The 288,358-nt window shown below is 41.7% G+C and overlaps 2 protein-coding genes across 3 annotated transcripts; one reads left to right on the top strand and one right to left on the bottom strand.

Moving 5' to 3' along the window:
* The first annotated feature begins 10,146 nt into the window (after positions 1 to 10,146).
* On the top strand, positions 10,147 to 84,446 carry LIFR (LIF receptor subunit alpha). Its single transcript, XM_087443214.1, has 20 exons — positions 10,147 to 10,423; positions 32,551 to 32,711; positions 34,308 to 34,422; positions 37,111 to 37,253; positions 42,566 to 42,729; positions 48,004 to 48,178; positions 50,008 to 50,262; positions 54,332 to 54,461; positions 54,916 to 55,085; positions 57,174 to 57,319; positions 58,548 to 58,710; positions 60,941 to 61,011; positions 63,344 to 63,557; positions 65,848 to 66,027; positions 69,090 to 69,191; positions 69,799 to 69,966; positions 73,811 to 73,972; positions 74,921 to 75,014; positions 76,641 to 76,719; positions 77,092 to 84,446. Exons 2-20 carry the CDS (start codon positions 32,570 to 32,572, stop codon positions 77,713 to 77,715), a joined length of 3,297 nt encoding a protein of 1,098 aa, XP_087299340.1. The 5' UTR covers positions 10,147 to 10,423; positions 32,551 to 32,569; the 3' UTR covers positions 77,716 to 84,446.
* Positions 84,447 to 94,118: 9,672 nt separating this feature from the next.
* Positions 94,119 to 269,902, bottom strand: EGFLAM (EGF like, fibronectin type III and laminin G domains). Of its 2 annotated transcripts, XM_087443212.1 has the most exons (23): positions 269,128 to 269,902; positions 208,899 to 209,008; positions 207,720 to 207,803; positions 204,966 to 204,992; positions 196,473 to 196,590; positions 195,088 to 195,223; positions 175,865 to 176,031; positions 146,738 to 146,853; positions 145,824 to 146,142; positions 145,071 to 145,171; positions 143,833 to 143,933; positions 141,716 to 141,860; positions 138,152 to 138,341; positions 130,384 to 130,509; positions 129,059 to 129,302; positions 125,537 to 125,648; positions 121,009 to 121,125; positions 118,367 to 118,547; positions 110,643 to 110,721; positions 107,603 to 107,746; positions 101,223 to 101,306; positions 96,127 to 96,230; positions 94,119 to 95,311 (listed from the first exon to the last, which is right to left on the bottom strand). In XM_087443212.1, the coding sequence occupies exons 1-23, from the start codon at positions 269,222 to 269,224 to the stop codon at positions 95,157 to 95,159; spliced, it is 3,057 nt and encodes a 1,018-aa protein (XP_087299338.1). In that variant the 5' UTR covers positions 269,225 to 269,902; the 3' UTR covers positions 94,119 to 95,156. The 2 variants fall into 2 exon arrangements, with proteins under 2 accessions (XP_087299338.1, XP_087299339.1); XM_087443213.1 differs by lacking the exon at positions 204,966 to 204,992 and having other exon boundaries at positions 269,128 to 269,900.
* Positions 269,903 to 288,358: the final 18,456 nt, after the last annotated feature.

Genomic DNA, 288,358 nt, shown 5'->3' with positions numbered 1-288,358 from the left:
GGCTGTAGTCTAAGTGGGAGGAATGAGAAATTAAATTGGAGCAGTTTCAGTGACAAATATAGAAAGGGATGGTGGGGTGGATGTTGTGATATGGTCCCAGACCCTCTTAAGGAGTAAAGGTCTTACGCTCCAAGTCACTGGGAGTGCTGCCTGCAGAGAACCCTCAGCTGTCAAGCCCCTTTACCCAAAGTCACGTCCTCTTTCTGGGATGGTTGGCATCCAATGACTGGTTATTGTGGGGTATAAATGCCCCAACCTCTCACCCTAGCTCAGGACAGCTTGAAGGATCATCCCAGCTTCAGAACTCCCTGCACTGCAGTTGAACTTCTTTCTCGGCCCAATCCTGCTTACTTCCCTTCTCTTTGACAGGGTGTTATTCTCCGTAATAAATCTCCTCCATGCTAATCTCTGTCTTAGAGTCTGAATCCTGAGAAACTCAACCTACTCCCAATGACTGTATGGTGCACTGTAGAAACAAAACCCACAGTTGGGCATCTAGGCAGGAAGGTAGCAAGTGACAGAGAAAGACAAGTCAAAGAAGATGCCCAACCAAGGTAGCTAGAAGGGTGATGGTCAAAGGCAGCTTGGTCCCTCCCCTGGACAACTACAATAGGCCCCTCAGTGACCTCCCTATGTCTCTTCTTGACCCCTACAATTTGCTCTTCACAGATAGGCCAGAGGGATCACATACAGAAGAAAATCAAAAGTCCTTATCCTACCTACAACGTTCCACCTAATCTGGCCCCCAATATCTCTCCGACCTCTCAGTGCTCCCCATGCTCCAGCCACCCTGGCCTCCTTGCAGTTCTGAAACATGTCAGTCACACATCTGTTGGTTCCCCAGATATTTCCAAGGCTCCATCTTTCATTTCGTTTGTCTCTCTGCTTAAAAACTCCTTCTCAAAGAGGCCTTCCCGATTACTACATTTAGAATAGCAGTCCCTGTCATTTTCTATCACTTAAACCCACTTTATTTTTTTCCAAAGCATTTATTTCAAGTTGACATTGACATTATATTATTTATATATTTGTTGATGTGTTCATTGTCTGTTTCTCGCTCTAGAATGAGAGCTCTACGAGGGCAAGAACTTTGTGCTCTTCACTGTTAAATCCCTGGTCAGGAACATAATTTGTGCATAAGTTAATGAAAATTGGGGACCTAGGAGGAGTGTACTTTCAGCAGAAAATATGTTTCACTTTGCATATGTTGAGTCTGAACAACATTTAGAACAGTCATATCAGAGGTTTAGAAGATGGTTACCAATTCAGGTTTCTAGGTGGAGACAGAGAAGAGGAAGTTCCTCAGAGTGTCCAGTACCCTATGAAGTGTGTGGGGGAGAATAAGCTAGAACAGCAGTTCCCAAGTTGCTCTGGGGAAATGTGAGTCTCATGAGAGGCTCTTTGAACAAAAGAATAGCATGGTTGTTCATATCCTTTCAATGGAACAGAACCCAATTCAGAAAGGTTTAATAAATGAAAAATAAATAAGCAAAGAAAGAGAGAGAGAGAGAAAGGAAGGGGAAGGGGCTTTATTGGCTTGTGTAACTGCACACTCCAGAGCTTCAGGAGGGACCAGATCCAGGGACTCAAAGAGTGATACCAGAACTTGGTGTCTCTTCATCTCTCAGCTCTGCTCTTGTCTTCTCTGAGGTGACTGTCTTCTCAGCCAGGATCCTTTGAAATGGACCACATGGCAAGTAGATCACCAGAATCAGTTCCAATTCCATCCTATCAGCAAACCCAGCTAAAGATGGTGCCTCTTCCACAACAGTTCCAAAAAAGTTTCAAGAAATCAGGCCTAAGGAGCTGGTCTGGCTTGAGTCATGCGCCCAGAGGGATAAATAGTGTGATTCACTTTGTCTGGGACATATCTGATATGGCGTGCTGGAGGCTCCTACCACTTATTGCGTGCGTCTCTTCCCAACTCTACGTTCAGTGATTTCACTCTGGTAGCTTGAAATTGGCCATGTTGGGAGTATTTACGCCATGGAAATTGGCAAATGCTATAAATCAAGGCCATTTTTCTTTGGAGAGTTGGTTGTTAAACACCTACCAGCACATCACTGGTCATATGACCATTTCTAAAGCCAGAGAATGGGCGATGGCCCCACCAGAACTGAAGAGCTAAGAATAGGGGAGGGGTGGCTCCCCAAAGGATAATCAGGATATTGTTACTAAAAGACAGGTGAATCAATATTGGGCAGTGTCCTCTACACTGTATATTACATTATATCATATTGGCCCATCACATCACATCATATTATATGATAATTGGAGATCCACAATGAACTAACAGCTCTAAAATGGCCTGTAATCTAAAAAGCTGTTTGGGTTTATTTAACCCATTGCCACCAAACTTCTTTAATTAGGGAGCCCCTTTTCTCACAAAACTGATTAACTTCCAACATATTTGGAAACTAGTGAACCAGAGTACAGAGATACTAGATAAGGGAACTAAGAACAAAAATATTAATATGTAGCTCTTTTGCTGTGTTAGTGGCTGGGAAAAAATGATTCTTTCATGTTTCCCTCTCCCTGGAATAGCAACTAGAAAACATCTAAAATGAACAAAGTGTGATTTTAAACCAACTGATATTCCTGCATATTTTATATTGAGTTTCAGCCACTAAAAAGGCTTTCAAATCAAAGGAGCAACAACTTTCCTATATCTTTTAGGCTGAATACTATATGTTAATTTCTAGTACTTTTATGAGCTATAATTAACCTTGGGCCTTTGAGAAATCATATGTTAAGGTTTTAAGCATTTAGGTAGGTCTAAAACTTAATCTAGTGCTGTGATAGGAACAAAAAATGAAAAACAGAGAGCAATAGAAAATTATTGATAGTTAATTAACAGGAATTTAATTTGAAAGCAGTTCTTTTTTTTTTGGTAACTCAAGACAATAAACTGCATTCTATGTTTTGAATGGGGCCTACAGTGTAAACTCCATGAAGATAAAGGCTTTATATATTTTGCTGTTGTATCCTTAGCATTTGTGTGCAGTTAGCACTCAATGAATATTTGTTGAATATTGAATAAAATCCAAAATTGATGACAGAGCTTCATTTTCATCCTACCTTATTCTTCCTCATAAACCTGCCTATCATACCTCCCTTTACGTAGGAGCTGGCCTTCCCTCCATAGCCCTGGTCACAGATCTACATTGCCATGTGAAAGTTTTTATTCTTTTTCATGATCTCTCTCCCTCCCTTTTTGCCCTGCATTGCAAACTTATTTAGGGTTGCACTTATACCACTTGCAGCAAAGAAATCTTCATTGATCAAACTTCATTGATATCCATTATACTGAAAACCGTATTTATGGAATATATTATGGAGCAGTTATGGAACTGATACTCTTTGTTCTTTAACTGACTGTTTTGTTTTGTTTTCTACAGATGGACAACTGTATTGAAAACCCAGGGCTCAATAACTGAATATAGTCCTAAGAAACTCCTAACTAAACTGCTGTGTGTAAAATAAAGATGCTGCTGTAAGGCATAGGCAAAAAGAACGCTCTCTTTAAATCCAGTGGAAGTCTCTGAGGATGCTCCTGGCTGTTGGAGATTTTGAATATGAAGACACTTTCATGTTGAAGGAAGCAGTAACCCCACAGAGGTAAATGGTAGTATAAAAATCTGATCAGGGGGTCTCAATGTAGAGGGGAGAAGCTTGGGGATAGTGGGGTGGGCCAGTCCCTACAGAGACACAGTACTGTATGATACAGCAGAACTCAAAACAATACCCAGAAGAAACTGCACATCATCTATCTCAGTGAGTAATAAAATCTGAAACAGGGATGTACGAGAGAAAGAGTTAGTTCAACCCAACAGAGTCAAAGGAGAGGAGCAAACTGGACTAAGGAGAGATTGAAGAACATTCAGAGCCTGCCTTCCGGTTGGAAAGGGCTTTGCGTAGCGCTTGGTCAAAACCCAACTTTGTCAAAGTCTCACCTATGGCGGCAGCAAGTTGTAGGCAAGATCCTAGCAAAGTTCCTGAAACTGGAAGTGTGAAAGGTTTAGTGGCCAGCGCCGACAGTGCATGCAGAGTGCAGTAATTAGGAGCGTGGGTTTCAGAGCTAGACTGCGGTGGTTTGAATGGCACTGTTGTCAATATCTGTGTAGCCTCCTTCGTAAACGGGGATGACAACCCTCCTTGCAACTCACAGGGTTGCAGAGAGGACGGAAGGAGTTGGTACACAGTAGCTAGCATGCTGTAAGTGCTCAATAAATGTTCATTGCTGTTATCTACGCACTAAGTATTCAGAATCCTCCTTTTAGCCAATGTCTTCTAAATCATCATAACGACTTTGGAATTAGACTGGTATGGTCAAAATTTTGTTATTTTACTTCTTTGAGCTTCAGTCTTTTCATCTGTAAAGTGGGACTAATATCTATATCATACAGAAAGAGCCCAGCACTGAGACTATTAATGTTAATAACCAATTAATATTAATCTCACAACCTGAGGGTCACTCTGTACAACTATGTTTCTCTTTCTTAGAGCTAAGAAAAAAATCGAGCGAGCTTAGATTAATTGGTGTAGTCTAGGTTGGGCCTACCTAGGTGGGCTTGAATTTGATATCCTATGAGGACTTGAATTTGAATTGGATGGTAACTTAATTTAGGTAGTGTCAAGATTTCTGTCAGCTCTTTGTGCATAACATTCCGTTTTTAAACAAAATAGCCAGAAACCCAAGATTTCTTGGGCACATCTCAGAAAAGGCTTTCAGAGCTGCAGACTTTCCTTCTGAGAGTGGTGTCCTCAGTTACGTGAAGTTCCAGTGGGGAAATCATCAAACAGAAATGTCCCTGTTGACTAGAGCTGCCATAGTGATGGCCACTTTCGTTTTCCGATAGGAGACCCAACCCGTGTACCAGTTTAGGTACCCGAAGGAGACTCTAGGGATAATGCTGTTATTTAAATTAATTATTCAACTGACTCATTATTTTTCTGTTACCCAACGTGTTAGAGACCTTGAATTAAGCCTGTCGGCAAATGTGTAACCATTGAAAATTCTTCACTCTCAGAAACAGGAAACAAAAACTTACTCTCTTTTGGTTTTAGATTTTTTGGTCTTGTACAGAACATGGAAGGCGGTGGATTAAATGCATTAGTTAGAATAATATATTCAAGGATTTAAGGAATTTGGGTCCAATTTCGAACCACTCCACTACCTCTGGATTGACCTCAGCTCAATTTCTTAATCTTTTGGCTTCTTTCTCCATCTGCGCAAGATGCCTCTGGCAACATGCTGAGTGCAGTAGCTGTAGGAATAAATTAAATAACGGGCTTAATATCACCACTGAGATTGGAGCAAATTGCTCTTTTGTGGGATCCATTAGCTCAACCGAGAATATTAGCCCAGGATTCTGGGTCTATGATGGACTATAAGGAATAAGGTAGCATCAATTTTAATGTCTTGCTTTGCCCCTAAATGACACCAGACAGCAGATAAAGAAAAGAGGAGAAGAAAGAGAAAAGTAGGGACAGAGCAGAGGGCTTGGTAAGTCAAAAGGAAGACATAAAAGATGAAAAGAGAGGACTAGTTGATAAGAAGTGAGGTAGGAGTGGAGACAAGCATAAGAGAGAAGATGGGAGAGGTAGGAAGAGAAACAAGATTACTGAGTGAGAGGAAGAGGAAGGATTTGAAATGAAGATTCTAATCAGAGAGCAGTTCATTGGGGAGGTAGGGGGGAGGTAGGAGAAGGGGGCAGAGCAGAGGGGGCAGGCAGGGTTCATTCCAGAAAGAGAGGGATTGCTGGTGGTGTCCCCTCCTTTCAGTGGCTCTCCACACAATCCTGGTACTCTCCCTCCCCAGTCTTAGGCTTCTGGTTCTGGGAAGTAGCTTTTAACAGTTCGAGGCATTTAACCTCTCTGAAGTATAAGAAATTTAACAAGACTCTTGAGGTGACAGGTCTTAAGACCCAGGGAGTTAACTCAATGTTGGTCTGTTGGGGGAAAGGGCCGTTACTCAGTGCACCTCAAATCAATTAAGTGAAGTCAAGCAGGACGGGAAACGATGAGCAAACAATAAAAGGGAATGAAAGAGAACAAAGACGATTTCATGGGTATCGGTGAAACCCATTTACTCCTCAGAGTCCTCTAAGCTTCACCCACTAAGGAGAACAGGATTTTATAACCACCTCACAACCACCCTTAGGCCCAAAGCAGGCTTACGTACCCGCTTTCATAGGTTTAGGAGTGGTAGTAGAAATTGCAATAGTGATAATATTTGCAGCTAATATTTATTGCTTACTTTGTGTCAGGCACATATCCCCTGCATTCTTCCAAAAGGGATTTGGGGTGGTTTAGAATAAAAGACAAATTATAAGGGGGAAGGAAAAATTATACGGACACACCTTGGCTAAGGGAAACTATAGCATATTTAATACTTATGGCAGTAAATGGTGTTGTAGAAATTAACTCATTTGTCTTCTCCACATCCTATGAGGTAGGTACTTTCAATAATCCTTTTTATAGAGTAGGAAACTGGGAAAACCAAGATTTGATATTACGTCCTTGGCTTGCCTTCAAAGGCCAGTATAAAAAAATACTAACTCTGTAGGAGTCTTGCTACTTACTTTCAACAATAGCAATTTCAAAGCTATTCACTAGAAAAAATGTATTAGCTCTGCCTGCCACCAAAAGATGGCCAAAACCGTTGGAGTGTAGTGTCCCTCGTAACTCAGACTTTTGAACACCCCTCATAAAGGACCCTTATGACAAATTCCTCTCAGAGCTTGGGCCAGGAAAGACTTTCTCCTAAATAAACTGTCTGATTCCTTCCACTTGACTATGAGAGTTAACGAAAATCTTCATTTCCCCTATTTCACTTGGCTATGAGGAAGCTTGGAACTAAGTTTTGTGCTCAAACGCTATTGTTTGTCTCAGCCAGAGTTATTTTGACCTTTTATTTTTTTAATATTTGTCTTGCATTGTAAATTACCTTAAGTCTCTTTGGAAGAAGGCACAGTATAAATAAACAAAACACAAACAAACTGCAACCCTGTTGGGGCCATGCAAAGATATAATAATTTACAAAAATAGTTACATAACCCGCCAGAAATCTTCTTATCTGGACGGGAATAGTCTAAACAGAATCTTGGGCAGATACTGTCTTTCACGGTGTTTATTGCATTTTTCATGCCCCTCAAATAGCACTCCAAACCACTTTGGGTAAAGAACATAACATCTAGAGAAAATTAGCTGATTACACTCATATGTCTTTTTGTTACAGGCATCTAATTAAAGCTTTGAATCTTGTCCAAAACTGTGCTCTAAAATAAACCAATTTAAATCTACATTTATCAGTCAGGCTTAAAACAAAGAACAGCTTCACTCATTTCAACTATTCACTGGTTAATAACTATGCTTAATTTGCAGATTTTTATTCGGTTCCAAAATTTCTTCCAGGAACAAAGCCATATCTCGTCCCCCTGATTGATAAACACTATACATGTTAGATCACACATCCTGAGAAGCCTGCTTCAGGGCCAAGATGTGAGTAATTTAATAATAAAACCCCATCATCTCACATTTGCTGCTTTTGGGAATGATTGATCCTTTCAAAGAACAAAGCCTTTCATTTCCAGAATTTTCATCACAGGTGATTATGATTTTTGTTTCACTTAAAGATTATTTTATATTCAAGCATTGCAAATGAAATCTTATTCACAAAAAAGAAATGAACAAAACAGAAAAGCAGAGAGAAGACCCAATAGCTGGAAAGAAGGGCACAAATCTTGCACAAAATAATTAACAAAGAAGCCACTTCTGCTTATCCAGCAAGTAAAGTTCAACATTTTGCTGCTTCATTCCCATTCAACTTTAGCTAGTTACATAACCCACTCTTTTACCTCTAATTATGTTATCTTTTCTATTTCATTCTTTGTTTGACAAACTTTTAATGAGAACTGCCATGTTTCAGGCTCTTCATATTATACGATATAAATATCAACCAAAACAAATTCTTGTTCTGATACTTATTTTGCAACATCTTATGAAATTGCAAAAAAGATAAATATTATATAAAAGAGTATTTACAACATAGACCGGTTTATGACAAGGGAAATAAAAATGGTGTCAATCCATGGCAGTAGGAATTGAGCTGAAATTCCTTTAAGAATTCATAGTGGTTCATTCACATTTTATACAATAGAAAAGAAAAATTTACTCCTATCAGCATAGACAGCAGGACCATATTAAGTGTCACAAACTGAGTGATGGCCTAGTCATAATCAGAATATTGCTAATGTATTTTTAAAGCCTTTGCTCTGTTATGAAAATATAAAATCCATTATTTCTCATGAAAAGTTTGTATACTACCACTCTTCAAACTTGACCTTGAAATGGTGTGGGCACTATGATGCTCCTTAGAAGCTGCGGCAAGTTTCTAAGTTTCCTGACCTGTGAAGTGAGTATACATTGGAGACATGTTTTCTGTGAAGCTAATAAAAGCATAAGTTTCAAGGCATCTTCTCCAGACCCCCATCCAAGGCCCAGGCAGAAGCCCTAGAAATACATTCACCGGGTCATGTTTTTGTACAATTGGCAAAAATAAGATATTTTAACCACAATTAGCTGAGATTGAGGTCTCTTTCCACCTTGATTTTCCGTCTATCACTTTCCCTCATGTTGGGTGGCTTTTTTGTTTTGTTTTGTTTTTCTTTAAGAGGACCACCCAAATTGCATAAATTTCAGGCCTCACAAAACCAGCATCAACCCCTAGGTATAATAACAGTACCTATTTTGCAGGTGTGTTGTGAGGATTAAAGGAGGTAATGAACAGTGTGAGACATGTTTTCCAAACAAGGTCTTAAGAGATAATAGGAAGCATTTAGTTTTGGTGTTCAAAATACGCACATGGATGGAGTGGGCCATTAGGACACTAGTAGGAACCGTGTCTTACTGTGAAACACGTTTTCGTTTGGAGAGCCTACTTTGCAATCAATGTACTTGCCGGTGTTTTGTGCCCATTTTGGTTACATTATCAACGGAGAAATGTTATTTCAGAAAATAAGCTTCATTTTACCAATTTAGAAATTGCTTTGGAATTTCACCCGAAGGTCTCTAAAAAACGTTGGCCTTGGTATCGTGCATCAAATAAATCACAAATGAAACAAACAAGCTGGCTTCCTATTGAAGGTGTGTCTGCAGTGCCCTGAGACTGCGTGCCAGGGGCTTTATCTGGCACATTTCTGAGCTTAGCAAAATTAATTGTGCCGAAGAGAACATCATCAAACGCGTCCGGCACAGAGCGTAAACATCTTCAAACCGTGATTCTGCGCCATCAAACGCTCTCCAGCTAATTTCATTTGGTGCATTACCCTGGAAGAAAATCGAGGCCAAGTGAAACTGCGGAAATGGGAACAATGCACGGAGGAAAAATCTCACCCCATTAAGGGATCCGTTTCTACACGGCACAAATAAGCCCACCACGCCTTGGAGGCAAGACTGGATGGCTCCAGGATATTCTCAGAACGCCCTCACGAGCCCTCTCAAGCTGAGGGAGCTCTGCAGCAGGAGAAGGAAGGTGGCCTGAGCCGCAGGGCCCCAGCCTTGGGGGCATTTTAGGTAACTCATAAAATCTAAGCAGTCGCCCCCCCACCCCCCCCGAACGCGCAGAAGCTGGTTTTCGTGTATATTTACAGGGGAGACTAAAACACGGCTCCACACGCTCCTCTACTCTATGCAATGTGTGCGATGCGCATTGACAGCGTTTTGGGAGCCGCTCTCCTTCCCGCAGGGCCGCCCCGCGCTGGGCTGGCCTTCGGTGCGGATTTGCCCCGGCTGGGCCGCTGCGCTCTCCCCGACTCTTCCATGACCTTCCGAGACTGGCCTCCGGACGGGACTCTCCGCGGAAGCACCACCCTCCGCGCTTGGCCCCGCGCGCCGCCGCGCTCCTCCAACTCCCAGGGGCGGCGCCGCGGGCGAGCGTCGGGCGCGCGCGGCCCGGCCCGGGGGCGGCGGCGGGGACGCGCGGGCGGCTTCCGGCGGGGCGCGCGGGGCGCGGGCGGCGGGGCGGGGCCGGGCTGGGGGCGGGGCGGGGCCGGGGCAGCAGCGCCCCCCGCCGAGTGGCGTGCAGGCGCCGCCCCCGCGCGCCGCAGTCCCGGCTAGAGCGTCTCGGCCGTGGCCGTGGCCGTGGCCGTTACCGTTGCCTGCGGGCGGCTCTGGCGGCGGCGGCGGCTCCCCGGGCTCGCGGAGGGCAGCGGGCCGGCCCTCGCCGGTGGCCGCCTCGAGCAGCCCCGCACGGGGACTGGGAGGCGAGACGGCGCGGCGGAGGCGGCGGGCTGTGCCCGGCCCCCCTCCTCCTCGCCTCCAGCCCCCGGGCGACTGCGGACTCAGGGCAGCCCCCGGGCGGCGGCCGAGGCGGCCGAGCGGACGGCCGGGGGATGGCGAGATAGCGGCGCGGGAGCGGCCCGTGAGTGCCGGGCGCGGGGGGCGCGGCGCGCGGGGAGTGGGAGCCGCGGAGCCTGGAGCCGGGTCCCGCGGGCGCGCCGCCGCGAGCGCTGGCCGCCCGGGCGGGGTGGGGGGCTGCTCCGGCCGGCGGTGGTCCCGGGGTCGGGGAGCGTCCGAGATGAGTGAGCGGGGGGCGGGGGCGGGGGAAGCGCTCCAGGTCGCGCTGCTCTCCGCGCGCCCTTGGGCCACCCTCCGGTCCCGGAGGGCGCCGACTCCCCGGCCGCGAACTTCTGCCCAACGTAGGGCGGTAAGTTCTGAGGCCAGAGGCTACCTGGGGGATGGGAAGGAGCTTTAATTTTTATTTTCCTTTGGAGATGTAATTAACAAGTGATTTCGTGTCCCCGTGCCTCAACTCTTCATTAAACTAGTTCTTCATCCCTTCTGGATTTCTAGTGTATTTGATTTACCTGTATTTTTATGTACTTATATCTGAAGGCGCTAAAGTAATTAAATACAAAGTTATAGTGTTGACAGTCAAAGTTAGGCTTCATGAAAGATGCCACTTCTGATGTACTGTCTTAAAGGACAGAGCTGGAATCCTGAGTTCTGACCGACGGAAAACTCTGCACATCAATTGCTGTGAATTTACATTTGGGCTTGAACAGCGTGATTCTGGTCCCCACCTTCAGCTACCAAAAATATATGAGGTCTTTTATTTGCAGTTGGGTATCTTTGTGTTCCTTTTTGTATGGGTGTGTTTAATGCAGTCAAATATTGACATAACGTGTGTACTGTTTTTGAGTGGCGTTTGTATGGAAATGAAATTTTTACATTTCTTTTTATGTGTTCTTTTAAGATACGGTTTTCAGCAGAAAGGTTTCAGTTTAAAGTTTGCCTTCTGATTTGTTCGTTTTCAGTTTCAGATTTGTCTTTAATTAAAAAAAAAAATTTGCTCGGAGTAAAATTGACGTGTCTTAGTAGTATCATTTAGTCTGTGGTCCAAAAATGATTCCTAAATTAAATTTAAAGCAAATTCCCTTCCCCCACAAATGAAAAAGCATTTGTTTAGTGCAAATAAGGCTTGTCCCTCCCGTTAAATGATGATTTTGTCCAGATCTGAAATCATATTTCACTAATGTCAGAGGGTTCCTTGTCTAACTAAGCCTGGCAGAGGAGGGGAAACCTAAGTATAGTGTTTTTAAAAACATGAGGCTGTCTTCCTACTTGTTTCTTAGGTTGACTTGCTGTTTTATAGCCAGGTGTAAACTGTGTTGATTGGGAGGTTTCATTAGCTCGATTTAAAGATGAGGTATGTTTTCAAGGTGAACCTAGCAGCTATTTCCCTTCCAAGAACTGAATTGAGGCTTATTTGCTTTGTAATAGGTGACATCACAGCGCGCCTCTCTAATTAGTGGAGACTTGGATTCTCTTCTGGGAAATAAGGATCAGGAACTGTACCATCAAAGGGAATAAACTTTTGTGATTTTTGAAAGCTTTTACTTCTTGATGGTCGTCCTTGACTAATAAGTTGATAATAGTATAAATGATTCTAATATTAAAATTTATTGTATTAATTTGTGGGACAGGCAGTCTATGCACACTGGAGAAGATTTGATAGATATAAAAAGCCATAGAGTGGAAGTATACCTCTTCCCTCCCCCCCCCCCCCGCACCTGTTCTCCCCAGGAACCAGGGTGACTAGCTCCTTGTGTATCTCTCTCCAGATACAGCCTATGCTAATATAAACATTTTGTATGTGTTCTTTTTGTTTGTCTTTCCACAAACGAGGACACTTTGTATACTCTGTTCTGCACCAGCTCCCTGCCCTTGACCATAGAGTACTAAATCTTGGCAGTCTCCATATCAGTACCTAAGAGAGCTGTCTCATTCTCCGACAGCTGCCCAGTACTCCATTAAGGGTGAACCATAATTTATTTAACCTCATCTTTATTGAGAGATGTGTAGGTTGTTTCTAATATTTTGCTATAAAATTATTGGAAAACATTAATTTTTGAGGTTTTTAAGTGGGTTTCAATTATTCCCAAAGCCCCAAAGGCAGTAGTAACTTACTTCTTTGCATCACATTCCAGGAAATAAATGCCCCTTCTCTCTAATGTACACCTTTTGCTTTTATATAATTTCAGAGCAATCCATAAGGATCTTTGGTATCTTTGTGGTGAAGCATGAGCCATGATGACCAGTAACTAAAAGTAGTATTCCTTGGTCAACACCTTAGCTCTTTGTTTCAACAAAACAAAGAAAAGAACATATATAAATTTTTCAGAATAATCTGTAAGAAAAATTCTTAAGAGTTTGAATATTTTTGAACATGGAGAAAAGGCTCAGACCTTTGATTAAATTGAAGATGAAAGCAGTTTTGTTTCATAAAACTTGTGTGCCATTAAGCACTAAAATCCCTGCCTTCTGTAGATTATCACCAGCATCTCATACTTTAATGTTGCTATAATATGGTTACAAATTATACAGTTTGGCAGAAGGCTATTAATAACTCTTAAGGGGGAGTATGCTTTTAGAAAATATTTGGCCCTTTTAGATTAAAAATTAAGTTCACTTCTTAGAGAGCTTTTAAAACTGAATTGTAGAAGTAATGCTAGAAATGGAGCCTAATACGTTATAAAATTTTAGTGTTAGCTAGTGTTGAGCCTTAGATTTCCATTATGCTTATTTTTGAGAGTGTTTTTAAGACTAATGTAAGCTATAATGATCTTTTTTTCTTTAACCGATCAAACAAATCTTTTAGCATTTAAAGTGTTTTCTTTATTATTTGCTACCTATCATTGTGGTACAAAACTGCTAATATTGCTTATATTTGCTCTTCTTAAATAAGTATTTGTTGAGCATCTTATATTCCACGCAGTTCTCTAGGGACTAAGACTAAAGCAGTGCCCACGACAGACAGACCCCCTGTGAGTTCACATCGTAGTGGGGAGATGGGCAAAAGCAGAGAAGCAATAAAGGAGCTAATGTCAGATAGTGATGAGTACTGGGAAAGTAATAAGATAGGGTTGCTGCGGTAAAGAGGGCCAGGGTGGGGGCTGCTGTTTGAGAGCATCAGTGGCCCTAGAGGCCTCTCTGAGGTAGAGAGATTGGTGGAGAGATGTGAGCTGTGAATGATGGGAAGAAGCCTGTGTTTGGGGAGATCTGGAGGAAGAGTGGTTCAAGTGGAAGGAACAGCAAGTGCAAAGGCCCTGAGGAGGGACTGAGCCTCCCAGGCCAGAGGAACACAGGGCTGCCTGTGTGGCTGAAGTGTATGAGGAGGGGAAAGGGGAAGTGAGGCCTGCAGGAGAGAGCAGGTGCTGGGGTTGGTGCCCTGTGTATTTGCATATGTCAAGGAATGTTGACAGAAGTGAAAAGAGGCCTTTGATGGTGGAGTTCCTCCACCTGCTGGAAGCTCCAGGCGGGCAGGCTCGGATCTGCTGTTCCTCTTTGCTTCCCCAGCACCAGGAACAGCCTTGGTCAGAATGGGTGTGAATATTTGTTGAATTAATGAATAATCAGAGAGGTTAAAAAATAATCTTGCCTGATTTTGGTCAAAATACCCAGATTCGGGAGTCTTTTGTCTGAGCTTCCCATCTTGGCTCTGGCCCTTGACATTCCAAGTCTGTTATACACATCCTCTCAAATTATTGCTTTAAGTCAGTTGCATTTGATTGCTATTCCATGAAATTAAAGTATGAAGCCTTAAAAACATACCTAATTTTCCAGGACATTATAGTGATTTCTGAGTAATTAGGCAGAAGTTTCATCTTTGATTTGAGTGCATTAGCCATTTGCTTAAGTGTAAAATTTTCAAAGATGCCGTTATTTGTACTCTGGACGTTTTAGTTCCTTTGGGCAGACGACAGACTAATGAGCAAATAAAACGTATGTACTTGATGCAGGTACTCTGTTCTCACAGGAAGAGTGTGTGCATGTTCTATTTTAGGGAATATCGGGAACTGGTATTTCCTCTTCCCAACCTCTAATCTCTCTGTCATTCTAAATATATGTTGCTTTATATTAATTGAAAGCTTGCAAAACGCGTTTTGTGCCAAGCAGTTGTTATAGACGTCTACTAAGGATCTGTCGTCTTTCTCTTGGCTGTGACCTTGGGCTCCTGTTGGACATCAGGAGTTTTGCAGTCTTGCAAATGAGGGTTTTTAATTTTTTAATTTCCTGTTCTAATTGGTTGATACCAGAACCCAGTAAGTTGTTTCCATGTAAGATAATTTTATCTTCCAACTTTCTCTCATAAGCTCTGTGCAAACACTGTGTAAAGGGTGGATTCTGTGACTCCTGAATCTTAAGTAAAGTCACCTTTGTCCTTTGTCCCTGTCATTGCAGTGAAAGCTCTTCAGGCAAATGGCAGAAGCACATATGCATCTGTTTTGTATGTAACTGGTTGTGGTAAATTTAGAGGCTTGGATGTTTGAGTTGAAGTACTTTTACTACTTCCTTTACATTTCCTTTGTGAACTAGAGAGATGCAGGAATGCCAAATTTGTCTTACACTGCCGACAGTTACAACAGATCCCTTGTTACCAGTTGTTGCTGGTGATGTTGCTCATGTGAGCAAAGGTTGAGCATTTTATGGTTTTATGTTGAAAGTTGAGGAAAAACTGGTGGGTGAATTTTTCATGTACTTTTTCACAGAGGTGACAAAATCTTGACTGTTGTCCATTCTTCTGGTTTGTAGGGCAGATAGAGAGGAAGACTTGGAATCATTATATGTGCCTATAGTTGAGAATAAGTTTCTGTATTATTAAGTGGCAGTATTCTGAAAGACCACAAGGAGGCGATATTACTTCCTGAAAGTGTTTGTGTGGCTCTTCCCTAGAGGGGGCCTTGGGATGCTGAGGCCCCTTGCTATGCCTTCCTCTAACTGTTCTCAGAAGCAGGCTTCTCCAAGGAGACCCTGGATCCCAGGACAATTGAAACGGTGGTGGCAGGAACATCTGGTGGAAAATAACAAGTGGCGGCAGAAGTAGTGCTTCCCATTTCTAATATTAGAAATGCTAGTGAGGCAGGGAGTTGTAGACATTCTGTACACAGAATTGTGTGTGTCTGTTGAGTTGGGGGTGAGGGTCAGCGAGAGAGAAGTGAGAATGCACCAGCAGGACTTCAGTGCTGCAGCCCCTGAGGGTCCAGCATGCCACCTTAAAGCTGAGGGGACAGCCATTCCTGTCTGCAGGCTTGGAGACCCTCCACCACACCAGTGAGGTCCTGTTACACATTTCATGCCTTAGTATTTATAATGCAGTACAAAAGTGAAGGAGGCAAGAACATTTCAGAAGCCTCTTCAAAGAAACAAAGTTGGGAACATGAATCTTCTTATCCTGTGTTTATTCCTTGAAGATACCTGGATCACCAAAGTTTTACTGTAGATGTAAAATTATTTATTTTGGAGTGCCTGGTTCTGATTTCATGGAAGAACTATATAGAACTTAAAATGGAAAGCTGTTATGAGTAGTGGGAACTTAAACATTCAAATAAAACCAAAGAAAGTGTAGAATTTGAGAGCCAAAAGAGACCTCAGATTATCTGGTCAACTGCTTAAGTTTACTGATAAAGAAACCAAGACCCAGAGGTGTTATAATCCAGTAGTTCCAGACTGGCATTGTGGCCATGCAGGGTTCTGAGCTCCCCCTGGAACAGCAGCTCCTCAAAGGCAGGAACTTGGTGGGTTTCACCACTGTGTCCTCAACATAGAACAGTGCCCAGCCCAGAGTAGGCATTCAGATGTCTGTTGGATAAATGAATACCTAAAAGGATTTTGAGAACTTCAAATTGCCACATTAGTTATAGGATAGTATTTATAAAATTTGAAAGAATATAGAATTTCAAGAGTTTCTTGTTAAAAATAGAGCATGTTGCTATTCAAGTCCAAACTATGAAGTCTGGTATTAGCCAGATGGGCAAGTGAAGATGCAGTGTTCCACTTACTAGCTTGGCACCTTTCTGAACCCGGTTTCACTAGATTTTCCAATAGTTATTCTCTTAAGTTCAGTCTGCTGGGATCTGATATCATTAAAGTTTTTTTTTGTTTTTTTGGCGAGGAGATTAGCCCTGTGCTAACATCTGCCACTGCTCCTCTTTTTTTGCTGAGGACGACTGGCCCTGGGCTAACATCCGTGCCCATCTGCCTCCACTTTATATGGGACGCAGCCACAGCATGCCTTGCCAAGCGGTGCGTTGGTGCGCTCCTGGGATCCGAACCAGCAAACCCCGGGCCGCCGCAGCGAAGCGCATGCACTTAACCGCTCGCACCACTGCGCCGGCCCCTCATTAAAGTTTTATATTTTGCATTTGAAAACATATATGCTTTCAAATCTAGCATTTGTTGTCTGAATTGTTTGATGTTTTGCTAGATATGTTTTATCAATAGTTTCACTATTTTTAAAACTTAGGGCCATATAGGGATTTGATTGTTTAAAAACAAATCTAGCCAACCAGAGCGTTTTGGGAATTGTCACTTTCCAATGCTGCTGGTGGGTATTTCAATTGTTATAACTTTCCAGGAGGGCAATTTTGTATTACTCATCAAAAACCTCAAAAATGTGCCATGTCCCTTAGTCAGGCATTTCCACCACTAGGAATTTAAACTAAGGGAAAAAAATAAAGTGTGTGCACAGAGAACAACCTATAGTGGTGGTTCTCTCCTACACAGTGCCTCTGGACGCTATATCCCTGTCAGGAGCTTTCTGCCCCCACAGTGACTCTAAACGGGGTGGGAAGTCTGCTTAATGGAGTGTCTCAAAATCGAGAGGGGGGTGCTTTCTGAAGTTTGGGGAAACTTCATCTCTGGATTCTGGTGACCTGTACATAAAAGCACACAGGGAAAAAAACAACCTCTAATTTGCAAAGATGATTTTTGTAGCTTTGTTTATGATGGATGTGAACTAGAAACAACTTAGATGCTCAATAATAGGGAGATTGGTTACATAAATTGTGGCATATACATGTAATGGAAAACCCTTTCTTCATTAGCAGTGAGGTAGAGGAGTATTTATTGATGTGGAAAGATACTCAAAATGTGTAGACTGAAAAAGCAGATTGCAAAACAGTATGTGTAAGTTGATCTAAGTTTTTCTGGTTGTTTTTGGAGGGTGAGTGTGAGAGAGTGTGTGTGCATGTGTACGTTCAATTTTCTGCCTTTTATGTGGGAAAATGCCAGGAAGATTATACATCAAATGTTGGGTGAGATTATCTTTGTGTGTTGAAATTATGAGTGACTATTATTCTTTTTATTTTCCTGATTTCCAACATATAAAGGATGTTATATAGTAAGGGAATAAGATGAGACCCCCTTTCCCATTTACTGGTTGTGTGATCTTGGGCAAGTTCTGTGTCTGTTCCCTTATCTGTAAAATGGGAATAATCATATCCAGCTCATAGTGCCTGCAGGTAGTGTTTGATAAATGTTACCTTGACCTCACCAATCTGATGTGATGATTAAGACCGATGTTGTATTCTTATTAATACAGAATTTCTAAGCAGAATAATTTTGTTTTGTAACTTATATCCAACTGCATTTCAGGACATACTGACAAAATATTTCATTGCTTCTGGTCACTGGGAAATATTTTGTTGAGTTTTTGTTTACTTTAAAACTGAAATGCTTTCTATTGCCAAGAAATTTTATTTTCTATTGAAGGCATTTTTTCCTTCTGTTGTCTTCAATAGTCATGTATGATAAGTTCTTGAAGGTCAGGGTCCATTCTTCTTTCTTTTTATAGAGTTAGAATGAAATGTGATTCATTGCTTCAGTAGCTAGTAAGGACCTTTTTTTGCCAATGGGTAGGCATCAGATACGCAGCAGTGCCCAGGCCAGACATGGCCCCATCACTTGGGAATGACATGGGAAGTGACCAGAACAATTCAAGGCTGGGAGGTGCACTCACAGTATATGGTGTCAGCACCGTTGGTAGTCAAGTAGGCCTCATTTCCTCTCCTGCAATTCTAAAAGAAACTTGGTTGTGATGTTACTCTTCAGTTTCTCTGATGATTTAGTGATGACTCATGTTATACATGTGTGAGAATATCCTAGGCTAATAGTCTTAAAATTGTTACTATATATCTTCTGTGAGGGCTATGCCGTTTTCTTTTATAAAATTATTGAGGTGAGTCCCTACTAATAAATTGAGGATGAATGGAATTCCTGGAGATCACATTTGAGAAATTCCAGCACGTGGTCTTACTGAGGACGAGGGCAATGTTGCATGCAGTTTAAAGTCATGTTTCTATTTCACAGTATATAAAACTACATTAATTTTGTAATTTGTTCCTTACGTAGGGACAGTTTTGTTTTTAAGTTGGCAACAGTTGTGACTATTTTGATATGAAGTATACTCTCGTTAGTTAGGAAGGATGTCTAGAAACCTTCATGATAATACTGACCTTCCATTTTATTTCCCTCATGCAGCCTAGTAAAAGAAGATGGTTTCACAAATTGTTTTTTCTTGTTCCTGCGTAGAACACGTAGAAGGTTAAGTCACGTCACAGGTCAGAGCCACCAGCAAAGTCAACATTTTATTCTTTCTTCGTCTCACATTTTTTCCATCTACGCCATTGCTTTCCATGGCCTACTTTACTCTCTCTGCCCCGCCTGGAATCAGCAGTTAGCTTTATTTTTTTGGTTTGTGGGGAGGTCACTCTTCACGAAGAAACTCTCTCTCTTAGTAAGCGGTACTGAGTATGTATTGGCAGATAGGGAGCAACCAAGCTGTGTTGACATGCAGACCTTAGGCTGTTGGCTGGATGTAGAATTTAACCAGCTTGCCCTTTCTCACATGCCAACTTCAGTAAAATTACAGGTGACTCTGTTTTGGAACTTTTCAGCTCACTTACAGATAGTCAGAGCTGTGATTGCTATCCTTATGCGTTCCATGGGCTGTACTGCTGGTATCAAAACCTCAGATGCTTACAGGGACATTGGAGGTCATGTCCATTGCTGAGTGGGTCTGATCTGCCTTTTGTCTTTATGCTTTTGACAGAGACAATGAGAAGTATTTAGCTTCCTTCTTAATCCTGCTATAACATAGACAACGGTGATAATCTAGATGGTAAATGGCAACTGAAATTTGTCTCAGTTTTGGGGACCAGTGAGGAAGGACACTGGGGAAGGTTGGATCTGGAGTGATGTGAGCTGAGTTTTGAAGGACGAGTTGGTGTTTGTTAAATGGACAAGGAAGAGTGGAGTGGGAAGGACATTCCAGGTAGAGCGTACAGTGTGTGCAGTGACACAGAGGATGACAGAGCCTGGCACCTTTGGTGGGACTCGAGCACAGGGGCAGTGTGGAGCAGTGGGCAGAGGTGGGACGGGGCAGTTAGGCGTCATGAAACAGCAAAGCACCTCAGGCCATGCTGATGTCGGCACCTTTTCTGGAAGGCCAGGGAGAGCCGTGGAAAATTTCAGGCATGTGAGACTGACATTTCAGGTTGTGCCGTGGAGGGCTTGGAAATTCACAGCCCGGCGAGGAGAATAGCAGTGGTGCAGGCTGAGGGGAAGAGGCCCCAGCCAGGCCCGGCCCCAGAAGTTTGTCTTTATTTTCCTAATGATGCTGAGGCAGTGACACATGCAGTGGTAGTGATACAAGCTCCTCTCATGCTCAGGCCCCCATACCATTGTTTTAAATCTTCTGATTAAACATAAGTAGTAAAAAAACATTCAGTGTGTTTAAAGTTCTCCAACACAGCTCTGTTTGATGCTTTACCCTTAAGTTGGTAAACGTTCAGGGGTCCCTAAATGTGGGTGGTATTACATAATAGGGAGTAGGTGAAGTCCAGCGGGATGAAGTAGCCACTCGACCTAAAGAGGTTGGTGAAAGGGTACAAAGTTTCAGTTACGAGATGAGTAAGTCCTGGGGACTAATGTAGACATGGTGACTGTAGTTAATAACACTGTCTTGTATACCTGAAAGTTGCTGTGAGTGTAGATCTTAAGTGTTTTCACCACAGACAAAAAAGAAGGTGAGGTGATAGATGTATTAATTAACTTGGTTGTGGAAATCATTTCACAGTGTATATGTATATCAAATCATCATGTTGTTCACTTTAAATATATACAGTTTTATTTATCAATTATACCTCAGTAAAGCTGGGCAAAAACATACAGAGTAGGTTGCACCTATGGAAAGATGGGATGAGAATACTTAGAGTAAGATTTATATTGAAGCAAGAATTTATAATAATTTGGGCAGTAACAAAGACAACAATAATAGCTTATGTTGCATGTTAATAATACCTTAATGTTGGATTATCTACTTACTGATTTTTCAGGCTAAAAATGAATCCTCCAGTTTTAATACCACCGAAGGACAGGATTTTAGACATTGTGATGAAGTGAGACAAAAGTGTTGTCCCTCTCATTATTATTTTGGCAGTTACTTTACGTTATTGGCCCATTTCACTAAGTAGACGTCTGTGTCTTTTCCCATGTTACCGCTAAATCACATCTCCTCCAGCCTGTATTTGTTCATTTTCTGTGTGTTATTGTTAGCTAAATCGTTTTATTTTGGACCCTGAAATTATCAGTGCTAAATTTATCTTAGTGGATTGGTTTATTCGATTAATTTATTAGAATCCTCATTATTACATCCAATATATTTTCTACTTTGTCCATTTTTTTCACCCACAGATTTGATGAATGTGATTCCTGTATCTTCATCCAATTCGTTAATGAAAATGTCAAGAAAGACAGAACTCTGTCACATCTGTCATAATCTTTGTCCAGGTTGACATCATCTATTAATTAGCCCCCTTTGAGTAACGTTGATCACGTGGTAAAAGAACCCCCTTCACTCTTTTTTATACAACCTGTATCTCTTCATCGTGCTCGTAAACGTCTTTCAGGCATTAGAGAAGGTGTTATTCAAACCTGGGTACCTCGGAGCTGTTTCTGACACTTGCTTTCCCAGTTCCGCAGGTTCGTGAAGTTAGAGGGTAAGGTGCCGCTGAAGTACATTGGTCTAGGATCCCTTCCTAATACGTTCTGTGATCCTATCAAGGATCCGTGTCAAGCTGACAGGTCTCTAGTTCGTAGACTGCTTTATTGACAGAACGTCCCTTTCCGAAGTAGTTTTCCCAATGCCAATTATTTCAGGTTCCGTTGTATGTTTCTTTCTCTTTTCTACCTGTATGTAGAAGACTCGAGTAAATGTAAGGTTACATGTAGTATAAGGTTACGTGTAAATGTAAGTACTGTCCTTCCACATGCTTAGACGATGTTGTAGACCATGGTTGGAAGCTGAAGATTATTTTAGTTCTTTTTTTTTGTTTTGAGAACCACTTGTATTCTAAAATGATGCTTAGGATTTTGAGATCTGGGATTAAATAATACCATAAAGGGAAAAAAAAGGACCATTTGAATTCTTTTGGAGAGGAGAACTTTCAGATTCCGACCCCAAAGAATGTTAAGAATATTTTGGTCAATATCTGTGCACTGAAATGTAAGTCTTCAAGCAGTTTATATTTTAAGATTATTTCAGCAGCACGACAGGAATTTTTTAATGCCAATACATTTTGAAACAGGTTGTTAACTGGCGCCCTAAGAACTGTATTTGGCCTGCAGATGTGTTTTGTTTGGCCCACATCGTGTTTTTTTAAAAATTGGAATTAGTTGCAAGCATTTAAAAATAAGGAGATTCCACATTTTAAAAAACCCCAAACCCCGCATTTATGGCCCTTTTTGAAAACCTTGAAGGTCTGTGACTATGCTGGACACAGGCTCCTGCGTGGTGGCAACGTAGAAGTAAGGAGCTAGCTAGAGGCTGCCCGCCACAGCCCCCTACTCCATGTTGCTTTTCCCGTGGCCACCTTCGCTCACTTCGTCTGGCTGGCCCTCGGAGTCCGTTTGAGCTTGCACCTGCTGAGTTAAGAGCTAACCAGTTAAAAGTGTACTTAAAGCTGGAAGGAGAACAGTAAGGTGGCAGCTGTTCACTCTTTAGTTCCCTGAACATTGACTGTCTGGCCTTTTTCATGATGTGATGTCCCCAAGAATGGCATTCAAGTAGGTAGGTGAGGGGGACCGGGGCAGCATTCCCGATCACGTGCTGGATCTCCTAATTCATGGTGAGGTAACAAGCAAGGTGTCCTAAGAGTAAAACAACTGTAAATTTCTTACGACATTTAAAGTAGGGGAAGGAGACCCCTGGTCATTGTTGTGTGATTTTAGAGATGTTGGGGGAGTTGTCTGAGTCACATACCTGCCACCTAGTCAGTGGTGGGATAGGGACCAGAGCCCAGGACTCTTGCCTCTGGTTCAGTGAGTTTCCGCTTCACATTTTTCTCTTTAGTGTAATGGTCTAAAGATGAGATTTATGGTCAGACCTGGATTCAAATCCAAGTTCTGCCCATGGCTAGCTGTGTGACCTCAGGCAAGTGTCAAAAACCTCCCTCTGCCTCATTTTCCTTGTTATAAAAAAGGGAGAATAATGATACTGACCTCATAGGGTTGTTATGGGATTAAATCCAATATTGCATTTAAAGAACTTAAAACAGTACCTGCCCATAATAACCAATACATAAATAATGCATGATACCTGAAAAATAATATTTACGAATTCTATATTATCATGGTAGACTTAGCTAAAACTAGCATTTCAACTACACAAAACTATTACATAATTAATATTTTTTTCCCTCTTAGAATTTAGAAAGGGCTTTAAGGATAGTTTTACTCCATGTATTTAAAAAAAAAAAAAGCCTCCAGCAATATAAACCTATCCATAAATTTTTCTATAGCAAACAGGTACATTCAAAAGCCTACCATTCAGCTCACTCTTCCGAATGTAAAGAAACAATTGGGTGTCATCAAAATATTTTAAGTCCTCACCAAAGATGCCTTTTGGGTGGATTTGTTCAGTTCTCTAAATAAATCTTGAATAGATAGTGCACATAAAGCCCTCTTAGATGCAAGAGTGTTACAAAGATAAATCTCTCCTCTTAGGAAGCTTATAATTAATGGGAAAAGAGGGCGACAGGAAGGGAAAGACTAATCGCTATAATACGTTGTATGATGTGATAAATACCCAAAGTGGAAATTAAACAAAGTGCAGCGGGAACATTAAGAGAGCACCAGTATCTGGATGTCGTTTTCTCTGAGAAAGCCAAAAGGCAGAGATGCCCCAAAGACAGGGAGGAGAGGAGTGGGGGCAGGTTGTGGAGTGGAAGTTTGAATTTGAGTTTGCACCTACAGTCTGAGCAATTGGTGGGACAGCCTCCTGACATTTGGCCTGGAGCTTGTAGGAATGATGAGGGTCAGAGAAGGAGATGCTGTTCAAAGCCAGGCAGGTAGTCACTGTGGAAGATGGATTGTGTGAGGCCCTTGCCAGAGGCCATGAGATGAATTAAGTAGTGATTGATGGAGATGCTGGTGTGGAGCAGTGGAAATGGAAATAGGGGTAGAGGATGGGGCAAGAGTCCAGGCATGTTTTAGAGGTAAAACTGGTGGGTAGGTGGAAGGGTGAGGAAGAAGGAGTCAAGGGTGACTCCCATTTGGGTGACCCAGGAGAGACTGGGGCACAGAGAGCAAGTTTGGAAGGGAAAGTGAGTTTAATTATGTACATGTGGAGTTTTTGAGGAATCTGTGAAATACGTAAGTGGATATGTAGCATCAACATATTTTGTCATTCTTGGAGGACCTCATTGGAGTGGATTTGTGTAGATAAGCAAGAAATTGTCCAGTAGATGGTTAATCTGTAACTGGGAAGAGGCCAATTCTGGAAATACAGATTTGGAAGTTGTTGGTTATGAGTGCTGGTTAAAGCCTCGAGAACAGGTAATGCTGTTCAGTGAGGGAATGTGAGGCGAAAGAGCAGTGGGCTGAGGTAGTCCCACCAAGGAAATTGAGAACTGAAATCTTAATGGCATCTCAAATCAGTGGGGGAAGGAGTGGATTATTTAATGAATGGTGTTGGGATAAGTGGTAACCTTTGGGAAGGGAAGGAAAAGTTGGGTCCCAGACTCCTACTATACACCAAAACTAATTTCTTATGGATCAAAATTTAAAATGTTAAAAGTCTTAAATATACTTGAAGACAATATAGGTGACAGTTTATATAATCTAGAAGTTCATGGTCATATGGACAAAATTGAGAAATCTGACTTAATGAAAGTCAAACAAAAACCTCACTGGAAAGTAAGAAAGCAAACTGGGAAATACATTTGCAATGTATGTAGCAGAGTTAATATGCATCTTAGATATTCCTTTCTTATCAAGCAGTGAGGAAGAGCTTAATGCCTAATTAGAAAAACAGGAAAAAAGTAGAATAAGGACTTTATAAATAAGGCATTGCAAATTACCAATAAACATATGAAAAGGTGTTTTGAATACGTAATCAAGGAAATGCCGTTTATGGCCTAACAGTTGGAAGAGATTAAAATTTATAAAAAAGATAAGATAATCCTTATCTTGGTGAGAGTGTGGGAAACAAGTTGGGAAATGGAGCTGTTTCCAATTCTTTTTGCAGGTAAGCTCTTAACATGCTTTCTTGCATATTAAAGAGATCTTGGATATTTTTGAACAAGAATGTTCTTCAGGTTGTTTCTTTACTATAATAATAGAGTGTTTCCCCTTGTAATAGAAGGAAGAAATAAGTTCATTTGTTTGATAGAAGTTTATTAACATATATCGAAGGCTGTTGCATGCCACTCACTCTTACAGCCCAGCTGAGGTGAGAGATGAGTGTACAGATACCACTCTTCAGCATTGTAGAGCTTCCAGTGAGTTCTGAAGGACAGGAAGAATTGGAGTGTGGAGAACATTGCAAGGGGCTTTCCATAGGCAGTGGTTTGATGGGGGGCCTTGACACCACCAGGAGTGTGTGGAGCACTTGGGGAGCTGAGGGAGTTAGCCCCGTTGTGGAGTCGAGTGGAACAGTTGGTGGCCACTTGAAGGGCTTTGTCTACCAGGCTGAACAGGAGCTTGCTGTTGGAGCATTGGGAGCCTTTGAAGGATTTGAAGCACCAGAGTTATGTACTCAAATTTGTTTTGACATGCTGAAGTTGACAATGAACAGACTCTTGAATGAACAGGGAAGTCCTTACTGGAATGAAGATTACCAAAACTGACAGAGGAGTGTAAGAATCCTGAAAAACAAAAAGTGTGGATGACACTGTATAAAAAATTCCCAGGAAATGCAGAAAAATTAAAAAATTGACAAGATTGTTCTATTTGAATCACAGACCAAGAAATAATTGCATTTCTTTTGGGGAAACAATATCCTGCAGTATCCACAAAGATATATTCTTATAACATAGCCAAAGTTAAATTTCAGTATTATTCTCTTGCATGCAGAATGCAGATTAAAGTATGATCATAGAATCCCTAAGCAGTTGAGCTGTCCTCTAATTTAATTCCCAAGCTTTCTTTGTTCATAGTGTCATTAGTGTTTCATTAATGTGTTTACAGTGCCCCCTGGTCAAAAGAAATACCTAACAGTTCTTTTTATGAAGTGGTTAGGTCCAAACAACTTCATAAGTATTTATGACCTGACACTTTAGTAGCGGTGGGAAAAAGTAATGCATATCAATTTAAAGGAAAAATAATATATTTTTGTGTGTGTGTGAGGAAGATCAGCCCTGAGCTAACATCCAATGCCAATCCTCCTCTTTTTGCTGAGGAAGATTGGCCCTGAGCTAACTTCCATGCCCATCTTCCTCTACTTTATATGGGACGCCGCCACAGCATGGCTCAGCAAGTGGTGCGTCGGTGCGCGCCTGGGATCTGAACCTTCGAACCTCAGGCCGCCACAGCGGAGCACGTACACTTAACCGCTTGCGCCACTGGGCCGGCCCCAATAATATTTTTATTTTCTTCTTAAAAAACCTCGTGTGCACCTCTTGGGTACTGCATAGATTCTCAAACCTTAGAAACAGATTGGACACTGCCACCTTCATTTGCATTTCTACATTGAGTTTTGGGTGGTACTTGTGTTTTATCACAGCATTCAACAACCCTTCCCTCCCACTTCACAAAGCTATGACGTCATTGAAGGGAATGTAACATGACCTAGTGTTGAAACTGAACTGCCTTGAGCTAAAGCTTCTGACAGTGTTGGACAGATGTCGCTTGTTTCCTTTGAAGATTTAAAATATTCTCTGACACCCCAGTTCATTTGCTTCTGTGCCTTGGGGCACCCGGTTTGGGAACTACAGCTGTAAATTATGTTCCCAGTGTTGGCAGTACTTGGGTTAGCATGAAGCCTAACCATCAGAGCAGTACTGTGTGCAGGTGTATTCATTTGTGTCTTGGTATCCATTCATCCATTAGCCAGTGTAGAGTTCTGAGCGTCTGCTCAGGGCCAGGCACTGAGCTTGGACTCTGGGGGCTTACAGTGAACTGAGAGACGCCCATTTCCTCTCAAGGAGCTTACAGTCTGTTGGGGGAATTACAAAATTGGAAAGTGACGCAAGCAAGCAGGAGTCAGCGAAGTTTCTGTAAGGGGCCAGGTAGTAAATATTTTAGACTTTGCTGCCCATGCATCTCTGTGGAAGCTACTCCATCCTAATTCTGTAATGTAAAAGCAGCTACGGGCAATACATAAAGACATGGGCATGGCTGTGTTCTAGTAAAACTTTATTTACAAAAGCAGAAGTGGATCAAATTTGGCCCATGGGTCTAGTTTGTGCAACCCCTGTAATAGAGATGTAATTAAAGTGTCGTGGAAGCAGGAGGAGGGGATAGCCTGTGGAATCCCAGAGGGTATGGCAAAGGTTATGAGGAGCTCTTCCGACCCCCAGCAGGAGTTTCCCAGGCAAATTGAGGAGGGTGGCAGAAAGGAGTACTGAGGGAATTCCAGGCAGAAGGAGAAATGTTTGCAAATATGAGGAGTCATGAAGAGGTCTGGCAGCTTGGAAAACAGTATCCGTTGGAAGGGAGGGCCCAGGGCTTCTTTCCTGGGTTAAAACTCCAGTTTCATGAATCATTTTTCTCATTTTTTTTGTTTTCTACCTCATTTTTTTTGATGAATCACATCCTGTAGTGGCCTCCAAAGAATGCGTGCTTGGAAGGTATGTCTTCTGAGTTCTGGCATATCTTTATAAAGTGTATTTTATCCTCTCACTTAATTAGTGGTTTGGCTGAGTATAGAATTCAAGTGTGAAAATAATTTTCACTCAGATTTTGGAAGATGTTCTCTTTAGCTTTCTATGCTAAGAAGTCTGATGTCTTCCTCTCCCCCCACCCACTGAATGTTTGTTGACCACACACCCAGTGTCTCCTGTCCACCCAGAGCCCGCTCTGGAGTTAGTGCTGTCACCGTCCCTGTGTGGCAGTGGGGGTTTGTCAGGCTCAGCTGCCAAGTCAGGTCACAGAGTCTTGGCTTCATGCACTGTCCCATGCTGTTCTCATTCCTGAGCCCTTGTGTGACCCCTCTCCCTGGAAGCTTTTAAGATCTTCTTTTATACAGTAGTCTCAGTGATGTACCTTGGTGTAAATGTTTTTAATTATTGTAGTGGGTACTTGGTGTGGGCTGCTTGAGAACTAGATTTTTGCAGTTGAGTATATATATCGATAATTCTGTGTACGTCTTTATTGTTGGAATCGTCTCTTAATTATCTCCCTGAAACACCACATCCTTCAAGCTTCCCTCTTCCTTGAAACCTTTACTGTCTCCCCCACAGTGCAGTCTCAGTCGGCCTTCCCAAACCAGCCAGGTTTGTGTTTTTCATACGCGTGGCTCTCATTTTGCTTAAATCCCTCACACTTCACTTGAATAATACACTTTGATAAACCTCACTGTGAAGTTTATGTTCCTGAAAAGCCTTCTTCAAAGGGTAATGCTGGAGAAACTTAAGATCTTGTGTGTGAGGGGAGATGGAGGTGGGCAATGGAATTAGGAAAATAGTTGCTAGTCAAAGTTTTTAAGCAATTTTTTTTGTGTTCCCTAATAGAAAACAGTAAAGAGAGGGGCACTAAGAAGAATATGAATCAGCAGTATAGATACTGTTTACTTTCCATGCCGTTTCCCTTGTGTGTGGTAAACGTCCCAGCATCTCCTCTCCTGTAGATTCTGTGGCCTACTTACGCATTTATTTTGCTTTCTTGTAGTGAAGCGGCTTTTCTCCCTCCAGTGTTCAGTTCCTTTTGTGAATTAATGACAAGGGAGTTAGCTCATCATGATGACAAAAAGATAGATTCTCGAAATAAAAGATGCTTTGTGTTGCCTTAATTCACCTCTCCCTGATGGAGCAGGTATTTCTCAAGCCCCTTCCTCAGCACATGGCTGGGTGGCCCTAGAGCCAGTGAGGGTAGAGGCCTGCCGGCAGGACGCGCTGACTCATCCTCTGTCACCTTCCGTGTCTCTCTCTCTACCCCCCATCTCCCCTTCCACCCCCCGCAAAGAAAAAAACAACCATAAACAGACTGAACAGAATGTGTCAGGACTACAGCTTCTGGTCCTCCTCTGCCTTTACATTTACTTTTCTCTTCTCAACTCTTTTTTTCTAAGTAGTCTCAGCAGACAGGTCCAAAACTTCATGTGGACTGGAACCAGAATGCTCTAAGCTGAGGAGAAAGCAAACCAGAGTGCATGTATGGGTGCTCCATTGTCACAAGAGGGGACACATTGTTGACAGGCGGGAGCTCTGCAGGAGGGCCTGAGCTTTGTAACGTCCTAGGACTGAGGTCAGGGTACCTGTAAAGAAACAAAAACAAACAAGCAAAAACCAGATTTTTTCTTTTTTCAATAGTTTTATAAATTGATTCTGCTTGACCAAGTTTCTTAAACCGAGGGATTAATTGACATTTTTTAATCCTTTAACGTAATTATATTGCGTAGGATACAAACTGGGTGCCCTTGGGCAGCACACAGTCTGAAGGCATAGCTTGGCCTTTAGAATGTTTAAAAATTATGAATTAGTTGCTTACATTTACAAATTTGGGTATTTCATATAAAATCCCAGATATCTACCTTGGCTTGAAAAATCAGAAAATCTGGCAAAAGGAGGCCCCTTGCTGCCACCTTTAGACGAGGCGGGCGAGCTCCGGATCCACCTGCTCCTGGGGAGTCTGTTACCTGTTCCCCTCCAGGCATTCCCATTTGCACTGTGCTGCTGCGTCGAGACAGCTAGCCTAATTTTGAAAATTAGCTCCTGAAATTCTCTAAAAATGTGTTCTCCTCTAGGGAATGAGGCATGGGTGGGAAAAAGGAAATTCTGACATTGTTTCTATCAGAAGGGAGCAGAGACAAGTTTCAAGTGTCCTTTTTTATTGCGATTACATTGGAAGGCTCCCTTCATGTTGCTCCGGCTTCAGATAAGTCTGTTTGAAGGTTTTGCTTGGTAGAGAAGTCAGATCTATTACAAGTATAACATTACATGGCCTAAATGACTCGCTCAGGCTTTTCCAAGTAAATGTGACGATGGAAGAAAGCTTTCTTTATCACCCTGCCTGTTTTCGGTTAAGCAGGTGTTGGCCAGACTGTGGTTGATGCTCCTGTTCCTGAGCACCCCCAACACGCCCCCCGACCCGCGCTGACCTCCTCGACGGCGTCCTTGCTCGGCGGCTGTTGCTGGCGCTGACCTTGTGCTCGAGTGTCTGCTGGCTTGTTGCCTGCCAGCGGAGTGGAGCGCTACAGCTTAGCTCTGGGGAGTTTCGCACAGGGACCCTGAGTAAAGCCGGCCTCGCTGCTGTGCTTGAGGCTGAAGCTGGGAGGGATTAAGTGATTTGCCTTCACTCACACCACTGATTAGTGATGGAGCCAGGATGAGAGTCTGAGTCCTCACCACCTGGTCCGGAGCTCGTCCCTGGCTGCCTCCATTCCCATCTTGCCACTTCATGGGACACACATCTCTTTTCTAGAACAAATGTCAACTTGTACTGAGGAACTGTCTCACTTCAAGATAATGTTTAGCCAGTCAGTAAATACGGTTTGTGATTATTTTAGTCATGGTTTGGTCTGTTTCATCTTCTTTGTTCAGTTATTCCTGTACACACTATGTAATTCTGTAACTTTTAGCAGTTGGCGTTTTAGACATTCCATAAATACATTTTCATTCTAATAAGTAAGCTCGATGACACTGGCATTGACTAGGAGGTTATTCATCTAGGAAATAATTGAACGCTTTGCAGTATGTGCTTGTGCCTTATGGATAAAACTATTTAATGTATTCGGGATTCATTTTCTGGGTTTTTGACAGTACTCAACAATAGCCAAGAAGAGATCTTGCCATTTGCTTTTGCTAAGAAGAATGGTTTTGGAATTATCTTTCTGGGCTCCAGTTATTTAGATGTTGTATCTCCTTTCCTTCATCAAGTCCCTGTTTCTCATGTCTCTTCTCACATTGTCTATTTTTGTCCTTCGTTTTTTTCTGAAACATTGCTTAATGTTTGATCTGTCTTTTTAAAATTTTTAATACCAGGCAATATATTTAACTTTTAAGAGCTATTTTTATTTCTCATTTTTTCATTGTGCCCTCTTCTTGTGTTTATGGCTGTGCCATGTCTGCTCTGAGAATACTATTTAGAGGTGCTTTTCTGTTTGATTTTTAGTTTTCCCCTTTCCCACATTACCCCTATTTCCTCTGGGAGTAGTTTTTATTTTTCTTATTGGTGATCCTGTTTATCCTGAAATTCTCTCTTCTTCCTGTATCCCACACAATACACAAAATACACTTACAGCATCACTGTGTGCTTGGCACTATTCCAAGTGCTTTACATGTATTTACTTATTTAATCTTCACAACAAATTTATGAAGAGAATACAGTTATCATCCCCACTTTACAATGAAGAAACTGAGGCACCGAGAGGTTAAGGTCACACAATAAGTGGCAGAGCTGGGATTCACACCCTGTCTGTGTGTTTAAACACCACACTGTCCTGCCTGTAATGTGTTGGTGAGACCCTCCATTCTAGAACAGATCCAGAATGTGACTGCGTCTCTCCACCTCCGCTCTTAGAGTCTGTCCTCCATGTGGCAGCTAATGAAGTCTTCCCAAAGTGTAAATCGGATCATGATCTCCCCTGATTAAAACACGCCAGTGGCTTCTCATCTCAACTCCGTTAAACGCCATACCCTTCCAAGGACCACGAGGCTCTCCATGGCCTGACCAGCCCGCCTCTCTGACTCGCCCCCGCCTTTCGGCCCTCTTCCTAATCAGCTTGTCTTGTCTCAGGGTCTTTGCATTTGCTCTCGCTGTTCTTTCCCCTGATCTTGTCATGGCAGTCTTCTCATCATTCAGGTTTCAGCTCGAGTACAGACTTCACTCACTCACACACTCACATACATTGACTTATTCCAGTTTTTAAAGCGCTTATCAGGATTTTAAATTTCTTATTTACTTGTGTCTTTGTCTCTCTGAACTGCAGTCTAAACTCCCTGAGGGCTGGGCCTTCGTCTGGCTCAGTGTTGCACCTCCAGTGCCTGGATGAGGACCTGGCCCTTGGTAGGTCGTCTCTAAGCGTTCCCTGACAAGTGTCTCGAGAGCTCTTAGGCTGAACAACACCTTCCTCTGTTGCAGCCTCCCCCCCCACCGCCTCCCCCCGCCCCCAGATTCGGTCAGTACTCATATGCATGCTTTCAGTTTTCGACAGAAATGTGTTGAAATCTCTTGTCCACCAATGGTCCCTTTCCCATTACGGTTGTTGTAGTGTTTGTACACTTTAGTTATTTGTGTCTCATTGTCAGTATTTTTGTCACATCTGCAAACTCTCTGTATTATTATTTACCATAATTTTTTCTTAAACTGTTTGAATTTATATGAAATAGAAACTTTATATCACAGTATAAATGGAAAAGAAAACCATTATTGTCCTAAATAAGTGACTATGAAAGTTAATATGTACTAATTAAAATTAAAAATGTTATTCCATGTATCACTTAAAATTGTCAAAACTTCAGTTTTATGCACTGCTCTTCTGTACTCTGATAGTATTGGAGTGGAGAGTTGATAAACATGTCCTCAGTTATAATCTTGAACTTGAAGCCTATCGCTTGAAAATTGACCCTATAATGGATCCCTGAAGCAACAGCTGTGTCTGATTGTTCATGTCTCCTAAAGCTAGGGCAGCTTGAGTCTAGTGTCTCCAAAGTTATTAATGTACAGTATATCTCACTATTTGTCAGTACCGTTTTCAGTGTTGGCGTGCATAGTATAAGACGTGTCTTTGGAGCAGTTTGAACACCATTTGAAATTCTTCTCCACATCTAGGACTGACTGCATTGCATGGATGATGGACTTGACCTTATGTTTGAGACGACCATCGTGGATGGTGGCCAGTAAAAGAATGAGGATGACTTCAAATTTCCAGTGGCTCTTGTTAACATTTATTCTTATATATTTAATGAATCAAGTAAATAGCCAGAAAAAGGGTAAGTCCATCAGAGTCATAATGAATTGATTTCAGTGTCATTACCATTTTGATTATGAAGGAATCTCGTGTATTTATTGAACTCTTCGGGTTTTTCGTAGTTAAAATCCATTTCTTTGTCATCTCTTTTCTGTGTACATTTGGTTCTCTTAAAAAGGCCCATAAAGATGGATCTAAATATTCTTACCCCATTTAAAAAATTAAGCTACAATTTACATACAGTAAAATTCACTCTTTTAGGATAAAGTTCTGTGAGTTTTGACAAATGCATTCATTCATGTAACCACCAGCACAATCAAGAGACAGAACAGTCCCATCATCCCAGAAAATACCCCATGCTCATCTGTAGTCAGCCCCTCCTATCCCCACCTCCAGCCAACACTGATCTATTTTCTGTCTCTATAGTTTTGCCTTTCAGAATGTCACATAAATGAAATCTAAATATCTTTCTTTAAGAATATGTTGTTTTCATCTTATTTAAATATATTAAGAATGTTTGTTGCCTAGCTTATTTCTATAATGAACATTATCATCCTTCTGCCCCTGAGTTTAGTTTTATATTATTTCCATAATTAAACAGATCTTCTCTTTTCCCCAAGATCACTATTACTTTATTATGATTACTGATGAGTTCTAATGTGAGTGCTTCTAATGTTTTTGTTTTCTGTCTTATATAAATAGCTTTATAATTTATTGCTATGGCGAATATCATGCCAGCCATATGTAAAAAATTAAAAAACTTTTTCATAGACATTTATATAGACAGTCTGAGATAGAATACCTTTGTTACACTATAATAGCTTTATTCTCTCCCTCCCTCTCTTCCTTCCTTTCTTTTTCTCCTCCCTCTTGTACCCTCCTTCTTTCTTTTCATTTTCCTTTCAGAATGACAGTTTTTCATTGTAGAATGCTTATGTATTCCATAATCTAATGTTTCTTTATAGATGTGAATAAGTACTATTAGGATTGTAATCTTCTGAATTACCTATTACTTTTCAGTTGTTTAGGCCTACACAAAATACATATTTTTCAGAGACTCGTGTGAGTTCATTACTATTTAAATGTAATATGCTCCATAAAAATCTAAAGACTGGCTGGGGGCTTTCTGTGTCAGTGGTAGTCTGGGAACAGGCGGGGAAGCAGCAGTGGCTAGGAGTGCTTAGAAGTGTTTGTGGGCGCGAGAGACACATGGTTTTACTTAGAGTCACCTTTTTCTTTTTGGAAATGGGGCTATTGGAGATTAAAATCTCCCAGGCCCTCTCTTGATCTCATCACTGAATCCACATAGTCACTCCCTCTGCTTATCCCAGTTGCCTGGAAGGGGAATTTTTGAGAGAGGCCTAACCCCTCAATGGTCTAGCGGCTGGCCCACTTTCGTTTTAAACCAAAGCTACAAAAAGAAATATAAAACCAGTCACCTCCTGTGACTGCAGGTTCATCTCTGCACAGAGGACATGGTCCTCTGCAGACACATGTGCTTGTACTTATGACTGGAGACAGTTGACCTGTTGACCTTTTATAGTGCAGTTAAATAATAAAGCCTGTTCCCTGTGTGTGTGTCTGTGTGTGTGTGTGTGTTTTGTTTCTCCTTCTCCAGGGGCTCTTCGTGATTTGAAGTGTATAACTAACAATTTACAAGTGTGGGACTGTTCTTGGAAAGCACCCTCTGGAGCCGGCCGTGGTACTTTCTATGAAGTTTGCATTGAAAACGGGTAATGGAAATACTTTGATTTATAGTTATAACCTAAAGGTTCTTTGTCTTTAATTTTAGAATATAAAGATAATTATTCTGGAAATTTTTAAATGAAATTTTAAATCTTAGCTCTCTTTCCTAAAAAATCTGAGTCTTACATCAATCAAGATGAAAACAAACTCTCCTCCTGGCCAAAACTTTGATTCTTTAATTATGTGAATAGTAAGTATGGGACACAACCCTGCTGTGCTCTGGATTCTGATCTGCTATGGGGAAGTTTTGCTGGTCTATCCCAAGCCAATGTCTGCTATATCAGTTAGGTTCAAGTTTTGACTCTGCCTTACAGAAAATGTCAGTCATAGTGGCTTCAGAGACAGGCATTGACTCGCGTGTGAAAGGTCTGGAGTAGGCAGTTCAAGGCTGACGTGGTTATTTATGGCCATGAGAGACCCAGGTTCCTCTTTATCATGCTCCTCTGCCGTCTTAGCATGTGATCTCATGGTTCAAGATGATGCTTGAGGAGCGTCTATCATGCCTGCATTCCAGAAAGCAGGAAGGAAAAGAAGGATGATTTTCTTTAAGGAGACCTCTAAGAAGTCCCACACAACACCTCTGCTTACGTAGTATTGGCAGAACTTAGTCAAAGGGCTAAATCTATTTCCATAAGAGGCTGGGCAGTATGTTCTCCTAGCTGGATGGCAATATGCCCAGATAAACCTTGGGTTGATGTTATTAAGGAAAAGCAGGAAATGGACATTAGGAGGCAAGTGGCAGTTTCTGTCACACCACCTTTCCCTCTCAGGTAATTTTGGAGTGGGCTAGAAGCTCTGAAGCCTGGAGTTGAGGCCTTTGGGCTACATGCAAGCCAGAACATTCTCCTTGCTTTTGCCTAATCCCAGCTGGGCTCTGAGTAGCTTAGCACTGCAGAGGAGTTCCAGCACAGCAGCTGCAAGCCCCAGTGTGCGGATGAGTGGTCCTCATGTAAATTGATGTAAATGTGTATTTAAATACACTCAGATTTTTTCCCATTCAGTGCACATTTATTGAGCATTAGTCTAAGCATTGTGATAGTTTATCAGCCAGGATGAGCTCAGTTGTATTGCAGAAACAACCCTCAGATCTTATTTTCTGCTGTGAAACTAGAGGATTGTTTCCTGCTGTATTCTATATTCTGCCCCACGTGTCTCCCTTAGAGCCCAGGCCTAGGAGTCCCTCACACTCTGCACATCATGACAGGGGAAGGAGGGGGCGCAGCCTGTGCTATTTTAGAACTTCCTTCTGAAGTGGTGGATGTGACTTTCACTCACATTTCTCTGCTAATAAAGTCACATCGCCATGCCTTGCTGCAGAGGAGCAAGGAAGTGCAGTCCTACTGCGAATCTAGGAGGGGAGAAGCTGAAAAATTTGGTAAATAGCACTAATGACTACACAGGCCTCACAGAGAGGATGTTTTTCTGGCTCCCCAGGAGTTCACAAGAAACAAATCATGACAGAGCTGTGGGTTAAGTGCTGTCGGAATTACCTGTGAAGGGCTGAGGGAGCATTGACTAAGGGGTGTGGGGGTCCAGAGAGGCTGTCAGAGGTGTGCTTGTGGAGTAGGAATACTCGATTTTCTCAGCAGAAGGACAGAAGGACAGTCCAGCCTGAAAGAATATTGGGTACAACGGCGTGATCATATGAAATAGCACGATTTAGAGAATTCAGGTAGGGCCGGCCCTGTGGCTTGGTGGTTAAGTGCGCACGCTGCAATGCTGGTGGCCCGGGTTCAGATCCCGGGTGCGCATCGAGGCACCACTTCTCCGTCCATCCTGAGGCCGAGTCCCACATACAGCAACTAGAAGGATGTGCAGCTATGACATACACCTATCTACTGGGGCTTTGGGGGGAAAAAATAAAATAAATAAAATCTTAGAGAATTCAGGTAGTTTTGTGTTGCTGGCACCTAATGAAGCCTCACCATGTGAGGTTGAGAGAGTGAGTCGCAGTCCTGAGTGAGTGATGTGAAGAGGCCTGTGCGGGGCGGGGGTGCGGGAGGCACTGAAAGTCCCTTTGCTTGAATTAAAATTTTCATGGGAAGTTAGAAATGTACATGAATAACAATAAAAAGAATGTAAATATGCTCTATAGGGATACGAAGGGCCATGGCATCACAGAGTTAAAAATCACTGTTGTCTAAGAGCGTTTTGAAAGCAGAGCAGACAAGGAAGTTTTGTTCACAGTGAACCATGAGCCGAGGCGGAGGAGCGGACAGATTGAGGGTGTGTGAGGGGCAGCGAGTAGCCAGGTTCCTTTCTGTCCTCAGTGTCTGTCGAGCACTCTCTTAGTGTGGGGCCCTGTGGTGGTCTGGTCTAGAAGTGTGGGCTGCGTAGGGGGCGGGGTGTGTGTAGGGGGAGGTAAGGGAAGGGAGGCAGAGGGAAGGTTGGGTGGGAGTTTGAAGGGCATGCTAAAATCCTAAGTTTCCTGAAAGAATCATCTGTGCTACTCACTTTACTTTCTGGTACCATCTGGTTATTTTTCATACCACCATGTTGATGCGTTTACCGTTAACCTCTCTTTTTTAAGTCTTAAAACGCAGTATAACCTATCATTTTTTTGTATACAAAAAAGCATAAAGTATTTTCCAGTGCATTTTGTGTTAATGAAGTTTTTATGAAAATTGTACTATTAATTTTATCTGCTAATTAAAAATTAATTTCTTATATTGCAGATCCTATTCTTCTTGTTATCCATCGGAGAAAACAAATACTAAAATCCCAGCTCTTTCACCTGGTGATCATGAAATAGTGATAAACCCTCTACGTGATTTTGGAAGTTCTATAAGTAAATTCATGCTCAGTGAAAAAAACGTTTGTAAGTATTTGAAAAGAAAATTGATTTGAAAGTAACTTGGAACAGCGCCTTTGTTACTATTGTGGTGCTTTATAACTGGCAGAAATTTGACATTCTGTTGCATTTCAGCGGTTACATTAATGCTTTCTTTTACCCAGCAACCTTACTGTGGCTGGTAGAGCATGGCTGAGATCAGGAAGGAAGCAAACTTGTTCTCTAGCGATCTAAATAGATGTGACAGAGTTCAAGATCCTTCCCTCAGGTGGATCCTTTGTTCCCAGCCCCTGGGCTTCGTTGATTCCTCTGCACCTCTCAGAATTTCTCAGGTGTCCCTTCTCTAGGAAATAGTCTTTGACCACCCCCTCCCAGAGGAGACCCCGTTCCTTTCTTAGCATTCCCTTAGGCAATCTGTATTTCTCTCTTGTGGCATTTCTCATAATTGCATCAGTAATTTATTATGTAATTAGGTGCTTACTGTGTGTCTCCTCCACAAGAAAATAGGTTCTGTGAGGGCCAGGCCTTTGTCTTCTACATCCAGCCCCTCGCCCAGTGCCTTGCCCAGAGCAGGCGTCTTCTATAAACGTGTTGACTGAATGCTTAGGGCATTTGCTACATGCTGAATTTGAAGCCAGAAATAAACCCAGGCTGACAGAGATGGGAATTTTGCTATGCAGTGAGACCTTGAAAACCCCAGTAGTCTTGACTGTTTTAGTAGTGGGGTAAGCAGGTTTGTTGGCTCCTGACAACTATTATGAGATGGTATCGTAATGATGTTATAATGAATCTTGTAAGGATGACTGTCTTTGAAGCAAGAGAAAGAAAATATAATTAACTTGGTGATCTGTCCAGTTTTATGGATAGGATGCATGTTTGGAGTGGTCTGTGTCTGACATAGCACCAATTTTGAAAGGACAATACAAAGCGTGCTGTCCAGGAATTAGAATCTGCCCCATTTTCTGGCTGAAGTGTTGTCTGGGTGAAGTGCTACTTATGGCTGTCTTTCAAGATAAAGAGAGAAGAGCCTTGTTTGTTATTTTCTTTCTGTTGTTTGATCTGTGTGACATTGTTTTGTACAGGTCAGCCATGATCCCAGTACCCACTGAGAAATACTGTTAACACTTAAATGTATTTTCTGTGCATATGCATATAAACAGTAAGGTTCCTATTACTTTATAACCTGCTTAACAGAAGACATAGATTGATTTTCATGTTGTTATCTAAATAAATCTGTGTTATTTTTACAGACTGCCTAGTATGCATTTGAATGGAGGTACCCTAATTACTTTAAGTGATTGATTATTAACATTGAGATTTTTATTTTCAGTTTTTCGGTATTATAACCAAATGCTTTAACGAACATCTTTTGCACATAGATGTTTCTGAACTTGTGTGATAATTTCCTTAGGCTAAATTCCTAGAATTGAGAATGCTGCATTAAAGACATTCCCCTTTTTGTGGCTTTTGATATCCATTGCCAGTTGTTCTCCAACAGTTTTGAATCTCTTTGCATTCCCACAAACATTATATTAGAGGGTACTTGTTGTTCCACATCCTTGCCGGGACTGGGTATTGTCCATCTCTCTTAGTTTTGCTAAGAGTTCAATCAGTTTCAATCTGATGGCCCCCAGATTTTAGCACTGTTGTTTTTGCTTTTCTGTGGTTACGTTTTAAAAAAAATTATCATTCATTTTTACTCTTTTCTGAACTATTTGTATCCTTTGTAAATCTTCTGTTGAAATTAATCTTTTTCCTCATCAGTTCACCTCATCTCTATACTATGGTTGTTAATTCTGTCATATTTGCTACAAATATTTTTCCAAGTGTAAAATGTAAACTTTGTGGTATTCTTCACACTACAGGTTTTCATTTTTATATAATAGAATCCCTTGCTATTTTTCTTTATGAGTTTTTGATTTTGTTATCATGCTTGATTTAAATCTTTCATCCATCTGGAATTATTTTATAGTAAGGTATGACGAATATAACTTAATTTTATTCCAGATTTTAAAAAAATTCCCCAGTACTCTGTCAGGGAGCTGGTTTATGTTGTCTGGTTTCTCAGTAGGTATCGAGAAGGTCCTTTCTGGGAAGCTACTTGAAGATGACAGTGTTAGGCAGAAAGAATGAGAAAGGCAGATCATGACAGACTCTAGGTGACTTATTAGATTAATCGTTCCTTGTTTTTACATATCATGTGATTTGTTGATAGCATTTTTAATAATAATGGACCTGATTGTGATTAGAATATTAGATTAACAATATCCGAATACTAAGATATTTCTACTACTAAGAAAGTACCGATAAGAAAATTGAAAAGCAAATTAGATGAATGTAAGAGAGGGAGGTCAAATCTCTGAGACCTACTATGTGCATGAGAAGCTGTGAAATGATAGTGCAGCTGTGCATTAGAGGATCTGGGTTCTTTGGCGATTTGCTGTTAAATAAAAGTGTGAGAAATTAAGTTTTCTCCAGATCTTAAGATGCTTTCAAAAGTAGACATATAAAGCAAACAAGATATTTAACATACGTATATATATATATATATATATATATATATATATCTAAAGCTTCTAATTAACAAGGACAAGCACAAAAATAAGTCTTTGTAAGACTTATTAAGTTTCTTAAAATAAGCTGAAAATTTGGATCTGTCTGAGACAGAATAAATAAAGTGGATCCTGTAAGAGCTGGGGAAGCTCCATTTTCTATGTTCTAAGGCAAAAGGAGAATGGAGGTTATGGGTAAAGATGTACTAGCTTTAAAAAAATAAACAAACAGGACTCATTAAATTTCTTTTGAACTTTCTAGCTGAAAAGTTCCTGCTTTCTAGAAGAAAGCAAGCTAACATTGTCCTCCGGTGTCTATTTTAGCTGAAAGGAAATGCAGATGATAGTCCAGGGGAACTTAGGGGAACTCCCCATGTGTACTATGAAGAAGTTACTATGAAGTAGTGAAAAAAGTATGTGTGTGTGTTTAATCCTTTCATTTGTAATTATGACTATTACTGTCTTTAGCTTGAAATATTGGCTATGACTCGTGTTTGGAAGAGTAGCCCACTGCTATTTAGATAAAATGTAAATTATGTGGACTTTTCAGGGAGGGAGGCATTTTAATAGATAAGTGTTGCCTTAGTAAAATACTCCCATGTTTCATAATTTTAAAGTTACTACATCACAACATCTTGAAACATTTGAGAGAACCACGCTCTTGGAAGCCTCTGCTTTGTGTGGTCACACTGGCACCTTGAACTTTCCCTCTCCTGGCACTAAGTCAACTTCCTTCTCCTCGTTTGCTCCTTCTTTTTAAAAGCAGCTTCCCACTTAAAACTTCTCCTATAAAGCATCCTCCGCTGTCCTTATATGGCTGTGTAAATGTTGACTTTGCTCTATCGTTTAGGCTTTAAATCCACATGTTCTGTTTCCGGTACAGCCCTAAACATTGTACGTAAATCCAGTATAGAGCACCGTGGTCAGCAAATTTTAGTTAAATTTATTAAGAACTTATTTTTAAGTTCCAAGACTAATTTATATTGGTTGGCTCTGCTATTTTTGGTATTTTGCACATTCAGCTACCCTATCTCTGTAAACCCCTGCAGTTTGTGCTTCCCATGACTTTATTCACTTCGTCCTTGAGCTTCATGGGGAAGCACCGGGATAGAGATGAGGCCTGAGAACGTGTGTCTCTGGATTTCTTTTAACTTATCTTCACCTTACTGTCCTTTGAGGAGAGAACACGTGAAAAAGAGGCCCAGATTTCTCTGCCCCTCATACCAGAAAGCCTGTGTTTCATAGATGGAACAGGCTCATACCTTGTGTTTTCCACTGATCCAAAAAATTTCAATAATTTACTCATCCCTTACGGGTAGGAAGACTTGAAGATTTTGAAGCATACTTTATTCTCTGGGCTACTCCCCACTTTCTCCCTGTGAGATGCTGTGTCCTCGAGCCTAGTTTTTCTCTTTGCCTTTTGTAATACAGCTTCAGAGCCCACTGCCCTTTCACACTTCTTTCTCCAGTATTGACAGTGACCTCACCAGTGTCAGTGGTCTTTTCTCAGCCTTCCTCTATGAGCTCTGTCTCCTTTGGCCAAGAGGACAGCCTGTTTCTTTTGGTCTCAGCGATCCTGAATTTTCTCTGGTTTCCTTCTGCTTCTATATTATTCCCTCTCAGGATTCTTGCTGGTCTCTGTTTCCCTGAAGGTGTGACTGCCTATTGGTGGCTCTCAAACAAGCTTCAGCTGTTTTATATCTGTGCGTTCATGTTCATTTCTTCAGCTACACTCAGTGAGTTCTTCTTGAGTCTGTATCCACGGTTCTGACTTGTCACCATTCTCACTCACTGTCTGCAGACCCCCCCATTGACCATCTCCTCTTCCCCTGACACTTTGTCATCCACAGCCAGTCTCCCAAGTCTCTTCATAATGGTCCCTGATTCCTTTTGCTTTTCTTGCTGCTCTCTGGGCTAGAAACTTGAGGAAATCTTAGATGTTTCCCTTTCTCGTTGTACTAATCCTTCATTTCTTTGATCCAGTATTTTCTTCGAAATGCCCGTCAGATTTTGTCCTTTCTTTTCCGTATGTGGCACTATGATCCATATCCTTATCACTCTAGCCAGGCTTTCTCCAGTGGTCTCCTACTTAATCACCTACTCTCTTGCTCCATCCCCTGCAGACCATGTTGCACTCCACTGCTAAACTAGCCTTTCTGAAGGACTTCTTAATCCTGCTAAGTCCTTAGATCTGCACAGTACCCTGTTGGCTTCCTTACTCAATGACTTGGTCATTACTACGGTCTTGCTATTTACTGCTACCTGTACCAGTAATAGCTCATTGCATCGTGAAGTGGGTGACTTCCCCCAGGGTGGGGGGCTCTGCCACTGGGAGATGAGTGGGAAGGATGCAGAGAAAACAGATGGAAAGCTTTACTAAGGCAAACTTGCCATATTCCCTTGTTTTCTTAGGCCCGACCTACAGCCATACAAGGGAAGCTCTTTTCTTTCTCTCTGATGTTGCCTACTTAAAGCTTCCAGATCGAATGACACTAGAGTATTGTGGGAACCTAGTTGCTGTTGGTATTAGAAGACATTATGGATTTGAAACAGCCAGCTGATAAATAATTTTCTTAACTGTGGCTGATGAATCATTGAGAGCTGCTTGTACAAATAAATACATATATTTATTCTCTTTTCAGAATAGGTTCCACAGTTTGCTTTTCATTCTTGATTATTTTTTGATCAGGAAGGAATAGAATTTAAAATTAGTTGATTAATGGAATTACAATTTGAAAAATCATTACTTATTTTACTAAGTTTTATCTTTTGTTTCCTTTTTTTAAGCCTTAATTCCAGACACTCCGGAGATCTTGAATTTGTCTGCTGATTTCCCAACTTCTACATTACACCTAAAGTGGAATGACAGGGGTTCTGTTTTTCCACGTCACTCAAATGTCATCTGGGAAATTAAAATTCTACGTAAAAAGAATATGGAAATCGTAAAATTAGTAAGTTTGAACAAAAATAGATTTTTTTCTTGTGACATTAAAGAAACTGAATAATTTTTTAAAGAATTTTAAGGTGGTATCAGTGAACCTTTAGATTATTAAGGAAGTAGATCAGATGTCCTTTCAGGGTTCATTAAAAACTCTACACTATGACTCAAAAATCACTTAATTATTAAAATAATGTGTAACCATTATAGGAAGTTTAGGAAGTTAAGGGAAGAATAATCCATGATTCTACTGCTTGAACACAGTAAATTTCATCTTTGTGTATTCCAATCTAGCCTTTTTTATATACATGTTTTTACATAAATGAAATAAAAGTAGACATATAATTTAGTCTATTTTTATCTTTGTCTAATATTATAAACATAAAAATAAATGTTTTGAAATGTATTTAGCCATAGTAATTATTGAGAAATTTTGTATAGATCTGTAAGTTTAAATCTATCTGAATCTGAAATAATCTTCTTATGTTTATTAGTACTAAATTCTTCAAAATTTTAAACTTTTAATTAGTTTAAATTTCAAATTAAAATTTAACTTTTAAATTAATTTTTCATTTTAATTAAATTTAAATTTAAAATTAATTTTTCTTTCTTCCTCTTTTAATCGTGTTTATGCATGGTTTCTTTATGATCTGTCTTTAGTTTGCCCTTAGTCTAAGGGATAGTGAGAAATAGTAGTGAAAAGTTTTAAAAGCTGGTATGTGGTCATTCTCGCTTTTATCCTTTTACTCTTTTCCTCCTTAATGGATTTTAGCTATGCTTAGTCACAGATTTAAGAATTAGAAGACCATCTCATGATTTTACAATTTATTTGCCTAAGTACATAGATAAGACAATAATAATAATAAATAGGATTCTATATTTCATAGTTACTGTCCTGTTTTTCCTTTTTGACAGCCTATGTATTACATTCCTAAAATAATAGCAGGCACAATTGTAGTTAGCATGATCTAGGCTTCCGGCCTTCCTGACACTGTTGTGAAAGCTCTATGTGTGTTAATTCCTTGTATCTTCACAACTGGCTCATGAGTGAGGCACTGTTAATATCATCCCCATTTTACAGATGAAGATACAGAGTCATAGGAAGACATGAAGTGGTGGAGCGAAGACTCGAACCTAGGGAGTTTGGTTCCAGAGTCTGTACTCTTTCTTAATCACTACAATTTATCAATTTATGTTATGTAATAAGTATATTCATCTTCATCTAAGATGTCCCGCTTTTCACCTATCCAAATTGAACACACTTTTCCAGACCCAGGTCAAATCCTACCCCATATTTTAAAGCCCATCCTAATTACCTCAGCCTAAAATGCTCTCTCTTTTCTTGAATTTTAGTAATAGTTCTTGACTGACAATCTCATTTGCAGCTGGCTTTGATTTAGCTCTACTATTGTTGTCTTAAAACTATCACTTATTTAAAATTGTATTTTAAGCTTTTTATTGTGGCCTAACCTTTTGTATTCTGGGTTACTACTTACTGGCTTACGGTGATTTCTTAAAACCTCCTTTTTCTCATTTATAAAGGGGTGCTAATATTTGCTCTAGTAAATGATATGATATTTATAAAGCTGCTAAACAACATTAGTTGTCATTACTTCCTTTGGGTGCTAGATTTTTTTTTGTAAACTAACTTAGGGATGCTAGAATAAGAGGGATACTCTTTGAAGTATGAGTGAAATCAAACATAAATGAATGGAAATATTATTCTAAGGTCATAGAACTCATTGCCACAAGACAGCAATGGCAGGGTAGTAGTTCCCTTCTTTTGGGAATATGATCTGTGAAGAAAAAATCTTTGGATGGGGAAATACAGCAAGAGGCAAAAAAAAATAGAACAAATTAATTTTAAAAAGTGAAATATAAGAGGGTAAATGATCCAGGTCTATAGTAAAATGCGACATTTATTATAATTATATGTTGTTAATATCAGTATTTAAAGCAGAATTGCTTATAATCAGTCATTTTGTGACAGGTTACAATGCTATTATCTTGTAATATTTTAAAGATCAAGAATACGTTAGTGTTTAATTTATAAGTTTCATTTCCAGTGTTTCATTTATAACTTGACGATTTCTGCGCCCACAGCCTGGCATATAGCCGTGGAAGCTGTGCACGGCGCAGCCCAGGGTGTGAATGATGCCTGGGGCTTATGTGGCACCCCCCCATTTTCTCTTCCTGTCAACAACCAATTTCAGTTCTTTTAGCCGACTCTTTTATTATTTATCTCCACTTTTCCGAATAGCATGCTTATCTTGCTTTAAAAAAAAATTTTTTTTTTTTCAGTTTTGAGTGATATTCTGTTAACTTCCCACAATGGAAAATGAGAATTTAGTTCCCTCTTAACTCCCCGCCCAGGCACAGACACTGGCGTGCTTGTGTGCTCTCCCTCTCTCTCTCTCTCTTATATTTCCTATCTTTTTCCAGTACTGTTCTGTTATAATTTTTGGTAGACCAGTGTTCATTGTTGGTATTATGATTATGTAAACACTATCCAAAACTGAACCAAGTAGTGTTTACTATTTCTACTTGTCCTTTTTTTGGTATGACTTCTTGTATTGTCTTGTATTTTTAGTTTTACTTGTCTGCTTCATTAATTCAATCCTAAATTCTGTCCAGGTTGTATGAATCTCCTCTCAAAAGTGTTCAAACATACTAGTATTTTATCACTTTTATCTTTGTGAATAAATCTCTCTGAGAGTCTTCTGACTTGCTTCCCAACCCTTTTCATGTAAGGGCTGACATAGGTCCTGATAATATTCATGTAGCACGGAGTGTGGTAAATAGCTGAGGATTCTTGTGACCAGAGGTGTCACAAGAGCTCCAGCAGCCTCAATTCCCACCAGCCAGTGCTAGGTTTGAAGAGATTAATATTAACTTAGGTATATCCATAACCCATTCAAGACAAACCTAAGTGTCTTTTGGCACATTTATTAGGAAGCTGTGGTCCAAGTGGTCTCCATCATCACCTAGGGGATTCCTTTTACCTTTTTCTTGCGATGAATCCTCTTTTTCCTGAATTCCCTGTCTTCCTCTATTTCCTCATTTTGGTGGAAGTATAGATTCTAATAGTTATTTGCTATATATTGTAGATACTCTGTTATTTACAATGGTAGCTTGTAGATTTTTTTCTTTTAAATTAGTTGCCAACAAAATTTAAAAGACTATCAGTTCCAAATGTTGAGAAGATGTAGAACAATTGGAACTTGCATACACTTCTGAGAGGAATGTAAATGCTACTTGATGAATACATTGAGAGACAACATTTCTGAAAATGCCTTTATTCTGCACTTACTCATGATGCTAGTTTAGCTGGGTATAGAATCCTAGGTTGGGAAATTTTCTCAAGATTTTGAATACATTGTCCCGTTTGTTTCTTATTGTGGATCTATCTTCATCTGTTGTGCTGGACACACATTGGATCTCTTTCAGTCTGAAAACACCTGTCTGTCAGGTTAGGAAATTTTCTTATTTTATGTCTTTGATTTCCTTATCTCTATTTTCTCCTTTTTTTCTCAGAACTTCTGTTTTTTAGAAATTGCACCTTCTAGACTGGTCCTCTGATTGTCTTATCATTCCTACTTTTCATCTGTATTTTGCTCTATTTTCTGAGCAATTTTTCCTAAATTTTATCTTGCAGTCCTGCTATTAAATTTCTATTAATATATTTTTTAATTTAGAAGACATCCCTTTTTTATTCTATCTGTCTTTTGTTTTTAATATATCCTTGTTATTTCATGGATACGATATCTCTTCTTATCTCTGAAGATATCAGAGATTAAAAAAATCTTTTTTCTGCAGTCTGTTTCTTCAAGCTGCTTTTTTCTTTATTTTGATCTTTGACTTTCATAATAGAACTTTTTCTCCACTTTCTGGTCATCTGGTTACTGCTCATATTTAAGTGAGTGGCTCTTAAAAAATAAAAAAAAATCTAACTGGAATTTCTGTTTGCCTGGATGGGATTTGTTGACTGTGGCTTCATTACAGGTGATTAGGATGGGCTATCTGGTTGGCAAAATCTTAATATTATTATTTTAGGTTTTTATTTTGACCTGTGAAATGCCCCATAAAAGTTTGTTTAGACTCTTACCTGGTGAGTTTGAACTGGGCCCTCAGTATCCTGGGAGCTGAGTAGAGAAAGAAGGCAGGAGTGTCCTAGCCTTCAGAATGCATAGGTTAGCAATCCCCCTGTTTTTGGGACAGTTTTCCCCATTCTCAACTCTTCCTAAAGTTCTTCAATCCAGAGGTATTCTGTTTTACTTTTCCAGAGCATAAATCTCTATTCTCCTGCCAAGCTGAGGGGTAGTCCTTTGGTAGCATAGAATATGGGAGGGGATCTGGGTGTCTTACATATCTTCAAATAACTTTCAATCAGCCTTCCTGTTTTGCACCTCACCTTCACTGTGCATTTCCAGGGGAACCTGGTGTAGCCACTTTCTTAGCCCTTTGGCATGCCTGTGATAGAAATCAGGTTATTTCTGGCTTTCCCATTGGAGGCTTAAGATTCAGCTTTCTCAGGTCTTCTGAGTCAGTTACTATTGTCCATCTGCTTTCCATTGTCCAAAATTTTATTGGTGTTGGTTCTTCTATTTTTTGCCCTAGTGCATCTGTACCTTAAAGAAAAATTCTGTGTACTCTTGTTTTAGTGGGATTTCAGTCGGTAAGAGAGAAGGAAATACATTTATTTAATCTATTTTCTTTAACTGGAAGTCCCAAGGTCTCTTTTAGTACATCCTCAGTATATGATTGAAATCTTACCCATTTTTCACAATGTAGATTAATATTTTATATTATTATAAGTTTCATATTTAAAAAATAAAATTTTAAATATATAATGCTTATATAAAAAACAAATCCAGTCTAAAATAATAATTTATTTTGTTGAAATGCTGCTCCTCTCTTTGACTTTAATTTTTGAAGGTACAAACCCATTAATTATTTTTTCTCCATGAAAAATGGAGATCATTTTAGATATTGTATATTTTCTCGTGAACTGTATTGAATGTTTTGGGATATCCACATCTTGTGTAATAATGCAGTAGGGCCTAAAGAAGAAGTAAACATAAATGAATCCATGATTATTGTTGCTATACCTCTCCTTATAGTAATGCCTTATGCCTTATAGAAAACGGAGACAGTTTTATAAAAGGACAAACCTTTAACTTACTTAACTGGTGATTGTATACAGTCTATTGTGTTTTTTAATCCTAAAGGAAAGCAGAACATATCACCACTTGGAAATATAATTTTGTGTTTGTGTTCATTTTTTTAGGTGACCCACAACACAACTCTGAATGGTAAAGATACAGTTCATCACTGGAGTTGGACCTCGGACATGCCCTTGGAGTGTGCCACTCATTCTGTGGGAATTAGATGCTACATTGATGATCCTCATTTCTCAGGTCGCAAAGAGTGGAGTGACTGGAGCCTGCTGAAGAATGTTTCTTGTAAGCTTATATTAAAGACTTTTTGTTTCAAATGAATTAGATTAATCTTGCTTAAGGGTAAGCTTTAGTTTAAGCTTTCAGTTCTCTGAAGCCCATTTGGCTGCATGAGGGTCACCTGGGGGTCTTCTAAGTCCCCCATCCCAGAACATTTTGATTCAAAAGTCTAAGATAGGCTTCAGGAATCTGTATTTTTAAAGAACTTTCTGAGTGATTGGATAAACATCCAGGTTTGAAAACCACCGTGGTAGGCACTGAAGAACATTTGAAAATTATATGCAGGTGGTAAGTCTATATTTAAAAAAAAAAAAAATGGCTCCCAATTTCTCACCCACAGAGCAGACTCCTGTGAGCTGCTGAGTTATTGCAGAGAACATGGTAATCTGCAAGTATACCAGAAATCATCTGTACAGTGAATACAACTCATATGCAGGTAGAATGTTGGCAGTGTGAGAGAGGGCCTGGGAAACTGTTGACAATAAAATGACGTCCTTGAAAAGGCTGATAATCATTGTAGATGGTCCATTCTAGTGACAGCATGGGGAAGCAGACCAGAGGGAGGAAGAACTGGAAGAAGGTACGTAAGGAGAATCTGGGTACAGTTCAGCAGAAGACAATGAAGGTGTAAACCAGGACCCTTGGGTCTAGAGATGAAAAGGGGGAAAAGGTGTGAAAACACTAGAGAGACAGAATTAGAATTAGTGACTGTGCATTTGGTCAGGGAGAAATAGAGCCAAAGATGACTGTTAGTTTGTGCAGCTGGGTAGCTGGTGGTGTGGTTCACTGAGACAGAAAATAGCTGAACAAATTAGGTGGGAAGGATAAATTTCATTCTTAATGTGTTGAACTTGAGGTGCTTATGAAGCGTCTGGGTGGCAGTGTGTCATAGGCAGTCAGAAATACAAGTTTGGCACCCAGGTGATTAGTTGGAGCTGGAGATACGTGTTTGAGAATCGTCAGTGTATATGTGATGTGATGTGGAGGTTAACATAACTCAGGGAAAGGGGAATGGGGACCAGAGACATATCCCCTAGAAACTTGTATGTCTGAGGATAGCGTGGAAGAAAAAGACGCCAGCAAAGGAAACAGCAGCCAGAAGGTTAAGAGTAGCCCAGGAGAGAACAATGTTCTGGAACCCAAGGGAAGGGAGTTTTGAGAAGGAAGACTTTAGGCAACGTACCAGATGCTGTGGAAGTCAAAGGGAAAGACTCCTGAGAAGTGGCCATTGGATTGAGCAGTTGGGCCAGCGAGCCACTCTAGTAGAACGGTCGGGGTAGAAGCCAGATTGCAGTAGATTAAATAGGTGAAAGGAGACTAGAGGTAATTAAAAAGATTGGCTATTTAGGACAAAAAAAAAAGGGTATGGCTTTACCTGCAGAGAGTTGGGTTTAAAGAAAAAGTGCTTTTAAGGATGTGGAGTACTTAAATATATATTTAAGCTGATGGAAAGTAAGAAGGCTGCTCTAAATACATAGAATCATTTCAAAAGAATGGAATTATTTAATGAGTCCACTTTTTCTTGGTGTGGATTTTTCACATGTGGATATAAACCCATTTAATTTGAACCTTTAGACTTCTTAGACATTAACCTGTGACCTTAGACATTGACCTACCATCCCCTCCACTCCCCCCGCCATCACTCCATCATAAGTAAATAAAACCACACCCACTTTTATTTCTTTTATATGTCTTGCTCCTTTGAAACCTGGGGGGCATACCTTATCTTTGGGCCACCATTATCACGAAGCACATAACGGTATGTTTGGTATACACTGGGCTGTTTTATGGTAAAAGACTTCTGGGTTATTTATAATTCTTTTTGCTCTTTCTAGGGTCTCTTGATTCTCAGACTAAGGTTTTTCCTCAAGACAAAGTGATACTTGTAGGCTCAGATATAATAGTTTGTTGTGTGACTCGAGATAAAGTTTTATCAGCACAGATTGGCCTAACAAAGTGTCCCCTTATCCATCTTGATGGGAAGAATGTTGCAATCAAGATCCAAAATATTTCTGTTTCTGCAAATAGTGGAACAAATGTGGTTTTCACAACGGAAGATAACATATATGGAACAGTTATTTTTGCAGGATGTAAGTATATAATACTAAGAAGAGTTCTTATTAATCTGTTTTGATCCTCTTTGAAAGCCTTAATGCTTTTGCTGGGGGGGGTGAATCTATCTCTTATTTTTTTATTCTTTAATATAAATGATATATGAAGGTACCAGAATTTTTGCTTGTTTTAAGATGAATTCTAAGCTTGTTTTCTATATACCTGCATCTGTATAACTTATAGGTTTTGTAATAAGATTTGAAACATCCAGCTGCTAATTTTTAAATTCTTATTTAACAGCTTTGTTGAGTCAAGAGTAGTTAGTATATAATATTTCTTAAACCTACATTGTTCAGGAATTATTTCAGATAAATTAATTTCCCACCTAATTAAAGCATACCTTTTTAACATAAGTACCTGAATTAAAGAAATGCTAATGATTTTACACAAAATCTTTCAATAACATAATATATGCTTCTCCAACTTTTAAAATAATATATTTGAGGAGAAGAGGGTAGGTGGAGCATGTAGGTAAGAAGACGTCCTTCTTACTGTGTTCTCTGTGTGATGAATGCTCTGTAATGCAGGGACATCTTTATTAACATGTTCACACCTGCAGTCTAAAGTCCCATGACATTTCCAGAAGTTGTTGTGGGGGACTGCCCTACCTTGTGTTGAATGTCCACAATCTTGGATTTCAGCTTTTTCTGTCCCCTTTCTGGCAACTGTCCTGTGGTGCTGGTGGCCTTGCCTCCAGCCATGCTTCCCTTCCTCCTCACGTTCTGAATCAAAAGGCTCTGCGTTTGGTCTCAGGGTCTCAAGGATAAAGTGTGTGAGATGTAGTGAGTGGGTTTTGTGATTTTCTTTTGATTGCTTAGTGATTTTTCCTGTGCTTTCTTATGATTCTCAGCTGTGCTGTAGATCAGCCGCTCTCAGTCCCTTTTTTCCGTACATAGAAACTTATAAATTACATTCATTTGCTGATATAGATAGCCCCAAGAGAATAACCAGGATTAGGTGCACTTCTCAGCTTGACGGCTATAACTGTACTCTCTTTTTGCCTTCCCTGTAATACATTTTGGAATTCAAGTGAGAGTGAGGTTATGTTGACATTTAAATTTTAGAAAATTGTTTTCTTTCCTAATGGAATTTTAGGAAATGACTTGGAACATTCCTCACAAATGATCATGGAGTCTGAGTTGAGAACCAGTGGTATGTGCAGTGAAAGCGCCCTGATACGGCATACCAAAAAGTGAGATAGCCACTTTAAAAGTATGAAAGAAAAAAATTAAAACTTAAAAGATGAGAATATTCACAGTTGTTATTGTTTCCAACAGTGTTCTAATCTTTTATCATAGTACTAGAACAAATCTATTTAATTCATAATTTCACCTTCATTTATAACATTTGGAGGTTTAAATATTGTTCAGTATTTGTCAACTAGGAGCAGCAGTAGAATTTCCCTTCAGAGGGAGCTCTTTAGAAACTTATAACAAGGGCAGTTTATGGTGTGAGTTAGGGATCAAGATTCATTTATTTTCTTTCCCTTATGGATAGCCTGTTAACCCACCATTTATTGAAAAGACTGAAAAGAGTTTTAGAATCAGCTTGTAGTTTCCTCCTATACACACACATACACAATCAAAACCTGCCTGGATTTTGATTATATTAAACCTATCAATTTAGGAGAATTTTCATTCTTTACGATACTGAGTCATCCAAACCATGGACATAGTATATCCTCCATTTAGTTAGGTTGTCTTTGATTTATCTTAGTGATATGAGGTCTTGTATATATCTTCTAGTAAATTTACTCCTGTGTATTTGGTGTATGGCACTGATAAAAATGGCTTCTTTTTTTTTCTCTCCGGTTTATTATGGTTATTGCCAATAAATTTATTATCTAGCAGACAGAAGAATAGTTATTTACCAATACTTAGTGTTCATGCATGAGCTAATTTAGTCATAATCAAAATAGATCTTTATAAACATTATTTGTTCAGTAATCACTCAAATGAATAATTTTCATGGATAATGCCACTTCAAGCATTAAATATTGACCTGAACGTTAATCTTTCATTGTACTTAAGATATTTTAAAATATATACTGTGATGTAGGATTAGAGCATGTAAATATTTATATCACATGTCAAATTTTATACTTTCTAATTTGAAAATATTTTCATAAAATGGCTTTGTTTTTTAAGTTGCATTTTCTATTTGCTGGTATATCGAAATACAATTGATTTATACCTAGATTTGTCTAGCTTCAGTTGATTCTTTGTAAGTTAATTTCTTTGAAAAGAAAATCAGTACATTACCTTTCAGATAGTGCCCCTTCGTGGTTTTTCTCCTTCTGTCTTTGCTTCTGCTTCTTTATAGTTTGCTCATGTTATTTGGATTTTGAGTATTTCAACTTAATGTATCTGCTAGATACTAAAATAATCAGCATTTTAAATATACGAAAAATTTTGGTATGTCATTTTAATAAAGTGATTGAAAGTTTGCCCTTATATTTAAAATAATTTTCAAAACAAATATATCAATGGTAGTTTCATTATCTAATTGTTAGACTTCCATATAAATACTGATTACTCCTCTTAATATTACCTAAAATATCATTGAAGGACCTTATTCTTATCTCTGGGGAAGGTATATGAAATTTTCTAAGTTTGGTTAATAAAATAAGAACTGTTTTTAAAATTCAGTTTTTTAAAAATAAAATTATTTTACAGAAATTTTCAAGTAGATAATTGGTTAAAAAACACTTACTTTTAGAGAGAGATAGTTGGGATAAATATGGCAGTAGGAAATATCAGTTTCTATATATGCTTGGTTAAACGTGATTACAGAAATCTGTAATCAGTGTCAGACTGCAGGATTTTCCCTTATCACTTTAAAGGTCTCAGACATACACAAAAACAAACTTTTTTTTTCTAGTCCTGCCCCTATGAAGCCAGAAAGAGTAATTTCAATAGAGAACAAAACAACAAAAGAGCAGCAGTCAGTTTGAATATAGGGAGATGCAGAATTTTACCAAGAGTTACTTTGTAAATAATAGTCCTTGTAACTTATTTAAGAACTCTAAAACTTGTAACATGACTTATGTTGACTTTTAATATGATATGGTACTTCTTTTCAAATCATGATATGTAGATGATAGATAATAATACTTGTGTGTGTTTGTGTTATTTTTTCCTTTTTTAAATTTTATTGAGGTCATAATAGTTTATAACATTGTGAAATTTGAGTTGTACATTGTTATTTGTCAGTCACCATGTATATGTGCCCCTTTACCCTTTATGCTCACTCCCCAACACCCTTCTCTGGTAACTACTAATCTGTTCTCTTTGTCCATGTATTGTTTATCTTCCACATATGAATGAAATCCTATGGTGTTTGTCTTTCTCTGTCTGGCTTATTTCACTTAACATAATACCCTCAAGATCCATCCACGTTGTTGCAAATAGGATGATTTTGTCTTTATTAATGGCTGAGTAGTATTCCATTGTAGATATATACCACATCTTCTTTATCCATTCATCAGTTGATGGGCACTTGGATTGCTTCCATGTCTTGGCTGTTGTGAATAATGCTGCCACGAACATAGGGGTGCATAAGTCTCTTTGAATTGTTGATTTCAAGTTCTTTGGATAAATACCCAGTAGTGGGATAGCTGGGTCATATGATATTTCTATTTTTAATTTTTCCAAAATAGATAATAATACTTTTAACCTGTAGATTTTTCTGACTTGTTGGACACAGCTTCCTTTGAGAGATTTGGTAGACTCAAATAGGATTTAAGGGGAGAAAAATGATAGTTGGTGTCTTCAGGTTTCTATTGGGGAGTTTCCGGATGTGCTAGTAGTCACTCTTCAGTATATTTTAATCCATTATTTCTAATGTAAAATGAACTCTGAAAAAACATGCTGTACAAAGAATGGCAATTCCTGCATTGTTCAAAAAGTAAAATGTAAACATTAAATTATTTCATTTTTTAAGGAAATTGTACAAAATATAATTAATTAACATTTATGAAACATAGTGTATTTCCGGGAAGATATATGTAACAATAAGTAACTACATTTTTTTTCGTTTTCCTGTTAGATCCACCTGATACTCCTCAAAAACTGAATTGTGAGACATATGATTTAAAAGAGATTGTATGTACGTGGAATCCAGGAAGACCAACAGCGTTGGTGGGCCCACGTGTTACAAGTTATACTTTATTTGAAAGGTAAAGGTCACCAGGAAAAGATGTCAAACTTAAACAGCAAGGAGTACTTTGGAAAGATGTTAAGTGACGTAGGGAAACGCTCCATCTTATTGGTATTATGAGCAAGATATAAAACCAAATATACTGTATAAAATTGGATATACTATAAATACTGCAGTTTGAAATACATGCAGACTCAATTTGTCTCCTTTTTTAAAAAGCCTAGAAGGAAGAACCAACCCTCAAATATGAACAGAGACTATCTCTGGGAAGTGGGCTTATGGCTGATTATTTTCTTCTGTTTTCTGTGTCATATACATTTTCTTCCCTGAATATGTAGTACGTCTATAATTAGACTTGTAAACTTTTGAAAAATATTAATTATTAGAAACTTACCCATCCATTTTTTCATGTACTGTTTATCTCTTGCCATTTTGAAAATATTTTAATATTCCTTATTGCTCTGTTAATTCAGTTTTTCAGGAAAAAATGTTAGATTTAAAAGAACTGAAGCACTCACAAATGAAAGCCATCAGTTACTCTTTCAAATGCTTCCAAATCAAGAAATGTATAATTTTACTTTGAATGCTCACAATCCTCTGGGTCGATCAGAATCAGTGATTTTAGTTAACATAACTGAAAAAGGTAAGCTGCTACATAAACCAGTATCTTAAAAAGTCACTTCAGAAGTGGTGAAATATCTTGAGATGAATGAAAAGTGCTTCTATGGATAACTTTTTACTGATTAGTTTCTTTATAGTTACTTAATATTAATTCTGTAAGTTTTATTTTAAAAGCTTTAAATAGTATAATTTCAAGTGTCACCATTTTATTGAATTCAAATAAAATTTTGAATTATTCATTTACACAGAAACTGTAAGAGGCTTTATCTAATAGCTTTTGATTTCTGAAAATTTTTTTTATATTTTTATTTTTTTATTTTTGCTGAGAAAGATTCACCCTGAGCTAACATCTGTTACCAATCTTCCTCTTTTTTTGCTGAGGACGATTGGCCCTGAGCTAACATCTATGTCGGTCTTCCTCTATTTTGTATGTGGGTTGCCGCCACAGCATGGCCACTGACGAGTGGTGTGGGGCTGCACCCGGGAACCAAACCTGGGCCACCGAAGCAGAGCATGCCGAACTTAACCACTAGGCCACTGGGGTCAGCCCCAGATTCTGAAGAATTTCTTGCCCAATTTTTGAAGACTTTTTATTTTGAAATAATTATAGACTCACAGGTAGCTACAAAAATAATAAATTGGAGCCCTGTGATCCCTTCACCCAACTTTCCCCCATGGTAATATCTGTGTAACTGTAGTACAATATCCAAACGAGGCAGTTGACACTGGTACAGTACTGTGAAGCAGGCTCCTGAACTGGAAGACTGACCTTGCTCAGTTTTCCCCAGTTTTTACAAGCATTCAGTGGTGTGTGTAGTTCTGTGCAACTGGATCCATGTAGAGATTCATGGAACCAGCAACACATCAAGATACAGAACTGTTCTATCGCCACAAAGGAACTTCCTCATGCTGCCCCTTTAGCAACCCCCCGACCCCCACATACACGCTCAGACCCCTGTCCCCAGGCAACACCTAATCTGCTCTTCATCTCTTTCGTTTTGTCATTTTGAGAATGTTATATAAATGGAAATCATACAATATATAACCTTTGGAGGTTGGTGTTTTTTTACTAAGGATAGTGTCCTTGCGATCCATCCAGGGTGTTGTATTTATCAATAAGTAGTTTTTTCCTTTTTATTTCTGATTTCTGAATATTTGCCAGCCGTATTAATATATAGCTCAAAATAGAAATAAAATATGGTCTGTCTTCTTGGCATTCATTCCTGTGGACATTCCATGCGTATTAGCTCCGTGCCAGGCTGTGCATACACAGAACAGTGGCATAGGGACCTTCTCTTAGAGACTCACAGGTCAGAGAGGAAGGGCTTACATCAAATGCCTATATACAGCCTGGCAAGTGATTAGTAGATGATCCTGTTGCCTTGTTTGTAAATATAAGTCACTTTTATCAATTATTCCTTCCCATCATCTTTGTTATTTCCTGATTTTTCCTAAGGTCAGAATGCTAAATTTTCTCCTTGAATGGCAGTGGTTAAATGTATTTGTCTGCCCTCTGCCATTTCAACCTTATTTTCCACATGATTCTTTCCCACCACTCAAATTAGTGTATACGCTATCACCAATGTCATGTGCTCTTTGCTTCCATATACCTTTGTTCTTGCTAAGACCGCAACCTGAAATACTTTTCTGCGTCTGTTTTGCCAACTTTAGTCTGATTCTTCCTTCAAAGGTCATGTTAAGTTCCATCTTCACTGAAAGACTCTCGCTACCATGCTTGCATCTAAATTCCTAAAGTGGTTATCTGACCACACATTTAGAACCTAGCATATATACTTTTGTTAATTTTATTTATTTTTTGTTAATCATTCCTCATGTAAATTAGGAGTTCCTTAAAGGTAGAGACTATGCTCTGACTACTTTTTAGTGTTCCCAATACCAGTTGAGGAACCTTGAGCATGGTTGGTTCTTAAAAAAATATTGGCATGATGTCAGCAGTAAAAGTGAGGTTTGTGTATTCCGCGGATACTGGGTAGAATATTGTTGATCAGCACTGATGATTACTCTCTTGTTTTTTATTTTCTTTGATTCTCATTTGTCATATTAGAAAATAGCTTTTAAAGTAATTAATCTTTAAAAATTATATTTACAGTTTGTCCCCATAGTCCTACTTCAATCAAAGTGAAGGATATTAATTCAACAGCTGTTGCACTTTCCTGGCGTTTACCAGGCAACTTTGCAAAGATTAAATTTTTATGTCAAATTGAAATTAATAAAACTAATTCAATACAAGAATTGGTGAGTAGAATTCTTCTATAAACTTCTTTTGAGGTTATTTTAGATAAAATACTTAGTTTTCAAAAAGAATTAAGTAATTGATATGCATAAGCTCTCAGATTATTATAGAGATTTACTAAGAACGAAAACGTTCTATATCAATGTAATAACAGCATTAGATGAAAACAGTTATAATACTGGATATCACAGAACGTGAGTTTGACTTTTACTACTCAGAATGTTTCCAGGTCTAGTATAGTACCTGGCACGTAGCTGGTGCTCAATAAATTTGTGAATGAATGAGGAGTTACTGCTGTAACCTTTAGCATCAGTTAATGGACTAATCAGCACTGGGGAAAAGATGTGGTTTTTAAAACTGCCAAGTGCAGCAGTAGGAGCAAGTTATAATTGGTCTTTATAAGTCAAAACATGACTTGCTAGTACATTTTAAATACTTAGGTTGACTTTTATACTGTACCATCTTGTAATTTGTGGTAAGTCCAAAATAAATGATATTGTACTTAAATATTCATTTGGAAACTTACTGATGATTTCTAGAAAATCAGTCACACTACAAAATGTAACCTGAAAAGCTCCTTTGTAATTAGTAATTGGGAGTTCAGAGGCTTTTCTGAAGCATGCAAATCCTCAAATTTGTTTAGAATCCTTTCATTTTAATTTTATTTAGTTTAAATAAGTATTTGTTGAATATTCTGCATGTTTAGCACCATACTAGAGGTTCAAAGTGCCATGTAAAAAAAGATGCACAAGACAATGCCTGCCTCCAAGAAGCTTCCAGATATCATCTGAATAATTTATTTAATCCTCAGGGTCATCTTAGATTGCTAAATTGAATTCAAGTTTATTGCATTACCATTCAAGTTTATTGCATTACCGTTAGCCATTGACAGATTATCAAAATTTATATCATACTCTCTGCATAATTTAATTGATCATTATTACTTAGATCCAATATTTGGATTAAAAAGACACCTAAATTTTGTTTATTGCTATTGCAGAACATAGTTTCACTGATTTGGCATTTATATAAAAATTAAAATATTGTAGTGGCTGAACTATCTTTGGTCTTATAGAGGCAGTCTCACATGGACATTTAGTCAATTAATGTTACAAATTTGAGTGACTTTCTTACCAAAAAAATGTGTTTGTATGTGTATATATGTATTCATCCACACATGACATTACATTACATATATAGACCCATATTTGTTTGTTTGTTTTCTAATAGCGGAACGTCACAATCAAAGGAGTAGAAAATTCAAGTTATTTCGTTGCTGTGGACAAGTTAAATCCATATACTATATATACTTTTCGGATTCGTTGTTCTACTGAAACTTTCTGGAAATGGAGCAAATGGAGCAATGAAAAACAATATTTAACCACAGAAGCTAGTATGTTAACTAAATGACTTATGGCTAGTTATTACTGTGGATCCTGAAATCTTACAACTTTTTTTTAAAGAAAATGTCACCAAAGTGACTAAAAATAGGAGAATGCTTAGATAAATACTGTATAACATCTGCTCGTAAAATATCATATAGACATTTTGAATGATGGTTTTTAAAGTTCTGTGATGATATGGAAGAATGCTTGGCATGTGTTGTGTGAAAGGACTAGGCTCCCCTGTCTACAGTATGACTGCAGCTATATTAAAGTGATGCATAGGAAACCAAACTTGAAACTGTGGTAAGATTATGGGGTGATTTTTCTCACACTCTTTCCTCCTTTTCCTGGAATTTTAATAATCTATTTAGATTGCCTTTTTATTGCAAACAGTTATTAAAGAGAAAATGAATGGGACTAAAAGGTCTTGAGCTTTCGTTTCTGTAGTACACCTAGGTCAAAATAGGTATAAAATTAGCCAGCTGGGTTTCTGAGGATGATAATTTCCAAAGACAGAATGAGATTCTATCCTTGATTAATCAGATGCCAGCTTTAAAAACAGAAAACTTAGAAATAGGTATAATTTTCAGGAATCCTTCAACAAAAGATAGCAAAAGCTTTATTTGCACTATATAATATAGGGAATGTAAAATTTTTCCCCCAAAATTAACAAACAGTAAAACAAAAAGTAATAGATATTAATCCAGATTTTCTCTCTCCATGCAAAGGCTAGAGAGATGAGAGGAGCTTTTACAATATGTATAAGAATTATTTGGATCATCAAAAATGAATCCTATCCATGATTCCAGAGAGAATGTGTTAGTTATCTATTGCTACATGGAAATTATCCTAAAACCCAGTGGCTTAAAATAGCAAACATGTATTATCTCACAATATCTGTGGGTCAGAAATTCAGGAGCAGCTTAGCTGAGTGGCTCTGGCTTAGAGTCTCTCGTGAGGCTAGAGTTATCACATGGGTGGGACTGCAGGCTTGATTGAGGCTAGAGGATCTGCTTCAAGATGGTTCACTCAGGTGGCTATTGGCAGGAGGCCTCAGTTCCTCACTGTGTGGGCCTCTCCATAGAGCTGCTGGAGAGTTGATGACATGGCAGCCAGCTCCTCCCAGACTTAGTGATCAAACAGAGAACAAGGCAGCCTCCACAATGTCTTTTATGATCTAGCCTCAGAAAGGGACATACCATCACACGTGCCTTCCCATATGGGTCACACAGGCCAGTGCTGATACAGTGTGGGCAAGGACCACACAAGGGTATGAATATCAGGGGGCATGAACAATATCATTGGTCATTTGGAGACTGGCTACCTCAGGAGCTTTTGCCTTCAGTGGATGAGCTGTTGTTGCCAAGAGGAAACATTTTATTTATACCTCATTCAGATGAAGGCATTAATTCACTTAACAAATACTGGTTGAGTAGCCACCATGTGTCAGGAATTGTTCTAGTCATGAGGCATTTAGCAGTGAATAAAACAGCGAGCTCTGCCCATGGAGTTTATAGGACAGAGGATTAGAAATGAGTTTCTAAAAATATGTAATAGTATGTTGGGTGGTTGTGAGTGCTTCAAAGAAAAATAAAAATAAACCCTAGAAAGGGGGCTAGGGCATGAAAGCCAGGTGGTGGGGATAGCGGTTGTAATTTTATTTTATTTTATTTTATTTTTTTTTATTTTTTTTAATTTTTTGTTTATTGCAGTAACATTGGTTTATAACATTGTAAAAATTTCAGGTGTACATCATTGTTGTAATTTTAAATAGGGTCGCTGGGAAGGCCCCCCAATGAGGTGACACTGGCGCTGAGTATAGAGGAGGTGAGGAAGCAGGCCACATGGTCAGGTCGGGGGAGGAGAGTTCTCCACAGAGGGAGAGACGGTGTAGGATGCACAGAAAGCCTGAGGCAGTGTCCTCAGCGTGTTGGAGGAGCCAAGTGTGTGGCCAGAGCCAGCTTGAGTCAGGGGAGCTGGGAGGATGTGAGGCAGAGCGGCACCCAGGGGGCCGTCACTGACGGCCTTGAGGGTGGTCCTGACCCATTCTAACGGGCCTCGTGTTTTGTCGACATTGAGAGCTCAGCTTCGTTGGAGGATCCTGAACTGCTTCACATTTTTCTTAAGAATTCCAAACACCTAGAAAAAAATTTCAAGCACCGCCATCTCAATTATCGATATTATCAACTGATATATAGTACACATCTTCAATTGCTAACTTTTAAATCTCTTTCCTAGTTCCTTCAAAGGGACCAGATACTTGGAGAGAGTGGAGTTCTGATGGAAAAAATTTAATAATCTATTGGAAGGTAAATATCTAATTTTTCCTTGAATATTTAAATAACTGTATTGTGCTGAACTAGTTAACTTACACATGGTACTTGGCTTATCCAGGAGCTTGGGTTCCCCAGACTGGCTTAGTTGGCAGTACTGCCGAGAATCTAACCTGGCTCCTAAACCTGCAGATCCCTCATCACTGCTGATTCCCCACCGTCACTCAGTGAGGATCTTGTCTCAGATCTGAGCGTTCTTTAGTTTGGTTTTATGAGGCCTGTGAAGGACCTGAGGATTTCACAAATTCTATCTGTTTCACTTTAGAAACACAGCCAGAAGCTACAAGTTAAAATCCCAAGTGTTGATGTTCCATTTTTCTTGGATGCATAGAAAACTAACTTTTTATATATTTCATATATAATTTGTTTCTCTTAAATAAATTATATTATAATATTCTAATTATAAAGTTTTGCATGGTTTTGTAAAATTTTTAGATAAAATAGGTGCATTGCATTATGTTTTTAGTAGTTTTTCTCTACTAGAGCAAACATTTTTGTTGCTATATTCTTTATCTGATTTGTGAACATCGAAAACACATACAGTTGTTTTCTACATCAGATTTTGTAAGAGCAGTCCTAATCGGAGTCCTTTAAAGAGTGAACTTTGTTATTGAAAGTAAAACATAATTTTATTTTTTGCATAAATAGAGCTTTGAGTAAAGTGAGGTCAGTGTGCAAGTTCAGTGTAGGTTCCGTTGCTTTGCAATCGTCTGAGCAGGACTGCAGTCCCTCTTCCTCGTGGTTAGAGAATCCCCGGCCTGCTCTCAGTCATCAGTCAGATTTCATGATTATATAGTAACAGTTATACAGGTACTTCAGTGTAGGGAAGGTCTGGAATATTGTTCAAACTAGATGAATGTTTAACCAAGGATTAAAAGTATTAAAGTGATTCAGATTCTGACTTCAGTGACTAGGTTGATGGTACTGCCGTTTGCCAAGGAGGAGCGTATTTGGGTGGAAAACTAAGTTGTTTTGGACACGTTGAACTTTTTAAACGTGTGAAGTCCAGTAGGTGGTGGTTTGGTATAAGGCCTGGAGTTCAGGGGAGAGGTCAGGGCTAAAGACGGAGCTTTGAGTAGCATATAAACGAGGTCACTTGGGAGACTGCAGGGGGAAAAGAGGCCAGGGGTAGGACCCTAGGTGACAGCAGCATGTAAAGGACCAGCAAAGGAGGAGGATCCAGAGAGGAGATTGGGAAGGTTAGAGGGGCAGGAAGACCCGAAGAAAATAGAATTGCAGAAGCCAAGGGAGGGGGTTGTGTGAAGGAGTGGTCAGCAGTCAAATGAAGGCCACAAGTCTTAGGACAATAACGTGTCCACTGGAATAGGCCATTGGAGAGTTATTGGGGACCTGGCCGGAGCAGTGTCTTCAGCAGAGTATTAGTATCAGTGTCAGTGTAGATCAGAGGGTCCCATGCATGGCCGTATAAATTGGAGCAATTGTTTTGAGAAACAGTTTAGCTACATAAACAGAGAAATTTGAACGCTTATTTCCTTTTATCCAGCAAGTCCACTTTGGGAATTCGTATTAAAGAATTATCCTAACTATGAAAAAGGAAAAAGAAATGTGGCACCAAAAGGTTCACCAAAATATTATTTTAATATTGTGAAAAATGGGAACAACTTAAATTTCATTTTTTTAAGGAATATTCAAGTAAACTGGTAAAAATACTACCTGAAATATAAAACCATTAAAATATATATAACTGTATCATCATGGACAAGTGTGTATTGGGAAAAGTGAAAAGAAGATATAAAATTGTATAGTATGATTAAAACAATGTTAATAAAAAATCTACACCTAAAAAAACAACTTGAAGAAAATATCAAAATGTAAGAGTATTTAAGAGATGGAAATATGGGAGCTTTTTCCTTGTTTTCTTTCAACTTTTATATATTTTCCAAGTTTTCTGTAATGGACATGTACTGCTTTAAAATGAGAAAACAATAAATGTTTAAAATAAACTTTGATGCCATAATTTTTTATGTTTTGTGTGTTTTTAAGTAGAGCACTGCTTCTCATCACTCTTTTTTGTTTGCTTCTGAAAAATGTGAGGCTAAATATTGTTTTGTACTTAACTTTTAAATTTCTGAGTTCTTACTACTTACAAGTATAGTTTTTCTTTAGTATCACTCCCTGATTTATCCAGGTCTCAGTGGATTTTAAATCTGTGTTTTACACTGTTAACAACTTCATCTTTCCTTGTTTTGATCAGTGTGATATACAGTTTAGATTTGATAGTCTTGCCTTGTTACATAGTCACTTACTGCAGGTTTTTATAACAGAATTAATTTTCTGTTTCTCATAGCCTTTACCCGTTAATGAAGCTAATGGAAAAATACTTTCCTATAATGTATCTTGTTCATCAGATGAGGAAACACAGTCCCTTTCTGAGATTCCTGATCCTCAACACAAGGCAGAACTACAACTTGATAAAAATGACTACATCATCAGTGTGGTGGCAAAAAATTCTGTTGGCTCATCGCCACCTTCAAAAATAGCTAGTATGGAAATTCCAAATGGTGAGTACTTAAGATAAAGTAGTATATAGGAAGAGGAAATTAAAGTGAAACATTTTGAAGGTGTGGCTTGCTCTTACGTACATCAGCTTTCTTCTCATATCCCCTGCTGCTAATATATAAGGAGGAACAGGCAGATTAATGTTGAATATTCGTTGAGAGACAGCAATCATAAGTATTGACTTGAAGTATCTGTTGAGGGATAAAATAATTACCATATCCAGTTATTTTAATGTATAATGTTGGAGAGTTGTGGTGGTGGATGTTACTCTTAGGAAGAAATATTTGAATAGTTATTCAGATATTGTTTTTATATATCTCTCCAAGACCAAGAAAGTTGATGCTTATGTCAGCTATTTTATAGACTATTTTATAAACTGTCAAGCAGGAAAAAGGACTCATTTTAAATTGCAGCTTTGTTGATAAGACATTATTTATTAATGGGGGTCCTTTACTGATAAGAAATTCTTCTTAAAGTCTAAATTAGATCTTCAATATAAGTTTAAAAAATGACCGTGGTGTAATTTTCAAGTTCCTTAATGGCTTCCTTTAAGTCTTACGGATTACCAGGGATGAGTCCATTGCTCCTTAGCTGCCTTGACAGCTTTTTGAGTCACGAGTTTTAAACAACCCCTCCTGCCTCTTCTCCCAGTTCCAAGTCCCTTTTCCAAGTCATTCCCTGATCCCCCCTTTGCTGTCCTGTCCCAGTTTGGAGCACCTTTCTATGACCACCCATTCCTAGAGGAAGAAAAGTTGGTCCAGTTAGGATCCTCCAAGTATCTTTTCAACTCTTGTTTGAGGCTGCGTCCTGTTGCTTGTTACTTACCTGGTTCTTTGCTTTGGTTCATTCGGCCACAGTGGGATTAGGAGGAAGGAATGGGGAAGGCACAACGCATTTCAGAGGCACAGGACACAGAGCCCAGATGGCAGCACACACCGGGGAGCAGAGGTCCTCAGGCAGTGTTGCGGGGGCAAAAAAAAGAGAGAGAGATGTGTGAACACCCGTAAGAAGATAACCGACTCATTTTGATGATATATTTCACTGCTCTCACAGTGATAGGAATAGCTATGTTGTGTTTTAATTCAAGAACTATATTCCTGCCTTTTCCATGTGTCCCTCAGAAGACAGTAATTTACAGAACTAACAAGGGTTAGTCATCAGCTTTCAGACAGTTTGAAGCCCCAGAACAAATCATTGTTCCTTGAGGATTTCCTGAGGTGGAGGCCTGCGACCTCAGAGCAGGTTTATATTGTGGATTTTTAATCACATTGAGCCAAAAAGCTGTTATGTCCAAAGTCCTCTGTATTCTAAGCCAAATTGTTGGCTTATGTTCAGTAGGTAGTTGCTTTATGAATGCAAATTTTGTTCAACAAAACCTTCCTGTGGCTTTTTCCTGAAAATATAAATATAAATTTATATTTATAATATGTATATAATGGTTATATAAAATATAAATCAGTTACAGAAATTACTTCTCTTCTCCTATTACTGTGGGAAATTTCCCTCTCTCTTTTGGCCACACTCTCCTAACCCACTGAGTCCTCACCCCCAGCCTTGGGCCCCCTTGTCACCTCGGCCAGATCTGGCAGGATGGGGAAACGAAACCTCACCACAGCCCCTTATGCCAGCTCTCGCCCCTCCACACCCCAGGGGTCCTGTTTCTGCTTTTTTTCTCTGTGCCCACACTGGCCACCCGATCCCACAGCTTTTGATCCCACTGCATTTCAGCAGATTCCCCTCTCCCTGCTGTGTCTCCAGAATCCCTTCAGCCCACCCATGGGATAGCAGTCTTCCTTGAAAGGAAGAGAGGGGCTGCTTCATCCGTTCACTCATTGTGTGTCACTGTAGTCCTGCTCTGTGCCAGGGGCTGGTGTTGCAGGCACCTGTGAGCACGGAGCTCCTGGTGGATGATGAGAGGAGGGGTTCACGCTGTCCCCTCGTGCTCTGCACCAGCCGCCACCTGCCTCCCTCCCTGCGCTGCCACATCCCCTCAGCCCCATCCTCATGGCCCTTGAGCCTCGGGTCCTGGCCCTGCTCGTCACTGCCTGAGTCTGGGTGCTTTTTTATTCCTTCTTTCCAGCTGCTGAGTTTATGTGTATAGGGAATTGGTATAGTTGCAACAACAGTAACAGAGCAGCACTTCTAAACTTTGCTAAAGGTTTATCTAGTTTGAGCAGTTTTTTGAAGTTTCTGTACAGTAAAGTAATTTTTGTAACTCCTGCCCATTTTCATGTGATTTACCTTATGTTATTGTTTTTAATGTGAGTAAAATACCCTTCTTTCTTGTTGAAGATGATCTCAAAATAGAGCAGGCTGTTGGAATGGGAAATGGGATTCTGCTCAGTTGGAATTACGACCCCAACATGACTTGTGACTATGTGATTAAATGGTGCAATTCATCTCGGTCTGAACCCTGCCTTATGGACTGGAAAAAAGTGCCTTCAAACAGCACTGAAACTGTCATAGAATCTGGTAAGATGAGTTACTGTCTCTCCATTAAAGTTCTTAGAAGTATTTTTAATCAGAGCAACACATGGTGGGACTGGGTGCAACAGAGTGATCATTCTCCCTTACCTCTAGAGGGAGTGTAAATCAGTTTAACTTTTCTAGAAGGTGGTTTGGGGCAGTGTGTATGTGAAAGGATTCATGTTCTTTGATCTAGTAATTGCTCTAGGAATTTATTCTAAGAAATAATCAGAGAGCAACACAGGTTTACATCTAAGAATGTTCACCATGGCATTATTTATAATCGTAAAAATTGAAAACAACCCAAATAGGAAAATGAGTAAATTATTGTAGATCCATAAAATGGAAGGTTAAGTAGCGTTAACAGTTGTGTTGAAGATTTAACAACATGGGAAAATGCTCGTGAAGAAAGAAGACTCCAACGCTGTAAGCAGTATGGCCTCCTCATCGTCCTCCTGCCTTTGTTTGCCCAGGCTCCAGGTTACTGAGGTTAGGGAGAGACCGAGCACAAAGGGCCTGCACCCATGACCACTGTCCCTGCTGCAGGATGAGAGGGCATCAGTGTGGCAGTGGGCCCTGTGTGGTCAGTGCCTGACCGCTAACCAGCCCTGAGCCTCGTGAGACAAGTTGCCCCTGATACGATGCAGCCTGAAGTTCAGCCACGAGGGGTGCTTGGTAACCTACAGGCTGAACCCGCCTTGTCCTTTGGCATTATAGCCCTCTTTCCACTGCCATTGCTCCTTCTGAGAGGCTGATAAGAGTGTTCTGTGCCTCTACCCTTGGGAATTCTGGAACTTGCAGCCTGCTGGTAGTGAATGCTTCTTGAGGTCATTCCCTTCTCATGGTTCTCTCTTGCGTGTTCCTGAAGTTCAGGAGAGTGAGCAGCTGCTGATTCCTTCTCTCCCAGGGAATGAGTTCTACTCATTTACTTTGTCACTATGAAATGGTAAAGATGAGTTCCATTCACTACTAGATTACTACATGTGGGTTTTTAGATTATTTTCCAGTCCTACTTGAAATACAGCCAAACTCCTTCACATGGGTAATTGGTCAAGGCAGTGGTCGTTCCCGTTATCCTTTCTTACAGTGTGCGTCACCCTCAGCGTGCCCACCCACCTCACCCTCCTCTTTCCTGCACCTCCCCTTGCTTTTCCCCACACGTAGCTGCCTGAGCATTTCACAGTTCTGGTGTACTCCATATAAATTCTAACTCCTCTGCCATGCTTTCCCACCCGGACTTTGAGGATAATCAGGATAGACTGTGGCAGGGGGAAGTGATGTAGAGAGGCATCTTGTCTCCTTAGATAGAGTATCGGGGATAAGTTTAAGCTGAGACCTGTAGGGTGAGAAGGAGAACTTTCCATGCTGAGGCAGAGAGCAAAGGCCCTACAGTGGTTGAGAAAAGAAAGGCTCAGAGAAGTTAGGTAACTGGCCCAAGGTGACAAAACTAGTATGTGATAGCGCCAGGATTAAAATGCAGAGCAATTCAGAGCTCCAAGAGGCTGGAGATTTTGTCTGTTATTTACTGCTGCGAGAACAGTGTGTGGGCATAGCAGGTCCTTCTCGTATTCCCTTCTCCTCCGGTCACCTGCTCATTCAACTATCCTCCCTCTTTTATGACCTCAAAACACCCTCCTTGTTCTCTAACCCACTCAGGCTCTTTTTCTTTTTAAGATAGTAGAACCCTGTAGAATATTGATATACATAATTATAACATAAAACTGGATACAGATTTCCTAATGTACATGCAGTTAAAACCATAACCTCAGGCATGCCTGTCCCCTAAGAAAAAAGTTACAAAATGATTTTAGAGTTTGATCATCTCATTTTTGACGTGTAGACCAGTGGTGTCCTGCGGGCACGTAATTGGAGAGCTCGTGTTTTAACCACACTAGAATAGTTGCTTTCCACAAATTAAATGCAATCCCTTGTGCTGTCATTTTTCCCCCAAGCAGTATCTTCCTTCTAGACCATGACTGATGAGCTCCTAATTGCCTTTCAAGGCCCTGTTCAGATGTCACTTCGTGGTGGCTTTTTCTGATCTTCTTAGACTCATTTGGTTCCGCGTTGAAGGTGCCACAGCCTATGATAGGTCCCTCTACTCTGTGTCGTGGTTCCCCCAGTTCATCTGTCTCCCTTCAACTCTGCCAGCTTCTCCAGGCCAGAGGCCTTGCTATGCCCACCACTCTGTTCCCAGCATTTCACATGTTGCATTGTTTTGAGGAGGCATTTAAAAGGGGCTTTTTGAATTGAAGTTAAGGTGCTTCTCTTGTATGTCTTGTGGAGTTAATTCAAGGGCACTAAATGGCAATGCTATAAAGAGGAACAGACTCTAAGCTCTCCTTCCCTTCACACTAAAGCATCAAGGTGGAATGGAAATGTTAGTATCTGCTTCTTGGAGCAAGGGGAGAACAGTGGTTTCTTTCCAATCCAGAAATAACACTATTTAGGGAACGGCTTTTCAGAGGCTTGATGTGGACCTGGGATAGGTTAGTAATCTGTGGACCAAATCTGGGAAGAAGTCACCATTGGTTGAGTTTAAGGAACAAAATGAAAACCTTGGTCACCATTTTTTTCCCTTCAAGGTAATGTCGTCTTATAATACTAAACTTTTCATTACAATACAAGTGAATTTGTTTAATTTTTGTTTAGTCAGTTTTCACTCTGAATATTTACTAATTTTGAAAATGTGTGTATTTTTATAAGAAAACACCTGTTTAAAATTACCTTTGGAGGGCCGGCCCCGTGGCTTAGCGGTTAAGTGCGTGCGCTCCGCTGCTGGCGGCCTGGGTTCGGATCCCGGGCGCGCACCAACACACTGCTTCTCTGGCCATGCTGAGGCCGCGTCCCACATACAGCAACTAAAAGGATGTGCAGCTATGACATACAACTATGTACTGGGGCTTTGGGGGAAAAAAAAATAAATAAAATCTTTAAAAAAAAAAAAAAAAAAAAAAAAAAATTACCTTTGGAAATTTCAGAATAAGTTATGATAAATTTGATATTTCTAAAATAGATATGCATAGTAATATGTATGGGAAAGTTTACTGATTGTGTTTATCCTATAGATCAGTTTCGACCAGGTGTAAGATATCATTTTTTCCTGTATGGGTGCAGAAATCAAGGATATCAGTTATTACGTTCTGTAATTGGATATATAGAAGAATTGGGTAAGTTAAATGGGTACGTTTTCTTAGAGTTCAGGTAACATGAGGAATTATAAATCGACAACAATTGTGAGATTGACTTCTAAAAATAAATTGAATTGAGATGTTGAGTTCACGGAAGGAAAAGTAATTTGTATGATAAATTTAAAATTATTTAAGATTACTTATTCTTACTCCGTTTGTTTAGTGTTTATATTTCACAATTTTACTATTGTCATTGAGAAAATTAAATCTTAATTTGGATGTCAAAATACTTAATTTGCACTTATACAAGTTTAAATAACTAGTAACTTATTCAAGATGATCAATAAAGAGGGGAAATAGAAATGAAATCTATTTGAACAGCCACTTAAAGATTTTGCGTAGGTTTCTTCCCTAGATATGTAGTTTGTCTAAAAGTTGTAAGTTCTACCTTTGTGTCTCTAGTTATTAGCATATAAGCTTCGCAGCAAAAGTGTTTGTTATAAATCTCTGCAAGTTTACAGTTTAATAGAGAAAAAAGTTCTAATTCCAAGTTGAGCTGTTTTTGAGGCTAGAAACCTCATTAAACATTGACATCTTCCTCTGCGTTAGTCAACTCTCCTTAGCTGTTGACTTTTTCCTTTTACAGCTCCAATCGTTGCACCAAATTTTACTGTTGAGGACACGTCTGCAGATTCCATATTGGTAAAGTGGGAGGATATTCCTGTGGAAGAGCTCAGAGGCTTTTTAAGAGGGTATTTATTTTACTTCGAAAAAGGAGAGAGAGACACATCTAGGATGAGGAGTTTGGAATCAGGTAAGTAAATTACTAGAGTGAGAGTAATATTTCTTAGAAGTTCTTCATTAGCCACGAAAAGAAAAAAAGAAAAGAAAGTGCTGCTGAATAGTTTAGTATTTGTTTCCAAAACTGAAAAAGTGGGAAACGAAAATGCATGAGTATGAGAATTTCAAGACTTGAGTATGTGATAAATGACATGTATGGTCTTTCAGAAATCATTTAAATCATTTATTCTGAAGCCTTTGATTATAAGCCCCATAGGACGGAGACAATCTCTTACTATAAGTCTTACATGATCTGTAATAGCATCTTATGAAGGTTACTTAAAAAAAAAAGTCTTCCTATACGTATAATAATGGAGGAGAAAAACTCAGAAACTCGAAGAATGGCTTTGGAGCCTCCGTTGTTAACTGACAAAGAGCCATCCGCACAGTTAGCCACGGCCTTAATGAGCGGGGAAGCTTAATTGACTTAACTGGGGATGTGTGTATCCATTAGATCTTAAAAAGTACAGTCAATCCTTGACAGTTGGTAAGTGTATGTCCAAAGACTTTAGAGAATTCTCAGATTTACAAATATAAAAATGTTTATGCAGACTTCTGGCTTTTCCCTAAATTATATTTCTGTTCAGTCAGATGTTTCTTTATTCATAGCTGCATAACACAAGCATATCATCTTGTCAATTTGAGAGCTTTCATTTCCCTTAATGACTACTCCTTGGAAAGAAACCATTTTAATTATTTAGTGCCTGTCTGACAAGTAGAGAACAACAGTGCTGCGTGGAGATGCTGACTGGGCGTTAGCTAAGTCACTTTCCGAGAGCAGCTGCGTTAAATGTGTGCCTCCTCCAGATCACTAAGGTCTGCATTTCCTGAACCTTCAGAGTTGCCTCTGGATGAGGGAAACCCTAAATATCAAATTCTACAAAATTTGATAGAGTCTAGTGTAGTTTTCCTCACATGCTCAGAAATTTTGCACTTGAACCAGTTAAAATTCTAACATCTAAAACTTCCAGTTAGACATGGTGGATTGGTCACTAAAATTAGAGAAAAAGAAAGAGAGAGAGAAAAAAAAAATGTGTAAAGCCACAAAAACAAAAAGAAGTGGAGAGGCAAGGGTACACTAAACAGAGGATTTGAATGTTTAGGGCTGGTGGGGCAAATGGCCTAGAGAAGGGGAGCGTGGTGAAACCTAGGTGGCCCGTCGTGCATCAGTGAGAAGTAATTTGATTCATCCTACAGGGCCAGATATTGGAGGCAGATGGTTAGGGTGAATCAGGGCTGAACAGCGGAGGTTGATTGAAAGTCTGTGTAAGGAGCAATTAGGATCTCCAAGTCCTACACCAGCTTCATGCAGCTGATGTGAGTCCCCTCTCCCCTGCCTAAAGACGAGAGGGTTATTTTTTGGAGAAACTGACCCAGAGAGCCTCTAGACAGAGGGACACCATTGTAAATGGTGTGACCTTCCCTCTTTCTCCTTCCCACCCAGCTAATAGAACGTCTTCAGCTAGGCCTATTTCCCCAGACAGGAGATTAGAGGATCTTTCTTTGGAAGAAGTAAATGGTGTCTGGGGAAAGACATCAAAGATGCTGATATTTGAGGGATTGTCCCAGTGAAAAGCCAGGAACTGACCTGGTCCTTCCCCACCAGTGATAAGTGAAGCCCACCAACCAATGAACCCCACCCATGCACTCTGAGCTTCCAGCGAGCCTGTTAGTGGCCCAGTCTTAAACATGAGTAGCAGCTAGGGGTAACCAGATGGTTAAGAAAGCTTCTAATGTGAAAGACAGAAACCAGAAAAAATCAGAGGAAACATTCAGTGTGGGGAAACAGAAATTTAAAACAAAACTCTCCTTGGATAGTCGAGCTATACTGGTATTTATTGAAAAGACATGATGCTATAAAAAGGAACAATCACAGACAGATAAGCACTTCTCAAGACCTGCACTATCACGCTTTATAGGAGTTCTGTCAAGAGAGAAGAGTGAAACGGAGAGAAGGAAATTATCAAAGAAATAGCATAAGGAAATTTCCTGGAACTGAAAGACCTGAGCATAGAGAGTAAAAGGACCCATTCAGTACATAGTAAAATAAATAGAAAAAAGATCTGTGCCAAGCTATGTCATCATCGATTTTCAGAGCATCTAATGTATAAAGACAAAGTCCCAGGAACAATTAGAGAAAAGCAGCTCATGCGCAAGGGATCAGCAGTAAGAATGGCAGCAGACTTCTTAGCAACACACCAGATACTAGAAGATGTCATAGCTATGTCTGCAAAATACTGAGTGAAAATTATTTTCAACCTAAAATTCTATGCTCTGCCAATCCGTCAACCAATACGAGAGTAGAATTTGTAGATACACGAGGCTGCAGATATTTCCTTCACCCGTGCACCCTCCCTCAGCATGAGGAAATAGTGGGACGGGGAGTTCCAGCATGGCTGCAGCCGAGAAGGCTTCCAGTCTAGAGCAGATGCTCCAGGGAAGGTGGCCCCTGGGAGGGAAGAGGGCCAGGGGTTAGGGGAGGGCAATGGCCCTGGGATTTTGTTGTGTTGGACCATGTGGAAAATGGTATTGAAGGTTCTTTGGAGGATGTGGAAGAATTAGGAATTGGTCCATCAAGCCAATGAGGAAAAAAAGCAGTTATAACAACAGACAGACAAGAAAGGAAACATAATTGATCATACCAAGCAATTCGTCTTTGCAGTAATCCATGTTTATATGATCACAATGTCAACACTGAATTTATCAAATGTTCGATGTTTCTATACAAATGATGTGGGTTGTGGGGGAGAAGGGGTAGTGGTAGTGTGAGAGAGCTAAGTCTTCATCTGCCTTGTAGGACATGAGTAGATAGTATCTAAAATTGAAAAATCAAGGACTGTCAATCTAAGTGTATTTCAAAATATGGAAGTAAATACCCAAAGAAACTGATAACACGATTTTAAAGTGGTTGTGGGTGGTAGAGGAAGGTTCAGGAGGGAACTGCTACTTTTTGTTATTAGCCATTTAGTGCAAGTTAATTTTTTAAACTATCTTCTTGCGTTGTTATGGTTAAATTGTTAAAAATAATGGTTTAGGGGCCAGCCCGGTGGCTTAGCGGTTAAGTTCATGTGCTCTGCTTCGGCAACCTGGGGTTTGCGGGTTTGGATCCCGGGCATGGACCTACACACCACTCATCAAGCCATGCTATGGCAGTGTCCCACATACAAAATAGAGGAAGATTGGCACAGATGTTAGCTCAGGGCCCAGTCTTCCTCACACACACAAAATAATAATAAAAATGGTTTAAACAATTGTTCACACTTTCTTTTGAGATGGTTCAAAGGCTTCCTCACTAGTGGCTCTTGTGAGAGCTCAGGTACACTGCCTCTTTTCCTGAGTCGTTTGACGTAATCTGTGTTGATTTGTACTCTTGTTCCCTGGAGTCTCTCAACTCATAGACAGGAGCAGCCCACGGGACAGCGTCCCCCGCCTGGTGGGGTTGGCTTGTGGTGGTTTTTCATGCTCTTAGTAACCGGAAGAGAAGTGAGTTTAGTTGATTGCCTGCTCTATAGCAGACATTATTCTAGAGAATGTGTATGAGAACTTCATAGAGCCCTGTGAGGTCAGGTCATGATATTCTGTTTCATAGTTAGAGACGCTCAGGTTCAGAGTGGTGTAAATAATAGGTCCAGATCACATAGCTACTGACTGGCAGAGGTACAACTTGAACATGGCCCTGGCCAGCTCCACAGGCTTTGGCCCTGGAAATGGCCAGCAACTGGACTCACTCAAAAAGGACGTGCTTGTGCAAAGTGTGAGTTACCGTGTGTTTAAAATGGTGTAGAGATCAGTAATAATATTCTTCACTTTAAAAATAGGTCGCTCTGATATAAAGGTGAAGAATATTACTGACATATCCCAGAAAACACTGAGAATTGCTGATCTTCAAGGTAAAACAAGTTACCATCTGGTCTTGCGAGCCTATACGGATGGTGGAATGGGCCCAGAGAAGAGCATGTTTGTGGTGACAAAGGAAAATTGTAAGTTAAATATTGCCATTGAGATGCTTTCTGTACTTAAATGCGTAGTGTTTCTAGCAATTTTTGTTTATGTAAGAACCTCGCTTTTTTAAAATTTCACATTTTGTTGCATTTTTATAGTGGGTAGAGGGCAGTGTTAAAAGGCCATGGATGACTTCATATTAATTCTTGTCAGTTATGTGAAGCTATTTCCTAAAGAGTACCTAAGAAATTAATGAATTAAGGATCCATCTGAAGTCTACAGTTCTAAATTCCTGTTGAATTTATATAATGGTCAACCAGTTTAAAATTTTTTGCCCTAATTATTCTTAATGTGATTTTTAACATATCCAGGAGAGAATGAAAGAAATATCCTTAAAAAAAAATGTGTTAAGTACACATTTTTACACTTGTAAACCTGAGATGGAAAGTAAAGAAGAGGATGGACTTGACTGTCAACAGCAAAGAACTTGAATTTGATCACAGGCTTATTCTCTAGCCCTGAGTTGGAGTTTGTGCACAGCCCTTAAATAAAAGACCGTGAGGATCTAGTTCTCAACTGGGGGCAGTTTTTGCCTCCTGGGGGACACTTGGCAGTACCTGGCAACATTTTTGGTTGTCATAACTGGGGGGTGCTACTGTGATCTAGTGGTTAGAGGCCCAGGGATGTTGCTAAACTTTCTGCAGTGCACACGCAGCCTCCTCTCCAGACACACACTGAAGAAATATCTGGCCTAAAATGTCAATATGCCAAGATTGAGAAACCTTTCTCTAAAGAATTTAGGTATTAGTATAACAAAGTTTTAAATACTTAAAGGTTATATTTTAATAGTTTTTCAGTGTCCTTGGAATAGTTACGATTTTTTTTTCTTCAAATAATCTACCAACTTGAATATCTTCTAATATGAATTTATTCTATACTTAGTACTAAAAATGGTGATTTTAATGTTTGCAATATTCTCTTTTCAGCTGTGGGATTAATTATTGCCATTCTCATCCCAGTGGCAGTGGCTGTCATTGTTGGAGTGGTAACGAGTATCCTTTGCTATCGGAAACGAGAATGGTAATGGTATCTGCATTTACTCGTGTTGTTTTGTTCTTAAGGGCATGATTATTTAGTTTATGTGTCAACAAATAAGTACTTCTTTTTCGTTGAAACTAGTTAGTGAAAAAATATTTGCTTTAGTCAGAATTAATGTTGGATTAATATTAGGCGAAAACATGGCATATTATTTAAAGGTTTTAAAATTAGTAGAGTAAAAGTGTAAATTTTTCCCTACTGTGTTTACTAATAATTTAAAGTAATAGCAGTTGTACTCAAAAAACATATTTATAGGCATAAATATGCATATAGCTATATGCAAAATTAAATGTAATTGCATGATTAAGGTCTCACTTGTCCTGGTGATCTATTTAGAAAAGCTGATCATTTACTCATTTATTCAACAAATATGAATGACCCTTCCCATGTGAAGGGGAACATAGGGGTGAACAAAATGAAAATGGTCCCTATAGACTCATAGCGTAGTGGGGAAGATGGACATTAAACCGAGAATCATCCAATAAAGCGTGCTTGCCCAGTGTGAGTGGGTACAAGGAGGGCACCATGAGAAGAACAGCGGGGGAACCGTGTTGCTGGAGATGGTCAGCCAAGGCTTCCCTGGGGAGTTTCATTTGAGCAGAGTCCCAAAGGGTAAGGAGAGGGAAAAGAATGTTCCAGACAGAGAGAATTGCCTCTGTGAGGGCCCAGAAATTGGACAAGCTCGATCTTCTGGAGAAAGTGAGAAGAATTGTGTGTCTTTGTGAGGCGAGAGAGTGGGTGGCAGGAGGTGAGCTGAGGTGAGCCAGGGGCTCAGCGGGAGAGAGCACCTCGAGATCAACGGGCAGGAGCTGTCCTGAGCGTGGAGCAAAGGGTTGTGTTCAAGCATAGACAGTCCTCACTGGCCTTAAGAATGCCATCCTTTATTATAAAGACAAGAATGTATTCTAGCAAGCTTGGCTTATAAATGTAAATAGTAGTAGTTGTAGATCTATAGAATAGTCTATTTTGGTAACCATATTCTCATTATCAAAAATCATGTTTTAAAAATGATTTTATTACCCAAAAAAAGATAAAATGAGAGAGTTTAGAAGTTAGAGCATTTCAGACTTACATCAACAAAGTTATTTTTCCTGCAGGAATTTCAAATAATAAAGTTCTTTTTAACAGCTATAAATATGATATGACACCAAGCAAATCAAGATTAATAGCCTTTCTTTTTCTAATAGTCCAGAGCCTGTTATGAGCAGTAGAGAACTGCATAATGCAAATATGTTCCCTAAGTAATCAATCATGCTTAATCCAGTTTGCATATGAATATTTTGGGTATATGAGCAATGCCTGTATTTTACTTTTGACTTGATTGCACAGTCACCACTTTAGTTCTTTGCTTTCCATTTTTCATAAGATATCTAAGATATTGTAGTTCTAGAAATAGAAGTGCTGTTCATAGTTTGCAAATTGGAACTCTCAGTGTATTGTATAGAAAGCTCTAGCAAATGTTCACGCTAAAAATGATCTTCTACATTTTCAGATGTTCATTAAAATATTCATATGACATGTCGAAATAAGCCTGATGATTTAAGTTATTTGTTATCTAATTGATAATCTTATAATTATTAAGTTCACTTAATCATTCTTTATTTAAAGGATTAAAGAAACCTTCTACCCTGATATTCCAAACCCAGAAAATTGTAAAGCGTTACAGTTTCAAAAGAGTGTCTGTGAGGTAATCCTTTATTTTTTTACATTTATCTTTGAAGTACTGGCTTCATTTTTTTATATGAAAAGTTTTTAATATGCAGATGTCATCATAAGTAAAATGTATTGAGTAAATAGCAATAACATCTGCTGAATTTGTGAAATTACTAATTTTAAATTGTACCATGCGTGCTCTTTTTTCCACTACTGTTAATAGCAAGGAAAATATCAATATATAGAAAAAATAGTAGCTTTGCTCTAGTATGCACTACAGAATAGTAGAGACAAGTTTTTACAAGCAGATATGAAAAAAACATAAAATAATGCCCCTTTTTGTAGGAAGGGCATTGCAGCGGCTTTTAGTGCTATCCTTAATCATTATTTTAAAATTTATTTCTAGGGAAACAGTGCCCTTAAAACATTGGAAATGAATCCTTGCACCCCAAATAACGTTGAGGTTCTGGAAACTCGATCAGCAGTTCCTAAAATAGAAGATACAGAGATAATTTCTCCAGTGGCTGAGCGTCCAGAAGACAGCTCTGACGCAGAACCTGAAAACCACGTGGTTGTGTCCTATTGCCCACCAGTCATTGAGGAAGAAATACCCAACCCGGGAGCAGATGAAGCCGGAGGGGCCTCACAGGTCATTTACATTGACATCCAGTCCATGTATCAGCCTCAAGCAAGACCAGAGGAAGAACAAGAAGACGACCCTGTAGGGGGGGCAGGCTATAAGCCACAAATGCACCTCCCTGTCACTCCTACTGTAGAAGATCTAGCTGCAGATGACGACTTAGATAAAACTGCAGGTTACAGACCTCAGGCAAATGTAAATACTTGGAACTTAGTATCTCCAGACTCTCCTAGGTCCACAGACAGCAACAGTGAAATTGTCTCTTTTGGAAGCCCGTGCTCCATTAACTCCCGACAATTTTTGATTCCTCCTAAAGATGAAGACTCTCCCAAATCGAATGGAGGAGGGTGGTCCTTTACAAACTTTTTTCAGAACAAACCAAACGATTAACAGTGTCACCCTGTCACTTCAGTCTGCCATCTCAATAAGCTCTCATTGCTAGTGTTGCTGCGTCAGCACTGGGCGTCTTGGAGGGATCCTGTGAAGTATTGTTAGTGAGGTGGACTTCACTGCGCGCAAGTTACGCTAAAAGTGTTAGTGTGCTTTCAATGTAGTCTAAAAGCCAAAGTAGAGTAACTCAGAAATTCCAGCCACACAACTCAAGATTCGGAGCTGTTTGTGATTTGAGCTGAAGAATTCTCACGTGCTCTACCTTCAAGAAGCATTTCAAGGCTAATACCGTCTAGTCCGTACGTGGAAAGCAAATCCCACAGAAACCGTATTCTGTTAACCTGTTGTTAATGGTTTTCTCATATGTGTACTTTATGGAATCGCAAGCAGATTTGCAGGCAAGGGAGGAAAATGTCATAGTAACAGCTGATGTTTATTGGCCTGACATTTGCTCCATTCTAGATGAAAACCAAGCACAGATTTTAAAACTTCACATTATTCTCCTCTATCCACAGCATTTACAAAAATTAATATAATTTTTAATGTAGCGACATCTGTTTAGTGTTTTGTTTGATAAAGTGTGCTATTCCTGTGCCTACTGTATAATGGTTATCAAACAGTTTTCTCAGGGGTTCAAACTCGGAAAACAAGCGTGACACTGACCGCCCACATCAGAATCGTGCTTTCTTGCTTTGGTGGGTTTTTCAAACCGTTCCATTTTTTTTTTTTTAGCTTTTATGCTAGCTTCCCTTATCGCATTTGGTTGCCCTGATATTTAAAACTTAAATTTCTAAGACTATAGATCAAAGTTTTTAAAAACTCCGGGTTTTTTTTTTTGTGATGTAGTGTCAGTTTTATAAGTATATGAGCAAATTCAATATTATTCATAAACACGTGATTCCAGTGGTTTACTATTTGAGATGACTACTAAGCAATATCTAGTGGCGTTAGCCATCCATGTGGTTCTGATTGGCTCCAGTTCCTCCTGAGAAGGCCATGCCCTGAGCCCTAGTCGCTCAGGCAGCGATGATGTTTGACACCTCATAGCAAGTGTTCCTCCTGATCGTGTGTCTTAGCATTTCCTCCCTCTTAAATGATCATCAGTCTGGACTATTTGATCCAGTCCTCAAATTTTTAAATATAAAACTAAAAACATAATGCTTCCTACAGGAACAATTACTCAAGGGCTATTTTGTATGAAATGTCATGAAATTGACCTGACTCAATAGGCATACCTATGTTAGAGGGCCAGCAGTTACTTTGTGAGCCGTCTACAGACGTGTGTCTTTACAGCATCCTCTGCCCACCCTTGGTTTTCATAAGCGATGTCTAGAATGAATGTGGTTCTCAGGAAAGCAAAATGAAAAACTAAAAATGCATCTTATATTTTCCCTGCCCTCGTGTTGTCTATGTGTTTTGTCTTTTGATAGTTAAGGCAAAAGTACTTAAATTTTAAATATTTGAATAAGTCAAGATATGCCTGTTTTTTATCATCTGAGGTTCTGTAATGTATTTGCACATAATGGATCAGTTATTCTTTTTCTAGCTCATGATGTATCTTTATAAAAATCGTGTTGTGGGAAAAAGCCACAAGGTGACAAGGGACAAAATCTATTTAGGTACTCTGTTTATGAATCCTGATTTTGACTGCTAGAATTCAGCTAAATTCCTGAGCTTCATGATATATGGACATGTGGAATGAAGTGGAATTAATTATGTACACACATAGTATATTAAAACTATATAAGAGCTCATAGAGATTTTCAGCAGTGAAAAATGAAGCAGACCAGAGCCATCCCTAACAGAGCTTGCTCTGCCTTCTTATTTCTCCTCTTGGGCTCCTTCTCTTAGCTTCCACCCCAGACGCTCAGACCTGGGGCTGCCTTTTCTCCCTGCCAAAGCTTGTCGTTACCATACCCCTCTTGCCCCCAGCTCATGCCTCATTCCCTGTTGAAATCTACAGATCCTGTACTTCATCTCTTGAGGATAAGTGTTGGCGGAGGTAGAAGTTTATTGGTCTAAACTACACTAACAAGATAATGGGAAAAGGCCAGACAACATTTGAATTCTGTCATCAGTATATATGATACGTATATATATATATATATATATATATATATATATATATATATACATACACACACACGTTTGAATTCTGTCACCAGTATATATGCATTTCACCTGTAACCATCTGGATCCAGTGCCCTTTCTAACCCATATAACGACTCATTTGTTTAGCTAATGGTAAATATTACTGGGACTCTTGAGTCCTTCCACTCTGTCTAAAACTTCACTGCTTTTCCTGTATGCAAAAGGTTCAGAGTGCCACTCACCTGTCCCCTGCCCCTGGAGTTCTATACACAGTGATCGCTAAGTTCATGGGAAGCTGAGTGAAGCTCTGTTAGACTGGGCAAGCTCCTTTTAACTTGCTGTACGCTTAGAAGAATGTAGTTTAGGTCTGAGGCCAAAGCAGGTTTCCTTGTCTTTCCCCATTGAATTGAAGACAGCCAGACCCACTCTACAGGTTGGAAGTTATTACCTGGGCAGGTGGGTGCAGCCTTAACACAGGGAGAGAGGAGGGAGTGGTGGAGAGAGAGGACATCCTTTGTCATATATGCAGTTGTTTGTGGCACTGGAGACACATAAATGTGCACTGTTTGTCAATGCCGGGACCATGCACGAGTGTGAAAGGTGGTCTGACAGTGGCCATGCTCTGTCCAGTCATATTAGCTCCTCTCCCTGGGGGATGGGTAACTAAAGGCTAGTTAGACGGGAGGCTAGATGTGTTCCCTCCAGCCCTTCCTGACTGGGAAAACAATAGGGAAATCCCTCTTTCCTCAACTAAGGCCCAATCATTGGTTAGAAAATTCTAAATGTCTGAACTAGAATTATCTTCCATTATGTTGAATAATACTGCATATAGACACATTTTCACATCTCTTATAACCCAGTTCACTTGGAAGCCAATTTTAAATCAAGCTTCCTTTGTGAGGAATGGAGATTCTGGTGGTCATTATGACTGCATTTCTCTTGTGGGTGGCCCTCGTAAGTAAACAGTATTTAATATAAAAATATTCTTAGAAGATTTAGCTAGGCTTTTGACATTAGATAGACCTTGTACATTATGTATTGCATGGAGTAGTACCCATATACAATTGAAATCATCAGTGTGTTCAACCTGTAGAAGCCTGGATTTGAGACTGTGGCCTGAGTATCCGGATAGTTGGCGTGTGTTTCCGTGCTTAGGTGATGGAGGTGCTGTGTTCCTGCACCTTAGACCGAGAAGCAGCCCTTCCTGGGAAAGTTTAAGGGCGGAAGTATCAGCCTCATTTTCCATACCAGCATTACTTTCACGGCTCATGGATCTGAAGGATTGCATTTAGAACATCTAGTCCTCTTGCATTCTCAGAAACTGTGGTAAAAGTCACATTCTTAAAATTTCATGCAACTTGTATTCTTGTTGGAAAACAGTCCCGTCATTTCTTAATTGTCTTCATACCGTCCATATTTAAAGAACGTTACAGTCCTTTCTGTATTTGAATAATTAGATGTAGTTTAGTGAAGGAGACTAAGGAACATTTTCTTCCAAAGAGAATTTGAAATCAATTTTATGGTATTTTGAAATTAAAGTACTCCCTAACATGTCGATATTCAGAAAATGTTATCTCAAATTTTTCTACTACTCAGACACATAATCTCATACAACTTTTTGTTTGTTTACTTTAATGTAATTTTTGCTGTTTTGGTTTGAACCATGTTAAAATTTGTATATCTTTTATAAAATCTTTTTTCTTATTTTGAAAGCATTAAATTGGGCATCTCAAGAGTAAAATGTGGGATCACTGGTTAATTACAGAGACTAGGCACATAGCGGAAGTTCAGTGAGTAATTTTTTATTGACTGAGTTCCATCCCAGAGTGTGCAGATTCAACAGTTTTCCTGGAAGGTGGACTCTATCAAGATCTAGCTTGTGTAGGTCTGAGACTATTGCCTCGAAGATTCAATTCTGCTCTAGAAGTGGCTCCCCAGTGAAAGTGAAAACTTGGGCAAGACTCATGTAAAAGCATTGCTAGATATTGTATTTCTCCCTAATTTTATGTGTTCATAGTTTCTTTGTATTTGATGGGTGTACAACTTGGGACATTTTTGTACCAGCTAGCGTGTGTTCTGGCAAACCAACAACACATTGACTTGTAAGCTTAATTGATTAATATAAGCACTCATTTTCTTGATAAAGTATTTCTTCAGAGCATTTATTTTAAACTGGTATTTCCTGCTGAAACCAAGTTTCATGGTACCGTGCCCATCTTATCTTTTATATCCAGAAGAAAATTTTTCACAGAACAAAATGATTTGGGGCCAAACTTAACTGGAAATGCATCTTTTAGACATGACCTTAGAATATCACTGGAAATTACTTGGTTTGAGTTTGGTCTATTTATATCTTCATGGATTATGTACCAGGGCTATTAATAATATTTAAATCTATTATTTGGCTAGGGTGGTGAGATTTTTTGTTCCTTTTCAATTAGTGTTTTTGTCTTAACTAGTACATGATCATATTCATGCTAGTTATAATACAAATGAACTATTTTAATGCCAGTATGAAGGATTAAGAACAATATTCAGTTAATTGATATGTCAGGCTTTATTGTGTGTGGTAAAATTTCAGGGGGTGTGATTTGATCTAGAATATATCCAAATCCTTGCAATTATGTTGAATTATGACAGGATTCTATTATTTTTAACCACGAGTAGTGCTTGTTTCTCTCTATATTAGGAACGTCAATATTTTGGATTTTACCTATCCAGGTTATAAACAGAATTTACCTATACAAGACAAATTCTAACTGTGCAACATTTTTATGAAAATTAAAAGTAGTATTTTAAGAGGGAAACCCTCTGAATGTTTTTATATGCAAGTGCCTGGCTGCAGAACCGTAGAAACAATGAATTCAGAGGCTCTTAAATAAGTAAACTATGACTGATACAAATACAAAGCAGTAATAACTTACATTACTTTTTGGTTGCTATAACTAAATACCGTAAAAACCAAGAGTCATGAAGAGGAAAAACAAAAAGTGTTTAATTGACATGGAAATAGATTTTTATTACATTTGCATATATTTTCTAAGATTGCCTGTACAGTAGCCAATTAGAAGTGAAAACAAAACACTAGCATAGACCTTATGCTGCACTTGGCCCCAAATACTTGGTACAATTGATTGAATGGCTCACTTAAATGTATTGAATTTCCTTATACATTTAAAATGTACTTCCTTTTAGAATTAACCCATTTTAAATGGGTAACTTTCAGTTTCTGAACTTATTATTTTTCCTAAGCATTCCAGTGGTGCATTATAAAAGATCTAAAGATTTCCAGGTGGTAATACAATTTTCATTAAAACATGAACACATTAACTGTTAGGTTTAACATTAGTATTAATATTTTTACGGTCGATCATAGAAAACAATACTGAATAATGATATTCATAAAAATTCTTTTCAAATATTCTGTCCCCAGTTTGATTCCAAATACTTCTCTCTATTATTTATGATATATCTTTCTATTTAAGTTTTTGTTCCCAACATAATATTTAGGAAAAATGCAAATACGTTATAATTGAAGACAACACAAAAAAAGAAACCCTATTCAGTTCATTGTTGTGGAAAGATAGGTATTATATGATACCCTGGGATTTGTTTTATCCTATTATTTTTTCATAAAGGAGCATGGCTTTTTCTTAAATATGTCTCAATTTGGAATTGCTTGAAAAAGATTGACCTAGATAGAAAGACATCCTAAATTTGGGATGGTACCACTTAAACGATATGTCTCAAGCTAAAATCATTTTAAAATACTCAACTTTCCTAGTTTGAATGTGTTACCTTTTCTTCTCTTTCATTTGCTGGCCATAAGTCAGAGGTCCTTATAATGCTAGGAAATTATCATTTTTTACTTTCAAAATTGCATTATAGTGAATTACTGTTTACAAAATACACATACTGTGAACAGACTTAAGTTTTTGTCTTTTATAAGGTTGTTTGTAGAATGAGTGTTTTTTTAAAGGGGATGTTATATGTTAAATAGTTTCCGTTTTTTATAAATACTAGTAACTGTTTACTAATTTTTGTTTGGTCAGGTGTGTGCAAATGTAGCTGAAAGATAGGGAGAAACTGCAGATCTGAAACTGTTCCTTTTTTCATTTCTTGAAATGTTACCACTACAGACTTTTTTTTTTAACCTTAATGATCAGTTGTGATGTTCTCTACCTAAAATCATGCTTAACCATATAAGGAAACCTTTAAATATACAGATACAGAAAGTAAACTCTATAGATTGCAGTATATTTGTATAATTCATTCTGATTCACAGAATTCTAAGTTTAATGTGGAATAAAACAACTCCACTGACAGAGATGACAACTGAAGTATTTTTCTGCCCTATGAAACTTTGGAGATCATGTTGCTGTTAAAATGGAAAATTTGGACATTTTATATCATCATATAATTTCAGAATTTAGTTTCCATATCTTTTGGAAAACATGGTTATAGCAAGAACATAGAATATAAGTAACCTATTACTAAGACTCCTAAAATGTAAAACTAGTATGCTTGGCTGTTAACTCTAAAGATGTTACTTATGTTTGTTTTTAAAACATGCATGTATTTAACAATTTTATCATAGTATTGTCATGGAAAAAAATAAATATATTTTCTTACAACTTACACTGACAGATTTGGGCATTATTTTTTCCTCCTGTTTTAAGCACTCAGGAAAAGTGGCTTCTGCTTTGTTGTTAATACTTTTGGTTCTATCTCATAAGAATTACAGTGGTTATGAAGCAGTCACATAGTGCTATAACTAAATTTTTAATATTTTAATAGATTGCTATATCGTTGTTATAACCTTCCACATGTTCCATTAAATCTATCTTTACCAGAGAAGTTAGCATAAAAATAACCAAATAGTGAGAATCCAACATTATAAAATAAATACTGGTCCTTAAAGAATGGTTTTTAATTTATTTCCTCTGAAGATAACCTAAACATTTCTGGAGATTCTAGGAATATATCAAAATTTTATTTCAAGTTATTGAATTTGGAAGTAGAGTCATTGATTCAGCAAAACTTCAGTAGTTTTGAAGTGATTGTGAATAGAATTTCATAGGGGGAGAAATTAGGCCTTTAGTCAAATGTACCCTTTGCTTACCCAGAATAACAACTGACATATGAATGGGCCTAGATTCAAGAGAAATTGTAGACCAATTTTAAATTAACTGTGAAACACATGTTAGTATTTAAGTACAAGAAACGAGCTCATACATATGGTCTGTCCTTTAGGGAGATCTCAGTGCATAACTTGTTTCCCAGATGGTGAATTCTTTGAGCCAAAACGTATAGCGCCGTCAACCCCGGGAACTTGGAAAAGATCAAAAAGAGAGGAATGATGTAATTATTAGGGGAAAGAAAGGATAGAGATGTATGAATAATCATTTTTTTAATGTATAGCATTCAACATCACACTAAAATGTTGGTTTCCAAACTCAAATTCTTTACAAAAGAGCTGTATAAGACTCAGTTTGGAATGGCCTATAAATTTGATCCATTATCCTTCCCTTGGAGTGACTGACAGTAAAATTGAATTAAAAGTATTTATTCAGTCTGCAAGAACCCGCAAAGTTGAGGTAACAGAGAGATCTTAAACTGATTTGGGATTCAATTGGAGATGGTTTTATCCCAGAGTGATTAGTCACAGATTAAAGAGACAAGAAAAACTTTAGGGGATGATTTTGATAAAAACTGTTAAGTGGAAATCATGTTGAAATGAGGGCAGCCGCAGTGTATCGAGCTGCTCATAATTATCCATCTCTAAACGTTTGAAAGATGAGAAAGAATGTCATCTCAGCTCAAACATGACTCTTTTTTCCCCTCATGCCCCCAGCCACCTTTATCACTGCTGCAGAACTGTGTCTTCACTCTAGCCTGAGCCGTCCGAGGCAGGCACCAGTCTGTTTATCTTCCCATCTCTAGGGGCACTTGGACACATCCCTCCCTCACGTTGTCCTTGGAGTTGATGCGCGAGTCAGGAAGCCTTCAAGAAGCAGAGCGTTGAGAACTCGTGGACCCTTCTAGTCCCAAATTGCCCAATTACCAGTGCAGACGACACACACCCTTCAGAAATGTTCCTGGAGTCGAAGTTTCTCAATTACCATTTGTGGCTCCGCTCCTTTCCTGTGGTGGCTGATGTAGGTTTCACGCCCTGGGCAGTTGCTGCTTTGCAGGAGCCGCGCAGACCTGGCCCCGGGCCCGTTTCACCACTTCCTTCCTGGGCAACCTTGGAGAAGTTACTCAACCTCTCCTTTTCCTCCACTCTACGCTGTGGGTCTTGATAACCTACCTCTGCAAAACTGTTGTGAGTTCCAGATGGTGTACAGAATGCCCCCGAAGGAGTAGATGTTGGATTGTTACACGTGTCTCTACCTCTTGAGAAACCTTGGGAACCCCTCAGACTTGCTGAGCAGCACCTTCAAGGTGTAAATGCCTTAGAACTGGTTTAGGTGCCCCTTAGATTACGTCTCTCGGTTACCCGGAGAAGAGTTAACACCGCAAAAGACCTGCTAGATGAACCACAGGATCTCTTAACATGTGATCCAAAGCTGTAGTCTTTCCCTTTCTTCACTTGAGTAACTTCTGTCCTCGGGCCTCGGTTTAAGCGTTGCTGGCTCAGAGAAGTCTTTTCCAGTGTCCTAGGACCCTAGTCATTTGCCTTCCCAGCACCCCAACCTGTCCGCAGCACCAAGCACAATCCTAATACTTTTCTTGGTAACAAGAATTGAACAGTGTCTCTGTTGCCGCTGCCTCCACTGAGGTTAGCATAGTATCTACCACATCGCAAGTGCTTGATGAATACTCTTTAAATTGTGCCTTGAAAAAAGATAAAAGAGTTTTAACCTGTTTCCCTGGATGTTAAAAATACGTTATTTTACAGAGAGGTGATCCGCCTGTGAATAGTCTCCAACTACGAAAAGAGGGGAGTCCTGTCAGACTTGCACGCCTTGGAGAGGAATGGAGGATTCCTGTGAGGGCCTGGGGCAGCTCCCTACCCAGGTCTGGGCCATCAGGCTTTCTTCATGGTAGGTGCTCAAGTATGTGTTGAATGCAGCTCCTCTCTGTTCTCCCTGGAAGGAAATTAGCCTTCACCCTCTTATCTCTTTGAAACAGCAGATAGGAGATAAACGGGCTTTGTCTAAAGTGACAACAGGTTAGAGCCCTTCTCCTACCCACTGGCCACCCCCCGCCACCTCCTCCCCACTTTGAAATTTATTTCATTCTCTCTGGGTTAGGTTGTCTGTATCCTTCCAAGTGACAATTTGCATGACCAAGTGATCCATGCTTCTCTCCACCTCTCTTCCCCCAGTTGCGGATCTGCTTCTCTAGGAGACAATCCTTGCCGACCTCTCAGGCATTTACTGTGTGGATACGTAAGCTCTGGTACATTCTGCAGGCTGCACTGGGCTCTAGTCTCCCACTCCACCCCAAAGTAACACATATCTCTTCTCTATATCCAAAACTTTCTTCTCTCAGGCCAGTTTGTCTCAGGCCAAAGAGCTGGGCCCATGGGTCTAGGCTCCTCCAAGCTTACAGCCTTTTACAATCAGAGAGGAGAGAGCGCACTTCCTCCCAATTCCAGGTAAGGATTCTGATTGGCCTGGCCTGTGTCACGTGCCCCTCCCTGGTCCAGTCATGTGGCCAGACAGAGGTTCTATTCAAAGGCCACTTTCACAAGAACCACATATTTAGAGTTGGAGGAGGACTAGTCCCCCAAAAGAAGGAAGGTGATATTCTGAGTGGACAAATAATATTCACTACAAGTTCACTGAAGAAAAACTAGAAAATAGATAAAAAGAAAAAAAACACACAGAATCTTTTTATGCAGCATTAGCTATTTTTGACATTTTACTTTTTATCCTTTTAGACATTTTTCCTTTGTGAACGTGTGTATATATATTTACACATATTTTCATATACATGGATATATGCATATATGTGCATATGTATATAGAAAGGTTATATTGTATATTCTATTTTGGAACTTGATTCTTGAACATATTTTGAAAATCTTGTCATATCAATAGAATATTTATATGGCCTTATTCTTTCATGGATACATAAAATTCCAATGTACGGATGACTTATTTAAATTCTGTAATCTGGACATTTATATTGTTGATACTTTTCATTAAATAATGGATGACTTGGAACATCAGCAAAGATGTTTGGCATTGATTTGATTGGGACTAAGGAACAACACTTGTATTTCACACTAGGCACCATGGGTACATTATGCTTTGAGCACTCCCAAACCAACTGTTTTATGCCATAAAATGTGGTCTTTTACTACTAACTGACTAATGACGATTTTGACCTAATGAAGAGTTCTACTGCTTACATGCCATTTCCTCTAAGGTGATGGGGTGGCCAGCAGGAGCTCAGAGGAGGGGATGCTCAGGGCTCATGCTGGGTGGCCATTGGAAAAGGCAGCTGCCTGGCTCAATTTCCTCAGGCCCCAGGGCACCCACACCATCAACTGAACTCCATCCTGGGCCCCTAGTCATTGGTAAAGGGTCCCTGGACCCAAAGGAACAGGATTTTCAGGAACTATAATTAGAGATTTTGAAATATTTTTATGCTGTCTGAGGATAGAAGTCCCCTTCTCTTAGGAGTCTGTTTGACTCATTGTTTGGGGAAGTAGCAGACCGTGGCACATTCTTTAGATGGGAGAGCACATGACATAAAGTGCATTTTAACAAAATGAATCTGGTTTCTGGTGAAGTATTGTCTGGAGGTGGGAGAGCCTGGGAGTTAGAGTTGATGAGAGTTGAGGTGGGCAGAGTTCTAAGATGGCCCCCAAGGTTCTTGGCCCCACACCCGGTACAATCCCATCCCTTGGAGGGTGGGCCTGACCTGTGAATATGGTGAAATGTCACTCCTATGATTAGGTTACTCATCAGTTGACTTCGTGTTAATAAAAATGAAGAGGCGCCTGCTTCTTCAAAGCCAGCAGGAGACCGTCTTTCGGAAAGGCCCAGTTCCTCTTGTAAGAGCTCTCCCAATTAGGTTAGGTCCACCATGGACAATCTCCAAGGAAAAGGACTTGAGCCTCCTGTGACACCACAGCCCTGGCCAACACTGATTTGAGGAACAGAGTCTTCTCTGTCCTTTGTATTCCCACCAGCCTCTCATCCAGGGGTTACTTCACACATAGCAAGTCCTCAGTGAATGTTCGTGAGTGCCCATGGGGGGAGCGCTACAGCAATGCTTGTGAGGACCCAGAAAATCATTTTAAATCCCCACCCTCCATCCTAACAACCCCAAAGCCTCCAAACATACTCCGAGGGCTTCAGGCTTCCAGGCCAGAGGCAGTCATGTTACCGTGAATGAGGCCTCAACACTGGGCAAATCATTTCACCTCCCAGCCCTGTCTGAGGGGCTGGACCAGGCGATCACCCAGCTTCTTTCATTTCTGAGCTTGTAGAAATGTGGCCTGGACAACCAGTGGGCACTTTTCCTGCTCTATTTGACAATGCCTCCCATTTCATACCCACCCTCCCCACAGTTGCCCTTTGAACCCTAAGTTCAGGGACAACATGGAATGTCTGCAGCCAGGCCAGGACGTCTCCATGCAGCAGGCCTCGTAGCCCTACACCCGTCTCCTCCACAGCTCTCTTGTTCTGACAGTCCCTTTAGTCTGCCTCTGCTTTCCTTATGCCAATTTCCTAACAGGGCTTTCTGCAGCTAATCCCTTGGCCTGGTGCCGGTTACTTTTGTTTCTAAATGAATGTAGATGAGCAAATTCCCTGAGCTTCCCTGGCCTTCCTTCTCAGAGACATTCCAATCCAAGTCCTCTTTTAGCCAAGCTGGAGCTGCAGCCCATTAGTACAGGGCTGTCCAAGGAGGCCGTAGCCTCAGGCTGGGCTCTTGCTTGGAGGTAGGCAGCTGGGACCTTAGGGAAGGCCATACCACATGTTTGGAGATTTCTGTGCCTCTGTGAATCATTTCGATCTTAAGCAAATTGGAGAAACAAAGACAAGTAGAAAAGCAACGACTTCATCCCAAATGCTGAGACACAGTGTTCCTCTCGGGTCTTTCCAGGAAAAGACAAATGCTCCTGGAGGCCATGCACTTTCTAGGACAAAGATGTCTTAGCAAGAGCAGGCAGGAAAAGGAGGAGAGGTAGGACGTTTTCTCTGCTGCCTCCCTGCTCTTCAGTTCTGGGCTTGGCCAGGGCTAGGCAGGGGCCCAGGGGGAGCACACTGCTGCTTGGAAATAGCTTGCAACAACTCCCCTGAGTTCTGGAGGTTATTTGTGAAGGAGAAGGCAAAGAGAGAAGAGAAAAGACTTCAAACTCAGACCTCATTGCCTGTTAAGGGGCCCTGAATCCCACTCCGGTGGAGTGGCTCTGGTTTCTGCTTTCAGATTTGTTAAACCCAGGGTCCTTGCAATAGGAGAACTTTGGAATAGGGCAGACTTGGAGCTGTGACGAGAAACTGGCAAGCAGACACTAGGGGACTGGCCTCTGCCCAAATCCCCCTCACTCACAAGACTATGCTGCCAATGACAGCTAACCCGAGGTAGCCCCAGAATGCCACTGGACAATCCTGGGGTCCTTGGGCAGACCACTTCTGACTGAAGGGGCAGGAAAGTTCCACAGTGAAGCATCACGGTTGTGTCCTTGTGGTAGGGGCATGGGGAAGTCACCCCGTTCTGGCCAGCTTCTGTCTTCTTGAGTCAAATGGGCCGTGCCCATCTCTCTGGCCGACATCAAAGGAGGGCTTTTTTAAGATCAAATATGTGAGCATTCTTTGAACGTGACTTGAAGCGCAGTTACTCACAGGGGCTATCCCAGAAGCCAGACCATGGTGCTGAATTGGATTAGTCATTGCACTGCCTGAATACAGCCACCTGCAAACTGGAACTTCCTAATAGCCCATCACTTCCACCAAGACCCACCAGCTCGAAGGCCCTCAGACCTCGTACCTCATCACCTCACAATGGCTGAGGCAGGCAGCTCATATCTCCCTTCTGTGTTTAGTGTGTGCTCTAGAAATACCCAGTCAGGATGCAGTTGAAGGACCCACATTCTCCATCTTGGGAAACAGCTATGTGGGAACGGGCCGAAGCAGCCCTTATTTTGGATTCTGATTCTGTGCTGGCAGCTCTGTCTCCTCTGGGCTCCTTCAGGGTGATAGTCCTGGAGCCCGTCTTTCCTGCCTTTGATAAGCTAATCACACACCCTTCTCAGCCGAGGGTCTGGGCTGTTGCAGGGCACACCCATACTGCCACCTCCATATTCAAGGGCAGCTACTGTGTGTTCTTGGACTGGGCCGGAGCTGGAAGAGGCAAGGAAGGGAATGGGATGCAGCTAATGCTGTGTCCAGGCCCCTCTCCTAAAGGATTAATTGTCTTTCCACTTGGAGCTGGAATTCTCCGCCTTTATTTTCCCCAGCAGCTGGGCCTCTGCAGGCTGCCCCTTGGCGCTTCCCTCCCAGGGAAGAACAGTCTTCTGGGGCAGGTGGTTGGCTGTCAGAGCTGTGAGAGGGGCTGGGAGCCCCTCCTACTCTCTATTCTTCTTTTGGGAACTTGCAGTGCTAAAAACAAGCTTTCTGAGAACCAAATTTTCTGGGTTAAAGGTGAAAAATGCAGCGTTTCCTCCAAGTGGAAAGCACTCGGCCTGCCAGCTCTAGATATGTTTCCGAGATCCTTCTTGCGAGAGGGAGAAGAGGTGGGCGGTGGAGGGAAGGCGACAAGGGAAGTCAGAAGGAAAGCATCAGTTACTTTGAACCAAGGGCAGTGTATGGAAATGGAGGGCCTGTTTGTATTGGAGCGGGCCTGGAGACTGCGACAGGGCTGGGTCCCAAAATGTAAAGCAAATAAGAGGGCAGGAGAGCAGGGCAGCCATTCAGAGTGGTGCCTGACAGGCTGGGGTCATCAAACTGCCGCTTCACAGGGTTCTGGGGCAGTGTGGGGACAAAGAAGACCCCATAGGCCTTCCTGAGAGAAACCCCACCATTGGGCTTAGAGGAAACATATGGGGTTGTGAAAGTTTTAATAGGAAAAGCAAGAACATGCCGTTCCTTCACCCCACCCCTAGCCATCCTTTCTTAGAACACATGGGGAGTTCTGGGGAATTTTCTCAGATCCTGATTGTGGGACAAAAGCTTTTCAGGAACCCATGCTTCATGATATCCTTCCTGGGCAGGACAGGGATTGCGTTAACCTCCAAGCTCCCTGGCTACTCCTCAAACCTCTCTCTGGAGCCAAGAGCCCAGCCAGCTTCTCCGACACGCCTCTCAACAGAGCCGCTACCCAAAAGCCATGGCACAGATCCCATCCCCCTGCTAGTCCCTCCTCCTCAGAATAACAACACGGCTGCCAACTGTCCGGCAACAGGTGGAAGAATGAGGGAGAACAGGGGTGCCACAGGCGAGGCTGCAGGAGGGTCAAATCCTGCCCCATCGGGCCTGGCCTGGCTGGGCCAGTCCCTGAGAACTTCACAGAACCCGTCCCCAAGCCCAAGGGTCCCTGCAGAAGAACTATCGTCAGGGCCCACCTCATCCCTGTTGTGCCACTTCTCTCAACAGCATCTGACTTGCTGTGGTGGGTTGATTGCACGAATGGCCCTGATTTTTCACCCTTCCTGAATCCATGCTCTTTTCCAGGTGACCTAATAGTTCCTCTTACTATGGAGGTGCAGTCTATTACTCCATCTCTTTAATGAATTTCTTCATCTCTTGGCAGTTCCAAACCCAGCCTGCAGTAAGCCTTATGCCTTTACTCTAGTGCTCTTGCCCTCCTCCATCGTCACGTGAAGAGCATGTCAGCCTAGCCCAGTGGTCCCAGGAGGAGGATGAGAGCCACATGGAGCAGACTCCAGTCACCTCACCATCCCAGCCAAGGCCATCCTAAATTAGCCAATCCCTATACACGTGAACAAGTCCAGCTGAGACCAGAAGAACCACCTAGTCAAGCCCAGCCAAGATCAGCAGAGCTGCCAAGCCAACCCCTCAAGGCGTGGAAGCAATAACTACTTATTGTGGTATGCCACTGAGGTTTTGTGGTTGGTTGTCACGCAGCATTATTATGGCAACAGATAGCAGATACACTTAGAGAGAAAGCTGGGGGATCCACAAATCCAGGCTGAGCTCTTCTCAGCTCTCTTGCCCATCTGAACACAGGTCTAATCCCTCAGCTTCAGGACAAAGTTTTTATCCTCACAACCACCTCTGCTATAAACTGATCCCACATCTTCTGATTTTTGTCCACGGAAAGGGTGAAAGAGCCTTGCTCCTTGCTTGGAATATTCTGTCTCTTACCCTCTTCTCCTACCCTGAGCCTCCCCTGTGATCAGCTCCTCTCCGGTTCCCCGACTCTGCTGTTCTGAATCCATCATGGTGTCACCCCTCCCCTTCTAGCCCCTTCTGCATCCCACCTAAAGGAAAGCAGTTCAGAATCCTCATCAACTTCAACATACACTCCCAGGCCCCCATCCCCGGGTCACTGCATTTTTCTCTGGATAACACTTATATGGAACAATAGTTCATCTACAAGACAACTCTTCTGGCTTCAGCTCAGCTGGATATTTTGCTAAAATCACAATGACTTTTTTTGGCTGGAGGCAACTGATTCAAAATGTGCTATGAAAGCAACTCCATTATACCTTGGGAACCACTGGCCCTAGCAGTCTCCAAAGAAAAGGTGTTGATGTGAGGTGGTTGGGAGGTGGAAAACCTACTCTCTACCATGTGGCTTTCTCCAAAGTGTACTCACAAGGTGACATATGTAGAAGAAGATGAATTATTATTGCTGTTATTGTTGTTATTGCCGTTATTTCTAGTAGGAAGGATCCTGGTCATCAAAGGGTTCCACAGACAGGAAGCAGAAGGTTGAAGCACAAAGTGAATGTCTCCAGCTTATTTATTCATTTTTTAGAATTCTTAATGTACCTAAAACTGCTTTGCACAAAGCTCAAAGTCTTCGCTGAATAAATGCCGCACAAACAAGAGCAGAGTCATGAGTGGGACTAATTATAGGCTCTTTCTTGTGTGAGTTGGATCGTATTTCCCTCCTCTTTGAGGGCAGCGTTCATCTCATCCTTCCCTTAGCAAGTCCTGCCATGGGGATCTGCCAGTGAGCCAGCTGTCTCCAGGGTCACACACGTGAACAGCAAAGGGGCACAGCGGATGGCTCAAAAGGAAGCAGCCCTTCTTCCCTGGTTCTTGCCCAGATGTTCAGGCCATGCTGAGGCCACCCCCAGCACAGCCTTAGTGTCTATTTCTGGACATGGCCTCTGCAAGGATCAGTAACACCTCCACAAATGAATGAATGACTGACTAAATGAATGAGTTCTAGCCTTCTTCATCTTCTTTATTCAAGTTTACTACAGACACTCCCCTGTCTTAAAACAAAAATGACAGTGACCCACCCCAGTAACACATGTGCCTTTTAATCTGCTTATTTTGGAAGCTTCATATTCATCTCCTAGAGCCATCAACATTTACAGAAAAAGAATGGTCATCTCTCTAAGGTGCCCACCCCAAATTACCTATCCCATTCCACTGATGCCACAAAGGGCCTGAACAAGTCTCATCTGGGAGAAAATTTTTAGGAAGTGTGCAAAGAATTCAGGGTCGTCCACCCAAACTTGCAAAAGTATACTGTGTGGACAACCTGCAGCTATAAAAATATACACATACAAAAGGACAGCTACAAAATCAGGGCGTCCATTTTCTTAGATTTGCATTATAAAAAGTAGGGACTTCTCATTAAAGGTCAACTTTAGGGGGGCAGGATTATGATTATGATTCTATGTCTAGTCTCCCCTCTTCCTTATTTTCATGGAATCATCAGAGCACATTGAACCAGCCAGTGAGGCGTGGAAGGGGTTAATCCTAATAATTCATGGGCCAAGGTGGGAAATTCGAAGTTTAAGGTCACACAGTCATTCCGTTGTCAGTAAGTGTGTCATGAGTCAGGGAAGGAGAAAAGTATTTTAATGCTGCCCTTTGGGTCTCTCTCTCTTTTTTTTTTCCTTTCTTTTTTTATGCACTATGAATCACACCATAGTCATTGAGCTACAGCAGACAGGCTCTGGAATTTGCATTGATGTGTGATCTCTGGCAGCCACTACACATTCAATGGACAAAGTCCGATGCTTGCTACACAGAGTATTCCATTGGGTTTGGCCCACAGAGTGTCAGCAGGAAAGGCCACACGGGACTCCTATCTTGGTTCTGGTTTCTCATCAGGGTGTACTTTCTCCTTGATGAGAGGAAACACACCTGGTCCCCGTGCCTCTGTGTATGGCATCAGGCAGGGTCTCGGGGCCCCCAGGATTCTCAGGATAGAAGGCTCTGTCCCTTGGGCAAGGCCAGCTGGTGTTACTTGGCTCCACAAGTGTTGATGTTTTTCCCATCCACGGCATCTTCCACAAGGGAAATGTGGTAATCGGTGGACAGGGTGAAATGAGAGATGCAGCCCACGAGGCCTCGCATGTACTGCCTGTTAGTATGCAGAGCAATTTCCTTCATTCCACCTGCCAGGAAGCAAGAGGGAGACGGGGTGAGCCAAAGGGGAGAATGTCTCTTTAGGACACTTGAGTTTCTATTGACTAAGGTGTCCTTTGGCTGATAGGACCAGTGATGGCTGCGGGTCCCTCAAACTTCTCAGTACATCGCATCTGTCTTAAATTATAATTATCCTTGAAGGAACAGGTTGACTTTGATCAATTTGATACACAACCAGAGGCTACAAATCCCCACGTTATGTGTGTGATTTCTGACCCTACTGACCACTTAAAACCAAAAAGGATCTGGTAAATTTTGAAATGTTGTGTAATGTCAACAAAATGTAATATGTAGTTAGAGGCGATGTCATCTTAAACCAAAAGGAATACACTGATGTTGAATGCTTTCAATTAAGTTAATTTTTAGAAGATATCATAGGGATAGAGATATCTTTTTATGTTTATGTGTCTGCACTAGCAGGTTCTAAGCTATTTACAGAAATACCACTCATTCTAATTCTGAGAGAGGCCAGAAAGACGGATCCTCCTTCCTCAGGGAGAATTCGTGGAGCTATATTTAGCGGGTTCCTGTTCTATAAACAAGAAAAGCATGGTTTTCCTGGTGGATCAGTCCAAAGCACAAAAGCATCTAAGTGCTTCCTGCCCCCTCAGCCATGAGTCAGAAGTTCAGAAAATGAAAGAATAGAGTATCTGGAGAGCTTCCTGATGTCCAAGTATTTGACTGTTCCAGGGAAGTACACGGCTTTGGGGAGCCCAAGCATGAAAAACGGAGGACTAACAAGAAAAAGCATTGTATAATTTAGATTTGGTCAACGGTCACTTACCCACATACAGAGCTCCATTGATGTTGAGCTGCCTCATCATGCCAGGTGATTTGCCTGTTCTGGCCCCATAGTCATCCACAGTTATCTTTCCCGATTGGCCATCCCTGTGAAAACCACCACCATTTTTGGAGCTTCATTCAATCGTTCATTCATTTCAATAAAAATGTATTAAATACCTACTGTGCACCAGGCACTACGCTGAATGATGGAGCTGGAAAAATGAAAAAAAATAACAAATTCCTGGCCTGCAGGAGTTTATGGTCTACTGAGGCAGACAAAAAATCAAATTGTAAATAACAACACAGTGTCACCACGCTACGGCAGAAGAATGCCGGAGTGCTGTGGAATTACACAGGAGGAGGACGGAGGGTCAGGGAAAGCTTCTCAAAGGAGATTCTGTTTGAGAGGAGTTTTGAAGGCAGAGTGGGTCAAGTGAAGGAGAAGGCTAAGGCAAACAGGAAGTGGCAATGGCAAAGAGAGAAAAGACAAGAGGATTGGTATAGACTGAGCATAGAGGATTCTGGAGGTGGGAGTAGGGTGGTGAAAGATGAAGCCAGAAGCAGATGGTGAAAGGCATAATGAGCTTAGTTAGAATTTATCCTGAAGGTGAGAGGGAACCAGAGAAGAACTTTAAGGTGAGGAGTGGTGGTGACATGGTGACACATAGTGAATTTGGATGTTACTCCAGACACAATGGGAAGCCAATGAAGCAGTTTTCATAGGCAGATGGTTACTCTAGGGGAGGACAAAGAAGGGCTTAGAAGTTTCTCAAGGACCCACTTGGAGAACAGTGGAGTGGAGGTGTTTCTCTGTGGCAAGGGCTTTGTAATTTTTTTTTTTTTTTTTGCTGAGAAAGATCAGCCCTGAGCTAACATCTGTGCCAATCTTTTACTTTATATATGGGTCGCTGCCACAGCGTGGCTGACAAGTGTAGGTCCATGCCCAGGATCCAAACCTGCAAACTCGGGCCGCTGAAGCGGAATGTGCTGAACTTAACCACTACGCCACTAGGCCGGCCCTGAGGGCTTTGGTTTCCAAAACTATCCAGCCCCAGGAACCTTCTTCAAAAAAGTACATCTGATTCTATAGCTATTGGAGTATTCCAACCCATGCACACTTTTGTTTTTAATGGGTCTCTTAATGTTCCTTTTTTTCAGAGCAAACTTCTTGTTTCTTGGATTAATAACCTCTCTCTGACGATATTAATGTTAAATCATTTTTTCATTCATAGTCTCTGTTTCCTCCAAGTTGTTTTGTTCTGTTTATTTGTTCTGATACCCATCTTTTATATTGGAGACTTTTTTCAAATGCGTAGTGATCCCTGACGGCCACTTCATAGTTCAGTTTTGAACACTAAAAAGCAGATTAGAAGCTCTGTGTGCAGGATGGGTTTTGTTGACTGTGGCTTCATAGTGCTGTGATCTGGCTCAATCATTTCCTTGGGGACACCCGAATTTTCCACTCTCCCTACTGAGGGGTATAGGCTTGGCTGCCAGCATTCTGAATCTCAATGGGGGAAGAATTATGGGGTTCTTAATATTCAACATATGAACTTGGACATAGTCCCCAATGTTAATTTACACAGGATATGGTAGTCCAGTATTTAGTTAAACTTAGTATCTCCCACTCCAGAGACCCCCATTTCACTTTCTCCAGAGACTTGACTTCCATTACTTTTCCATGGGTAGGGAAAGGGTAGTGTGCCAGCTATACGAAGTAGTGAAGTAATTACTTGAGTTCTAATTCGTCAAGTAAATTTTTTAAACCAATCTTCCTGCTTTTAGCCCCTCATTCACCTTCCAGAGGTTCCTGACTCCACCTCTTTTTTTTGGGGGGGGGTACAATGATATAAATGTGGTTGCCTGGGCCTCACATCTTGATAGCAACTCTTCTAGCAACTCACTTTGGAAATATTTCTCCTGTTCTGTCCTCACCCTCAAGACCACACACTGCCTCCCCATTTTGGATAAGCTTTTTTAGAATCACATACCTGAATGCTGTGCTGGACAAGGCCCTCAATAGCGTTCCTTGTCTGCCCTGACTTTTTTTTCCCTATTATTCTAAAAAATTTCTATTTTTCCCCACTTTATTTCATCAATTCTAAGAATTTTCCACTTTTTATATCTCTGAAATGTAGGCTATAGGAAATAGGATATAGGAATAGGATATAACTTATAATCAATGGCATCTTAGATGTGAAAAAAACCTAGTATCACTTTCTAACATAGTAAGTAATGTAGTTCTTCACTTATTGTCTATTGCCTCCCCTTAGTATGCAAGACCATCAAGGCAAGGATGCTGGTACTATTCAATGATGTATCTCATGTGTGTGGAATAGTATATGGCTCATAGTAGTAGATGAATGAACAAGCAAATTTGTGGAGCTTCAACGTCCTCATCTTAAATGGGAAAAAATACGCCCATTTTCCAAGGCTATTGTGGAGATCAGAGACTACGCAGGCAAAGCACAGAGCATGGTACGTGATACATAGAGTGGTATTATTGTTATTGACTTCATCATCATTCTCATCTACAAAATGAAGATTATAAAACTTAAGTTGCTGTGCATATTAACTGAGATAAAGTATGTAAAGTACCTGGCATCCTGAAGATGCTTAATAAATGAGGATTTCCTTTCTCTTTTCTGCTAGGATTAATGCCTGCAAGACCAGGGTTATTCAGAGCAAGGCAATGTACAAAGTAGGGCTCCCCTTGGAGATTTCCTCTTCATCGATTCCCCTATCTCTGACCCTGGAGCCTGCTGCAGAGAATTAAGGTATCTATCCAACTCTTCTTGCCATAGTTTATATCCATGGCCTTGACCCAGCCCCTGCTTAGATCTGTTGTACCATCCTTTCTAAGCCTGTCTGCTCCTCTGGAACACAACTCACAGTATCTGCTTGAATCCTCCCATCTATCCAGTTCCTGGTCTCAGTTCCTCTGTTCAGCCCCCACTGCAATCTTTTTTTTTTTTTTTTTTTTTTCGGTGAGGAAGATGGGCCCTGAGCTAACATCTGCCAATCCTCCTCTTTTTGCTGAGGAAGATCGGCCCTGGGCTAACATCCATGCCCATCTTCCTCCACTTTATATGGGACGCCGCCACAGCATGGCTTGACAAGTGGTGTGTTGGTGCGCGCCCAGGATCCGAACCAGCGAACCCCGGGCCGCCGCAGCGGAGCGCACGCACTTAACCGCTTGCGCTACCGGGCTGGCCCCCCCACCCCACTGCAATCTAAGACCCACTAGGAGAGATATCAATGATGACAATAGTAAGAGCCACATCTGCTAAACCATTCTCATGGTGCCAAGCTTGATGCCCTGACGTCTGAAGTTCTTCTGGTGGAATATACCCTGTCTTATTCTTCCAAAACACCTGAAATCCTAGCTTGGGTGGGCTGCATCAAGGGGTGGGATGGAAACAGCTTTGATCTACAAGTCTAATCTTGACTCTGCCTACAAACCATTGTATAGTCTTGGGAAAGTCACTTAACATCTGTTTCCTTAGATATCTAGGAAGTGCCTGGAATCCCCACCAATGTGTATCTCGATGCGCATAATCAAACCACAGCAATTTTGAGGGTTTAAAAATCCTTCCACAATGTCTGAGTGTTCTACCAAGCTTCCCTATTCAAGAAAATTGAGAACAGGTGTTCCCTGATGTTCGCAGATGGGAGTTATAAGGATCAAGTGTGGTCAAGCATTTCATATTCCTTTGGCTCTTTCTGAGACAGCCCTTTAATAGATGAGTAAGAGAGAGAAATGAAGAACTTAGAAGCCACATAGTTTGGGGTATCTTGGAGTTGAGTTGAACTATGAACATTTTAACTTAGAGTATATTTGAGATGAAGGCTGTAAATATTCACTATGGGAAGACATTTCTTTTTTCAACAAATCAGAGTTGGGGCTTCATCAAAATCACTATCTGCCTCAAGGGCTTTCTTGGCCACCTGGGCAGCTGATGGGCACAGATCTGCCTCTGTATCCTCACACAACCTTTTGGGTATCAAGGCAGGCACAGTGGACAGGAAGGTGGGGTCCAGCAAGGCTACTCCCACCACAGCCTGTGTGTGAACTGAGTAGGAAACTGACCATGGTAGCCCCATCTTTCCCAAGCCTCACTCATGTCCTCACCCACTGACCTCCCCAGAAAGGGCTATGGTAAATTCTAAGGGAACCCAAACCAAAGATTCTGTTCAGCTCATCTCCCAGAAACTTATCTAACATGGCAGGATTGACATTTCTTTATACAGCTAAGTTGGAGCCTGCTATTCAGTTTCTCAAAATATATCATTAGGAATATGGACATAGGTGGTAAACCTATAATTTTAAGGGAATGATTCACCCAAAGTTAATCAAAAGTCAGGGTAGTGGCCTCTGTGAGAGAGGAGATATGTAATTGGCACAGGGTACACACAGCTTCTAGGGTTCAGGTAATGTAACTTCAAAAAAAAAAAAAAAAAGGGCAATTGCCTACGTAATGAGATTTGAAGCATTCCTCAAAGTCCACATGCCCTGATATCGTATCTCACTAGAGAGATCTAGTTCTCACTAGATAGTGGAGCCCTCTTCCAGTTTAGCCATCAAAAAATTCTTTCTTGGGGCTGGCCCAGTGGTGTAGTGGTTCGGTTCACGTGCTCCACTGCAGTGGCCCAGGGTTTACAGGTTCGGATCCCGGGCAAGAACCTATGCCCCACTCGTCAAGCCATGCTGTAGCGGCGTCCCATATACAAAACAGAGGAAGACTGGTACAGATGTGAGCTCAGGGACAATCTTCCTCAAGCAAAAAGAGGAAGATTGGCAATGGATGTTAGCTCAGGGTGAATCCTCCTCACCAAAACAAAAAAAGAAAAAAAAAGTTCTTTCTCCAGAAGGTGGCTGTTGAGTGAAGATTTGAGAATTCAGCTTCTCTGATCTGTCAGAGTTTGTGAAGAACACAGGTGGGAGTTGGTAGCAAAATGCTCTGAATGACCCAGATCAGCAGTATTGGGAGCCAGGCAAGGTTGGGGAACAGGACAGTGGGACTACAGGGAATTGGAGAGCATACGCCACCTCTGCTGAGCTCCTGCTCTGTCTCACGTTGTGTGGTAGGTACTCACCTAACAGCCTTGACTCGGTGCCACCGACCATCATTGAAGGAGCCGTTCACCATGATGGATGCCACACCACTGCCCAGATTGTAGCTAAAGGCATCAGAGAAGACCAAGGAAGAGAACAGAATAAAGCACCGAAGCACAGGGAGACAGTCCTCCACAAATGCTTCTCATTGCAAAAGTTCTTTGGAACTCAAAATATAGATTCCTTAACTCAAAACAAAACAATGTTATAAAAGGCATTAGGTTTCCAGGATAGGCCATGAATGATAGGTCTTTTAAATTTTTAATTGTGGTAAAATATACATAACAAAATTCACCATCTTAACTATTTTTAAGTGTACAGTTCAGTAGCGTTAAGTACTTTCACATTGTTATACAAGCAATCTCCAGAACTCTTTTTATCTTGCAAAACTGAAACTCTGTATCCCGTAAACAACTCCACATTCCCTCATCCCCAGCCCCGGCAACCACCACTCTACTTTCTGTCTCTATGAATCTGACTACTCTAGGTACCTCAGATACGTAGAATCATACAGCATTTGTCTCTTTGTGACTGGCTTATTTCACTTAGCATAGTGTCCTCAAGGATGATTATTTTTAAGCACTATGTATAGAAGCATCATTACTATAGGATCAGGAACAAGAAGGGCTTTATTATTTGTAATATGTTGTACTAGGTTGAATAGTGTCCCCTCAAAATTCATGTGAACCCAGAACCCCAGAATGTGACCTTATTTGGAAATAGGGTTTTTGCAGATGTAATTAGCTAAGGTGAAGTCATATGGATTAGGGTGACCCTAAATCCAATATGACTGGTGTCCTTATAAAAAGAGGAAATTTGGACACAGAGACAGAGACACATAGGGAAGAATGCCATATGAAGATGAAGGCAGGGATTGAAGTGATGCCTCTACAAGCCAAGGAACACCAAGGATTGCCAACAACCACCAGGACCTAGGAGAGAGGCACAGAACAGATTCGCCCTCAGAGCCCCCAGAAGGAACCCACCTGGCCAAAACCTGCACATTGGACTCCTAGGCTCCAGAACTGTGAGAAAAGAAATTTCTATTGTTTTAAGTCACCCAATTTGTGTTTTGTTATGGCAGCCCCTGGAAACTAATACATGTGTTTTCACTTTTTAAAAAACAAAACAGAACATTGCAGAGTAGGCCGAGCCCCAAAGAGATTAAGGGAATTTGCCTAAATCCCAAAGCTAATGTACAGGACTTGAACTTGGCATCTTATCTTCCCCTCCCCTCATTTTACTCTGATACCAGGTCACTCAGCAGCTGTCTATTTTCTATTTCAGTTTACAGATACCCTGATACCCTAAGGGTATCAGAAGACATACACATGTTGTTTACCAGAGAGAAATATCCCTCTTAGTCAGTGTTCATTCAATTATTCTAATTTAATTCAATTCAACAAATATTTAGTGAGTGACTACTCTAGGTCAGGCACTGGGCCAACGGCCTAGACCTCCCCTTGATAATATAATAAAGCCAATGTAATCATGCTTTTGAAGGAAAAACTGCTCCACCCAGGACAGTTCTCTCCTCATCTTTTAAGAGGACATGTCTCTCCTTTACCTCATTGGCCAAGAAATGGGAATGCCAAGAGGAAACCTGGATTAGCTACTGAGCTCTTGCACTCAGTCTGGGAAAAGAGCAAGAATAGAAAGCGCTGGTCTTTCCCCAGGGAAAGCACTATGGGTCCTTTCTTTGATAATGGAGGCTCAAAGAAGTCACACAGCCCATATCGACATTGAACCAAAAATAGAACATGGGTGACTCGACAAGCCATGAGACAAAGCTGTCACTCTGACCCTGAAAAATCCACTGTTTCCTAACGAATTTTCCCACATCAAGTGTCTCCTTTTATGAAACAGCCTGGAGGTGGAATTTTCAGATTTCATTAATTAGTGGCCAAATGCTTACAGAAGAAATGTATGAATATGAAGCAGGGCTGTGAGCTGGTTGGCAGAAACTTAGCTGAATTACCACGTGTGGCTTTCATGAGAGGCAGCACAGGGCAATAGAAAGAGCGTGGACACTTGGATTGGACTAACCTGCCTTGATTTCCAGTCTTGCCAATTACTAGTGTTGTGACCTTGGGCAATTTGCTTCACCTCCCTGAGTCTAAGTTTCCTCATCTGTCAAATGGGGGTAATAATACCTCTCCTATAGGGAATACTAAGTAAGATAACGTAAGGAAAGAGCACAGCACATAGTGGGAACAAAACAAATAATTCCACCATCTTAAATATATGCAGTACTTAATGCAGCTCGTATACAGGGTTGACAATATATCCTGGGGAACTAGCAGTAAGGAGAGAGTTGCCACCAGGAGTTAAACTCATCAAGCCTCTCCTGGAAGGGTAGTCATGTGTGAGAGTAAACCAACAGGCTGTAAATATGTAACCAAAAAGGTCAGGACACCCAGATCTCAGAATCAAGGTGAGCTGGGTATAATCACGGGGACGCTAGACTGGAATGTGATTGTAATCCAGTGAATGGAAACCTTTTAAGTTGTGTTTGGACAAAGGAAGGGCTTTCCTCTCTTTTGTTCTCCAGCCTGATAAAGTGCCTGTTCATGCAAAGAGCCAGAATGCGCTCAAGGGAGTCAACAGTGGATCTAGCAGACAGGAATCCAGCCATTAATGTTGATGGGGCACAGGGGTGAGTCAGTTGGCATCTCCGTGGCCTGACTTTCCAACTCCTGCCCCCGACTCTATCTGATTTCAGACCCTCCAAATAACCTCCTACTTCCCCAGATGCCCTGCTACTTCACCCTGGGATATCTGTTTCTTTTATATAATAATAAATGACCAAGAATAGTGGGTTACCTTCATTGGGAGAGGGCATGAGGGAGCCTTTTTGGGTGTAGGAAATGTTCTATATCTAGGTGATGGTTACACAGGTATTTACATGTTTAAAAATTTATTAAGCTATACACCTAACATTTGTGTACTTTATGTAAATTATACCTCAATTAAAAGAATAAAAACATATGAATGAATGAACAAATGAATGCACGTCTGGTATCTCTATCAATGTCTTGTGAATCTGGTTGGCACGAATCGGGTATCCTGGTCCAAGTTCACCTAATCATCTTAGCTTGCATGAAAGGCTATGAGGGAGAGCACCAGGGTAGACCACCAGGAAATGCCATCAGGTGAGGCCTTTTGGAAGCCACTAGGCTGTCTCCAGGTGGTGACACTTCTTCGTGGAGCCTCCTTTAAACTGTACCACAGGGCAACTTGCTAATGTCAGATCTCTCCCTTCTCTGTTGTATGAAAATGTTATCAAGGTCACATGGAAAATCAGTGGATAAGATCGTCAGTCGAGTGATTTTCACAAACCTGCTCATTGGGTTCTATGCCCCACATATAACAATAAAACAAACAAGACAAAACAGAAAATAAAAGACCACGCTCTTAGCTGAGCACTTTGATTGCCTTTCTTCTACTCAAACTTGCACCAAAACGAAAAATAATTTTTATTTAGAGTTCTGTTGATCTTCCTTATTCTCTGGCAGAAGGGCTTCGCCCACTAAATTAGGAAAAGGATTAGCATTTAGACGAAGGAAGAAACTCAAGACAGTTGAGAATATATTTTATTATCTTCCATTTCCTATTGTTTGTTTGGACCTGGATCAAACAACAAAACTTAAAAAATGTCTCAGCCCCCTAATAGACCAGATCACTCTCTAGGTTCCACTGATGTAAGCTGCTGGAGGGCAGGACCTATGTCTTATTAAAAATAATAACAGTAACAATAATTATAGCTAAATTTTATGACCCAGTATTGTGCTCACTTCCTTACATATGTCATTGATCTAAGGCAGGGGTTTTTAGAATACAGAACACACTTGATCAAGAATAATAATTTTGATAATTGTTATCACTAATAACTAGATATGCCAGGCCCTGCACTAAGCGCTTTACGTGAATTCATTCATTCAGTGCTCACAACTAACCCTTTCCTTTCATGGAGAAGTTGAGTAACTTGCAGGAGATCACATGGCTGTGGGAATCTCACATGTCTGACTTGGAAGCCCAAGCTTTTGACCACTTTGGGCCATGTTTCTCAGTGCGCGGTTCCTGATTGTTTCCAATCAAATTCTGGCACCCTCCCAGACCTACTCCATCAGAATCTCTGGGGGTGGGCCCGGCAATTTACCTCTGAAACAAGCGCCCCCCCGAACTGACTCTCTGTCTGCTGACATTTTCAAACCACTGGCCTACACTCCAACTCCTCTCTACACCCAGCCTTCTGCAGCGCTTCCATACATCTGGATTGGGTGAATGGATGTGGGGTTACTGCCCAGAGGAAGGAAGTACAGCAGAGCAGAAACACCATGGCTCCAGGCCTGGGATGGGCACAGATGTCTGCCTGGCGTGGGCTAAACAGTGCATCCTTTACACAGAACACAACCAGAACTCCAGGCTTAAAAGAAAAACACGGGGCCAACTGTCAGAAACCTGAGAAAGAAATAGTAACATAAGAAATATGTCCTAGATGGAGTGGAGTTGTTAGAAGGGCATCCAGGAGGTGTGGGAAGATGGGGGGCAACCGGGGGCTGGCCAGGGCTAGGTGTGAGAGCCGGTGGGAGCTGTGGGGCGGCCCTGGGCAGATCGAGTTTCCCTGTCCGGCTGGGGTGGGTGGTGAATAGGTTTAGCTGGCGGTTTAGGGGGGAAGTTGGGCCTCCCACCCACAGCTGAGCTACTGTTTCAGTTCCCTTTTCTGGGCACAATCAAGTACTTGAGGCCTTGGCGAGGTTAACCACAGGAAAACCACAAGAAAATGGCTTCGCGGCAGCCAGCTCAAAACTGGGGTGTGAAGAGCTCTGCATTTGACCTTGGGGCCAGGGGAGGAAAGGGGGGAGAGAGTGAGAGCTGCGCTCAGGGCCAGCCTCCAGCCTTCAACCACACATGTCTCACAAAATTCCCAACAACCGTAGGATCGCATCCCTTAGCACGCTCTGCTATTTAGGGGCAAGCGTGATGTTGGACAAGTGACATTTCCTCTCAAAATGCCTTTTATTCAAAGTGAAAAGACTTACATTATCCTACTCTGGCTGTCACTAATCCCAGTGCATGGCCCATGGAAGCCCCAGAATTAAGTCTTCATCTTCTCTGTAGTTCCGTTAACTCGCCTATGTCTATTTCACTTCCAATTAATTCCATATCATTTAGTGAACACTTGTGCTAGTCACCAGAGGGGGGATTAGAGAAGGAAAAGCCCAGAGAAATTCCTGCCCCCATGGGGCAGATGGTCTAGAGACTGAGGAGGGGTTTCAAACCTTAGTAGGCATCAGAATCGCCTGGAGAAACGGTTAAAACAAGATTGCTGGGCCCCACTCCTAGTTTTCCTGGTTCAGTAGGTCAGGGATGGGGCCTCAGAATTTGCATTTCTAACAAGTTCCCAGGTGATGCTAATGCTGCTGGTCCAGGGACCGCACTTTGAGAATCACTGATCTAGATGAGTTATTTCCAACCTCAAGTGAGGATGTGTCATCACAATCTCTAGAGAAGCTTTCTCATATTACACAAGCTCCTCCCTGCCCTGTGGGAACCTTGCTCTCATCCATTCTGGTGGGGAGAAGCTGTCCAGGTAATCTGTTAGCTATTTCATAGCTACTCATGTGACAAATTTGAGAACAGGCTAAATTGACTTAAAAGAGGTAAGAACTTCCAGGACTGCCTTGTCAGTATCGCCGAAGAAGCATTTACAACAATCCAAATCTTGGGTTGATCTACTGAGACATGAATCTGTGCTTTGTTCTTCTTTGCAGTGAGAGATTGGAAAGCAGGCATGCTCCTTCCCAAGGCTAATAGGGAGCGGAGTCAGAATTTAGAGTCAGGAGATTAGATCTTCAGATCTACCTGAGCTGGTGAGCACTGAGCTGTGTACTCACATCCATGCTTGGCAGCATCCGAGTCCTCTTTCTACTACTTCCTAATTTTCAAGTTGGGAGCATGTGGCAGTGACATCCTAGAACGGGGGTCACAAAATTGTTCTGTAAAGGGCCAGATAATAAATATTTTAGGCTTGGCCATAGAGTCCCTATTGAAACTACTCAAGCGTGCCATCCATGGTAAATGAATGAGTATGGCAGAATTCCAATAAAACATCACCTACAAAAATGGGTGGTGGGCCGGATTTGCCCCTCAGGCTGTATGTAGTTTGCTGATGGCTGCTCTAGAAGATGGATGTTGGAAAGAAAGACCAGGAAGCTCAAATAAGCCTGGAGCTTCAGGCAACAGTCTATTCCAGTAGACTGTGTCCCGGATCACGTTTACTTCACTCTCATTTGGCATGATGTGCATTGTTTGAGAAAAATCACAAGGTGATGCTGACAGCAGCTGGTGAGGTGGTTACCTGAACACCAGGGCTCCATCCCGAAGGCCCAAGGAAATGAAGTCACTGTTGGGCCTCATGGGGCTGTCTCCTCTCCACATCAACAGGCCATCTTTGGCAGTTGTCTTAAACCTCATGAATGCATTTGATCTTGATCCTGACACCCTAGAGGAAATACACAAACAGTTGCACCAAATCAACCAGTATCCACCAACATCCATTGCTAAGTAATCCCAGTTTCTTCTTCCAGCCCTGAGAAGCCAGGTCTAAGGATAATCTGGCATTTCTGACACTTATTACCAGGAGATTAGAAATGGCATCACCATCATGGGTCTAGAAGTCTGGACTGATCATTCTGCAGCAGTGTCTTCCTCTCCAAGTGTGGTGAAACCACACTGAGTGGTTGTGACTGCTGAGTCACAGATTAGCCAGACACCAACCAATGCCACAGTCCCAGGCTGCATCCCCAATACACACCTCAGTTTTCTCTCTTTCCTGTCCTACCACTTAAAAGTCCTTGTGAAAGTGTTCCCCATTCCCCAACAGAAAGTGGGTTTCTTAATTGCCGAGAGGTTCAAGTTGGCAGCTGCTCTGGGCTATGATCATGGCTGTGGATGGCCAGCTCTGGTGGTGACTGTTCTTGAGGGCACAGGAGGAGTGACTGGACAGGGGGCACAGTGTCAGCCAAAGAAGGTGGCTTGATGGGATGATGGTCTTGAGAGGTGTTGGGGCAGAGGCAGGCTGGAGAGGAACAGGAAGCCAAGAGGAAAGGAGGTGTGCTCAGGCAAGTCAGGTCCCACCCCTACAGCCATGGCTGGGAACAGGATCATATGCTTATGTGTTCTTATCAATTCTTGGGAATAGACTAATTCAGAAATCCAGTCTCACCAAAGTGATGTGGGGAGAAGAGCAAGCATAAGGTCCTTAAATAACAGATGAGATTAGAGTAAACATAATTTAATATTGCTACTAATATGGCACTATAGTGCCATATTTCCATTCTCCTAGAGTGGATTGAGTGGTGAACAGTGGAGGGGGACTTTTGTCTAGGCTTCACAGAGCCTAATATAGACAGGAAGAGACCAAGTTTGCCTTCCTCATGCAGGGCTCAGAGTGGTGAAGGAGGACTAGGGTCCATGATGGTGACTTCTCCACCAGGCCAGATGCAGAGCAATCCAGCCCTGGCCCATTCCCTAGAGACCTGCTTTTCCCAATCTTTTGTTCCAGGTTCCTTCCTTCCAATCAATGCCTCAGATACATTGATTGATATAAACCAATCAAAATGGTTCTACTTCTCTTGCAGTGATTGGTTTAGGGATGGACATGTGACCCACCATTGTCCAATCAGATCAGAAAAAGAATTCTTTCCTTTGAGTCACATGAGGGAAAAAAAAGTTTTTTTACTTCCACTGGATGATTTATTGCCCTGATTTATAGCCATCTTATGAGGATCTTATGGACAACTGTCTTATAATCACGAAGGGAGTGGCCTCTGGAGAATATGCTGAGGATAATAAGGCAGAAAGATGGAAGAGACTTGGGTCTTTGATGATACAGTTGATTCTCTGAATTAATCAACCCAGGAGCCAGTCTAAGTCTGGATTGCTTACTATATGAAATAACAAATACACTTCATGTTTAAGACATTTTGAGCTGACTTTTCTGTTACTTACAGCCGAAGGCATCTAACTAAAACTGACTCTGAACTTGACTTCCACCTGCAGCTTCACGCACATGCATATATACACGCACATACACACATGCACACAAGTGCCATCTGAGTTGCTCTGGTTTGGGGCCCCACGCCTCCTACTCTCACCAACCCCCTCTACTCCCCTAAACCAGCCGGTGCCTCTCACTAAACCCCAGGGGACTGAGGACTCGGGCCTCTCACACACTGTCCCTGCTTTCTGGGGGCTGAATGTCCTTCCATCCTCGGGGAGAAAGGACTGAAGAAGGAAGAGCGTCTCTCTTGGCTGGAAATCCATTTTTCCTAAGGTCCCATGCCAAGACAACCTAGATAAACACAACATGGGATTAGAGAAATGGAGTGATGCCTGTCTGGGGTGCATTCAGAGTTACATAGGGACATAGGGACATCCAATGCTCCAGGAAAATGTCTCTTGACCACTTTTTCTCTTTGAAAAGCCACCCAACTCCACTAAAAACGGTGTGCCTTTAGCTTAAAGCTTTGCCTTAGCTAATCTGTTAAGATGCAGTCAACCTGAAGAGGAAGGAAAATTCTAGAATGATTATGCTGGCTGTGGGGTGGGGGATTGTGCACTATAAACTACAAAGAACTAGGGGAGAGAAAAGAAAGAGAGAAGGGGTACACTGAAAGTGCCAAAGATGAGCCAGCCTTTGCATTGTCATGTAAACAGGCTGATCCAAACCAGGGGCTTGGACTCCAGTGCAGGGCTGGAGCTTCTGCGACCAGGGATTAAAAGCCATGGCTGTGACTTGGGCTTCTCCTTGTGCCACGCTCTTGTATCCACATGAAGAGAGTTGAGGAACTCCTCACAGAACTGGTCAGAGCCTGAAGAAGATGGTGGACCCTTGTTGATGAAGATGCAAAGTAGGACATGGACCTGGAGGTGTTTGTCTGGTTGACAGAGCACCAGAATCCTTCTCCTGCTGGCTCTGGGCAGAGCTGCAGACTCTGGCCACAGAACAGCAGGAAGCTAACAGCTCTGCCTGGGAATCACACTCAGAACCTTGGCTTTGGGAGCATCAAGTTCTCACTGCTTCTCAAGGCCCAAATATTAGAAACCCCAGGGCTAGGCACACTCCTCTCTCCAGGCCTTTTGACCAGAAAGCACTTGGGTTGTTTGTAATAGAGTTGTTTGAAAGGCTGCATTTTTCAAGTTTTGTTTGTTTTTATGTTTTGTTTTGTTCTAGTTTCCATGTTTATTTTGTGTGGTTTTTATTCTCCTGAGGCCATGGCTAAACTGCTGTCTTTGAGAATTATCTTCTGGCTTGTAAGATAAGGAAAAGCCCTGGGAAAGATATTGAGAAATCTACCCCCATAGATCTAAGGAAGGTGCCTGTTGAAACTTATTACCTCTTGAGGATATCTGGATTGTCATATATCAGGTAACTGCGGCCGATAAACTGCGGAATCTCAATGGCTTCTGTGATCGCTGAGACAGAACAGAAAATGGAGGTTACATGATATGTGGCTCTCTTGACCCCAGCCCTCAACCACGTGGCAGGAAAATACAAAGAAAGCCAGCTCCTGGAAATAGGACATTTAACAACTTGTCAGCCGCTTCCTCTTGGCTGCACACACCCTTGTCCAGGTTCAGAGCTGCCTGGCCTGATGGCCTGCAGTTGGCGTCTCCCTGTTGTCCCCTCCCTGGGGGATGGCCATCACTGTTATTGGCCTCAGCACTACTGAGAAGGCCTTGCAATACCAGAAACTTGAACTGCACCCAATTATTCTTGGAAGCCAAAGAGCAGGTCTTGGGCCATGAGGGGAGCAGCTAGGGATAACCCTAGATGTTCTTCAAGGGAGGCTGAGAAAATAATCCCCAACAAAGCCCACCAGGATTTCTTTATTTGAAGCCAATCTGCCCCAGAAGCCCCCCACCCCACCCCCCCAGCCATGATCTCAAGAGATTGGAGAAGTAGGAGAGATGAAGCTTCGACTCTTGTTTTTACAAATCACCTTCCAGTGTCATATTTCACAAAATCTTCACCACAATCTCATGAAGTAGCAGGGAGTATGGGGGAAGGGCAGGGTTGGTTATTCCTATTTTATAGAAGATGAAAATGAGGCACAGAAATCATCAAGATCATACAGCTAAGAGAGCAATGGACCATAAGCCAGATTGACTCCCCTTAATTCTGGCCCTCAGCCCACTTTTTACTTTCCAATATTTTAGAAGGGTATTTCCTTCTTTTCCCAATTTCTCATCACTGTTTTCCTGTGGAATCACCCTTTTCCACACAGCTAGCAAAAGACTAGGTTCAGTAGTTGTGTTTGGCATTTACAAATTAGGGATAATTTAGGGGATTTCTACTAAAGAGATAATAGCAATATCTCTTTCCTTTTTAGAAAGACACAGAAATGGCAGTTTAAAGAAATAAAAGTAGACTGAATCTCATTGTCAAAGAAATGTGCAAAACAAGAGAGAATAAACAAGCTTAAGAAATGAGTTATAGTTTCACAAAAATACGTGGTTGTTGCAAAGAAGACATTGAACTAAGGACTCTTCTCTCTAAGGAGGGAAAATGTATGGTTATTTCACACTATGAACAATAAGAGAGTTTAAACTTAACTTCTAAACATTAAAAAAAAAAAAGATAACAGCAAACCCCAAAACCCAATGACATTGGGCCCCCAAGTATAAGTTCCTATGTTGGCAGGTCACCCATGGCGTGTTCCCAAAATCTTTTCATAAAAAAGAAAGGAAGGAAGAAAACAAGAAAAGCAAAGGAAGAAAAAGAAAGCTTTAAAGGATTGTTAAAGTGGGTGGGAGGAAAAGGGGATGAAGAGGAAGGGAAGTTGACAGAGGAAATGAGTGGGATGCAAAATGACAAGAGCTGAGTAGAAAGATGAGTGGGAAGAGGGGGAAAGAAATGCCACAGAGAAGGAGGAGAAGGCATGAACAGAAAGGAGAGCCAGGTGGACAGGCGCCCCGGGCAGGGAAAGGAGAGGGGGAGGGAAGAGGCAAGGCAGGGAGAGAATGGACCCAGAGGACTAGAAATAGAACTGAGAGGGCGAGAATGGAGGATGAGAAAGGAAATAAGAGTGCAAAAATGCAGGAGGTGAAGGAGCTCTCAGCTGGGACGGCAGGCCCAAAGTTTCAGGATACTAGTGCTGAGAAGGGAGAAGGGGGGAATATCTAAGCTGATGGAGGAGTCCTTCCCAGAACTAAACATCACCAAGGCGTCCCTCCTGGGTTTGGCTCACGCCCAGGGTGAGAGGCACGGGCAGGGCCCGTTGCAGCTGTTATTGGCCATAGATGTGGGCCTGTGGCCAAAAGCCATGGTTCGCCTGGACTCTTTGAAACAGTCAGAAGGTGCTTGTCATACATCAGCTCCGCACGCGGAACATCAAAGGGGTCTGTGTGAGCCCCATCCAGCTGCCTGCTAAGCCCCTAGCTCAGGAGCCCAGGCATTTCCCGAGGTCCAGCTGGGAGACAAGTGTGTTCTCAGGCCTGGCACTTCTGGAGGGAGGATTCCCACCACCCTGGTTGGTATGTCCGAGTCCCACACCACTTACCCCAGTTACCCTGTGCATGTGGTTGGCCTGCAGTGTGCCTGCGGCCTGGCCAGAGTCTGCCATGGCACAAACCCAGAGCACTTTCACAGTCTCTCCTAGGACTTACTGTACTTACTATTGAGGCAGTAGTTCCCACACTCTGCCAGGTGACAGCATGAAACAGAACAGGGAAAGTCAGAATGTCACAGTCACTGTAAAATCCCAAAGACTGGTTGCAGATCACTGGAAACCAGCCTTGTTTCCCTTGTACAGCCCTGCAGAGGGCCCAGCACGTCCTCTAGGGAATGTGAATATGAATCCTAACAAGAGCCAGTGGAAATCTTGTCTCATCATGATTAGCACCAAGTCACCCCACTCGCCTCCCCAGTCTCGGCTTAATGGTGGGGCTGGAGGTGGTGGTGGACCAAGAAAATGTGTGTAAAAAGTTGTTGGACACTTCTGAGGCTCCCCTGACCTTGAACTGACAATCCTATTTCATTCTAAACCTGGAGAAATACTTCCTTGCTAAATAGTTACTTACCTTGTCAATGATTATTATTTTTCTTGGCTCTAGGCTGCATGTGGAAAGGGAATGATAAGCCAGCCAGCTGCCTCTTTTCTCTCCGTAGTGGGAAATATCACCCTAATTCCCACCCCTCCCCTCTTTGCAAGATTCCAAAGACTTGGCTATTTAGTGATTAACAAAGGGCAGGGGAACCCTCCAGAAATGGCACCACTGAATACAAAGTGGTAAAAATATACTCAATGTAGTCAATATGTATGGATAAATATTAATTCCATCCTAAAACATTAGAGCTGGAAGTGACAATCTAGCTCTTTCCGGTTTGTTCAAATATTGTAAACAAGATTATATTTTAACCTAACCCTTTATACCTAATTTTTTCTGCATTGCCTTTTCTCTGTAATGAAGGCTTTACTGATGCATTAGTCGAAACGTGGTTTTGTTGTTCTCTCCCATTTATACCTAAAATCTTGTGCCATCTGGTGATACAAAAAACACCCCGAATGAATAGCAGCCTCCAAGCCAGCAGCCCAGCAGCCCAGGCAGAGCAAATTTTCCACTTGAGGGACTTGAAATTCCCAATAGACTATGAAGAGTTGAAGAAAGTATTGGCTCTTTCGTAGGGTCACAGGACATTAGTGAAGGACCTGGGGGTGTTGTAATCTAGCTTTCTCAAAAATACCCTGATAGGTGGCCATCTAGCCCGAGGCAACACTTCCCAGGATGGGCAGCTCACTCACCCACAGGGCAACCCTCCCTTGTTGGACAGTTCTACTTGGTACAGAATTCTTGGTTACATGAAGCTGGCTGCAACCACAACATAAACAGACAAACAAAACATCTTTCTCTACACTACCAGCCTTCAACTATCTAAAGACCAACATCTAGGCTGAACATCCCCCTATTTTCCATTGTTTAATGATACACCATCCGAAGAAAAGAAATTCCCTGAAGTATGCATAGCTTATATGTTTTATTAATTTGTGTCTTTATATACTAAGTTTTCTTAAAGTATGACCTGTATTTACTGAAGCTATTTTTTAATACACCGGAACCAAAAAAATTCACCCAAATCAGACCCAGCAATATGATGTGAATCTACTAAATACAAAGTAAAATGTCCTAAATGTTGTGTATGTGGTAGATCAGTACCAATCAGGCAAGATCTGACCTTTTAAGACTGTGCATCCCTGACGAATGTGTGACCCAAGGCCAGGCGGTGCCTTAGTAGCTATTGTGTCATAGTGAGTGCGGAGCCCCTCACCTGCTACAGAGAAACAACCCCATCTAGTGGTCTGCAGGGTCCTGCACGGTCTGAGTCGACACTGTTCTCAGGAATGCAGGGAAGGGAAGGGAGGACCAGGGCTCAGAGTTCTTTCCCAAGTGGCCTGTCTTGCTATTGGCTGGGAGAACCGTAGGAGAAAACAGCTGCATTCTAGACTCTTGTCTTAGACCCTCAGAGCCTCGCAAAGGCTCTGAGAAGTTCTGCAGAAGAGAGAGCTGTTTAAATCTGTTTACTCAGCATTCCCCTAATTTATTTGACCAGACCACAGACCCCCCTCCCATTTTGTGTATGGGAATGTATGTGTGTCTATGCCTGTATGTGTGAGCAAAACAGCCATTAACATCACTTAGGACTTCATTTTTTACACGCTCTTTGTGAAACTCTGCTTTAACTTATGAGTAACTTACTTAGATACAAGAGCTCTGAGGGCCTGGGACACAAGATGGGTAAATTTGAACGAGATCAGAGAGAAAGAGGAAAGAAATCTCGAAGGATGGGGAGTATCTTTTTGAGAATGGAGGCCTTGTTGACATTCCCCTGGTGAGATGAGAAGGGTGCCTCAGTATTGGGGTGCTGCATGGGGTGCTGAGGTTTGAGATGGAAGAAAGCACCTAAGCGTGAGAGCCCCCAAATGGAAGATGAGAGACCCCCAAAGTCAAGCCTTATGATTTTTGTCGGCACCTGACATCACGGCTGGAAGTTAGAAGAATCTCTGGCTCCTCCTATCCTGGTGGGTTCCCCAGGCGAGGACAGAGAACCTCAATTTTCTGCTGCTGCTGCTGCGGGGAGCCTGCCACGCCCTGAAAGCAGCCAGGAGCTCAGTGGGAGCCCGACGCCACCTCTGTCTGGGCTCAGGCTCTCCTGCTCCTGCCTCTGACTTTGCAGAGACCAAGGGAGGGCATCCCGAAGCCACCGTGATTGTCTGAGCGCCTAGAACTGCTCCAGATTTATCTGAGTTTGTGGCCCCAGCCCTCCTGCGCCAACAGAAGGTGAGAACAAGTGCCCAGTCTCCCAACTAGGGCCCTAGTGGGATTTGCCTGCCTGCCACGAACTCTCTGATGAGGTTAGAGAAAACCAGACTCACTGAGGATCCCAAAATGAAACTCTTGACAGAGAAGGTACCCCTTGGGATGGATTGAACGAGACCTGGTGCTGGGAATTTCTACAGCATGTTGCTCAGTGTGAAAGCACTGGTTTAACTTCTAAGGGGGATGCTAGGAATAGATTCTTCCTTTTGAAGCAAGATCTGGTTATCAGGGAGGGAAGAAAATAAACCTTTAAATATATGAGGCTACGAATCACCTCGTAGATTATACTGGTTTCTCTCTGACAACCAAGGATGGCTGCTAACCACTCTCAGTCTTTTCTGCTAAGAATTTACCCAAACTTTTAGAATGTCCTCTTGCATCTCTATGGAATAGTGTAGTTGCGTCTCATCCTTTTCTTTGCAAGCGTTACCCAGGACTAGACGCTCACCCCAATATTATAGCAGTCTGTATGGCAAATGCCCACCGCCGTGTGCCTGCCAGGGCCTGGAAAAATTATCCTTAACAGCCTAACCTGCACCTAGAGCCCCATTAATCCTCTCAAACCATACAACAGCAGAGGAAATTATGTGATACAGGCCATGCCTCCCGTATATGAATCTTCATAGGATTGGCAACAGCCGCCATTTTGCTAGGAGCACTATTTCTATTTCTAAGCACAAGGCGATATTGATACAACACGATGGGAGCTAACGGTTCACCTGCGTTTTAATCTTGGCTAAAGCCTAGTATGTTGCAGAAAAAGAAGCCTAATGCCTCCCGTTCCCCTGCCACTGTCCATTCCCTTGGGTCTTGCTAGAATGCCCTAGCCCTTGCCAGAGATCTGCCCCTTCAATCTAGTGAGATTTGTTTCTCATTGAACCTGAACCCACAGTTACGAAGCTACACAAGTGAGCACTGTATATCTATTGTGGCTAATGTTCTGTAGCAGGAAACGAGGGTTCACAAGATCACAAACTATCCTTTCCTTCTTCCTCTAGTTCCCAAAGCTAATTGCTCATTTAAGCCCAGACTTTCTACATTGACTATTAGCATTAGCATTTAAGGCAGAAGCGAGCTTGAACTGCCTGGGGTAATATTGGAGACCTGGGAAATTCAAACGCTGGTGTGTGAAATCCAAACCCAATTTTCTGAATGAATGGGCTGCTCTTCAACTAAATCTCTGCCAGTACACGCTATTAGCTAAACAATGATCTGCTTGTTAGAGTTACACAGGATCATTCACAAATGGATCACTTACTCCTCTTCCGGGGGGGTCATCACTAGGATGAGATACGTCAATAAACATATTTCATATGATTAGCCATGCAGGTTTCCAAATTCTTTTAAATATAATACTACTTAGTCTTCCAGCTGGCAAATTTCATCTTTCATATTTTCTAAGACTGCTGCAAAACCATTCCATATACAAAATATCTACCTGTAATTTACAGTTTTCCTCTAAGCCCTACTTCTAATAAAAATCAGGAACCTGGAAACAAATAGGAAAGAGAGTGAGCCCATTCCTTCACTTAGGCTCGCTGCCTTACTTCCTGTGGGCCTGTCTGCTTTCTTTTGTATTTGTTTTTTGTGAGGAAGATTAGCCCTGAGCTAACATCTGCCAATCCTCCTCTTTTTGCTGAGGAAGATTGGCCCTGGGCTAACATCCATGCCCATCTTCCTCTACTTTATATGGGACACCGCCATGGCTTGACATGTGGTGCGTTGGTCTGCGCCTGGGATCCGAACCCACGAACCCCGGGCCACTGAAGTAGAGTGTGCGCACTTAACGGCTACACAACCAGGCCGGCCCCTGCTGTTTTTTGTTCCTGGACAGGTGGACCCCACTGATGCTCTAACCAAGAAGGTCCTTATGGCCTACATAATGCATCTGCATGGTACAGGCCTCTTCTAGACCCCAGGCCTATGGCCTCCGCCTCCCTTGAGCAGGTGTGGAAAGCTCAGTCCAGCAGGGGCTTGTGGTCTGTGACCCGCTCTGCTTTCAGACAAGGGCAGGTTGGAAGCTGAGTAACTCACAGTACCTGCTAGTGGACTTTATTTTTCTCGCCAATAAGAATAATGGCTAGTATTGGCTGAGTACTTCCCAGGCATACTTCTAAATGCTTTATGTACATTGCTTCATTGAATCTATACCACAACCCTCTGCGTTAGATACTATTGCTATTATCATTCTCATTTTACAGATGAGGAAACTGAGGCACAGAGAAACTTAGGTATCATGGATAAAAGCACTCTACACAAGGTTATTCATACTTTAGAGTCAATAATGTAAAATTCATATTTTTCTGTATTTGGCAAGATTTCTCAGATTTCTCTCTATAGCATTCACAGGCAGGGGTCAAAATACTTATCAGCCTGTAAAGCACAGGCATCCACCATAGGCTCTGGAAGTGACTCAGATGCAGGGGATCCTGGAAACTCCTCTATATTATGGGTTAACCTTTTGGTTCCTGGACCATGAGAGGATTCTCAGGGAAGAAGCTAGGGCAGGGAAGTGGGGAAGCTATTTGCCTACGCTTACAGAAGTATTTCAGCATTTTAATTATTAAATAATTATAGTAGTTTGTATACAATTAACCACCTAATACGTTATGAAATCATTGATAAAAATAACTGGTATGGCTGTCCTGGTGTTACCAACTCTTCCTTTAAGAGTGGCGGTCCCCCAAATGGTCTGTCCATTCTCTCTGCTCCCGGAAGCAGTGCCTGAGACCCCTGCATGTACCTTTCTGGCAGTGCAGCCCCTCGAAGCCCAAGGGGCAGTCACATTCATAGCCCTCCTTCCTGGGCCGGCAGCTGCCCCCGTGGGCGCAGGGGTCCCCTACGCAGGGGTGGGCTGCATTCTCCACGTTCACGCCCCAGGTAAAGTCATGCTTCACGTGGATGGTTCGGTCATTCAGGATGATCTGGGGGAGAGAAAATGTAAAGAAATTCATGAATTCAGAAAGCATCTTTGCAGTCATCTGAAGCTTCTCTCAGCACACTAACCTGAGCTACCTGTAGTGAGGGAGCTTTAAAAATAAGAGAGAAAGTCCAGTTGCTGCTTTTGTAGTCTTGTAAGTGATGCAGGAACTGAAGTGATTACATTTGTCCCTTAGGAGAATCTACTGAGAGTAAAGCATCCTCCGGATCTGGAAGAGTAGGCCAGGCTGGTCGTAAAGAAGTTTCAATAACTTCAAAATTAGGGTTCTCAACCTGGCTGCATATTAGAATCAGCTGGGGAGTTTTAAGAACTATACTAATGCCAGCCCCACCCGGATCAATTGAATCAGAATCTCTGAGGGCGAGATCCAGTTCAGCAGTAACTTCTAGAAGCTTCCCAGTTGATTCTAAGGTGCAGCCAGGGTTGCGCGAGGCTGCTATAAAGCACAGTAGGGAAGAATACATAACAAAGTGTTATGCAGGCAGGAATCAAAGGAGGAGAGGTCACCTCTGGTGGGGTGGGAATCAGAAGTTTCTCGCTGTACTGCTATATCTTCCTGGCTAACGTTCTTGTGTAGTCTCCACGAGAACTCCACCAGCTGGGCCTCCCTGATTGTCCCACTCACTCTTGCTGTCCTGACTCCCTGAAACTCTTGAATTCTTTTCCTCTCCACATCCCCTTCCCCACCATTAAAACAAAAAAGTGAAACTCGGATCACATTCTTAGCACCGCTGTGCATATTCACAGGACAAGAGAGCTTCTTTACCCTCATCCCCTTTTCCCTGCATGGGGATATAGCGAAAATGGTCAATTATAGGGAGAGTTTAATGGGCTCCCCAGTCCCAAATAAAAGGACCCAGTGTTTTCAGCCCTTGACTCGTAGTGTGTATTTACTTTGAGCTGTTGGTGTTTCCATGTCTCTCAGGCTTTGCAGAACTTGGAGACAGAGAGAACATCTCCCAGGAGAATCTCCACCATGTAAGGGGTCCTAAAAGGTTAGCAATGGCCCTTCCTGCCACTAATCCATGTTTCCACAGGCTTGCCTAGTCCTTGGAGAGTGTCGGGAGAGCTGGGAGTAAACTTTTCCCCAGTCCTCAATCTCAGAAGCTGCTAGAGAGGAGCCAGAATCCTTCTACAATCTCCCTCTTTTCATGCTGCAAGTGAATGACTGTGAAACTGAGTCATATGTACTCGAGACAAGCCCGGAATGGCACCGTTCACTGCAGGATATGGTACAGTCAATGACTCGGTCACTGGGAGGGGAGGGTGGCCTTTCCAGGAAGTGAGGAGAAAAGGCTTGCGTGTACTGTGTGAAGGGGGGGGCAAAGCCTGGCAAGGGTGGGGAGGGAAGTGAAGACTCCTAGCATCTCAGCTTGCTTCCTAAGTGAGAATTTCAAACACACGATCAAACACGGCCAATCCCACTCATGAGGGGACGATGGTCTGAACTGAGGTGTCACTGACATCACAGTTCAGCAACAAAGGGAAATGCATTGGAGTCAACAAATGTTGACTGGGTGGGCCAGACACTGGGATATAAGAGGAGAAAGACACAGCCCCAGGGGTCCTTCGCAGCTTCCGGATGTGCAAATCATGATAGGACCTTCTTTCAGTGTCCCTCCTTCCTCTCAGCCTCCCCCATACTTGGCCTCAGGTCTGAGAAGGATGAATGGCCCATATTCCACCACTGGTGCTAAAGGAAAACAGGATGACACTGCCATCCAGGAACCAAATATGCTTTCCTTCAAATCCCTTTTCTCCTGGTGTTTGGTGGTCCTGGAAATCTGGTGTGTCAACCTGTATGCCTGTTGCAGACAGACCATACTCTCACAACCGGAGAGATCATGGACGGCCCCAAGAAAAGGAATAAGAGACAAATATGAGTGGGGTCAGTGCCTTGTATCTTTTACTAGCTGAGTGTTTTTTTGTTCTGAACCTTCTGTGGAAGGACTCTTTAATCTATGCTCTTAAGACCTTGGTTACAACATTGATGGACAACTGCTAAATTGTGGGAGTAGGAATGAGGGTGGAGGTGGGAATGAGAATTGGCTCTTGCCTTGGGCAAAATGCAAAGTAACCCCACAGAGAAGCAGAGCCAAGAGTTGTTATGAGACTCCATTCGCCTCCTTCCCTCTTGTAGGAGTATCTGCAGTGACCTGACACCAGTTGTGTCCCTCAGCAGTCCCAGGATATTTTGGTGGATTTGCTGTAAAAATTCATCTTCATTGAGTTGCATTCATGGAATGTCTGCTGGGCATAGACCCAGGAGAAGACATTATTAAAAAGTGGGGTTGGAAAGCTATGCTGTGAGCATTAAATAACAAAATCTTAAAAATTTCTCAAAGTTTCTTTTTTGGGTGTAGCAGGTTGCACAGGTCACAATTTTCAGTTCCATTGTCTGCAGTCCAGGTCACACAATAAACATGAGAAAGTGAAGCCTGTACCTTCTGGATGCTCCCACTGAATGGCTTGAGGATGCCCGAGTTCTTCTTCACCTCATCGTAATTGGGGACTCCACCAATAAAAATGTCCGTGTTGCACTTAATCTGTGTGAAGCCTCCCTGCCAACAGATTAAAAACAAAACATGGTATCACTTGAGAAAAGATGGTTAAGACTACCAAATGGTAGAGACAGCCTGAAGACTCATCACAGCAATCTGTCTACACGTTGGCTTGATTTTCACATCGTTTTGTATTGCTACTTACCACCTGTTTGAACGTTTGCAGTACCCCTCGCCCTGCAGGAAGATTACCCCCCACCTGTCCATCTCAAGCGGGGCCCGGTAACTTGCTTTAGTTAATAAAATATGAGCAGAAGAGAAATGAATCGCCAGGGAGCGGTTCACGTGCCCTGTTCCTCCCTCCCTATTCCTTCAGCCTGGGTCTCAGATTCAAGCTGCAGCTGACAGTGGCTGGATGTGTAATGTGAGTGAGAAATAAACCCTCATTATAAGCTGCTGATATTTTGGGGTTGTTTGTGACTGGCTGCACCACAGTCGAGCCTATCCTGGTGGCTGAGGTCCCACTTATTTAGCACTTTGCCCAGAGGTGGATGCATCGTCAGCATTCCAGTACGGCCTGCTATTGTCATATTTGCTAATGGTAAAGATAGACCTCTTTGGGCTAAGAGGAAGGGAAGGCATGGGGGGTGGGAGGCATTCCTTGTTACCAAATACAAAGGGCAGAGAAATTCTTTCCAGATTCCCAGAGAATACCCGATTGTCAATCCCCAGAGGCTTCTCTTGCTTCTGGTCATTTCGACAGCCTAAACTCCAATGGCTGGGCTAGATAACAAGCTGTGTGTAATATTTAATATCTAAACTCCTTCCAACATGAGCCTTAAACGAAATGTTAAAATGTCTAAGATAACATACAGAGATAAGTTAAAATTTAAGATCTCTGGGGATGCACACACTTTGGGTAACATAAGTTATTGCTTCCTTTGATTTATGGTAAAACAAATACAAATAGTAGCAGCACTCATCATCAGTTTAACAAATACTACTGGGCACCTACTATATCTAGACACTAAGTGCTGGACAAACAACAATAAAGAAGACAGACCAGTCCCTGCCCTACAGAGGCTTCCACTCCAGGAATACAGGCAAGCAAGGGGGCAGGTGGGATTAGTACCGCAAGGACCGTCCAGGTGGCTATGGGTGCACCTGGTGGGGGGGAGGGGTCAGTGTCTCATACCCTACCCCAGACAGAGAGAGTGGGGGAGATGGTCAAAGAAGAGTTAGAATTGTCGAAACTGATGAAGTCAGGTGTTGGAGGAAATATAGATAGGGGAAGAGGCAAAAAGGGACCAGATCATGCATGCATAGGCATTTGCACTCTATCCAAAAAGCAATGAGTTTTAAGCAAGAGAGAGAATAGTCAGATACATGTTTTAGGAAGATCACTGGCCAGAGGGAGGAGAATGGATTTGGGGTCGGGCTGGGTCTGGATGGAGAAGAGGAGACAAGGAGAGCAGAAAGGAGGATGCTCCATCTAGGGGAGCCCTCACAGTGGCTGGGTCCAGATATGTGGCTGCAGGGAAGTCTTGATTAGATTACAGACTGGATTATCTTCCATCAGTAACCTTTGGGCAGCTTCGAGGGTTCTTATTTAACTGGGGGAGGTGCCATCAAAGAAGCAGAAGGGCTTTCAGGAATTCTTGTGGCCCATGGAATACCGAACCAGGCAGAAGCGGTCACCACACACCCACAGGCACCCATCTCTCTTGTCTTTGCTCTTACTGGAAGTTAAAATAAGATAATAAAAGGAAAAGGAGGAAGGTTGCAGGGTCAAAGGGGTTTCAGAGAAGCAGGCTGTTTTGAAAAAACTATGAGTTATCGTCCCATTCAGTGAATGGGGCGGGGCCTTGTGGGGTGAGAGCTGTTCCTCTTGGCTGCTCATCAGAATCCTCCCCCACCACCCTTCTGTTGACAAGAGGCACGGCTGCAGCTGCCCCGCCCATGTGGGACCGCAGGAGAGAAGCAAACAGACCCCACCAAAGTGAGGCCTTCTGAAGTGAGGTGCTTCATGTCTGGATCTGCCACTCCTGTTTAGCTGGAAGTGGTTGGAAAACCTGAGCAAACCTCCTGTTTGGGGTTTTCTGAAGCCCTTGGAAGCACTGTCCCTTTGAGTCCTGCCATCACTTGACTCATAGTTCTGGGCTGTTGGTATTTCTCAATGCAGTTGGAGCAATCCGTTTTAGTCTGGACACTTGGGGGCCTAGGTCCTGGATTAGCCCCTGGAATTGTTCTCTGATCCCCACCCCCACCCATGTCTAAGCTCTAAGAACACTACCCCTTGAACAAGGTAGTGTTCTGCTTGAATCCTTTGGGGGGAGATCTGATTAAGGCTCAACTCTCCGAGATCAAGTGTGGGGCCTTCCCACTCCTGTCTCAGAGCAGCCCCAAAAGAACCATCCTCAAATGCACACAGAACAGCCATACCTTCCCTCCCACATGTTCACATTGCTTTCCAGGTGGCCAGCACTCCAGTTAGCTCCATCGGTTTAAAAAGCCAACAGGGAGGGCACTGGTTCCACCATATTGGGTTAACCCTCATTCCCTGATGTGGTAGTAATAGAAACTCTGAGGTGCGGTTTTTACCTCGTGTTGTCTCTTCACTGTTGGATCCCAGTGGTAAATACTGTGCCCTGAGGAGTTCCTTATTTATAATCAGAGGCCTTAACATTACTATTTACAAATGCTCCCATCCTAAGCTTTTGTTCCTGTTTTACAGATGTTTGTAACTAAGGCCTAGAGAGATATAATGCTTTTTTGAATTTATATTATTAAGGCAACATACTGTCAAGTCTATACTTGTGAGCTGCTCATTCTGTCTTGGACTAAAGTCAGTTGTTAGAATTTTTTGGATTGTACCAGAAGTGACTCCTATTCTCCCTTTAAAGTCTATTTCCCTTAATCTATCTTCCTCCCTTCCTCCCTCCCTCCCTCTCTCCTTTCCTCCCATCCTCTCATCCTTTCTTCCTTACTTCCTCCCTTCCTTTCTTCCCTCTCTCCCTCCTCTCTTCCCACAAATACATATGGAACATTTTCTAGGTCTGAAGGGTGCTTGCCTCTTGAAGCAGAACCCAGTTTGGGGTTCTTTTAATCCTAAGGATGTCCTTGGTTCTGACAGAACTTCCCACCACTGCAGTCCCTGAGGCTGGCCTCTGGACGTGTGTGTCCTTCTTTCTTCTCTCTTCCTCAACCAAATACCTCTTTCCTCACCCAAAGTCTCTTTTTACAACCAATCCATTTTCTTTTCAGAACACTTACATTCATCAATGCCCTCTTTAAATCTCGTGATGCACAAAATGAAGATGGTTGGGAATTAAAATACTGGCAAATCTAAAGTGCCCTCCGTTTTTAGGGGTCTGTAAATTTTTTGTGTGTGCAGAATCCTAGTAGCTTATAGTTTAAAGCAAATCTCTTTTAGCTCTCCTTTAAAATATCATTTTCCTTTGGACATGACCTTGGAAATAAAATCATGCATGAAAGTTATAAACTTGAGTAGAAATTCGGAGCTCTAGAGATCATGAGAGTTTGCTACATATTAGCTAACAATCAGTAAAGCTACATAGCGCTGGCCATATGCCAGGCTCAGTTGTGTTTTATAGACATAGTTATTCTAATTCTCACAACTCCATGAAGCAAGCACTATTATAATCACCATTATCCCCATTTTAATTTTTTTTTGTGTGTGTGTGAGGAGATCAGCCCTGTGCTAACATCCGCCAATCCTCCTCTTCTTTTTGCTGAGGAAGACGGCCCTGGGCTAACATCCGTGCCCATCCTCCTCCACTTTATATGGGTCGCCGCCACAGCATGGCTCGCCAAAGCAGTGCGTCGGTGCGCGCCCGGGATCCGAACCAGTGAACCCCGGGCCGCCACAGCGGAGCGCGTGCACCCAACCGCTTGCGCCACCGGGCCGGCCCCACCATTATCCCCATTTTATAGATGAGAAAACACACACTAGGGGTCTGAGTTCACATTACTGGTAAGTAACGGAGCTAGATGTTGAACCCTGGGAGTCTGGTCTCAGAGTCTGTGTTCTTGAACCCTGGGAGTCTGGTCTCAGAGTCTGTGTTCTTATCAGATGTGTTACCCCCACACCACAGGCCCTACCTCATAGTCTGTGTTCTGACCTCCTACATTATCCACCGACAGGAACAAAGGCGAGGGTTGGCAGCGAGGATTGGAGGTGGCAGGCAGTCTTTTAAGTGTTGTACTTGTACTGGCTCACTTAATCCTTACCACCACCCTGTGAGGCCACTACTATTATTATCCCCATTCACACTTGGGAAATAGAAAAGTTAAGTGACTTGTCCAGTGGGGAGCCGGGGTTTTAGCCCAGGCAGATTGGCATTAGAATCCATGTGTTTAACCACTATGCTGCTGCTTTTCCCACAGGACAGGAAGAAAACAGTAACCCAGTTCGCACTAACTATCAGAACCAAAGGTGTGTCCTTCTTACCTCCGCCATTCCCTCCACGACCTTCTGCTTATCCACCTGTAAGATACCATTCTTCGCTGTGCGAGATACATGCAGCTCGTGCCAGTGGCCCAGGGCAAGGGGGTCTTCACTCCTGTAGGAGGAAGGAAACTGAGCGTGGGTTAGCATCACTGGTGTGACTGATACGTTCATCCATCCAGCTCTGATGAAACTGATGCCAACCTCAGGCACCTCACTCTGTTCAGCAAAAAGAAAACAATCATGCCTACTTAGTACCAACACAGCAGGGCTCGCTCTAGTTATTGGACCCCATCAGGGTAGGAGCATTGCACTTATTATTTTATTTACGCCTTACATCAAGCCTGAAATGTGGGTGGATTGAGCCTGGTTTTCTAGATGAGGGGTGACAGGAGGGTTAAATGTGATCAGAGTTACATACAAGCTTTGAAGAAGGGAAAATTATATGGGCTATGGTGTAAAACACAGATTCCTTGGTATATCGATGTCTGCAGCATCCTTTGAAATGCATAAAAAAATAAGATGGGTGGGTGGATGGATGGATGGATGGATGGATGGATGGATGGATGGATGAATGGATGGATTGATGTAAGGTTGGGATAAAGCAAATACAGCAAAATATTAATTGTAGACTACAAGTGATGGATGTAAGGATGTTTACCGTACAATTCTTTCAACTTTTCTATAGGTTTGAAATTTTTTCATAATAAAATGTTGGAGGGGAACAAATTCCATGTTGTCTGATACTGTGAAAAGGATTAAAATTACTTTAAAAATTCAATTATTAATTCAAGGTGGAAGCACTTGAAGTTTAAATGATATCGATAGGAGTTTTACATATTACTTTTTATAGTGAGGTGTACAAAAAGAGTATAATTATTGCATTTGTATTTCTAATGATGTCTAGTTCCTGGCCTTCACTGAACCTCCCACTTATTTTTTGGTCCTGGATCATCTTTAGAAAACCATCAGGAATACCAATGGGCACAATTATTAAAAGGTCTCCACCTCCTCACTTGATTTTTTTGCTCTGGCAAATGCTTCTGTGATTTGTCCTTAGCAATTAGAATTTAATCACCTTGGGTAAATCAATATGCAATAAAGAAACCAGCGGCACTTTTTAAGTGGCCCATCTCCATAATAACTAACAGCGCCTCAGTCGTGTTCCTGTCCTGCAGAGGTCATTCCTGTCAATACGCTGCCTTCCTCACCACAGTTATATTGATCACGGCCATCACGAGCTCATTTCAATTGTCTCGATTTTTGAATCAAGTTCATAATGAATTTGACCACCTTATCCTTCTCCTAAAGTTAAAATGATTTGGCCAATTCCCCAACTTCCTGTAGTTCAGGCTTTCACTGAATTTTCTAAATTAAACAGGAAGTCTTTGAAATGGTTTTCAAAATACACATCTCCCAGAGGGGGGTCTGAAACACTGACAGTGATCACTTTTGTCAGGTTACATTGGAGGGCGATCGGACAAGGGAGGAGATGGCGGTTTGTTCCGTGGAAATTCTGAGCCTTTGCCTCCTTTTCATCATACCTAGTACTCAAGAATTCTTTTTCCAGAGCCAGCCCTGATGGCCTAGTGGTTAAAGTTTGGCACTCTAACTGCATTGGCGGCCTGGGTTCGTTTCCCAGTCCTGGAACCATACCACCTGTCTGTCAGTTGCCATGCTGTGGTGGCGGCTCACATAGAAGAACTAGAAGGACTTACAACTAAGATATACAACCATGTACTGGGGCCTTGGGGAGAAAAAAAAATAGGAAGATTGGCAACAGATGTTAGCTCAGGGTGACTCTTTCCCACCAGGAAAAAAAAAAAAGAATTCTTTTTCCAGTTGCCTTTCCCGGCAGGCAGGGAAACAATAACTTACATTTTTTAAAAAATTAAAAACATCTTCTGTCAAAAACAGGCACAGAACTATGAAAAGGAGAAATGCTAGACTTCTGGGGTCCCATGTGTCTGTGACCCCACAGCTGGAGCTGCCACTGCAGAGGTGCAGGGTGCGGGGTGCAATCTGTCCAGGAGGAAGGTTGATGAGCCCTGACCCTCCCTTGGCTCTTTCTGGTCATTCCTTATCTCGGAGGAAGCCACTGGAAAGTACAAAGTGATATTCAAGGTATCTCCCTTTCTCAACTTGACAAATAGTTCTAAGTAAACTGCTTAGACTGTTTCACACAATCATATGTAAATTGAATCAATTAAATCCCCACCAATGTTGTCTTGAGACATTGGATGTTTTTGCATAACCAGAGGTACTGGTTATGCAAAAACATAATGTCTGTCCATTCCCCAAGGTGGGAAGTGTCACTGACGTGTAGGAATTCATCAATAAGGGCAAAAATGAACTGTCCTTTTTAAGAATTGTTGAAACCTAATGCAGTGAGCATTTCCCATCAGCCACGAAAAATGAACAGCAGTTTAGGGCAAGGCAAGATTGTAACATCTCACCCACATAGTCTTCCTAAAAATGACAGTCCAGCAACATGAATAGCGATTGAATACAGCCCGCGAAGACAACAACAGCAGCCTAGCTGATATCCTGCCGTAGGGCATCAATGAACAAAACATCGTAGTGAGTTTCACAAGAGAAGAATCTGCCAAGTGTAGGAACAAGAAGTACATCTGCATTAGATTCACAGGGCTCTTGCTTGAAGGTAAATACTAGCATGGGAGGAACTCAGTAAGAAGATACAGACATAAAGAAATAAGAAAAACATCTGGTCTACCAACCACAGGCTCCTAGGGATTCACAAAGATACTGACACACTGTACGAGAAAAATCGATCTGCTAGGTAAATTAATAGCACAAACAAGATAACAGGAGGAAAGTTTTGATGACTCAGAACCAATTCTGCAGATAGCAGCAGGTACTTGAGAAGCACCTATTTACTGCCATGCTGTTGAAACCACTCATCACCCAGGCTTCTTCAGCATACTGGTCAGGGATGGATCTTGGCAACTGACGATAATGCATTGTCCGGTTCTTTATAGGGAGAACAGTAAGAGACCTGCTAAATAACTAGTTACCATCAAAGAAACAGTGCAAGAGGAAAGTTAACATTTTCAAGTGAGGTCACCAAAGATGTTTCTGTTCATTAAATCTCTGTTAATACTTTTTTATTAATCGCCATATATTTGCTGAGCGCTCACCAAGTGATGCTCTGGGCAAGGTGCTGATTAATTACAATTCATCAAGTTTCTGCTGATGGCATTGTGTGATCTCAGGTGGAAATGAAGGCAATTTAGCCCCATCTGAAGCAAGCCCGTCTTCCATAGTTTGATACAGAGAATCGCTACCTGCTGGGTAGTTACTTGAGAAGAGGAAACCTTGCCACCAGGACAGCAGGATCTATAGGAAGCACGTCATCTGTATGAATCAGGACAGGTTTCAGAAAAGATGACTGTGTAGGGAAGACAGGAAGACGGCAAACTATTAGATGACAAATTCGTCTTTTTCCCAAGTGGCTGCTGTTTGGCTTTTTGAGGGAAGGGAGCCCGCAAAGGTCTCAGCCCTTACCTGAGAACACCAGTCCCAGAGCCACAGTCAAAGCGGAACTCCACGTGGCCCCCTGCCATGTTGATGGACAAGAAGTCTTTGCTCCCTGTATCATAGCTGTACAGGAGGACGCCATCTCCCGAGTCCGGCCGAAACGTAATCTCAAACTCCATGAAGGAAAGGTACTGCTGGGGCTCCAGTGGCCAGGGTGTTGCAGCATATGATCTCAGGGACTCTCTGAATAGAGGGATGGCCAAGCTGAAAGCTGAAGAAACAAGCATGTTGTTAGAAACCCCCCTGGGGCAAAACTGGCTCTTTTCCTCCTGGGTACAGAGCTAAACTACATTTCCTAGCTGCCCTGAAGTTAGGTGGGCGGTGTAACCGAATTCTGGCCAGTGGAATGTGGGTGGGAGTACCATACAGCACCCCAGGTCTCCATCCACCGCATGCTGTCTCTTCTCTCACCTGCTGGCTAGATACAGGAATCAGTGGAGGATTGTAAGGGTCTAGCAGAGCCCCTAGAAGGCAGGAGTCTGCATTCCTAAATGACTGCGTGGAGCAGAGGCCACCCCACTACCACCACCACCTGCAGTGATGTGTGACACAAGCAAGGACCAACCTTTATTATGTTAGGCTCCAGAAGTATGAGACAGTATGTAACAGCTTTGGCTTACCCTGACTAACATGCCTTCTTCTAGGTGACATGAGATTTGAGATTATACAGTGTTAAAAAAAAATTTTCCCCAAGATGTCTTAGATCCAAATCTGAATCACCGGTGGAAAAGTCAAAACATGTTCAACTCTGCATGGTTTTCCAAAAATCTTTTAAATCCCCCAAATTTTCCATTATTATATGTGTGCATTTGTCTATACATGTGTATTTACATGTATATATTTATTGAGAGGTGGAATAACTCAGCATAATGGTACAGAGAAAAAGAAACAAGATCACTTTTTTTCCATGACGTTGGTTAATGTTTCTGTGTATTTCTTCCCAACCTTTTCTCTGAAACTGTCAGATATTCTAAGGAGCACGAGCTGTTCAGTCTGATATAGACCACACAAATATGGGCTTTTCAAAGTTATTTGAGGGCCAAGAGAAGCCCACCAAATTCTGGCCCAGAAGCATCTTAAAATGGACATATCTTTGATTGGTTCGACATTTTAGCACTCTAACACACATTGACCTGGTGGAAAAAAAAAAAGATTCTCCCATCCCTCCCAACGAAGCAATATTAATCCCATAAAAATGTATGGGGCTTTGCTAAAAGTACATTGATGAAAAATGACATCAACATGAATTAACAATGCAGACAGAAATCGCCATCAACTTGCTTCTTTCTCACCATCTTCACAGTGTCGACCTTTAAATCCCAGGGGACAGAGGCAAATGTAGGAATCGGCTTTGATTGCTGTGCAGGTGCCGCCATTGATGCACGAGGCTTCATCACAGATCCCACTGCTGCATTCCCCTAAATACAGAACAGGAATCACAAAGCCGATTCATCTTGTGAGCCAGTCCAAGACGATGGAGCTGACCACACCAACAGCTCATGGTTCTGAGTAAATACAGTTCACTTCCCACTCCTGTTGACTTGCACTTTTGCACAACTGCAAACCAGCTTTCAGGGTAAGTGGAACCTTCCCTTCATTTTAATTTGATTTTGGCTTGTTCTTTATGAAGAGCCACAGAGACTCTTTAAAACATGGTGGACACAATAAATCAAATAATAAATTGTTGGGCAATTTTATGACCACTGACGGGGATGACTGAGTTGTTTCTGCTTTAATTTGTCTCTCTGTTGTTCCCACAAGAGCGTGTTTCAATCCCGCCAGTGTCAACACAGTGTTTATGTTAGAAGCCTTCTAATTTGCATGACCCCAATTACCTTAAGTGCTGCCGCCTTGTTGGTTGAAAGTTGAGGCAAGCAAGATAAGCACCCAAGGAGTTAAGCAGCCATGTCTAAGCTTATTAGCTGGCCTGAATTGTCCACTCCTCTGTCTGGGGCAGGGAGCTGAGAGGGAGAGCTCCATAATACCTCAGCATGTGCGTTCCAGAATCCCTATTTCTATCTCTAAAGTTACAATCTTATGAGCGACAGGAAGGTGGCCTGGAGTAAAAAGTGCTGAGAGGTTCAATCTCAAATGGGTTCATTCTCTTATCCAAACATATATTAGAGAGGCCCATCCAGGGTATACTTTGTCATTGTCAAGTGTAGATCATCACATGAAGTGGGAACAAACTGACTTTTCCTGGGCGGCTTCTCTTCTGCATCTTTGGTCTTCCTTTTCTCCTTGTGTATAAGAAATAAATTAGGCAGATAGGCCACAATCTGGCCCGGAACGACATAGGTGAGTACAACACACTTCTTCTCGGGATGGAGCCAAAAGGAATCTCTGATTGAGCTGTGAGGGGTCCAGCTCTGCACCCCGCGATCTCCAATGCTGCGCCCTCATAAGCTGGTAGCCTGTCTCCTGTGAGAGGAAGAGCCCTCCTTGGCCTAATTGTGTCATCTCAGCTGGGTGAGTCTCTTATCCTCTCCTCAGCAGTCATCTGTGTTTGTTGAATCAAGCTTTTCAAAAAGGCTCATTGGGAGGAGGGGGAAGGGCTGGGCACAGGGTGTACCCAGGAGAGCAGACTGACTTCAAGGGCTGATAACAGAATTTAATTAAAGCCCTTCCAGATGGCTTGTCCCTCTAGCTGGGGTGGGCTGGCCCCTGTGAATTCCAGCTGGGGGCCAGTGGAAGTTCAGGCAGAAGTGACTGGTTCTGCACAGCCCTGAGAACATTGCCAGCATTCACAGTCTCCACAGAGAGGCTGACTTTGATCTTAGCCAAACTCTCACAGGTCCCTGTGCTACAGCAATCTCTGTGGGCTGAGATTCTTTCTCAGAGAAGGGCCGGTCCCACAGGAAGAAGTGGGGTCCTTGGGTTATTTTAGATACACGTGGGAAAAATTATTTTACAGATTTGTGTCGTAACTAGTTTTTAAAAGGTAGGAGTAGGGCAGGGGGCAAGAAAGCCAGCCAGAGTTGTTTACTTGATGAAAGCAGAGTTTCAGCCAGATTATGCTGGCAATGGCATGCAAAATAGATTGTGAGTGATGGGGGTGGGAAAGACGACAGAAATCCTACAGGGAGGTAAACTGGGGTTGGATAGGGTGATAGCAGAGAAATAGAAAGTAAAGAAGCAAAGAGACACAAGGAAAGAAGAAGTAACCAGTTCATTCTATAGGTTGAAGGTGGAGGAAGACTAGCATAACCTCAACGTTTCTAGTGTGGAAGACTGAAAGAAGAGGGGCAAGATGAAAGAAATGAGCGCGGTGGAGAACAGAAACTGGGTGCTGAAGAGCAGACGAGGAGTTGGCCTTTGCTGAATTTAAGCATAAGGTGACTGTGGAAACATCCACAGCTGAGCCCCCTGCGCAAGAAGGGATCCATGCACAGGTGAGGGCTGGAGGGGCCGTGGCAGCAGGGCAGTGACGCTGACACCAAGAACGGATGGGCTCCCTGCAAGAGGACAGGATGAAAGGCCCCATGGACTCCCAGGGAACCAGCAGAGAAGACAGAGGGAGGACAGGCCAAAGGGCCTAAGGACCCAGACAGGGCAGCTTCAGGGAAGCTCAGGGAGGAGCAGGAGCAAAGAGAGCGTCAGAGTTAACACCACCGAGAGGTCCAGGAGGGTTTTGTGCAGAGAGGACCACTCACAGCTTTAGGAGGGTAGTTTCGGTGTGCAGTAGAAGGCAGAAGCCCCCTCACAGGAGGTTCAGACAGGGGGACTGGAAAGCTTGCTGGGGTCAGGTCTTGAAAGAGAGGAGAGAGGTTCCCAGGTCCCCAGACCAGAAGGGTAGCAGGGTTGTGCCAAGCATGGCACTGATTTAAGCTGGAAAGGACCTGAGCAACTGGGAATAAGCTAGAGCAAAGGGTCTGTGGACTTAGTGGGGAAAAACAAGAATCTTTATTTTCCCTAACCTCTAACTGGAATTGAGCGTTTCCTTCAATTATTAATGGCGGCAACAAACATCTAGCATTAGCAGTTTTTGTGACTTGTGACCAGTAGCCCTGAGTTATCATCATATGGCATTCCATTAGTTGAAGATATCTTAAAATACCATTTATGTTCATTACTACTTCGAAATCATGGTAGTTATTGCTCCCACCATTAAATAATCCTGTTCTTTAATGCTTTCTAAAGCAGCACATATATTATTATAGTACCAAAACTTAAAAATATTGTATAGCTTTATCTCAATATAACTGTTTCCTCTCATGTATATTATTCACTGTATTTAAAAACATCATTTTGAGAAGCGGTCCATAGGCTTCACCAGACTGCCAAAGAGGTTCATGGCACACAAAGGTTAAGAATCCTTGGGTTATTGAAGAGATTGTCCTGGCAGCAAGGTCCTAGGGATGGGTGCAGAGTGCAGATGAATAGGTTAGTTTTAGAGATGAGGAAAACTTTCAACTCTAAGGGTGGGAAGAAGGAGGTTGCAAGGTCATGTGTATAGAGGGCTGGCAGGACCTCATCATCAATATATAAAATAATTTTTGTTGACAGCAACACTTACTATATGCCAGCTATTGCGTAGGTTTACGCAAGATAATGAAGTGAGGGGCAGGAGGGCAGACCTCTTGAACCTCAAATAACTTGGGAAGTTGGCTCTGTGACTTTGCTCCAGCAGGGTGTGGAGATCCAGGACAGGATTGGAAAAAATGAGTGGTGGTGGTTTATGTTTGAGAATTTAGGTGGAAATAATAAAAGAAAAGCCTGGGCCAGAGAATGCAGAATTTTGCTGAGATTGCTGACTATTCTAGAAGTTGCAGAGTTGAGTTGCAGAGAGTCCAATAGCTGGGAATAGTCTAATGAAGGAGAAGAAGTGGGAAGGGTTGAGTAATGAAAGGCCCCTTTGAGGAGTGGAAACAGGTTTGGTGAGGGTGGAGGGGGAACAGAAAAAAAGTTGTGGTTGAAGATGGCAATACCATGTTAGAGGTGTCAGATGGAAGAAGCACAACTCTGCACTGTCGTCACTTCCTCTGGAAGCCTGTATCTCCACCAGAAATTCACTGCTGCTTGCATGAGCCCAGTCTTCCCCAGGGTGAGACTGCATTTAATTTACAAGAACTTGAATTTCAGGAGGACAACTCAAAGGAAAGCAAATCTGGAGGTTGAAGAAGGATAACTAGCCCTGCTCTTGTACCCCAAGGGGAAAAAAGAAAGAGAATAAAAGAAAAAAGGCAATGTGACTGATGCCTGCCATTAAGGTTCATAGAGAGAAACTGAATAATCCAACATCTGCCTCCAAGCAGCCCAGAGCCAGTAAAGTGGGCTCTCCTGGTGTTATCTGCTCAGTGGAGAGGTTGGCATCACACTGTGTGAGAATTGAAAACGCTGTCATAAACTGGTCCTTGCTCAACTTTGCAACTTGTTAACTAGCTGTCAGAGGCTACCATGCAGCCTCACGACTGCCAGAGCTGTCCTTCAGGGCTGCTTCCCTGTCAGGTCAATGAAGAGAAGCAACAACTTATACCCTGCTTGATGAGTGGAGTCAGAATACTAATAATCATATTAATAGCAGGAAATATTTACCACATGTTTGCTATGTGCAAGGCCTTATTCTAAGTACTTTATACGCACCACAACTCATCCAGACAAAATCTTATGAGGTAGGTACCATTTATAGATGGGGAAACTGAGTCCCAAAGAGGTTAACTGATTTGCCAAATCCAGGCAATGTGCCCTCAGAGTCCAGGCTCTTACACACCACATGAGACTTCTGATGGACCTGTTGGATCTCACGTTCTGTATCATCACAGACATCCCAGAAGAGGGATTTTGGAGACATGGTCCTACCACAGCGGGTGCTTCTATAATTGTTTTAGTCATTGCTGTTTATTGTTTGCTTTGACTAAGTGATCAATTGGGGTTTAGGGTAATAACATAGGGAATAACATATGGGTAGTAATCTTTTCCTTTTAAGAAAACTTCCTCTTTTGTAGTTTTAACAATGGTATCACCTTTAGGAGTGAGCAAGGTGGAGGTAAGCAATTTGAAGTCAATTTGGGAGACTTTGATGTGATAGATGTGATTAACAGGGCAGGCACTGGAGCCAGACTGGCTGACGTCACATTTAGGCTCTGCAACTTACTAGCTGTGTGACCTCAGGCAAGTTACTTAACTCTTCTGTACCACCCGTTCTCATCTGTTAACATCAAGGCTAATCCTAGCACCAACTTCATAGGAATCTTGGGAAGGTTGAAGCAGTTTAGAATGGTGGCTACATATAGTAGGTGCTCAACTAATATCAGCTACAAAACAGACAAACTGTACCTGGAGACACGAGGATCGAATCCTAGCTCTGATCCAGGAATGGAGAGAGGGATGGACGAATACATGGTAAAGCAAATGTGCCAAAATGAATGGTAGAGTCTAGGCAGTGGGTACATGGTGTTCACTGGGCATTCTTGCAAAATAACATCTTGGAGATGGAGGGAAAGGAGACCCAAGAAAGGGACTTGCTATTTCTTGCCAAGGACGATGTCACGTGAGGACGTGATGCTTAGAATTGTGGTAACATCTTGAGATTATGAGTGAAAAGCAAGAGAATCACAGAGACACCAACTGAGAGTTGTGACATTATTGAGTCACTGTTATGGACTTAATTATGTCCCCCCAAAATTCATAGATTAAAGCTCTAACTCCCAGCGTGACTGTATTTGAGAGAGATGGTCTTCGAGGAGGTAATTAAGATTAAATAGTCATAAAGGTGGGCCCTAATCCAATCTGACTGCTGTCCTTTTAAGAAGAGGGAGAGACACCAGGAGCACAGACAACAGGCCATGTGAGGACACAGGGAGAATATGGCCATCTATCTGTAAGCCAAGGAGAAAGGCCTCAGGAGAAACCAAAACTGCCACACCTTGATCTTGGATTTCAAGCTTCTAGAACTGGGAGAAAATAAATTTCTGTTAATTAAACCACCCAGTCTATGGTATTTTGTTATGGCAGCCCTAGCAGACTAAAACAGTCATTGAATTAACCAACCTTAGAATTATCTATCTGCTGCCTGCAGTGACGGAATAAATGTCCTTATTGCTTTAAAAACAATTCTAGTCTTTTCAACAAATAGTGCTGGAACACCTGGACATCCACATGCCAAAAAATGAATCTAGACACAGACGTTACGCCCTTAACAAAAATTAAATCAAATGGAACACAGACTCAGAGGTAAAATGTAAAACTATAAAACTCCTAGAAGATAACATAGGTGAAAACCTAGATGACCTTGGGTATGGCAATGACTTTTTAGACACAACACCAAAGGCACAATCCATGAAAGAAATAATTGATAAGCTGGATTTCATTAAAATTAAACATTTCCAATCTGTGATAGACATTGTCAAGAGCATGAGAAGAAAAGCCACAGACTGGGAGACAATATTTGCAAATGACACATCTGATAAAAGACTGTTATCTAAAATATAAAAAGAACTCTTAAAACTCAACAAGAAAACAAACAAAAAATGAGCTAATAGACCTTAACAGACACCTCACCAATGAAGATACATACAGATGGCAAATAAGCATACGAAAAGATGCTCTATATCATATGTCATTAGGGAAATGCAAATTACAACAACAAGATACCACTACACATCTATTAGAACGGCCAAAATCCAGAATTCTGCCGACACCAAATGCTAGCAAGAATGTGAAGCAACAGGATCTCTTGTACATTCCTGGCGGGAATACAAAATGGTACAGCCACTCTGGAAGACAGTTTGGCGGTTTCTTACAAAACTAAACATACTCTTACCATATGATCCGGCAGTCACACTCCTTGGTGTTTACCCAAAGGAGTTGAAAACTTATGTCCACCAAAAAAACCTGCACAGGGCTATTTATAGCAGCTTTATTCATAATTGCCAAAACTTGGAAGCAACCAAGATTTCCTTTAGTAGGTGAATGGATAAATAAACTGCGGTATAGCCACACAATGGAATATTATTCAGTGCTAACAAGAAATGAACCATGAGGCCGTGAAAGACACGGAAGAACCTTAGATGGATATTACCAACTGAAAGAACCCAATCTGAGATGGCTACATACTGTACGATTTCAACTACAGGACATTCTGGAAAAGGCAAAACTATAGAGAATATAAATAGATCAGTGGTTACCAGGAGTTGGGAGTGGGAGGGGGAAGGAGAGGGATGAATAGGCAGAGCACAGAGGATTTTTAGGGCAGTGAAAATACTCTATATGATACCATATTGATGGATATATGTTATTATACATTTGTCCAAACCCATAGAATGTACAACACCATGAATGAACCGTAATGTAAACTATGTACTTTGGGTGATTGTGATGTGTCAATGTAGGTGCCTCAATTAACAAATGTACCACTCCGGTGGGGGATATTGACAATGGGGGAGGCTATGCATATGTGGGGGCAGGGAGTGTATGGGAAATCTCTGCACTTTCCCCCTCAATTTTGTTGTGAACCTTAAACTGCTCAAAAAATAAAGTCTTAATAATAATAAAAAAAAGCAATCCTAGATCTGCCTGCTATTTTGGATAAGTTATTTGACTTTTACAAGCCCCAGTTTCTTTATGTATAAAATAGGTATAATAATAATTTCTACCTCCTAGAGTCAGTGTGAGGAGTAAATGAGAGGGCATATGAGAAGGTATTGGGCACAGTGGTCAAGAATTAGAATTTGACCATTTCCCTTAGAAGCAGAGAGCATATGAAATCTCTTCTTACATTATTGTGTCAGCTTTTCCACTGGACTGGGTAAGGAAGGGTGAAAGGGCTGAATTGCTTGTTGCTTTGTCCGATGAGACCACGACACTTTCATGAAGAGAGCCAAGATGGCAGCAGGACACAACCAAGGGTTTGGTGCGCCACATTGTTTACCACGGCTTGGTGTTCAGACTAGGGTCATCACGTCTGCAGAGCACCAACCTCACCCCTTGGGCCCACCTCCCTCCTGAAGTTCTGCATTAACCAGCCGCCCAGGGTTTAACCCATGAAGCTGCTCACCTCCCTGGCCCACACCAGAAAGGCAATCCCACAAGAACACCCTTGCCCCCTGGGCATCCACTTACCCACATCGGCCCCACTGAGTGCTTTCCCCAGTGGCCAAGGCCTCATGTCGATTCTCTGCCCGTTAACAGTGAGAGACTGCACACAGCCTTGAAAGCCTCGGTTTGTTCCTGTTGCTCTGACCAACCAGTAAGCACTGGGAGCTCCACCAAGATAGAGAGGTGTCCGGAAGGTAATTTTACTGTACTGGCCCTTTAAGAAAAGTGAAAACTGTTAACTCACTAAACAAAATCAAAAGCCAAAACACAACAGATTTTAATGAGGGACATGGTTAAGGCATATTACAGCCCCAGTACTTTCTTCCATCTTGATTTAAGACCTACTGGAAAATTAAACCCACAGTTACCATAGGAAACTTAGCTTCTCAGAAGGCTGTGTTTCGAGAAGGGATGATTTTGTAATGCCTAGAAGGGAAGGGAAGATAAGTCAGAGCCAAGAGCAACCCAACAGGCAGTGTACCACGCTGGGCATCCAAAAAAAACTTTCTCTTTCCAGTCCGGACACCAATTTCTTGTGTACCTTGGATGGGTCATAGGGCTATTCTGTGTCTCAAAAGGTGATACTACTAATTTTGTGTATACATGGGCTAACATTGACCCGTTCGTTATCCTAGTCACCTTTAGACTATATCCTGCAAGAAACACTGTGGGGAGTAAATTGCCAAACAGACTGTGTAGCAAAATATTTTGAAATTTGCTCATGGATACAACTTTTTTTTCAGTGTTATTACAGTTAGGTAGGGACATTTCCAATCTTAGACCAAACCACAATCTGGATTGTAGGTTCTGAGGTTAGAAAATACAGAGCTGAACATTAGGTGGGACAAAATTAAGGCACCCTTAGTCATTCTATTTTTTATTACAGAAATATCTCATTCATTTGGATTAAAAGGTATAGAAGGGGGCTGGGAAAGGCATCTGCTAGAACTTATAAAATGTCCAGAATGTGAGCCACTGAAACGTAATCTTTATCATTTACAGCTTTGTTACTAACAAGTAGAAGAACATCTAATCATTGCTTTATCTTTCCTAATGAACAGATAAGAACCATTTGTAAATAGTATATTGAATGTGAGCTAGGCAGCTTGAAAGCACTCACAGTGGATTTTAAAGATGAAATTGTTTGCCAGCCACTGGGCATACTGCCTTCATTAGATGAACTGAATGCCCTGTGGCACTCAATGATCCTCAGAATTCGCACCTTCTGGATCCTGTCTTCACCCCTCCGATTCTGTTTCTTGATCCGGAGACAGAGTACGGGCCTGACAGCTCAATCCTTTTCTCCTTTTCTGGCTCATTAAGTGCATGGTAGGGGTGTGGGGTTCCTTTGAGTCTCCCTTCACAACATCCCAGGCAATAGTCAAGCCTAGCCTTTGCCCTCCTCTGATGAGGGCTGCCTTTGGGTCCCTGAAGCCTGTGTTGCCTGCCTAGGCTGAGATCTGATAGTTTGCATTCTCCCAGCACAGCCCTTAACAGTTTACGATGGGTGCAGAAGCATGTAAGTCCAGTTCCCTTGCTTTGGGTTGGGATCACTCTGAGGGATAATTTCTCCCAAGATGCCACTCTTGCTGACTTCCACCCCTCCCCTGTCCATCTTCTTCCCTCTTTCACACTTTTCCTATGGGAGTACTTTCCTAATGCATCATGGGCACAGGACTCCTCATCTCAGGTCTGTTTCTGGGGAACCCCAACTTAAGACAGAGTCACTATCTCGCGAGACGATTTATTAAACATTCCACCTCTGTGGTCGTGCTTATACAACTTGCTTAGCAAGTCCTGGGTGTAGAGAGGCAAATGTCGCTCTGAATATCCATAAAATTATATGTTTCTTGCCATTAATTCTGACATTCATAAAATTATAGACTCTTAGGATTGGAAAAAAGTATGAAAACTCATATACTCCAAGCTCTTATTGACTGCTGGATTCCTTGTACATCCCTAGCAAAAGGTTTTGGTAAGTTACTTTTTGAAGACCCCCAGGACAGGGAACCATCTCCTGAGATAGACTGTGACACCTTTGTATCATTAGGTGGAGCTAATACTGACTCCTTGAGACTCTCCTCATTAGGCTTCAGCCTTAGGGGTCCACAGAGTAAGTCCTTCTTGCTCAAGACTCTCCCTTTGACTCTATGATGAAAAGCCACCATCCACACCTTCATCCTCTTTTCTCCAAACTCAAGAATGCCAGTTCAATCAATCATTCCAGGGATTTCAAGTCATCTTCCTGTCCCAGTGACTATACTTTGAACATGCTCTAGTTTTTCTGTGGCCCTCAGAGTGTGATCACAGATCTGAATGCAATCATTTTAGAGGATCAGTCACCTTTAGAGCACTGGAAGCTACACACATAGTCACCAGAATAGAATAGGGTTGTCACCTCCCTTTTCCTAGATGCTACGCCTCTATTAATGCAACCTATAATTTCTTTAGCTTGTTGTTACCACATGGCCTTGTTTATTAACTTTTATTGAACTTCCTTGCTTTAAATCATAAGACATTTTCACATGCGTTGCTTCTATTACAGCTTCTCCATCCTCTCTTCATGTTAGTATTTTGGACCCAAGTTCAATGCTTCTTTATTCCTATCAAACTTAATTTTAATCATATTAGGCCTATTGTTCTGGCATTTATGTGACTCTGTAGTTCATTTATGCTGTCTTTTCCTTTCTTAGAAATGTATGCGTATGTTAGAAATGCATATCTTAGAAATGATCTCCCCGGATTCACATTCACTATATTTGGATCCTTGCTCATTTGGAACCATTGGGGTCCAAATTAACGGGGATCAGCAAGGCGTGACCTTTTATATAAGATGTCTTGCCAGCAAAGAATAGTAAAGAGCCCAGGCAGGGAGGAAGCTATATACAGATACACAAAGGCTTTCTTGCTACATTTTTCCTCAGAGAATACGGACACCTGTCTAATATAATTACAGGCTTGGTTCCTTGGCAGGTTGCTAATCCAAACTGTTTATTCCAAACACAGTCCTAAAATTGCCCAGAGCATGATAAATATGTGAATACCTAGGTGATGTGCTGAGTAGTCCAACAGTTACATTGTTTTACCATTCCTATAATCATGGCCCCCCAAAAAGGTAGACGAATGGATGGTTCTTGCATATTGAACCAAGGGAAGCTTTGGGGACTATTTTCTAAAGCCACAGGATTGCAACACCCCTGCCTTAAAAGCCAGCTTTGTGTTTGGCACTAATAATGGCTTTTATTCTTCCAACACGGGCCTTCCTCTACCCCTGGCTTTGATGTGCTTGTGGAAAGAGATCACGTCCCTGGGCACAAGGCCTACTGCATGTCCCTGTGCACCCACAGCAATGGTGCTGACAAATCCACTTCTTCTCCTCGGTAGCTATGGGACGGAGGTGTGCCTGAAAGCCCACCTAGAGTGGAACAGCAGGAGCACACTAGAGCTCAGGAGCACGGATTCACCATGAAAAACGGCCCGTCCAGAGCTGGGATCCTGCCAAGGTAGCTTCAGTTCTCTGCAGGGGGCCCCGTCGGGATGTTTCTGGTGGGTGCTAGGCAGCGGGCAGGGAGCAAGGCTCGCACTCACCTGGGACTGGCCTGTCACCGGGGTGCCATTGTTCAGCTGCAGCAGCCCGTTCAGCCCATCTCGGTAGAGCGTAACCGTGTGCCAACCCCCTAGTTTGATTTTGGTCTCACTTATGATGATGGCGACCCCAGTTCCACAATTGAACCTGTGGGGGAGGAAAAGGAGAGGAGGATTCTTTGATCAACCAGCTCATTACGTTTTCAGACTCCATGGACATCACTTCCAGGGCGACGGCTTCTCTGAGAGTCAGTCTGTTCAGAGGTATGCTTATGAATATCAAGAGCTGTTTAAATCTATACGCGGAAAAACTAGATGCTTCCTCCCAGGGAAGATCTCGGTCTAGTTATCCTCACTCTGCCCATAGAACCTTTAAATGTGGGGCCTTCTTTAAACTGAGGGTCTCTGCAGCTTAGAAAATGACAGGCATCTAAGATCCTCCCTCTCCTTTTCAGAGATCACCAGATGCTTAAAGTGGATTCAAGGTGCAGTGAATTAGAACTTGAGTCATTCTGTTTCTAGAGATTTCTCTGGGGACTTCCTCCAACTCCCAAATGACAGGCTCAGCAATATTAATAAAATGTAACAAAACCCCAGTCTTCACACTCCTTTTGGCAAGCTGGCCAGCACTGCCATCTGTGCTCAGCTGTGCCCAAAGGCAGGTGCAGTTTCCATAGGAGGCTCCAGTTCAGGAGTGAGGTGTGGGCGGAGGGGGAGCATTCTCAGACAGTTGCATTATTGTTTTTTTTCACCCCCAACCTCCCTATGGCTCAGGGTGCCCCATTGGTCACTATGCCTGGCATATAGAATTTTGACCCTTTCTGGTCAAATTCCAAACAGCCACCATGCCACTTCCCCGTGGGTCGTGAGACTGCCTGTGGGGAAGGCCACCATCGTCCTTATCAGGAGCTGCACTAATTACAGCCCACTTCTCACGGCCTCCCTTTGTCTCATGACCCTCAGTGGAGTGCAGTGGGGTCGAGAGGCATTGCAGGCCAGGCTTACCTAGAGGGGGATATCAGAGGCACTCAGGAGGAGTTGTTGGGTTGGAGAACTGTACCAGATGATAATTGCCAGTGCTACTGGGAGTCTATCAGATCCCACAAGCTTAGAACCACTGCTCCAGATCCTGGTGGCTAACCTCAAACTTCCCTGAATCAAAGCATGTAGCAAAGGATGGGGGCCCATTTTCTGCTCCAAGTGGGATGCTCAACAGTCTTCTCCAGCTGAACCAAAAGTAATTTTTGTGCTGAAATAATTAAAAGACAATAATGGTTGATGCCTATAGTGTGCTTGCTATGGGTCAGACATGCTCTAAGCACTTTCATGTATTAATTTATTTAATCCTCGCAATAGCCCTGGGAGGAAACGCAGGCTTAGAGAGGTTAAGTCATTTGCGGAAGGTCAGGCAGCAGGCGAATGGTGCCATCAGGATCTTAACTGGTGCACTTGGAGAAGGACAAGGCTGATCCCCACTGGTCATTCTCAAATAGGTGTTGTGTACACCTCCATAAGGGTGATTAAAACACTCACACCTCCACACAACTCTGCCTCCCAGAAAACCCGAGAAAATAAAGGTGGCTTCCAAAGTGTGTTGAGAGAGAAATGACCAGGGCAGAGGAGGTAAGCCAAACAGGTCACCACAGCCCTGAGGGAAGACAAGGATGGAGTTTAAGCCTCTAGAAACCCTTGGGAGGTTGTAGACTTCTCTCTGCTCTCCATGGCTGTCAGCCGTCTTTACCACAAGGGGGCCAGGACAGATCCCAGCCTTCTTCCCATCCCGTCCACTAGAGCTCTAGGAGAGAAGAGACTTGATCGCTTTGGCTTACTATTGCCTTCTCAGGATCTACAGCAGTGCCTGGTACACTGTGGGCACTCAAGAAACATTTGCTGTTGAAAGAATGAACAGTTACAAGGAAGGTTCCAAAACTCAAGTTTCAAAGGTTACCCTGCAATCCTGATACTCTGGTATTTAGTAAACTGGTCCATGCTCACCTTATACTACACACTGTTCTTTTATCTACAGGAATCCATCTTGTATGTATTTTATTCACATTATAAAAATGTAAATATAATGTAGGAGAGTAGTAAAAAATCTGTGGCATTTAGGCAGGAGTTACCTGAATTGGAGTGAGCGTCGGATGATCGCCAGGGACATGAAGTCACCCCTCCCGTGTTCATTCTCCCCGCAGTAGAGCAGTAAGCCGTCCTCCGCCTCTGCCTGTCAGTATACAAACAAAAGCCACGTGAACAGTGAGCGCCACCTCTGCTATAAAGCGCCACCTGGAAACACTCATGAATATGAAACGAGCATTCTCCTCTGTGGTCCTATTCCCAAAGAGACAAGCACACGGACTCTGATTAACTCCCAGGTACCTAGTCCCAGTTCATTTCCAATAAACAAATGGTGGCCCTATAAACAGTATGTGAGGAACGGCAGTGAGGTAGGAGGCCCCGTATTCGACCCGCTCTTTACCTGCCTTTGTGGATCCACCAGCAGAACCTCAGGAAAACCATGTGCACAAAGACTGTGGTCACAGAGAGGCTGTTCTCGTGTTCATCAAACTGTATTCTCACCAAAGGGCATTCCACTTTTTTCTTTTCTTTTTTTTTACTTCCCTCCCTCTGGGGAAGCATGCAAATTTGCTTATTTCCTTCTATCAGGACAACAGGACAGTAAAAACAGCCCAGCTGATAGACTAGTTTGCTTTTCACCCGTGTTGGCTGTCCTAGACTGGGACAGATCATCTTTTGGTTATTCAAAACTGTGACCATGACCTCAAAGGGGACTTGTTTCCAGGTCTCTAAACCCTTTCATGTTGTCTGAGATACTCAAAAGAATCACTTTAAGCTGAAGTCGCTGATGGGATTCTGATCTGCAGTCGATTCAGATCAGAGAGCATCCATTGGGCTCTCACTATAAGCCAGGGTAGTGTATAGCAGGTTTTCTCTTTGTTCAATTATAGCCATAGCAATGGAGGCAGACACTTGGGCTTCTCTTAAAAGGGATTTTGGAATGGAGAATGCGTTATGCCTTCTGAAATCCTAGCCCGGAAAGAGTCACGATTATGGCAACATGACTGAGACCCAAACATTGTCACTGGGAACCACAGGCCTGCCACTTCCATAGTTCAGCAACATACAGAACCCACCCTTCCCTTGCTGGTGCCCCTGAGTGTGTGAATGTGCCCATCATTCTTGCTGCCCTGTGCATGGGTTTGGGGACAGGCTCTGTGTCATATTTACCTTTGATATTTACGTCCCTGCTCCCCCTCCCCCCTCTCCCTCCTTTTCGACGTAGCACATTGCTGCGTTAAGAGGTCTAGTAGGCAGTCATCAAACAAGCAATGCTTCTTACCCTAAATTCAAGAGTAATTTGAAATGCCTGATAGGAGTTCTTCAGAGGTTCAAAGGTTACAAAGGAGTGGCCAAAAAACTGAGGATACTGTATAACAATATCTGAAAAGAGAAAAAGACAACACAAAAGAACGCTGTTTCCTCACTTCTTCAAATGCAAAGATCAATATATACTGCTGCCTGGATGTCCTTAAGTGAAAATATTTGATTTGTTAGACCTAGCTTACTATCTTCCTTTCTCTACTTTTTACACCTACAATTCTCATTCTTGGGGACCTCGAGCTTCTGAAATTCTTAGAGGAAACTGGATCTTTGGCGATTATTACTTGCTACCCTAAACAGAAAGCAATGACTTTAAGACCACTGACACCTGCTTTCCAGCTGTACATCTGTGTCATATATGTTGGCTCAATTATTATCTTCCTTAACATTCATGCACACGCTTGGGCTGCATTTTTTCAATAGACATGTGATAAAAGTAAAGCCCACCTCCCCAGGGTGCCATCAGGATGATTTTTTAATTGCTCCCAAAGTACTACACATTCGGCCCACATAGAAATAGAGCTGCTACCTAACTAGAAGCAATGGAAGTTGCCTCACATGCTCTGTATAGCTAATTTAATGACTAATACGTGGAAGAAGGGGCTTGTCTTAGAAAAAGAGCCAGAAGGAACCACCCGTAGAACCCCAAACTGCCCTCTGGCTCCCAGTGGGGCCAACCCACCAGGATGTTCTCCCCCCACCAAGGGCCTACCTTCTGAGCAGCTCTCACCACCTTTGCCCAGGATGCAGTGGCATCGCGAACCCCCCCAGGTGTAGTCATTGACACAAAAGCTGTCAGCAGAGCAGAGAGTTTCATCACAAGACAGCTCAAAGAGCCTCGGCATCACAGCCATGCCATCCTTCCCCTTTCTCTCCACTGGAGTGGGTTGGGGAGCCACTGTAGTCGTAGGGAGAGATGCTGGGGTAGGGGGGACAAGCCTAGAACTGGTCATTGAGTTTGGTCTAGGAGCCATCTTGGATTCCACCAAAAATTTCTTATTCCCTCCTTTGATAGCAGGAAGTGGTTTAACCTAAAGGCAGAGAAGGGAAAGGGTTCAGGATTAACACAGAACACAGTAATTAGACTGCCTTATTTATGGTTAATGCCTAATACTTGAAAATATGGTCACTTTTGATACTTCCCCAAACCCTGGGATGTAAATGAGGGAGATAGTACTCATCCCAGTTTATGGATAAAGAACTTGAGGTCAAGGATTTTAAGTACCTTGCCCTGTATTACTCATAAAATCAGTGGGAAAACTGATATAACATGATTTATTATTATTACAATATCACAAAGATGCATTACTTTGTCAAGGAATTGTTCATTTCCTTATAATACCTGACTTTATAAAATTTCACTTGGTGGGAAATGGAAAAATATTTTTGCCAGATGGTGAAGTCGGCAGGCAGGGCTGACTACAGAACATCGCATGATTGGTACTTAGTTACCACTAGTTTATGATCACCTGGAGCCTAATAGTCAGAGGAAATAAATGAGTGTTAAAAGCAAATGGGCCAATTTAAGTAAGTTTTAAGTAAAATGTTCACGGTCCGTTGGCTAAATTGCCTTGTTCAGCAAGAAAACGAAAACATCTGGGTTTTAAGAGCAGAGATTTTTGTTACCTCCTCAAAGGAGATATCCAAATCTAAGTCGTCTTCAAATCCGTCATCATCCTCGCCGGCTCCCATGTCGGTTATATAATGGGGTCCGTAGCGGCCACTTCCTACTTCCTCGGGGCCTTCACAGAGAAAAGCAGTACACTGCCGTCAACGTGCCTTCACCCCCTTTCTATCCTAATCCAGCCACATACAGAGCTGCGCCAAAAGGATCGGGATGTGTTGGAAACACAAAAGGAATTCAACACTGAAGTAGAAGTCAATGATGCAAAATATGAAGAATGTTTCATCTCATAAGTAATCAAGAAAATGCCAATTTAAACCAGAAAGAGCCGCCATTTTATACTGACAAGACTGGCAAAAATATAAGTTGGGCAATAAAAAATATTACCAAGGATGGGATCCAGGGGGACTCTTATACACTGATGTTAGATGAATGCAAACACTTTGCAAAACTCTTGGAAATATTTAAAAAGTAGAAAATGTTCATAGCTTTTGACCCAGCAATCTCACCCTGACTTACAAAATCTGGAACAACTCTTCCACAGGGGTACCAGGAGATGTGGAAAACATGTTCACGGCATCAGAATTTGTAAGAGTAAAAATCACCCCAAATTTGCTATTTATAATAGCAAGTAAAACCCCAAATATCTATCAACAGAAAATGGATAAGTGAATTATAGCATATCTATGGAATGGAGTACTATATAGCAGGGGAAATGAATGAATGAGCATTTAATGCATCAACATGGTTTCATCTCACAGGATTTCATGCAAAAAATGCAAGTTGTAAAGGAACACATTCAGTGTGATGTCATTTATATAAAAGTCAACAGCAAGGAAAACGATATAATATTTAGGGATACATATATGTGTAGTTTAAACTCTTAAGAAAAGTAAGACCATGACAAAAGTACCTTGGGGAGGTTAGATGACGGATGTGAATAAGGTGTGACACACAGGGACCTTTGAGAGTCCTCTGTGATATTGTACTTCTTGAGATAGCTGCTGGGTACATATGAGTGTTCGTATTTTATATGTTATATGTATATTTTTGATGTATGAAATACTTCATTCAAAGTGCTTTAGGGGCCAGCCCAGTGGTGTAGCAGTTAAGTGCGCACACTCCGCTTCGGCGGCCCGGGGTTTGTGGGTTCAGATCCGGGGCGCACACTGATGCACTGCTTGTCAAGCCATGCTGTGGCGGCGTCCCATATCAAGTAGAAGAAGATGGGCATGGATGTTAGCCCAGGGCCAGTCTTTCTTAGCAAAACAAAAGGAGGAGAATTGGCATCGGATTTTAGCTCAGGGCTAACCATCCTCAAAAAAAAAAAGAGTTCTTTAAAACAAGAAAGAGACTTAAGACAGGAAACACTTCCACACTCAGAGAAAAGGGACCCTATATGGTATCTTGCGGGCCAACCATTTCCATCTGTTTTAGCAGGACAATAGGATCTTTCAGAGCTGGAAGAGGGGCTGAGAAAAAACTCATAGCGGACAATACAAGGCACAGTCCTTTGGGGGACGGTCAGATTAGCATTCTTATTCAGTTGTCATTCACAAAATCTACTGGTCCTCAACAATGGGACCTAGGTTCCACACAAGAAGCACTCCTCCATGGTATGGGAGTCTTCTAAAGTGCTGCTCCATAGTGCCCCGTTTTCCTCCCAGCGGGATTGGATGGCACAGGTACCAGCTGCCTTCTCTAAACAGGGCACACCAGGCACCAGCCTTTAGGATAGTAACAACTCTGGCAACAGAAACTGATTTTGAAGGTTGCTGATGCCCATTAGTTATTAGACCTCCAGCGTTTGGATGACTAGTTAAAAAAAAAAAGAAAGAAAAATGACATTAAAAACATAAATTGAACTTAAAGACGTTCTGCTTTCAGAATAAGCTAAGCCAAACACCTTTCTCACAAAAGAAAACTCCCCCTGTTCCAAGCAAAATAGCAAGCAGACTGAAAACAGAGCTGAAGGAAACAACACACGGGGAGTGGCAGAAGCCTCCTCAGTGGGCACGCTGCTGGCTAGAAACCTCCTCCTGGACCAGGAAGAGAGAAACATGGAGCAGGTGATTGGCAGGCAGAGGGAAGGAGCCATTCTCTGGTGTTCAGGCACATGTTGGTGGAGGGGGGATAAGACGGAGGAGGTGGCATTCTCCCCACTTCCATACCAATTCCCCACAGTTTTATCTAAAATAGCCCACATGTCAGCTAAAAATTCAAGCCTGTCGATGCCAGATTTATACCTGGACACAAGTTCTCTTAAGCCACCAGCATCCAGCCAGCACAGCTGTGTGCCAGATGTGTCCAGACAAAAAGCCAGGAAGCCCTAGAACACAGCATCCCCTCTCCTGTCTCTCTGTATCTGTGTATCTTTCTACCTCTCTCTTTGCTTCTCTCTCTTTCTCGGGGTCTCTTTCTTCTTTCTGTCCCTTTCTCACTCTCCATTTCTGTCTCGTCTCTCTCATATATTCAGAATTGTTGAATTTCAGAAGAAAGAATCCACTTGATAATAAAAGAATTATACAGCGCATAGATGAATAGGGCTGGATTCTACCTTCAGTAAGTCAGTCTTGCTATCTCCAGGGCATTCTCCCTTGCCCTCTGCACATTCTTGCCACTCTTGTACTATTCTCATCAACGTTAAGATTCTCTCCATTTCATTTTATGATACCCTATCTGAAAAAACACCTCCAAAGTCCCCCCGCGGCCTACAAGACAAATCCTAGGCTTCTTGGTCGAGAATTCCAGTTTCGTAATAACAACAACTATTTTTCCTCCTTTCCTCCATCACCGTTATTTATTGAAACCTACTGCCTCTCCCCCCCTTAACAGGTACCGTTGGGAGCTTCACATAATACATTTCTAAACTTTATAATAACCTTGCAAGGTAAGTACAGGTTAATTTCATTTTGTAGCTAAGTAAACTGAAGCTCAGGGAGGTTAAGTGATTTGACTAAGATCCAAGATGCTGTAACTGACCAAGCCTAGATCAAAGCCAGGTCTGTCTGCCAGCTGCTGTTTCATTGCCTATAAGACAAGAAGCCACCGTGGAGGTAGAAGGAGACTGAGATTTAGAAAATTAATATTTATTGATCATTTTTACTGCACCAGGAGATTTTCATACATTGTTTCTATTAATCCTCCCCAAATCCTGTGAAATTGGTATTATCACTGGCATTTTACCATGTGGACATACAAACTCAGATTGATTAAACAAGTTGCTCAAAGGCACGCAGATAGTAAACGGTAGAGCTAGATTCATTCTTGGTCTCTCTTTTGACTACATTGAGCCACTTATAATCTGACTTCAAATTGTGTTTTCAGAGTTGATTTTTTTTTTTTCTTTTTCCCTTTTCAAAAGCCATAATGGCTGAACTGGTCTACTAGTTGTCTCCTGAATACATCTTGTGTTTTCTTATCCCAAGACTTTGGTTAATATTCTTCTCCACACGGCCATCCTCCTCCTCTCTTTTATGCTTATACATAGCCTACCTATCCTTCCAGCTGTATGCATTTTGTGGAGACAGAGCTGAATGTGTGTCATCAAATGACGAAAATCAAGTGATATGTTAAAAAGAGACTATCAGACTCTTCTGGAGAAAAAATGGTGACTCCAGAAGAGATGGAGCTGCCAAGACCTATAGAACATTCCTCCATCTCCTTCTGGACGGGGCTATCCACCCACGGATATATGCCCTGAATCACGAGCTCAGAATAAGCTTCCATAGCTTGATGAAATCAACAGATGTTTAAGATGGTATTTACACCTTGTGGACTCCCGGCCTCGGAATGCTGTCCTTGTGTTTCCCAATTCAATTGTGAACCCCTTAAGAGCAGGAAATACATTTCACACTTCTTGACGTCCCTTCCCATCCTCCATTTAACTGATGCTTCACATACTCACCAAGGCCAAGACCTACCACCAGACACAGGAGACACTCCCACGATGCTGTACTGTGGTGGGACTCTGTCTCCGTCCTGTCCTGGCCCAGCTGGCCAAGCCTGTTTAAGTGATGGAATATCTGGAGAGGAATCCTTGCGTGGTGAGACTGTGACCCCAAATCCAAAGACATTGCCCCCAAACTGCCACCATTTCTGTCTCTTTCCCCAACTCAGAGCTAGAAGTTTACAGGTGAAAGAGACCTTAGACACCATCCAGTCCAAACTTCTTATTTCATAAATGTGGAAACTGAAGCCACAGAAGAGAAGTGACTTAAAACCAAGGTCATGCATCTCATTAGTAGAAGATCCAAAACCAGAATCAGATCATATGACCCCTAGTTCAATGCTCATAACACTCTATCATACAGATGTTTTGGCATCAAGTATCTAAGATACTTCAGCCAGAAGAATATAGAGAAGGCAAGCGTTGGGGGATGGGTAACTGAGGTCTCTTCCTGCCCCTTAACCCACCCTAGGAAGTCTATCTTGAAGGAAATTCCTTAGAGGAAAGGACCACAAATGCATTGCTGCAGCTATGAAATGGTACCATGATGGGAATGAAAATGATTCCAGATTCTCTGCTCATTTTGACGAGTAAAATAAGGCATATGTTATTCAATGGGTAAAGTTCCCTGGTCTTTAGACTAATTGCTTCTGTTTTGACACTGTATATAACATATCTCCTTGAAGCTAGAGGTTACCTCTCAGTTTGGGGAAATGAAGAGTGTAGGATAAGGGTGGGGAAAGGAATATGGAATTACAAGGACTTAAAGACATTTCGACTTTTGTAGAAGGACCTTAGAGATCAGCTAGCACAACAAGTCCACTTTACAGAGGAGTAAACTGAGGCTCAGAGAGTCCATGTGACTTGCCCAGAGAGACAGCTCATTAGTGGCAGAGCTGGGCAGAATTCTGGACTCCCGGGGCTGCACTCCAGTACCTTTTGCAGTATCTCTCCCTATCATAATAACCCAGGCTAATAGTCATTTCCCATTTTAAACAGGAAGGAAATGAGCACAGAAAGGACCAGATGCAGCATAACTCAAAGAAATCTGGAATAAAGCGCACTGCTTTTGTTCCCTGACAACCCCACCACCCTAGATCTCAAATCCACAGCTTATATGAAGTTTTTACCAGTGCTATTTCTAAGTGAGCACAGAATGAACAGTCCGACCCAGTGATAAGAATTCTCCCAGTAGCCTGGGGTTATTGTAATTAAAGTGCATAACTTATGTCTTTCTACTTGGCACTTTGTTAATTAGGAAAAGAGAACATTAAAAAGGAGGCATTGATTTAGAACCAGAATAGTCAAAGCACTGACTGAATGCAAAACAAGTTCAAGGGTTATTCCACTATAATAAAAACTAATTCACAAAACAGAAATTTCCGTGAATAAATTAAGGGATGACTTTTATTTTACAAAAACTTGTATGTTTGACTTTATAAAGGCATCATAGGTTTTCTATAAATAGTCAGTTTCTCTGATGTATCAACATGACGTAGCTGGAAATATCCCTGGTCAAGGAATCCAAATAATTCGGAGAGGGATACAAATGACTGTGTGACCTTGGACAAGTCACTTAATCTCTCTGGATCTCATGTTTTCTAATAAAATAAGGAATGGGATTAGATTTGATGACCTGCGAGATCCTTTCTAGCACTAACATTCTGTGACCTTAAAGTTTACACTTTTGACTTAGACATATTGCAGGCTTCAAAAGAAGTTTGTTACTTTGTTTTGTTTGAAAAAGAAACAACCAGGGAATTTTACTTATGTGAAAGAAAAAGAAAAAAGGAGTAAGTTCAGCATGGAAGTTACATGCCTTGGGGATTGTAGCTTTGTGTTCAATATTATAAGCCTCCTAGAAGATGTGATCTATCATTTATCAAATCCATCTTCATTCATAAGGATCAGTTTGTATTTGAGTCCCTTCTCTTAACAGCTCTTAGCAATGATGAGAGAGGAACACTTATTCCCCACTCCTGAAGTTGCATTCTGTGGAGACACAGCTGATTGTGTGTCACCAAAAGACAAAAATCAAGTGATATTTTAAAAAGAGACCATCAGCCTCTTCTGGAGTTTCCGAAATTCTGTTGGATTCTTGTCCAACTTCTTCTCCTCCCTACAGAGGTAGAGACATAAACTTAGATGCTGAAGGGAAGCATTTGGTCCATATTTCTGAACTGAGCAAAAGTTAATCTATCAAAGGACCTGGTGGAGGGAGGAGGAATTTAGGGCAAATTTGGTCTCTCCCATCTTCCCTTTCCATGTAGACAAGTGGAAAGCAGTGATCTGGGCAGGTGTGACTTCTCTGCAGACCCAACATTCCCCCAAGTGGGCTGTTCCATAGTCTGGATGGGGCAAAAGGGAGTTTGCAAGCCCAGTTTGTATCTTCAAGTAGGCTATGCTGTCTGACCCAGCCTTTATCAGAAATAAGGATGGCAATTGATTCTTCATCTGCTGACTGTGTTGTCTTATTTCTCAGATGGTTCAGAAAATGGGGAAAGAGGAAAAGTGTTGTTAATTGGGCATCCTCAAAACCCGAACATTCACCAGAATAAGAATGATTGGAGAGAAAGGGTTCCCCATGAGGCAACGTGGCATGGACAGAAACTGGGTCATCTCCTTCGGTGAAAATATTCAAGACTTGGTTGGTTGGATGGAATAATGACAGGTCAGACCTGTGGCCTTTGCCCCTTTAAAGCCTCCCTAAGACCCTGTGTTACTTGGCTCTGCCAGTTCGAGCCTCATCTCACACCAATTTATCCCTTCTCATCTTTCTTCTTTCAGTTGGGGGAACACACCACGCTTTCTCCTGCCTCAGAGTCTTTGCACATGCTCTTCCCTGTGCTTGGAAATCTTATCCCTCACTGCCCATCCTTTGCCTTTTTGATTCTTTTATACCTCTGTTCAAAATCACTTTCTTAGGGATGTCTTCTTTGTACTCCAGAGAAGGTCAGTTCCCTTCTTGTATATTCTCATAGTTCTCTCCTCTTTTATAGCATTGTTAGTTTGTAACTACATATTTACTTGTGGGATAAGTTCATAAATGTGACTCTCCCACTAGATTGCAAACTCCTTGAAGAAAGCAATATGTCTATTTTGGTTTCCATTGTACCACCAAGACCTCACTCTCTGCTTGGCACATTGTAGGAACTTACAAAATGTATGGGACATAAAGAGTGAAGTTTTGCAATAATTTAGGCATAATAAAAATATATGACAGCAGCATTCATCTGGGTTCTTAACAGCAAAAGTCCAAGCACAGAACTCACACAAAGAGTTTGAAAGCTGTTAATACTTCTTTCCAGGATCTTAAAGAAAACATTTCATAGAGTTTTCCTGGAAAATTATCCATACTCAGAGCCCCTTCTGGGGTTGGTCTTCCCAAGTGGCTCATCTGCATTAAGTTGCTTTGGCTGGGGCTGTATGTTTTAAGTAAAGTCAGTCCTGCCCGCCTGGCCAAAAATGACTGAGCCAGAATCTGTGCCCAAGCCTAAAACAATCATATCCCAGCCAACTACTTCTGAGGGGCCTTAGCGTGAAAATCTACCCATGGGGGTTTCATATTGGAGGGCAAGGCAGTTATTCCTGCCCTAACCCCTCCTCCCTTATTTGCTCCTGCTGTAGATACTATAGGAGCTAAATACTGGATTTCTGAGCTTCCTTTGCGTCTAGAGGCAGCCATGTGATAGTTTGGGTAAGATACAAGTGGAAGTCTCTTGGGACTTCCCTTTCTACTATATTGTCTTTGGCAATGAAGGTGGTTGTGACGGCTGGAACTGCAGTAGCTGGCACATTCCTAACGGAATTTGATGGGGATTGAACAACTCAATTAGACCCTCTATCTTGGGAAGTGCGCAGCTGGGTGCATGCTGAGGGGGTGGGGCACAAGAGTGCAGCTGCGATCCTGAAGACCACTGGGGAAGACTTCCAGTTCTGCTCAACATCAGCCTTGGCAGCACAGAGACTCAGAGAGTCCTCAAGGATACTGAATGGTTTCCCTTGCTTCTTCCCTTCCCTCAACAATCAGCCTGAATCTTTTCCTTCAACCTAAATGGAACTAACTAATCCAGGGGTGTGTTTCTACAGTGGTAAGGGAGGGATTGTTGGGAGAGAGCAGCTGTAAGGACCAGCCATAAGCAGATTTTTCTATTCATCACGCTTCATGAAACTCTTACTTGACCAGAGCCCAAGAATGGCACCCCAGGCACCAAGCGACTTGTAGGGCCCTCACCTCAAACCTTCTCTGACTCCTTTATCTTCATGCACACACACACAGAGGAAGCACCAACTGTGCACAGTCCCTGTGGGGTACTGCCTTTTGAAGAACATAAACCAGTCAACCAAACACAAGCCACTGCATCTTTCTCCCTCAGAGCCTCCTTTCTATAGATAGTGGGGCTGTGGAAAGTTATGCACATGGCCAGAAACCAAGGTGTTAGGCACCTCCTTCTCTGCTACCTGCTGATGGAGGAGATACAAAAGCAAATAATGATGCAAGATGTACCTGTGAACACAGCAGGAAAACCTAAGGCCATCTTTTCATCGTGGTGTGCTGGAAATTTCAGGCGTGGAATCTTTGTAACTTCAGACAATAATGAATAATAATTCACTGACAACATTCTGTGGCGATACCTCAGGGCTCGAGGTGGGGTGGGCAGTGTACCATTTGGATAGGCAATTAAAACATTTCTAAACAGCTGAAATGGTGGCTGGCATTAAGAATTCAGTGTTATGTATGCAGCAGACACTCAATATGTATTTGCTGATAAGAGAGTGAGTGAATGACTGAATGTTCTCTTTAAGAGCCATATCTTACAGGGTGCTCTGCACATGGTAAAGGCAAAATAAATGTTTGTTGAAAGACTTCAGTTCTAATCTGGTTAATGTCAGTGCTCTAAGTGTCTAGTTAGTCATTTTCACTGGGAGTTTCGTAGCAATTGTCAACTAACTATTAATAGCAGAAAACTATTGTCCATAGTGTCAGGAAGACACGGCTTAAAATGTAAGAGCTCTCTCTTTCCCTTTCTCTCCTTCTCTCTTTCTCTCTCCCTCTCTCTCCTTCTGTGGGATAATTTGGCAGCATATATCAAGTGTTTGAGTTATTTGATTTTGTAATTCTACTACTAGAAATTTATCCTAAGAAAATAGTCAGATATATTTTAAAATGTCCATTATCATTTAAATATTGTTTTAGGAAATCGAATGGCATGTGGTATGTTCATGAGATGACTGCACCCTTGGAGAGAATGGAGGGCACTGGTGCTCTTCACGTGAGTATTCAGGGTGGAAGCAGATTGGAGTGGGTTGAAGAGAGAATCAGAGTTTAAAAAAAGTGGCAACAGTGAATGTAGACAGCACAACAAGTCTAGCTTGAAGGAAAGCAGAGAAATGAGATGGTAGGTGGAGGGGTTGTGGGGTCAAAGGAGTCTCTTCTGTGAGTATGGAATATATGTTTGAATGTTGATGAGAATGACCTAGAAAAGCAGAAAGTGAAAGATGGATCACGTAGGAGAGATTGGGGGTAACAAACACAAAACCGGTGTATATAGTGTGATCTCCAATTGGCCCAGTACAATACAGGGCTCAGTTCATATCTTGCGCTTGGGAACCGGGAGGGAGACTAGAGAGACTGAGGTGAGAAAGAGAGAAGAGATGCGGCTTGCCAGTGGCTCACAGTCCGCGGGGAGGGACACATCCACTTACAACTACAGGGCAGGACAACTGATGCTAGGATGAGTGTGAGCACCAGTGTCTCTCTGCATTTTCTGGGGTCCTTATGGTGGCTTCAAATTTGGGCATCAACTGTGGTTCAGTTCTCTTAGGTATTCTGATGGGCAAATGGTTTAAACCAGAGACAGTTACACCCTCTCATCCCTCCTCTCTCCTTGGAGACAAGGAGCTAGGAGAAAATAATTACCATTACAAAATTCTGCATTTGATTAAATGATTGTTCAACAGTGAGAGCAAAACAAAGACATGATCACAAAGCGTGAGAGAGTTTATCACTAACAGACCTTCAAGGATTTACTGAAAAGTATACTTCAAGAAGAAGAAGGAAACAGTAAGATGCAAAGAGTAGTGGGCAGAGGAACTGGTGAATGTGTGGGTAAATCTAAATAAGCATTACTGTAAAAAAAAAAAAAGCCTAAACTGTGGCTATTAAACAAGATGGAACAAAAATACTGAAAAGTAACGTGTAAGACAAGAAGGAATTGATGTAGATTGAAGCTGCTAAGGTCCTTTTATTGTTTGTGAAGAAGGTAAGCCATGTTGATCAACTTTAGACTGTAAAAGTTTGGTAAAAATTTATGGATAGTAATAAAAGAATGTATAATTCAACCCAATAAAGGGGAAAGAGGGACTAAGAAAATATTGTAAGTCCTATAGGAAACAGGAAAGGAGCAAAGATAAAGATCCCCTCCTTCCCAAATGGAAAAAAAACCCAGAATAAATAGCACAAAATAAGATGATATAAATAAATAAAACATGCCAACAATTATAATAACTGTAAATGTAATAAACCTTCCATTTAAAAGACAGTGCTTGTCAGATTGAATTTTTAAAAATTAAGCTAAATGTTGTTTCCAGATACTACCCAAAACATAAGACACAGAGATATCAAAAGTGAAAAATGTAATAGACGTTTCAAGCAATAGCCAAAAGAAAACTAGTGTATCTATATTATTATTGGACAATATAAACCTTAAGGGTAAAAAGAAGCATCACTAATGATAAAAATGGTTACTAAATAATGATTAAAGGAACCACTGGGAATATAAAATGATTCTAAAACTTGCATGTACCTATATTACAACATCACATATATATCAAGAAAAAAATTGAGAGAAGTACAGGGAGATATAATGGGAAATTTTAATGTCTCTCTCTTGGTAGTCGATAGATCAAGCTGGCAATATAGAAAATTTGAACAATGATATTAAAAAGTTTGATCAAACGGACATATATAGAGCCCTAGACACAAAAATAAAAGAATGTACATTCTTTTCAAAAGTACATGAGAAAGGTGCATGGAGAAAAATTTTAAAGTTCACTAAAAGACTTTGAAAAAGATCCAAATAAATGGATGAGATATAACATGGCCACGGACTGGATGATTCTATGTCATAGAGATGCCAATTCCTCCAAAATTAATTTATAAATTCAATGTAATTCTAATTTTAAAAATTCAACATAATTCTGATTTTTAAAATCCCAATAGGATTTCATGGAATTAAAAACTGGTTCTAAAATTTATACTGAAGAGCAAAGCGTCAAAAAAAACATGGCAATTTTGAAGAACAAGATGGAGAAATCATGACTATCAGAAATCATGACTTTATATAGCTACGAAATTAAGACAATGTGGTATCGACGTAGGGATAAAGACATAGACTTTGGAAATCAGAAATAGATCCACAAATGTATGAAGATCTGATACATCAGAAAGATGCCATTAAAAATCAATAGGAGATGGGCCAGCCCCATGGCATAGCGGTTAAGCACACGCACTCCGCTGCTGGCGGCCCAGGTTCGGATCCCAGGCGCACACTGAGGCACCACTTGTCAAGCCATGCTGTGGTGGCATCCCATGTAAAGTGGAGGAAGATGGGCACAGATGTTAGCCCAGGGCCAGTCTTCCTCAGCAAAAAGAGGAGGATAAGCATGGATGTTAGCTCAGGGTTGATCTTCCTCACACACACACAAAAAAATTAATAGGAGAAAAGGTGAATGACTTAGTAACTGGTGCTGGGGCAACTGGTTATCTATATGGAAAAAAATATTAAATTAGGTTTCTACTTCTCCATACCTCAAAGCAAATCCCAGGTAGAGTGAGACCCTAAAAATGAAAAGCAAAATTTTCAAAATTTTAAAATAAAAACATAGGATTTTGCTTAATGACCTTGGAAAAAGAAAGTCATTAAAAAAACACAGAAAGCATAAATCATGAAGGAAAAAATTGAGATATTTAACTACACTGAATAAAATATTTCTATTCAATAATTGATATGATAAGTGAAATGGAAGATAAGTCACAGACTAGCAGAAGATATTTGCAACACATATTATTGACTAAGGATTTGTATTTGAAGATATATATTAATGCTTATTATGCTCAATATTATTAATGCTTATAATATTATATTACAATATATAATAGTATTATATTATGTATTATATAACACTATATAATATATATACTATATAATACACTATAGTATATAATATACTATAGCAGTACAATTCAACTTGCATAAAAGTCAAAAACATAATGTTGTGGAGAAACAATAGTCACAAAAGGATACTTGCCATGTCACTGCATTTATAAGAAATGTAAAAACATTCCAAACCATACCATATATACTTGTTAGTACAACAATTAAAATGCATAGGGAAATCATAAACACCAAATACAAATACCTCTCAGGACGAAGGAAGAAAACTGTGGGGGGGTGGGGCGGGGAAGGGCTGCCCCTGTATCTGTAATGTTTTATTTTTGTAACACTGAAGAAGATATGGCAACTGTTAAGATTTGACAAAGTTGGGTCATGGATACCCAGGTATCTCCTTTATTTTTTTTTCCCTGAGAAAAATTTGCCCTGAGCTAACATCTGTGCCAATCTTCCCCTATTCTGTGTGGGACTCACCGCCACAGCGTGGCTGATGAGTGGTGTAGGTCTGCACCCAGGATCCGAACCTGTGAACCCAGGCTACCGAAGTGGAGCATGCTAAACTTAAACACTATACCACGGGGCAGGCCCTACACAGGTATTCCTGATATTTTTTACTATGCTTGAAATTGTTCATAATAAAAAGAAAGCAATGCAACAAAGCCTGAATTTTACTGGGAGAATGAAAATCCATACCTAAGAGAATAAGGAACAAAAGCGATACTGCAGAAACTTGAATCAGTGATGTGGGGATGAACCTGAGAAATTCTCCAGGAATGCTGAGAAAATGTCAAAGAGATGAAAAAATATGAGAGAAAATAATAGATATGGATGTGGATATAGAGGACAAGATCCAAACTAAGGAATTATGGGTGTTTCTTTGGTATTTACCAGAATAAGGGAAACAGAAATACTATGAATCAAAAACATAATAGTAAAACTTGTCAGAGCTGGAAAAAACCCTGAGAATATAGTTTAAAAGGGCTAATGTTTCTGCTAAAATTAAAAAGCCTACATTTAGATATAAACTGACAAAATTTCTAGAATATAAAGGAAAAACTTTAGGAATTAAGTTGGTGATTTCTGTGTCAACAGGAAGTTGGGCAAGTAAACAAATACTTGATATTGAAATCCATGGCTCAGGAGGTGATTTATCCAGATTGTCCCTGGCTTATATAGACGAATTCGGAAGGTAAAAGAGATTCTACTACCTTCAGAGAGTTCTGAGCTAGAAAGAATTAAGATACTTTGAAATATCACTTTGAACTTCAGTTTAAAAGAAAAACCTTGGTATGCAATAGCAGAATGTATATTAGGTTTTGATCTCTAAAATATACCCAGAGAACTTGCTGAATAATTAATTTTAAGGGATATATTAATCATCAATGCTTCTAATTTTCTAAAGGTTTCCCTTCTGTCAAGTTCTATCATACCCATAACACCATTACTCAACTACAATCGAATTTTTGTGTGTGTGTGTGTGAGGAAGATTGTTGCTGAGCTAACATTCGTGCCCATCTTCCTCTATTTTGTACATGGGATGCCGCCACAGCATGGCTTGATGTGTGGTGCGTAGGTCTGCTCCTGGGATCTGAACCTGCAAACCCCAGGCCGTCAAAGCGGAGTGCATGAACTTAACCACTACGTCACCAGGCCGGCCGCTACAATCCAATTTTTAATGAGGATTAGTAAAAATTTAGCCATGCAGAAAATGTTTCCTCATCTACTAAACCAATATTAAAGCCAACATTCATTGTAAGGGCTCAATCTTCTTTGTATAACGATTCTCTTGGTAATTTCTTCCTATAACTGAACACAGAAAAAAAACATTTTCACTGAAACACTAGTTTGCATCCTTTGGTCACTGAGAGTTCTAGAAGACCTTGATTTCTTTGTCTTTGCTAATAGGAAGCTCAGAAGTTAGTGACATCTGGAACATAAGTGACTGTCTCATCTCATACAATTACGTCTCCTACCTCTACTTGGTTTCTGATTATCTTATATTTCTTTTTAATTAAGATGTGTGAGGGTGTGTGTATATATGTATAAACTTCCTCAAATCATTTTTGCACATGGGTGAAATATAAATGGTTTAAAAATACATTCAAATGTCTTGAGTGAACTCACATTCCAAAAGTGTGCATGGGTCTAGTAGACAGTAGCCACACTGTGGAAGAAAGGATTGGTGATAACTACGCTAGGGAGGGTCCCCTCAGTGTCCCACGGTGACAAAAACTCCTCCTTTGCATATATCATCATGGGAGTAGAGCCAGTCTCACATCAGGGAAGGGAGTCTGACTTAAGTCCTCACTCCAACCCACAATCCTGCCCAACAATTAATTGAGAACCTCATAAAGACTCCGTGACAGGAAGAAGCCAGCCTCTCTCTGGGTCATGAGTTTAAGTTGTGCCCAAGAAACCTTTCCAAAATAAATGGGAATAAGAGTATTCTGTTCTCATTTTCAAAAAGGTATTGGCGTATTGATTACACCAAGACACAGACAGAGGAGGATCCAGCGGTGCAGCTGAGGATTTCCAAGCATTGAAGCATCACACACCACTCTCCATCAGAGAGAAAATCATGAAATGCTAATGCTGAGAATTCACTGTCTGGAGACCAAATGGAAGTATCAGGTGGGCTCACCATGGGGTGCTTTCTAATGGAAGAATTTCTGCAGTGGTTTGAAATCTACACCTTGAGAAAATACCACCGAGCCGGAATTTGCTGAGCAAGGAAAGATGAGAAGGTGGAAGAACATGGAGACTTCTAGAGCCAGTGGGTAGAGCTGTAACACCATCCCCTGGGGTGGAGGGCTCACGCTACGAAGCCAGGAGCAGTGAGACAAGAGAGGCCGGCTGGGGCTAGATTGTGGAAGATTTTGAATGTCCGGCTAAGGACTGTGGCCTTTATCCTGTGAACAAGGAGGTGCAGGAGAGTAACGTGCTAATGGAATGGTTTTACATTAGCCCAACAGCAGGGTACAGGGTGGTCTCTACTTTCAGCCTCTGTGCCTCTGTATCTTTCGGCGCATTCACATCCTCAAAGATCTTCCTCAGCACTCAGCTCAGAAAACCTTCTGCCTGGATTCTTCTGTTCCTCATCCCCTGCCCCCTCGGAGAAATCCCCCTCAACTTCTACCAGCCATCCCCAATGTCACCTTACTGGGAAACCTTTGCCAACCCCCCTCCCAGCTCCCTGATTCACAGTCAAATAATCCTCTGCCCGCCACTCCGAGCTGCAAAGCACATTCTGTATACTGTGCCTCACTAGACGGGTCGTTGTTCACATGTCTGTTCACTGGACCAGATCATGAACCCCAGGAAGGCAAGGGCTAGCTAAATTCTCTTTGAAAAGGGTTTGGCAAAAACAAATATTTGTGACATTACTGGTGATCTTTTTGGTGACTTCTATCCTGAATACACCCTTACTTTATGACTTTCAGTGCTAATATATAGTTTATATGAAACTGTATTCAATTTCCTTATATATTTGATTCAGTATTATTCAAACTGCAGATTTCAAACCCATTAGTGGATAGTAAAAACAATTCAATGGGGCCAGACCATATTATTTAAAATGGAACTAAATGGTATAAAAATATAAAGCTTTGCACTTAACACAGGTGGGTATTATTCTGTGAGACATTGACACACACACACACGGATTTCTAGATATATTTGTGTATACTGGCTGCAGTGCAAACTGTATATTCTTACTGTGGGTTGCAGTTCAAAAAAGTTTGAGAAATACTTCACTCAAGCTGTTTTTTTGAATGAGGGTTAATTTTCCAGCCTGATTGCCATTTTATTTTGAGCAAGGGTTGGATTTTCTCATTTATTTTTGTCCCATAGGAGAGTTTCTCAACCTTGGCACTATTGACATTTTGGGACCGATCACTGTTTGTTGCGGAGGCCTGTCCTGTGCATTGTAGGATGCTTAGCAGCATCCCTGGCCTCTACCCACTAGATGCCAGTAGCACTTTCCCCTGAGTTGTGACAGCCAAAAATGCCTCCAGACATTGCCCAGTGCTCCCTGAGGGGCAAAATCACCCCCCAGTTGATAATTACTACCCTATGGCGCCCAAAATAATGCTGAGTATTCAGGCAGCTTTTAAGAAATGGATACGACAGGTCTGAAGCAAAGACCCTGCAGGAGACAATGCAACAGAAGATGTGAGGATACTGGTCCCCAAAGTTTCTTAGCCTCTATCAGCTTTACAACCAGGTCCCAAGGGGCCACTATGACCGTACAGAACGTCTTCAGTCTACCCACAGGATTCTCACTAACGTGGCTAGAACGGTGTGCAGCAGGACACGGCAAGTGTTCAGGGTCAGGAGGTGTTCTTGGAAGCACCAAGAAAGGAGAAAGCATCCCAGTACTTCTGGCTGAAAGAGGTAGAGACTTGCAGTGAGAGAAGCATCTCACGAAACTCATGCGGAAGGTCTCCACCTGGGATCATGGAAGCAACAGTCCCTCTGCTCTTAAAAGGAGCTACAGGCACACAGGAGACGGTAGGAAACCAAATGTCAGGTGTCAAGAAGCGACACTGCTCTTACACGGAGGGGCCCAACTGTGCATGCAAGTGGGGTCTGCGCAACAGAGAGGAGGGTAGGAAATGCAAGGAGCACTGGCCAGAGAGTCCTGTGAATTTAACACGCATGGCGACTAACTGTGACCTAGAATGAGTCACATAATCTGGTGATGTCTCAGTTTCTTATCAGAACATTGTGGAAGTTTGGCTAGGTCCTTAAACTAGTTCCAAAATTCCACGATTTTGGTTTGGCTCTCTACCTTTTCTTTTCATATATCTTCTCCTTAACGCAAAATAAAATTGCTTCTCTATTGGTCTCCCTTCCTCTTCACTGATTTCCACAGCACAGCCACAGTGATCCTGTTTAAAATGTAGGTCAGAGCATATCATTCTGCTCCTCAAAATACTTCATAATCTTTGCATCTAACTTACACTAAAACCCAAAGTCCTCACCAGGACCTAGAGGTTGGACATGATCTGGCCCCTGGCTTCTGGCTACTTTTCCAACCTCATTTCCTATCATTCTCCTCGTCACTTACAATGTTCCTGTCACATAAGCCTCTGTACTATTTCTAGAGTATCCCAAGCCTGCTCTCACCCCAGGACCTTTGCACTTGCTGCTCCCTCCACATGGAGAGACTCTGCTCAAATCTCTTTTTTGAAGACAAGCCTTCCTTGATAGCCTGTTTCAAATGGCAGCTCCCACCATCCTCTCTGCCCTCTCATACTTTCTCTTTTCCTCTTAACACTTATCATTAAGGACATATTATTTATGTAATGTAATGTAATATATACTTATTTCATCATCTACTTACTTACTGAGACTGATTCTCCCACACGTAAGCTCCATGAGGGCATGGATTATCTATCTTGTTTATCGCTAACACCCTAGCACCTAGAAACTGCCTGGCATATTATAGGTATTGAATGTACAGTTTTAAAACAAATTGGTAAATGTATGCTTAAACAAGTGAAATAATCACTATAGACTCAGAAACAAAATTATTTACTTTCTTGAGCACCACCAAGTCATTTTTCAAGTTAATGTAAATAATTACCAGTGGTGATGTATGTAACAACAACAAAAAAAAATGGGGGCCTGATTTAATTTCAAGTTGTTTGTAGCTTTCTTATTTCTCATTCTTCTAATTTTCATTGTTCTGATTCTTTCTGAATTTAACAGCCATTCACTTCATTTTATTTTAAAAAGAAATTTGTTGTATCAGTTCTTTGTCCCATGAGGACTCAGCATTGAATATAAGTAAGATGTTACAAAGGACTCAGATCACTGAGGAGGTTTCAGTTTCCTCTTGCGAACTTTTCTTTCGTTGCAAAAACTAAAATCTAAAATTAGCTGCCCTCTCCCGTTTTGGTTGGGACTAGTTAATCATGGAAGAAGTCAATCAGTCGAGTTAACGTAATGGGACTTCGCTGTTGTGCCCTCATCTCAACCGCTTCAAGCGACTCCAAACCGACGCTCAAGGGCAATTCTGGCTCTGAAAGCCTGTGAATTACCGCCCTCTGCTGGATGATTTGTGAACTACCGCCACCTGCTGTATGAAACTTCGTACTTCCTCCTGAGGAGTGAGCATTGTTGGTCATTCCCTAATGTTTGTGATCCTCAGCGTCTGTTGGTCCCTGGAATCCCTTTATGACCACGTGATCAAGACTACTGATGGGAGAAATATTCCACTGGGCCAGAATGGACACATATTTACATTTTTAAATATGGTAGACGCAAGAGTTGGAGTCAGATTGCAGCACTAATCCATGTTCAGTGATGGATTTCTAGCTCTCCAGACAAGTGGGAATGAGAAGCTGGAACCAAAACTTCCAATATGAGACCTTAGCTTCAAAAATAGACAGTTTCATCCTTATAGCAGATGACTCTTTCTTCTGAAAAAGATTTGTGTCACAAAATGTGTATGAACTCCATGCTTTAGTATGGATATTATCTCTCAAAATACTTACTAATGGTTAGAATAGCAGGTAAGAGAGTTGGGTTTCAAACACCATCCATATCACCAATGGGCTGTGCACATTAGTCTATCCATCAATAAACATGAGGCAGAAATAACAGCCTGGACGCACTCTGCTTCATAGAGATATCAGAAGGGGAAATACAAACTTGACAAGCCAAAAGCTAAGTAGGGGCACTATCAGGAGGCCCAGTTTTATATATGATACCAGCAAAACGATCTAAATGTCCATCAATAGAGAATTAGTTAAATAAATGTGGTAGAGCTTTACAATGGAATACACTGTGGTTATTAAAATGAATGATGTAGATCTATATTTACTTATATTTAAAGATGTGTATAGTATTTTGTTACACAGAAAACATGTATGTACTATGATCTCATCACTGAATTAAAAAAAATTCTGGAAGATTATATACCAAATGTTAATAGTGATTATGTCTGGATGCTGAGATTAGAGATAATTTTCATTTTTATTTTTTACATTTTTTATGTTGTTTGAATTTTTTTCCTAATGATAACTATGCATTACTTTTTCTACTTAGAGACACCAAAAAAGCTCTTTCTGCTTTGGGATTATTGCAATGGTTTCCTTAATTGGTCTCCCTGCTCCTGCCCTTACCCCTTTACAGTCCTTCCTTCACATATCAATCAGAGCGATTGTGTTAAAACCTAAGTATAAGGTCTTTTCATTTCTTTGGTCAAGGCCACCCCCTCCCCCTGACTCCAACCCAACCATCCCAGTCTTCCTATATCTTTCCAAGAAAAGGCAAAGTCCAATGGCCTCCAAGGTCCTAATCAGCCTCCACCATGACCTCCCTCTCTCTCTGACCTCACGTCCTTCCACTGTTCTCCCCTAGACACCCTTAATCTGGCACACAGGCCTCCTTGCTCTTCCTTGAACATCCTAGGATGCTCCGGCATCAGGGCCTCAGCATTTGCCTGGAACACTCTTCCCCCAGGTAGATGGATGGATAGATAGATAATCAATAGACAGATAGACAGATAGATTGACAGATAGATAGATAGATAGATAGGTAGGTAGATAGACAGATCAATCGATATAAATCCAGAGAGTTTGCCCCATCCTTCTTACTCAAATGTCACCTTCTCAGGAGGCTTCCTCTAACTGCCCAGCCCCTTCCCTGTTTTGTTTTTCTCCATAGCCCTTATCACCATCTGACATACTATCTACATTTTTTAATGTATCTGTTCACTGTCTGTACACTGGAAGCTCTGCGAGGTCAGGGATTCCTCTTGTCTGTTTTGTTCTCTGCTGAATCCCCAGCATCTGAAACAGTGCCTGGCACAGAGTGGGCACTAAATATTTGTTGGAAAGAGTAAATGGATATATTGTAAAATAACTTGGGGAACTGATTCTTTAGGAAAAAGGAATCCCACAAACTTGAGGAATCAAGTTGAAAACAAGGTAACCACCAAACTGGGCTCTTGTCTAGGATCTGCCACCGAGGGACCTTGAGAGGGCTGCTGAGGCATTCTCGGCCTCTGTCTCCTCATGTGCAAAATGAGGAGGTGGTCCTTTCCAGCTTGATGAGTTTGTCAGCTCTCAGTCAACAAAAATTTGGCTGTGAGACCTGACTATCACCTCTGTTCAAGGCAATATGCTAAATAGGCAAAGATGAATGAGGTAAGGTCTGTGCTCTCAGTAAGAGTGAAAGACGAAAAAATAATCCATAGTTTTGGAATCCACGTAAAAGGCAGCAATCTCTTACTATATGAGATGATACTGTTACTTCTTGTGGTGGATTCCTTCCCTCTGTTCTCCAAGACCCACCTCTATCCTTCTCCAGTCTGCCCTGGGCCCTGGGAGGCTGACCTGCCTGGCTTCCAGCTGTGTCCTGCCCATTGGAAGCGCCAGCATGAGAGGGAAAGGAGGGAGGAAAAGGAGTCAGAGCATTTGTTTTCCAACTTCCACGCCATAAGGTTGTCATGGGACACGTGTCTGAAAGTCACAGCCCTTGCTCAAAGGCCCTGTCTGTCTGTGTCCAGATGCTGGTAATTGCTTCCTCTTGATTTCCTTATATGCACGCAAACTTTTGCAAACAATTCCTTTACTAAACTCACTTCAAATTACCCAATTGCATGTGCTTCTACTTCCTGCTAGAAGCCTGGTGACACCTGAGATCATTAGAAAAGTGATCTTTTCTCACGTAGTTGGTTCTGACTTGCACATATTTGTACGTATTTGTTTCATACTTGGTTGCATAATTGGATGGATCCCTCAGCCTCAGCCAGCCCGCACTGTGTCCCTCCTACATGTCTGTCACTGTGTTAAGCTGATTTCATACACCTCCTCTCTGTGCTAACCCACGATTGCGGCCCTGCTCTCTCATCAAAGAACCTAAGTGATTCAAGGATTTAGATGCTATGAAACAATCTCAGTGGAGAATTGTGTAAAAGCAAGAAGTGATCCAAAGGGAAGAACAGAAAAGATTAACCATGAAATGATGAGTATAAAGGAAAGAGAACAAAACGAATAACAAGGAAATAGAAGGAAACAAAAGGAAAAATAGTAAAGAACATTTGTGTATTACTCACTTCACTATATTAATGTTTAAAAATCCTTTGAGATGGAGTGGAATAAACAGTATATGGTTGCTCAACTTGTGGCCGCTAAATACCAGCTGACTGATTGAATAGATGCTACAGTTGACACTAGAGCACCGTGGGTGCCTTTTCTTTGGAAAATTATATTTTCTTATCATTTGTTTTAGTCTTTCTTCCCTATCTAGCCAGAGGGGGTAAGATATCGGTGTACTGATTATACGTAAATGTATGGTAAGGTAAGATGTACAAAGGCCTCAGAAGGGCAATTAATAGGTAGCAGGTATTTAAACAGCAAAGTGAATCATTCCTTTTAGAACCAATAAAGTTGTGCAAATGAGTGTTACTCAGATTTACATGCATCAAGGCATTAGCAAATCAATAGAGCGATTACCGTGGAGGGCAGCTGAATGTACAATTGCATTTGAAGTTATGTTTATGCAGAGATTGCATACTTAAAATGCAGATTGTTCTAGGCTATGAGTGAAATCAATGATTTGCTCTTCCTCCTGTCCCCTTTTTGTCTTACATTCTAAAGATTTACAAATCCGTGAAGCTCACCAATTTTCAGCCTATCCCAAGCTCCTGGAAGAATGCCAAGCAAAGCAGCCTCTCAGCTTTCTCATTCTCTTTCTCTTTTGAGAGCAGCACAAACTTGTCCGAATGCAGTTAGGTTGCAAGCAAGCTCTAGAGGTCTCATATTTATTTCAGAACACTCATGTGAAAATTAAATCGCAGGGATTTCCATCAAGGGGACAATATCATTAGTATGCACTGATTGATTCCTTCCAAGTTTGACAAAATTGCTACCAATGAGAGATTTCCCCAAATTTCCTGGAGAATCTCTCAAAATTTGGGGAGGAAAACCCCAGCACTATACTGCAGAAGTCAGCAAACTTCGTCCCCTGGGCCAAATCTAGACTGCTGCCTGTTTTTGTGCTGTTGAAACAAATTTCTAGGCCCAAGATGGAGTCGATTCTGCCAGGGGTGTCAAATCAGCAAACCGAAACTTAGATAACTCTCTCATAAATGCTCTGCTTGACCAGAAACGAAGAATATTCAGCCAATCAATCCCCGAATGCCAAGCCATCTCTGAGCACTATGCTTATTTCCTTCTTCTTTATTCATTTTCTATTTTTCTCTTCCTCATTCTTCATTCTTTATCCTCTAAAAGCCTCACGCCTCCTGCCCCATTCTGCAGTTCTCTGGACCCTTAAGAACGGAGACTGCCTACTTCACGAAATGTTCAAGTCTGTTTGTGTCACCTAAATTGTCTTCTTTAATGATTCTTAACAGTACATGAGTTAAGAATGGCTTTTATATCCTTAAATGGCTGACAAAAAGTTAAAAAAAGAATAATCTTTGGTGACACATGAAAATTATATGAAATTCAAATTTCCGTGTCCATTGACAAAGTTTCACTGGAACACAGTCACACACGTATTCTACTGTCTATGGTTGCTTTCAAGCTGCAACAGCAGAAATGACTTGAAAATCCCAAAATATTTACTATCTTGCCCTTTACAGAAAAATTTGTTGATCCCTGTCTAAGTAAATGGTTAACTTTTGGGAGGTTAAAAACAAACCAAAGCTAGAGGTACAGTAGGATAACTCTGGGGGGTTTTCTTTCTTTTTCTCTTTGCCTGAATCCAGGATGTGCTTGAGTGGTAAGAGATAGGAGATGTTATTGGTAGAAAAGGTCATTGGGCCTTGCAGTTTTAATTCTCTGTTGTCTTTTAAATCTGTAGTCTTTTAAAACTAATCAACCAACCAACCAACCAAAACCCATCCTAATGATTCTACTTGACCTAGCCCATGTGGCCGCTTCTATTCCTCCCCTTCTGTCAGGAGAGTTTTGCTCCTGGCCCTTTGTTTCTGAATTCTGACATTCTAATGCCTTCCAGTTCCAAGAGCAGAGCTCAGGGTACAGAAGCATAAAGAAAGAGAGACAGATGGGCTGGTAATCACCCAGGTCAGTTACACCATCCTTCAGTAATTATGCATTGAGGAAACACGTCTCAACATCTCCTTCATCTTGAAAAGTGAGCAGATGTCATAATCTCTGTTTCACGTCTATTTTCTCAAAATAATCTTGAGAAGTAAAATATATTACCTACCTCGGACATTACTGTACCCATTTTAGAGATGAGAACATTGAGGCCCAGAGAGATTAAGTGACTTTCCCAAGAAGGTCTCACAGCAAGGCAATAAGAGAGCTGTTCTCCTGGCCCTCAGACTCACACATGCCTGTCAGATTCTGCTCTGTGTAAAGGCACAGTGTTTGCGGGCAGTGAGGAGCTTCCAGGGTTGGTGAGGACTTTTCATAGGCACAGACCAAAACAGCCAGCAGGCTGAATGGAAGCTGCAGGAGGGTGATGATAAGTCATAGGGATTTTGGAAGAAGCTGCTTCTAGTCCCTTCCTGATTGCTTTCTACCCATCCCTAGCATGTGCCACTACCTCTGTCCCCACCTGCTTCCCCTCTGCTCACTGTGGCAGGCAATTCAGGGTAGTGCTACCAAATAGGAGCCCTTCCTAGCGACTGGGAACAAAGGAAATCTATTTTGTGGCTACATATGTGAAAACATGTGCCCAGGAGCCCTCGCGTGCTGAGCTGTCCTCTGGGGACACAGTCAGGCAATTAAAAACAAGGGCCCAAATCTCAGAGCAAAACTGGGCAAAAGCCAGATTCACACACGGACATCTGCATGACAAGGATGTAAACAGATACACAACAAGCAACAGCTGGACAGAGCAATGTGTGAGAAAGCAGGAAGAGAGAGACAAGAAAAGTGGGGTGCGGGGGCAGGAAACATCATGGAATGAGGTTTATTGTAGAAATTTGATTGATTTGGGTCAGGGTGGGTTGATTCAGCTCAGTAGAAGAGAAGTTTCTGAAACTGTTGAAGAAAATAGGTTGTGGAGAGAAGAGTATGTCAAATCCCAAACATCCATCACACCTCCCCGTGCAATCTCTGAGGATCCGAGACCATAACTAGACTTATGAGGACCAGGGGAATAATGTACTCTAATTTAGTACAGAAATGTTACAGCTTATTCTAATGATCAACAAAGAACACAGGAGTAAAATGAGGACCCAGTTTGAAAGAGAGAAAATGTCTCTCCCTTTCTTACTGCCTTATTAGCAAATTGTACTCAATTGGCAAGTTGATTCACTGGAATCTTTCTCAAACGCCTCCTTTCCATCCTTATTGCCTTAGACTTAAACTCCCTGAGTTTGCATTCTCCCTTCCTTCCTTCTTTCCTCTCTCCCTCTTTTACTCAACTTCTTTTTTATTTGCATCACATCGCAATTCTGGGAGTTTGACTTGCCTATGAATCTTGCCAATTGGGGAAACCCACTTCTGGGCTGGTGGGTTTCTAGACCAACTTTCTCCTCCCATCTTCTCTTTGGGTTTCCCTGACAGCAGCAGTAGAAAGTTATCCAGCCTCCAAAGTAGTCACAGGCTCTTGTCTTGTTAAGTCACATGCAGTCATTCACATACTCAGTAAATCTTACTGAGCATCTACTTTGTACAGGGTGTCGGGAATACAACCTTGAAAGAGTCATTCCAACTCCAGTATGGAGCAAATCCTGGAGGGAGGATACAGATAATGAAATAGTTTCAGGCAGTGAAGGGCTGTGGAGAAAATAAAGCAGGGGATAGGCTGAGTGAGTGTGAAGTTCAATGGAGCCTGTCTGAGGAAGTGACCTCTGAGCTATGGGGTGGGGCGTGGTCATGGAAAGACCTGGGGAGAGATAATTCCAGGCAGAGGAAACAGCAAGTGCAAAATCCCCGAGGCAGGAAAGAGCAGAATGACTTTTGCTAGGAACAAAAGAACACCTTCTGCTGGGGACTGCCCTGAGGATGTCAATTTCACCTCAGTGAAGAACTGATTGGTTCTTTACCTGTCTATATCATGAGGATGGAACACAAGACATTAGATGATTTAGGGTGGTAGACCCAAGTTCCCCTCCCAGGGAAGGTTACATAATCCTAGATTTGGTCACCCATGCGAGTTATTTTTAACCTCATTTCATTTGTCTTTGGCAAAAAGAAAGAAAACATTTTTTGACTTCTGCCATTTCTATTACATCCAGTTCATGTCCTGTATTACTTGTTCCATCCTTCTTGATCAAGCCAAGCCTGGATCTCAGCTAATAAGTGACCACCAGCTGGGCCAATACATGTCCTATGAAGCCACAAATGTGTACCTGTGTCTGTGAGGCTCTACAGAGCCCCCTGTTCTGATTGGCCAATTTATGAGATCAATCATAGGGAAAAAAGGATGCCATGGAATAATAAGGCAAATTATAATGTTGTTGGCATTTCTTTCTTGAAGAAAAAAATACAGCAGGAGATGGGGTAAGGAGTGAGAGATGGTAATCTTTGTCGTCTCTGTATTTCCTTACAGGAGCAGAATACGCGCTGATATGAGCGCTGAGTATCTGGTGAGGGGATGGAAATAAACACAAGGTCATTATTATCCAAGGTCACTGAAATGATCCTATTTCTCATTAGAGGACCTGGACACTAAAACATCTAGATATTTTCTTCCCATTGTACTTGTGACATTGTGGAGCTGAGGTTAGATGTGGACATTGAGCACACCTCACGACACTCCAGTGAAGCCACCAAAATCGTCCTCATTCCTCACTCAGGCTGGGCACCAATTTAGGAAACACTAGGGCCTGGCTTTCAGTAACTACAGATGTAAGAGCAACTAGGATCACCAATTGCCCTATTAAGTAATTAAGCTGCTAATAGGATCTGGCATTAATCGGTCCAGGGCAAGTCAGTGCTTTGTTAGTTAGTAGAGCTGGAGTGTTATCCCTCCTTATGAAAGGAGGTGGATGTAGGCCTAAAATAGGCAACAGAGGAGCCCAGCAAGAGGCAGTGTCCAGGATGGGATCTCAGGGTTCCCCTCAGGCATTCTGCGCCTCAGTAGTCAACTTGAACATTCTGCTCTGAAGTTCGCTGTTCAGGGAGCAAAGTGGCATCACACCAAGAAAACATCCAGCCATGAGAATGGAGAAGCCCAACAGGTAGAAACACTGGTCTCACAAATTCCTTCGGAGTGGCATTCAAAATATTTACCAACTGGCTTGGCTTGGGTCTAACCAATCAGAATCAGCTGTAAACTCCCAGGGCTATATAGATGCATACTGACTGAAGTTCAGTTCTGCGTGCATGTTTTACTCACATTTTTGTACGTACAGTAGACCTTACAAGTTTTAGAAGAAAAAAAAATTTCTAGTTTGTTCTGCACTGTCAGAACTTCCTTGGTCCATAGATTCTATATCAACAGTCCCCCGTACTTTATTTAATTGCTGACTTTGCCATTCTCATGCTATTTCGCATTAGAAGATAAAGAACCTTTTTAAATTTGAATCTCACTCAGGGAAGTGGCTTTGCAGTCACCCAAACAGAGTTCAAATCCTGCCTTTACAATTATTATTCTTGGCAAAGTGCATAACCTTTCAAAGACCCAATTTTTGAAAATCTATAAAAAGGGGTCCTATTCCTCCAGCAAGGGTTTTGGGGAGGATTAATACGGGATTTCCTAGGTTAAGTGCTCGGCGTGGTGCCTGGCTCATAGGAGGCTTTCACAATGGTAGTTCTGATATTTAGAATTTATTACAATTAGGATAAGTGCTATTTGGTAATTAGCTAATTTTATATATGGAAAAATGGGTTTTGGAAGCAAGATAATAATCTAAACTAATAGCAACATAAAAAGTGTGAATACTCTGCCAGAATACAGAGTTTTCTAAAACATTAGAGGTGATCACAAGAAAAAACTACAATTGAAATACCAATTACAGCACATTCTCATGTATTCATGAAATAGGCCATCTAATAAATTCTATTTCCGTTATTCTGATTTGAGTAACCATATATAGGTAAAAGCAGTCAAATTATATTTATTTAATAACATTTCATAATTGAGAGGTTTCACTAAATCGGCCACCTCCCCTGCACGCAATTACTCTGAAACGATAAAATTGTGCTTCACATAGGAGATCAATTGTGATGAAATGTTACATATCTGTGAAGGACTTTCACATAGCTTATCCCACTTAATTCACAAAGCTGGCATCCACCAATGGGAAAACAATGATTAGAAACTCTAAGACCAGACCAGTGTTTCAGTTTAAAAAGAAAAAGTTCAAGAGAAGCCCCAACCCACGCCCCGCCCCTGACTCCAGTCTCCACACCCTGTCCAGGGCCAGCAAGAGTTGTTCTAGCTCATCCTTCTTCTACGGTTCTTGTCTCTGGAGAAGGAGATATGAAAGGATAGAAGGAGAGAGGTGAGCATGGGGCACCTCACAAAACGGGAGCAGAGGAGTCGATGTGTGGGGAAGTGTGGGGCGGGCACACAACACAGAGGGCTGGCTTAGTTTGTAGCACAAAAAGACAAACTAGAGTTTCAAAATACTGTCAGATCCCGCCCCAGCTATTGTCACCCCAACTTTGGGCCACGCATTGCAAAGTTTAGCCAAAGATTATAGCATGGATCCCATCCAGCAAGAGTGGAAGGAGGCCCTCCTTTGATCCGAAATACATTAGAATCCTTACCATTTCTTCTAGAAAGAAGGAGCTTCACCCCTTGCCATATGCCTGGGGAGTTTTAGCTTCTAAATTCTAAAGAAGAAGAGAAGTGAAACAATTGCTGGGTGATCGTGGTTATTGTGTATGTAGGGAGTGTGTGTGAGTGTGGGGGTGTGTATGTGGGGTGTGACCTCACCATATCCCTCATATCCCCATATCCCCCAATAATTCAATTTGAAGGAAGGAGCCCTGACATTCAAGGCTGGAGTAAAGTTTGTTTTCAGAAGAGCCAAAATTTCTAGGACTTGGGGAACTTGGTGACTCTTCAGCCCTGGAAACAGCCACGGCCTTGGAAGTCAACCGTGTGGATGGTTTGTGAGGAGGGGAGAGGAGTTTATTCAGATCAACTAACAAACAAAAATAGTGCTCTATGCGGACCAATGGAAAGCCAACTGACAGTGTTAGGTGGGCTTCTTTTCTGATAGCCTCTTTCCTGGGTAAAGAGGACCCAGGGGTGGCACAGGAATCTGGAGGAATTTATAGGCAACACAGAGTCTTCTCTGCCTAGACAATTACAGAGACTTCAAAGAAAAAAGTGTCAACATTTCAGTTCTGAGGTCTCCCCACTACACAGAGCTCTAGGTTTCTGTAAATGTGCCCCCCACTTCCAGAAGACAAACATTTCTACGCTGGGCTTGACAAGGTGGTCTAAGTAACTGAAGTGTGGTTCTCAAATCATGTGGGAGCTTCTTAAACCCCAGATCATAATCTGAATCTGACTTTTCTCAAAATCCCCAGGTGATTTGATAGACACTGGCCCAAGCTCCCCTGAACTCCCCCAGAGAGGCACTATGACAGAAAGGAACTTATGCCGTCAGCTAGCCCCCCAGCTATGTGTCAGCACACCTCTTTGATTCCCCTGACCATCATTCAGGGGGACTGATTTTACTTGAGTGTCCTTGATTTGCAGGTGGTTACTAACTTCGAAGAGTCTGGGAGCCTTATTTTTTCTCCTATGATTCTAAGATGAACCCATTTTCTCAAAAGATGAAAAAGTAGGGCGGGGTAGGGGGAAGGCTGCACAACATCTTGGTACGTGGTCTGTTCTGTGATCGTGAAGGAAAACTGACCTCAAACTCCCTAAGGATGATGCAAAAATAAATCTTCTGTTGACTTCCTATACATAGAAACAGCCTGTGTCCCTGTTGAGAGCTTCTAACTTCCCAAAGGCTGGGAAAACTGCAGCAGGAAAAGATGAGGATAGCCCCATTCCAGGCTGTCCCTCTGCAGGGCGCTAAGAAACTCCAGTCAGCCGGGTCCTAACGAGGCAACTCCAGCAAAGCAGCTACGCCTGCCCTTCAGAAGGGCCGCGGTACTCACGGAAGGTTCGGATGGTGTCACTGGGCCGGCTGCGGGGGCTGGAGCCATGGGGATTCACGGCCCTCACAGCAAACTGGTAGTTGGTATCTGGATCGAGGCCCTTGATGACCATGGAGTCCATCTGGATCTGCTCTTGGAATAAGGTCCAACTCTTGTCGAAATCTGGTCTTTATTGATTAACAAAACAAAACAAAACAAGAAGCAGTAGTTCAGGAACAGCAGAGGGAAGGGAAACTTGCTGGCTATGTAAACCAACAACATTTGAAGTCTGGAGGCAATACTTATAAAAATGAGTTAACATTTCCTAGCTAAAAGTCATCTTGATTTTAAATCATAGGTCATAATCTTTACATCCCTGCCAATAAAAGCAAGGAGATTACTTTTAGGGCCATTTTTAAGCATTGTTTAAAGATCATCCGCTTTTCCTCGCACGGACTTAACTACAGCGAAAAGATCCCCACACAGGAGTTTATTTTCAAGGATTCTGCCTTCCAGATGTTTCGTAAACAAGCCTTCCCTGATAGTCCCCATTCTCGGAGGTCAGGAGAGCACAGATTCCATCTCTTTATAATCTGTTCACAAAATAAACAAATATAAGTTTTATAGGGTGACTAATAGCATGCATTGCCATGGGAAAACCCAAGAAGATTCTGTTCATGGCCATTCTTACTCTGAACAAAATTGTACGACTGGGCCAACTTGCTAAATTTTCACATGTTCCTCTAAGAACCCTGCAGAGGATGCAGCCCTTCACTTCGAGCTCCCGTCTGGGAAGCAATGTGCTGAGGGTGTTAGAACACAAGCTCTGCAGTGGGGCAGAGCCGCTCAAATCCTGCCTCTACTACTTCCCAGCCGCTATTGAACCTCTTTGAGTCTCTATTTTCTCATCTGTAAAGTGAGGGTAATAAAAGTACCTATTTAAGAGGGCTGTCATAAGGATTAAATGAGATCTATCTCCTCAGCATAGTGCCTGGCATCTCGCTGTAAATACTCAGCATGGGCTAGCCATTATTTAAGGGACTGACCACATTACAGAGCCCGGAGGCAGCCCTGGGCCACCTGCCTACTCTCTACCTATGGGCCCCAATGCAGTAGCACCAGCCCAGGTGGCTAGTCAGCACTTGAAGTGGCTAGTCTGGACTGAGATATGCCAGAAGTATAAAACATATGCTGGATTTTAAAGGAAAAAGAAGAATGTAAAAAGATCTCATTGATTACATGTTGAAATGACAGTATTTTGGATTCAGTGGGTCAAAATATATATTATTAAAATTAATTTCACTTGTTTCTTATTACCTTTTTCATGCCACTATTAGAAAACTTCAAATTTCGTATAGGCTTGCTCTGTGTTTCTACTGGACAGCCCTATGGACTTCCTAGTTGGAGGGAGAAAGGAGAGTGTTCCAGGTAATAAGAACTGCATGATGAACTTGGGAATGATTGTGTGTGGCTGGGGAACAGTGTGAATGGCCTAATTGGAGTGGAGGTTTTGTATTAATACCTAATAATAGCTACCATTTATCAAGTGCTTGTGAAGTACCCAGCATTATTCTAATACTCAACTCATTTACTTCTCACAACTACCTTATGCAGTAGATGCTACTATTAAAAACCTTTCCCCCTTTTTTCTCACAGAGGACACTAAGACACAGAATGAGTAAGTAACTTTCCCAAGGTCACACAGCTGATAAACGGTGAGGCCAACTTGGGTGGATGGGTTAAGGTTGGATTAAGAAGATCTTTGATACAGGATGAAAAATTGAGGTTATAGTGAAGGGGGTGGTAGTCTCCATCTTTGAGCTTACGTCCGGACCACCTGTCAGTTGTTCTATTGTTAAACACCTCTGCTCACAGAAACCTAGAGGAAGGCAGGAAACAAAAAAAATTGATGTTTCTCCTTTACGAACAACTTATCAGGCGAGGAAATAGAGACTCATTTTGCTGAAAGCAGATGCGTGAATGATACATGGATTGCTTTAATATGTGCTCGCCTTGTTTTTCATGAGCAGGAACTGTTGAAAGCCAAATGGAGTCCTTAAGCCCAGTAAAAGATGCTTCCTCAGGCTCAGTGGGCTGATAAGTAGTTAGTGGGGCCCGTATCTCAGAAGAATTCACGTGTTTGGAGAAGCAGAGGTCACAGAGAGGAAGCAGGGCTCGTTTCTCTTTTTCGATATCCTTTCCCTAAAGATGGACTTCTTGTGTAAACTAACTTTGTCATCAAAGAGAAAAACCTCAGTGAGTGGAAGGAAACACATTTACAAACTCAAATTAGAACAAAATCACTCCACAGAGGAAAGCCACAGGGGATACCTAAAAGTAAAGTCAGAGAAGATGTGATCTTCAGATAAAACCCTCCTGTTATCCTTTGCTAAGCTTCCCTTGTGGCACTTACAGAGGAAGTGACTGGTAACTGCTCTGGGAACCTGCCATTGTTTACCCAGGGCTACCTGCAAATATTGGCAACAATCGTCACGTAAAAATTATAGCTCCCTCCCTGCCCCCACAAAAATGGAGATTATTTTGTATTTGTTCATTTAATGCAGGAAAGAAAGCTATATTTTCAGCACATAAGAGATTGAAATCATTAACATTTAACTTCATTGTATAGAGTGAGAGGGGGAAAGCTCAGGCAGATGGAAAACAAGTTCAAAACCTTTAACATTTTGCCTCTGATTTTGTCATTGGTTTTGTATTTAAATGTCTTTAGAGTCTCTTGCGGTACAAAAGTGCAAAGGTGAGGTTGAGAGAGAGATAACCAGGCAAAAGCATTGTCTTAGATCATCCTCAAACAATAGCTTTATCTTTTTCCACTAAAGAAAATCATTTTATCCTAACTACAAAGTTGTCAGTCAAATCACCATGGCAACACTAGCCTGCCAATTTCCCCAACAACAAAAAGGCATTAGGCGGAGTGAACTAAGAATGTGCCGCCATCCCAGGCAAAGATGGGCAGCCACCAGCACAGCAGGCACTTTAAGCCTGGGATAGGGTTGGCTTGGGCATCCTGCATCTCGGGAGATCAATTGAACACCTGTGGAAAGTGGTTAGGTAAGAGAGTTCGAGTGGGGCCGATACGATGCAGTCAGCAGTGGCTACAGAAAACTCAATTAGCTGATTCAAGTAGTCAAGACTCACTCACTGGTTCGTTTTGGTGGGAAGAAGCATTACCATTGGCAATGTTAGAATCCAGCCTGGTTATCAGGAATCTTAGAGATCACTTGGTCCAAGTGTCTGAGGGCCCTCAGATATTACCTGCAAGACTTTATGTGTGAACACCATTTTGTTTTTCTAAGTAAATTATCCTTAGCTTTTTATCAGATTCTCGAAGATAATCATGATCCCAAAAGCTTTAAGAGTCACTGATCTAGTCCAGTCTCTCATTCTACCTAGTTGGACACTGAAGGAAAATAATTTATTTAAAGTCCTAGAACCACTGGGTAGTATATTTTTCTGCTTTATTCTCTTTCTTGTGGGATTTTGACCACCTCACCTATTGCCAATTTCAACCTTAGTGAATAATCATTTTTCTTGGTATTATCAAACCCAGTAGGTGGTTGCCTTGGGCTATTCAATTGGCAAGTGATTAATGATTATCAACTGAGCATCCATCACAGAAACTATATTCTGGGAGCTCCAAGGACCTATAAACACAGCTTCATTCTCGGAGAGTTTGTAATCTAATTAAGAGATAACACATCTAAGGATCAGTAGGAAGCCAGTGCAAAACAGCATATTTCAAGAGCTATATTCGAATGGGTCAGTGTGAACTGGAATGCTGGGGAATGTCTATGAGGACCAGGAAGAACTTAAGTTAGATTTCTAATGTATTTTTGTTTCAATAACTGAAAAGGAATAGAGCATGATTGAGTGGAGGGAGAGAAACATCAGCTTTGTGTATGATCTGAATGTATTAAGCACCAACTACATGTAAAATACAGTGTGGGATATCCAAAGAGAGTTAATGTTATGGGTCCCTGATATGACCAATCAATTAATCTATATAAAAGATGTGTATAATAATAGCCCTAAGTAAGTAAATGAATATATGGCACCTCTCTGCATATCACACACAATCAAGCTTTCCTTATCAACCTCTACTTAACTAACTTGTCAAATTAACCAATGATCCTCATTTGTTCCCACTCATTCAGCATCTGGCTTATCAGTCATGTTTATTCCCAAATCTATCTGTGATTTTTTGTTATTGCAATTATGTCATTTAGTAAAATAAACTATAATATTATATAAACTAGTAAAATATGAGTAAAAAAAAGTGATAGCTATGTTAAATGTTTTTGAAAGACTTGATAAAGCTGAATCACTAAAACATAACTGCCTTTGAACTAAGTGAAAGCAAGACAGCCATAAAATATTGAGAAGAAAATTATAAAAATCTGGAAGGATTCTGCAGTCAGATACTTTGCAAGTGACTTTAAGTTTTTACCTTGAAAAAACTGTAAGTAGAAATTGTAGGTGATAACTTAAAGATGTGGTTAAAATGTCCATACTGCCCAAAGCAATCTATATATTCAATGCTATCCCTATCAAAATTCCAATGACATTTTCACAGAAATAGAAAAAAATACTAGCAAACTGAATTCAACAGCACATTAAAAGGATCATATACCAGGATCAAGTAGGATTTATCCCTAGGATGCAAAGATGGTTCAACATATTCAAATCAAAAAATATGATACATCACATTAAAAGAAGAAAAGATAAAAAATGAATGATCCTCTCAATAGATGCATAAATAGCATTTGACAAAATTCTACAAACTTTCATGATAAAAACACTCAACAAATTAGGTAAAGAAGGAATTTACCTCGACATAAGAAAGGCCATGTATTTCAAGCACACGGCTAACATCATACTCAATGGTGAAAAGCTAAAAGCTTTTCCTCTAAGGTCAGAAACAAGGGTGAACAAGGGTGCCCACTCTTGCCACTTCTATGCAACATAGTACTAGAAGTCCTAGCCATAGCAATTAGACAAGAAAAAGAAATAAAAGGCAATCTAATTAGAAAGGAGAAAGTTAAATAGTCTCTGTTTGCAGATGACATGAGATCATAAGTAGAAACCTGTGAAGACTTTACCCCAAAACAATTAGAACTAATAAAAAAAATTCAGTAAAGTTGCAGGATACAAAAAAATATACAAAAAGAAGTTGTGTTTCTATACACTAACAACAAACTATTTGAAAAAGAAATTAAAGAAATAATCCCATTTACAATAGCATCAAAATTAAAAAATACTGAGGAATAAATTTAACCAAGGAAGTGAAAGAACTGTACACTGAAAACTATAAGACATTGATGAAAGAAATTGACCAAGACACAAACAAATGGAAAGATATTTTGTGCTCATGGATTGAAAGAATCAATACTGTTAAAATGTCCATACTACCCAAAGCAATCTACAGATTCAGTGCAATCCCTATCAAAATTCCAATGGCATTTTTCACAGAAATAGAGAAAACAATCCTAAAATGTGTATGGAACCAAAAAAGACCCCAAACAGCCAAAGCAATCTTGAAAAAGAAGAACAAAACAAGCGGTCTCACACTTCCTGATTTCAAGCTATATTATAAACCTATAGTAATCAAAAAAAGTATGGCATGGGCATAAAAACAGACACATAGACCAATGGAACAGAATAGAGAGCCCAGAAATAAACCCACACATATACAGTCAACTAATCTTTGACAAGGGCACCAAGAATACACAATGAGGAAAGGATAGTCTCTTCAATAAATGGTGTTGAGAAAACTGGATATTGACTAGCAAAAGAATAAAACTGGACCCCTATCTTATACTACTCACAAAAATTAACTTGAAATAGATTAGACTTAAATGTAAGACCTGAAATGGTAAAACATCTGGGAGAAACATAGGGGAAAAGCTTCTTGACATTGGTCTTGGCAATATTTTTCAGATTTGACACCCAAAGCACAGCCAACAGAAGCAAATATAAACAAATGGGACTACATCAAACTAAAAATCTTCTGCACAGCAAAGGAAACCATCAACGAAATGAAAATGCAATCTATAGAATGGGAGAAAATATCTGTAAACCATCTATCTAATAAGAAATTAATATCCAAAATAAATAAGAAACATATAATTCAATAGCAAACAACAAATAGTCCAATTTAAGATTGGGCAAAGGACTTGAATATACATTTTCCCAAAGACATACAGATGGCCAACAGGTACATGAAAAGGTGCTTAACATCACTAATCATCAGGGAAATGCAAATCAAAACCTCAATGAGATATCAACTCACACATGTTAAGAAGGCTTTTATCAAAAAGATAAGAGATAACAAGTGTTAGCAAGGATGTGGAGAAAAGGGAGCCCTTAAACAAAGTTCATGGGAAAGTAAATTGATACAGCCATTTTGGAAAACAATGTGGAGGTTCATCAAAAATTAAAAATAGAACTACTATATGATTCTGCAATCCCACTTCTGGATATATACCTGAAGGAAATGAAGTCACTATCTCAAAGAGATATCTGCACTCCCATGTTCATTGCAGCATTAGTTACAATAGCAAAGATATGGAAATAACATAAGTGTCTGTTGATGAATGAGTGGTAAAGATGATGTGGTATGTATACGTATAATGGAATAGTATTCGGCCATGAGAAAGAAGGAAATCCTGCCATTTGTAACAGCACAGATGAACCTGGAGGACAAAATGCTAAGTGAAATCAGGCAGATAGAGAAAGACAAGGACTGTATGATCTCTTTTATAAGTGAAATCTAAAAAAGCTGAACTAAAGAACTAGAGAGTCAAATGTTGGTTGCCAGGGGCTGAGGGAGAGTGAAGAAATGGGGAGATATTGGTCAGAGTATAAACTTTCAGCTATAAGATAGATAAATTCTAGGGATCTAATGTATAGCATGGTGATTATAGTTAATAATACTGTATTGTCCACTCAAAATTTGCTAAGAGGGTAGATCTTAAGTGTTCTCACCATACACACACAAAACAGTAACTATGGGAAGTGATAGATATGTTAATTAACTTGATTGTGGTAATCATTGTACAACATATACGTATATTAAATCATCATATTGTACACCTTTAAAAATCATGTTTTACAACCTAAACATACACAATTTTTATCTGTCAGTCATACTTAAATAAATGTGGGGGAAAAAACCTGAAATAACCAGAAGAATTTTAGGAAATGCAAATAGTTGCCTAGGACATGGCTTCACAAGACAAGATGCATAACAGAATAAATATTCAAAATGATCTCCATATACAGAAACACAAGGGCAAAGCCAACTCAAATGATAAATGTAAAATCTTATATTAAGGTTTTAAGAAGCCAATGGCACAGATATAACAGAGAAAACCTGGTGTGGCAAAAATCTACGGGGAAAGCAGGGGGCATAAAACTGGACTTTTCACAAACTCCATATGAATTCCCTGAACATCTCTGCTGTTGAAAAGGCCCAGTGCCCATATCCTGGGGAGAAGTGGTTTCCTAGGTTAATCACTGGGCAAGAGGTGCTCTAGACCCATCACCACTTGAGGCAGAGTTCTTGGCTTGGGGTGGAGAACACAGAGTGAGCATAGGACAGTGTTTTTAGATAAGACACAGACTATGTGTCAAATGAAAATGGTGAAAACGCCTTCTATGGTTTCCATGTTGGACTGAGAGACCCAGTGGTTCCTTGGAGGGAAACTAATGGTAGCACATTATAAGGAAAACCCTTTGATGGCAATGAGGAACAGTTGACAATGAAGCCAACTGCTTTGGAAGGGATGAGGGCTGCATCAATGGTTGTATTAAAGCAGAGGTTGGGTGGCCATCAATCAAGGATGTAACAAGTGACTTCCCGAACAGGGTAGGAGGTTGGGCTTCATTCAGAGTCTCTGACCTCGACTCACAGTAAAAAATACACTTTTGCATAGTAACCCAATATATCTATACATATTGTATATATGAATTATATACAAGTACGAAGCCGAAAGAAAAGTTTCAAGAAAAAATGCTTATCCTTACTATGTTATCCACTTTGCTATTTTCTTTTCTTTCTCTTTTTCTTTCTTTTCTTCTTCTTTTTAAATGCTGTTAAGAACACACTAAATTGATCTCACTACCCACCGAAGTATTGTGACCTATAATTTGAAAAACATAGAAGTTTTTCTTCTAGAATACCATAGATGGCGCTTCCAACTCTAAAATTCCAAGCGTAAAGGAAGCAGATGTCATCAGCCATGGAGAGGAATCTATGACTTATAGCTTAATCAAATGTCCAGAAAGTGGCAAATGAAGCCTGTTAAACTCCAAATATGCTCTAGATACATCACATTCTAGAGCACTGTTTTTCAGTTGTTTTTGAATGATCCACAGTGAGACATACTTTGGACATTGCGATCCAGTACACACCACACATACACACACACATGCACACACACACAACTGAAACATAAGTTTCACAAAATAATTCTTACTTTTACTGTGTGTGATACCCTCTGATATATCCTTTTCTGTTCTACTCTTTTTCACTTTTGAAAAACTTGTTCAGGACCCCCTCAACTGATTTCACTACCTTCTAATGAGTAACCACCCACAATTGGAGAACCTCTTCTCTAGAAAGTTGGATCTGAGGTGAGGAGTGAGCTCAAGCGTGTTATAGACATTAACTAGGAAACTGGGCTAAGAATGGTTAAATCCTGCTAGGAAAATACTTTTGAGAGTGGAATTCGTTGGAGCAGAAAATAGTCCTCTAGGGGATACAGCAGAACATCCAGAATGGCCTTGACAGAGGAGGCCACTCTACTGGCCCGAGAGGGAGTGGACCCAAAGCCTAATTATAGCACAAACAGAGATATGTGTGGTCTCTTTCCCTCAACATTGGACCTGTCATTCCATAATTTAATGTTTTCTGCAGGACCTTGGATTATCTGGAAGCTCCTTTCCTAAATATTTTCCTTCATGTTATTCCTTTTAAGCATCATCTCAGAAACAGAATTAATAAGACTCTCCCATGCCTTGAATCTGATTCTACTGCTACACTGATTATACCACCTTCTAACGTAATTTCACATTTCTGTCTTCTCTTCTAGGCTGTGAGCTCATGAAGCATGCTAACTGTCTTATTCATCTCTGTGTTCCTTGGAATGTCCGCATGATCTTTCAAAAATGCAACTACTATGGGTTCCTTTCCTGCTTAACACTTTCCATAGGTCCCTATTGCCTTCAGGACAAATACAAGCTCTGTTATAATGCCTTTCTTGTTCCGACCCTTGCTTACCCATCTCACACCACACAAAGCTCCAGGATTTCTAAGCAGTTCCGGGAACATTTTCTTCTTGCCTCCAAGCTATTGCTCAAGTAGCTTCTTCTGGCCTGAGCCTTTTCATTCTGTGTCTTCCCTCCCCTTTGCCTGGTTATCGCTGATGTGTCCTTCTTAGCTCCTATAAGAAGCTTTCCCAGACTCCTTCAAAACTGGGTCAGATGTCAAGCTTGTGTTCCTCTGGATCCCGGTCCCCACTTGCGCCTGCAACACTCACCACTCTGGACTGTGCTCATCTGCCTTCCTCATTGGACAATAGTTGATTCACCTCTAAATGTCTTGCACATGCTTTGCATATAGAAGATACTCAATACCCACATTTTTGGATGAATGTATGCTCATAGTAGGTATTTGATAAAGGGTGGTTGAGCTGAATTGAAGTATCTTCAGAATTTGACATTAGGAATAACATGATGCCCCAAACCAGGAGGTGCCATCTTCAGCCGGCTGCCAGGTTTTATAAAAAAAGTTTTACTGGAACACAACCACATCCATTTGTTTAGGTATTACCTACTGCTGCTTTCCTGCTACGCTGGCAGATTTGCATACTTGATACAGAGACCGCAGAGCTGGCAAAGTACAAAATATTTACTCTCTGACCCTGTGAGAAAAAGTTTGCCAACCCCTGGTCTAAGACAACATTCTGTAACCTTGTTTGTGCCACTTTGACAGTCTGAGGAAACCTATGAATCCTTCTCAGAATAATATTTTTGAATGCATAAAATAAAATACACAGGTGCACAGAGGAAATCAGTTATATTTAAAACAATTATCACGACAGTAAAAAAATTATGATATAGTAATATATGTACTTCTTTTTTTTTTTGCTGAGGAAGATTCGCCCTGAGTTAATGTCTGTGCCCATCTTCCTCTATTTTGTATGTGGGTTGCTGCCACAGCATGGCTTGATGAGTGGTGTGTAGGTCCACGCCGGGGATCCAAACCCATGAATCCCAGGCTGCCAGAGCAGAGCATGTGAACTTAACCACTATGCCACCAGGCTGGCCCTCCTCTCTCTTTTTTTTTTTTGGCTTCAGGAGGATTAGTCCTGAGCTAACATCTGTGCCAATCTTCCTCTATTTTATATGTGAGTCACCACCACAGCACAGCTGATGAGTAGTGCAAGGATCCAAACCTGTGAACCTGAGCCGCTGAAGCAGAGCATGCGAAACTTAACCACTACACCATGGGACTGGCCCCTGTACTTCTTTATTGACACATTAAATAATAACTATCAATGAATTTAATAACTATAACAATTTCAAAGTAGTGATAAACATAGGTATTCTGAGATACGTGCAAAAATTGTAATGGGCTAAGAATGTATCTGTGACTCTAACAGTGACAAAGTCCCAGGAATTGCTCATACCACTGTGGTTTGTTGACTACATTCATATTTGAAGAAAACATTAAATTTCAGTTGGTAAAACTAAGAATGTAATTTTTGTCCAACCAAAGTCCAGGGACCCCTTGAATTCTATCCCTGGACCCCTTGGGGATCTACAGACTGCAGGTTAAGCACCGTCTCTAAGAGAAGACACATAATCCCAGATTATCCAGGTGAACATGACAAGGGTGACAGAAACCTCCAATTCTCTGTCAATTTTACGGACTGGTTTTATATACAGGATTTGTCTACACTAAAGTGAATTTCAGAGGAAAGTCCAAAACCACTAAATAGTCACAGTTAAAAAAAAAAAGGCGTATTATTTGACCTTCAGCTTTCAGTCTTCTTTCTTCATGAATTGGTTCAACCCAACCAAGTGACAAACAGGTGGCTAGAATGGGGTAATGACAAACTTAGCTGGCAATTTGTTCCAGGCAAGGCAACTGGGGAGCACACATTCATTTACAGTTTACAAATGGCTCCCAACGCTGCTACACAAGAATTCAATTTATGTCAGCTCCCATCAGTCTGGCCAGGGATTACATCAGGAGAGCTCACGGTAGGGAGGATTGAAGCTTTAAGGGATCAATTTGTAGACCTGTAGGTCAGACTTCTGCAAAAACATTCAGAATCGTCCTTCCATTGGAGCCTAAGTGGAGGAACTTGACGGCTACCAGAATTTCTGGGACCAGGCACCAATCTGGAAGGTGGTTCTGAGATTTTCAATTTGGAAACTAAAGGTCAGAAAAAGGACTTTTCATGAAGCACCGCTTGTTAATATGAAATCTCAGCTGCCATCCAAGTAAGCCCACTCTTGCTTATCTCTAATTCTATTGTTAGCGGTAAGGAAGGCTTATCCTTAAACGGCACAACTTCCCAAACACTTTCATGAAAAGGAAGGGAGATATTTTGTTTTTTCCCATTCTCCCCAAAACTAATTAATTGTGTAAGAATGATTCTTTAAATATTTTAAGCTCTATTCTTTTGGGAACAGGAAAACCAACATAAGGCTATAACACTGTTAAATATTGCAACCATTTGCCCAATTGCTATAAATTATAGTAAAATGCTATGAAAACAGTTGGCAATTCACTTACATATTGTGAAGAGCTTCCAAACACAAGTGATCATTCAATATGAAATAAAATCACAATGGGAACTCTCAAGTTAGTCTTATATGTTAGGTATTATATGAAGCTTTACCACATACCAATATTCCTTTTATGATGAGAAAATGAAATCAATAAATAACTTTGGGTGGGGGAGGGAGATGTGTGTGCAGATCCACGTTGGGTTTTGTTGGGCTTTTATTTCTGCAGTTGGTAATGTAGGATGTTGGTTACTGTTGTGGCCTCTGAGAATAGTGGTAAAGGATTCACTGAACCCCCTGTAGCTCGAGTAGCAATACATTTCCATTCCCATGTGGCTCAGGGTAAGAAAAAGAACCAACATAAAAAAAAATCTTCCATGGGCCGGCCCGGTGGCGCAAGCAGTTAAGTGCGCGCGCTCCGCTGCGGCGGCCCGGGGTTCGCTGGTTCGGATCCCAGGCACGCACCAACGCACTGCTTGTCAAGCCATGCTGTGGCGGCTTCCCATATAAAGTGGAGGAAGATGGGCACAGATGTTAGCCCAGGGCCAGTCTTCCTTGGCAAAAAAAGAGGAGGATTGGCAGATGTTAGCACAGGGCTGATCTCCTCACAAAAAAAAAAAAAAGAAAAATCTTCCATAAGCCACTCTTCTAAGTACTGTGCCAACATCTTTTCATCTTCCCACCCCTTCTGAGGTAGCCACTATTATCGTCCCTACTTTACAGCTGAGGGAAATAAGGCTCAGCGAGGTTAAGGAGCTTGCGCAAGGTTCCAGCTAGTTGTTGGTATTTTCTAGATTCAATCCCATGACTTCTATGCCCAAATGTTCAGCAGCCCCTATTTGACACGTGATATGTTTGCTCCGTGCTAGGTGCTGTATTCCACAGAGGGGAGCAAGTCAAGACGTTGTCCTCACGTCCTGGCGAGAAGGACAGACCTTGAACAAGTTGTTAACTACAAGTGTGCTGAGTGTTGCAAGTAAATGTTGCAGGGGTACCTAACCGAGTCTGGGGAGGGGGCAGATGTTCAGGGAAGGCTTCCTGGAGGAAATGGTACTTAAGCAGGGGTCCTGAAGGATGAACAGGAGTTGCTAGGTAAAGAGGTAGAAGAACTGTCCTGACAGAGAACTATCCAAGCGTAAAAACTTCTAGCCAGGAAAGAGCGTGGCTACATAGGCAAGTAGAAAAGACCTATCAAAAAGCCATAACAGGAACGGTTCGCATTGACTGAGCCCTTACAGCGAGCCAGGCCCTATCTTGTGCATTTCATGTGCATAAACTCATTTAATCTCACAACCCTAGGAGGTAAGTAAATCCCCGTTTTTCTGTCTGAGGCACAGAGGAGTTAAATAATCCACTCCAAATGACACAATTTAAAAGTGGTGGAGGCAAGAGTTGGACCAGGGAGCTAGCTCCAGAGCCTAAACCACCGGTCTATACTGCCTCACCTTTGCCATGAGAAGAGAGAATCAGAGTCACCAGATTTAGAGGTCAAATAGTCCATATTTTATACATAAAGAAACTGAGAATTGGAATCAAGCAACTTGTCCCCAGGATTAGAGGCCAGCTCAGAGCTTGTGTTCTGATTCCACGTTTGGACAAACTTACACCTGAGAGACGAAACGAAGAATCAGACTGTAAGTCTTGATTCTGAATGAGAAACTCCTTTAACTTTCATAGCCTGTGACCTTGACCATGAGTCAAATCACATCATCCCTTAAAACTATTCGAGGAAAATCCATAATCCGTTCAGCTTCCATTCTGAATCCCAGACTTGATCTTCATTTCAGTAACAGCCTTTGCAGGGTCACTTTCTGTGAGGAAACTAATTAAGTTCATTTGTTACTTGTAGGGTAGAGAAGACTTTATGATGGAATAGAAAGACAGGTGACTTTTGACAAAAATATCAATTTGTGAAATAATTTTTAAAACCCACCCAAGTGTGCATGACCTTGAGAGTCTCAAGTGAAATCAACATGTAGGCATTGTAATCAACTTAGAAGCAGCCCTGTGTGAAGGTGAATATTGCAAGACTTATTATGGAAGGCATCTGCAAGGGACCAGGGAGTTATTTAGGCAGAAAGGTGTGAGAGGGAAAAGAGGGGAAGCATTATTCTTTCTCATTTATTAGTATACCTGAATTGGGTGAAGATTTAGAGATCAAGATTTCTTGACCTGTGACCTAAAACATACACAGAAATATTTTGAACTTGCACATGCACCCAAAATAAGCCAGTGGAGGACTTGATAATGAAAACAGCCATTGAAACAAGCTTTAATCTATTCTTTCCAGCAACTGACAACACAAATCTCTGAAGCAATTTTAACTAATCAGATCACACCTACAAGAAAAACTATAGCTAAGTTAAATGAAAACTCTTTTTCACCCTTAACCAGCCTGATAGATAGTGTATGTGGAGCATGGCACCCCGGTTGGAACATCAGAGGTGAAAACTATTTTTCCAGGCCTTTGGTTTTCATTGCCACCATAATATATATTTTTTGCTTGTGAGAAAGGCACTTACCCTGGGGAAATTCTTAGGCAGAAGGAGGAAGGTTTCTCAGATATTTATAGCCCAAATATTTTAAAACATAGGTAGCTATATTTATGCTTGGTTCTTATTTTAATAAACACTAAGCATTGCTGCCCACAAAGTATCAATTTAGAAAAGAAATATTCTCCTTCACCTCAAAGGTGTGGCTCTTCTGTTTTAAAAAAGCAGGTAAAAGTTCTAAAAACCTTGCAAAATATGTTACAGCATGTAGACTTACTTAGAATTTGCCTCTTCAAATCCTTTCTACACTGATTAAAAATCAAAAATCTAGACCCAGCCCTGGTAGTCTAATGATTAAGATCTGGTGCTCTCACCGCTGCGCCTGGGTTCGTGTCCCGGTTGTGGAGCCACACCACCCACCTGTAAGTCGTCATACCGCGGCGGCGGCTCACGTGGAGAACTAAATTAACAACCGAGATACACAACCATGCACTGAAGCTTAAAATAAATAAATAATCAGTTAGCAAAGAAGCTAATGAATAACCACAGGCCAGTTTTGGGGGAGATTATGAAGATTACACCCATCTAAAAGCTTCACCCTGGCTGAGCCAAAGAGGAGCCTGCCTCTCTGATCCAGTCACTGAGGGCACCCCTAGAGGGTGCTCACTCCATGGGTGCCCTCCATTTTGGGGGAGGGAGAAGCAGACAGGGAACAAAAATTTGTTTGGTCCTAAGCACAAGAGAGATATTATGATACTCAAGAGAGCATCATAAATATGTAATGTCCACCTGAAATATCACCGAAACTAGCAAATAATCGGTCAGTACCCCGATACCCTGGTCTAAGTGTAATTTCTTAGCTGAATCTTTTATTAGCCAATTAAATATTTTTTTTAAAAGTTTTTTCCAACTATTTCCTAACAATGCTTTTGATAACATTATCCTCATTTAATAAGAAGAGCAACTGATGTATAGGTACCTACCAAGACAGAGAGAGGGACGACAACCTCATCATCCAGTGACAGAACTCAGACAAGAACTTTACGTTATGATGGTTGAAATCTGAGGATAACCTCTGGCAATGAATTGATTTCTACAGTTTCCTAGCCTTGGCCTGCCTCTTGGATATAATAAGAAACGTGTGGCTCACAGAGACCTGTCACAGGTGTTTCTGAACACAGGACATACCTGGGCAAAAGGAATTCAATATTAAACATTAAACAGACCTCTCTAGGGAAAATAGAATAACTGAAAATAGAATAACTGAAGACCCCCAAAAGTTTTTCACTCTAATTGCAGTTTCTGATTTAGAGCCCAGGACAGCTCTCTCTAAACACACATCCTCAGGTACCACCTGTAATGGGATAGAATCTGAGATGTTTACAAGTGAATGTGGGGATTTATTTTGCAGCCAAACACTAAATGCCACAACAAGCTGTGTGAGAGCTATCCTTCTGGAACAACAGCAACCAGCTGTCTAAGATGAGGCTCCCCTGTCCTCAGCCAGCAGGGATCTGGGGGAGCTGAGTCCACGCCGCCATCTCTGAAGATGGATCACAGACGTGAAGGGGATGTGGGGTTTCATAAAAAGAGCACCAAGCTGGAAGTCAGGAGACTCCAGTTCTAATTTTAATTCTGTCCCCATCCAGTCATTTTACCTTGGCAAAGCAACTTAAGCAACTGAGTCTCAATTGGGGAATTGGTGGTATGGGGGTAAAGGAAACATATTGAATGTCTACTCTGCATAAACACTCTGTGAAGACCACGAGCAACGGCCCTGCAATGAGGGTCCCAACAACTTGATGTTACAGATGAGGAAATCCAGGTTCTGAAATAAAATAACTTGACCAAAGTTACATATTCCTGAAGAGATCATCCAGACAGAATTCCTAGTACAAGAGCTGGAATCAGAGGCTGGCTTTGCCCATTCCATTATGTTCCATTTGGAACTCCAAGACATCCAAGAATTCTAAATTGGAAGCTAGCTTTCCAGGACACTGTGAAGGTATATTTGTCAAGACAAACAAATTAAAAAAAATATTTAACAGTGTGTTACAATGGTATATAATTTTAAAATAGGTATACATAAGAATTTGGGGCCTGAGACCCTAAAATGTTAGGGACAGTTCTGAATGTTACATTGCATTTTTGTTGGAAAGAAATTATAATTATTAAATGTAGGCACATAACACCCATATGTGCCTTCCATTTGTGTAGGTTTTCAATGTCTACAAAGCTCATTCTCGTATGTGATTTTGCTTGATCCTCCCAACCACACACTATAAGGCTGGAAGGAGTTATCGCTATGCTTTGCAGATGAGGACATTGGAGTCAATGCTTCTGGGGCCCATGTCACCTCCCCTTGTTCCACTTCTGATTTCAGCAGCTGCATGTGAGCTCAGACTTGCCCCACACGGCCAGCATCCAACCCCAAGCACACGCTGTGCTCATCTCATTCCTCCTTCTATCCCAGGACCCACCTCCTTAATCCACAAGCCAGCAGAGCCTAGAAGTGTGGGAAGTTATACCCCTGGGGAAACCTCAATCAACAAGGGAGGACAGAAGCCAGTGGGTAAATGGCTTCTGTCTTTTTGATAGGCAAATTCGAGAGGAATTCTGGACCCCTCAGAGAGATCTCAACGGAATCAAGCTCCTACAGAAACCCGTGTTGGCTGTAGAAGTGACTTCAGTGGCACACAGTTACATGTCCTCCTTCTCTGTCTCACTCTCCCCACTTTCTCATTCTTGCTTCCAAATAAAACAAACTACTTGCACCCAAGTCCTTGTATCGGACTCTCCTTTGGGGGACCCCAAACTATGAGAGGCACTGTGCCTTCAGGAGGTGAAGTGACTTGCCTCCTGCTGGCCAGTGGAAGAGGAAGAACCCTCTTCCTGGTTCTAAATCCAATGGATCTCTTTCATCGTCTACTTCCAGTTGTGCACACAGGTTAAGAGACTGCAGTTTCTACCTTTTACCAATAGGCCAGACTTAAAACAAGTTTAAAAAATTCATCTTTTAGCACAAAATTAATAATAAATGATAACCATCATCTTTGCTGGGGGTTACAGAGATGATCTGCTAGGCTACCATGAAAAATTTAGCACTTTTCAGAATTTTAACATATTACATTTTTGTTTTCTGGTGTGAGATAAGTAAATTAGAAATGCTAGGTTTCACTCCAAGTTTTACAGATGAGAAACCTGAAGTTTTAGACTTTCCAGTGTTTCACATTGTACTACTATTGGAACCGGGATTAGAATCTTTCCTACTCCAGGAACACTCTGGGCTTTGCCTAGCAACTCTATTCAACAGCCGGATTGTAGATTATGCTCAATGAAGAGCATTGGTCTGAAGCTTTGCAGTGGGCATCTTTTTTTTTTTTCTTCAATTTTCCCAGCATCTGTTCCTCCACCACAGTTAATTCCACCACAATTTTCCTTTGAGGAATCAACCCTCTTGAAGTCTCAATTCACGTACTTCAGGTCTGAATGACCCACCAGTCCTTAGTTCCAGAGCTCAGATTATGACAAGTGTCTGACCAATTAGTGTACTCTCTTCCCTCACCAAAGTGATTACTTGGAGAATGGAGAGGGACCCAAGCCAGACCAATTATAGTGAATATTGAGATTTTAATGGGTCCACTAAGAAATAGCCACTCTTTTCCACTGGGGAGCTAAGCTAGTAGACTGCAAGTCTTCAGTGTCTGGTGGCCATCTTGCCATCATATAGGAAGAGCCTACTTGAAAAGTCAATGAAGGGAAAGCACAGCACAGAGACGGATGGAGACAGACTGTTGATGTGACACGGATCTATTCTTCCCTGAATTTAGATTTGCCACTGGTCTCTACAGTCACAGGAGCCAATACATTACTGCCTCATCTTCTTTCAAGTTTCTGCCACTTGGAGTTCAACAAATCCTGCCTGAAACGAGCTCTGTACTCAAGCATTAAAGAGACTCAGTGCGGTGCTTCTCCGAAAAAACAAATGTCTGTTTTACACTACCAAGGAATAGGCTGGGAAGTGAAGGAACAGAAGCAGAGCTAATCAAATCTTGGCAGAATCCTTTGTTCCAGCTTCAGAGATCCTCAGGAATGAGGTGCTGTACTAGGTCTCTTTATGAATCCGTGAAGCAGCAGGCCTCAGACAAACTCCATCATCTTTAATGCAGAGAACACCAACCCCACAAACGTTGCTTTCGTCAGCGAGGTGCTTCAGTTCAAAATCTAACTGCAACTTGGGTTCAGAAGAAGGATCTTAGATTGAGAATTCCTTTTGCTCATTGTGTGTGTGTCTGTATGTGTGTGTGTGTCGGTATGTGTGTGTGTGTGTGTGTTTGCTTAAAATTACACAGCAGCATTGAGAATCCATGTTTTTACATCTGTAAGCTCACAGAAGAACTTCCAATCACTCTTCTACCCTCTGATAAGTTGAATAATAAGAACTGGAGAGGTAGATGAGAGAAAAAAGCTGAAACCAAACCAAGAAACTTGCCCCAGGGCAATACGGATGCGAAGGAAACAATGAATTGTACTTGTTTTTAAAGGTCTTTTTTCCCCTCTCTCAAGAAAAGTCACCATCAAATATTTACTTCAAATATAATGTTTCAAAGCCAGGGAGGCAAGTTTCAAGCCTTGAAATGCAGCCTGGCTTGTTGGCAATGGCACCTCAGGGGTTTACAGAGCCTAGGACTGTCTCTGACGGTGGAGGGGAAATGAGGAAGAGGCAAGGTGAGTGTGGGCAGGTTTACCAGATGACCCATCACAGAAGAGGAGTAGGGACAGGTGGTGGCCCAAGGACAGAGCATAAACATAGGCCTTCAAGCCTTTGTCATCTCTTACATATACATGCAATGGAGACAACTCTCTAGTCTTCCATCATGCTTGGAATACCTAAGGTCAATACCTTTGGCTTTTGAATGTGACACACAAACTTACCTGATGAATTCCACAGAATAGTACTGAATAGGGGAGCTTCCTTCACTTTTTCCAGGTTTCCAAGACAGGGCCACCTCAGAATCAGAAACCACAGTGACGTGCGGCTGCTGAGGTGCTGTTGGAGGCAGACAGGAATCTAGGCAGGACAGCAAACGACTAGAGTTGGCTGTGGTTTTTGCTGCTGGAGAAGTTTCATACATAAAAAACACATATGCTTCTTCTCTGTTCAGAACAGACTCAAAACCCAAACCAAACAAACACACACATAAAATCACAACTGGATTCATCTGAATCCAGTTGAGTAAGGTTTGAGTCATTGAAAGTGGGTCTTCCCTTCTTGCTCTAGCATCCCCGCTTGGAAATCCACCTAAATTATGCCCAGCCCCTTGACCCTGGGACACACAATGGTGTGTACCCTTTAAACTTTCAACCACACTCCCACTTCCTAACAACTTTTCATCTCTGTTTGCATGTTGGAATTGATATTTATGCACAAGGAAAATGATATGTTAGCATTAGTGTCACTTACTATCAATTCCTTTGTGTGCATGTGTCCCCTCGCCACATCAATCACCAGAATACAGGTCAACAGTAGGACATTTGGGAAATGCCCTCATGTGCAAAGATGTAGGAGTCACTCAGGAGCCTATCACCCCAACGTAACTGCCAGTACTATTTTCATATCCAGACTTTCACATCTCCCAGTCTTTGTTTATACTATTGCTTCCACCAGAAACATCTTTCCTGCCTTCTCTTCCTAGCAAAATCCTACGCAGTGTTCAAAATTCAGACCAAAGATATGGTTCTTTCTGAAATCCTCCCTGAGCCTCGAGGTGGAGGAAGTACACCCACCGAGCGCTCCAGAGCCCGTTGCGCAGACCCCGGATGCACTGGAGCTACTTGCTTACTATTTGCTTCTCCCTCCACAGTGAGCTCCTTGTGAGAAATGAGGTGATTGAGACACCTTTGTCCCCCAGTGTCCAGCACCCTAATGAGCCCTTGTTGGATTCCCTTTGCCTATAAAATCTCTTCGCCCACTCCCCTTCTTCACCTTCTTAATTCTCACTTCCTCATCTCCACTTAGTAGTCATCTCCTCAGCGAATTCTAACCTCATCCCCACATCGGGTCTCCCTTTGTGTGTTCTTACAGCTCTGCAGGTAGCACTTATCATAATCTGTGACTGCACATTAGTTAGATAATGTCTTGATCCACCCCGCTAAGTTCCGAGAGGGCAGGGCCTTTGCCTGTTTCTGTTCATCACTGAATTCCCAGAGCCTAGCACAGTGCCTAGCACACAGTAGGTCCTCATTGATATATACTGAATGCAGGAACGAATGAATAGCACCTGTCACTTGCCTATTATAATGAGTTGAACCCATTTTACCTTGGGGCAAAGTGGTTACATGCCGAGGAGAGCTGAGCCGCCCTTTGCCAGTCTGGCTGTAAGCTGCTACGCTCACTCGATATTCAGTGCCTGGTTTCAAATCTCCAATCACTTCCACCTGTGAATGACCAAACAGGAACTGTGTCAATGATCAGAAGTTCTTTTGCGGCAAACCAGACAATTTCAATGAGGGTTGCATCTTGAGGATCCCGTGAAATTGCTTGAGACAGGGATTGTTTTGCTTTTCCTAGGACTGGCCAAGTTTTAAAATTTGCAAGGAGGAAAACATTGTGACATATTTCTCAAAACTAGAGAATTACCTTTTTTTTTTTTTTTAATTGATGTTTTAATGGTTTCTAACATTGTGAAATTTTGGGTTGTACATTTTTGTTTGTCCATCACCATATATATGACTCCCTTCACCCCTTGTGCCCACCCCCACTGCCTCTGGTAACCATAGTCCAGTTTTCTCTGTCCATGTGTTGGTTTATATTCCACATATGAGTGAGATCATACAGTGTTTGTCTTTCCTAGAGAATTACCTTTTATTGGAATCTATACACTGCCCTAGGACTGGGACTCCTTTACCCTATCAGATGTGGCTCTTAACATCTGAGTTCTTTGCTCAGATTACTAGGCTGCTGGGATTCAGGTAACAATCTTTTCCAGGGTTGGAATCCCCCAGTTCTTTCTTTCCATTTGCACATCATAGATGCTCCGGAACCAGCCACAATAGCAAACTGAGGTCTTGATTTGTACCCATAAAGTAGGGACTCAAACTTTGGTTCTCAAGTTTTAACCTGCATCTGAATCACCAGGAGGACTTCTTAAAATAAATGCTGGACCTGGCCCCCAAGGTTTCTGATTCAGTATATCTGGGAAGGGGCCCAAATTTGCATTTCTAACAAGTTCCCAAGGAGTGCTGCTGCTAGTCCAGGGACCCCATATTGAGAACCGCTAGGACTGATGATGGATGTGTGTGTGAACTTCAGCTTCACAAACGACTCTGACTAGAAAGCCCCAGCTCAAGAAAACTAGCTCTCCCTTGGGCTTTGGCAAAGGTGATGTGTCCCTGAGGCTACAATGCAAAATAGTAACTGGGACACTGGGTCACATTGGTCCCAGTACATTGTAGGGGAAAGGACACTGGATTTGGAATCAACCAGCCCTGGGCTTGAATCCTGATCCTGCCACCAAGCTGTGGCCTTGGTATTAAATTCCCTGAACCTCAGTTTCTTCCTCTGTAAAATGGGGATGATATATAACTATCTTGCATAGTCATAATATTTGGGATAAGGTGCGGAAACTAACTGGTACCTAGGTTGTCCTCAAGAAGCGGGTTGTAATGATTATTGTCTTGTCTACTCTTCTCTGCTTACCTAGGTTTTACCACTTCTCTGAGGCCCAAATCTTCTCCTTGACACTTGACCACCCAGACCTGATCTTACCCTACCAACTGTTGTGCCACTTAATTTAGCACTTACATATATTACAAATTATTACTATTTCTCCTATGGGATGTAAGCCACTTGAGAGCAGGGATCCTGTCTTGAATTCTACACAAGCTCCTCTGCAGATGATTAAACATTCATTGTTGCTAAGGAGAATTAATCAACTGATTAACAAAATTCGTTCAAAGGATGCAACAATTATTGAATACTTACACAGTAATCCTTAACCCTGAATGCACATTAGAATCACTTGAAGATCTAAAAAAATACCGATGCCAGGACTCCACTCCAGTCTACTTAAACCAGAACCTCTGGGGGCCAGTGCTTGGTGTCAGTTTGTTGAAAGCTCTCCAGGTGCGGCTAATGGGCAGCCAGGTTTATAAACCACGGGTCTAGGGCTTGGCTCACCTCCTGTGCTCTGAATTCCATCTGTTCCCTCCTCTCTCCCCTCTATCTCCATCCTCTCCCTTACCCACCTGATCCTTCTGTAAGTATTTATTGTGCTCAAGTCTCTCTCATCTTAAAAGCAATCAATTATTCCCCCACCACGCATGTGCCCCACCTCATCTCCACAGAGGCAAACTTCTTGAAGAAGTTGTCTCCACTTCCTCACCTCCTATTCTTTCCTCAACTTACCCTCATCCCTCCTGTCCTCACTACAAACCTATTGAGATGTTCTTGCCAGAGTCATCACAACAACTTTGTAGTAAGTCCAATGGGAATGTCTCAGTCTTTACTTGACTTTTTGCCACTTTCAATACTGTTGCCCACCCTTGCTTCTTAAATCTCTTGGTTCCCTTGGAAGCCATGACTCTGCTCCTTCTTGGTCTCTTTCTACTTCTCTTATTGTTCCGTCCCAATATCCTCCACCCACTCCCCATTCTCTGCTTGCCCCCTAGGTGTTGGTCTTTCCCAGGGGTTCATCCCTCACCATCCTCTCCTCTCACTCTGTCGTCTTGCTTGGGTGAGTTCATCTACTACTCCTTTAGCTTCTAGCACTACCTTCGTGTGACAGCTCCCAGATCTACACCTCCAGCTCTGACCTGCCTCTTGATCTCCAGATGTGGATTTGTGACTGCCTCTTCAACATCTCTACCCAACACCTACAAAGCAACTTAAGTTCAACCTAACCAAAGCTCAAGTAATTGTTCCTCCTCCCACTACCAAAACCAAATCAAAAGATTGCTTCCCCTCTTGTGTTCTCTCTCCCATTACTTAAACCAGAAATTCTTGACACCTTCCTCTCTGTGTTCACCCCTCCTCCCTGCCTACCATTCAATCACTTACCAATACACTTACCAGTACTCTTTCATATCACTTGAATCTGTTTATGTCATTTCATCCCCACAGCCATTTAAGTCCATGTTCTCATAATTATGACAATGACTCTGATTCTCCCTGCCACCAACACTTCCTGCACCTCCATTCTAGGCTCAACCCTGCTAGAGTTATCTTCCTAAACCCCAGATCTGATCATGTCACTTCCCACTTTCAAACTCCCTTACAATAGCATATTTGTGTCCCTCTGTTTATTCTTCCAGCATCATCTGGTGCAACTTCCCTTCCTTATATTCTACATTCCAGTCATACTTAAGAACTTGGCAGGGCTCAAATTTATGCCATTCAATTCCTTGCCTCTGGGCCTTTGAACCTGCTGCTCCCTCTACATGAAATGCCCTTCCCTTCACTCTTGCCTGGTTGGCCCCTGCTCATCCTTCATGACTCAGTTCAGCTGAGACATTACCTCATTTCCCTGACCCCCAGCCTCCAGTCTGGTTAGCCGCCCCTCCTATATGCTTCCCTGGTGTCCTTGGTGTACCTCAATCTTAGCACCACTCACTTTCTATTGTAAATAGTCTGTTTATTTGTCACCTTCTCCCCACCCACTTGAGGGCAGGAAGCAAGTTCTTATTCCTCTGGCATCCCAAAGCTCAGCATAGTATTATCAGACATGTAGCAAATGCTCAGGCAACGCTTTTTGATGAATGAACAAATGAACTAGTGAATGAACGAAAGAAAGAAATCAAACCAAGATGTCCAATATAAGCAGATTACCTCATCAAGAATCAGCTTCTACTACTGACCCCTCCATCTTGATTAACAGCATCAGTACCTCTGCCCCGGGCCCTGGAGTTAATAACTCCAGAGACAGAGCTGACTTCCTCTAACCCACCTCCCTCCAGCCTCCTCCACATGCCTTTCAGACCTGCTTCCTTCTTCCATTTCCTTTGACTGCTTCCCTGGGTCATGTCTACGGTCTCCAATCCTTTACTCCCTCTCTCCCCACCACTCCATCCTACATGCAGCTGCACAAGGGGTCTTTGCTGAACATGTGAATCTGCTTTCAGAGCCCTCCTCCTGCTCTCATTCCCTGCATCTGTGCCACCTAGTTCCACCGTCCGTCCCCTGGTTTCATGTCCAGGTGGGTGGTTAAGAGACTGGAGGTCGCAGGTGGATACAAGACTCCTATTCTCACTCCTCTCCCAACTGCCACTCCCTGGAAGCAGAAATGCACTTTCAGACCAAGCTGATGTTCTCACAGGCTTTTGCTTTAAGATCCTTTCCTCCTGTGAAGTCATGCTGTGAGAAGTATGGGGGCAGTGATGTGGTTTCATAAATAATTACAGGTATTAGCTATGAGCCAACACCAAATACAGCCACCATTAGTTACCATTTATTGAGTGTTTTCTCTGTTCCAGGAACATGTATAACCTGATTTAATTCTTTCTTCTGTCCTATGAGGTATGTATCACTCTTATTTTCATTTACAGAGAAGAAAACCGGATCCCTGAAAATTTAATGATTTGCTCAAGGACATATTTTTATTAAGTGGCGAGGTAGGGATCTGAATCCTGCTGTGTTTGACTCCAAGGCCCAAATTTTAATTCAATAAAACATGTACAAAAAATATTAAATAACATTTAAATCAACAAAGAATACTTATACAAACACTGAACACCAGACTATTATTTTATCTATAAACATGGAAGTTTATGTATCAGAAATTTAAAAGTCATCACTGAAAATCAAGAGAAATTACACTTGTAGAAGTTGCTGATGTAGACTAAAAAACAATTAAACTCTTGGGGCTGGCCCAGTGGCATAGTGGTTAAGTGCGAGTGCTCTGTGTCGGGGACATGGGGTTCGCACGTTCAGATCCTGGGCGAGGACCGACGCACCTCTTATCAAGCCATGCTGTGGCGACGTCCCATATAAAGTAGAGGAAGATGGGCACGGATGTTAGCCCAGAGCCAATCTTCCTCAACAATAAGAGGAGGACTGGCAGTGGATGTTAGCTCAGGGCTAATCTTCTTCACACACACACACAAAAATTAAACTCTTTATTAGATATGGAAGATTAGCACTACCTTTAGCAAGGTATATTCTGAGAGGGACAGGGTGACCTTCCCAGAAGCCAACTATTTCCAGCCTTTTCCTGTGTCTTTCCTGTGCTGACAGGCTGTTAAGTTGGCATAAGGGAGCAAGGGTCAAGGGGACTGAGTAGGTGGGGCTGTGAAAAGAGGGTTGGATTCAATGATTTAACGGTCACTTCTTCCTCCAACATCACTCCTCCCAAATAGAATCCCTCAGGATATTGTCACTTGTGATAATCCTCAAATTCTTTAGTAAAATACCACACAATTCCACAAATTTTTTAGTTTCTGTCCTTAAGTGTCTTATAACCACTACTTCAGCCTTGCATCAAACTAGATGAGATGCTAAATATACTCTTTTCCAAGTAAAAAAACAAAGTGTTTTGTTTTGTTGCCTTGTGGAAATTTGAAAACAAGTCAAAATATTTCTCTCTCTTGGACCTTATTTCTGCACAAGATGGGGAGAAACAAAGTGAGAGAAATTGCTTGCTTGGAGTAGTAGCCAGAGTGAATTCAACTGTCTCCCTTGGCAACCTCACACACCTTTTTTTTTTTTGGCAAAGTTGGGTGCTTTGCTGCAGAATAACCCTGCTGTGTGTTTGTCTAGCCCTTTCTGAAATGCAAAAACCCCTTCCCAAAGTTGTCTCCTTTGTTTTCTCAACACTGCCCGTGGCTGTCGTGCAATCAGAGAATTTACATCTATAGAAGAAAAAAGCAAGACTACTTAGTTCATTGAGCCCAAGGAGAAAGCCTAGACCGCTTTGAACCAAATGAGCTATTCCCTAGGACTCCTGCCTCCTTCACAGATCACCAGAAACAACAAATTTTTATCTGATGATTGGTATAATCTTAATAGTTTGCATTTATATACTATTTTGCAATTTATAAAATCCTTGCATACCTTTGCCACATTTAATCCTCACAACAGCCCTAAAAGTTCAGTCTTCCCCATTTTACAGATGATGAAACTAGACCTAGAGAGTTTATATAACTACCCCTGGGGACAACAATAGGTCTGGTTTCCTTCATAAAATGCACCACAACTTATGCTTTCAATTGCCTACTCCCAGGCATAGCATATCTAAATCTCAGGCCATCACCTGGTTTTTCAGATGTCCAACTGCCTTTTCTACATCTGTGTGCCTGTCCCATTCCCTCTGTTCACTGTCTGTGACAGGGATAACTCATTGTCCCCACATATCCATTCTCTTCTTTCATATAATAGAATCCCAGTATTTCAGCTGGGCCATGGCCACTCAAAGACTACATTTCCCAGCCTCCTTTGCATCTAAGTATGGCCATGTGACTAAATTCTATCCAATAGCACGTGAATGAAAATGCTGAGGGCAATTTCTGAGTTATCCCTTAAAAGGAAGGGTTGTGTTCCCTTTCCTCTTGTCCTCATCTATTGGCTAGAATGTGGCACTGAGACATTTTGGACTCAGGGAGGAGGGCCGGAGGGATTTGCAGAGCAATGAGACAGAAGGATCCTGGGTCTCTGACATAAGGAAGCCACCAGAAGAGCCCTAAACTGGTTATATCCAGAAAGTTAAAGGAGGGAAACATGAATGCACATCTTGTTAAAATTACCGTTATTTTGGATCTGGAGACCACTAGACATTTGTTCTAATTGATACTTGACACAATGTACAAAAACAACCTGGATAGCTATGTAAGGAGCCCCTGAAAAGATAGGACTATTCTTCACAGAATACCTGTTCATTTTGCAATGATGAAACCATGCTGAATGGTTCTGAACTTAAATATCTGACCCTGATTTCAGACCTCACCTTTACCCCTCCATGCTGCACTTTTCTCCCACTGCTGGACCCCAGGGCATTTGTTTCCACAAATGAAGCTGGATGTTGTCTTGTTCACTAGTCCAGATATGCAGCTACTACACAGTGAGGGCATCCAGTGAGCACAGCTGAGAGGAGGCATGAAGTGGGAGAGCACTGGACTAGGAGCCAGGAGACCCAGGTTCTGAGGCCATATAGCTGTGTGGTCTTGGGGATGCCCCTTAACTTTTCTGGGCCAAACTTTCAACACCAAAATTCTATGATTCTTCTAAAATAACCTTCATTGATAGGTAGTAACCTTGAATTCAACTTCACAGTTGACTCTATAAATAAAGGTTGGACCTCAGTTGCCTTAGTGGAAGTTGGAAATATCTAGCAACATTAGATGAAAGGTACTAGAGAAATAGAAAAGTGCCATCTTCCAAATATCCTTCTCCCAATGGTCCTCGGAACGCTGTGCAGGCCAGAGTGGAGGGAGGAGTTGGAGGGATTTCCATTCCCTGAGTGGTCACAGAAAGTTAGAGTATCTTCCAGGGTTTTACACGAGGGGCAGCATTGGCTTTGGGGCTGGACAAATCTTCCTCGTATGGGTCTGTCCTGTGTATTGCAGGAGAGTTAGCATCCCTGAAGCTTGTCCACTAAAATGCCCAAACATATTTCCATATGCCCCATAGGAGACAAAGGAACTCCCATTTGGGAACCATCTCCAATCAACCCCTTCATTTTATAGTGAAAGAGATATTCAGAGGGGTTCAGTGACCTTGCTCAAGATCACCCCTGCTCTGATGACAGAGCTGGGACTAGATGCAAGTCTCATGATTCCTGGGTAAATTTTCTCTCTCTAACCTTGGATAAGACCCAAATAGAATCACTGTTCAGGATCAACCAGACCAGTAGACTCCAAGGCACAGTGGTGGTGCATCCCCCTGTGTGAGCAAGACAATCTGCTGAGACGCTCGAAGAAAACATAAGAATTTTCTATTTCTGTTTTATCTTCTCCTCTAAAATTCTGTGGGATTTTATAATGCACCTAATATATTAGTAGAGTAACATATGTATAATTTATAAATACATAAATATACATATATTGGTACATGTTCAAATATTTTTTAACTGATGATACACGTGATCAAAAAATGTGGAGACCACCAGTTTAAACATCTGTTTCTACTTTTGACTCTAAAAAAATTATCAAATTACTCTGATTTGTTTCACTATTTATTTTTCCAAGATGAAACTTGCAGGTTGTTCTTCCAAGAAAAATGTAAGTGTCAAATGCTAATCAAACAGAAGCTTCGATATCAGCAGATTATCAGAGAATGCATCAGAATTCCACATAATCGGCCAGGTGATTTTGGTCATTTCATCATTTAAGTCAGATTAACCATTTACCAACCCAATCTTCTGTTTGGCATTCAATCCAGAAAGTCAATCGACTAGTTTTAGGTGAGCAGTCCTGTCTTGGAGAGAAGGTCTGGAACGGTGAGAGGAAGCAGAGAAAGGAGAAGAAAAAAGGAAGTGGAGGGAACCACTCCCTCAGTGGTGCTCACCAGTTTACATATTTTCTCTTCTTTTCCATCTTTTTCACCTAGTCTTGGAACAGAGCTTAAATTACTTCAAGCTTTAAAAATGCTCCTTTTAACCTTACTCTGCCATGTGAGATGAAGCAGCACATATGAGGACAAAAGCAGATTCTTTCTAAAAGATTAAAAATTCACCTGGACTTCTCTGCTTACACTACAACTAAGCTCTCTCTGTTGGGCCTTAATCGGTATGAGGGAGATGCAGGAAAATCAACATTTTGATGAAAAGAGACCCCGCTGAATCCTGGGTTGGGGCAAGGGTTTAACTTTTCTAAAACCGACTTACAAAAATCATCTGATGATCAGATTGTCCCTGGAAGAAAAAACAAAACAGCATGAAAAGGAAAGGAAAAGTTGCAAGACTAAAATGAACCCAAAGAGTAGCTGCCCTTCTGCGCCATACAGCAAAGGGCAGCAAGCACACAGCTTCTCAATATGAATTCCACCGCCCACTCACTCAGTTATTATTGTGCCAGGTGCGGTGCTGAGGGCTTTACGACCGTGAGCTCATTTAATGCTCACAGCTTCCTTATGCTACAGGATGATATGATATAGTACAGAGGTTCCCAAACTTTCTCTCTTCATAGCACCTTTAGTGTCTCAGTAGCAGTTTTACAGCACCTCTAATCCAAAAGAAATGCCTCCCAGTTCCATCCATTCAGTAGTTATACCCAAACGACTTGGTAGTAGTATTTCACACCGATGTTGCTGTTTTCCTTGAAAAGTTCAAATATTCCACAGTGCCCCTGTGAGTTTGCTGCAGAGCCCTGGAGCACCCTAGCACACAGTTTGGGAACCACAAATACACTACCCATGATATAGGTACCATTTGAATCCCTGTTTTGTTGATGAGGGAACAGAGACCCAGTAAGGTTACCCAGCTGGTTTCCTTTATTACAGGAATCTGAATGCAAGTCATCTGAACCCCGAGCCCACTGTGCTATACCAGGCCCCGCCCCCTCCCTCCTTTCTGACTCATGGCCTTATGTCTAGTCATTATTTCCTCTCTCCAGTCTGTGTATTCCACACCTCCCCCACCCCGCCCAAACACACAAGCACACGGGCATGTACACATCCATGTTCGTTCCCTTGGTTCGAACCATTCCTTTCCATTTGAATGTCCCTCTCTCTCCTCTGCCTTTCCAGAAACTGCCCCTGCTTCAATTCTCAGCTCCAAGTTTTACCTCTTGACCACTTGTTCCTACAATAATCTCTCCCTCTTCAAAATCTCAGTCTTTCTATTAAGCGGCATGTTAATGACATCTGGTCTTATGTTGCTCTCTAGTTGCTTTACTCGTGTAAAGGTAGTTTTCCCAATAAGACTGAAAGCTGCCCAAGAACAGTGATTGTGTGTTATCTTGTGCTGGATGTATAGTAACAACCATAAAAGTTTGTTGAAATCAGCAAGATAATAAAATGCTATACTTTGATAGCATATTCTAATATCTGGATGTAATTAATGGAGAGAGTATATTTAACATAAAGGCAATGATTATCAGGAATGATAACCAACATTTATATGGCTTCTTTACATTTTACCAAAGGCTTTTACATTCACAGTTTTATTTGCCACTCACAACAGTGTAATTATTATACCCCTTTCATGGAGAAAGGTGAGGCGAAGACAGGTTAAGTGACTTTGGCCAAAGTTACCCAACCTGTAAGTGGAGAAAGGAGGTCTAGAAGCCACGGGGGCCTGTCTCCCTCCAGGCCCTCTGCTCCGTGTTTGCACTGCCATGGCCTTTCCAGGGATACCAGCGTCCAGCCTGGGTTCATGCAATGGGGCAGGATCTTAATTTCAGAGGCACCATCCAGACTCCAAGACACCCATCACCAGCACTGTGCCCTCTGCCCGGACTGTGCTCCAATCAGAGCAGTGAGCCACACTCACTGCAGGACAGAAGGCTGGGCGGCTGGGGACACTGCTCAGGACAATGCCAGCCCCTTGGTGGGGTCCAGGGACTTGCTGAGAGTTCCAGTGCTGTCAGGGGGAGATGGAACCTCAACCAGTACTTTCCTAGCCAAAGCAGGGCTCAGAAGTGTCTGCCCTGGGTTTACTCTGGTACTTGCTAATGTATGATTTGGGGAAAGTTACTTCAGCTCTCTGAGTCTCAGCATAAGAGAGGTACTAGGATAGTTGTAAAATGAGGTCATAGGATAGTCATGAAGATTAAATGGAAAAACAGTGTAAAGCATGAGGGAGAGTGCCTGACAGGTAACAGACGCTCAGTAAGTGATAGCTGCTCATCACCGATGACAAATAGGTTTCAAATTATGTGCTATGCACAACAGACACTTATTGAATAGGAATTATAAACATCACCACCACCACCATTATAGCAGTATTCTGGGCACTGGTGTTAACTCCTTGTAGAGCCATTCAAAAGGCTCTAGCCTGTAGGATAATTACAGTAAAAGGGGGAAGGAGGAGGAGAGTGAAAGAAAAGGAAACAGAACATGCCTAAGACAGAAAAATTCACCCAGAGACCTCAACAGGAAACAGAAAAAAAATAGATGAAGAGCCAACAACTGGTTAGTGGAAGGACAGGGTGCCTGGCTCTAGTAGAAAAATAAATAACTTGGACCCTTTGAATATACGTTTCAAATTACATCATTTTCTGCTGCATTGTGTCTCCAGGCAGTTGGGAAGATACAAATGTGTTGTATTTATTTACAAAGCGTTATTGAGATTTCAAAAAAGTTGGAATTGAACTTTATGAAAAAAAGGGTTAAAAAACCCCTGTACGGTGGCTGTTTTCTCACATGATAAATGGGTGGGCTGAGTCCAGGATGGAGGCAATTATGCCCAGGACTCTTTCTTCGTACAGCTGCCTTTCTGGAGATATAGACACATGTGATGAGGTAATTTACATGAAAGACATTTACACATTCCAAAGGACTATACAAACTTTAGTTATTATTATTATTATTATTATATACAGCAGCACACACACATCAAATTAGAAATCCTTCCAAATATCGCTGACATGCCAAGCACCCGTGTGTTTTTGAGGGGGGCTGCCAGGATGGAGATACTCACCGTGGTTGGGGTGCCCTGGCTGAGCAGCACATTCTGGGACCGCTCCTGCAGGGACTTATCTATGCCAACCTCAGAGTAGAAGACCTGGAAAAGATCCAGACATCCAGGTGAGAGCAGAGTCAGTACTTTTCTACCAAACCATGGTCCTGTGGTTCCAAGTGCACTCAGAACCGCCATGGGTTCTGAGGTGCATTGCCTCATCTCACACACACTAGTTCCATGGCAACAAACATCAGACATACTCTGCTGGGGTCACAAACTCATAAGCCTGCAGAGGCCAGGAGGAAGGCATGTATCAGTGAGGTGGGTTGGAGGGGGCTGGACCCCCAGCTCCTATTATTTTTCCCAAAACCATGACTCTCCGGTAATCTTTCATTTTCCCACTTTTGATATAACATGAGTCCAGAAATACATTTCTCAACTTTAAGAAGACAATAGGATCAGGGCCATGAGAAATGGCCACTCTCCTTTGGTGAAAGGGAAACAGTAGGAGGTGGCCAGTCTGGGGTGTTACCGGGGCGGGGCGGGGGGGCGTAGGTCCAATCTAAAGCTGGCAGCTCAGCTCCAGCGGACTTGGTGCCCCATGGGAGTGTGGGCCCAGTGAGGCCAGCTCTCCCGATACTCCCAGAGATTTCAGAACTCCAAATATTTATCTGAAATCTCCTGACTTCGAAAAGTCAACTTTTTAAAAACACTGTTCAAAGAAAATATCTTGGTGAAGTGAAATCAGTCCAGTCCGTAACCTCTGAGAGGTAGGGATGCATTCTCTGCTCTCTCCTCCACTTTGCCTCTTCACCCCTTACTTTAATTCAGATTTTACATTATTTTGTATTTATCGACAACCTTCCACAGTGACTCTCTATTCTTTCCCATGTTTCTGCTTTGGTCTCCAAATTTGACTGGAGGGGCAATTGGATAGCAGGAACCATGTCTTCTACTTAGTCTACATCTTCCCATCCCTGAAGAGAGCAAGGATTAGGTAGATCCTTGATTTTCAAGGCACTTACAAGCGCCCTTAAAAGAGAAACATTTCCTCTGGTTTCACGGCGGGAGAGTGGGGCAGTTATTAATGTGAGAGGGCTGATGTAAGGAGGCCATATATATGAGAAGCAAAGATGGGAAGGGCATACAGTTACCCCAACACACCCTCTACAAAAACCCCAATGCTCAGGTACTCACAGTATACCCAATGACAGGGCTCCCAGGATGCCTTGGCATTTTCCACTGGATGCTGAAAGCCGTGCAGTTCAATGCGCCCAGCATGATATTGAGAGGAGGCCCCACTTTGCCTGTTTTGTTTTCACCAAAACAAAAGAGATTGTGTTAGAAGCTCTATGCATCCCACCTTGGGTATGCTTACACAAGACACAAGGGAATGTACTTACGGATGGAGAGCATACTTAAAGATGGTTCAGGCCAGAAATGCAGCCATCTCTCTTGTATACTACACCTGTGTCAGCTGACTTCACCAGAACTCTGCTATCCCCTCCCAACCTGGCATTGGTAGAGACATCAGCCCAAGCTATTGCTCTCAGTCACTTCTGTAACTTCTTATACCTCAGGACCAGCAAAGGGAAATTCAGGCTAGCATAGATCACACACTTCTGACTCGACTCTAGGAGCTGGGAATGTATTAAAGCAAGATGATAAAATTTTTTTAACTCAGTAACATATGTGTGCTTTATATATATGTTGTATAGATATATCTATTAATATAGCTAGTGTATTCTTATTGCAGAAAATTTCAAAAATATGGTTAAGTGTAAAATGGGGCTAGGAAATTTCACTCGTTTTAGTATATCGTTCCTTAAATAATTTTATGTTTATAAATTTTTTGTTTATAAAAACAATATGTGCAAATTGCCAAAATTTAGAAAATACAGAAATTAAAATTAACTCCACCATTCAGAAATTAGTCCTGTCAATATCTGAGTATAGTAGACCTCCTTTTGGTCACATGCAATTTTTAAAAAAATATATATATATTTAAAGATATATGAATACATAAAAAGATTATATACATAAATACATATATTTATATATAAAGAAGAATACATATATTTATATATAAATAAATACATATATTTATATATAAAGAATGCAAATTATATACTGCATATATAATTTTATTTTTATTTATTGTGTTCATTAAGTATAATAAATATATAATATATATTCATAATCTGTAAATAATAATTTTAAATTAGTATATGAAATATATATATTGATAGTGTATATTTACTGACTAAAATCATTATTTTTAATGGCTGTTAGGTCTTCCATATAATGCATGTGCCATAATTTACAGATTTCTTATTCTACTGTTGTTAGACGCTCAATTCATTTCCAATATTTTGCTGTTTTAAATAATGCTCCATGAGGGCAGGAACTAGATGTGCCCTACTCCGAGCACAGAGACTAATAAATGGAGGAGCTCAATAAATATTCCTTGAGTGAGTGAATGCTCTGCAATTTGATTTTCCACTCACTAATATGTCCTGATGGTCTTTTTTTTAAGACTGCATATAATTCTTCAGCATATCTGTTAGGATACTTTCCTTGCAATTCACAGAGATCTAATGTGTCTATTTATTGGACTGCTGCTGGGGCCTCCCTTCAATGTTTTTAATAACAGAACCCAAGGCCTTTCTGGTGGGCCAAGTAACAGAGGCTCAGTGCTGTCACTTGGCAAGAACTGCGAGGCCAGGAGGCAGCTGCCACCCATTCCAGAGACACCTACCACTGCCATCACTGTCACCACTCAAGTTTTTGATCTTCAACTATTCTCTGGCTCTGCCTTGGTTCAAGATTTAAAGTCCCATCTGACTGGCCAAATTTATGTCAAGTGACTCCCTCTTGATTCAACCAAGTGGTTGAAGAGGAACAATTGATCTTTTTAAATTTCCAAACTGGGAACTAACAGGATGAAGAGAGTCCTGGGAATTGTTCTTCCACCAAGCCTATTCACAGTACACAGTGTCCCCAAAGGAGGATAGGACCAGAGAAAAAGAGTAGTGGGAGGTAGGATGGTCAGGTACTCTGCTACACAGAGCATGTGTATACATTAACCATTACTCCGTTTATCGGCATTTAGGTTATTTTCAAAATATCACTGTTAAAAATAACGCTGTGGCTTATTTTTCATCTGTGTATGTGGCTTTTTTGGCACATGTGCCAGTATTTCTGGGATGTATACCTATTTAAAATTAAGAGGGGCCAGCCCCATGGCTTGGCAGTTAAGTGCACGCGCTCCGCTACTGGCGGCCCGGGTTCGGATCCCAGGCGCACACCGACGCATCGCTTCTCCGGCCATGCTGAGGCCGCGTCCCACATACAGCAACTAGAAGGATGTGCAACTATGACATACAACTATCTACTGGGGTTTTGAGGGAAAAAAAAGGAGGAGGATTGGCAATAGATGTTAGCTCAGAGCCGGTCTTCCTCAGCAAAAAGAGGAGGATTAGCATGGATGTTAGCTCAGGGCTGATCTTCCTCACAAATAAATAAATAAATAAATAAATAAAATTATGAGTATATGCATTTTAATTTTTAACAGTTACTGACTTATTGCTCTCCCAAAAGGATTAAATGAATGAATCTTTAAATACATTCAATTATTTCATTTGGGTAAATTCTTGAAGAAGAATTCCTATAGCTAGGACAGAGTTTCTCAGTCTCCACACTATTGACATTTTGTGCTGGATAGCTTTTTGTGGGGCAGTCCTGTGCATTGCAGGATATTGAGCAGCATCCCTGGTCCCTACCCACTAGATGCCAGTACCACCCCCCCAACCCTAGTTGTGAAGACCAAAAATATCTCCAGACATTGCCAAATGTCCCCTGGAGGACAAAATTGCCCCCAGTCAAAAACCATTGATGAATGAGTAAAGACTGTTTATAAATATAACCAAACTTACATTTAGAAAATTAGTCAATTTAGAAGCCTATGGAGAATGCGTATTGTAAGTAACACATCCTCACCAGATCTGAGTATTGCTTAAAAATCTTTGCTAATTTGATAAGAAAAAAGTTGAATATTTTAATTTTGTTTTTGGCCATTTTTCTTCCTTTATTCATGTGTTTTGCTCATTTTTCAATTGGGTTATTAATTTTTTTTTCTCATTGATTTAAAAGAACTCTTAATATGTTAAAGATCTGAATCATTCACCTATATTTTCTCTATGTAGTTTTAAGCTTGGGCCCAGCTGTATAATTATCCATTACCGGCCAGCTTTATTGCTGAGTTCAGAAGTCCACGCTAACAAAATCTCAAAAGAGGCTAGGAAATGTGGGAAAAGATCACACAAGTAATTTATCAGACCCTTGTAGAACCAAAGAATAACCAGTAAGCACAACCTCACCTTAAGTTCTTGGAATAGCACTTACTCCCTTTACTTTGGGAAAAATTACAGCTGATCAAGATGGGCTACTTGAGTCAACAATTGGAGAATCAGTCCTTGTACCCCTTGTGTATCTGCCACGGTTCAGTACAGAAATCAGAAAACACTCTAGGTATTTTAAGCAGAAAAGTGGTTACAAAATTGGTGGAAAGGTTAGTGGAATGGAATTCAGGAGTCTCCATTGGCTCTACTTTATAGATGATAGATCAGCAGATTGATCGATTGATTGATAGATGATAAAGAGAGAGAGAAACACAGATATATAGAGAAATAGATAGATACATAGATAGGTGAGAGAGAGAGAGAGATGATAGGTGGATAGCTAGCTAGCTATAGTTGTGATTCAGAATCAGGAAAACTCTGCCTTCACACTTGGTGCTTCCATTACTGCTGCCGCAACTGCCTCCAGACACCCACAAAGGTAGTAATGAACCTTGGAATGATGAGTTCCTATGTTTTGATGGCCTTGCTTGGTGGGAGAAACAACAGCAGGAAAGTGGCCTCCCTCTCACTCCCGTCACCCATATCTCACAAGAGTGCATCTAATTGGTGGGACCTAATTTACATCCAAAATACTGGCTGTGAGGCAGTCTGGGAAATGTAGTTTTTATTTTTCCAGCCTTTGCATTACAGAAATGGCACCCAGAAGGAGGGTAAAATGGATGTTGAACACGCCCATCTATAGTATCCATGACATCTTGGTACCATAAAAAGCATGAATTCCAGTATGCTATCCCTTTACTCATATTCTCTAGGAGAGTATTCAAATCGAGTGTCCCTCTGTTGAGACACAGTTAGGTATGACTTCTATTTTATTGGCATAGGCATTCATTTATTCAATCTTTCACACACCTAACAAATATATATTGAGCTCCTATGTGTATCAGACACTGAGTTAGTTGGGGAGACTACATTAATGATGAAGAGAGACAGGGGGCCACGTAAAAGTTAGCAGGACATTAAAATTGAGTGTGAGAAGCATAAAGGGAATATGGGGCACTTTGATGGCACATAGCAAGGACACACCTGACTCCACCTGACAGACTAGTAAAAATGAGGCAAAGTGGGGGTGGGAAAAGTGTCCTAAGCAGAGGGAGCAGTATATACTCTTCCCCAAAGAGAAGGGGGAAGAGCCACATCCTAGAACCACGATGGCACCGTGGTTGAGTGGATGCAGGTGGTGAAGGAAAGGAAGGAGTCAAGATGGCTCCAAGGATTCTGCCTTGGGCAACACAGGGAAGGGGGTGGGTACATTCATTCATCTGCAAAGACAAAGACAGCCTTTACTGCCCATGAGTAGGTGGCGTGGTCATCTGTAGCTGGTGAGCAAGAGGTGGCCAGGTCAGACATTTGGGCCAAATACCGAAAATATTCCAGATGAATCAAACAGTTAAAGACAAGAAATCAAATTATAGAAAAGAATTGAATTTTAAAATCAGATTTTTTGAGGACAAACCTTTCTAAGCTTAAAAGAGGTAAAAAATACATCAATCACAGAAAAGCAATGGATTCTACATCATAAAACTTTCATTATGCCTTCAAAAATTACAAAAGAAAAAAATCAGAACAACAGATCGAAGGGTAAATAGTTGCAGCAAAATGACAGGCCAAGGGATATCTTTATTATAAAACATATCTATTGATAAAAAACATATTCAGACCCTAATAAATAAAATATGAAGAGCAACTCACAAAAGAGGAAGTATAGCTGGTAAACACACAAGGCAAAATATTCAAATTTGCTAGTTAGCAAATAAACACAATTTTTTTTAAATTGAGATGTCATTTTCACCTATTAACTTAGTCAAGATGTTTAAGTGATAGTAACTAGCACTGACAAGAATACATGAATGTGCTACTCTCAAAAATTACTTATGGCAGTGTAAATGAGCACAGGCATTTTGGAAGACAATTTGGCAACGTGCAATAATACCCAGAGCCATAAACACATTCCTTTCCTTGGGCTCTCAGAAGTGTGATTACAGTCCGTTGTGAGGAAAGAATCTTAAAAGAAGAGAAGCCTGCTCACATGAAGATGCTCTTCATTGGATCACTTGTAATACAGAAAAACCATAAACAACCTAAATATTTAGAAACAGGGCAATAGTCAGGTCTATTATGGTGCATCATCTGGATGGACTGATACGAATATTAAAAATGAGATTTGACCAAACACCTGGTGATATCTTGGATTGGATCTGGAACAGAAAAAGGACACTGAGAAAACCAGTGAAATCCAAATAGTCTGTAGTTTAGTTGATAATAGGGTACTCGTACTAGTTAGTACCATCACCAGTCAAGTTTCTAGATTTGACAAATATATCATGGTTACATAAGACAATAAGTTGAGGAAAAACTGGGTGAAAGGTAGACAGGAATTCTCTCTATCTTTGCAACTCTCTATAAATCTAAATTTATTTCAAAATTAAAAGTTTATTTAAAAAATGAGGCTTGTATTCCTCTGTAGCAACAATTATGATGTAGTGTTAAATAAAAAGTACACCCAGGGGCTGGCCCAGTGGTATAGTGGTTAAGTTTGCATGCTTTGCTTCTGCGGCCTGGGGCTTGCAGGTTCAGATCCTGGGTGTGGACATACACACCACTCATCAAGCCATGCTGTGGGGGCATCCCACATACAAAATAGAGGAAGATTGGCACAGAGATATTAGCTCGGGGATAATTTTCCTCAAGCAAAAAGAGGAAAATTGGCATAGATGTTAGCTCAGGGCCAATCTTCCTCACCAAAAAAAAAGTATACCTAACTGCCATCAATACTATTATTACAGTTGTATGAAATATTCATTTGAAAAATAACTTGAAGGCAAGAGAAAAAGGCTTTCTTACATTAGGGTGGCTGAGATTAAGGATGATTTTTTTCCTGTTTTCTTCCATTTGGTAAGCTTTACAGAATGTTGTATATTGTTTTTCATAACTTTCGCTTCATGACGGTTATACCAATCAGCTAAGCACAGGCTGTGTTGTCTAATGTTTGCAGTCTGTCTCTCTCTACTTAATGGTAAGGCTAAAAATAGTTTGCAATTAATGAAGCAGATCTATTAGCTCTCAACAACCAAAGATAATGTACCTGCATAAAATAATATGCCCGGATCACAAGTCAACTATCACCATAAAGTGAAGGCGCCCTCCAAGGAGGCTATTCCTGCCATAAACAATACCACTCAGAATTGTCAACTGACAGTGACTCAAGTGCTATCAGGAGGGACCCGGTACTATAAAGGACACTGAACAGGCACTCCCTTGCTCCTCCCTACTTTGGTGGCTGGCCATAACCTAGAACGAGATTTTGCAAAACTTTTTGCTTTCTGTGCCCTGGATTCTCTAGGACAGTTCTGATTCTAAATTATGTCTCACAATTATGTCCCCTTGGATTCCTCATCACGGCAGTGGAAACTAGAGGGGCATGACCCTGGGACCTCACAGGATGTGAAGGCCTCGAGGATGACCCAGGACAGGTCTCACGAGGTCTCAGGGAGGAGACAAGGGCCTATGACCTGGGTCCTGGCTTCACATCTTCGTCGCGATTCTAAACTAGAGCTGATGGGGAAGCCCAGTGCTCCGAGCACGCTGCCTTCACATACACTCACTCACGTGTCCCCCATACTGATTTGAAGATTTGTTTTTCTTTTTGAAAATAACTAATGTCTGTATAATGCTACAATTATTATTATTATTTTAATTTTCACATCATTTTAAAAAAGAAATAAAACGGGAGAAAATATTTGCAAACCAACATATCTGATAAGAGATTAATATCCAAAATGTATAAGGAATTCATACAACTCAATTGCATAAAAAACAAATAATCTTTAAATAATCTTTAAAAATGGGCAAAGGATCTGAATAGACTTTTTTCTTAAGAAGAGATGCATTATTCCTTTTCTAAGAAGATATTTTTCCTAAGAAGACATACAAGGTATGTGAAAAGGTGCTCATCATCACTAATCCTCAGGGAAATGCCAATCAAAACCACAATGAGATATCACCTCACACGTGTTAGAATGGCTATTACCAAAAAGACAATAACAATTGTTGGCGAGGATGTGGAGAAAAGGGAACCCTTGTACACTGTCAATGGGAATTTAAATTGGTGCAGCCACTATGGAAAACAGTATGAGGATTCCTCAAAAAATTAAAAATAGAACTACTGTATGATCCAGCAATTCCTCTTCTGGGTACCTATCAAAAGGAAATGAAAACAGGATCTCAAAGAGCTATGTGCAAAGAGCTATCTATATTCATTGCAGCATTATTCATAATAGCCAAGACATGGAAACAACCTAAGCGTCTGTCAATGGATGAATGGATAACAAAGATGTAGGGTACATACAATGAATATTATTCAGCCATAATAAAGAAGGAAATTCTGCCATTCGTGATAACATGGATAAACCTTGAGGGCATTAGGCTAAGTGAAGTAAGTCAGAGAAAAATAAATACTGTATATGTGGAATCTAAAAAAAGCCAAACTCATAGAAACAGAGAGTAGACGGATGGTTTCCAGGAGTGGGGGTCAGGAGGTGGAGTGTAAATGGGAGAAGGTGGTCAAGGGTATAAACTTCCAGTTATAAGATGAACAAGTTCTGGGGATCTAAGGTAGAGCATGCTGACTATAGTTACCAGCACTGTATTGTATACTTGAAAGTTGCTGAGAGAGTACAAGTTCTCACCACATACACACGAAAAAATGGTAACTATGTGAGGTGATAGATGTGTTAACTAACATTGTGGTAATCAGCCTGCAATATATACATATATCAAATCATCACACTGTACACCTTAAACTTACACAATGTTATATGTCAATTATATCTCAATAAAGCTGTAAATGAATGAATGAATGAATGAATAAATCAATAAATGTGAGGAGAGGGGAAGAATAAAATACAGCTAAAACTCCACTCTCCATTCCTTTTCTCTTCCTTCCTCTCTGAATTTCAGAGGTAACAACCATCTAATGTTACTGTCATATCCCCATGTAAGTTTGTATACCTTAATTTTATCTGCACATTTGTTTAACTTATTTTTACTGGAAGCATCCTAACTGTCCATCAGTAAAAGAATGGATAAACTGTGGTTTATCCATACAGTATACCAGTATCTTTCCCACTTCAACATTTATTTCCTTAAAAAGAGAAAGAGATCTATCTGAGGAAAGAGAGAGAGAGGCAGGAGAAAAACTTTGTAAATTTCAAAGCGCTACTCAAATATTAGCCAGCTTCTGATCTTCCCCTCAGTGCGGGCCTAGCAATCATCTTTCTTTGGTTTCTAAATCCGTTGCCAGTTGTCCATGTGTATGTATTTCAGTTTCCAAAATTTCCCTGCTTCCATCTTCTTTCTGTTTCCTTTTGTCCTGTTGTTTAATGCTCTTTGCCCCAATTTACCAGCATTTGAGTGGGTTTTGGAGGGACCAGTAGCAAGTATGATTGTTCAATCGGCCATGTTTCACCAGAAGTCAGTTGATCCTCATAACAATATGGGATAGAGGAGGAAGACAGTATTCCCACTTTACAGATGAAGAAACTGAAGTGTAGGGTCTGTTGATGTAAGATCTTATCAATGTGACAGAAAAGGCAGAGACAGCGAATAACCAGGCAGAGATGTTCTCCCTCTCCCCGCCCCTTAAAGTTGATGTTCTTGGTCATTCGGCCCAACCTCCTCTTCTCAGCTCCCATTACACCCTCTTCCTGGATGCTCTCTTCCCTGCCAGTCACTACCACATATATGCTGGTGGCTCCCCAATCTATTTCTCCAGCCTAGCCCTCTCTTTCAGAGGGGCAGGCCTATGTACCTAACTGCCAAGTGGATCCAGATGTCACACAGGCCTCTCGAATTCAACACGTCAAAACTGAATTCATTATCTTTCTCTTTAACCCGAGCCCCTCCAGTAATCCCTGTCCTGGTAAAGGTCATCACCATCCACCGTGACTTCCAGAAACCTGGATGTCACCCACAGCATCAAATTGGTCACACAGTGTCCAGTCTCTCCTATTCACGGAGGCCTCAGAATCCTCCTCAATCCAGTGCCTGGAGCAGCACTACCAATTGCTCAGAGCTGTGCACGCAGTGGAAACTATTTGCCATTGTCAAGACTTCCCTGATGGTTTCTCTGGCCTTTCCAAATCCTGAGAGATACAGTTTCCTTCCCACAGCTTCCATAGCCTGCACTCTTCTCTGAAGAATATATGTTAGCAAACTAAATGAAACTTTTTTTTGTCTGCAAAGCAGTTGAATGCAACATGAAGGCTCTTGGGGCCATAGGATTGGCGGCTCTAAAAGTTGAGTGTAGGAGGGGTGTATGAATGGCCATCTGGTTGGAAGGAAGCACCAGAGGCCCTGTCTTAAGGCACGTTTGCATCGCGAGCACAGCAGTTTTCTCTTTGTGTATTTTAAAATGTCCTTGAGGGTAGAGCAGTGCTCCAGGCCATCTGAAGCTGTATTTGCAGAGCAGGCACATTGTCTACATAAAGACTCTATGACTATTGGGGTATATATGGAGGGCGGCAGGCTAAAGGCAGGAGTAAATCCTCTAGTAGCGCCATCCCTGGGCTGGAGAGATTCCAGGCAGGGAAGGGTGGTGAATCCGGAAAGGCCAGAGAAACCAGCAGGGAAGTCTTGATGCATGCCTGGTATCAGCTTACACTGCAGTGTGGTCCTAGGTCGGGGGAGCCAAGGAAAGTATTTCTCTAAATCTCTTCCAGCTCCCAGGGGTCAAGGTAAGAGTGCAACTAAACTAAGCAGACTTTCCTTACATTTCTACAAGCTCTGAGTCATCACAGGAAAGTCTAATCTTTTCAAGTCAAGCCCAAGCTACACTATCCAAAAACCCTCACTGAAGCAAAAAAAGTTTTGATAATGGTTGTAACACTGAGGTCTTCTGGGATTTTCTCTATTATAATGTAAAAACATATTAGTGTTTCCTTAATATTAAAAAAAACGAAAGTAGTAGGTCACTTAAATGTGGACTAAAGATTTAAGCAGTTGAATACAAAAATAACACTCATATTTAACCATAACGAATTTACAATGATGGAAAAATATATTACACAATAAAAAACTAGTTTTGAAGAACTGTAGCCTTTAAAACTAATGTAATGTATTTATACGATATATCCTGAAGCTGTGTTCTTAGGATCTAAAAGCTATATTTCTTAAGAGATAAATGAATAAAAAGTGTGTTTCTTTGCCATGAGGGAGCTGTATTCTTATGCTTTCTTCTTTGGAGGGCTTTCAAAACTGTATTAAGATTTTGCATTAGAAACTTCTGAATAATTAGGTCAATTTCCTATGGTAATTTTATTTCATAAAATACTTCAACTTCTTGAGCAAAATTCATCTCTGATTCGATTAGTTTTGTAATCCAATTCATAAAAACACTTCAAAATGCAAACAAAAATATCATCTGTGACAGAAATACATTGCTAGCTTTTTAGTTATTTGATTTTCACAGAATGAACCAAGTTATATCCACTGATGCAATGGAAAGTGCCCAGACTAACTAAAAATAATCAGGAAATTCTCAATAGGAAAGAAAACCCTATTTCCATCTTTTTGAAGCTTGCTTCAACTATTATTCCTAAAGTAGCACTATGAATATGTAAACAAAATCTGCCACTAGAGCCACTTCTAAAGTGATGCCTTCAAGGCAGCAGTAAAAATGTGGGTTTAAGACACAGAACAATGTTTGCTGTAGTTACTCAAGGATTCAAGAATTTCTCAGACACTGGGGAGCAGCATGAAGTGTTTTCCAGAGCCCTGCTGGCTTCTCTTTGTGGGGCGGTTACCACTGACATCACAATAGTGCTACACTTTGAAATCCACCATTCCAGAGTGTCACTCCAGAATGTAATCCATCATTCCAGAGTGTAATTCCAGAATGTAACCCACCACTCCAGAGTGTAATTCCAGAATGTAACCCACCACTCCCGAGTGTCCTTCCTGAATGTAATCCATGACTCCAGAGTGTAATTCCAGAGAGTAATCCACTATTCCAGAGTGTAATCTGCCATTCCAGAGTACCTCCGTTTCCTCATTTGCTAACCACTGATGGGCTGGATTAGATGATTTCTAAATGCCCCTGCTACGCTGACATTCTATGATACTCTCCCTAAACACCAAATGTGGGAGTACAGTCAGAATACTAAAGGTAGGAGGGCTGAGTCATTTGGAGCAGTTCCTGGCACTTAGAACCAGGCAACATGGGCCCTGTTTTAGAAGGCCCAGTTTGGACCCTCCTCTGGTCACACCATGCCTCTTGGCTGGAGTGTGGCATTCCAGGCCAAGAGGACACACCTACAAGACCCCAGGACTCCTCCATTTGTGGACCACTCCCTGAGTACCCCAGACCCCAGATTCCCTGCCCAGATGGTCCTGAACCTGTTTCCTGGTCCTCAGTGGCCTCTCCCCTGGGTCTGTCATTCTCAGGGAGGACCCTGCTGGTGGTGTATACACATTCAGGCAGAAGGGCTGGCCAATGGATTGCCGTTTGCCAGGACAGGCAGCGGTCAGAGCTCGGGTTGTGGGCTGAAGTGTCCGCATTTGTGCACAGGAGCATCTTCAGGGAGGGACAAAGTGAGGGGTGCACCAGACCAGGGCTCAGGGGCCCATTCTCTCTTCTTTTCAAAGTGGAAATTCAAGGAGTCTGAGAAATCTAAATTGGAATCTAGTCTTCCAGGTCATTATGAAAGTATATTTGTCAGGGTAGAAGGAGAGAAAAAATTCTGTCTAACAGTTTGTTAGCTTATTGAATGAATCGTAAGTTTTTATACAAAGGTATGTGGGCATCCACTTGAACTCTTACTCTTGATGCATTAGCGTTAGGGGCAGGCCTGCCTCTGAGCATCACACTGCTTTGTAAACAGCTCAGCCAGGTTGTGAGGGGATCTCACAGAGGACTCCTTCTGGCCCAGATGTTGACTTCCAGCAGAGGGAAATCTAGGCTGAAAGCCTGTAATAGTGGTTCCTGTTAAGCAGCAGTCGGCAAGCCCAAGGGAACACAGACACCAGAAATGGAGAGAGATGCTGGGGAGAGCAGTAGCACCACAGAGTTGGTGATCTACCAGAGTAACAATTAGGTGACCAACATCTAGGCCCAACTCTACCCCTAACACCAGTTGTGTTAGAGAAGGTTAAGGCCAAAAACAGCCTTTAAGTACCTAAGGTGTGCGGGAGCTCACCTGGTGTGACCTTTTGCTTTCACTGATGTAAGCTCACTTCTCACCACATCATCCAAGAAAGCAAGCAGGAGGGCTGTAGGTCTCCACTCACCAGCCTCTTGTTGCCACACGCATGTGCACATGCATGCAGACACATGCACATGTATACACACGTGTACACACATGCAGATGCACAACATACACATCCTCCCCACCCCAAGCAGAAATCACTTACATCACTTAACAAGGATTCTTTATTAACAAGGATTAAACGTTAAGCTCATTTAACAATTGGGGGAGGACAAAGAAGCACAGACTGTGAGACTAGACAAATGCATCTGAAAAAGAGTACAGTGTAGACGACTTTAAGCTAGAAAGGAGTTTCAAATTCATGTAATCCGGTGGTCCTTTAACTTTTGCAAGCATCAGAATCAACTGAAAGGCTGTAATAACAGATTGCTAGCCCTACTCAGAGTTTCTGATTCAGCAGGTCAGTGATGGGGCCCAAGAACTGGCATTTCTAACAAGCTTTGAGGAAATGCTAATGCTGCTGGTTCCTAAACCACAGTGTGAGAACCACTGGTTTGGTCTAACCCCTGGTTTTAGCAATGAGGAAATGAAAACTCAGAGAAGCTAAGTGTCTTGTGCGAGGTCACAGCAGCTACTGAAGAGCTGACACTAAGACCGTGATTTATTGAGTCCCTAGCTAGACGCTTTCTACCATCTGGAATGTACTTCCAAATCTCACAAAGCTGTAGTGGATTTCAACTTGACCCTGGTCCACTTCTCAGGTTGTACCAAAGACTCTCAACCCTTTTTCTTGCTTCAACATACACCACACTCCCCTCGGAGGACATGTCAGTGGAGATGGTTCTCAACTGGGGAAGAGGCTTCGAAATCTCTATGTCTGGGTCAAGGACACTGTTGTATGGAGTTTGAAGAAGCTCCCCAGGTGGTCCTGAGGTGAACCTGCCCCTAACTGAGCCCCGTTTTGAGTCCCATTCTTCCAGATGATCTCATCCATTCCCACAGTATCCCCAGACACTTGCCAAATTTACCTTTTCCAGCAAGCTCCGCATGACTAACTGGGCATCTCAGCCTTGATGGCTAACAAACACCCCACAGTCCAAATGTCCCAGATTGAAACCATCATCTTCAGCCTCTGAATCCCCTCCTCTCCTGTGTTCCCCATAGCCCAAAACCTGGGAGCATCTTTAACTCCTCCCTCTCTCTTATGTTCTAGATACAACTCTCCATGCTGCCCCCAAGAGCCCATAGACTATAAGTTTCATGAGGGGAGGGAATTTTGTGTATACCCTTTTTCCTTGGCACCTACAAGAATCTCTGGAACATACTAGGCATTCCACAAATATTTGCTGTCAGATTGACTAAAGGACTGATGGGATAAAACCCTACCTTCATTCTAGCACTACTTCTATTTGTCCCTGATTTGATGGGGTGTGAAGGATACTTCACCTCTCTGGTATTGCTGCCAAAAATGCACATCCCCAGTCTAATCATTAGAAAATATTAGACAAATCCAAATTGGACGACACTCTACAAAATAATTGATCAACACTCTTCAAAAGTGTCAAGGTCATGAAAGACAGAGAAAGGCTGAGAATTCTGCCACAGATTGAATGAGACTAAGGAGACATGACAACAAAATGCCATATGGTACCCTGGATTAGATCCCAAATAGAAAAAAGACATTAGTGGAAAAACTGATAAAATTTGAATAAAGAGTGCACTTTAGTTAATAGCATCGCACCAATGTTAACATCTTAGTTATGATAAATGTACCATGGCAATGTAAGATGTTAGCATCACAGGAAGCTGAGTGAAAGACATATGGAAACTCTATACTCTTGCCACAACTCTTCTATGAATCTAAAATTAATCAAAAAATAAAACTACTGAAGAAAATATGTGGATCCTTCCTTTTTTCATCATAATCCCAGCAGGAGACCGTCTTCTCTCAGGCAGGGCCCCTTTCACCAGGCAAGGCTGTCTCCCGTCTGGAGCATGACTGTCCCAAACCCTGAAAATCAGCAACAGAGTGCAGATATCATGCCTCACTGCTCACTTGCAGTGACTGAACAGCTATAGTAACTCATTGGTGAGAGTGGCTTCTCCTCTTTCTTGTACTCTCAGGATCGGGTTTCTCTCCTGCTGCCTCCTGCCAACGCTGGCCCTGCACCATATGGCAGCACATCTGGTCAGGGGTGTCTAGGCTACACCTGCCTTAGGAAGCAGCTTTTCCTTTCCCTCGTGCTGGGCCAGAATCTGGCCTCTGCGATTTTCAGATGGAAGCAAAAGCATTTTGCCAAACCTTCACCTGTGGCTGCTTCCTGATAAAGCCCTTATGTTAGTCGAACATGAAACTTAATGATCAGTGAGCTGCATAAACTTGTATGTAATTACAAAAGGCTTAAAATTTCTTGTCTTTCAGGGATTAGAGATTAATGGTCATTTAAAAGTGGAAATGAAACCAATCACTTCCCTTTCCCCACAATCTTTTTTTCCAAAAAGACAGGAGGTTCATAGTTTCGGCATCTGAATTTGCTAGGATGATAGCTATAATTTACTGGCCACCATCTCTAAGCCTGGAGCTCTTCAGCATTTTACAAAGAGGGCCCCTTCCACCACCTCCAAGCCCAAAGGACACATTTTGGCAAATAGGAAAAAGAGTCCCCATCCTGGCAGACACAGACCCTCCGGCCAGGAACAAGGCTTGGAGAGAGGGTGGAATTTTGCCCTCTGGCAAGTTGCATCCTGAACCACTCATTGACTAACAAGATGATCTCTAGCTGCATTCCAGATCTCCACAACTCTTGGGCTGCACACAACTGGCCCAACGTTATGTAAATTCCTCTTTTTAATTCTTTCAACAGCTCTGCAAGGTAGCTGCAATTATTACCCATTTTTCAAATGAGAAAACTGAGGACAATTATTGACATGTTCAAGATCATAGAAAGTGGAGTAGTGAGCATTTAACACTAGTCCTCTCTGACTCCAAAATGGATGTTTGCAATTACTTCCAGGATCCCGTGATGGAATAACCATTGGCATGTTGATGGAAACAAACTGAGATTTTACTACATGGGGCAGTACTTGCCGGCAAAAATCATGTCAACTGCATATCCTGCTTATTATGCCCTTGGACCAAAGCAGCAAGTCTTCCCTTGCCCTTTGCCCTTTCTTAGTAGTATCTTAAAAGATAACATAAGAAAATGGGGAAATTGTATTTCCCCAGATTCAAGGTTAGGGAGCACACTGACCTGGCAAGGTTACTCCCCGAAAGAGAAATAGTGGGAACAGCCGACTTGAACCTCCTGTCTCAAGGAGGCACAGGGGGTAGTTAGGGGGATGTTATGAGAACATGGGCTTTGGCAGGCAGCAGAATGTAATGGAATTGAGCCTGCAAGATAGAGGGGATGCCAAATTTTCAATAAAAATTGCCAAACTTACAAAAATGTGGAAATGGAGAATAACAACAGTGAAAATTCATTGACTGCTTATTATATGTCAGGTACAGTTCTGGAGGCCTTGGATTATTAACTCATCAATGTTCACAACAACTCTGAGAGGTGGGCACTACTATTGTCCTATTTTAGGAGTGAGGAATCTGAGAAAGAGAGAGGTTAAGTAGCTATTCCAAGGTGATAGAGATGAGCCATGAACTGAAGACAGTTCCAGAGCCTTGGGGAGTAATGCATGGAGTTTTGTCCCAAATTTAACCAACCAACCAACCAAGGAACAGGGGGGCCCCAAAGACATCTAGGCTATACTAATAATAAAAACAAATAAAAATAAAAATAACTGCTTTAAGGACCAGATTCTGTGCTTAAGCACTTTACACATATTTTCTCATCAAATCTTCACCAAGAACCCCATTTCACAGATAAGGAAACTGAAGCTGAGAGAGAGAAAGTAACTTGCCTGAATCACACACTTACAAAGTGGCAGCTAAGAATCCAGGTCAGTTGGACTCCAAAAACCAAGCCTTTCCATCACTGGGCTTTACAGTTCTCCCTATTGTTGGGGATGATGCCAATATCCTTCTCCCCTTCTAATACTCTAGTTCCAGATCATCTGTGCAGGACTGTTCAGTTAGGAACAATAAGATCCTCTATTCATTAAGAAAGTATAATAGAAGCATCTTACACATAGACTTTGGAAACACAAATCGCACTTACTACGTATTTGTGGAATGAATGAAGGAAGGTCCAGTATGGTGCTATAGCCTGTGAAGGGACAGAAGTTGCATAAGCATTGACCATGCCTATCAGGACTTACGATCTCAATGAGGAGAAAAGACAAACATAACTGAAACAATAAAATATGAAGAGTTGTCTATTGCCCAGCACAGCAAATCACGTCACAGGTAATGGGGAAGAGGGGCTGGAATTACCAAGGACTATAAAATCTAAGTTAGAAAATCAATACCCAGTAAATGAGATTTGAGATATGCAAAGTCATCTTAAGGAGATGGGATGATAAGACTTGAGTAAAGTACAAGGCTAACAATCATGCTGTATGTACCCCCATGGTGTCCTGGCTGGTATCCATTTTGATTAGTCAATGCTCATGTCATACCAACTGTTAAATATTTCGACTCCTGTAATCAGTCAGGATAGGCCAGGTCGTGCTGCTGTAATAAATGACCCCCAAAACACAGTGGCTTAAACAACAAGGATTTATTTATCATTCATTCTACAAAATTGCCAAGGGTCAGCTGCCACTCTCCTCCATGCTGTCCCCACTGTGGGGCCCAGGCTAATGGAGTAGCCTCTATCTGGTGCCTGGTGAACTGTGTGCCGGCTCGTCAAGCTTCTTCCTAGTAGTGACACATGTCACTACCACTCAGCTTCATTGACCAGAACCAGTCACACGGTTCAACTTGTGTTCAACAGGTCACCTTTATAAATAAACAAGAGGATTCTACCAAGATGTGAAGAAAGATGCTATCCCTTGCTGGGGAATGGGGATTCACGTGGAACACAGAAAAAGCAGTAAGGGAGGCAAACGACAGTGGTACCCACCAAGCCCTGCCCAGGGGACCTAATGCCTGGGATGCCTTCTAGGTACACGTCTACATCCCTGAGTATCTCCTTTCAACAAATACAAATCACTCTGTGACTGTTCAGGGCCCAAAGATGGGCATGGAGAACAAAACTATTAGACATTTGTAAGTATCTATTGCCTGCATCCTCACGTTCACATAATTGTTCTGGCTCCGCTGGGCTCTCTCTTGAAATAGTGGACTTAAAATACCCTTCAACTATAATTAAAACACCATGGTATTGGCATAGGAATGGACAGGCAGATCAATAGAACAGAACAGATAGCCCTAGAAGGTATAAAAACTTAATTTATGATAAGAAAGTCATCTCGGATCAATGGAGAATGGAAGAATTATTCAACGGATGGCATTCAGACAGTTGGTTAGCAAATTAGAAGAGAAAATCAATTTCTAGCCTTAATTCATGCTACACACCAACATAACTTAGCTCCAGATGGATTAAGGAATTTGAGAAATTTACATTTGTAAAACCATGAAACAAGAAGATTCTCCCCATTCACTTCTATCCACCTCAGCATATTTACTTTTAAGTTTTTATTAATAGAAGAAATCGTACACGAAATAGACTACACAACACATTCTTTTAAAAACATTTCTTCCTGTCAAAACAACAACCAAAGTTAAAATACAGCCTGGGGACAAATATTTACAGAGAGAAAAAAAGATAAATATCATTTAATATATAAAGCACTCATACAGACTATATCAGAAACATTTCATGGTGCATAGAGAAAAACGGACAAAGAGCGTGAACAAATTACTAAAAAAGATAAAATTTTAAAAAACACACGCAGAAAAATATTCAAAACACAGGAGTATTTAAAGTACAACTTATTGCCACAATGAGAGTTATTGCTTACCTATAAATTGAAACAAGTTTTTAAAAATGATAAAACCCAGTTCTACAAAGGATATGTTTTCATTCATTTTGATTGTAGTTTTACCTGGCATAAGTCTTTTGGAAAGTAATTGGGCAATGTATGAGGATTCTTAAATATTTGCTAATATGACCTCGTATTCATACTTTTCACAATCTATCCTAAAGAAACAATCTCAGATATGAAAAAAAATTTTATGCTCAAGCATGTTCATCTCAATATATTTATAACACTGAAAAATTAAAAACAACATAAATTCAGGCAAGAATGTTTAAGTAACTTTTCTTTCTACTTTCCCATATATTTAAATTTTCTCTAAAGAGCATGTATTGCTTTTATGAGAGAAAAAAAAGTATCTTAATAATTGATAATAATAACTGAGTGTTGACTGTGTCAAGTGCCATGCTGGGTACTTTACAAAATCAAGGCAGAAGCATCTACAAGGAAAGGCAGAAGAACATCTAACATGTACCAGATGCCAGATGAGCTCTGACTGATCCCATATATTATCCTGTCATTAGGTGTTATTATTATCCCTATTTCACAGATAAGAACCTGAAGCACAGAGAGATTGAGTGAGTTTTCCAAAATCACACAGCTGGTAAGTATGAGATGGAGCCAAGATTTGAACCAAGACAGACTGGCTCCAAAGCCAGCATTTGTAACTATACAGTGATTATTGCATTTAATCGTTGCAACAACCTTATGGGTACCATTTTATAGACGAGGCTTTGAAAATGTTGTGACTGTGGTTACAGGACTAGCAAGAAAGGAGTTTGTATGTGAACTCAGTCATTCCGCCTCTGGAACTTTCCCAACCCCCATTCCTAGCCGCTGGACAGATTGCTTCGCTAAATCACTAGTACACACAGCTCCTGTATGCTTCTCATTTTCCCTCGGCAGCCTCCTTTTCCTTAGTTAAGAAAGCAGACTCTCAGTTCTCACTGTGCTGAATGTCCAAGACCTTTAGTAGCCATCCCTTCCTTCTGGTTCTCTGCCTTCTTTGCATTCCTTTCTCAGCATTTGCAATTCTAGGCTTGCCAACTTTGCTCCAAGTTCATGATTTGATAAAGCTCTTGGTAGAGAGGGGCGTGTAAGTGCATTACAACATTTTGTAGATGTCTTTATTTCTATCATTGCTTCCATTAAAACAAAAAATACAAAAAACGGACAGGTGGCTCTGAATACAAAATGTCATTAGCGACCAACCCATGGTTCCAAGTGGGAAAGAGAAAGACCAAGGGCCAAGCAGAGCGAAGGTGGGAGGGCAGAAGGAGACTAAGCAAGGGGGGATGCTGATCCCTGCATCTGGCCACCTCTAGAAGGAGTCTCATCCATCACAAGGCTTCCTGGCACAGACAGAGTGCCACCCTGAGACAATCATTCTTCAGTAGTCTTCACACGTGAATAGCTCTTTGTGAGAAGCAAAGAGTTTGCTGGCCAAATTGGTTTAAATAGTGACATAGATAAAATGCCTAAAAGACTGAAATCTTAAGGAAGGTCAGTGTCACGACATTTGCAACCTTGTGTTATGTTTGAAAATTGTCTGCAGGGCCCACCCAGTGGCGTAGGGGTTTAAGTTCGCGCACTCAGCTTCAGTGGTCCGGGGTTTGCCGGTTCGGATCCTGGGCGCGGACTTACATACTGCTCATCAAGCCATGCTGAGGCAGCATCTCACATAGAGCAACTAGAAGGATGTACAACTATGACATACAACTATCTACTGGGGCTTTAGGGAGAAAAAAGGAAAAAAGAAGGAAGATTGGCAACAGATGTTAGTTCAGGGTCAATCTTCCTCAAAAAAAAAAAAAATTATCTGCAAATTCACGCCAGAAGGGTAGATGATAATGGCCTTAATATTTATGGTAAGGCATTAGAAAAAAATGGATATACTTTTTTCTCTTTTTAGGCGCTAAGTTATAACATTCAAACAAAGAGTTTCCTAGAGAAGGAGGAAAAAGTGTGAAGAAGGCAGGAAGGAAGATTGAAATTGTGAAGAATTGGAGGGTGGAATAGCTTCATGTGAAAATAATTAAAGAATAATTATAACGGACACTTTTTGAGCCCTTACATGTCACACAAGGTCTAAGTGATTTAACTCAGTAAACTAACATGCATAACTAATTTAATCCTCCCAATAATCCCACCAGTAGGTGTTATTATCATGCCCATTTCACAGACGAGGAAACCACGGTACAGAGTTGTACAGTGACAGCAGGATTTGAACTCCACTGTCCAACCCTAGAGCTCATGGCTCTGACCACTTTGCTAATATGAAGAAAGCAATCTCAGAGCAAAACAGTGACTTAAGTAAATGGAGAGAAGGAAAGATTGCACTGTTTGCAGATTTAGAGAAATAAGATCTAGACAATTGTATGTGAAAGGTCATCCAAATCTGTTTCAGAACCTTAAAAGAGAAGAGTCAATTTTTTGTTCTAGGGATGAAATACCATGTAGTGTTCATGCTCTGTGTGTTCCTCAAACATTTGGCAAACTTTTAGGCTCTGAACGGTATTAGTGACTTGGAATTCCCCATTATGACTTATTTGAACTCTCTCTCTGTCATGGCCGATGCCACAGACTGGCATTATGTCCTGAGGTGACATTTGGTGTTGTTGTATAGTGTTGGGGATAGGCAGGTTGGACTTTACCTGCCCCCAAAGAATTGAATTTACTGTCCTGAAGTGGACTGTCTGTCCCCTTTTCATGTTGGATCAGAGGAGTGAGAGGGAGGAAGCAAGTGCAAGCCCGGAGCAAGGCTGAGAGATAAGCATTTGCAGATCACCAGCCACGTGAGGTCAGCCGCACCCTTCACTTGTGCTTTATGGCACAAACACAGCATGCTTGACTCAAGGCTTTAGGTCATATTTCCCAAGTGGTTCCTCAGCTGCTGCTGAATATAGACATCAGTGGTTGTGGGCTTGTAAATACACTGGGCTCAGATAAACACAGAGACGTAGGGAGAGGGCAAGCAATCTACACTTCAGGCTACCAGGGAGGGAGCAAAGTCTCACTGCTTTTCACCCCTTGATTTCTTTTCTTTAAAAGTGTTAGTGATTGGGCCGGCCCCGTGGCTTAGTGGTTAAGTGCGTGCGCTCCGCTACTGGCGGCCCGGGTTCGGATCCCGGGAGCGCACCGACGCACTGCTTCTCCGGCCATGCTGAGGCCGCATCCCACATACAGCAACTAGAAGAATGTGCAACTATGACATACAACTATCTACTGGGGCTTTGGGGGGGAAGAAAAAAAGGAGAAGGATTGGCAATAGATGTTAGCTCAGAGCCGGTCTTCCTCAGCAAAAAGAGGAGGATTAGCATGGATGTTAGCTCAGGGCTGATCTTCCTCACAAAAAAAAAAAAAAAAAGTGTTAGTGATTGGCTTAAGTCTAATCAACACCTAGTGGGCTACGGAAGAATGAAATGCTTTTATTACTACTTGCTTGTCTCAATCCTGTCTATGCTCAGCGGAGTGCTGGTAAAGGCTTTTAAAACGCCCTATTTTGTAATGCTTGCCAATTTCCGGGGTGTAAATTTTCACACCATGGCCAGTTGTAAGTTACCAAGGCAAGATCTTTGAATGTGAAGTTGGGAAGAGATGGTGCAGTGGTACATCATCACGCAGTATTTCCACGGTACAGATACTAGATGTAAATAATCTCAAGAACATAAGCAATACAAAATGCAGTCAAATAATTAGAAAATGATGAGTTTTGAGTAGCTGATTGTAAGCTTATATAATCTAACTTTTAGAACGGCTGTGTTTAACAGCTGGCTCACAAAATTCCTGCAAATTTAACAATTGGCTCTTGAGAGCTGGGAGGAGCTGGCTCTAGCACTCCACTGTTATCAATCCTACCCAGCTACCACTACTGTATTTGGACCCCGAGGCGGTCAGGGCCACCACGTACTGTTGTATTGTGGGCAATGCAGTACCCAACCTGCTCAACCTAGTACAGCAAACCTGCAGGTGATATGCAAACCAGGGCATATCTTGGTTCTTCATTCCAGATTCTTTCTTCTCTCCCAATCCTCTTCTATCTATCTTGGTGAGGTAGGCCTGACAGAAAGAAGAATTTAAGAACTCTTTGACCCCTATTTCTTCCTCTAGAGTCAGTCATCGTCATTATCTTCATTACTGCTATTTTTTTTGAGCATCCACTCTATATTCTGGGTTCTTAATACAATTTACTTTTGAAACTCAGAGAAATCCTATAAAATAAACATTAAATAGAATAGTTTTTGGATAAAGAAACTCAAGAGAGTGTAAGTACCTTGCTTAAGGTCACACAACTAGAGAAATGCCAAAGCTAGGATTCTGATCTAGATCTGTCAGGTTCCAAAATTGGTGCTCTTTCCACCGCGCCAAGTCGCCAAGCTTCCTTTCTCTTGGTACAACCCAGGCCTCAGCACGTGGAGGGTCTCAGGAGCAGAAGACACCCAGTCGAGGCTTTATTAAGGGGAAGAGAGAGTCATGAGGGTGCTGAGAGGTGCCCCATTGGTGGGCAGGGACTCCCATCCCTGGGGAAGACAAAATAAAAGGGGCAGGAGTGGGGCCAGCTGGCTTTCAAATGTTAATAAGAGCTTTTTGGTCATGGCACTTTTATATAATAAAGGCTACCCTTTTGTCTTTTATTTAGCAGTTGTGAGAGGAGAGAGGTCTTAAAAGGGACTACTTGAAAAGAACATAGAGGAAGAAGTCTGTTTATTCGTAAAGGGACATCTTTCTAACATTTTTTCTGGGAAACTATTCCTTCCCACACAAAACCATGGGGATGGAATAACTAGGCCTTCCCCAGAAGCTGAGCACAAACTGAGAACCAAGTGTGAGAGCAGATCAGAGAAATGTCAAGAGATCAGTCAAGACCAAGGGAGGCCACGCCCAGCCCTCAGGCCCGACTGGGCAACAAGGCCAGAGGGCAGTGTAACTCAGGTGGTCAAAAATATTGGAAAATCCTGACTAATGAATTCATAGACTCTTAAGCATATGGTCCCTTGAATGTCTAAGCAGTTTGAAATATTTCCTTAGTTGGACAGCTACCCAAAGAGAAAGATCTTGTGCCAAGAGAATTATATGCAAAAAGCAGCAAAAAGAACTATAATCAGCAATTTTTTCATAGCTGCATGAGAAAACGGAGCCCAACACAGATCCATGGGCTACACCAGCTGCCAAGAAAGCAGGTAAACTAACAAACGAAAATAGTAATGGAGCTCTCTCTTACTGAGTAACAACCCCAAAACTTAATGGCTTAAAATAACTTTATTATTTATTTGTTCATGATTCTTCAATCTGAACTGGGCTTGGTGAAAACACCTTGTCTCTGCTCCTCACAGTGTCAGCTGGGTTGGCCTGACTGGGGCTGGAGGATCCACTTCCAAGACGGCTCACTCACGTGGTGGCTGGTTGGTGCTGCTGTTGGCTGGGAGCTCAGCTGGGGTTGGTGACCAATGGCCGTGGTTCTTGGTTTTTGCTGTCAGCTGGGCTTATTGATTCTCCTACATGAGACCTCTATATGTGGTAGTTATATTGGGCTTCCCCACAACATGGTGCTCTTAGGGCAGTTAGACTTCCTATGTGCAGCTGGCTTTCCCCAAAGTGCAAAAATGCAGGAGGTTTCAGGACTTCTTTTTTTTTTTTTTTTTTGGTGAGGAAGATTGGCCCTGAGCTAACATCCCTCGCTAACCTTCCTCTATTTTGTACGTGGGTTGCTGCCACAGCATGGCTTAATGAGCGGTGTAGGTCCGAGCCTGGGATCTGAACCCGCAAACCCAGGCTACCGAAGCGGAGCGTGCCAAACTTAACCACTACACCACTGGGCCGGCCTTGCTTTCAGGACTTCTTAAGGCTGAGGCCCGAAATTGGCTCATCATCACTTCTTCTGTATTCTGTTGGTTAAAGCAAACCATAGGACTAGCCCAGATTCCAGGAGAGGGGACTGTAGAAGTGCAAGAATACCCAGAGAGAGGCATGGATGACAGGGGACCACCAATGTAACAGACTACCACAAGGTGATTTTTCTCACTACTCTGAGAAGTATCCTATACTCAGCAGTGTTAACTTCAGTGTATATATAAACAGAATAAATAAAATTAGAATTATGAGAAAGCAAAAAGAATATAAACTATAGAATAGCAACAATAGCAGCAACTGCAATTCAGTGAAATGGCCCTGAACAGCAGATGCTGAACTTTAATAGCCGACAATGGGGACGGGCTATAGCTTCTCTGTGAGCCCAGAGACCAGGCCACCAACAACCAGGACTTCAGCCTAAACCAAGTAGCCATTGGGCCTAAAATGCATGCTCTGCTGGGTCCATTGTCTTTGAACAGGTATTACAAAGTGACTTAATGGTGAACTCATATTTGTGGATTGACTAATAATTTGGTGTTCCTTCAAAGCAACACTATCTTGAAAAAAAAAATTTTGGTGATTCAAGTAAGATTTCTGTTCACTAGGCCTAGACTTTTACAAATCAAGTAATAATTTAGCAGGCTGCCCATCTATTTCAGTTCTAGGGACACCATGATGAACTAGCCAACACCAAAGATCTATTCTGATTACTGCTTGGCTCTGCTGCCAATTATGATAACCATGCCCACTCAGTCTCTGATGATCGAGTGCTGCCTCTTGGCTCCTATAACCATGGGATCCCATCATCCCCACTGAATTCAGGGAGCCCAGTGTGATGGCAGCAGTTCCCACAGTCATTTCTGGCCTACCCAGAATTGCTCTTCGAGGATGCCAGGGCTCACCTAATGAATGTTTTCCTCACTGCCTTGGTGAAGGAGGTGTCCTCTGAGTCTTCCTAGTGTCACAGTAAGAGGGTAGGTATGCAAGTCTTACATAATAAATCCATCCTAGTGTTCCAATATCCCTAATTTGGATTCCCTGAAATAATACATAATTTTCAGTGTTGGTAGTTTTTTTTTTTTTTGTACTTATCACAGTTTTCCAGTCTTTTAAATCTCCTCTCAAAACATTAAGATGTCTTATTTTATCAATTTTATTTTGCTGAAGAAGTATCATCCAGAGCCTACTGATCTGTTCCAGTTTGGATTGGTTGTCTTCTTTATCTAGTAAACAGTTATCATCCTAGCATTTCCTCTACATCATTATTCTGGGATTCCTTGTACCCCTCTCCTAGGTTGGATCTCCTGTTTCCTGCATCTGGTGTCCTGTATCTTGCTTCTTCCTAAGTTACCTCCCTTGTTTTGGTGGAGTCAACCTCCAGCAGCTTCCTGAGAAAAAGCACAACGAAGGTCAATGTATCAAGAGTCTTCTATCTTCACCCTTGATTGATAGTTTGGCTGAGTATGGAAATCTAGGTTAGAAATCATTTTCTTTCAGAATTTTGAAGTAATTGCTCCACAGTCTTCTTGCTGTCAGTATTGTTGAGATGTCCAAAGCCATTTTGATTCTTAACTTTTTCTATGTCTTCATTTTTATTTTGTGGAATTTTGTACCATTTTCTCTTCATCCTGTGGTTTGGGTCTATTTTCATCCACTGTGTATGGGCCTTTTCGATCTATAAATACATGTCCTTCAGTTTTGGGAAATATCTCTGAACTATTTCATTAGTGATATCTCCTCTGTTTTTTTTTCCCCCTGTTATTCCTTTATAGAATGCCCGTTATTTCTATATTTGATGTCCTGGACTAGGCACTAATTTTCTTATCTTTTCTTCCTTTTTGCCATGTCTTTGTTCTACTTTCCAAAATATTTCTCCAACTTTCTTTTTAATCCTTATAGTGATTTTTAAATTTCTGATATCATATTATTAAAATCCCAGGGCTCTTCTTTTGCCCTCTGCTTATTATTTCTTTTTATACACTATCCTGCTCATGTTTCTTGGTTGCAATATCTTATCATTCTAGGGATTTGACAGAATAATTTTTTTGACGTGTTTCTTTTACATTTTCTTTTCTTCTCATAGTTTCTATTTCTTCCAAGTTGCTTGTTTCTGTTTTATAACTTTGGTTTCTATCTTTCATGTTAGAGGCATTCTTTAGATGCCTGGGAAGCCTTGATTATCTGCTCACATTTAAATGTTCAGGAATAAAAAGCTCCTTGTAAACTTTGTGTGTGTTAGTGAGACTTCTTGACTGTGACCTTTACTGTAGCTGTTTCGAGAGTTTTCAATATAAGTATCATTAGGTCTTTCCTCATAGGCTGGTAAGATCCCAGAGAGAGATCCTCCAATATCCTACCTGAAGGGAGAAGTCTGTCTGCCAAAAATATGGGAGCTGCGTAAGGAAGAAGACTGGAGGTCTCAGCCTTCCATGTACAATAATTTTCAGTATGGTACCCATCTCCTCAATAGTGATGGGTGCACAGAACTTCTGCTTTACCAGTCTTTTGGGAAGGTAAGTGGGAGAAATTGCCCAGCTATGTAGATGTTAAAAAGAGATCTGGGACTCTGACTACTTCTCAATCATACTTTCAACCAGTATGCCTCATTTTAGCTGGAATTCCTTTATTTTAATCCTTATTTTACCTTATTTTATCCCCTTTACCTCCTATTTCCAGAAATATCTAGCACTACCAATCTCTGAGAATTTAGGAGATTTCAAGGTGTAAACCTGATAGGCTCTCAGCTTTCCTTACTGCTAGCTTAGGATTCTGTTTTCTTAAGTCTATTAAGTCACTCTTCCATCTACTTTCCAGCTTCAAAAATGTTGTGGATGTTGACTCTATTCTCATTCTGCTGATTATTTTGTAAAAAAAAAAATCCCTTTGGAGTCATTTTAGTGGGGCTTTGAGTAGGAGTAAAAGTAGCTATATGAGTTTAACCTCCACCTATTGCCCCCAACATTTGAGCAGAAACTCAAATCAATACTCTTTACATATATGATCAATACTTATTTAGAAGTACAGGCTTCACGTTGCCTGGGGGACAGTGAAGAAGGGTGAATGATCCACAGCCTTCAGCTTCAGCTGTATTGCCCAGCAGTTCAGCTCTGGCCCCAGACTTGCATAGCTCTTTCAACAAAACTTAGAAGCCCTGTAGATAACTGGACTATCTCCCCTACAGAGCATTTCAGGGACTCTTTTGTTAATAAGAATTCCCCCTTGAGCATTTTATTCCATCTACCCCTTCCCAAAATATCTTTAACAAAAGGTATCTTCCAATCATTAAGTACTGTCTATGAGAGGCATTCTGGTAACCACGATTGTCTTCGTATTATATTTCCAGTGAAATTTTTACTTCCTTGTGATATTTTAGCACTCCTAAGGCAACTGCTCAGTTACCTCCCCTGTTAATTTCTCACTGATTGTGAACTAATGCAAATACTACAGTAGACTTGGGGAAAGCAATGTTTTGTTCTTTAAGAGTCCTTTAAAGATATCCCAAAAGTGTTGTGGGTAAATCCTAGGGACAAAGGGTGTATTTACCACAATTCCACAATTTGCAGGTGCTTTTCCTACCTCCTCTGTGAAATGGGAATGACAACCCTCCCCTGACCTTCCCTCACATGCAGCTGTGCACAATGAGTTAGATGATAACTGCTAAGCCCTGGAATTCTACGAGTCCAGAATGAGATTTCTGTTGAATTTGGGCTATTAGAACACAAGGACAGCTAGGAAGTAGCAAGAGTGTAGATTACTCATGAAATCCTCACTTCAGGCATGTACAGCCTGTTCAGAAAATTACCCCGGAGCTGAAATGACTAAAGCTTTGTCTCTTACCAGGTGTGAGGGAAGCTTTAGAAAAATGTATACTGTCCTTTTACAGTTATTTGAACATGGGGAGAAAAGGCTTGTTTTCCAGGTGCTCTTTTTTGATTTTCAGACACCTTAAAAAACAAAACTCTTAAAGAAACAGAGTCTGAAATTTCAAGTGCCCCTGAACTGCTGGGAGAAAATGAACCTAAGGAATGGGAATAAAGTTAATTTATATTTTAAAAGGGAGCAGGGAACTAATTTACTAACTCCTTTTCTCGTGCCAACATCTACATTTATATTTATTCTTTCATTGAATTCTTATAACAACCCCATAAGGTAGTCAATATTATTGTTCCCATAATGCAGATAAGAAAATGGAGGCTCAGAGACTTGCCCAAGTTCACACAGCAGGAGAGTAGCCAAGCTGAGATCTGATCGTCCACTTGCCTGACTCCCAAGTCTGTGCCAGGTCCATCACGATTATCTCAGAGGAATCCTGCTTTAGAGCTCCCTTCTGTGTTGTGAGGTCTATACATCTAGCTGAAACTGATCTCTTTCTACTGCAAGATTCATCTGGACCTTTCGGGCTGTCAGGGGAGGGTGAGATTGATGCCAACTGTATATGACACACTGGACAACTTGCTTGGCACAAGACACTGGGTTGATCTAGACATGGCTGGTAACCAGTTATACAATTCACAGAATTTAACAAGTGTCAATCCTCAGTTATCTCTCTTTTCCTTCCCATATCATTTTTATCTTGTTCCACCCTACCCCACTTCCAATTTCCACATGACACCAGCAATGAAATTTTATGGGGTTTTGTATGTAAACTCTAGCAAAGAAAGATGTAATAATGCTATTTAAAGGGACTGAGCTATAAATAATTTAAACCTATTGTTATTTCTCCCATCTTAGAAAAAAAATTCTCCTGACTCTACTTCTCCTGGTAACCACCACTCATTTCTTTTCTCCCCTTTGCAGCAACACTCCCCAAAAGAGCTCTTTATATTCACTGTCTTCTCCCATTTTCCCTTAAGCTCACTTCAGTCAGATTTTTACCCTCACCACGTCACTGAAATATCTTTCTTCAAAGGCACCAATATCCTCTATCTCTGCTAAGTCCAATGGCCAGTTCTCAGTCCCCACCTTACTTGACCTATCAACAGCATCTGCCAGTTGATCCTCTGTCCTCCTGACACACTTTCTTCATTTGGCTTCCAGGACACTGTGCTCTCCTGGTTTCTTCCTGGTTTTACCTTACTTCCTCTCAGAATCTTCTGTTGGTTCCTCCTTATCTCTGACTTCTTAATGTTTTAGTACCTATACTCCCTCCCTCGCTGGTCTCATCCACATTTGGCTTTAAATACTACCATTTTGCCCACGACCTCTCCTCTGAACACCAGACTCATATAGTCAACTGCTTTCCTGACACATGGATGTCTAACAAGCATCTCAAATGTAACACCTTGAAAACAGAACTGATCTTTCAAGCGCCATCAAACCTGCTTCACCCATAGCCTCTTTCATCTGAATTGACGTAAAGTCCTTCCTTCTAGTCGCTCAGGCTAAAAATCTTGGCGTCATTCTTGCCTCCTTTCTTTTACTCACACTCTACATCCAACGCATCAGGAAATCCTGTTGGCTTTATCTTCAAAACGTAGCCCCAATTCGAGTACCTCTCACCACCTCCGGTGCTACACCCTGGACTGAGTCACCGTCATCTCTCTCCTGGATTACTGCAATTACCTCCTAACGGGTTTCCCTCTTTCTATTTTTAACCCCCTTAAGTCTAGTCTTAACACAGCAGCCAGAGTGTTACTTTAAAAAGGAAATCCAACCAAGTTATTCCTCTGCTCAAAACCTTGCAGTGGCTCCTCACTTACTCTGCATAGATCTGACCCTCGACCCCTCCCATGATCTGACCCCCTACTGCAGCTCTGCTCTCCCATTTCCTACCACTCAGCTCCCGCCACCTTGGCCTCCTTGATGCTCCTGGAACACGTCAGGCACACGCCCACCTTAGGACATTTTTACTGGCTGTTCTTTTTATTGCTAACTCCCTTCTCTCTTTAATTCTTTAACCTTCTCAAGGAGACCACGCTGACCACCCTACTTAAAATTACAGCCCATATCTACCATCTCTTATCCTCCTGACTATGCAGTATTTCTAGTTTTTCTATGGCACTACTAATATACATTTATGTACTTATTTTCAGGTTATTGTTTCTTATCTCTGTCTTCTCTCTAAAATATAAGCTCCGTGACAGCAGATCTGTGTCTGTTTTTGTTCATGGAGGCGTATCATGCATCTCACACAGTTCCCAGTACATAATAGATGCTCAATAAATAAATGTCAAGTGAATCCTGTCCTATACCTCGCTAGGGGTTTGGCCGTCAGAATCCGCATGCCGTAGCCAACCCTCACTTACCTGTCTTGCCACAGTGTCCTGAATTCTGTTCCATCTCACCGAACTTGAGCTTCATGTAAGCTACATAGTACATGGGTGCTTAATAAGTAAAGAATAACAAGTGGGCATGGGAACATTATCGAAAAAGAATTCTTTTTTTCACAGTAATGGGCACCTGAGGAAGCACAGTCTGGCCTGCATGAGCGGCCTTTTTTTGTGTTTTGCAGAATACAAGGCACAGCCCAGGGGTAGCACACCGTTGGGACCAAGAGCACAATCCCTGTACCACATCGCCCGGGTCATGACCTGCCTCTACCACTCGCTAGCTGTAATCACTACAGGGAGTTTCCTTAACCTCTCTGTGCCTCATTTTTCTAAAGTATCAAATGGGAATAACAGTTGTACCTATATCCAGTATTGTATAACGATTAAATTTGCTAATACAAAATAAGACACTTAATACAATGCTTAACATATAATAAACATTCAATAATTTTAGCTAATATTTAGTAAAATATATTTATATTTTATATTTATATTTATTTGCATAATTTAATAGAAGTCTTAACTTTTACATTCACAGGCACTGAAATAGTTATAAAATAGAGTGCTCAGTATATAATAGAGTACTTTACCATCTCAAAACCCCAACATCTGAGCTTCTATAAGTAATTTATAGCCCCAGAGATGGGCCAGAGATAGGGGCTTGTAAAGGCGTGGGCTCATTAGGACTGAGCAAGTGAGCTATTTGTAGGGGGCCCTGCTACTAGGGAGCAACAGAGAAGGTACAAGGAACCGAGATGTTTCACACCTCTCCTAACTGAAGAGCCCTGGAAGAGAATAGCTGGGAAATTATCTCTAAAGATAACTCAGACATTGCTCAGATATGGCTAGAGCCACAGGCAACTCAAACTGAAGCCTTTGAACAGTGATGACTGCTGCACAGAAGAAAACATCAAAGAGAGACGCACCACCAGTCAAGATTCTGGGGTAGAGCATGTTAGAAAATCATTTCCTCCTTCTCCAGGCAGACAATAGCTCCTCTATTACCTATCTTGTCAAGCCTGAAGACAAGCTTATTTTGCACCTAACTCTTTGTAGAAGACTTCGGTTTTCTAGTAGCTACTCTTCCAGTGGTGGTGTTTACACGCAGTATGGATTTGGCTGAACAGCACCGGATCCTGACTGAAATGCACTAGACACACATTGTCCTTGGAGACTGATGGAGAGTGGATCCAAGCTGCAGACCGTCTACTCCCTGGCCACTTCTCCCTACCAGGGGGCTGGGGGTGCCCAGAAATAGCTCTTAGTCTTTGGTGGGAGGTTTTCAGAACCCAGAAGTTACTGGAACACCTCCTGATGCTGTTGTTTGGATGGTGAGCCCAGCAACAATAACTGCAATCCTTTGATGCCAATCACACTTACTAATGAATGGCTCTTGCTGGCTTTTTTGCCTGAGAAGTGTGACTTTCAAGACCAGGTAATTACTACAGAATCAGCATAGGCTCAGAGAGTCAAGCAAATTTGGGTTAGGACAGAAGTGTTTTTCAAAAGGTTTCCCTCCATTTCTGATGTGATTTATTGTTCACATAGCCCATTCTTTAGGAAAAGTCCAAAATCCACAGGGCAGCATCAACAGGAATAAAATATCCAACTGACAGTTGAACGCTAAAACAAAATTGTATAATTTGAAATTCACTAAGACATTAGATATTTTAAAAATTCTAGGAATTTCTATGTTTCTGGCTAAATAAACAACAAATGATAATGGTCTTTATTTGGTAAAAGGATGACTCTTTAATAATATAATAAGATCCCTAGACTCTATTAACTTCACCTTTATCATCATCTTTATTTTTCTAAACTATTTATTTATTTAGTTTCAGACATATAGAAAATTTACAAAAATAGTATAGAGAGTTCCTGTATACCCTTCAGCAAGCTTCCCCTAATGTTATCATCTGGCATAGCCTTAGCACAACGATAAAATCCAAGAAAACACTGGTTCAATACTATTAACTAAACTATAGTCCTTATTCAAATTTTCCAGTTTTTCCACTAATATCCTTTTTTTGTCTTAGAATCCAATCCAGGATCCTATATTGCATTAAGTTTTCATGTCTACTTAATTTCCTTCAATCTGCAACATTCCTAAATCTTTTCTTGTCTTTCATGCTTTTGACACTTTTGAAGAGTACTGGTCAGTTATTTTGTAGAATATCCCTAAATTTGGCTTTGTGATGTTTTTTCCTGATTAGATTGAGGTTACGCATTTTGGGCAAGAATACCACGGAAGCGATGCCATTCTCAGTGCATCATATCAAGGGGTACAGCATGTCAATATGTCTTATTACTGGTGATGCTAATGCTGGTCACAGATAACCTTGGATACAGTGGTGTCTGCCAACTTTTTCCACTGCAAAGTTAGTATTTTTCCCTTTGTAATTAATAAATATCTTTGGGTGAGGAGCTACTTTGTTACTATGAATTATCCTGCTTCTCTTCAAACTTTTGCCCACTAATTTTAGCATCCATTGATGGATCTTGCCAGTATTCGTTATTACTGCAGCATTTGACTAACAGTGATTTTCTATTTCCTTCATTCCGTCAACATGTATTAATTGGGATTCTTCTATAAAGAAGGTGCTATTCTCTTTAAGTAAGAGGCAGCTGAGTACACTATGAAGCCACTGAGTCTAGATAAAAGAGAATGGACTTCAGAATTAAACTGGCCTCTGTTGGAATCCAAATTACTCAACTTACTAGGGTACGGATTCAGTAAGTCAATTCTATCATCACCATCATCGTCAAAAATTAACATTCCGCTCCTGTAGAACAACTCTCTATCTTGGTTTAGAATAGTTAAAGCAATAAGATGCAAGAGATTTTCTTTCTATCCTTCTGCCTGGGCTTCTCCCATAAAGGGATTGGATGGAGACCACTCTTCTTTCTATCCTGACTCTATCAATACCCCATGGACACTATTTTTTTGCCCACACATCATTTCTAAAATATTACTTGGCCGGGAATGTTGGGTGTAACCAGAAGTAGACTGGTTAAACTCTTCAAAGTTTCTTAACAAATATTCTGTGGCTTGCTTCTGATTGTATTTTGCAGTTTAAACAGCACTAACCCTAAATTTACAACAAATAGTCCTCTACATTTCAGAATGGTTACTTATACTACCTACACAGTGATACCTGCATTCACAGTGTAGGTATACAGAGCGATGGTCTTTCAACTCACCATCAATTCAAAAGGAGGTTTGCTTGACAATGGAATACATTCTGCTTTACGTAGGCATTTTTTCCTACTAGAAATGTGCAAGGTAGCTTTTACTAGTTGCCTGATAAGTGTCATCATAATCTTATTTATTGTTTGGGTGAATTTGGGGTATGTAAGAAGGTATACCTCAGTTATAAAGTTCAAATCAGGAGCCACCTCTCAGTACCAGCCTAAATTTTTTAAAAATCAGTCGAATTTCTATTATTAATTATTATTTTCTACACTTTTCCATTTGATGAAATAGTGGGACTCCTCTAACATACACCTGGAAGAAGAGAAGGGATGTCCCGTTTGGTCATCCCCCATTAGGCAGTTTGTCCATCTGTACCTTCTTCATCAGCCATATAGTTTTAAATTTTTCTAATATATTATGTTAAAACACCCATTTATTTAAGGACAAAACATGGGCCTCTCTCTGTCTTGATTACTACCACAAACATGCTTTCTTCTTCAAGTCAAAACTGATAAAAAGTTAATTAAAAATTTCACAATGTTATAAACTATTATGACCACAACAAAAAAAAAAATTAATCAAAAAAAGCCCAGATCACTACAGCGTTCCATGAACTTTGTTTTGCAGTCAACTATCCAGATACTCTGTTAGTGGTTAGTGGAATCCAGCTGTGGTTCTTAGTCACAGCATGCTGCCATCAGTGTGAGCTTTATCACAAGTAATTAATTACTAATCGTTCCTAAAGTACCAAAGTTTAAGAATGATTTGCTTTTTTGTTTGTTTGTTTGTTTTTGTGAGGAAGATCAGCCCTGAGCTAACATCTATGCCAATCCTCCTCTTTTTGCTGAGGAAGACTGGCCCTGGGCTGACATCTGTGCCCATCTTCCTCTACTTTATAGGGGACGCCACCACAGCATGGCTTGCCAAGCGGTGCCTGGGTGTGCGCCCAGGATCCAAACCAGTGAACCCGGGGCCAACGAAGCGGAGCACCCGCACTTAACCGCTGCGCCACCGGGCCAGCCCCTGATTTGCTTTTTAAAAATAAGTCAAGGTAGGGGCCGGCCCCGTGGCGTAGCGGTTAAGTGTGCACACTCTGGTGCTGGCGGCCCAGGGTTCAGATCCTGGGCACGCACACACGCATCGCTTGTCAGGCCATGCTGTGGCGGCGTCCCCTATAAAATGGAGGAAGATGGGCACGGATGTTAGCTCAGGGCCAGTCTTCCTCAGCAAAAAGAGGAGGATTGGCATGGATGTTAGCTCAGGGTTGATCTTCCTCACAAAAATAAAGAAATAAATAAATAAAATAAGTCAAGGTAGATATACTTTCTTGAAAGGGAGAGGAATCATAGAATTATAGCTAGACTCAAGACAAACCTGTAAAACCTATAGCCTTTCTTGTCTTATTGAACAGTGGAAATGATTCTGTGTGGGAGCATCATCCTGTGACCATCATCTTCTGTGTGTCACTTTAGGATGGCCATTGTAGAGGAGCATTGGACCTTCAATGCTTATATTCTAGTTACACCATACATATGTATTTCACTTACAGGAACTCAACTTATGCACTCGGCAATAGGAATAGGTTAGATTATTGACTAGGGGCCGGCCTGGTGGCGCAAGCGGTTAAGTGTGCATGCTCCGCTGCCACTGGTTCAGATCCCGGGCGCACACCGACGCACTGCTTGGCAAGCCATGCTGTGCCGGCATCCCGTATAAAGTGGAGGAAGATGGGCACAGATATTAGCCCAGGGCCAGTCTTCCTCAGCAAAAAAATGGGAAGATTAGCAGATGTTAGCACAGGGCTGATCTCCTCACAAAAAAAAAAAAAAGATTATTGACCAAAAATATTTAACCTCCCCACCCTGCAACACGGAAGTAGTATACTTCCCTGCCCCTTTGACATTGGGCTTGGCCATATGATTTGCGTTGGCATCATGGTAAGCAGGCTTATTTACTTCCCCATTCCTTGTCTTTAAGCTTAGCAATATTACTTACTTTGGCCAATGAGATATTAACAGACGTAACGCAATAAGAGGCGTGAAACATTCTTGTGCACTTGTGCCTCTGTCATGACAGCCCGTCAGCCTGGGTCCCAGAATAGACAGATATGGGGCAGATCTGAGCCTAACCTGTAACAAGGAGTCAAGCCCAGAAGAACCTGCACCTTGAAACAGCACTGCCCAGCTGAGTCCAGCTGAGATAAGTCTGACCCCAGCCAACCTGCAGAGACACTGGTGAGAATATTGATAGCTCTTACAGATCATTGAATTTTGGAGTGGTTTGCTATCTGGTAATAGCTGACAGACAGAGCAATAAAGAAGAAGAGAGAAACATCAATATAAAGGGTGCTTAATGAGTGAGCACCTGGAGTGAGTGAGATGGGAGTCTTGAATCTACTTTTCCTTATTATATCTCAAGTCCTACATGCATCTCCCAGTGTGAGTGTCAACCCTACAGATGTTTAAAGAGAAATACTTTTCCTACAAATGACTCCTTAAATGAGAGTCATATGTGTAGACATCAAAGCATATACACTATACCTTATGAATAATAATAATAATAATAATAAAGACTTTCAAGATTAATGTTGACTCCTTGTGCAATTTTGATGTAATTCACTGACTTTTGGGAATAACTGCATAAAACTTACAATTCCACCATTTGTATCTTGAGGAACCACATATGTAGACACTTTTGGGGACTAGTAAAGGGCAACTGGTAAGGAAAAAGAAGTTTTCTGTGTGGTTAACTGTTTACAACTAAAGTATTTCGGGAATGGAGAAAGATCTTTGAGGAGAAATTCTTGGCAGCTGAGTCTCCACGCAGTGCCAGTACAGTTATAGCACTGATCATTAAAAACTACACTGAAAATTTATATAATGCATATGACTAAATTTAATCCTCGCTGTAATTCGGTGGGTAATAATTACTGTTATCCTGACTTAATTTATTTTGCAAACAAGGCAACAGAAGTTCAGAGAGGTTGAAGGTCTTGTCTAAAGTCACACAGCTGAGACTGGTAAAGGAGCTGGGACTCAAACCCAGGTCTTCTGATTTCAAACCCCATGCTCTTGCCACCACACCACATCTGAGGCCAACTGCAGTACAGGCCAGATTAGAAAGCAAAGGGTCTGCAGAGTTTGGAACACTAGACAAATTAAAAGGCTAAAAACAAAAAGCCTTACGAGACTAGAAGTTCTCAGTCAATAGCAGTTCAAACTCTTCTGAGTAGAAATGAAAACCATATGGAGTCAGAGGCTCAAAGGCAGAAATAAAAGCTGCGACCTAAAAACAAACAAAAAACAGGAAAGGAGCTTCTTCCAACAGAGCTGCTTTTCACAAGGGCAACTCTCCGTTGCATGTTCCATGGTGAGAGGAATAGACAGCAGGAATTGATTTATTTTTAACAATTATTAATAGTTCTCCATAAAAATATCAATTATCTCACCCTGTATAATAATAATAAATGTTTATATGACTCGCTATATAGCATTATATCCTTTCCTTCTAACACTGGCACAGAATTTGAATCCTCCAGAAAGTTCTCCTTGATTAATCACTGCCCACTCTCCCAGCCCTGGCCAATCTGCTTACACATGTATATACAAAATTCTCATCATATCAACACGTGCCTTTGCAAAATGTATGTAAATTGCCTATGCACATACATGTGAGTACTATCCCCCTAGTATATCTGGGATCTTTACATGATTTTGATACAAAAATAACTATTAACTCACTGACTGTTGGTACTTGGTTAGTGTACAACATCAAATGGGGACAGGAGTGATTTATAAATGGGATGGATTTCAGAATCTGCGGGATAAAAGCAAACTTTTAGGTTGACTGTACTTGCAAGAGACTCACACAGGGCAGCTGATTTTCCAGTGTTTTCCTTGTAGACTTTCTATTTAAGCAGTGGAGACAAACACAAGAAACATGACCAAGCCATTCTTCAAACAAACTCCAACTCAGCCATATAAGAACAAAGGGGCAGTCAATGAAATCGAAAGGCAACTCATTTAAAACAGATAAAGGAAAATGCCTTTTTTTGGTCCACTACATAATTAACTTAAGAATTTGCTGTGCAAGAATTAAGTAATTTGATATAATTTTTGGAAAAAGGATTTCACTAAGAATACAATCTGTTTCTGCACTTGTGAGGGGAAGAAAGGTGAGAAGGGTCACCTCTCCTTATTTAGAATGAGTGACCATCTGTGCCCAGAAGCTCCTCCTTGGCTCAGCATTTCAAGACTGAATGGCAACATGAACGAGGAGGAGTGGGGTTACCACGTCAGAAAACCCCATGGGTGAAAAAAGCAACACCATGGACCAGGCCAGGGCCATCTCTTCTGCTGTGATTTCTTGTCATGGGGCTCTGGTGTGCAATGGAAATCTGAAAGCCACTCTTCAGTAACACGACAGTGTCTCTTTGAAAGCGAGTGAGAGCCAGGTGGAATTGCCTTCTTCAGTCCCCATCACTTTTCCTAGCCTGTAGAGGGTGCAATATCAGGTGAAAGCACTTAAAGAGTCGCTTCCTTTTCCCAGGTGTGAACCAAACAAAGCCAAGGGTTTTTGTCACCTCCTCATTAGCAATCCTTGGCATGTGGTTTGGAGTGTCACCTTAAGGTTAATTGCATTCTCCTGAGCATGTCATCTGAGTTAGACAAACCATCTTCATGCCACTTCCCTTTCTAATGGAAATAATGACAGGTACACATCTCCCAGACAAGACACATGGAGGGGAACCCACCACAATCTGCTGGAAACCGCCCTGCCCTCATTAGTCAGCAACTTCTCCCATCCCTACTTAGGGGTGGAAACTGCAAGTGGCAATGCAGATGCCAGAAGGCAGGTGAGTAGAGAAGCTGGTGGTGGCACAGTAAGCATAAAAACAGAAAACTGCCTCCTTCCAAAACCCAGACTTCAATGTGGCCTTTGACAAGGTCGGCCAATATGGACTGAAAGTGACAGTACTGTGCATATGGATATGTGTGTGCATCTATACAGGTACATTCATCTGCCTTATTCCACCAACCTTTGAAGCAACTGAATAAAATATGGTCCATGCCCTCAAGGAGCCTACAGTCTAATCCAGAGAAAATCCTATAAACGCATCCCTGCCATGCCAGACAGTACAGGGTCAGTGCCACAGGAGCATAACTGACTACTGGAGGGTTTAGAGGTGAGAAGGAACATTTCTGATGATCAAAGAAGGCTTCATGGAGAAGGCAATATTTGAGCTGAGCAGAGAACATGGATAGAATTTAAAAGGAGGCATGGAGTAAAGAGAATTCCCAGCAGAAAGAATGGCATGAACAAAGGGACAGAGAAGATGGTTTGGAGAGTGGTCAGTGGTCCATTTTGGCTGGAGCACAGATCCATCTCCAGTGTTAGTAAGTAGTAAGTCGTCAGAGCGGACAGATGGTGGTTTGGGAACTAGAGTGTTTGGGTTTAAATCTTCTTCACTGTATGCCTTGGACAAGCAACTTCACCTCTCTGTGGCAGACACTGCCAATGCTTATATCCCCTCGGGTTATCAGCACTGTTTCAGAAAACTGATAGCTTGCTCACCTCTGCCGAAGGGTATACTATGGCTGACAGCGTGTGCTTGGCTTGTGGGCAGGGCAGGGCAAAAGTACTGGGGAGTTAACATCTCAAGAGCAACCCTCAACCAATGACATGCAGCAGCGGGTGGAAAATTATCCCAGTCCCTTGGCCTGGAGTATGGAGCTCTATTCTATACAATCTCTCAGAAGGTCTGCAGCTGGACTGAGAGCCCTAGCTTCCCACAGTGGGAATCTACCCGTGATCTAATTATCGACGCTCCTCTGTTGCTATTATCACAACCCCCCTACCTGATGGGGCTTCCTGGCATCCTAGTCCTTGCTACATGGTCTGGTTTTGGAGAGACTCAAGCTAGGACATTCTTTGATCCTCAGTTTCTTCATCTGTCAAATGGGGATGATAATGCCTACCTTGAATAATTGTTGTAAGATAATGGATATAAAAGATCTAGCAGGGTGCCCTACATAGTAAGTGCTTAATAAATATTGGCTATAAAATAGACTATATGACAGACAGTGGAAGTTGCTGAAAGGTTTTAAGTAAAGGAGTGCTTTGAGGAGACTATCAATGGCCCTCCTTGGAGGACCCTGGTCTTCAATGAAAGATTCTGATTTTCTTGGTAGAACCCTGGCCTTCGTTGCAGGATTCTGGCCTTCATTGTAGGACTGAATAGTGAAGCGCCCTAACGTTTCCCAATATCCATTTCTCCGCTTATTCCAAACACATGAGAGAGTCACACATTTCAGCCATGTGACTAGTTTTGGCAAATGACTGTTAATGGAAGTTAGTGTGTCTTTTCTGGTACAAAACACTTAATTGTCAACGTGAGGTCCTCCAGGACCTTTGCCCTGCACCAGGAACTGATAAAATTCTAAATAGTAGAGCTTGGGTCACTGAGTGAAGATGCTGTGGAGATCAGCCTCCTATAATCTATGATGACAATGTAACATAAACTACAAGTAAATTTTGTTTTACGCCGCCAAGAGTTTTCTGATTGTTACTGTAGCATAACCTAGCTTACTCTGACCAATACAGACAGCAAGGAGGCAGAAGGACTGAAGGTTAGGTTAGTCTATTGCAGGCCTCAAGTAAAAAGAGTTTGAACTAAGACCTAGAAACTGGAATGCGAGGAAGGGAAATGAAAGTAATTGCCAAGGAAGAAGAATCAGAGAGAAAGGGAGAAGAGACAAAGTAAAGATGACTCTAGGGATTCAAGTTTGGAAAACTAGAAGGAAGATGATACCATGGAAGAAAAAGGCAATCTAGAAGAAAAGGGGGTCTCAGAGAGGCCGTTTGGTATGAGACAAGTTTAAAGAGGTTCTACTCCATACCACCAAAAAAAGCCTTCCTACCTTCTCCCCACATAGGGCAGAAATTGGGAGTTAATAATGAGATGAACTGCAAAGGATTCCCCTAGTGTTACACTCATAACAAAGCATGGTGATCATGGACCCAATTATAGAACATAATGGTGGGATGGCTTGTACTCAGGACTCCTGACTTATAAACCAGTGCTCTTCCTAACACTCAAAATTGCCCCACTATTGAAGAAATAACACACATCTGGTCTACACAACCAGAGGTGGGGTTGCTCAACAATGTGGTTAATTTAATGTTGTCTAGACACCTGAATTATGTAACTTGTAAGGAAAATAAAGCAAATACTTGTCATCTTTTTCCTTCTTATAGTCTGAGAGCGTTCTACCACCAGAAAAATTAGCACTTAGGTTGTCCTAAGCTTTATTATGTGACTGAAAAATACCACTTCTCTCCAAGAACTGATAGGAGCCCTGTATTTTCTCAACTTGTGGACCAAAGTCTCAGAAACTCAGAACCTCACTCTCAAACCTTAAATGTGGACTATGCAATCAGACCCTTTGATATTATAAAATTTATGAAATTATTTCGTTTTTCTAATTAAAGTACAATTGTGAAATGAGGGCTTTCTATTTGACCAGAAGATGAGAAGAATAATATGCAAAACAGATAACATCAAAGTGGAGGTCCTTTCTTTCCCAGCCATATGTTTTTTCCATTTTCCAGTTTTAAAAATGATCATCTTCCTTTCACAAAGCCAGAAGTTATAGCTATTTTACTGATTACATTGAAAGTGCCAGAAGATGTCAAGAAAATTGGGTAATACAATAAAAACAGCCTTACCATATATTTAAGCCCTTTTATCTTTAATAGTTTTTTTTAATCTGCAGACCATCTAACCTGCGCACTGAATTTTCATTTATATAAAAATACATTAATAAAGATCTATATTAAGAAATTATACTGAAAAAGCAGTTCATAATGTACCTTTCAGCTTTATAATTAGTTCTGTAATCTGTAATCAGATGATTTAAATCTAATATAGTTAAATTACAAACTCAGTAATTTCTATTTCCAACAGGAATCATTAGATCTTTTGAATTTTGCAAAGCGTTAATGAGTTTTAGAGTAATTATTATATTTCTTATTCACTTTATTCCCAGCAGTTAGCACAATACCTGGCATACGGTACTTGCTAAATAAACAATTGCTGAATGAATAAATGAATATGTAATCATAAATAAGTGATTAGCAAGAGCACAGTCATTTGTCATCGCCCCCACTCAAGTGAATGATGCTCACTTCCATGTCTCGACTCAGAGCACTGATCCATTTTCTTCTTTTTTTTTTTTTTTTTTAAGATTTTATTTATTTTATTTTTTCCCCCCAAAGCCCCAGTAGATAGTTGTATGTCATAGCTGCACATCCTTCTAGTTGCTGTATGTGGGACTCGGCCTCAGGATGGACGGAGAAGTGGTGCCTCGATGCACACCCGGGATCCGAACCCGGGCCACCAGCATTGTAGCGCGCGCACTTAACCACCAAGCCACAGGGCCGGCCCATGATCCATTTTCTTCTGATTGGTTGAGTGTCCATTCTGACTGGATGGTCCCTTTGCCTTACAGGTCATTAAATAGAAATGTGCCTTCCTCCAGACAATACGTGATAAAGTACAAAGACTATTATTCTAAGAGTCAGAAGATGTAGGGACAGGTTTTGCTATTCCTGTGACTCTTTCTGAGTTTGTTTGTATGTGTAAAGGAGATCTTCATCGAACTTACTACAAACTAGGCTCTGTGCTAGGCACATTGTAGGCATTATAAGATTTAACTCATAAAACTCCAAAAGGTAAAGGATTTATCCCCAGTTTACACATGAAAAAAAAGTGAAGTTCAGAAAGATTAAGGAACTCATCCAGTCACAAATCTAGGAGGAAGGATTATGAAATAGCCTTAGCTGACTCCAAAATCTATCCCCAGTAGCAATACTAATGCAAACTCTGAAGCACCATACACATATGAAGCATCCTCATCATAATCTGTCAATCTCCTATATTTCCATGATTGCCTTCATAGATATTTCTTGCCTGAGAGCAACAAATACCACTTAACATATTGGTGGAATCCTTACTTTGCCAGATCTCTGTGGTAGACTCTGGCCAGGCCTACTGGGTTCAACCCCATCTTGGTCTGTTTAGATGGGACATGACTGTCTGAGCACGTTCACACACTGGTCATCATTTCATAGGTGCAAAGTCACTCTTCAGGAGTGATGTCTGCTCACTATTTTATAATCTGTGTGAAGTGTAGCAAGATGGTGCTAGTAGCACAGTACCCCACACTCAGATATTCAGTCTAGCAATATGGCTTTCTGATGGAAATTTTACATGCATAAAAGCTAAATATGCTGGAGTTTCAGGTTACATGGCCAAGGATTAAAGAGGCTTGGTCAACTCCTACCAAGAGCTTCTCATGCCCTGGCAGGACCTCACTCTGGACTGGAAGTCTCCCATGGCCACCAAGTCAAGTGTGTCTTCCTTGAGGAACTGGGCAATTTGGGAAGCTGTGCTTGCCTTACATCCCCCAGGCTGATACCTCATGATACACTTTGCTGAGAATCTATCATTTGTGCTCATTGGAGTGAACTGTAAGATGTGTCAGAGTGCTCATTTGGGTCAAGTCTCCAATCCATACTCTGCAGGTCAACCTCAGCCCTGGAGAGGCAGAAAGAAGTGGCCAAGAAGGAAAGCTCTGCCCAGCTTGCCTTGGTTCAAATCCCAGCTCTGCCACTTAACTTCTTTCTGCCTCTGAGTCTTCATCTGCAAAATGGTCATGGGGTTAAGACATCGCAAAGGGATGTGAAGAGGAATAAAAGTCTATTATATCTAAGCACTTGAAATAATACGTGGCATGTAACGCTATATGAATGTTTAAGTTTTTTATAAATTCTAAAATAGTTTACTAATCACCATATGTTTTTACATACATGTGTCACTACAGAAGACACAGGATTTATGGACGATTGGAAGGGTTCTCACTGAAAAGAATTTCATTGATTTGAACGCCACCAAGGCAGTTAGTTGACAATTTCATCAGTGTTTGTCAAAAGCTTGTGTACAGGCTACTGTGAAGAAATTACCCATGCAAAATACGAGTGTCAACAAGAGGCAGGGAAATTTGTTTTAACAAGCTAAAACAAAGCAACTTTTTTAAGCACTGTGAGCAAAAGAGAGTCTACCTAAGTTACTTTCTGTATTAACCAACAGCCTCCATTCCTTCTGGAAAGTACACGAAGACCGACCACCGCCAAGGCCTCTGGAAGGGTTGTACTGGCAGGCTCCAGTCTCTGTAGGACCCTTGTGCATCTACTCCCCCCACAGCTGAGTGGTGTGTTACCAAGAGTCAGTTGTGTTTTCCCAGTTGATCTTTTAATCATATGACCTTTCATTTTGCAAACAGATGAATAAAAATACAACAAGAAAAATGGCTTTCTGTAAAAACCAGGTTGACTGCTTTATGATAACTCAATAAAGGTCATTCCTAAACATCAATTGTTGCAACTCTAAAAGGCTGTAAAATCTAGAAGCATTCTACATTCAGATAACGCCCTATGGTTGGAGTTTATGCTTGAAGATGACCAAGACTCCAATCAGTGGGCCCATGTTAAAAAAAAAAAAAGCTTTGCCCCTACATCCAAACATTGTCGAATAAATCTCCCATTGCTATCTTTCAACTGAGAATAAAATATACTATATTTAAATTGTCCCCTAAATGACTCTTTCAATTAGCTGACCAATCCAAATTGGAGTGGGTAGGAGAATTTCTACTGTAATAATATGACAGTAGTTACTCTTGATAACAACTGAGTCATTTTTTTCTTTAAAACAGAACCATTGTCATTAGTTTAAAATATGAGCGAATGGGGGTTCTAGGATATGGGTGAGGTCTACAAGGCTTTCTGTGTGTGTGTGTATTTTAGACACAGTCACTTATTGCCTATTATCTACATCAAATGAAGAGCTTATTGGGTGATAACTTTAACTTTTCAGAATTATTTACAACTAGAGCAAGACCCCTACATCTATCTGAGGCTAACTCCCCTGGACTTGCTCTAACATCCATCATACATTTTAACAATTATAACAACCCCATCTTTGTGGTGTTTGAGAACTGAATCAAGCTGTTTGCCAGGAAATGAAAATTTCAGCAGGAAAAGAGGATGTTAATGATGTTAATAATGAATGAAGAGACCATAGAAGGAACATAAAATAAAATATTTACTATCTAGCTCTTTACAGAAAAAGTTTGCAGACCATGCCTCTAAAGGATAAATTCTATACAAAGCAGTACTCTACGAAGTATGACTGTAACTGTGTTTTTAAAAAATGTTCTGGAACTTTGCCATAGTGGATTAATTCAAGGTTACCCCCAACGAGAGTCAACCCAAGTGATTAACTAAGCCACTGACACTGTCTTATGACACAAATTTCCCCTTCAAGGGTACCTCCTGGAAGGATTCACTTAAGACCATGCTAATGGGGATAATTCCAGATGGGAATTTTGATACTGTACAAATGTATTTTTTTCTCTGCCCTGACACTCCTGTTTGCCTGCGGGTTTCTGTGACTTAGAAGATGATGCCTCTCATAGACCCTGTAGTTTGGAGCTAACCAAGAGGAGCCGACAAGGTAGCTTGGGCTACCTTTTCACAGGTCATTTGTTTCTCCAGGCATGGCACTGTCTTAGGAGCCAGGGCTGAGAGTTCATTACCTCTAAACATACAAGCAAGACCAAAGTCAAAAGTAAAGATAAGATAGTCATGAAAACAGAAGTTGCACATATGAATCTCTACCTACCCCCATGGTCACAGAGGTCTAGCAGACAGAGCTCTAGGCCAAGGGTCAAAAGACTTGAGTCCTAGTGCTGACTCTGACACTAACTAGGAGCATGACCTTAGGCAAGTGACCTATCTTCACTAGACCATACAGAGTTAGACAGTTACCTCTAAGGTCCCTTCCAGTGCTAAAATTCTAGGATTCGATGAAGCCAGCCTTAGGAGGCTGTGCTGTTACTACCAGTGCCTGGCACATAGCTAGCACTATATAAATCATAGCTATCATTATTGTTTTATGAAGGCACAATTCATACCTTTAAATGTCAATGTGGATTCTTCCCCATTGTAACAATCAACAGCCTAGAAGCAAATTCTAAACAACAGGGCATAACCATAAGCGATGAAAACTGTAATTCCTACTAACCTTCTGGATTAGCACAAATGAATAAAGCTTTTTTTTTTTTTTGGTTGTTGTTGGTAGTGGTTCTCGTATCAAAAACCCAACCAGCAGTCACCCCCTTCCTGAATATCTCCAACTAGAGAACTGGTTTGATCCAAAGCCTATATTTTGTACTGCAATATAGATTTTTTTTCCCCTCCTGAAAATACTGATGCAGGTTAGGACTAAGAACTGGGATTCGGGATTCGGAGTATCCAAGCATCTTTTGCTTTCTTCCCAAAAATATGAACCCTTTGGGGAAGGGGGTTGTCTATCAAAATGGTAAATGGCATTCAGTATTGAGTTTCCAAATAAAACTAGTCAATTATGGGTATAGCAGAAGTGTTAGTACCCGGCATAATCCTTCGGGCCCCACCACTTCCAGCTACCAATGTCTGCAACTTTTTGCCTGAGAATTTTCTCAGAAATCTACTCTGCTTATAAGCCTGGCAGGCTGTTCATGATGCGGAGTTAACACACACCCTTGCAGCAGCCCTCCCCTAGTGACAGGTGGAATTCATGTAAATACCCCAGCTCCCTCACCTCTCAGGTAGGATAACTCTGAGCCTTGTGTTCTATACCATTTTCTAGAATTTCTCCCATGAGTTTAAGCTCTAATCATCTACAGTATAACTTGCTTGATAAGAAACCCTTCAGTGACTGCCTCCTCAGTGGACTCCCCGCCTCACTTCCCCACTCTCCTGTGTTTTGTTTTTCTTTTATTTTGTTATGCCTTTCAAACAAACTATTTTCATTCAGATCTTTGTTTTATGGTCTGTTATTGAGTGTAACCTAATTAATTCTTTTAAGTTTGAATAATAAGCATTTTGTGTGTGTGTGTGGGAGGAAGATGAGCCCTGAGCTAACATCCGATGCCAATCCTCCTCTTTTTTACTGAGGAAGATTGGCCCTGGGCTAACATCCGTGTCCATCTTCCTCTACTTTATATGGGACACGGCCACAGCATGGCTTGACAAGCGGTGAGTCAGTGCGAGCCCAGGATCCGAACTGGCGAACCCCGGGCCACCAAAGCGGAGCGCACTCGCTTAACCACCGTGCCATCAGGCCGGCCCGCGAATAATAAGCATCTTTAACTCTACTAATCAGTAGAATATCAGGTACAAGATATTTATAGCCAAGAAATCAGAACAAAGTCTAAAAAATATCAAGAGTATAAAAACCAGCAACAAACCTAACAGAAGTGGGAGAAAGTCCAAGCTTGCTGTGGTCTTTCCCTTTAGGTCAAGTTCACTGGCGCATAAGAAGTTAGTTTTGGTTCATGGTGACTTCCTCAAGAGATGAAGAATTATCCTCCCTTCATTTCCTATGTGTCCAGAAACCTTTGGGTTCCTAGAATTTCTATTAGGAGTCCTGGATATCACTGCCATCATTTCTCAGCACCACACAGTGATGGGTAGGTCAGTCTCAATGTGCTCTTATCCAAGCAGTCGGCAGATTTAGGCCCAGAGGACAAGCTCATCTTCAAAAGATCAAGGTTTCTATTATACTTGTAGCTACTCCATGAATTTACAGCAGGCATCTTTAAGCTAAATCAGATCTGATCCTCAGAGAGTTCTGAATGCAAGCTAAACACAAATCAAAACCTTATGGCCATGTCTAAGGAGGAAAATAGCAGAAATAGGGCATATATTACAAAGCAGTAGTACCAAAGGTATCAATTAGGATCTCAGCAGGAGGAAGAAGTTACTTAATTAAAAAAGATTTTAGGGGCCAGGCTGGTGACATAGCAGTGAAGTTTGCACGCTCTGCTTCGGCGGCCCGGGGTTCGCAGGTTCAGATCCCGGGCACCGACATGCATACTGCTTATCAAGCTATGCTGTGGCGGCGTCCCCTACGAAGTAGAGGAAGATGGGCACGGATGTTAGCCCAGGGCCAGTCTTCCTCAGCAAAAAAGAGGAGGATTGGCAGCGGATGTTAGCTTAGGGCTAATCTTCCTCAAAAAAAGAAAAAAGATTTTAATTAAAAGACTACTTACAGAGGTGTGAGCAGCTGTAAGGAACAACTAGGGATATTGATGCACTCAGAGGCCAGCACCCGTGAGACACTGCCACTACCCCCAGGGCAGAAAATGCAAGTGGGGAAAATATTGTTACCGGAACCGGCCAGAGTTGGAAGCCATGGAGGGACAGGAGCTGTGGTTCTAGAGAAACACAGTACCAGGGCAGGGAGGAACCAGGGAAGAAATACACCAGATTCTCTCTCTTGCTCTCCTCTGATCTCCTTAGATGATTTCCATTAGCTGAAACCAAAGGAAGCCAAAGGCAGAGCAGTCTGAGTGATGCAGTAGGGCCAGCCCCATGGAGCAAGGAGCAGGGCAGAGAAGAGTGGAGGGTAAATGTGGAGTGAGGAGCAGGACAAAAGTAGAAAACCATCGGTATGTGGGTGCAGAGCAGAACATGTTGGAACCTCGCTCTTTACGGGTAAACTTTTGTAGTCATTTCATTTGTTTCCTTCATACTTAGTTCATCTTTTCCATCTCTTTATTATGAAAATATTCAAACCTACAGAAATGTGAGTTTTAGAGTGAATATGTATATACTCACCACATGGATTCTACCATTAATATTTTACTATACTTATATTATCACATATTTATCCAACAATCTATCCCTCTATCCACCCATCAGTGAATCTTATTTTTTTTTGCATTTCCAAGTAAATTTCAGCCATCAGTACACTTTCCCCTAAATACTTCAGCATCATATCATTTACTTAGTTTATTTTTAATTGCTATTACAATGCAGCTTATTTTCAGCTCTACTATAGATACATAGCAGAGCTGAAAAAATATATATACACCAAGAACTGAAAATATATATATACCAAAAAGTCAGTTGGTGATGGGTCAATCAATTGGTTGCTTTCTATTGGGCTGCCCAGGGACATTCATTTTATCAGGCATGTTGGTCCTTACAAAACAAAGACTAGAAAAACCTTTGCAAACACTCTAGCTTTGGGCTGCTTTACTTTCCAGGGATTACAGAATTGATCTTCGTAAGCAAGCCAGGGTCAGCACAACAAAACCGAAGAAGAATCTTGAAGAACTTGAGTGCTGTTTTCCTCCCAACCTCAGAGTCAGATCTCATTACGAGAGATGGACTGGCTTTATCCCTTCTCCTGCAACCTGACCTTTTCAATCATTTTCAAAATCACCAATGCCATTCCCACACAAGCGTCATTTTCTTTTGGTTTTAAAGACAGAAGGGGAAGGAGGGGTATTGAACATTGGACTGTTTTAACTCCTCCTCCCCCACTGTCTTTTGATGTATGAGTGAACGGTATTACTGTCTTTGCTTCTTAACCTCCCATGACATGATGAAAAGCAGGTCTGAGGCAGCCCCACAGTTACTTCAAACTCTACCTGTCCTCCAGGTATCGAAAATGACGTATTTCACAGTATGAACTAATCGGACGCTCCTTTAAAAACCAGAATTCCGATAGCCTCCGGCAGCGTGGAGGTGGGATTTAAATTGCACACTGACGCAGACTGACTCTCTGGGCCATTTCCTCCTCTAAATCACACCGCAGTGTGGCTTTTTCAAATGTCTGCTCAGGTTGAGCAAAAACATTGGCACATGGAAGCGACACCTTTTCTATATTGTGCTGGAGGAAGGAAATCAATTCAGGAGCTGGGAGCAGGATCCAATTAATCACATGATGTTAAAACGCATTTGCCCAAAGTGAGGCCATCGTTTTCCATTTCATAGCTGTCTGGGAAAGGCCGAGTGCATGCAAGACACTCCACCAGGTGATGGAGGGGACACACAGGTGAAGAAGTCATGGTGCTTTCCTTGACAAAGTTACCAATCTAACAGAAGGCATGAGTCAGGTACACCGATGACATAATACAAGGCAGAAAGGGAGAAGCGAGAAATGGCTTCTGGCTGGAAGGGCGCATGAAGACATCACAGAACAGAGGGCAACTGAGCCATGCTTTGAAGGGTCACTGCATTTCTTTGGGTAGAGATGAGGGAAGGATATGCAAAACAGGCAGCTCAACATGTGGACAGGTTCGGTACGGGGAAGTGAAGAGGAGGTCCATAGACCAGCAAATAATCTGACTTGGCTGAAGTACAGGTTGTGTATTCAGTGAGAAGACAGGAAAAGTAAGTTGGAGCCACATTGTGACAGACCTCGGATGCAGAGCTTTAGAGTTTGGAAGGCAGTAAGACAGACAAGGATATTAAACACAGGAGTGACAGGATTAGAACTGCATTTTGGGAAGATTATTCTAGAGAAAGTATATGGTTGAATCAAAATGGAGAGAAAGTAGACACCATAAAAATAGCATCTTTTACATTTATTCTCTTAATATCACAGTAAAGAAGGTAGCTAGGGAAAATTTTTTATATTCTAACTGCAAATAACCTCTTTTTTGGGTAAGGAGCCGTACGGCTGATTCATGAAAATCTATTACTACTACAGTTGCTGTACAAAAACATACGATCTTGACTCTTCCTGGTTTTGTACGAAGCCCAAAATGAATGTTGGCTGTCTTTATTAAACTCTAAGCTGACTCCAGGTCTTTCATCAATGACTTGAACTTTATGACTGATCTAGACACCAAAAGTCATCATTTGGGGATATAAACTCTAAGAATCTATAATATGAAATTAAGGAAATGAAATTCTTTTCAATTCCATTTTCATGGTTGCCTAAGCTCAATATACATTTGTGTCAATGTTGTCAATATTTGAGGTTATACCATATATAGAAAAACTACCATCTCTACCGCTATATAAACTCTAGAAACCATACTGAACCTGATTAATACGGACTAACTTTGGAGTGCCCATTATGTACCAAATGTTTAAATACTTGCCTAAGTGCATATCCAGTCATCATATTATCTCATTTATTTATCACACAAAACCCTTGTGGTGGGTATTATGAACCTTAAATTTCACGTAGAAATCTAAGACATAACAAGATTAAGTACTCTATGTGGGATCAGACAGCTATAAATTTTAAAGCTGGGATTCAAACCGAGGTCTGTTTGACTGGATTCTTATTATAGTTCCTCCAAGCTGAAGGGATGTGTGTTATGTGCGTAGGTTGTGGCCAAAGTCCATCAATTACTTTAAAATTGCTATCAAAGGAATGCTTCTTTTTTCAACCTAATGGTTTATTTGTCTAACTACACTAATTAGGAACTCCTAGTACATCAAAGAGATGTTTAAGAAACTAACAGAAAGCCTTGAGGCTTGAATGATAAACCTTGAAATATGCCACATTGAAGGTCTAGCAGATATCATTTGCCACTAAAGAAGATGGCTAAATAGCAGAGGAATGGAAAGCTTCAAAGCCAGGCTGAGTCATCTGGGTGGTCCCTGAGACACCAAAAGGGTCTTCTGTAAGACACAGCTGGGAAGATTCTGGGGCTATATCTTCCAGCGACTACAGCTGCTTCTTAGGTGCAAACAGCCCCTCAGTCACCACCTATTTTGCAAAATGCACACCAACCAGCTAGGAGTATAACTGAAAGCAGGACCAGTTCATTCTACAGAGTGTCACATGACATATATGGAGCCTCCGCAAGTAAAGGGTGGCAAATCTTGTTGGCAAGGTCCCTCCTGGCCGCAGAGCTAGACTTGGGCACGTTGCAGTAATCATGCTCTTATCCATTAGCTGCAGGAACACCTCTGGATTGATGGGAAGCAACAAGGGCTAGGGGTTAGACAACCTGGGTTCATGTCCTGGCTATGCCTGTTTCCTCTTTGCTAAGTTATCTTGTCTTGACTCCCTGGTGGAGCAAGGGTTACGATCAAATGAGATCATTTCTATGAAAGAGCCTTGCAAAGTGCAGTGGTTCAACCAAATGTATCAATTCATTTTTGTTAGGATCAGTCCACACCATCTTCATCCCCATCAAAGCAGGCTGTGGTGTCTATAAAATGATTTTTATATTTTAAGATGCATCTCTCACTGAATAAATTATTCTACCATGAATAGTCCTTTTTGTTATGGGACACAAATAGAAGGAGCTTCTAGAAAACTGTGGGGGAAAAAACTGGAGTTCTAGTCGATATGACTTAGAAATTCACTCTATTTAACCCACTGCATAGTTATTTTACGTTTTAAAAGGGATTAATTTTACTAATTGTAAAATGTAGGAAATATGTAGCGACATATGACATATGGTCACTTAACCATATACACATTTTCGGACCCTACTGCAAACTGATCTAAGTCAATCTGACTGCTTAGTTTTTAGGATCTTTTGTTAAATCATGGTAGCCTCCAACAAGTGCGGTAACTACCTGCTTTTCAACCAGGTTGTACACTACAATGAAAGCAAATTCCAGGCCAAATTCTGCCACATCTACAAATATTAATGGGCAAGAAGTCACAAAAATTCTCATACAACCTACCCTTTTAACATCCCTTGTTTGTCCTTTTAGGAACCCCAAAGCAGTGCATCAGAGAGGACCCCCCACATCTGGTCATTGTCTTCCTGTGTACACAGCTGAGCTACTTCCTGGCTTCCTCGCAGGCAGGTTGGGGCAATGTGACCATGTTCTGGCCTGGAACATAAAAATCCCTCCCACAAGCCTTCTTTCTCTTTACCTTCTGTGACACCTTGGAGTCCCACTTTCAAGATGGTGGCATTACAAGACGGAGATATTAAAGACAGAAAGATTCTGGTCTTCAAGTCACCATTTGGAGGAGAGCAGCCCCCAAGAGCTGGCCAACAGGGAACATTTACTTTGGACTTAGAGTAAATTAGAATAAATTTCATGTCAAGGCACTGAGATTTGGAGTTGTTTGTTGCAGCAGCAAGCACCTTGCTGAGGCAGATACATCAATATTCTAATGAGAGGGTCAGCAAACTATCTAGGGGGATAGGAAAATGAGTCTACTGTTAAGTGAGGGAAATACAGGGCTAAATAGAGCTCTAGCCTGACTCCAAAGGAGTTTGACTGCCGGGCTTGCTGGATTCTTATTCTCTGTCCATGTAAAAACAGAGGGATATGTACATATATTTCACCAACGAAAACATTATTTCTAATATAACCTATGCTAATTAACAAATGCTCTAGGCTGGATTTTTGATAACATCATTTGAAGTATTTTCCAAGCCACCTTTGAGTGTGGACTTCATAGTCAAGTTCTTCAAGTAGTAACTACCCAGGCCAGGAGTGTGGATTCCTGGCTAGCACAGAGGGGAAGTTCAAAATATTTAACCACTGGTATGGCACAATCACTGAGAGACTAAAATACAAGTAAACTCTTAAGCCGGAGTGGTACCTTCTATCTTGGATTACTTCAAGTGTTCATTAAGCACCCTTACGGTAGAGATTAGAGTAATTCACACACTGACCGTTTATACTGAAGTATTTAAAAAATAAATTACAAACAATATAACAGGCATCTAATTCACAGCCATGATTCATTTTATTTATTTCTCTACTCACTCTAAGAATTACAAGCAAAGGATCATGGGACCTATTCCTAAGTGTAGGATTAGATCAATAAAATTAGCCATCTGTCCAAGGAAGGCTTTAAACTCAGGTTGTATTTAAGTATTATGTTTCCAACTTCCCAGATGTTACAGAAAAGTGCCTGCTGATACAACTCCTTTTGCACAATGTAAACCATTAACTGGCTAATATAAACTTATTGTACCAAGAAAAATAAATAGCATTACATTGCATTAAATCTGATTTGGGATTTTGGGTGCCCTGTCAGCAAACACAAGTGTTAAGATTTAAATTGCTCAGGATTTGCAGAGTCAGACGAAGAAAGAATCTTCAAGTGTCTTTGCAGGAGTAGGAAGCAAGCAACTGGAAACGAGATCAAAGCTTCAGAAAGCGTATTCTTGGTTGGTCTGGTTGAATAAGGTAATAATAATTACCATGATTATTGTTAGATAAGAATATCCTGTCTTTATGTAGCACTCCAGCTCTTTCAAAGCACTAGTCTGCTTTATTTCCTTTGATTCTGAAAATAAGCTCGTGGGGTTATCTGGGGTAAATGGGGGGTTTTTACAGCTGAGAAAATGCAAGAATGATTAACAGGAAAAAGAAGAGCCGCTGAGCTTGGTCTCTATCTTTCTGTGTCACGGGTAGTGGCTCACGAATTACTCCAATCTATTGATCAATGAGCAAATCCAAACCATTTCTTAGCTCTCTAGCTTCATTTTCACCGACTCCCAGTCACACATCCATCTGGATAATTCTCCTTCAGGAACAGCTGCTCCCCGCTACCACACCCTGCAAAATTTCCCCAAGACAATTACCAGGCAAAAATCGTCCATCACCCGTGGGGTCACTGTTTCTCATAGGAATCCGCTCAAGCAAGACCACAAACCTGGCAGCCACAATTTCCAAACCAAAAATCAAGGCATGTGGTTGACCAAAGAGTCTTTCTGATTTGTCAATTAATTTATCTGAAAATTTTACAACTCAGTACAAATTAAATCATATGTTATCAATCATACATTAACATGTATGGAAAAGGATAAAAGTACCTGGAATCATGAGTGCCTGTGTTTATTATTCTGATGACTGGAAATACACATATTCTTCCCTTTTTTTTCTTCTCTGCCCAGATTAAACAAACAACAAATAAGCTTCAGGCTTCTAATCCTTTTTAATGCCTTGGTACATGCATTACCTCATCTAATCCTTCTAGCAGCCTTAAGTGGTAGGTTCTTTCCTTATCCTATTTTTACAGATGAGGAAATCGAGGCTTACAGAGCTAATATAACTTGCCCTATGCCACCAAGTAACTAATTTAAAAAGTGTCAGAACTTGAACTCAAATTTGTCGAATATCAGAGTTTGTGCTCTCACCCAAGCCTTCTTCCGCAGCCAGGAGAAACCAGCCTTGGAGACTGAAAGAAGGAGCGCCTGGGGGTGGAGTGGGTCTGGGGGGAACGGGAGCAGCGGGATAAAGTTCAGCATGGCTTTTTGTTAATGCTACTGCAGGGTCTCCCTCCTTCGTGCAGCCATCTCTCAATGAACGGATTGGGGAAGCGAGGGTGAGTAGGGGGACCTGCTCAGAAGAGATGTTCTTCAGAAGACCTCAAGTCTTAAATCCAACCTTCGGAAAACCCGCGGAGAGCCTGAACAGAGTTGTTCTGCTTAAAATACAGACGCCCAGAGCAACGTGTTGTTGCCGGCAACCCACTTGGTGTGGATGAACTAAGGGGAGACTGGCGCTGTCGTAGCAAGTACCTGAGGTGGAGGTACAGGGAAGGGAGGCAGTAGGAGGAGCCCAAACTCTCCTTTGTCAGGTCTCAAGTGTGTACTGTGAACCACCTGCATCAACAGGCAGATGTCCGGGATGCCCTCCAAGAATTCTTATCCACATGGAAGTCCAAGAATTACTTGTCTGAGTCAGAGATCTGAGATCCGCTGAAGTCACAGTGCTCTTAGCCGGCTCTGGAAAGTGCGCCCTCTGCAGGCAGCAATTTGATTTGCCTTTCACCTGCGTCTCTCCCACCCCTCCCCGCTTCCCTCACCATGAGATCCGGGATTCTCTAAGGAAACGTCTTCCAACTCTTTTCAGGAGGCTGAAGCCACACTCTGGGGTCCTTCTCAAAAACAGAGGTCCACAACCAATGAAATCAAAGATGAGTTTTGGGAGGTTTCCCTACAAACTGCTATTTAGGCTCTGCAGTATCTCCTTACTTTTTCCCTTTTTCTATCCCTGAAACAGCAGGTGCACTTCCAGCACCTGCAGCTTGACATGCCATGACCAAAACAGGGGGCAGGGGTCTTCACCAGCTCAAAAGATTTTCTGTTGCAATTAAGACATCACGTCATTCATGTAGTAAGTCGGGAGAAACTACAGTCCTATTTGCTGCGTGGGTGAGGCAGGAGCAGACAGGATATCCCAGGATAAGCCTGCGGAAGCTGAGGTCCCACCACAGCCTCAGATTCTTAAGTCCTTGTCTTCCAGAACTCTAGCTCTGGGTCACTGGACCACTTGTGAGCTATAGTAACCCATGAACAGATGGACAACTATCCCCCAAAGAATTCTAAGGTTATTAAAGCCTTGGGCTCAGGATAAGAATCAAAAACAAAAAAACACCACTCCATTCCTTTCTGGTCAAGTCACTCATCCATGAGAACGAAGTCTGAGAAACAAGTACTGCCTCATGTTACACTACATTTACCCCTGACCCTGACCTCTCTGTCCCTTTACCTCATAGGGAATCAAAGGAAAGAAAGAGAGAAAAAGACAGGGGCTTCTTTATAGGGATTAGACATGATGTGGAAACAAACAGGAGGGCTGATGGAAGGAAGGATCGGAGGAAAATATTTCTACCATAGTGCCTGAACTACATATATGTATATATCCCTGGTGGCCTTTATGAGCTCCAGCTTTCCCCAAGAAGCAAGACAATCCGGATCAGCCTTGTGGTGGAGTATGGTTGTTTGGGAAGGCAGAAGGAGGGACATCCAGAAGAGATGAGCGCCCCCCTCCCACACACACAAATTACGTGCTTTGGGAAGGGGACTTGGATGAGAGCTATAAGTGAGGACGTAACCAGTCTCCTGTGAATACCAGGTTGTTCAGGGTGCCTTGTGTGGCGGAAGCAGAATAGGTTGATCCCTGACCCCTGACCCCTTAGCCGTTCAGTCTCAGACTAGCAGCAGCAGAAACCACGTAGAAGCACATATCCTCCCCACCATCGACCAACAAGGTACATTGCCCAAGAGCTAACTCTGCTCCTCCAGTCTTTTGTTTTTCCTGAGTTTCCCTGGATCTTCATTTTAGTCCAATTTTACAGGTAGAGAAATGCTGAGGAAGCGGAATGGGAAGATTAGAGACCTGCCTCTCCCTAAGGATGACTGTGGAGCCCCAGGTCCTCCAGGGAAAACCTTGAATTGTGCACCTTGACCTGACCTTGTCCCACTGATCCTGGGAGCTCAGGCAAACCGGAAAGACAGGAAGGCAGGCAGGACCCTCGTGCAGTCCTCCAGCCCCTCTCTCTGTGCCGGAGAGTTAATTCACACCAGGAGTTACCAAGCTGCCTTTGGGAATATGTGTGGCTCGACGCAGGCTGGTTCCGGCAGTGTGTCTGGGTTTCCCTTTCTCTTCCTCCTGCCCGACGTCAGAAGCACAACAGTCCTTCCTGCACTTTGTGGTGAGCCTCTGGGTAGGGGAGGAGTGCTGGAGACCACTCAAGAGGGTCTGGGTACTAGCTCCAGTCCAGCTTCTGATGTCAACTTGGGCAGGTCCCTTCATCACCCTCAGCCCAGCTGTAAAATGAGGACTTTTCACTTCCTTCCAGGTCTATGATTCTAATTTGTAATCTCAAAAGGAATGAAGGATATCCTTCAAATTGTGTTTCTGTCATGAAGACCTGGGGAAATGACAGTGTCCTGTGCCCTACCGATCTTTAGAAGCTCTTTTTTCTACCTCCACGTATGCTAGTGGGCCCTCTGCCCTCACAAGCCTTAGCCCCCGGGAGTTCAACAAGCGAAAGCAAGTGGTTCATCATTACCCTGGAAGGTTATACCCTTGATTCTGGTGGATGAGGTCAGTAGACAATAGCTTCCAGAACTCCATCTTAGTATCATTCACACTCTGTTATCTTTGGAGGCCTGGGCATAATCCCATGTACAAATGTTTAACAGTGTTTAACAGGCTCCCTACACACAGCAGCAGGGCTAACACCCTCCGCCTGGCTCTGTCCCGTGGGAGATCTCCTGTTCAGCCAGGAGAAAGACACCCTCCAAGACAGGGCTGCTAAGGACTGCATTTCTGGTCCTGAATATCAGAGCCTGAATTCCTGTTCCACCACTTACTAGTTGTATGACCTTGGATGAAATATTTAATCTCTCTAAGCCACAATTTCATCTTCACACAGGGGTAATAATAGTATCTATCTCATAGAGCTGTTGGGTTGATTAAATAAATCAATATGTGTCAAGTTCTTAGAACAGTGTAGCAAGCATTTAATTAGTATTAGTTATTATTATTTAATTTGACTTAACTGGAAAATTGTCACTTCTTGTGAGTCTTGGCAAATACAGAAGTTTCTTTATTAACGCTCAATGACCAAAGACGGAGCTATCTTGCGGTAGAGGGAAAGGTAGCCTAGGTTGGACCCAAAGTACTCATAATTGAAGCTGCTACTTGGATTTTTCTCACCAGACGTAGATGGGGATGGGGAATTTTCAGGTGGATTTTGAATCCAAGACTTCTCCAACAAAGCTGTACTTGCCAAAAGTAGATTTAGGAGTGTGGAGACAGACAGGGTCATTCAAATAAAACAGGACTGTTCCAGTACGCGTACACGGTAGCCACACTACCTTCAAAGTACCGCAAACAAACCAATTTCTATTAAGGAAACAAAGTACAAAGAAATTCCCATATGGATACTAGCAAGATTTGCTGGTGTCTGGGGAAGACTATAAATTAACTGGTTGCTGTTCACATCAGAGCCAAGCAGGGCACATTCAGTTTTTAATCTGGACCAATTTTCCGGATCAAAAACTAGTCTTTCCAAGGGATGTAAATGAGCCCAGGAGGAAATTTTCCCCTGAAGTTTATGAAGTAGCTGTCATTTTAATCTGAGCAGCTTTCCAACCTGGAAGCCAGCGTCTGGAGAAAATTATAAAGTAATGAAAAACTCTTCTAGGCTGAACCTAGTACAAACAATCCTTCTACTACAAATTTGATGCATTTAATATGACAAAATATTTAAAAGGTAGGCTTTCTACTCTCAAAACCCTGTCTATGCTTCAGATAAAACCAAAGAGGCCAACATGGCATATTCATGGCAAGAATATCAGAATAAGACCCTGGATGAACGAGGTGGAAAATATTTTTAGGAGAGGAACTACAAAAAGTAAGAAAGGAAATATGGTGAACCATATGAGCAGTTTTATACAGCAGGCTTTTGTGAGATACTTTTTAAAAAATTCTGCTTAAATGGATTGAAATCTATCCTTAAAAGAACATTACATATGCTGCTCATCTTTAACTATAGCTATAACTATGCATTGTTCAAAAATGGTGACTGGATGGTTTTATGTGAAGAAAACGGCAGAAGGCAATTGATCATGATGAGGTTATCTGGAGGAGGAAAGATTTCACTGAAATCCTTGAAGATGTGTGTATGTGTGCATACAGGAAGACAAATAATTTAATATAATATTACCTTGGACTGCTACTATTATCTCCAAAATGAATTGAACAGCGGAAGTAGAATAGCTCATGATTTAAGTGTGCTGCAGATTATGATAATGACTCTAAATTTCAGAGCACGTAGCAAGGCACAGGTGATAATAGATATGGCTTGAAGAGGGGGAGGGTTCTCCCAGAGCTGAAAGGCAACAAGTCGCATTTCTAAATGGAGAGATCCTTGAGCAGGGAAAATATTTAAGCAGCCACGTAGGAACCTGCCAAGATCATTTTCTTTGCCCTCTGATAAATTTCCCCTGGTTTGTCTCTTTCTTATAAAAACATTATTTGTGAAGATTAACTGCACTTTCTGCAAAGTTTTGCAGACTGCATTCAAATAAAGTTATATTGTTTTCCATTGTTCATAAGATATAATTAATCCCATAAGACAATCTCACAAAGTAAACTAAGAAAAAACAGATTTTTCAGAATGCTAAATATAGTCTCAGCAAAGAAGAAGAAAAATCATTATTTGGGAAACAATGTTTAGAACTTTATTGTATAGAGTGTTCTACTTAGAATAATCTCACTACACAGGCCAAATCAAAGTAGATAAAAATTAACGAAGACTTTTTACCAGTGTAACTAGAGGAAATGTAAGTTGTTGTGTTCAAGTTCTCTCTAATTCTTTGTAACAGCCTACAACACCATACATCTTTCTTTAAATCTCAGAGCAAAGACAGGAGTTCAAAACACGGTAAAATTAACCCATTGGGCGTTCCTTTCTGAGAAAACGGCCCCAGAGTGGAAGAGGATCCTACCAGCAAAGGCCACATCCCTACATCGTGCGTGGGCAGGACCAGGGATGGGCACAGGGGACTCCAGGCAAGTCTTCAGATACTTAACAGGAAATGGCTGGGCTCTGCACAATATGAATTCAATAAGATGTTTAGAAACACAGGAGGAGCTGTTTGACTTCTCCTGCACGGTTGCAATCCTCTGTAATTGAGACAGCATGATCTCTGCCCCTACGCTCAGCCCTCTGTGGTCAAATACACAGCCCTCCGCCTCTACTGTGTCTGGAAAATAGATCATTCTTTTAACAAACAAATACCCTGGAACCGCCTGGGCTGGGGGAAGGCGAGGTTCGCGTCTTTTCTCAGCTCTGGGCAGAGACGAACCCAGCTAAGCTGACGCCGGTCAGGGGAGAGAGGGGGGATGCGTTGCCCACTTTGCGTCCTCGCCAGGGACCCGGACCCGGGCGCTCCGGGCGTGGTGCCCCCGGGCGCGCGAGCGCATTACCTGGTTTTCGGAGAGCTGCTACGAGCGACACAGAACCGGGTCTGAGGCTGGAAACCAGGAGCAAGAGCCGGAGCAAGACGCCTTGGATTAAATCCATTTCACCGCGGGCGCCTGCAAAGTTTCACCAAGTCCCGGGCGCACGGGGAAAGGGCGTCTCCTGGGGGACGTGAGACGCGGCCCCCACGGATCCCCTGGCCTGAGTGAGGAGGTGGGGGCTGAGGGAGCTGGAATGGACTGGGAACGATGGAGGAGTTCAAGTAGGCAGGACAGCAGCCGGGAGGTCGGCGTGCGGGAGTGAGCCGGCTGCGAGCGGCGGGCTTTTCCGGGGGGGGTGGGGACGGGGGCGGCGAAGAAAGCCGACCGGGAGGGACCGGCTGGCCGCGGGAGGGAGGGAGGCTGGACCGGCCAGGGGATGGAATTACAATCGAATGGAAGTGAGAGGGGCAGGCCCTGAGACAATTTACTCTTCGTCCCCTGGGGCAAACAGCCCGCCCATCACCCGCTCTAGCGACCCCCAGCTCAGCCCTTCCCTGCCGGTGACCTACTTTGGGGCGCTAGGAGGGGCCGACTTCAACCACTAGGGACGCAGGGCCGGAGTTAGGTGATTTCGAGTCCAGGACCCTCTGCCGTGATCCTGACCCTGAAATCTTGCGGCGCCTCCCCTTCCCTTGCCTGTCCCCTCCGCCAGCCGCGCTCCTCTAGGTCGCTTCCCCCTAGTTTGAGGACTTTTCCCACCACCTCCAAAGGTTGCTCGGGTCAGTCCAGCGCGCTTGGGCGAATGGGGAGTGGGGTGCGGAGAGGAGGGGTGGGTCTGTGATGTGCAAGTGGGGGAGGGTAAGAGGAAGAGGGGGCGGGGCCGGCCGGGTCTGGGGCGCTAAGAAGGTAAATAGGATTTAAGGCGCGCAGATGGAGAGCTGAGGCCCGGCCACTCTGCTGGAAACGCCGGGTGGAGATTAGGGCCCAGCGCGGGGGAGCAGGGTCCTCTCCCGGCAGAGGAAGGCAACTTGAGACCCTCCAGGGGAGGAGATGAAACTCCAGGTTAAGCCTGGCGTCCGGGAGAGGGACGCGAGCTCGAGCCCCCTGGCGGACGGAAAAGACCTGGCTGGAAGGGGGCGGGCATCCGATAGGCTGGGGCTGGGGGCCGGCGCGGGGCCCTGGCCACGATCTTGGGATCAGGGTTCCCGGGTCGGCTCCCTGGTCCGGAGAGGACCCTTCTCCTCCGGCTTTGCTGCCCGAAGACTTACTAAAATGCGCCATTTGCCAGGTTCCCCGGTAACGCTTCGAGAGGCAAGACCCCAGGACTCTAGTGCCGTTGCACACTGGCGTGCTGAGCTCCAAGTCAGCGAGAAGAGAAAGCAGATACAATAAATAAACCAAGAGGGAATAAACCTAGAGGGAAACGCAGCCCTCACCAGCTCTTGGGGAAAGATCAAAGGCCCTAGGAAGTGCCCCGCAGAGGGAGGCAGCGGTCGCTGGCCGGGAGGACCTCGCGCGCCCCGCCCCACCTTGCAGCGCGGGCGGCTCCGTGGGCGTCCTGGGCTTCATTGTTAACCCGGGTTTGGGAGAGCCGGAGCGAACACTGTTGACTGATACATCTCTCTCCTCTCCCCCGCCTCCAAAGATTTCTGCTTCTCTCTTAGGAATGAAGTATCCCCTGGCTAGAGGATCTGTCGTGAGCCCGATCTTGTTAGCAAAGCTGAGACTATGTGCCCTTATGTGTTGGCATTCTCAGTTGTGCAACTGTCCATAAATGAATTCAAAGTCCCCTCCGACTTGAGTATTTGAAAGACTTAGCTCTGACACCAGAGCGTGTCCTTTCACCCGGAGATGGAGTCGAAAACACGGACAGACTGTGCTCTTCATTTCCAAGGTGATGATAAAGCCATGTCTAAAGCCAGGTAATGCGGCCGTCCCCAGTGTTGGCAGTCTCAAAGGGAGCAGAATCTTAGACCCTTAGGATTATCCGAACCCCTAAAGGTTATGTAGGCCCTGCCTCCATTCCACGCAGGCATCTGCCTTCAGTATCCTTCCCAGGTCGTGTGCCTGCGCTTGAACTTCACCTGTGACAGAGAGCTCCTGCCTCACCACCAGCCCGGAAGTTGTAGAATAGCTCTTTTTTATGAGAAAATGATTTCTTATATCAGACCTAAGATGGCACCCAGAACCTAGCTTTACCAAGAAGATACTTCCCATGTTAGTTGTGCTCTTTCCAACTTAAAAATGAGTCTCCCTGATGTAGAAATTGGAAGTAATAACAACTATTAATATTGTGGCTAGCATTTACATAACACCTACTAAGTACCAGACCTCTTTGGAGTGCTTTATAATCCCAGTAAGGACTATACCAGGTAGGTATTGTTTTTGGTATTACCCCCATTTGACAGAGGAGGAAACTGAAGCCTGAGAAAGTTAAGTAACTTGCCCAAAGTCATGCAGCAACTAAAAGACAGAGCTTCGATTGAATCCCGGTGGTCTGCTTCCAGAATGCAGGCTTTTAAGGAGACAGATGGAGAGCAGACGCAGCAGTGAACCAAGAATCCTGAGCTCTGGGTGTTTAATCTTAGGCTCTGCCCATAGTGTATGCTGGTAAAAAGAAGGAGCTGGATGAAATCATCACTAAGTTCTGGGGTTTGCTTTCTCTTTACTCTCTGATAAAACAGCACCATCTAATCCAAGTCATGTTTGCTATGAAGGCACCTTTTAAAAGAGCTGTACAAACTGTCCGTTGCAAATTTGCAAGCCTGAGTTTCAGCCCTCTTGCTGATATCCTTGACATGCACCCATTCCACCTCCCCCTCCTAGGCACTGGGCCTCCTTTCATCTTTTGCAGACAGCCATAGGCGATCTGGAAGGTAGCTTGGTTTCTTCCAGACCCTTCTTGTTTCCTCTTTGTGGGGATTACCTTCCAGTATATTGTTATATTTTACTTTCTGGAGTATATTGTTATATTTTACTTTCTCGAGTATATTGTTATATTCTACTTTCGAGGGCCTCCACACGCTCTGGATCCTCAGGCCGTTGTGATAAGACCTTACTTCTTGAGATCTGCTTGTTAGACTGAACTTATTCCCTTCCTTTGCTGGTCAAATCACATCCCCCAAGGTTCCCTCTTCTTCCAGTTTGATAACCAGTTTATGGCACTTCTAAATCTTACTAAAGACTTATGAACACTTGCCTTTCACTCTCTTTCTGCCTTCTGGGAGGAGGGGAACTAAAGAGGGCAAAGAGGCTTCGAATGTTTCATTTAAAAAAATCTGTTCAAATTCACTGAAGGTCTAAACTCAATTAATAAGGTCACTGGCAGAAGAGTGACCTGCCTGCTTTGCTCAATATCATGGAAGAAGAGTCTGACCTTTGCTCCATGGAATAGATTTGGAGGCTGTTAGAAGAAAGTAAAGTCAAACTTACCCATTACAGAAAGTTAGGAAGTTCCTAAATGAGAGTGAGAAACAGACAGCAGCAAAGAATCACAATAATTTATTTCTTTTGAATAGGTTATATGTACATTTAAAATTTGAAATATGCATCAGGCAGAGTATACAGTGAAAAATAAGTTTCCTTTCACCCTTCCTCTCTCAGAAGCAGCCACTGTTATCAGTTTCTTGTGTATCCTTCTAGAGAAAGTCTATGAACATACAAGCAAATATATATACATATGTTTAACACAAACAAGAGCATCCTGTACATGCTTTTTAAGCTGAAGATCCTTCTAAACAGCAGATACAGATCTGCCTTCTTCTTAACTGTTGAACAATATTCTATTTTGTGATGTACAACTATTTATTTGTTCTTTCTTCTGTTGTTTCCAATTTTATTATTATAGACAACACCACAGTGAATGATTTTGAATGTATAACAATTGCACACGTTATGATAGACTGTAGGGTACATTTCTAGACTAGCCATTGTTCAGCCAAAGGGTAAATGCCTTTTCAATTTTGATAGTTTGGCCAAATTTCCTCCCAAGGAGATTGTATGAATTTACATTCCCACAAGCAATTTATGAGTGTGACTATTTCCACAAACTCTCACCAACATAGTGTCTTATCAAACTAGCACTATATATTATCTACATATCTATTACATGTTTTAATCAACATACAACATATAAAGAAAAGTACACAAATAGTAAGTGTACCAATTGATGAATTATAGCAAAGTGAGCACATTAGTATAACCAACACCCAGATCAAGAACTAGAACATGACCAGCACCCCAGTAGTCCCTCCTCATGCTTGCTCCCTAGATGTATATATTTTTTAAAAAGAATGAGGAGAGTTCAAACCTCCCATTCACTTTTAATGAAAATACACAAATAAAAATGGATCGGAAAAAAATGTAAGCACACCCCACCCCAACATGAAACAAACATTCCTTGAGGTTTGATCCCATTATGTGTAAGGCTCTGCGCTGAGAATGTGAAGACTATACGAAAGAAAATACAGCAATGTCTTCTGCACTCTGGAAGACTACTATTTTGTTGAGAGAAGACAGTTGCACAGCCAACTGTTCCACAAAGCAGAACAAAGGAAGCAGTAGATAGGTGTGCAAGCAACACGCTGTTGGTATGTCAGGAGAGGAAGACCCTGTTACAAATGATAACCTATGTAATAATATAAAACATAGCCATCAACCACACAAATGTTTAAGTCATGCTTATATACATGATAGGATTCACCAGGGACAAACTGGAGTTACCAGGGTAAATTACCTGATATTGCCAAATCTGTCCTTCCTTGTGCACACATTTCTAGCAGCATCGATTAAAAGTGACTGGGGAATTATAGTTAAGTTGGGCAACCTGATGATTCGCTAGCCTTTGATTTTAATATAAACTTTTTAATGAAGTCTAAAAATACATAAATCCTAAGTGTATAATTCAATGGGTTGTCAGAAAGTGAATAAACCAATGGGATGAGCCCCCAGATCATAAAATAGAACAATGCCAGACCCTAAAAGCATTTTCATTCCTCCTACTAATCATAACCTACCCCACAACCAAATGGAAAATCATTTTCCTGATTTCTAACATCTAGATTAGTTTTGCCTGCTTTTAAAGTTTACATAAATGGAATTCAGCAACTTAATCTAGTAATGTAATCATTTATGTCTAGCTTCTTTTGCTCAATGTTATGTTTGAGATTTTCATCCAAGTTATATGGTCATTCCTTTTCATTGGTGAATAATATTTCATATTCCACCAATATGTTCCATATCTTACAATTTGCTTACATTCTACTGCTGATGGACATTTGGGTTGTTTCTAGCTTGGAGCTACAACCAAAAATGCTTCTGTGATCACTCCTGTATGTGTCTTTGGTAAACATGAGTATGCATTTCTGCTGTGTATACCTGTGAGGAGAACTACTGGGTTATATGGTAGGCATATGTTTGGGTTTGGAAGATAATGTCAAGCAGTTTTCTGAAGTGGCTATACCAATTTACCCTCCCACTGGCACTATATGAGAGTTCCAGTCATTCCGCCATCTCACCAACACTTGATATTGTCTGTCTTTTTCATTTTAGTCATGTTGATAAGTGTGCAGTAGTATCACATTGTGGTTTTAATTTGTATTTCCTTGAAAACTAATGAAGTCGAGTACCTTTTCACTTGTTTATTGGCTATTATATATTCTATTTTGTGAGGTGCCTAATCATGTCTTTTGCCTATTTTTCTATTGGTTTGTCTACCTATTTCCTATTGATTTGTAGAAGTTCTTTATATATTCTGGATAGAAGTCATAAGAGTTTTTTCAGTGGTGGATACACACATTGAAAGTATTTTTCCCACTCTGTCTTGTCTTTTAACTCTCTTAATGATGACTTTTAATGAACAAAAGCCCTAGTTTTATTGTAGTACCATTGATCAATTTTTTTCATTAATGTCTAGCATTTTTTAAGTCCTGTTTAAGAAATCTTTACTTACCTCAAGGTCACAGAGACGTTAATCCATGTTTTCTTCTAAAAGCGTTATTGCTTACCTTCCACATTTAGATCTTCAGTAGATTTTTGTGTATGATATAGGGTAGTGCTCACAGCCTTTTTGACTGGACGCTTCCTGCTGATTTAGACATGGGCAGCTGCATCTCCATGGGGAGGAGCTGTAGCTTCCAGAATGTGGCTTCTGGAGTGTATCTTTTTCTCTGCAAGCATCAGCAAGCTGATGTTCAAGGCTAAAACTGTGACTACATTTCTCACCTGGTATGTCCGAGTAGATAGCCACCCTGCATTATAACAAGCCCATCTGCTCCAAAATATCTCACTTACTGGTCTCCTTGTTTTCTTGAAATTTCTACCATTTGAAATACTCCCATGGGTTAAAAGTGTGACTTGTTTCTGACTTCTATCCTTTCTATTCCAAAGAGCATTGGAGAGAGATGGAAGAGGGATGTTGTAAGAACTTTTATCCAAGTGGTCCCGCTTAAAATGGATGTGTTTTTCCTGAAAAGGAAGGAGGAATTCTTTAATACTGTGCCTGTTAACACAGAGGTACAGACTAATTTACTAGCTAATTCAGCTGTCGCCAAGGATATCAGCCCCAGAGTCTACAGGAGGTGTAGTATATGAGTTTGATAGTGATTTGGGAAGGGGAAATTAGTGCTGGGTGAGATTCAGAATGTGGGATAAGGATTGTTTGTAATAGCAAAACTCTGGAAGCAATAAACATATCCATCACTAGAGAAGAAACTGGTAAAATACATTATGGAATATAATGGAGCGCTGTATAGCTAGCTGTCTAAAAAATAATGGGCTTAGAGCTTCATGTGCTGAAATGGAACAAAGTGGACAAAGCAAGATACAGAACAGAATACAGGTGTTAACAAAGTGTGGGTAGGGGATACGGGGGCCTGGGATGAATTGGAAGAAAATTAGCATTGTGTTATTTTTTTACTGCTTATATATATACACATATATATACACACATATTTTTTTGGTGAGGAAGATTAGCACTAAGCTAACATCTGTTACCCATCCTCCTCCTTTTGCTGAGGAAGATTGGCCCTGGGCTAACATTCATGCCCATCTTCCTCTACTTTATATGTGTGACACCTGCCATAGCATGGCTTGATAAGCGGTGCATAGATCCACGCCCGGCATCTGAACCTGCCAACCCTGGGCCGCTGAAGCAGAGTACATGAACTTAACCAGTATGTTACCGGGCCAGCCCCACTGCTTATATTTTTAATCATAGGAATATCTTTATTTAGGTTAAAAAGAAACTGTGAATGCATTTTAAAAGAATATAGGACAATCTAGGTAGAGTGACAGGAGGAATGACAGAGACTGAGAAACCAAGAGAAGAGATACAGGTCCCACACATCTTAGGAGAAGGAGAGAATGAAGAGTTTAAGACAGGCACTCCCAAGGTGGGAGGGTGTGAAAGGCAGACCTCACAGATAATGTGATTTTGTCGGGCGCTGCCAGATTTAATGTGCATCTTCTTGAAAATGCGGGGAGACCCTGGAGCATGTTGAGGGATCTCCAGGGTTGTGTGATGTCCAGCTAACAGGGAACCACACACACAACACAACGAAACGCAGGAGCCCCACAGTGCCCACAGGCAACTGCTCACCTCACTATGCGGCATCTATTTAGAGAGCTGGCACACAATTTCAAAATGCAGGGCTCGTTTGTGAAACGCCACGATGTCGAGAATCTCGGTGGACCAGAGGTCAGGAGAGCTGCCCTCCGGCTCCAGCCCTGTCACTCATTGTCAGTGGGACTTTGGTGATTCGATCGACCTCTTTAGATCTTATTTTTCTCCTCTATCAAGAGCGGGTGTCAGATAAGATGATGTCTCAGCTTGTCTAGGGCTCATCATCTCAGCTTCCACAGAATAGTGTCCACTTTTCCCAGGACAGACAGATGTCACTACTCAAAAACAAAAAGGAGTCTTATAAAAGGTTTATTCTCAGAAGAACTTTGAGGTTGGAAAGCAACAGTCTCTTGCCAAAAACTAAAAGAAAACAAAATAAAGTGCAACATTTAATACACACACACACACACACACACACACACACACACAGATGGCAGGACAAAAGCTATTCCTTGCCTCTGAGAAGGCTGTAGGAAGCAGACTCACAGTATCCAAGCTGGCCATATCCAGTCCACCCAGACGGAGAAAATGGGGAGGTGTGAGAAGGGAGGGCAGGGGAGACCAGTGGTGGGAGGTGGGAGTAGGAAGCAGAGGAATGCTGGAACCATTTCTGGGTTATTTAGTGACAGTGCAAATAAATGCAGATTTTTCTGATGCCAAGAGAAAACCTGTGGAAAGAGGCAAAAGGCCAGTTTTTCCATCTGAGTTTGATTATATTTTTATTTGTGTGTTTCTTAAGGGAGGAGGAGGAGGAGACTGGAAAATTTGAAGGTGGGGTCTGATTAGGGAGTGTCACCAAGCAGATAGGGTCACAGAGGTAAAATACAGCTAGGTCAGGGGGAGACTTGGTTTTGACCCAGCCCCAGGGGAGGAGGGATGTGAGAAGAAAAGGTTTAAGCCAGAGAAGTTGTGTGGCACATCAGGATGTCATGCTGGTAGAAGGGAGGAAGGAATGGGGTTGCTTCAAAGGAAATTCCTTATCCAAAAAGTAGGAGGGAATAACTTAGGTTCATGTTTTTAAGTTAATTGACAATATGAAGAAAGATCAACAGTGAAGGATGAGGGAGAAATTAGCCTCAGTTTCCTTCCCTGCATAATGGGATGTAACACATACTTGGAAGGCTGTACCCCTCAGATGGGATAATCCAGTGCACTGTGCATACCATGCACTTGGCATTCACTGAATGTTGGCTTTATTTCATTCCATCATTCTCACATTTATCACAGAGAGAGGCTAAGTCCTCTCTAGAGTTAAATTCCAGAAGACCAGTGGATTATTGCTAGGATGGCAAAGAAGACTTGTGGCCAAAGATGAAGCTTTGATTCAGATACTTTCAAAGTGAACTGGGAATTATGGAAAATCAAGGTTTGTATTTTGGGACAGTGAAAGATCTCTCCCAAAAGATAATGACATACTAGATAGGGATTTTCCCAGGAAGGAATAATGGCTGAGTCATCAAAATAAATGAAGATACACACAGGATACACCTACAACTGAAAGGACACCACCTAGTCCTCACTGCTCCTGGGAACATCTAGCCCATTCATATTTTCCTTCAGCTTTAGTGCCTCTTAATTGACCCGGTATGCGTGCTTCTTTATGTTCCCTGTTTTCTTCTTTGTTTATTACTTATATGTCCCTGGATGAGTCACATTGCCTGCCTGACATGAGTTTCCTGGGCTGAACTGGATGGAGCAGAAGATCCTTCCCAGCTGGGAAAGTCTCGCATCTGTGTTTGGGATGGCAGCCCCAGGCACATCCTCCTCAATCATGGTCAGACCCCAATGACTTATCCCAGGAAATGCTATCATGGCTCTGGTGTCTGAGCTGAGGAATAGAGCAAAGTGGTTGCTGAGTCCAGATGATAGGAAAACCTGAGAAGCAGACACAGATTGTGGAGATGTTGACTTGCATGTAGTAGGCAGTCCTGAAAGTATTTGTTTGGCATACAAAGAGGGACGGCTTTAATCGCTCTTTGGTCCCAAGCTCTATTATAATCATGGGTTTAATTAGAAAAAAACAACGACACACAATTCAAGCTATCCACTGTCACTGGGGTGAAAAGCAGACCGTACCTATATAATGTCTTTATTTTGAATGCATAAGAAAGTACATGTATATATATATATATATATGTGCCCCCATGTATCCTCACCCATGCAGGTGCACACCTGGGCTGTCCCAAACAGTAGAGAGCTATATGGAGGGAAATTAGGACAAAGAAGAAACCTAGAAGTCAAGAAAACAAATTGGGAGTGGAGAAAGGAACAGAAGTGGAAGATGCAGAAAACAGAAGAACATTCTCACCTATATTCCATTAAGTCCACAGAATTAGCTCACAAGTTTGATAGCACGGTTTCAAATTTTAACTATTTAGCATTTTTAAGACAAGTCAAGTAGATAAACAAAATTGCCAGTTCAAATTGGTGGCTCTTTACAAGTGTGCCCTTCTTGAAGAAATCTGAATTAATGCAAAAGATAAATTTGGGGGATGATTGAGATTTTGTCATGATTGTTTTAAACAATTTTAGGAAAGTAGTCACTACAAGGAGACCTTTCCAAATGTCCTAACTGTGAGTAGAATAGACAAGCTAAAGTGTTAGCTTTAATTTCAGTTTATATGTATTCAAACATAAATACAAAGCATTATTGAAATGAAAATGTAAGGCAGTGAAAAAAGTAGAATATATGCACCAAAATTGAGATTTCATTAAAATTTTTTAAAAGCAAATATTTTATTAATGGAAGAAAATAATTATACTTAGAAAAATATATCTTTCTTAAAATGTTCTCCATCTTCCTCTCTCATGTTTTCTTGGGAAGCTGAACTGCATGTTCCATAATGGAGAACAGAAATACTCTAAAACTCTGTGTCCCTTTCTGGGCACCCGAAACACAATCCTCTCTTCCTACAATACTTGCTTTGTCTAAAGAGTAAACTTTAATAGCAAGTTATCTCTAAGATTACCTATTGGGATGTTTAAAGAACTGAAAATCAACTTTTAAATCTCTAAAGCACTGTAAGTTTGTCTAATGTGTCAGGTTCATGATTAAACAACACTCTAATATGTTTCTCCAGATTTGAAGGCTAGGTGAGCAGGGAATGGGAGGAAGAAGGAGATATAATGGTATTTTATCCACAAATATCCAAATTAATTAGACTGTTATTTAGTTTGCAAAAAAATATATGTATAAAAGGGGAGTTTGCAAATTAAATTTTCTAAATTTTGCTTTGTGTGAATGATACATATTAGAACCTAAAATGTTAGTGCTTCGAAATTTATTTATTAGTAAATGTTTGTTTTGTGTTATATTTTTATTAATAGTAAATTAATAAGACAATGCGTCATAATTTGATTTTCCTTTTAAAATAACACCCTTTCTCCCTTCTCCTCCAGTTTTTGGCTGATCATGTATTTAGTATGTTCAGAATTACTGTTAGCATGATTTATATATTCCCAAACAACAATTAGTCTAATGCAGCACTATCTAAATAAAACTAGATAGTTTAAAAGCTAATAAAACATCAACAAGATTATTTTCCCCTAAATCTTGCAAAAAAATTTCATTGAACAGTAATGTCACAAACAAAAGAGCTTATTACTCAAGAAGATTGAGTGGAGAAAAAGAATGAGTTGCTTTTGAGGCCAGCAAGATTATGACATTAGCAAAATTTCTCTTAGACCTATCAGGCCAAGGACCAGGCTGGAAACCCTATGCCCAGCTGATGGAGCCCAGCAGCCCGGCAGCTGTAGAGCTCTTACCTCCCCACACCTCCCTCTACCCTGGAGGACCATGAATGCGGAAGCAAGAGGAAAAGCCGGAAACCTGAAGTGGGCTGGCCAAAGAAGGACTTCCGGTTCTTGGCCTGGTCCAGCCCCTTCCTGCCCAAGGTAGTTTAGCTGACCTAGAACTGGTCACCAACAGGCATGAAGTCTGCCCCTCTGCAACCTGTCTTCACATCCTACACTTTCGTCTCATTCCTTAACTCGTGGCTCCTCCCTCCCAAAATACCACTGTGTGAATTGTCAAGCCTACTAGTATATGATATTAAAGAATTTGCAATAAATTATGCTGATAAAAAAAAAAGAAAAGAAAACTATTTCCAAGCAAAGTATAAATGAGAGATAACAATTTTGCCTTTCTGAGGGGATATTTGCATTTTCACAGAAAATCAACCAAGCAATGAAGTAAATAGTCTAGGACGCAAACGGATGGCTCTCGATCAGTAGTACCTAACTTGGCTGCACATTAGAATCTCATGGGAGAACTTCACAAAATACTAATGCCTGGGCTCCATCTCCAGAGATTCAGATTTAATTAGCCCAGGGTGAGGCCTCAGCAGTGGGACTTTTAAAAGCTCCCCAAGTGATTTTAATGTGCAATCAAAGTTGGGAACCATTGATTTAGAGAGAGTCATATCCTGAAGCTGGAACGTAAAGGCTGATGAGCCCTTGGGGGTGGCTGGGAGGAAGATGCTGCAGATAGGATTTCTCCATCACATGGAGGGCTGGTCTGGAGCAGCACTTCTCAAACTCTAGCGTGCACATTCATCTCTTGCGATCTTGTTAAAACGAAGATTCTGACTCCATAGGTCTGAGTGGCTCCTGAGAGTCTGCATTTCTGACAAGCTCATAGATGATGCCTGTGCTGCTGATCCTAAGGCCATATGTGAGTGGCAAGGGTCTGGCTGACCTTGAAGATCCCTTCTGATCCTAAGAGTCTGTGATTCTCTGACTTGAGAGCATCATGGCTTGAAGAGATATTTTTGCAGAAAGGGTGCCTAAGGGCTTAAATCACAGGGTGCTATTTGCCTAGCCCTGATGTGATTATGGACAAATTTGCCAAGGAGCATAACTCCCTCGATATACAGTTGGAGGAGTCAGGTTGATACAGACCCAATGGAAGAGCAAACGTGCTAAGGAAACATTTCTAGCTCAAAGGGAACCAAGGAGCCCCCTCAAATGCTCTCCTGAGTACACCTGGTGTCAGCTTTGAAATCCAGGCATGAGAGTCAGGTATAAAAAAGTAGGGACAAGAAGTGGGCATATAATATTTAAGTATATCAAATGATTTCAAACAGTTTACATTTTATATTTTAAAAACTGTGAAACCATATTTGGACAAAAAAACTAAAGGTAAATGTAGTAAATGCACATAAAGAAAAATCATACTAGCTCTAAGTCAATTACTGTATTAGGTTGGGATGATATATTCCAAAACAATTTTATAAATCTTTTAGGAATTCAGTAAAATATTTTTCCTTTTGATGTTCTTCTTTATTAAATATTCTGTCTAGAGGGCGTACCACCTCTTAGGCTGTTGGTTTTCTGAAGAGGTTCTTATCTGTGCTGAGACCATGATCACGCACCATCATAGGATAAAGACGAGGATGTAAATTGCGACTGGAAAAGAAACAAAATCTAGATTCAGAAGAAGTGTCCTCACAGAATTTTGGAAGTCAGAAATTTTACAGAAGACCAAAAGCCTAACTCCACAACGAATGCAACAACTTTCAGAGTCCTCTAGGATTCTTAAGCGTGGTCTACAGCAGTGGTTTGTAAAGTGTGATCTGGGGACCCTTGGGTGGGTCTCCGAGACCTTTTCAGGGGGTTTGTAAAGTTAAAGCTACTCTTATAATAACATTAACATGTCATTTGCTTTTTTGACTTGCAGCCTTGCATGAATATACAGTGGAGTGTTCCAAAGGCTGCATGTCATGTCATATCACAACAGATTGAATGCAGAAGCAGGTATGAGAATGCAGCTATTTTCTATTAAACCTGACATTAAAGAGATTTGCAAAAATGTGAAACAATGCCATTCTTCTCACTAATTTTTTCTTAAAACATTTTAAAAATTTCTCAGTGAGAAGATTAGCCCTGAGCTAACATCTGTTGCCAATCTTCCTCTTTTTGCTTGAGGAAGATTGTTACTGACCTAACATCTGTGCCCATCTTCCTCCACTTTGTATGTGGGATGCCGCCACAGCATGGCTTGATGAACAGTGTATAGGTCCACGCTCGGGATCCAAATCTGTGAACCCCAGGCCACTGAAGCGGAGTGTGCGAATTCAACCACTACGCCACTGCCAGTTTTAATTTCTATTATGGTAAATATTGACAGATATAACCCATGTAAACAAAAGCTCTTTGGTGTCCTGAATAATATTTAAGAGTGTAAAAGGGTCCTGAGACAAAAAAAACCCAAAGCTTTCAACCACTAACCTAGGGCCTTTCTCCTTAAAGTATGGTCCACGGACCAGCAGCATTGGCTGGGGGCCTATTAGAAAGGCAGAATCCTGGTGCTACCTCAGACCTATTGAATCAGAATCTGCATTTTCACAAAGTACCCAGGTGATTCACACACAAATCAGGTTGAGAAGCATTGGCCTATGCCTTGCCTTTATTTAGTCAATTCTAATCTCAGTACAGCATAATGATTAAAAACGTGGACTTTTTGAATACCATCTTAACCACTCCCTAGCTGGGTGAGGTTAGGTAAATTACATAGACTCTTTGTGCCTCAGTTTCCTGATCTGTAAAGTGGGGGAAATAATAGTCCCCAGCTCATAGAGTTGTTATGGAGATAAATGAATTAATATACGGAAAAGTGTAGAACAATGCTAGCCTGTAATAAGCACTCAGTAAATACTGAGTGTTCAGTAAATATTTGTTGAGTTTTAGTTGCTATTCCTATCTCAGGGAGTGGACAGATCAGTGGGAAGGCAGGGATCCCAGCAACTTCCATGCAATAAAGCTGCCAAATCAATTCCCTCTGTGTTCATAAGAGGCAGAGGGAGCCCAAAGCCTAGCCAAGGAAGTCAAGGATTTTATTCTGAATCTCCAAGGACAATGGGAGTTTCCAGATGGACGAGCATGGAGGAGGCATGTTCCGTGGTAGAAACAGCAAGCGCAAAGGCAGAGAAGCCTGGGCGAGTGTGACATGATTGAGGACGTATGCTTTTGCTCACCACAAGCCTTTGAGTTTCACAGAAACTGAGGCACAGAGAGGTTAAGTAACTGGCCCAAGGTCACAGAGCTAGTAAGAGGAGTGGTCAGGATCCAAACAAAGGCAGGTGGGCTCCCAAGCCCATGCACTTTTCCACCACGTGAAACAGCCTCTGTCCATGATAGCAACACTGTGAAATGTGTTGAAATTTGTTTTATGGCTAATAAGTGCCCTATGTTTGCACATGTTCCAGGTTCTCTATTTGGTGTGTCCGATGTGCCTCAATAAACCAAACTGATTAATTGTTTTCTTCAAATCTGGATGGAGTCAGATCATGAAGGGTTTATTTGCCAGGCAAAGGAATCCAGACATCATCCTGTGAACAATGGGGGAGCTCTGAAGACTTGTAAAGGGAGTGACATTCTAATTTCAAGATTATAAAGATCCGTCAATTGGAATGTTGTGGCAAATTATATTCACGCAAAGTGATATCGTGATGAAGAGATGCTAAGAAAGCAAGAAAAAAAGACCAGGAACCGTGAACTGGATCCCGCTAAAAGTGCTCCAGCATCCAAAAAAGAAGGGCATCGCGTGCATTCACAGGTAGGGCGTTTTCCTAAAAGGAGAGCTGGACTGAGGAGAGCTCTTTGTTAAACTCCACCTAGATCTGGAGATTAAGTTGATCCTTAGGTTGTGAGACCTCTGAAAAGAAGGTGTATATGTTTTAAGCAACAGAAAAACCAGAGTCCAAAAATCATGCTCGATCCTGGGGAAAGTAGCCAAAATGTGCTGCCTAAGCACATTCCTGCCTCCTTTCACATGGAGTTGTGAAGAAGTCAAGTCTCAGCAAATGCCTGTCCCCGCCCCCTCTACCCCCAGAACCCCAGCATCCCTCACTCTTCAGAGCAAAGGAAAAGGGGCCTTTTCTCAAGTAACTTCATTTGTTGCTGGCCAGAGGGATGGGGCTTCCTTTCCGCCTCTGAAGGGGCAGGTGTTTGTTCACATAGGAAGGAGGCAAATGGACACATTTGGGTAATTAAAGTAAGGGGAAAATTCCATATTAAAGACAAAAACTATAGGTCAGAAAACAGATTGGTGGTTGCCGGGGTTGGGGTGGGGAGAGGAATTGACTACAAGGGGCACGATGTATTTTGGGGGGATGATAGACCTGTTCTATATCTTGACTGTGGTTACCCAGTTGTATGTATTTGTCAACTTTTCTAGAACTGTATATTCTATGGAAATTATACCTCAGTAAACCTAACTTTTAAAAAATGCATATTATGTCTTCTCTATTTCTAAATTTGTTCTCTTTGTATGTATCACCTTAACATTCTTTCATAGCTAATATTTTCTGAGTGCTTAGCATTTGTCGGACACAGTGCTAAATGTTTAATGTTATGTTGAACCATTTCAAATTGCCATTTTCATAGGTAAAAAGATAGTCAAATATTGGCCATTTCATGTGATTTAACCTAATATTTACCACAACACTTTGACGTAGGTACTATTATTACCTTCATTTTGAGGTGCAGAGTGAGGCTCAGAGTGGTTAAGTAATTTTCCCAAGAACACAGTAAGGAGTGAAGCCAGTTCCAAAAAAACAAAGTATATGTTTAATGGAAAAAAGCAAAATACAGAGATTCTCAAAGAAAGAAAAATGACCCACCCACAGCACCACCCTCCAAAGTGATATTTTGGTGTATGATCATCAAATATTTTTCTAATAATTTCATTACAAATTATTCTGATGCTTTTTTCCAATAATTGAAGAAGAGCAATATAGACACTGAATAAACACAGCAGAGCTATAAATGAGGATTTGGTCTTGTTTCAGCTTGCTGGGCATCTTGATAATTGAAAAACAGCTTCCTGCTATTTTACGCACTAACAGTTCTAACTTTTACAGTCCATCTTCTCCCCTCCTCACTATCTACCCCTCAATACGGGAGTCAATCTCACATACTTAAGATGGCTATTGATAATTATCACGAGGGGCCGGCCCCGGGGCTTAGCGGTTAAGTTCTCGCGCTCCACTACTGGCGGCCCGGGTTCGGCTCCCAGGCGCACACCAACGCACCGCTTCTCTGGCCATGCTGAGGCCGCGTCCCACATACAGCAACTAGAAGGATGTGCAGCTATGACATACAACTATCTACTGGGGCTTTGGGGGAAAAAAAAGGAGGATTGGCAATAGATGTTAGCTCAGAGCCAGTCTTCCTCAGCAAAAAAAGAGGAGGATTAGCATGGATGTTAGCTCAGGGCTGATCTTCCTCACCAATAAAAAAAAAAAAGATAATTATCACGAGTTTCCAATGCAATGGTGGCACTTGGAAAGAGCCTAAAAATACAGGTGTCCATGTAACTAATTACCACATTAATTTATCTTAAGGACCCCTTATCTTCTCTGCCCTGTGAGTCATTGATAACTTGCCGGCTTCAGATGAATTCACTGTGTCAGAAATAGAGAAAGAGCATTGTAGAGTTCATTCCAGTTGCCAGAGAAGCTCAATACGGCCCCAAGAAGCTTTTGAAAAATCAAAAAACTCTTAAAAAGGTCTTTAAAAGTAGTTTTTCATGTTTGGCCCAACAGAGTAACAATGCTTCTTTAAAGATAGCGGGAATGTGAGCCAATCAATACACTATTAAGACGCTGACAGCCCTGAGATGGGATTACACGGTGAAGAAATTGTGAAACCTTTAACTTTTTCATTTTCAGCAAGAAGAATTGAGGGAAGTGGCTTTTTTTTAATTTATTTTTATCTGAATAGCCTTAGGTAATACAATTTTTTTCATTTTAAATCAGGAAGTTCACCCTCAGTCCACATACAACCAAGAGATCAAGTTAACTTGATATCTTTTTCATAACGTGACTTTATCCCCAAGTCTGGCCAGCCTTCCTGGTTTGGTGGAAAAGCACAGCTGCTTACCTGGTAAAGACTCCAACTAACTATTGCCCTTATTCCATTACTGAAAATATAGGAGCTTAACCAGATTAACTTACACAGTAATTTGGCTGCACTTACACATTACCTTGAGCTCTGAAACAGTTTCTAAATAGAAGTCAGTGGTCTAAGAGATTTTTAAGGCTAGAAGAATCCGTAGAAGTCATTGTATTCCACCCCTAATTTCACAGATAATGAAATGGAGACTCAGAGAGGTTAATTGACTTAAGACCACACAGATGGATAGATAATATTAGAGTTGGAAATCACCCTAAAACCCTGACCCTTAGGGTTTAGGTTAGGGTCATAGAAGAGACCAGTGACTTTCAACTCTGAGTGTACCTTAGCATTACTTCAGGGAACTTTAAGAAATCTTGATGGCCAAGCTGCACCTCAAATTAATTAAATTAGACTCTCTGGAGTGACACCCAGGCATCAGTGCTTTTTAAATTTTCTGCGAGATCCAAGGGCAGAGAACCATTGGGCAGAGCCTCTTGCTATTCACAGTGTTCACTTACGTCAATTTATCAACATTATCAGAAGCATTTACATGCATGATTTTGAGCATACTCCACATCAAATTTTGTCCTTTCAACCTTAATGACATGTGGAAGTCATTAACACTATTTTACAAATATTTTCAGCTCTCTGTCTTCCAGGTACTTGGTAGGTCTATACTCCTGGCACCTTGTGATTGAGTGGGGCGAGTGACCAGTGCTGGCCAATGAGTTGTGAGCAGACGTCACTTTGGGCTGGAGCATTTAATTGCTGGTTCAAGCCCTTCCAAAGCTCTCATTCTCTCTGTCACAATGATCAGCTGAGTGCCACAGGGTGGCCGTTCTGTAATCCTGGGTCCCAGAGTGAACTCAACACTCACAATGGATATGTCACATGGATGAAAAATAGACCTTGGTTGTTTTAAGCCGCTGAGATTTTGAGGTTGTGTGTCACCACAGCATAAGCTAATCCATCCTGAATGATTCACTACATAATCCTCAAGTTAGTGTTATATGAAAAGTAAATTATCTTTAAAAGAGGAATAAGTCTTCTCTCTCAAAATCAGTATTCAAGATTTCATTGGGTATTTGCCCATTTTCTATTGAGCCTGGATCATAAATATTTAATCTCAAACTTTTGAAAGTCTTGTCTCGTTTCCAACATTGGCACTGCTATTTCCAGGCATCATCACATGTCAACTAGAAGAATCACATAAAAAATTTCCAGATGTTCAGAAGTGAGAAGCTAACTTTAACAGACTCGAGTCTTCTCAACACATCCATACAGGACTTCTCCTAACATTACTGCTGTTGTAATATCTACCAGAGGACTCACACTTGAACTCATTTTTGAGTTGTCTCTTTACACTGTTGAGTTGTTGCTTTAGTGTTGTTTATAATTTAAAAAGTCTTTAATGGGGGACTAATTTGCTATTAAAATTCACATAGTTATGACTTGGGTTCCAAGTCACTGACAGGCAATCACTCTAGGGTCTGGAGAGATGACCTCTAACTTTCTTCTGGGGCTCATATCTTAATATTCTTATTTATGAATATATCTGACCCTTTTCCCTCTTCCTCAGAAGTTATGGTAATGACAGAGGCCCATGGAGCCTATGATGTTGAACAGACTGTCTTGGAGGAAGGGGTCTCCTGTCTCCAACTTAGAACCTGCAGGTAGAAGAAGAGAAATGCACCAGCACCGATTATGAGCTTAAATCCAGCCAAGATGATGACATGG

This window comes from Ceratotherium simum, chromosome 18 (genome assembly GCF_057802395.1).
Source record: "Ceratotherium simum simum isolate JZ-2026a chromosome 18, ASM5780239v1, whole genome shotgun sequence".
NCBI classification, from domain to species: Eukaryota; Metazoa; Chordata; class Mammalia; order Perissodactyla; family Rhinocerotidae; genus Ceratotherium; species Ceratotherium simum.
Note: the sequence above shows the minus strand (reverse complement) of the source record. Positions and strands in the feature narration are given on the sequence as shown.

Coding starts and splice junctions, on each gene's coding strand:
- LIFR (XM_087443214.1), top strand. CDS start 32,570: ATGATGGACTTGACCTTATGTTTGAGACGACCATCGTGGATGGTGGCC. Junction 63,558..65,847: donor TAGTATGGAAATTCCAAATG/GTGAGTACTTAA, acceptor TTCTTGTTGAAG/ATGATCTCAAAATAGAGCAG. Junction 66,028..69,089: donor TGAAACTGTCATAGAATCTG/GTAAGATGAGTT, acceptor TTTATCCTATAG/ATCAGTTTCGACCAGGTGTA.
- EGFLAM (XM_087443212.1), bottom strand. CDS start 269,224: ATGGATTTAATCCAAGGCGTCTTGCTCCGGCTCTTGCTCCTGGTTTCC. Junction 110,722..118,366: donor GGGGCTGCACTGCCAGAAAG/GTACATGCAGGG, acceptor GTTCTGTCTCAG/CGATCACAGAAGCCATTGAG. Junction 95,312..96,126: donor CAATGGAGCTCTGTATGTGG/GTAAGTGACCGT, acceptor GCTTCCTGGCAG/GTGGAATGAAGGAAATTGCT.